We start from the raw sequence: 271542 nt of genomic DNA on the forward strand, positions 1-271542 counted from the left end.
TTAAATACGTTTTAACACTGTGGCACCAGATGGCGCTGTGGGGTCCTATCTTTTGGCAATGTGATTTCCCATTCTGAGGTTTACAACGCGTTTTCCTGAAACGTTTTTCTTTCTTTTTTTCTGTGTCTAGATTGAGCCTTGATCTTTAATGTTGGCGCTATTTTGTAATATTTTTAATGTTCGTACGTTGTTTTGGGTCAAACTTGCATTGGTGGGGAAAGTGACCAATAGATACCGCTGTTCCAATTTTATCTGGATTAATTTTCAGGCCAGCTAGAAATCGCTTTGTGGGCAACATGACTCTGACAGCAAGGGAGAACAAGTTCGTGCTCTTGAAAAGTCCCAACGCCCGTTACTCTGCTGCATCGCGTAGCTCCAATAATAGCAATTAATCATCAGATGACTCCTGCTTTGACATCGTAATCCTGTATTTATGACATCTATATGTTGCCATGGATATTGCTGAGACGAAGCCAAGAGAGTATGTAATGACTTAATTGGAGGATCAAAGAGATGACAAAATATGAGGTTAAATACAATATTTAGCCTAAATATGTTAGGCGCGTGTAAGTGGACACATTATTTCACCTGTCAGTTTAATAGGTTTAAGACTGAGCAGGATCTATGGGTGTCAATAAGCAATTTTTAAAAAGTAATGAAGAAAGGAGATTCACTTATTTATATGTCCGTTTAAGCTTTGCACAACTTTGTTTCTTGCTCATTACCTTTTTATCACAATTATAATTTTAATTGTGCCTTTTGGAACGTCCTTTGCAAGGGACTTTTTAAGGTAGAGCAAGACTATTGCTGCTGCTGTTGTTACTTGCCCCTACCCTAAGGTTCCAGAGCGGGTTACAACACTTAAACACGACATTAAAGGTAAAGGGACCCCTGACCATTAGGTCCAGTCGTGGCCGACTCTGGGGTTGCGGCGCTCATCTCGCTTTATTGACCGTGGGAGCCGGTGTACAGCTTCTGGGTCATGCAGCCAGCATGACTAAGCTGCTTCTGGCGAACCAGAGCAGTGCATGGAAACGCTGTTTACCTTTCCACCAGAGTGGTGCCTATTTATCTACTTGCACTTTGTGCTTTTGAACTGCTAGGTTGGCAGGAGCAAGGATCGAGCAACGGGAGCTTACCCCGTCATGGGGTTTCGAACCGCCAACCTTCTGACTGGCAAGACCTAGGCTCTGTGGTTTAACCCACAACGCCACCCACGTCCCTTTTAAACATGACATTAAAAACTGTTTAAAACAACTTGCAATCACTAAAAGAAGGTGGGTGATAAAAATATACACCTCAGAGGTGTCCTATGCCCAGTCTTTATGGAGTACCGGTATTTGTTCTGATATATTCTGGAGGTGACTGCTATCCTTGCTAGCAAATGTGGGGGAGCTGAGTGAGAATGGTTAAGCAAAGTGGGGGTCAGGTTTAGAGTGCTTTAGCAAGCAATCCTTCTTCCTAGGTAACTCTGGGAATTGTAGTTCTGTGAGGGTGATAGGTTTCTCAACACCCTTAACAAACCACAATTCCCAGCATTCTTTGGGGGGAACCACGATTGTTTACACTGGTGAAAAATGCTTGAAATGAATAATGTGGTTAATCCCATAATGTTTTTGGTAACTGTCCAGAGTTAGCCCTGCTGTGAACTAGAAGCAATGAGTATGTATAAACCCCTGACACAGACATAGCAATTTTGCAGCTTAAGTCCTAAAATAATAAATGCCTTCTGGCAGGGCTGCAATTAGCATTCGTTCCCCAAACATGCAATTTTAAAATGTGATTTACTGTCCTGAGACCATTTCTGAATTCCAACCAGAAATAGTTGATTAACCTGTTCGGCCATAAAATGTCCCAGAGGACGCTCAGTGCAGGTAAGATGAACTTTAAGCCATTTTTGTGGGTGCACAAACAGGGTAAACGCTGTCTCCCCCAACCCCAATATATTTTAATGTATGGTTATGTTGCCACAAGACACAAGTCTTGAAAGACCTACATTGGCTCCCAGTACGTTTTCGTGTTTTTGAACTGCTAGGTTGGCAGGAGCTGGGACCGAGCAACGGGAGCTCACTCCGTCGCGGGGATTTGAACCACCGACCTTCTGATCTGCAAGACCTAGGCTCTGTGGTTTAACCCACAGCACCACCAGCGCCCCTTCTCTTAAGCAATAAAGGTAAAGGGACCGCTGACCGTTAGGTCCAGTCGTGACCGACTCTGGGGTTGCGGCACTCATCTCGCTTTATTGGCCAAGGGAACAAATAGCAATTTGGGGGGAAACTGAATTTCCGTTTGCTCTGGTTAAGTGCTAAAGAGCGGTTTCCCCCAAGAAAAACCAGTGAAAGATTAAGAGGTGTGGATAAGCACTTTGTAACATCAGAAACTGCCTTAGACATTTTAGTCCACCTAGTTCTGCATGGTCTACTGCAGGGGTTAGGAACCTTAGGCCCAGGGCCAAATGCAGCCCATCAGCCCTATTTGGCCCTCAGAACTCTCTCCAGGCCACACCCCTTTCACCCTTCATCATCCAGGCCACACCCCTTTCACATTTCATAATTGGCCCTTGCTTTGCATCCAGTGCGTTTGCCCAAAGTGGGCAGTACTGCCCCCCCCCCACCAGAAGGCAGTAGGATTACCTAGGTGCTAAGAGGCAAGGGGGTGCCAGGGGGGCAATGGAAGTAGATGTGACTATAAGACTTTGAAAAGCTGGCACCTCCTGGATCAAGTTCATCAATTTGGTTGAATCAATTAAAACAAATACAGTGGTACCTCAGGTTATAGACGCTTCAGGTTACACGTTTTCAGGTTACGGACGTGCCAAAACCCGGAAGTACCAGAACGGGTTACTTCTGGGTTTCAGCCCTCGCACATCCGCAAAAGCACTAAATCGCACTTTGCACATGCGCAGGAGTGCCGATTCACGTCACGCACGTGCGCAGAAGTGGCGCTGCGGGTTGCGAACACTGCGGGTTGTGAACGTGCCTCCTGCACGGATCACGTAAACAACCTGAGGTTCCATTGTGGTTTAAATTGGATTTTGAATAAACGTGCAATTAATTGTTACTGTTTTGAATTGTATTGTGTTGCTATTGTCCTTGATGGATCATGCAAACCGCTATTTGGGATTATGCTTTTTTAATGGGGTAATGGGCACACTGGGAGTGGGTGGGTTTATGGAACCAAGCAGACGGTGGCCCAAAAAGGTTTGGAAACAGTTGCACTAGGGTGCTAGATGAACCAGTGATCTGGTTTGGTTGAGGTCCGCTTCCTGTGTTCCTAATGGCAGGCAGCGGCGAATGGGGATGGCTATAGCTGTAAAAGGCTATATCCTTTGCTGCAGGTTGTTTGAGCTCCTACCAGGTGATCTTAATTGGCTCAGACAGAGAGTGGTATCTTCAAGGCGTAGTGATGGGAAATGGGGAGTGCGCTGTGCTTAGCAAGAATCGGTCAGCAGGCTTGCCACTCACTGTGCCTGGGCCCTGAGGCTCTGCCTCAGTCTGATGAAAGCGCAGAAACCAGGACTTTGATGTGCAGGTTTTAAGAACCTAGGAAACTGCCCTTTGTACCTGGAGGAGCGTCTCCACCCCCATTGTCCAGCCTGGGCACTGAGGTCCAGCTCTGAGGGCTTTCTGGCAATTCCCTCACTGAGAGAAGTGAGGTTACAGGGAATCAGGCAGAGGGCCTTCTCAGTAGTCATGTCCTCCCGTCAGATGTCAAGGAAATATACAACTATCTTAGAAGACATCTGAAGGGAAGTTTTTAATGTTTGATGTTTTAGTGTGGTTTTATAATTTGGAAGCCACCCAGAGTGGCTGGGGCAACCCAGTTAGATGGGCAACATTTATTATTAATTAATTATTATTATTATTATTATTATTATTATTATTATGCCAAGTTAGCTCAGTATTGCCTACCTTGACGTGCTCCCAGACAAACCTAGAGACACTGGGGATTCAAAGTGAGACCTTCTGCATTCAAAGCAGATGTTCCATATGTACAGACTACAGTCTCCTTTGTGCCTCGTTTCCAAAAGGAAACACGAACCTGGACTTAGCGCCTGGAACCCATGGAATATATCACCGCTTGGAGACTGGGATTGATTGGCTTGCAACAGTATTCAGCCAAAGTCACCTGCAAATTGAACTGCTGTCCAACATGAAAGAGCAGGCCAGGTTGAGTCACAGGGCTGATCCAGATGTGGCCTGGTTTTCTCATGGTATGCTTGCATCCTTCTGTCTTCTTCTGGGATCAATAGTTTCTATAAATAGCAGCAACAGGAGCAACAGGATCCAGGCTGCCTGTGTCTCCGTGCCTCTTGGCAAAGACGCACTATCATACCATGACTATCAGTGCTCCGATCTCTCTCTTTCTCTCTCTCTTTCTGCTGGATGAAGAAGGTCTGTATTTTTATGCAAAACTGTGCAGGGGAAAGTGCAGGGTGGAAAATGTTTCTATTTCCATTTCTCTCTTTTCTGTGCCTTCAGATGAAATGCACTTTGGAAGCCCAGCCCAGCAATACTGTTCCCTCCTCGCTGCCTTATTATGCAACATTAATCACAGTGAAACCTACATAAACCCTCTCCCACATTATGTAATCTCCTCTACCAGACCTCATCACAGAGCCCGAGCACAGGAATTCCTCCTCTCCACCTCTGCGAGCTTATCAAGGAAACGACTGTGTGTGTGTTATTTCAGCAGATGATTTAATGGGCTTCCTTTCATTTATAAATTATACAAATAAAATGCATTATGTGCATCTGTGCTCCAAGGAAAGAGGAGTGAAGAGAGAGAATGAGAGACGAGACCAATATCTTCTGCAAATAAAAAGAAAATCAGAGCTCTGCACCAGGAGAGCCCAGATTCTGCACTGAGAAAAAATGAAATTGGTTTAAATTGTGCAAAAGGAGCAAAACCACCTGTGTAATATTTTAGGAGCATAGAAAGCTGCCTTAAACTATTTCACACTATCTGTGTCCTGGGCTGTACCACTTCTGATTGGAGATCTCTGAGGCATTAATCACCACGCTCAATTTTGACTAAGTTGAAATCCCAGTGTAGCTTTCCTGTTTTCTTCTTGGTGCTTTTTAAGCAGCTTCAGATACTGTTGCAGAAAGCTGCTTGGAAGGGGAGAGGAAGAAAGGGAAAATAATCACGAATAGTCTAATGCTGGCAAATGCACAGGCACTGGGAAGATGCTTCAGCAGCGAAGGAATTGAGGAGATGCATAGAACTGGAGAAAAGCACCCTTTGGTTTGACCACCAGAGGGCTTCCCTGCACCAACGTCTCCCGTGACTCAGATGCCACAAAAATTGGATAGTCTGATTTTAAGCGCCAAAGGACCTCTCTTTGTAGCGTTTGCTACAACAGACTAAGATGGCTACCCCTGTCTTTGAAACTTGGAAATCTAGAAGAAGATAGGAAGTAAACCTCACAGAGGAGGTGGGTTCTATCAAGACAAGTTGAATTAGCATCCTAGACAGGATGAACATTGCTTTATCAGCCCTGCTTTGTGCAGATCCTGCTGGAGCGTTTGACGTCTCTGTGATCATCATCAGGACTGGCAGATTAGATGTTTGTCTCGCAAATGTCCAGGAAGTCACCTGGCATCCTGTAATTACCGTATTTTTTGCTCTATAACTCACTTTTTCCCTCCTAAAAAGTAAGGGGAAATGTGTGTGCGTCTTATGGAGTGAATGCAGGCTGAGCGGCTATCACAGAAGCCAGAACAGCAAGAGGGATTGCTGCTTTCACTGCACAGCAATCCCTCTTGCTGTTCTGACTTCTGAGATTCAGAATATTTTTTTTCTTGTTTTCCTCCTCCAAAAACTAGGTGCGTCTTGTGGTCTGGTGCGTCTTATAGAGTGAAAAATACGGTAAAAAAAGAAACGAAACAAAATAAAGCTCACAATACAACGGAAACAAAACTCTCAGTAAACGAAGTGTGTTCAAAACAAAATACCAAACCATCAATAAATCATATTTCAACTATCAGCAGATGAAATATATAAGAAAACTATGTTATGTCGTCAACCTCTAAATGGCAGTCATCATGAGTTCCATACAGGTTAAGAGACAGAAGGCAGATTGCGTCGCAAATGGGGTTTGGGTAGGACAGTGGTTCTGCTTCATAAGTTCACTTGCAACAAACATGCATGGCAGGAAGTCAAGAGAGGGGAAAGGGTTAGCGGTCTTTTTTATTTTTCAAGTGTCAGGGAGTTAACACACACTACATACAACATCCAGTTTGCACTTTAGACTGTGACCAATGAAAACTTGTTTTGTACACGATTTGTTTTCGTTTGTTTACAACATGTTGCCATAGTTAGCATTTCACAAATGTGGAAACTGAGGCACACACACAGAGAGAGAGAGATCACCCTATGACACTCGGTGAGTCGGATGTTGAGAGCAGTATCGGGATTGCAGGCCTGTCAGCAGTTTCCTTTCATGTTCCTGTAGAAGTATTTCTATTCCACCCACTCACATGAAGTATACAACCAATGCAGACTGATATGCTGTTTGACATTTTATTGTAGTTTCATATAAGACATTGTAATCAGAAGAAATTGATGAGTTCAACCAAGCGTACGGTAAAGGTAAAGGGACCCCTGGCCATTAGGTCCAGTCGTGGCTGACTCTGGGGTTGTGGGGTTGTGGGGTTGTGGGGTTGTGGCGCTCATCTCGCTTTATTGGCCGAGGGAGCCGGCGTACAGCTTCTGGGTCGTGTGGCCAGCATGACTATGCCGTTTCTGGTGAACCAGAGCAGTGCACGGAAATGCCGTTTACCTTCCCGCCGGAGCGGTACCTATTTATCTACTTGCACTTTGATGTGTTTTCGAACTGCTAGGTTGGCAGGAGCAGAGCAACAGGAGCTCACCCTGTTGCAGGGATTCGAACCACCAACCTTCTGATCGGCAAGTCCTAGGCCCAAGTGTACGGCAGAGTGGCAGCAAAAAGTGGTACAGCCACACTAATTTTATTTTTGCATCCTTGGTGCTTTGCATCAAAGCAACTTGCACTGGTAATAAGACATTTTGAGAATTCTTTGCGGTTGGCCATTATCAAAAAGTTAAGAAGTCATCAGCCAACAATATTTTGGGGCGTGCCAGTGGAAGTGGGCAGTCAGAAAGGCCTGTGCTCAGTACTAGAGCTGCACTCATAGAGGGGGCTCTGCTATGAGGCAGGTCAGACCACTGGGCCATCACATTATTTAGGGTTGCCATATTTCAAACAGTGAAAACCAAGACAGAAAAGTTGTTGCCAACATCAGTGCTGATGACATGGGTTGTCATACATCCGGATTTTCCTGGACATTTGACTGATTTCTGCCCAGACACTGCTGACGAATGCTGTATTCCGGATATGTCTGGCAAATTCTGGATGTAGTGGGCATATTCCACCAGGTAGTTGTCTTGAAAAGTTGAAATGAATAGTTGTTGTGTATGAGTGCGGTAGTGCTCTTGAGCATTGCCCATGCATTCCAAGTAGGCACATGCATAAAACCTGTTGGATGGTGCCCCACTGTGGCATTTCTCTGTGTGCCTGCCTTAGGCACCCCCTGTGACCTCGCAAGTCATCATGGAAAGTCAAGGTGTCTTGGCTGAGGCCAGCCTTCTCTGGATTCCCGGAATCTGCTTTGGAGGTCTGTTGTGAACATGACAAATCCAATTGAGCTTCAGTGTTCAGGGGAACTCTATCTCTGAGTGACATCTGCTGCGGGGGGGGGGGGGAGGTTTGTTTTGAATCAGCCTTACACCTAGACAGACCATTGGTCCACCATGTTCAGTATTATCTACAGCAGGCAGGGACTTACCTAGAAGTTGGAAGCCAAGGGCATAAACCCAAATGGCACAAAAATTGCACCTCTCCACTCTGGCTCAGATTAGCTAGGAGCCTGCCCACTTGTGCATTCCCCCAGCCGCTCTTTGCCAAGGGCGCAAGGAAGTCCTCCGACACCAGGAGTTTCCAGACTGTGGTCCATGACGCGCCAGTGGTCCGTGATCTTCATGCTAGGGGTCCGCAGGATACCGGCATTCAGTATAAGGCCCCCTTGCTTTTGAATGACACCTTCCTGCTTCTTTCGCTTCTCACGTTGTGCTTTCTTGTGCAACATTTGCAATAGACTATATGCTGCAATTCCCAACATGAGGTGCACGTCTCACAGAGGGGCAATTTGATTTTAAGGGGGGGGGCAATTCGAGAATGAGTTATTAACAGTTAATGGCCTTTTAGGCTTCCTCCACATGAATAGGAGACCAGTTTTTAAATAATAAGAATTAAATGGCACAGGCAGAGGAGGAGCTAGCTGCTCCAACACCAGTGGCGCACATGTTGTGCACGCGGGGGTGGGGCGAGCATCCCAGGGGGGTGGGTCTGTGAGCACAGAGGCGCCACCGCCCATGGTGAGCATCCCAGGGGGGCAGGGAGGCGATGTCAACCCCCCTCAGGGATGACACCCAGGGCAGACCGCACCCCCCTTCCTCTTCCTCTGGGCGGGGGGGGGGGGCAGGATTTTAGAGATGCTTAGGTGGTGCATGGACAAAAAAAGATTGGAAACCACTGGACTAGAGCATGGGTAGGCGAACTAAGGCCCAGGGGCCGGATCCGGCCCAATCGCCTTCTAAATCCAGCCTGCGGATGGTCCAGGAATCAGCATGTTTTTACATGAGTTGAATGTGTGCTTTTATTTAAAATGCATCTCTGGGTTATTTGTGGGGCATAGGAATTAGTTCAATTCCCCCCCCCCCAAATAAATATATATATATATATATATATATATATATATATATGGTAAAGGTACCCCTGCCCGTACGGGCCAGTCTTGACAGACTCTGGGGTTGTGCGCCCATCTCACTTAAGAGGCCAGGGGCCAGCGCTGTGCGGAGACACTTCCGGGTCACGTGGCCAGCGTGACATCGCTGCTCTGGCCAGAGCCAGAGCCAGAGCCAGAGCCGCACACGGAAACGCCGTTTACCTTCCCGCTGGTAAGCGGTCCCTATTTATCTACTTGCACCCGGAGGTGCTTTCGAACTGCTAGGTTGGCAGGCGCTGGGACCGAGCAGCGGGAGCGCACCCCGCCGCAGGGATTCGAACCGCCGACCTTTCGATCGGCAAGCCCTAGGCGCTGAGGCTTTAACCCACAGCGCCACCTGCGTCCTACCCCTGGACTAGAGGATGGAATAAAAACACAATGAAGTAGCACACACCATCGGAAGGAAATCATTAAGCGGATGCCAAAACCCTTAGAAATTGGTTTGGGGAGTCTTCCCACGCTGGCAGCGACCCTGCCTGGGATTGAACCCGCGCAAAGCAGACGCTCTCTGCCACTGAGCCACGGCCCCGCCTTGCCCAACTCCCAGCCTCAGCAGCAGTCGAGGCGAGAGCGCGAGGTCCTTTCCGCTGTCCACCTTAGCCGTTCCCACGCCCGGCGGCGCACACATGAAGGCTGAGGGGGGAAGGAAATTCAGCCCCCCAACACCCGCCGCGTCCCCGCGCCTGCCCGCCTGGCTCTCCCGGAGGAAAGAGCCGTTCCCGCTCGCGCGCTCTGCCCGGACGGACTCGGGCACGAGCCCCCCGCCGAAGGGGCTTCCTGGCGCCAATGGCTCCTCCAGCCCTGTCAAGGGAAAAGCGCCTTTCTCCCCGAGGCGCCTCCCGGCCCCCTCAGTTTCTCGCGCGCACCTTTTGGGGCAGGCGCTTCCGAGCGCGCGCGCGCGCGCGGCGGGCCAAAACGGGGCGAGGGGAGCTGTGTGTGTGTGGCGGGGGGAGGCCGCCTGGCGACCCCCGCCGCCCGCGCACCCGTCCCCATTGCACAGAGGCGCACGTCCCCACTCCACCCACCCCTCTCGCCAGCGAATGGTCGCTTCCAACCGGGTGGCCATGTTTGCCGCTTATAATCGCGAGCGCAGGCGAAGCCAGAGGCTGCTTTTCATGCGAGCGGGGAGGGCGCTCGGGAGGAGGGGCAGCGGCAGCAGCAGCAGCAGCAGCAGCCGCGTCAGGCGCCGGGGAAGAAGGCGAGCAGCAGCAGCGGCGGCACCAGCGGCCGGAGCCTCGTCGCCGTCGCCCTCGCCCCCCTCAGCAGCAGCATGGCCGTGGCGGTGGGGAGACCCTCGGTGAGTGAGGAGGGGAGAGGAGCCCTTCCCGCCGGGTGTGTGAAGCTCCCCGGTTGGGCGGGCGTGCAGCCCATGTGCGCAGCGCCCGGGCTCGGATAACGGGGATGGGGAAGAGCGCGCCCAAGCCTCCCTTCCCGGCGGCTGAGGCGGCGGCCGCTTGTTGCTTCCCGGGAACGCGAGCCAGAGAGACCCCGCCTGGGGTCCGCGGCATTCCCCCCGCCTTCCCGCCGCCTTTCTTCCATCTCTCTCCTTCTCCATTCATTGCAAAGGGGATCGCCGGAGGTGGGCGCCTGGGGGGTGAGAGGCTGAGGGTGGGTCGGGTTGGCGAGGGACGGGACGCGTTCAGACGTTACGTGCCAAGAAGAGGGCCCGGACCCCGGTTTCTTTTCCCGTGTACCAAGCTTCTAAAAAAAAAGAGCGGGGGGGGGAGAATGAAAGAAAAGAAAGCTGGGAAAGGGGTGTGTTTGTTTGTGTGTGGTAGCAAAATATGGAGCTGGTTGTCTTATCTAAAAATAGGGCACACCAGAGGAAAATCGGAGGGAGTGGGTAGTGGAGAGGGAAACACGAATAGGCCGCCCTCCCTGGCGATTCTGAAAAGGTGCCCGGGATCAGTGTCAGTCAATGGAAGGAAGGTGTGTGGCTTCAGGCGAAAAAAATAAAGGAAAGAAAACGTGCCTGAGGTTGCGGGTAGGGAAGGCGGCAAAGTTGTCCTCTAGGGTCGAGGGACATGCTTGTGTTGTGGGGAAGGCATGGGGAGCATAACGGGCTGGCCGCCTCCCCAAACCATTGTGAGATTTTGTTAGCTGGCTGAGCATCCAGGTGATGTACAGTTGCAACCCCACAACCTCTCGGAGCACTGCATCTCTCCAGGTCAGCGCATCATTCATCTAGGACATGCAGGCATGCACCAGCCCTCGCCAACGTGGTGCCCGCCCCCAGATGTGCTGGACAACAACTCCCGCCAGCCCAAGTCAGCACATCTAGGCCAAGACTAGCATATGCAAATTTGTAAGATTGCAATTCTATACATGTCTGCTTGGGAGGAAATCATCTTTCAGGGGACTTGCTTTGAGTGGCCGTGTCGGGTTGTAGCTCTGCTGTTGATCTCAGGATCTTGAGTTTCAGCCCCACTTTGGGTAAAATATCCCTTGTGGTCTCTTCCAACTCTACAGTTCTATGATTCTAAGACTCTCTTTGCTTTTCCATGATGCAGAAAGGGGTGGTGTTAGAGCTGTCACTTTGAATCTCTTCATACCATAGACCAGAAAAAAAATATGGGGCATCCTTCCTTCCCCCCAAAGCCTGCCTTTTTCCTTCTCTATCTTTCTGGCTTTTTGTCTTACCTTCTTTTGCATCTTCTCCCCCACCCCCTCTTTCATTGGGGACAACAACAACACCCCAGAACAAGAGAGAGAGAGAGACATGTGATTCTATGAAGTTGCAAGCCCTGAGTTGGAATCTCACCTCTGCCATGGCAAACCTTTTGGTGTGTCGCGTGGGAGAGCATCTGTGGGGCATGCAGAAGGTCACAGGGCCATAGCTCAGTGCATCTGCATCCTGAAGATCCTGGGTTCAACCCCTGGCTGCTCCCAAGTAGGGCTGCTGAACACCCCTGCTGGAAACCCTGCAGACTGCTGCCAACCAGTGTACACAACACTGAGCTAGATGGAACAGTGGTTTGATTCAGTTTAAGGCAGCTTCCTAATGTTTCATCTTCCGCAAGGGGACAGTGGTAGTGATCTACCTTACAGGGTTGTTGTAAGTGTGCAAAACACCTCAAGCACTTTAAAAGTCAAGCCACAAGTGCGTACGTTGCTAGTATTTATATTAGTAGATTGGGGTGTGACTTTCCTTGCAGATCATGACCCAAGAATAGAAAATTAAAGTGCTATAAAGAATGCAGGCTTGCAACACCCGTGTGTGGTTTCCGATTTACTGCTTTTTAGAGAACTTCATCTTTTAGTCGACACTGGAAAGGGAAACAAGCTGTAGGTATATAGGGTTGTATATATTGTATCCTGGTGGCCTGTTAACCGCATTTCAAACAGGGCAAGGCAAACGGGCTGCATATAGTAGGATGTCTGTCTTTCAGGACTGCATTCTTGGGAGGTTTTCAAACATCCTCTGTTCAGGCAGCAGCAATGGTAAAGGGAGTACTGGTTGGAGATGCCTTAACCTAGCCTTCTCCTTCCTTTCCCAACTCCCCCCACCCCCACCCCCCAAAAATCACTTGGGCGAAGAGTTGCAGTATTCTCTGGGATCAGAAGCAGAGCTGTGTGGGAAAGCAATAGAGGCAACTAGTAGTTTGGTATTCGTATAAACTTTAACTCGCTTAACATCCCCTCTGTCTTCTGTCTTCTCTCTGTCTCTCTGGTTCCCCAAAGAATAGACACAGAAATGATGCTGGCTACTCAGTTTATTTGTTTGACTCTTAATGGCTTCTCAAGCAGTTTCCCACACGCTGAAGGATCCAGCTGCTGCCCTTCCACTGTACAATTCTGTTTTTTGTTAAGGTGGGGAGTTGAGAAATGTCAACTCGAGCGGACGCAGTCGTTTGCCACAAGAAACCTCTGCAAGGCCTATAGCACCTTAAGGGTTTCTCATGAATCCTGTGGCAAAAGCCCGAAGCAGATAAGAGAAGGTGTCAGTTTGTATACACCTATAGGTGTGCATTGGGGTTGTGAACGAAACATTTATACAAATGGAGGCTAAAAAAATATTAAGGGACATATCCTTTCAAGGTTGAAGATTCAGGCTTGAGGATCTTCTTAGCCATTAAAAATAGGAAGAATACCCTGGAGATATGTTGGGATGAAATTAGATCTCTGAAGGAGTCTCTCTTCCCTACTTTTTTGGTAGGGCTTCTTTCCTTTTTGATAAACCAGTAACTCTGAGAAAATTGTTTCACAGACTTGCCAGACAGCTTCACATAAAGAGATCCTTACCGAAAGAGAGACACAGAGATCCTTTTTATTATGTCTATAACTTAGAGAGATGTTGGTGAAAGTAAATGCTGGCCATATGAAAGGACTCTTATACATCTTGAGGAGGTGGGGAGGGGAGGGAGGTGGGGGGAGGGAGGGAGAAGGGGACTTGATTGACTTTTTCCTGTTCGTTGTTTTTTTTTTAAGTGCATGCCAGTAAAACAGATGTTGCGAGTGAGCAAATGACTTCAGTGTGGCTACTTTCAGAATGTGAAAAATGGTGTCTGCATTCAAGATGTGACCTGGCTCCCTTGCTTAGTTTCTGTTACCGTTTTATAATGCAATTTGTGGCTCCAGTAGGGTAACGGACTGCATTGTGTTGTTGTTTTTTAAAGCACATTGTTCATGTAAATGGTTTTTTAAAATCATTTTAAATGAACAAAAATTACACTCTTCCCACCATTTCCTCAGTGCAACTGGTAACAATTACGTTTCAGTTTGGATTTGGATTTGTTGCTTTCTGAAAGGGTCCAGGGCAAAATGGGTCCTGCCACACGGGAGCCCAAATAAAAGGTATTGTGGTTGTGGTTGATTCACAGGGCCACAGCATGAGGCAGTGAGATATACGAGCTGAGAGTAGCTTTGTGAAAAAGCCACTCTCCTATGGTGAGTTGAAATAATCTCCAGGCAATTGAGCAGGTAAGCTTCTGTAAGATGGAAAAGAATGATGGTGTTTTCCCTTTCCTTTCAAGGTAACAAGAGTGCCACATATGACTGACATGTATTTGTGGGCAGACACATTAGTAACATTTGTGTACTTGTTTGTGAGGTTGGTGTTGTGGACGGCAATGAGAGTTTTAGCACTAAAATTCCAGCTTCTACATCAAACAGTGGCTTAAAGTATCTCAACTATCTACCCCATAATGGCCCAGTTTGCATGTCATGTCTACTGACTAGGATTATAACAAGACAGGCCATTGGTTCATCTAGTCTAGTATGGTCTACACCAGGGGTAAAAGGTAAAGGTAAAGGTACCCCTGCCCATACGGGCCAGTCTTGACAGACTCTGGGGTTGTGCGCCCATCTCACTTAAGAGGCCAGGGGCCAGCGCTGTCCGGAGACACTTCCGGGTCACGTGGCCAGCGTGACATCGCTGCTCTGGCGAGCCAGAGCCGCACACGGAAACGCCGTTTACCTTCTCGCTGGTAAGCGGTCCCTATTTATCTACTTGCACCCGGAGGTGCTTTCGAACTGCTAGGTTGGCAGGCGCTGGGACCGAGCAGCGGGAGCGCACCCCGCCGCAGGGATTCGAACCGCCGACCTTTCGATCGGCAAGTCCTAGGCGCTGAGGCTTTAACCCACAGCGCCACCTGCGTCCCACACCAGGGGTAGTCAACCTTTTTATACCTACCGCCCACTAATGCATCTTTCTTGATGGTAAAATTTCCTTACCGCCCACCATTGCTCAATGGAAGGAGGATTCAACTTGTGCCGTAGAGCCCCTTACCGCCCACCTAGAATCCTGAAATGCCCACTAGTGGGCAGTAGGGACCAGGTTGACAACCCCTGGTCTACACTGATGGGCAGTGGCTCTCTGCAGGGTTTCAGACAGGGTCCTTTTCCGGCTCCACCTGGAGATGCCAGAGTCTGAAACTTCATTGATGATTACCTTCTCTCTTGAGTTTTTTTCTCCGTGCATGCAGAGCGTGCAGGGGGTGGATATCCCTGAGCATGTACAGAGTATAATGTCATTAACTCATCCCAGCAAACCATCACATCTCTGGAAATGGGGACTATTCAAAAAGCATGTCAGACTTTTAAAACTCCTTTTAGCGGTCACATACACCCAAGTCATACTTTGCCTCCTTGCCAACCTATCCTAAATCCTTTTCTTGCAGCTCCTCTATTCTTCCCATGAAGTGTGACGTATTTAATGGATGGTCTCTAGAGAGCATGGAGTCTTAGGCACAGAGCCTCCCCCCTCATGTTTTAGCATGACAGCAAACGGCATAGCTGTCAACTTTCCCCTTTTCTTGCGAGGAATCCTATTCGGAATAAGGGAATTTCCCTTTTAAAAAGGGAAATGTTGACAGCTATGCAACTGTGGCCTTGCATAGACTCTGGGGGGGGGGGTCCAGTTTCCTATTACCTAACACTTCCTTTCCATATCTTTGCAGGAATCTGCCTATTGTACTACTGCTCTGATGAGCAGGTTAATTGGGTTAATCATTAATAAAACTGTTGGGCATGGAGAGAGAAAGAGGGCACATTTGGCTTGTGTGTAGGATGTGGGGAGAGGAACCGAAAGAAAGATCAGTCTGGCTTGATTTAACAGAACCAAGATAACATTATTGAGTCACGGAATTTGCCCACTAAGATGTACTGGGGAAATGACACTGCGCTGATTATAAAATAATGCACATAAAGTAACAAGGGCAAACGTTATCGTGCAAACCACTCTGTTTGGTGGTTTGCTCTAGCTACTTGTATAAGTAACATTATCTAAAGTATAAAGTATATCCACATTTGTAACAGAACAGCTACTGTCAGACTCCAGCCTGCAGCAGGGATCTATCTATGAAGACAAAAGTTTCACTATTTTTAATTAGAGCTTTAGTCTTCTACCTTTACAGACCCAAGACCCGCCTTTAATCTTAGCCTGCAACAGGGCACCCAGTTAATATTTTTGCCATATTGTCTATCTTTCTCCCTCACACCTGGTATCTGCTTCTTTCATTCCCCTTCTCCTAATTTTATTCCTCCCCTCCTTTCCGCCTCCTAAGCATTCCTTGGCTTCACATTACTGATCTTGAGAGCTTCAACTTCCACCGATGTTATAAACAAGTTTCTAGATCTCATGTCTCTCGGAATTCTTGGGAATGCAAATGCAATAGGTCCGAACGGACTGCTGTCCCCAGAAGGCAAGTGAGGAGCTTTCCATTTTTATTATAGTTCAATTCATCATAATTTGAATAATTTGGAACTGGCAGCAGGACCTTTCTTAGCACTGCTGTTTATTCAGACTCTGGTTGTTAGTACCTGATTTGCCCGTTGCCAATAAAAAGGTAAAGGTACCCCTGCCCGTACGGGCCAGTCTTGACAGACTCTGGGGTTGTGCGCCCATCTCACTTAAGAGGCCAGGGGCCAGCGCTGTCCGGAGACACTTCCGGGTCACGTGGCCAGCGTGACATCGCTGCTCTGGCCAGAGCCAGAGCCAGAGCCAGAGCCGCACATGGAAACGCCGTTTACCTTCCCGCTGGTAAGCGGTCCCTATTTATCTACTTGCACCCGGAGGTGCTTTCGAACTGCTAGGTTGGCAGGCGCTGGGACCGAGCAGCGGGAGCGCACCCCGCCGCAGGGATTCGAACCGCCGACCTTTCGATCGGCAAGCCCTAGGCGCTGAGGCTTTAACCCACAGCGCCACCTGCGTCCCGCCCGTTGCCAATAGTTCCTCCTTTAAAAGTGTGCCAGTTCCATGCAAGCTGCTAATTATGTAAAAATAGGCTATGCAAAGCAGCTGCTTCAGCAGTGAGGTGCTTTGCAGAAGCTGTTAGCATAAGACTAAAAGAAAAGCTCTCGTGCATCAGAGGGGAGGCTTCCACCCAATCCCACATGAAATTTAAACATGAAATTTATTACGGTCAGAGACCAGCTTGAGAAACACAAATGGAACTACAATCCCAATAGCAAAACAAACATTTAAAACAATATACAACAAGTTTGAAAGTGTGATAGGCATATAAACACATAAAAACTTTAAAATAGACTACCTTAGAGAAGGGGACGCAGGTGGCGCTGTGAGTTAAAGCCTCAGCACCTAGGACTTGCCGATCGAAAGGTCGGCGGTTCGAATCCCTGCGGCGGGGTGCGCTCCCGCTGCTCGGTCCCAGCGCCTGCCAACCTAGCAGTTCGAAAGCACCTCCGGGTGCAAGTAGATAAATAGGGACCGCTTACCAGCGGGAGGGTAAACGGCGTTTCCGTGTGCGGCTCTGGCTCGCCAGATGCAGCTTTGTCACGCTGGCCACGTGACCCGGAAGTGTCTCCGGACAGCGCTGGCCCCTGGCCTCTTAAGTGAGATGGGCGCACAACCCCAGAGTCTGTCAAGACTGGCCCGTACGGGCAGGGGTACCTTTACCTTTACCTTTACCTTAGAGAAATGACCCAAAGTTGCCCATGGATCTGGGTTTGGGAATTTTCTTAAGCAAACTAGATTGAATCGGGGGGGGGGGTGGTCTGCGCCTACAGATCTATGCGCAGAATCTGGTGACACTCCGGGTCATCTTGTGGTCTTCGCCTAACAGGAGAAGGTCAGCATGCCTCAACAGCAGGGGCTCAATGGTTAATCTACGTGCCTCATCTAAAAAAATATGTGTTCAGGGCTTCCTATATCCCCCAAAATACAAGTGCAAATTCTCTGGTCATATGGGACTTTTTTAAAGGATCCTCCCAGGACCGGCGAGGGCAGAGCCGAGCTTCTGGCAAGTGTAAAAGCCCTTCTTACATTTTTGGATACAAGCAAAAGGAGATATGCTGCTGGTGCAGCTATATATCTCTCGATTTCTACAATTTTGTAGTCGGGGGAATCCCACATCTTATTGTCACTTGTGGGCACTTAAGTGCCTCTAGGAAACACACAAGCAGGATATGAGGGCCGTGCCTCCCCCCCTCCAATTACTTATGCACACGGGAAGCTGCCTTATACTGAACCAGACCTTTGGCCCATCTGACTTAGTATTGTCTGCACTGACTGGCAGCAGCCCTCCAGGGTTTCAAACAGGGAGCACCTCCCAGCCCTTCAGCATGCAAGGCATGTGCTCTGCTGCTGAGCCATGGCTTCTGAGCTGTATGCATCAGAGTTATACCACCTGTGAACAAAGAACCATAGACTAGGGAGGCACTTCAGATGTCACATAGTCCAGCCCTCTGCTGAGGAGGGAGTCCCTGCTTGCTCTATTTAGATGTCATTGCTAATTTTCTCAGGTGGCTCTTTCCTAAGACCCCTTTAATCCAGTGGCAGAGAGTCCCAACGGTTGTTGAAAATGGCACTTTTGCTCGTTGCGAACCGACAGCCTTTTTCGGATGCAGCTGGTTTCCAGTGTTATGTGAAAGGGAGAACAATGTCTGACCGCTTCTCTCTGTGTGTGCCTTTTGTGGAATTGTTTTGTTGTGTATTTGAGTTACATATTGATTTTGTACTTGTAAGCCGCTTCGGAGCCATTAGTAACTCTATAGGCTTCTGTTGAGTCCCTGCCACTTTAAAAAGAAATCCACTAAAAAAGCCATAAGTGTTTTAGTCTTTCCCTGTAGATGGCACGTGTCCCATGGTGGCGTCATACATGGTCTGATCCTGAGTAGTAATGGGAGGAGTGCTCAACAAGCTGGAGCTGGCGACCCTTGGGAAGGCCCAAGTGAGATGGGGGAAGTTGGTGGGATCCAGGAGGTATCAGAGTCCAGGGAAGGGGCTGAGAGCATGGAGGATGAACCACTGGAGGTCTTTGGTCTGCTTTGGATTTCACCATGCTGAATGTCAATGGGGGTTATGGGAAGAAATAGTTTCTGCCCAAGCATCCCTCTCCCATGGCAGCATCAAAACAACCTCGTGGGGTAGGTGAGGCTGAGACAGAGCCTAAGGTTCTTCAGTGACCACTCTGGCTGAGTAAGGATTTGAACCCGGGTTTCTCTTGGGTAAGAGTCCTCCATTATAATACTCTGCCTTTTTGTAGTTAAAAGGCACAGAAAGAGTCGGCAGCCCTATTCGTGGCAAATTAGCAGTGACAACAGTGTTGGTTGGTTTTAGTACAGTCATACATCAGGTTACAGCTGCATCAGGTTATGTTTTTTCAGGTTACGGACTGCCGAAACCTGGAAGTACAGGAATGGATTACTTCCGGGTTTCAGCGGTCGCGCATGCGCAGAAGAGCTAAATCGCAACCCGTGCATGCGCAGACGTGGGTTGCGAATGCTGCGGGTTGTGAATGTGCATCCTGCACAGATCACATTCGCAACATGAGCGTCCACTGTAGAGTCTCCATTGCCCTTGCTCAGAGCAATTCCACGGGCTGGTTCAGACATGCATTACTTGGTGGCTTAGTGACTGACTTGGAAAGCTTTCGATGTGACCTGAAGTTCTGCCTTTTGAGGGCATGTTCATACATGCTAGCATTGCTGGGTGGACATGCCTGCGTGAACCAGCGATATAGGTGCACCCAGATAACCATATTCCCAAGAGCCTTGAGTTCAGTGCTTGTAAGAGGAAATGTCAATGTAGGAATCCAAACTGCACCACCTTTTTGGGGGTGGTGGTCTTGTGGACTCATTCTGAAACCACTGCTTTGCAGATTTTGCAGTCTGATTTTGCTCCCAGAATAGCTGCTCATGCTGGTCTTAGGTGAAATGGTGCAGGATGAGGGTAAAGGGACTGACAGCCTTCTGTCCCCTCTCCTCCAAAGACTAGGGAGCATTGCCATAAGTAAGGAATGCCCTGTGTCATAATCACAAACAGTGAGTATTGCCTTAAGAAACAAAAGGGGAGGAGTTGAAAACTGTTGAACAGCTGCCCTCATGCCCTCCTCATTTGCTTCCCAAAATCATCTGGATGCTAAGCAAAACTGGGGACTTCTATTCTGACCTTACACAAGTCTTCATTCCTCATAGTGCATCTTCACTAGCACTTTTCAGTAGGGCTGCAAATTGGTGTAATACAGTGGTACCTCGGGTTACAAACGCTTCAGGTTAAAGACGCTTCAGGTTACAGACTCCGCTAACCCAGAAACAGTACCTCAGGTTAAGAACTTTGCTTCAGGATGAGAACTGAAATTGTGCGGCAGCGGCAGTGGGAGGCCCCATTAGCTAAAGTGGTACCTCAGGCTAAGAACAGTTTCAGGTTAAGAACGGACCTCCGGAACGAATGAAGTTCTTAACCCGAGGTACCACTGTATTTCACCAATTTGCAGCCCTACTGAAAATGTTAGTTGATGAAAACTAACTTAAAATTTGATTTTTAAATTCACATAGTGGTGAAAACAATGGTTTTGAAGCAAGAAGTTTACATGTTGTTGTCTTTAGGTGATGCACACTTGTGTTGTAGTGGTCGAAAGTTATTTTCAGTTCTCCATCAAACCTTGCAGCCTGGTTTTTTTAGATGGAGAATTTTAGTTGGTTCCTGAGTACACGAGTTGCTGCTTCTCCTTCTATCAGATGATATCTCTTTGTGTGGCTATTACCAAAGAGCACAGATTGGGAATATGATATGCTTTGTTCTTACTTGCAAAAAAAAAAGAAGGAAAAAAAAAGACTTGTTTTGTAGCAGCTTTCTCCCAATATGCACCGGACTTGCAATGTATGCTGCCCTTTTAGAATAAAATGGCTGGTATCTGGTTTCTAGCAAGCCTGTGGCTTTGCTGATTTCTTTCAGTTGCTAACTTCAGAGAAGCTGTGTGAGTGTCAAGGAGCGTGGGAAGTTCTTGAACATCTTCCTTAGCACAAGCTGGGGGAAATGCCAGAGAGCCTGAATTACTAAGACCCTTTAAATGCTGAGAGTTTCTGAGCTGCTTGGCTTTTTACAAACAAGCATACTTTTAATTTCAACAGCAATTTAGTCTCTTCCCGGGTTTGTAAACCTTTTCTTCTCCAGAGCAAGATTTTCCTGGCTCAGGGCCTGCACCTGAAGGAATGTGGTGGGTTTTGTTTTCCTGTTTTGTTTTTTTTCTTTGCCTCACTCGCTGCAATTTCTTTTCCTTCCCTTTTTAGAAGTTGCAAGTTCAGGAGGGTCTCTTTTGGAAGTGGGTGGGCAAAGAACACACAGTCTGAGGTTTGCAGGGAACCTGGAACCCTACACCGCCTCTTGTGAATCTGCAAATAATTTGGTACTACTAGATTATTATTATTATTATTATTATTATTATTATTAGGAATGCTGCTGTTAGCTTTTACTGTTGGGCCAGGCCCTGGGCTCCAATAATTGAGCTCTCGTGCCTCTGAGCTATGGAGGCCAGTGGTTCTCAAAGGGTGTGGCAGGAGAGGATGACAAATGTGGCAGGAAGATTCAAGGATAACCAAACGTTTAAACATTTCAGTGCAGTATAGTACAGCATAGTATCAAAATATATTTTAATATATACAGCCAGAAAAACAGTATCTTCGCCTCTCTTCAACAACACTGGCTGCAGTTCTGCACCACATATTGTTGTCAACCAGGATTTTCAATTCTGAGAAAGGAGAAAGATCAGAAAAGAGAACGTCTTGTGTTGATGAGGAAATGAGAATTTGTCTCAAATGAGACCTAATATAATTGAGATTACTCAGCAAAAGCAAGCTCACACCTCTCATTGAGTTTGTAGGCATACTTTAGTTACATATGTAAGAGGCTCGCTTATAATTACAGTGGTACCTCGGGTTACATACGCTTCAGGTTACATACGCTTCAGGTTACAGACTCCGCTAACCCAGCAATATTACCTCGGGTTAAAAACTTTGCTTCAGGATGAGAACAGAAATCGTGCTCCAGCGGTGCGGCAGCAGCTGGAGGCCCCATTAGCTAAAGAGGTGCTTCAGGTTAAGAACAGTTTCAGGTTAAGAACGGACCTCCGGAACGAATTAAGTACTTAACCTGAGGTACCACTGTATATTTTGGGAATGAGTCATGTTCTTACGTAGCTGCGTTGTTTTATACTTTCTGGGTGCCCCATGATCATACTATAAAGGAGTTGTGTTCCATGTTATGAACCAGGCACTGCTAAGAGTTATTTCCATTTGTTTGCCAATGTATTTCTTGTCAATAAAAAAATCAGCTCGGTGCAAGCAAATTTTTATTCTGAAACTGGCCCAGAGAAAAAAGTTTGAGGGCCACTGCTTTAGGCTTTCATGTAGAGATTGAGTTGATCCTTATCCTTCGACCACTGAACGCTCTGCCCAACGCATTTTACTAAACTCTTAGAATTTCTCCTAGCTGGTTTCTTTTTCCTCTGCTCTTTCCTAACATGCTTTTATTTAAAAAAACAAAAGCAGACATTTGGGGGACTTCATTTGCTGCTCTGTGATTGTGGCAGGTCCCCTTTCACATCATTCTGGCCATTGTGGCTTGAGCTGCCTAGCGGACTATGGGTTTAAATGATGACAGGGAAGAAGGGAAAATGAATGAAACAGGAGTGCCTGCACATATTGGCTTGGCTGCTAACTAGCCAGTTATTCTTTGTGATTGCTGCAGGTCCACACCTCGCCTCTTGGGCCCTGTGGCATGTGCAGAGAGCTAGGTGGGATGGAGGGACATTTTTTTGTCTGGCCTCGCAGAGTGCTTTTGCAAGCAGCGCAATGGGTGTCTTGGCATCTCTCACCTCCTGCAAACAAGCACCCAAGAGGAAGGGCGAGAAGCCAGGCTACTTCGCTCTCCTGAGTTCTGCAGACTTGGGGTGCTGTGGCTGTGTGGTCTCCTTTGCCTTCTCCTTCCCTTCCCATGAGCCCAGTGCAGGGCATGAATGCTCAGAAGAGAAGGGATCTTCTATTTATTTCCTCATTTATAAACATTCACCTTACAGCCCTCTCCTAAACTTGTCAGTGGAGCGTACACCAATGTGTATTCAATAAAACAAGGCCCCATTAAAAACAACAACACAGTACAAAACCATCATTAAAATGACTGGATAATCAAGAAAGTTTTGAACAGCTGCATTGGCTTGCCAGCACAAAAACGGGTCCTGAAAGTTGGAAGCGAGAAGGATGTCATGCTGAATCTCTGCTGGAAGAGTGTTCTGCAGTTTGGGACCAGCAGCACTAAATGCCTGACATCTAGCTGAGTGTGTAATATGGTGTGCAACTCACAGGGCTTCTCTGGACCAAGACATTTTGCTGCCTGAGGCAATGAACAAGATGCATGCCTACCCCCTATTCCATGCACAAGGCACCTACTAAACTGGCAGCAGACTCTCACTTTGATACTAGCAACAGGATAGCACACATGACAGAGGCAGCAGCCTTGTTTAGGGGGTCCAGGACAACTTATGTGGTATACACAGCAATATCCACCAGCAGAGGGCAAATGGCCTGGGGGTGAGGAGGATTAGTCAGGAGGCTGTTGCCACTGTCTCCCAGCATTCCACCTGAGGCAGTCACCTCACTCTGCCCAATGGTAGGGCCGGCCCCAGTCCTGGGTATGTGACATGAGGCACTCGCCAGTGGTACATGGATATTGGCCAGTGATGAGATTTATAGACTCATGATCAGATTGCTTGGACACTTCCCCCCAACTTCTGGTCTGCACGCCATGGTCGAAATTCAAAGTTCAAAATTCAGCTACTGGAAAAAGTGGGGGGCAGTGATTACTATTGCTGTTCCACTTGGAGCACACAGTTTATTGCCATGGAGTTCCCAGCAGTTGGAGTTATTACAGGGAGACACTATCTGCAAATCCAAATGGATGATGGGATGATTCTCTTTTGGCAACTTGGGAAGCTGCCTCATTCAGAACATTGAGCCATCTAACTCTGTGTTGTCTGCACTGACTAGCAGCTCCTCTCCAGGAATTTAGGCAGGCCTGGAGATACCAGGAGTTGAACCTGGAACTTTATGGATGCAGAGCAGATGCTGAGTATGAGTTTGCTGTGATGGTGCCAGAACACCCAACTGAACTTACCAGTATAATTGTTCTGTATGTGCCAGCCATTAACTCATCCTGCTTTCTGTGCTCATGTCCCTTGCTTGCTTAGGGCTGGTGAGAAGGGAAAAGCACCAGAGAGTTCAGCTGGGAGTGGATCCAAACCATTGACCTTTCACTAAAGCAGTTACTGCAATCTTTCAACTGGGTGGAAGTTGGTTGGTCCTGAGATTTGCTGCATTTGGTGAACTTGTTTTTAAAAATGAAATAAACCCAAGAGATTCAGGCCACAATCCCAGAACTGCTGCTGCACCATCTTAAATTACATTCACTTTAGTGGAATGCATTATTTAGCAGAATATTTAGGCAGGTGTCTTGGTTTCTTTTCTGTAGGTTTTCATATTCTGGGACTAGCCGCATGCAAACTTTTATTAATCAAACTTATGGAACTGTTTGCCACAGGAATTTGTGACAGTCAGCAACTCAGTTGTCTTAAAATGTGGGTTAGAGGGGAATTCTGTTCAGGAGCTGTCAGCTAGGCTGGGTGGGACCTCTGTGTTCAAAGACTGGGTGTAGCAGAGGCTTGGGAGAAAGCCAGAGACTTGTCTGCCTTGCTCATAACCTTCCTAGAGGCCTCTGGCTGGCCACTGTTAAGCCTTGGACTGGAGACAGAAATTTGTTCCCTTCCAATATGGCAATTGCAATGTTTGATTTGATAGAAGAGTTCATTTCAGTTTGCTTTAAGAAAGAAAGCTTTTCTCAAGAGCTGGAGGGTGAAGATTTAAGAGCAGTGTTTCCCCATTTGGTATCATCCATATGTTGTTGTGATACACGTTCCACCGCCTTGGACCATTGGCTGTGCTGCCTGGGACTGATGGGAGCTGGAGTCCAAACAAATCAGGAGGACACCATGTTTGGGAAGAAAGCTTTATTAGGCAGATCACTGACAGAAGGAACGGGGGTTGTTCTGGACTGAAGAACCTGGCTCAGATGCCTCCTGGTTTCAAAGTGTTTAGAAAACTGCTCATGCTCCCAATATTATTATTACTTACTCTAGTGAGAGGAGGCCGTATTTCAAGGATACTTATTGCAGTGCCTTCCAGAGCATGGCCAATGGTCAGGGATGATGAGAGCTGTAGTTCAGCAACATCTGAACCAGTGGAACTGTCTACCTTGGAAGGTGGTGAACTCTCCTTCCTTGGAGGTTTTTAAGCAGAGGTTGGACTCTGTCATGGATGCTTTAGCTGAGATTCCTGCATTGCAGGGGGTTGGACTAGATGACCATTGGGTCCCTTCCAACTCTACACTTCTATGATTCTATGGTTCTAAGATGCCATGTTGCCCTCTCACTGGTCCAGTGGGCTTTGTGGTTGTTATACTGAAGAACTGATGCTTTTGAATTATGGTGCTGGAGGAGACTCTTGAACAACCTTTTTCAGCCATGGGCCAGTCCACCATCCCTCAGACCATGTGGTGGGCCGGACTATATTTTTGGGGGGAAATTGAACGAATTTCTAAGCCCCACAAATAACCCAGAGATGCATTTTAAATGGACACATTCTACTCATGTAAAAACATGCTGATTCCGGACCATCAGCAGGCCGGATTGAGAAGGCCCCTGGGCCTTAGGTTGCCTACCCCTGCTCTTGAGAGTCCCATGGACTGCAAGAAGATCAAACCTATCCATTCTGAAGGAAATCAGCCCTGAGTGCTCACTGGAAGGACAGATCCTGAAGCTGACGCTCCAATACTTTGGCCACCTCATGAGAAGAGAAGACTCCCTGATGTTGGGAAAGATGGAGGGCACAAGGAGAAGGGGATGACAGAGGACGGGATGGTTGGACAGTGTTTTTGAAGCTACCAGCATGAGTTTGACCAAACTGCGGGAGGCAGTGGAAGACAGGAGTGCCTGGCATGCTTTGGTCCATGGGGTCATGAAGAGTTGGACACAACTAAACAACAACAAAATACCTTCTTTGAATCATTGAATCATAGAAGAGTTGGAAGGGACCACGAGGGTCATTTAGTCCCAACCCCCAGGCAATGCTAGAATCTTTCATCCAACCTGGGGCTTGAACCCATGACCACAAGATTAAGAGTCTCATGCTCTGCTGACTGAGCTTCATTGGATGCCTGCAAGTTCTAGTGTTATGAGAGAGGGAGAAGAAGTTTTCTCTGTCCACTTTATCCATGCCTTGCGTAATTCTATAAACTTTTATTAGGTCGCCTTTTCTCTAAACTAAAAAGTCTCAAAATGCTGCAGCCTTTGCTCCATCCCCTTGGTCACTTTGGTTGCCCTTTTCTGAACCTTCTCCAACTCTAGGCAACCAGAACTCTACAAAGTATTCACTTAGAGCAGGCATGGCCAAACTTGGTCATCCAGATGTTTTTGGGACTACAACTCCCATCATCCCTAGCTAACAGGACCAATGGTCAGGGATGATGGGAATTGTAATCCCAAAACTTCTGGATGGCCAAGTTTGGCCATGCCCTGAATTTAGAGCACTGGGTGTCTCTCTACACTGGAGCCCAATGTTCCTCCCAACTTAGGGTTGCCAGTGCATATTTGTCCTGCTTCCCCCAATTGAGAATTGGAGTTTTATTTTCAGAATGTGTTAGAATTACACACCTTCAGAAGAGCTCAGCCCACTGCATTTCTATTGTGAGTCTGTTGTGAGTCACAGGTCCTCCAAGGACTGGGAGTTCTGCCTTGGAAGCCATGGAATCTGTTGAATTTGCAGTGTCCCAAGCACAGTGGAATGATGAGGAGTACGTGCCACATTCTCTATATTACTTTATTTACACTTCAAAGCTGGTAGATTACAGAAAAACATCTTGCCTCTGCCGGAGCAGAGAAAGCATCCTCTCTCCTCTAAAGCACGGAGAGAACACTGTGAGAACAGTGAAAAACAGGAAACCAGTGTACGTCACATCCAGTCTCCCTTTCCCGTGGGAAAACCCAACAGCAACTGACTGTGGAATGTAAACACCTGTCTCGTGACAAGCACTTCGCTGCACAGTGAAGAGAGCAGAAACCAACAGAATCATCCCTTGAATCATTGCTGGGATAGCTCAGTCGGTAGAGCATGAGACTTATCTCAGGGTCATGAGTTTGAGCCCCCCCACGTTGGGGAAAAAGATTCTTGCATTGCAGGGGGTTGGACTAGGAGACCCTGGTGGGCCACTCCAACTCTACGATTCTGTGCGTCTACGGTTTTAAGGCAGAAATGCCTACTTAACCCCAGCAGAGGCCGAATGAAAGACCAGAGCAGGAACTCATGCACAGAGGCTGCAAATAGCTTCCTTTTGCCACGCCCCTCTATATATCCAGCTCTTGGGGACTTTTGAAATACTTCTATTTCTTGTGGCATAGTAACAGTTCTTTCACCCTGGCCTACAATGTGGGCATTGCTGCTGTAGAAGAACTGAACTCCTAGAGGTTCCCAGCATCCTTCCTGCTCTCTCTCTATAAATATGGGCTACTGTGGTCACACCGCATCCCCTCTCTTGCTGCAAAGTGTTGTTATTGCAGCAGAAACAATAGTGTGAGTTTTGAAGCGGGGGGTGGACGGACGTTGTTCATTCTTGAGCAATGAGTAAACCACATCCTGTGCAGATCTGCAGTGGTCAGTTGCTCTAACCTAGAGATTTCCTTGCTTTGCCTCCTTTACACCAAAAAAAAAAAAAAAAAAAAAAGTTGGGGTGTGTCTCCAAGGGCAACTCACTGATAGCAAAAGTAAAGACGAGACTGCTTTAGGCACATAGGAAGCTTCCTCATACTGAGTTAGTCCAATGACACATCGAGCTCAGTATTGTCTACGTCCCATGTCTCAAACTCGGATCCCCAGCTGTTGTTGAACTTCTTCTTTGGCGATCACTCGTAGCCAAGTAAGATTGTCTTCCATAGACACGGTTTTAACAATGAGTCCGTAAGTGACTGTGGAGGCCAATTCTGGATCCACATGTCCTTCCACAGTGGGGACATTGGTTTCCAGGCGGGAGTTGTTCACGGTGTGGATTTGCCAAGCGTGCCTTCCTCTTAGCATGTTTCTCCCTTGCGTCCTGAGTTCGAGTGTCTTCAAAGCTCATGACACCTTTGGTAAAGGCTGTTCTCCAACTGGAGCGCTCACAGGCCAGTGTTTCCCAGTTGTTGGTGTTTATACTACATTTTTTTAGATGTGCCTTGAGACAGTCTTTAAACCTCTTTTGTTGACTACAACGCCCATCGCCCCTGGTCACTGGTCCTTCTAGCTAGGGATGATGGGAGTTGTAGTTCAACAACAGCTGGGGACCCAAGTTTGGGAAATCCTATCTATCTACCTGGAGATTCCAGGGATTGAACCTGTGACCTTCTGAATGCAGATGCTCTACCACTGAGCTACAGCCCGACTCAGAGCAGTGCTGTTATTTGAACTTGACCAATGGAACTTGGCATGAAAGGTCCTCCCTGGCTTAGAACTGATTGGGCAATCTTGAGTCAGCAGTTCAACCAACCCTTTCACAGGATTGCTGTGAGGGCATGATGAATGGAAAACAACTTATGCTCCTTGAGATCCTTTGAGTCTCTCTTTTTGACCAGGATACATGGATCCAATATATATGCAGCAGTTGCTGACCAGTTTGCATAGGAACAGGGAAGAGGAATCGTTGGCTCTTCATGTGTAGCTGAAGTACATCTCCCATCAACCATTGGCTTGGGATGATGGGAGCTGGAGTCGAACAACAAGGTTTCCTATCCCTGGCATACAGGCTGCAGCTTGGCCAACTAGTCAAGAATGCTATATTCATGTATTGAGTGATGCATGTCTTTTAAAAGGGAGCCTCCCACATGATAGTGCTGAATTAGAATTTACCGAGAAGTGTGATAGCTTTCCTTTAGCAATGCAGGTGTAAATTAACTTTAACAGTCTTAAGACCAATTGTGTTATTGGCGATTACTATGGTTTTGATGGCTCGCAGTGCTTCTTTCCCAAGGCCTTTGAATGAGTTGAGTTGTCTTGGTTTTAACCAGCGTCAGGTTTTTAGTCCGGAGGTTCTATCTGCTATTGTTTTCTGTTTGATATTATATTACATCAACTTACTTTAAACTGTTAGTGTTTTGATGTATTGCAGTTCACTTTTGTGACATGTTGGAAGCCACTCTGGAATTACAGTGTAGTGAAAGGTGGTTTATAGAATCGGCAAATAAATAAAACAAATGCATTTAATTGATCTCTTACAGGCTATCCATTTCTCCACCATTTCATTATTCTTTGACCACACTGTCCTCACTCACCCTGCAAACCAGTCTTGCCAACCATCCATGGGTAACATTTAACACATTAGATGAACTGGGCTTTAGCCCATGAAGACTTGTGCTATCATAAAACTTGTTTGTCTGGTGCCACAAAACACTTTAGGCTGGCTAGCCTGTAACATTTAACTATAGTTAAAGAACAACTATGGTTTAATTAAAATGAGCAGCATGCTAGTACATGCAGCAGCTCAAAAGTCCCAATTTCGACTCGTCTCCGACTCCTGGCTTTGCTGCACCAGGGAGGAAAACAAACCAGAGACTGGCTTTGCAAACCAACCCCTTTTGCTTCTCTTCAAATACCATTCATATTTGAAGCAAAGGTTTGTTCTCTGCTTACCACTTGTGGTTTCTTTTGGGGGAAACTAACCGCTTTGCACATAATGCAAAGCCAGACTCTGGCTTGTTCCTTCCCTGGTGCAGCAAAGTCAGAGTGAGGAAAACGGAGCAATGTTGAACAGTGCACATCAGCACTGTTTGCGTTCAGCCATAGTTTAATTTTTAAACTAGGGCTTGGTATTACGTGCCAACGGGGCCTTTGTGTTTCTCATCCTTTGTTTCTTTTTTGAAATAGAGGTTCATCTGTATGTCAGGCAAAATGAATTACAGAATTGTAGAGTTGGAAAAGGACCACAAGGGCCATCTAGTCCAACCCCCTGTAATGCAGGAATTTTCTGCCCAGTGTGGGGCTTGAACCCACGATCCTGAAATTAGTCCTGATCCTGAAGTGGTGGTTGCATGCTCAACCAGTTGACCTATCTCTTTTCTTCCCAGCCCAATGATGAGAAGCTTAAAGGTAAAGGTAAAGGGACCCCTGATCATTAGGTCCAGGCGTGACCGACTCTGGGGTTGTGGTGCTCATCTCGCTTTATTGGCCGAGGGAGCCGGCGTACAGCTTCCGGGTCATGTGGCCAGCATGACTAAGCCGCTTCTGGCAAACCAGAGCAGTGCACGGAAATGCCATTTACCTTCCCGTCGGAGTGGTACCTATTTATCTACTTGCACTTTGACGTGCTTTCGAACTGCTAGGTTGGCAGGAGCAGGGACCGAGCAACGGGAGCTCACCCCATCGCAGGGATTCGAACCGCTGACCTTCTGATCGGCAAGTCCTAGGCTCTGTGGTTTAACCCACAGTGCCACCCGCGTCCCGTTGAGAAGCTTAGTTGTCACTTATTATGGGCTTCCTTACTCAACTTTTTTCTTTAAAACAAACTCAGTGGTGGTATTACTGTTATTACTGTTATTATTATCCTATCCTGAGGTCCCAGGGTGGGTTGCAACAATTAAAACAATATTAAAAACAGTTTAAAACAACTCAGAATCACAGAAATAAGGTGGGTCCTAAAAGTACACATTGCAAATTTTAAAAGCCAAGGCAAAAAAGGGGGAAACCCCTGTAAACAGACCTAGAGCTTTCTTAAGTCTGGATTTGGGCATGCTCATTTGCAAAATCGAAAAATAAGCTATTCAACCACATAATACTGGAAATGGCTCTTAAAGTGCCTTGAGTTAAGAACCATAAATTCCCTACCTACACCCACTCTTTAACAATCCAAAATACCATGGTGTCTTTGAAATTTAGCGTTCTTCACACAGCCTTTCCTCTGCTTACGTTTACTTTCAAGATAATTTCCAAAATATTGTATGCAATGTGAAACCAAGAGAAGGCTGCCAACATGTTGTGCATGTTAAAGGATGCCGTGTTTTTGCCACAGAGTGACTTTCTGTATTTTTCCATGTATAAGACGAGGGTTTTTTAAAAACCAAAAAATTAGGTTTTAAATTGGGGCTCGTCTTATACATGGGTAGTGCTGAGGGGGTGTTTTCTTAATTTGGAGGCCCCCAAAATAGGGGGCATCTTATACGTGGGGGCGTCTTATACACGGAAAAATACGGTATATGATAAGATGCTGGCGAACCCCGCTGTTCTTCTTCAGCCTCATTAATATTGAATACATGTCACTTTCATATGGCAGTTGATGAAAAGCAGGAATTTTCTGCAAATATCTTGACAACTGTGGGTGTAGAATTACCCGTCATTCTGGAGCAAGCAGGCACCATGTATAAAAATAATTGGCATTTTTTCTTGCAAGTGACCTGATTTTCTTTTACCTTTCTTCAGCTGTGTGTGGCTGTTGTTTTAATCGGAGTCTGGGTTATTAGGACAAACAATACATGCAGATTTTATTGTCTGGTTTCTCAAGATATAGAAAACCAACACGATCCTAAATATGTTTTAAGTGTGCATGGAATCACTGCATTGGTTGCCATTGGTTTTTCAAGCAGGTGTTGTGCACAGGTAAACATCTGCATAACTTTAACAAGCGATTGCACATTTAACGCTGATGCCTGCAAAACCCAAAGCACTCCCTCCCTCAACTACCCAGATGTGTGCCCATGGGCCTATAAAGGTTGATGCCCCTTGGCCTGAGCAATTCCTTTGCAGGTTAGTTGCTGCACTTAGCCTTGCCTTTACACTGTGTATACCCTCCCTTGACCTCTGTCTGTGCTTTCTTGCCCATAACAGGACCCCATAGAATGTGGGATACAGGCAGGTCAGAATATGGTCCTCTAGTCTAATCTTAGTCTAGTGCAGGGGTCAGCAACCTAAGGCCCATGGGGGTTGTTTAACCGGCCCACAAGCTGCCCCAAAACCGAGCCATCCGCTCGGCGAGTCCCCCCACGCTGCACTAAACTAGCTTCCGTGGCACCGGAAATTGTGTCTGCGCAGACTCTGAAATCATGTCTGCGCGGATGCTGGAAATTGCGGGCGCGCAATCCAGCCCACAGAGTGATCTCCGCTGGAGTGAACCAGCCCAGGTGAGGTAAACTAGAATCAGCAAGGGATACCCACATGACCTGAAGGTGCTGCTGTGCAATGCCAGGTCAATGATTCATAAGACTACTGCCATCCATGACTTGATCATGGATGGAGGACTTGACCTGGCATGTGTAACAGAGACTTGGTTGGATGAAGCAGATGGGCCTGTCCTTGCCGCTGCTTGTCCACCAGGTTTCTCTTACGCACAGCAACCCAGGTCATGTGGGCGGGGAGGGGGGGTTGCAGTGATTTTTAGGAAGTCATTAGTTTGCACCAGGCGTCCTATTGGGAAGACCCAGTTTTCCGAGTGCATGTTCTGGAAGTTGGGCAATAGGGGCAGTACAGGATTCCTTTTGGTGTACCGACCTCCCCGCTGCACCAAGGATTCCCTGCCCGAGCTGCTTCAGGTCGTGGCGGATGTTCTCCTGGAGACACCTAGCTTGGTCGTCCTAGGGGATTTTAACATCCATGCCGACACGACCTTACAAGGGGCTGCTCGGGACTTCGTGGAAAGCATGGCCTCCATGGGGCTGTCCCTGAATAAGTCTGGCCCAACCCATAGTCGCGGACATGCCTTGGACCTGGTGTTTACCTCTATGGATGTTGGTGATCTGACACTAAGTAAAAGCGAAACGAAAGAAGTGCCATGGTCAGATCACTTCCTGGTGCAACTGGACTTCTCTGCGACCCATCCCCTCTGCAGGGAGGTGGGACCAATTCGGATGGTCCGCCCCCGCCACTTAATGGATCCAAATGGTTTCCAGAGAGTGGTAGGGGATGCTTTATCCCATGTTGATGGCCTTTCAGCCGATTCCCTGGTGGCCCGCTGGAATGTGGAGTTAACCAGGGCTATTGACTGTTTGGCTCCGAAGCGCCCTCTCCGATTGCATGGAGCCCGGAGAGCCCCGTGGTTTTCCACGGATCTGAGGGCAATGAAACAATCGTTGAGACGGCTAGAGCGCCGGTGGCGGATAACTCATTCCGAATCTGACCGGACACAGGTTAGAGCTCAACGTCGAGCCTACCAAGTGGCGATAGCGACGGCGAAGAAGAATTTCTTCACCGCCTCTATTGCATCTGCAGAAAACAGCAGCAGGAGACTTTTTCAGGTGGTTCACAATTTAGTGGAACCACCTGCAGCATCGGGGCCCAGTACGGGCCACATGTTCTCCTGCAATGATTTTGCAAAGTTTTTTGCAGATAAAATCGCTCAGATTCGGGAAGAAGTAGACTCCACCGTGGGAGCAGGGCCGGGGCGGGAGAGTGCTAGAGTTCTGTCTAGTCAAGTTGAGTGGGATCAATTCCAATCTGTTACCTCCGAGGATGTGGACAGGCTGCTTGGACGAGTGAAGCCAACCACCTGTCTCCTGGATCCTTGCCCATCCTGGCTTATAAAAGCTAGCCGGGAAGGACTGGGCGATGGGCTTCGTGGGGTGGTGAATGCTTCCCTCCGTGAGGGAGCCTTCCCAGACCCGCTGAAAGAGGCGGTTATTAAACCGCTTCTTAAAAAACCATCTTTAGATGCGGCCACGATGGCCAACTATCGCCCAGTTTCAAATCTTCCATTCTTGGGCAAGGTGATTGAGCGAGCGGTGGCCGAACAACTCCAGGCACGCCTGGAAGAAGCGGACCATTTGGATCCCTTCCAGTCGGGATTCAGGCCTCATCATGGGACTGAAACTGCCTTGGTCGCACTGGTTGATGATCTTCGGCGAGCTAGGGACAAAGGTGAGAGCTGTTTCCTAGTTCTGCTGGATCTCTCAGCGGCGTTTGATACCATCGACCATAACATCCTTCTGGACCGTCTTGAGGGGCTGGGAGCTAGGGGCACTGTCATACAGTGGTTCCGCTCCTTCCTCCTGGGCCGTGTTCAGAAAGTGGTGGTGGGGGATGAGTGTTCAGACCCCTGGGCTCTCACTTGTGGGGTGCCTCAGGGTTCTGTCCTCTCCCCCATGCTTTTCAACATTTACATGCAGCCGCTGGGAGAGATCATCAGGAGGTTTGGGCTGGGTGTTCATCAGTATGCGGATGATACCCAGCTCTACCTCTCCTTTAAATCAGAACCAGTGAAGGCGGTGGAGGTCCTGTGTGAGTGTCTGGAGGCGGTTGGAGGATGGATGGCGGCTAACAGATTGAGGTTGAATCCTGACAAGACAGAAGTGCTGTTTTTGGGGGACAGGAGGCGGGCAGGTGTGGAGAATTCCCTGGTCCTGAATGGGGTAACTGTACCCCTGAAGGACCAGGTGCGCAGCCTGGGAGTCATTTTGGACTCACAGCTGTCCATGGAGGCACAGATCAAATCTGTGTCCAGGGCAGCTGTTTACCAGCTCCATCTGGTACGTAGGCTGAGACCCTATCTGCCTGCGGACTGTCTCGCCAGAGTGGTGCATGCTCTGGTTATCTCCCGCTTGGACTACTGCAATGCACTCTACGTGGGGCTACCTTTGAAGGTGACTCGGAAACTACAACTAATCCAGAATGCGGCAGCTAGACTGGTGACTGGGAGCGGCCGCCGAGACCATATAACACCGGTCTTGAAAGACCTACATTGGCTCCCAGTACGTTTCCGAGCACAATTCAAAGTGTTGGTGCTGACCTTTAAAGCCCTAAACGGCCTCGGTCCAGTATACCTGAAGGAGCGTCTCCACCCCCATCATTCTGCCCGGACGCTGAGGTCTAGCGCCGAGAGCCTTCTGGCGGTTCCCTCACTGCGAGAAGTAAAGCTACAGGGAACCAGGCAGAGGGCCTTCTCGGTAGTGGCGCCCGCCCTGTGGAACGCCCTTCCAGCAGATGTCAAAGCGATTAACAACTACCTGACATTCAGAAGACATCTTAAGGCAGCCCTGTTCAGGGAAGTTTTTAACGTGTGATATTTTATTGTATTTTTGCTTTCTATGGAAGCCGCCCAGAGTGGCTGGGGAGGCCCAGCCAGATGGGCGGGGTATAAATAATAAATAAATAAATAAATAAAACAATTAACTGGTTTCATTGTATGGTGACTGAGGACTGGCAGGAATGGTTTATTGCAGATACTTTCAGTAACTGTATCCTTGGTAGCTTGGTATTTATGGTAACTGTATATTTATTTATTTAGCATGATTTATATGTACCGCTTAAACCAACAGAAACCTCCAAGCAGGTTACATAAAGCAATATAAAACGGTCGATTTAAAAATAACCGATAAAAATCAAACGTTAAAAACAAAATAGATCAAACAAAAATAAATAAATGCAGCAGTTCTAAAATCAATATACACAATACAATTGCGTGTCTGAATAGGCTTCAAAAAAATGTTTTAGCAGTCTCTGAAAACAGCACAGCTCCTGCTTAATATCAATGGGCAGGGAGTTCCAAAGAGCAGATACAGTGGTAGCTTGGGTTACATACACTTCAGGTTACAGATTCCGCTAACCCAGAAATCGTACCTCGGGTTTAGAACTTTGCTTCAGGATGAGAACAGAAATCGTGCAGCGGCAGCAGGAGGCCCCATTAGCTAAAGTGGTGCTTCAGGTTAAGAACAGACCTCCAGAACGAATTAAATTCTTAACCCAAGGTACCACTGTACTGCCATACTGAAAGATCGACTCCTTGTACGTGCATAACATGGCTCTTGGCTCCGCACTGTCTCATGAGACCAGGGACATGCAGGATCTGATTTCTTTCTGCAGGGCCTGTAAGACAGAGTTGTTACGCCTGGCCTTTGGCTTGGAATCAACTTGATCCCCTCCCCCTCTTTCCTTTTTCCTTTCTCCTTCTGTGATGGAACTCCTATTTGGGGACTTCCCTGGCTTTTTTCTAACCCACGTAGGACCAGTCTGGATAGTTGGCCTTAGTGAAGATTTGATGTTTTCATCCCCAAAATTTTTTTTATTTGAGTTTCTACTGAAATGAGGTTGCATTTTAATGTTGTATTTAAATCTTGTTTTTAAGTTGTATTTTAATCAATTGTTTTTATACCTGGTGTCAGCTGCCCTAAGCCCGGCCTTGGCTGGGGAGAGCAGGGTATAAATAAAAATTATTATTATTATTATTATTATTATTATTATTATTATTATTATTATTGCTTTCAAATGCAGCTTGTATGTTTTCCCAAACTGCTTGCATGGTTCAAGGATTCGGGAGCCATGTTCCTCTCAACTGCTAAGTAACCTTCTATATCCTTTTTAACTGCTGTTTCAAAAGCTACTCTTGATTCCTCCCCAAACCTCTTCCACCGCTTCCCATCTGTTTTCATTGTGGGGAGAAGATGGCAGATCAGATGGTGTGGAGGCAGATCAGAGGTGGCTTTGAAAAACAGAGCTGTTTGTGAGCTGCACCTTCTAAGAGCAACTGCTCTAGAGCAGACCAAACTCCAGTTGCAAACTGAGTCCCAGGTCCCTTGGTTTCTCTCCTACTAGATGTTGGAAATGTTAGCTGCTGGGAAACTTGCTTTTCTCCAGCATCAGCTAATAAAGCCATTTGGGTTGTAGGGAAAATGCAGGTTTCCAGCAGCTGATATGATAAGTAATGACAATTAGCTTTGGAACCCCCACCCCCATTTAGGGAAGATAACATATTCCATGCACATAGACATAGCTGCCCCAGGTTTTTTTGGGTGCATGTGTACACTCTTACCCAAGACTATAAGAAGCAATCCAGTGGATTTATTCCCTGGATGAGAGCTGGGTTTGAAAATTCTGTGCCAAAGCTACCCATATTCTGCATTCTGGCCATCAGTTCAAATGTGTACACATTGCATAATTGGTTTTGGTTCTGCTAGGGAGTGAAAGTCATGCTCAGCCTTCAAAACATTTATACAGTGGTGCCTCGCAAGACGAAATTAATTCATTCCGTGAGGCTCTTCGTATAGCGGTTTTTTCGTCTTGCGAAGCAAGCCCATTGACAGCTTAGCGGATTAGCGCTATTAGCGGTTTAGCGGCTTTTAGCGATCAGCTGTTAAGCGGCTTATCAGCAGATCAGCTGATAAGCGGCTTAGCGGCTTAGAAAAAGGGGGCGGGGAAGGAAAAAAACCTCGCAGGAACTCGCAAGACATTTTCGTCTTGCGAAGCAAGCCCATAGGGAAATTCGTTTTGCGAAGCGCCTCCAAAACGGAAAACCCTTTCGTCTAGCGGGTTTTCCGTCTTGCGAGCCGTTCGTCTTGCGGGGCACCACTGTATTCCTTCTTTCCTCAGAATAGCTGAAAGTGGCTGTCAATAAGGATTGCAACCATGTATCCTACCAAGTATTGTCACATTTTTGTCAACCCAGTCATAAGGTCTAGAAACTTGTTTCTGTTTGCTTTTGAAGAGAAAAAACAATTCAGGCTCTTTGACTGTTTTATTCTGTGCCAATACAAATTTCACAGTTCAGTTGTGATGTGCATACAGCCCTACCTTAGATGGATGCCATGATTAACGGTAACTTTGCAGCCGTATTGGTATCTGGGCGCAATCAGAGATTCCTGTTCTGCAAATGGGCCCTGCATACAGAACACAAATAAACCTTTTTAGTTTGATCCTATCCCAAGGATGAAGACCACTGTGGTTCCTGGGCTTGCTTCCCTGCTGAGTCTTGGGGCTGTTCCAGTAAAGGCTTGAATCTTTGGCTTCAAGTGTGCAGTAGCGATTCAATACCACAGCTGTTCTGAATTCAACAGGAAGCATGGATCGAGGGATGAAATAAAATCATTTCCCCTCAGATAATCAGATGCCTTCCAGGACACATGCTGATGGCACACACAGGCTGGAGATGAGCGAGTGGCGTTTATTGATGCATACCTCAGCCAAAAAAAGGTACTGCCGCCCACCTCCAGGAATCCAGATACTCTGCTGGAAATTGTTTTCCCCTTAGAGCCTCCTGTTCATCTCAGTTGAAGTAACTCTGTGTAAAACTTACTGAGAGAATGCATTATGGGAACATTTCTTTATTTCTCTCTCTCTCTCTCTCTTTGCATACGTGTGTGTGTGTGTGTGTGTATTACTAGACAACATTCTTTATTCTTTTGTTGTATTGTACAAAGAATGACTATTGGCTTAAGAAATAAGCGAACACTAGTTCTATATTGAGCCAATTAGAATTAAACTCTGATTTGCCCTTGATCTTTGACCTGCTGTAAGCAAGTACAGTGGTACCTCGGGTTACATACGCTTCAGGTTACATACGCTTCAGGTTACAGACTCCGCTAACCCAGATATAGTGCTTCAGGTTAAGAACTTTGCTTCAAGATGAGAACAGAAATCGTGCCCCAGCGGCGTGGCGGCAGCAGAAGGCCCCATTAGCTAAAGTGGTGCTTCAGGTTAAGAACAGTTTCAGGTTAAGAACGGACCTCCAGAATGAATTAAGTACTTAACCCGAGGTACCACTGTAGAAACAACAGGTTTCAAAGCACTCAAAGGAAGATTTAGGATAAATATCGGTGGTCTGACATGTGTCATGCTCTACACAGGCTACAGAACATCTGTAGGGGGCACGAGGTTGGGAAAGACTGAACTGGAGGAACAATTCCTAAAAGTCTCGTTTAAATTTACCGCAGGAGTGTTATTTGGAGGAAGTCAAACCTGCCAAACGAATTGTGTGGTTTGCCATTAAATGAATTGTGAGCGTTTTTGGGATGACACGCACATGCCTGCCTATGTTTTGTGTTATGTAACTTTATTCCTAATCTAATTTAAAATAACAATTATTTGAGCACTGGCAAAACCACATGTTTTCTTCTAAACCAAGTCAGCCAGAAACTTGAAGGGCAAATCCAGGAGGACTAAATTTAATTCCCACTTTAAACACTGGCTTGTTCATAGTTCTTTGTTGCAGGAAAAAGGGTCTCTTTCCTTGCACCATAGTAGAACGCTGCATCTAAGTTGCATGATTTTTTTAAAATAGTCTATGGACTGAGAGTGCAGTCCTCAGAAGTAGGTTGAATGGGGTTTACTCCAAGGTAATTGTGTAGGACTGCAGTTGAAACAAGAGAAGGTGTAGCTTTAACAGGTGCAGTGCTGGCTGTCTTGCAGTCTGAGCCCAAACATTCCTACTCAAAAGTAAGCTGGTTAAGTACAGTGGTATTTGCTTCCCAGTAAGTCTGGACTGTGCTCTACTTATTCTTTGTACTAGGCTAGGGCCAATTTAATATGTCGTGTGCATCTGACCTCAACAGAGACGGCTAACAGCATTTCTAATTGAGCAAGAATTACTAATTTACGGGTATTTTCTAGTGAAATGAGAAGGACAGGTTGGTTGTGACTTAAGGCCCATTCCACTGCTTTCAACACAAAGTTGGGACTCCCCCCCCCCCAAAGCCAGATTGCATATTTACTCTCCAGTAGATCCAAGGTGCTTTTCTTGGCATAAATTTTGCTATCAATAATAGTGCAGTATAGTGTGTTTTTGGCATACGTGAGTGTTTAAAAGTTAACTCCTTTAGTGTTACAAACCTGCTTTTGACTCTCCTTTTCAAATACCACATATGCAGACCAAATCAAAGCAGAGAATAGCAGTCACTTGCATGGATGAGGGCTATAATTTAACCTGCGCTTTGTAGCAGCAGGCTGTTGGCAGCTGTCGGTGGAGGCTACAGCAGACTTGGGTGGGTGGGAATGATTTGATTCTGGAAAGTTGCTGTTTGATAATGCCACGAATACCCGCGGTCCGTAAACCCTCAGCAAATGATTTTTTCAATCCAGCAAACTGTTAACTTTGCAAATAAATTAGTAGGACTAGCAAAGCCTTCTGTGAAGTATTCCCCATGGTCCCAAGCAATGAGGTATTCCAGGATGGGTTCCGCTGGGTGGTCCCCGGTGCTTCTCTCATATTTGTGTTATTTCCAAATACACAAGCAGAACACACTGGTGGCAAAAATACACAGCTGCTAACCCAGGCATGTCCAGTGTCTGTTTTGGGGGCCTGTGGCAGTATATGTCCTGGGGTGTAAATCCTAAAAAAGCTCAGCAACTTCAATCCTGAAAAAAGCTCAACAGCTTTGGCGCTGAATCCTTCATCAAATCTGGCCCTCTTTGGAAAAAGTTTGGGCACCCCTGTGCTAACACATCTCATTGAGTTGCCTAAAGCTACCAGCCCTATCAGTAGCCAGAGGGGGGCTGGCAGATCCTGGGTGGAGGGGCAGCACTGGGAATCCTCTGCCCATTCCCCTCTACTGGAGATCAGGGCCATGTGTGACACACATTCTAAACTGGAGTGAGTGGGAGTGGTTGCCGAGATCATATAACACCGGTCCTGAAAGATCTTCATTGGCTCCCAGTACATTTCCGAGCACAATTCAAAGTGTTGGTGCTGACCTTTAAAACCCTAAACGGCCTTGGTCCAGTATACCTGAAGGAGCGTCTCCACCTCCATCATCCAGCCCGGACCCTAAGGTCCAGCTCCGAGGGCCTTCTGGCAGTTCCCTCTCTGCGAGGTTACAGGGAACCAGGCAGAGGGCCTTCTCGGTAATGGCGCTTGCCCTGTGGAATGCCCTGCCATCAGATATCAAGGCAGTAAAAAACTATCTTACTTTTAAAAGACAACTGAAGGTGGCCCTGTTTAGGGAAGTTTTTAATGTCTGACACTGTATTTTTTTTAATATTCGGTTGGAAGCCGCCCAGAGTGGCTGGGGAAGCCCAGCCAGATGGGTGGGGTATAAATAATAAATTATTATTATTATTAGAGTGCAGTGGAGGAGACTATCCCACTGCTGCTGCTGATGGGAGATGCAACTTCCAGTGTGGTCAATTTCTGTAGGTGAATTTGGAGGAGTGCTTATTTGCTTTGGGCAGCAAAAAGTCTTGGGACAGCCCTGCTCATAACTTGTAATTAAAAGTTCTTCCAATTTAAAGCACAAATGGTCATCTTTTTCTGCCCTCCCAGCCCCCCACCCTTTGTATAGCACTGGCTTCAGTCCCTAACCCCCTGCAGGTAGATTGCTCTGTTAAGGGGAGAAACATCCCCTAAAACCATTAACCCCCACTATCAGCTCGGCCTTTCTGTCTATTAGCTAGTTAATCAGCATTACAAAGTCTGGCCTCTCCCCCACCGTGATCAAGGCTGCCAAACTTAACAGCAGTGCTTTCACCAAGGCTTAGAGCTGCTTCTTTGGGGTTGTACAGGGCACAAACTGGGATGTCGACAACAGCAGGCCCCACTTCTCTTTCTCTTTCCCTGCAGCCTGAGGTGCTGGAGGTTCAGTCACAGAATCTTAGAACCTTAGAGTTGGGAATCCATGAGGATCATCTTGCCCCTCCAAGGAACTTAACATGTGGGATGAGAAATCTGCAATTTGAATGCACTTCCTCTTGATCAGTTCGACTGATTGAATGGATCCTGGGATATACCTTCACTAAGATTCCAACCCACCCGCTTGACATCGTTCTCCAGATTACATTTGGATATTCATTCCATGAACTTGTGACATGAGCCCCCCTAACCGTGTGATTTCACATTGATTGAATTTTTGCATACTTTGAGGTTAAGCTATAACCGAGGTATGATTCTGTTTTGCTACATTTCATTGTATGCAGGCTGTGTGCGTGTGTGCATTTTAAAATAAAACCCAATCACGCTGTCTTATCGGGCTCTAATTTGTTAAGTGTGGCTGCAGTCCTGGGATCAACCGTCTGAATGCATGGATAGATTTTTCCAAGCAGGGAAGAAATCCTGCTATCTTGTACATGATGGGGCCCCAATTCTTTGGCCCACTGGGTGATTGCCCAGTGATGCAGATGCCCAGCCCTCACCTTGCCAGATGTGAAAAAACTCTTAGATGTGTCAGGCAGCATCTTCATCTCTGCCTGTTAGCTTTCTCTGCCTTGTTTTCTTTTACTCGCGCCCCCCAATATATCTCAAGCCTGCTATTTTTTGCTGATACTTAGCTACTGGGGCTTTTCACAACACAAGGGTAGTACATTATGTGCAGGATGCAGAATACATAGGACTTGGCTTTCTCTGCAATATATTGAAAAAATAAACATTGCAAACAATAGTAGTTTGGGCTTTTTGTTGCTGCTTGGGCCCTGTACAATGCCACATTAATTGCATAGCTGTCAGGCAAAAGCCTCTGCTAGCTTTCTGACATTTGCAAGGCAGTTCAGTGAGCAGCTGTTTCGAGGCCTCTCGTATTCATGTCACTTGAGGGCATCTGTAAGGTAGCCTCCATCAGTGCTTCTGTGTGTAACAATTTAAAGCATAGTGCTTTGCGTCAACAAACGCCTTTTAGGATAACAGTTCCAGGGTGAGTGGTTGTTTTGGGATTACTGTGTATGTTTTAAAGTCTCAAGCCTACTATCTTTAAAGCCATTCATTCCAGATTGCTCTCGTTAAATTCAGGGTGGCGCTGTGGGTTAAACCACAGAGCCTAGGACTTGCCAATCAGAAGGTAGGCGGTTCATATCCCCACGACGGGGTGAGCTCCCATTGCTCGGTCCCTGCTCCTGCCAACCTAGCAGTTCGAAAGCACGTCAAAGTGCAAGTAGATAAATAGGTACCACTCTGGCGGGAAGGTAAACGGCATTTCCGTGCACTGCTCTGGTTTGCCAGAAGCGGCTTAGTCATGCTGGCCATATAACCCGGAAGCTGTACGCCGGCTCCCTTGGCCAATAAAGTGAGATGAGCGCCGTAACCCCAGAGTCGGTCATGACTGGAACTAATGGTCAGGGGTCCCTTTACCTTTACCTTTACTCCATAGTAATCACAGCTCCATGGATTCAAAACAACTCTCTTGAATTGCAAGAGGGGTGTCATCAAAACAAGAGGCTGCTGTGCAGGTATCAGGGCTGGAATCAGGCACAGCTCAGCAGCAAAAGCAATAAATCACTAGAGGCCAGTGAAGTTAATTTTTTATTCAAAGAAACAAACTTCAGCTCAGGCCTAGTGCTTTCAGTAATGTTTCCAGGAGGAAAGTGAGGACTAAATTGCAATTAGCTGGCCTTGCCTGTCATTGACTCTACAGATCATTGGCTTTGGGGCTTCGCTTGTCATCAACCTCTCTTTTTCCCATCCTGACAGTCCCAAAAGGCACCAGCCCAGGTGGGTCGTGTTCATTGGTTGGCAACGCAAGATAAAAGACCCTTGTCTGTGGTGGCCCCCTTTTGAGGCAGCTCCCAGTGTCTATTACAATGTGTCAGGATTCATCTGTAGTTCAGTTTTGTCATCTACTTAAGACACACCTGTTCACCTGGGTGTTCAGAACCTCCTGTATGAACATTTTGGGTGAGCAGCCCGTGGCGTATACCAAATGTATATCCACTAACTGCTATATTGATCACAGATTGCATTGTTGGGCTTTAATGGATCCGCTTTAAATCGTTTGGTCGTCGTTGTATTTCGCTCATTCGTTGTGTGAACCACTCTTTGATTGTTACTGAAGGACGCAAGACCAAGTAATCACAACTTTGAAATCTGCCAAGCTTGCATTGACATTCGTTCATTGCTCCCAATGATCTGGGTCAAACAACAAATACTGTATATTTTGCTCTATAAGACTCACTTTTTCCCTCCTAAAAAGTAAGGGGAAATGTGTGTGCATCTTATGGAGCGAATGCAGGCTGCACAGCTATCCCAGAAGCCAGAACAGCAAGAGGGGTTGCTACTTTCACTGCGCAGCGATCCCTCTTGCTGTTCTGGCTTCTGAGATTCAGAATATTTTTTTTCTTGTTTTCCTCCTCCAAAAACTAGGTGCGTCTTGTGGTCTGGTGCGTCTTATAGAGCGAAAAATACGGTATTTAGAAACAGGCAATTTTCCATGGAATACACAAAGCGCAGGGATCTTCTCCCCTCCCCAAAGGAAAATGTTCTGCCCCACCTCACTGTTGTAGGTGTGGGGCAGGTGTTCCAAGATCCACGAAGCCTGGATTTCAGAGACAGCTAGTTACCCAGGTTTGAGAGCAGAGTGTATGTTTGTTTATTTGAGGAGCAATGAAAACAAATTCACAGCAAATTGAAGTCTGGGATGAATAGGATTAGAATTAGTAATCCCCATCTAAACCATTCCCACCCAGCTAATCCCCTCCACTCTCTGCTCTCTTCCAACTGCACACAGACCAAATTTCTACCCCACCCCACCAGTGCCATTCCTTCAAACCCCCGCTTTTACTCACCTGTGTTTTCCATACTCCCAACCTCTCTCCTCCCCACATGAGGTCTGCATGATTGAATTCTGGACTTAAACCAGAGTTTAAACTCCACATCAGCCATGAATTTACTACCTCTGTGTGGAAAAGGAGATAGGAATGCTCACATATCCTTATGTTTGGCTTTCATGTGTGTGTGTGTGTTTGTGTGTGTGTGTGAGAGAGAGAGAGAGAGAGAGAGAGAGAGAGAGAGAATTGGGATGCACAAATGTCTGATAATGAAGGGTAGAAATATCTTTGGATCCCTCCTTTTGTCTTTTATAACAACAACAACAACAACAACAACAACAACAACAACAACAACAACAACAACAACAATTTTATTTATACCCCACCCTCTCCAGCCAAGACCGGGGCTCAGGGCGGCTAACACCAAGTATAAAAACAATTTATTAAAATACAACTTAAAAACAAGATTAAATTACAACATTATAATTCAGCCTCGTGTCAGTAGAAACTCAAATCGAAAACATTTTGGGGATGAAAACGTCAAATCTTTACTAGGCAAGAGTTTATTGACTTTGGCATGAAAAGTCCCAGTGCTTTTCAAATGCAGAAATTGTTAATGTAGTTTTGTTTTTTTTTAATACATGTATACGTTTTTAAAAGGCCTAAGTAGCTTAGATGTACAAATTACCTTGTTACTTGGGAGCAGTGAAATTTGAAGCCACTTGTAAGTAGAAATGAGAAGAGGTGGGGGGGGTGAAAACGGTGTTGGGGAGAAGTGGAGGAAGTCTGTAAAACCCAAGGACAAAGATGCTATTTTGGGGGTGCCCACCTATTAAAAGAAAAACTCCATGCAAGAAGAAAACTAGCATGTCAGGGAGTAAGATTCAGGAACAGCCCTTTCCCTGCTGTGCTCATTTTCTCCATCCAGGGTCTCTTACAAAAAAATGTAGAGGAGCATTAAAATGTGGTTTTTCCGCCCTCTCCACCCTGCCTTGCTGTCTGTGCAGCTAATTCTACCACCTTGTTTCTGTGGCATGTGTTGATAAGGCCAAAGGATTCAATATTGCCTCTGCTGTAGATGTTTAATTATCAGGCTCATTATAATTCCTTTATGAGCCTCTTAACACCCTGGGGTGTCTCATGAGCTTCTATACAGCTGATTTTGGAAAGTTGTTTATGACCTAAAATATTGATGTGGTACTTAAGAGTAGAATAATCAGATGCATGCATGCATGTTCTAGTCCCCTGTGGGCACAGAATGCGAAGGAACTGTGAGAACATTCCTTTCTCTGTTCGCCTATGTAAAGAATGTTTGGGTTTTATGTTATTTGGTGTGGGTTTTTTCTACGTAGACTTACATTAATGCAGCAGCAAGAGGGAGAGGGGAGGAGTCGTCCCCTCGCCACCACTGCTTAAGTATTTATTATGACTCTGCATCACACATGAGAGAGATCCACAGCTGGGAGAACTCTCTGAGGCACAGCTAATATATTTTTCTCCCTCTGTCTGCAAAAAAGAAGAAGGAAAAAGCTGAGCGTTTTGGCTTCAAAACCTTAAACACAATTTGGTGCCTAATCAAAGATTTTAGCTAAAGCTGACAGATTGCTCCAGCACATAATAGCATTTTGCATATACATACATACATACATAAGATATCTCTGTGATTATGGCAGGAGTTTTTAAAATAGCCGCTCGCCCAGGATGAATATGAAATGCCTGCAGGCGATCAAGCTTTCTTTGTAAGCTGGAAGACGACTGGAGTTATTTTGTGTGTGTGTGTCTCCCAAGTCACTGAAATAACACAAGAGTCTTATCCGGCAGCCTTTCTCAACCTGTGGGTCCCCAGATATTGTTGAACTACAACTCCCATCACCCCTAGCTAGCAAGGCCAGAGCTCAGGGATGATGGGAGTTGTAGTCCAACAACATCTGGGGAGCCACAGGTTGAGAACCACTGGTTATGGCACCTTAAAAGATGGACAGGTATGCTTTTTTATGTCATCAGTGTAAAATCACTGGCACGGGCATGGTGCCTGCCACACCTGGGCAAAAGAGATTTACCTCCCTCGCACCTGTCCATACACAACCTTGATGTAGTGCAGGCATGCCAAACTCACATTTTTGCACTTCGCAGAGTGGCGTTCTCTCTCTCTCTCTCTCTCTCTCTCTCTTTGCCCTCCTCCTCAGAGGGAAGGAAGCTAGCATGGACTCTGCAGCAGCCTCAAGCTGAAAGCTCTCTTCCTGTCAAAGCACAGGTCATGCAGATCGCCTTGCGCCGTGTGGGTGTCGCATGCATGGCAACTGTGGGAAGGTCCATAGCTCAGTGAGAGAGCATCTGTTCTGCGTGCAGAAGGTCCCAATTTCAGTCCCCAGCATCTCCAGGTAAGGCTGGGAGAGACAGTCCATCAGTGCAGACAATACGGAGCTAGATGGACCAGTGGTCTGTTTCAGTATAAGGCAGACAGTGTTCGAAATTAGCCAGGCGCCAGGCGCATTTTGCACCTGGCCTTTGACCACCTGCAACCAAGTGTGGATGCCAGGACAGTGCCTGACATTTCCACCACCTGGAGGTGGAATTCTTTCTGTTATATTTTATCTGCACAATCAGAACAAATTTCTGGAACCAAAATGCTTTTCCTGTGCAGCCTGAGCAGGAGCAGCCAATTTTAAGAAAAAGAGGTCAGAATAAGCCAATATATATGTGGACTGTGCCTGGATCAAGTGAATTTAATTCTTCTAAGTTCTCAAGGCTCTTATCCCAGCTCAAGGTTGTCATCTGAACCAGCCAGGTGTTTCACTGAGAATCAATCACAGTCAGCCCATCATTTGAAAAATAGGACTTGAGAGACATCTAGCCCCAAAATGGCAACAGGTTTTGACAAGTGTAACCTTGATTTAAGGAGCAATTTGGTGACATATCTGAGTTTCTCACTGCCTTTACCCATTCAGCTACATCTGAACTCAATGGACTGTGGGCATGCTAGCTGTGCTTTGATTTTTAAACCGGCTTCTAACTTGTTCAGCCAGGGCCCTTAACAGGGTTAACTGGAAGCCTGGGGAATATTTAATATTTCCAAGTACCCCCAGCTCTCTTCTTCCGCTTATGCTTTTGAGAGCTTCCAAGAAGGTGGCAAGTGGGACCAAGGGACAGGGACTTCTTGGTGGCTTCTCTCTTGTTACGAGTCTCATTCCCTGGGAAAATCCCCCAAACCCATAGGAGACTGGTTATGGGACCTTGCTTTTAACTGGGCAATTGCTGCTTAGTTGTGCGGCTGAGGAAGCGAAGGAGTGGGTTTCTGCTGCCTTCTTGCTTTGTTTTACTAGGATCGCTGCATGGATGTGATTTCTTTTTTTTTTTAATTGTCTCCTTCAACCTGTAAGCCGCTTTGGAGCCTTCGCATGATATTTATTATTTGTTTGTTGCATTCACGTCCCACCCTTTCCCCGAAGAAGCTCAAGGTACATGGCTCCGCACCCTTTCACATTTAACCCTCACAACAACCCTGTGAAGTAGGTTAGGCTGAGAGGTGGTGAGGGGCCCAAGGTCACCCACTGAACTTTGTGGCCGAGTGAGGATTCAAACCCGGGTCTCCTAGGTCCTAGTCGGACACTCTAACCACTGTGCCACACTGGCTGTCAATGTGATAAAATGGAGTAGGTTTTTAATGTAGGTGCAGTTCTCGAAGGTTTTTGTTTTTGTTTTAAAGGGGAAAGTTGTAACAGTCAAATGACAACACTTTGGAGGTCCCAAGTCACAAGGTGGTTTGATTGGTCTCAACTAGGGCCAGGGCCTTTTCAGTACTGGCCGCGACTTGGTGGAACGCTCTGTCACAAGAGACTAGGGCCCTGCGGGCCTTGATATCCTTCCGCAGGGCCTGCAAGACAGAGCTGTTCCGCCTGGCCTTTGGTTTGGACTCAGTCTGAGCCTTACGTTTCTTTCCACTTATGGTTTTGATCTATGGGCTGCTTTTAAAATGAGGCTGCACTTTAAATTGCATTTTAACCTGTATTTTAAATTGGGGTTTTTTTCTTTTCTTTTTTCCCCTATTATGTTTTTCTGTAATTTTACTGGTGTTAGCCACCCTTAGCCGGGCTCTGGCTGGGGAGGGCGGGGTATAAATAAAATAAAAATATTATTAATAATAATAATAATAATAATAATAAAATGGGCTTCTAAATAGCTTTGCAATTCAAGCCGTCCCAATACACATACAAATCAAGGCATCCTTTGCCCTGGAAAAAAACTTGGCTTTAATTTCCTTATTCCAAAGGGGGTGAAGAAAGCAGGATGTGAGCAGGCCCACAGGCCAAGAGGAACTCATCCAGTTGCGACTCAAGAGATTGTGCTCTGGGCTTCTTCTGGTTTCCTTTGGGAAAGCTACACTGGGTTGTCTCCAGTACCAGCCCTACTCAAGAACAGACCCATTGAAGTTGATGGGCATGCATGTCTGTGGTTCTGCACTGAGCAGAACCTAGTTGCATGCAGCCCATTGCATTTGCCCTCAATCTTGCTCTCCTTTCTTAGCTGTAGTAATGGCAGTACAATGTGGCGTTTCTACCTAAAAGTCTTGGGAAACGACTGATATCGGCTTAAATGCAGCCGTTCAGATTGGCAGTTCAAGACTAGGCATGTGGAGAAGTGGGAGGGAAGAGCATCTGTTTTTGATTGGACTTTGTCGTTGGAAATTCTTTATATTTGTTTGTCACATGGTGCTGTGTGTGTGTGTGTGTGTGTGTGTGTGTGTGTTTCTTCCCCCCTTTCCCTTTCCTCCCCGCTTCACAAGACTTGCAGGAATGTGCACACATGGTTCTTATCTTCCCCCCCCACCCCACCAGGAAAGGGGAAAGAAGGAAGAAAAAAAACACCCTTCAGCTTTTTCTGCTGGTTAGTAATTTGTGACATGAGAACTGGTAGATGCATTAGTCACTTCTACTCCAAATAGAAATCTTAGCGGTTTGGAGGAAAAACCCTAAGGAAGGGAAATGGCCTTTTATGTCGTTTCTTGGCAGAAGTGGTGCTGTTACTGCTTGGAGTTTGAACTGACCTTTCTAGCCAAACAGTTCTGCCTCGGAGATCAGAGTTTGCTCTCCCTGCAGTGAGCGAGGTTGGATTGTCATGTTTGTGTCGGGGCTCTTTTGAAAAAACGAAGATATGGGGGCAGGGGGCGGGGAACACATCCCCAAAGCTCCAGGCACTAAACGCTAAAGTGGAATCTCCTCTGTAGGATCCTTAAGTGGGAGAAGGGAATTTAAACACGTGGCCTTGCCTGTCTTTTCCCTCTGAAGCTCACCAAGGGTGTTCTGGTAGAGTACAAAATAAAATAAAAAGATTCCTTCCAGTAGCACCTTAGAGACCAACTAAGTTTGTTATTGGTATGAGCTTTCGTGTGCATGCACACTTCTTCAGATAGACTGTTGTTGTTTAGTTGTTTAGTCGTGTCCGACTCTTCGTGACCCCCTGGACCAGAGCACACCAGGCACTCCTGTCTTCCACTGCCTCCCGCAGTTTGGTCAAACTCATTTTAGTAGCTTTGAGAACATTGCCCAACCATCTCGTCCTCTGTCGTCCCCTTCTCCTTGTGCCTGCAATCTTTCCCAACATCAGGGTCTTTTCCAGGGAGTCTTCTCTTCTCATGAGGTGGCCAAAGTATTGGAGCCTCAGCTTCACGATCTGTCCTTCCAGTGAGCACTCAGGGCTGATTTCCTTCAGAATGGATACAGACTACATACATAGACTACATACCTCCTTTTCCCTCTGTACTGTATTTGGAAATCAAAATGCTTGCTTATCTGAATGCAATTCCAGCGAGTTAAATAAGCATCTTTTGAACCAGGGGTGTTGATAACACTGGATTGTAGCCAATGTTATCTCTATTCAGAGTAGACCCATCGAAATTTATGGGCATGGCTAACGTAGGTCCATTTGTTTTACATGGGTTTCACGCTGAGCTGGACTTAATTAGGCACAACCCTCTGTTTCCCTTTTGCCGTATTTTCAGGCTCAGTCCTGCCTTCTGTTGCAGTCCTTTCTGCCTCCCCACAAACTGGTGCTATGTGTTCAAGGCACTGATTTGGAGAAAAAAAAGCAGACATATGGTTTCCACACCCCAACAATTTTTCTGCATTGCATGCGACCAGTATGGCACCTCTTGTTTCCCTTTCAAGGTGTGAGTCACTGGGGCACATTTCGTTCAAATAACAAGCTTACCTGTGCATCATGCCCCCCCATATAAAAGCACACTCATCTATACAAACAATTGCATATCTATTCTAAGATGTTCCTCATGAACAGCTTTCACAACGTAAGCCTCCTCTGTTGGGGAAGCAGCGTCGTCTGATGACGATACTCATAAACACTTACAGTGGTACCTCGGGTTAAGTACTTAATTCATTCTGGAGGTCCGTTCTTAACCTGAAACTGTTCTTAACCTGAAGCACCACTTTAGCTAATGGGGCCTCCTGCTGCCACCGCACCGCCAGAGCCTGATTTCTGTTCTTATCTTGAAGCAATGTTTATGGGTTAGCGGTGTATGTAACCTGAAGCGTATGTAACCTGAAGCGTATGTAACCCGAGGTACCACTGTATTCTGAATTTACTAGTCCACAATAGCCTCCCTAGTGAAAGCACAGCCGCTTTGCTGAAATGTTTTTCAAAAGCAAGCACACCTCTCTGAATTCAGATGCAAGAGTGGTTCTATCAGTTACAGATGGGAGGACATCCATACACTGTACAATCCCCACTTCGCTTCCCGCCAACAGCAGTTGGCTCACGACATTTGCCATGAGCGAGTAAATTGTTCTAGCAGGTTTTCTTCAAGCTTTAAGTCTTAAGGAGAAGAATAAGCCTACCACTTTCAAGATCTGTTTGGCAGGGGGGAAAGCTTTGGAGGGAGAGAAAGGGTTCCTTGGAGAGGAGAACTTAAATCAAATCATGAGCTTGCTGTTTTGGTTGTTACTTATTGTGCTCCCTGGCTGGCTTGGTAAACTTTGTCTATGTGGCATCTTTTAAAATTAGTACAAGCCAGAGAGGGATCCAGGAAAAGCAGTGTTGCTTGACAAGCAGACAAACCCAGCGTGGAGGTCTTTTGGGGTGGAAAAAGAGCCTTGAAAACTGACCAGCACATCTGCCATAAGAACGTAAGAGGAGCTTGCAGGATCAGGCCAATGGACCATCTAGTTCAGCATCCTATTCTCGCAGTCGCCAAGCAAAGCTACAGGGAACCAGGCAGAGGGCCTTCTCGGTAGTGGCGCCCACCCTGTGGAACGCCCTTCCAGCAGATGTCAAAGCAATAAACAACTACCTGACATTCAGAAGACATCTTAAGGCAGTCCTGTTCAGGGAAGTTTTTAACGTGTGATTTTACTGTATTTTTGGTTTCTATGGAAGCCGCCCAGAGTGGCTGGGGAGGCCCAGCCAGATGGGCGGGGTATAAATAATAAATTATTATTATTATTATTATTATTATTATTATTATTATTATTATAGTGGGAAGCATGAAAGCATGATTTGAGTGTTGCAGCTGCCCTCTCCCCTGCCTTCAAGGGTCTACTGCCTCCAAAAGATGAAGTAAAACATAACTATTATGGGTAGTAGCCATTAGTAGCCGTATCCTCCATAAAGCAGAGGTTCCATTACAAAGTTGCCTGAGGCAGCTGTCTCGCTGAGCCTCAGTGGAGCAAGGAATTCCTGAAGAAGGTTGTTACTGAGGAGGCAAGTCTTCCCTGTACAGAAGCCATGCTAAGCCTTCCTCAGCAAGGCTTGTTCTTCTGTTAAAGCCTCGAAATGCTTTCCACCTTGAGCAGGAGCAAATTCTCTTACAGTACTGTTTCCTGTTTCATGAAAGCCTGGGACTGGGAAATCCCCTGAGCTTCTTGGCTGTGAACCCAGTATCCTCAAACCCATCCAAGATTGATATATTATTTCATCCTGTTTGAAGTGCTGCCAGTGATATAAAGGTCTCCTGCAATCGTTCGAATAAGAAATAAAATCTCATTTCAATTCTGGAAGATAACGCGGGCCCTGGCTTTGACTAGTCCACAGGAGAACGGTATTTTCCAAGGGAGGGGCAGTTGATACAAACACCCATCTGCAAGCACTTGTACTAATACAGTAAACTTGCTTGTAAATAGCCACTTGCCTAGTCATCTGTGATGAGCTGGAATTTCCTCCAGGGGAGTAGGCAGGGGCTGGTTGTGTAAATTGGAAGGCACATGAGTCTTTGGTTTCAAACTGTTTGGTTACTCCACAAATGACTTACGTGTAAATACTAAAAAAAGAAAGAAAGGGGGGAAACGGTTTCTGGGTTGGTAGCTTGTGTAGACATATTTGGAAGGCAGGCCAATAATGTCCTCCTAAGGCTCTATCGTGACCTTTAAGATTGACTTAAGTGGAGCTGAGGCCAGAATTTTATTTGTCTATTTGATTTGATTTCTGTACAACCCAAGGAGCCCCGGGCAATAAACACATCCATAAAATATTTCATTTCATTTCATTTCATTATTTCTTTCTAAATTCTAAATGTTAGACGTGAAGGACAGCGTTAACATTTATGGCGGTCATTAACAAGACTAGAGTTTGCACCAGTTGCTCCGAATAAATGTATCTCGCCAGAGAGAAAAGTGTGAGTCAAGCTAATGGGTTTTCCCCCTTTACTTTTTCCTGAGATTGGAAATAGACTTCTGTGTTGCTTCCCTGCAATGGTTTGGATCTGAGCCTTGGGGCTGTGTAGGAAGGGGGAGGAGGAAAATCCTCTTTTCTCTCTGAGCCAGAAGAATTCTGCGCTCTCTTCCTCCTCCTCCTCCTCCTCGGCCTGCTGAAGGACAGCGGATGACTTAGGGCACAGTTGCGGCGCTTCAATTTTATTAGCTCTGGTTAGCAGAGCCCCGCTTGGTTTATAAATAGCAGCCCACAGTGGAGATGGCAATTCCAGAAGTGGCTGCTCGTCACATGGCAAACTTTCCTTCTGCGCTTTTTGGGTGGTTGCGAGGGAAATGCTTATTCCCTGGGCCTCTCACTTTTATTCTGCTGCAATGATGTTCTTTCTGTTGTATTTCCACCCCACACCCTGTTCATTCTTCTCTATATTTTGTTCTGTGAATCGCCCTGAGACCTCCGGGTATAGGGTTGTTGTTGTTGTTTAGTCATTTAGTCATGTCCGACTCTTTGTGGCCCCGTGGACCAGAGCACGCCAGGCACTCCTGTCTTCCACTGCCTCCCGCAGTTTGGTCAAACTCATGCTGGTAGCTTCGAGAACACCGTCCAACCATCTCGTCCTCTGTCGTCCCCTTCTCCTTGTGCCCTCCATCTTTCCCAACATCAGGGTCTTTTCCAGGGAGTCTTCTCATGAGGTGGCCAAAGTATTGGAGCCTCAGCTTCTGGATCTGTCCTTCCAGTGAGCACTCAGGGCTGATTTCCTTAAGAATGGAGAGGTTTGATCTTCTTGCAGTCCATGGGACTCTCAAGAGTCTCCTCCAGGACCATAATTCAAAAGCACTGATTCGCTGCTTCTGCGTATGCATGTGATGTCATTTTGCGTGTCTGCATATGCACAAGCGGCGAAACCCGGAAGTAACCCATTCCGTTACTTCCGGGTCGCTGCAGGACGCAACCTGAAAAAACGCAACCTGAAGCAAACGTAACATGAGGTATGACTGTAGATATATGTGTATAATAGATAGGCAGAAAACACAGTGCCAGATTTAGGGTGTCATGGAGGGTTTCCCTGTACAGGACACTTGAGCCAAAGCGTCACAAAATTGAGAAGATCCATGATAGAGAAGATCCATTTGGGGGTACCAGTTTTTCACCTCCCCCAGAGCACCATATTATCAAAGATTACCAAAGTCTGCCCCCGAACAAACATATATAGGCACACACTCTGCGAATGTGAAATGAATCCACGCATTGGACTGTAGTGTGCCCTCAATATCAATGGGGCTGCCCCAAATTTCAAAATGGATAGTACAGACCCCTGATAGTTTAGATCAGCCTTCTTCAACCTGGTGCCCTCCAGATGTTTTTGGATTAAAGCTCCCTTCAGGCTCCAGGGCAGGGCAAAGTCTGGTTTAAACAGTGCGATGCAGCTAATTACAACTAGTTGTGCCCAAATGGCTACTAGCCATCCCTCCCCGCCCCCCAACAGTCTTTTGTCACAAGAAGTTGGTATAACATAACATATTATGTGAAGAGTGCTGGAACTTCAGCTTTTACAAGCCCCATATGTGACATGTTCTGCATAAGTTTTATTGATTTTTTAAATCTGTGTTTGATCGATTTTTAGCTATGCTTTATGTGTATTTGTGTTTTCAATTTTACCTGTATCTTACTGATGATTTCAGAAATGCACACAGCTTGGAGAATTTGGAGATTTACACAGCTTGCACATCTTTCTAAATAAATAAAATTAAACGTGCCAATTTTGGCCAAACCAGTTGTTTGGAGACTCCTCTCTCATTCGCAGTGTTCCAATTCCCAGAGTGGTTTAACAGTCAATCCCTCTTCCCAGGGAACTCTGGGAATTGTAGCTCTGTAAGGGGAATAGGTGTCTCCTAACAAGTCTCAGCACTTTTCACAAACTACACTTCCCAGAATTCACTGGAGTAAGCCATGGCTGTTTAAAGTAGTATGATAGTTATTTAAATGCAAAGAGGAGATGGGGCCCTAGACAGGCCCATGCATCTCTAGTCTGACTCTGTGTAAGGAAACTTTTTCTCTTCCCGTACAGCTTTATCTTTTTATTCCTGAGAAGCAGGGTGCTAATCAGTATTTCTAAAAGGCGATTTTTTAAAAGAGAAGATTTACTTATGTTTGAGAGACTTTTATATTGCCCTCCATGAAACAGAGTATTTCGGAACCTAGAAGCTGCCTGCTCTTGCTGTTTATTGCAGACAAATCTCATCTTTCCTCCAAAGAACTCTAGTTTCTGCATCTAAATGTATGTACAGTGGTACTTAATTCGGTCCGGAGGTCCGTACTTAACCTGAAACTGTTCTTAACCTGAAGTACCACTTTAGCTAATGGGGCCTCCTGCTGCTGCCGCACCACTGGAGCACGATTTCTGTTCTCATCCTGAAGCAAAGTTATTAACCTGAAGCACTATTTCTAGGTTAGCGGAGTGTGTAACCTGAAGCGTATGTAACCTGAAGCGTATGTAACCCGAGGTACCACTGTATTTGAAAGGCAGTGCTAGCTAGATATGTTTATTTCAATGGAGGATACATTTACGTGATGTGACATGATGGTGAGCAGTGGTTCTCACTGATAAGAATGATAAAGCCAACTCTATAAAAACCTTGACATGTTTCTTCTTTGCAATTTCAGAACGATGATCTCCGAAACCTGTCCCTCTCGGGCCATGTCGGTTTTGACAGCCTCCCTGATCAGCTGGTTAACAAGTCAACCTCGCAGGGTTTCTGCTTCAACATCCTTTGTGTTGGTAAGTGATGATAATGGGCTTCTGAACAAAGAGCTTATCTGTGTGTCCTTCCTGGATGCAACATGCCGGGCGAACAATATAAAATCCCTCCTGCCTGGTGGTACCTAGCGTGTAAGACACGAAGCATCACAGGGAATCTTTTAAATGGAAATGCTCAGCTTTTTGTGCATGTTTCTCCCCACCCCCCACCCAAAAAAGTCTGAAAACCAGCAAAGCATTTGGAACCTCGCATGTTTAAAACTGAAACTAAACTGGGAAGTGATGTTGGATGCTTAGCTGGTGTTTCCTGGATTTTTGGAAACCTGGGCAAAAGTTTGTTCTCCCTCAGTTAAAATTGCAAATGTACCAGATGTCAATGGTAAAATTGCATGGATTCATAGACACTGGGGAGCTATAGCCTAGTTGCCACTGAGCATTGCATCCTGTACAGAAGAACATCCAGTACTGGCATTTAGGTGTCTGCTTAAGCACCTGGTGTCAGGACACAAGAAGAACAGCGTCCTGTTCTTAATTGTTGGGCTGCCAGGTTCCTCTGGGAATTCTTCAGGCAGAACCTGAGTACAACAGCTCTCTCCCCACATCTGAATCCAAGTGACTGGTATACAGAGGCATAACACTTGGGACAGTGGTGGCAATTCATAGCCATTGTGGCTTGTAGCTGTTTCTCCATGACAGACCTACACTTTCCCCAGTCATTCAGGGCTAAGGAATGGGGCCATGCCATCCACACGAGGTGTGTAAATGTGGAGCTCCACACTCTGCCCTGTAAAAAGCGAGCGATTGTTGACACGAATGTGAATGCACTTTCTGAAGCATAGAGAATTATGTAGCTAACATTGAGTGGGGGAATACGAGTAGGAAGTACCAAATACTCTGTACAACCGTTTCAAACACCCAGACTTTATAAGGGAACTACAGTGTATCCTTCCGTGTTCTCGCACTAAATTATGCCATTGCCCATATATTGGCAAAGAAAGTGCAGAAGTTTTTTTTAAAAAAAATAAATAGTATTTTCTAGTACCTTAGGTAAATGGCTTAGAGATTTATTTATTTTTTTCATTATTAAGTGGTCTGTAAATTTTGTAAGAAAAATAAATAAGCCAATGCTGCAAGGCAAGTTGATAGAACTGGAAATATACATATGCCAAGTTGTGCCTCTTCCTCACCCCGGTGAATTCCTCACAAACTTTGTTGTTGTTTAGTCGTTTAGTCGTGTCTGACTCTTCGTGACCCCATGGACCAGAGCACGCCAGGCACTCCTGTCTTCCACTGCCTCCCGCAGTTTGGTCAGGCTCACGTTTGTAGCTTCGAGAACACTGTCCAACCATCTCGTCCTCTGTCGTCCCCTTCTCCTTGTGCCCTCCATCTTTCCCAACATCACGGTCTTTTCCAGGGAGTCTTCTCTTCTCATGAGGTGGCCAAAGTATTGGAGCCTCCGCTTCACGATCTGTCCTTCCAGTGAGCACTCAGGGCTGATTTCCTTAAGAATGGATACGTTTGATCTTCTTGCAGTCCATGGGACTCTCAAGAGTCTCCTCCAGCACCATAACTCAGAATCATCAATTCTTCGGCGATCAGTCTTCTTTATGGTCTAGCTCTCACTTCCATACATCACTACTGGGAAAAACTATAACTATAACTTTAACTATACGGACCTTTGTCGGCAAGGTGATGTCTCTGCTTTTTAAGATGCTGTCTAGGTTTGCCATTGCCTTTCTCCCAAGAAGCAGGCGTCTTTTAATTTCGTGACTGCTGTCACCAACTTACAAACTTACGTAGCACCAAATTGCAGCCCTAGAGAAACTCTCAAGCAAATGTCCCCAAAGACTGGAAGCCTCGCTCAGCTGCCCCTCTGGCTCCTGAGATTTCAGCAGGGAATTCACTCCCATCTCTTTGTAATCACAAGGACTAGAAACCTGAGTTACTTTTCCTCTTTTCCTTTTAACAAAAAGGAAGCTCAGCAGGCTGATAGCTGCAGTTTGCATCCTTTCACATCGCATTGCTTTGCTTTCTCCGCGATCTAGTGGGAATTGTGGCATCCACACATAGCCTCTCTTCTGAGGCCGTGTACAGGGTGAACTGTCCTCAAGGTTGCAGCCAAAGTCATCCGGAGTCAAATTTTATCCGTGGAATGCAAAAGGCCGCTGCCTCTTCTTTGCTCTCCCATGAGGATTAGTGTTTTCCTATCCATCAAATTAAAACAACGGCGAAAAGAGATGTCGTCAAAACCGCAGCAAGCTGTTGAACAAAGTGGTTTGAGCTTCTAGAGGCTGGAGCGATGTTGTTTCCCCGAGACCTTTCCTATTTGCATCCCCTGAAAGGCATTTCTGTGCGTCCGCAAAATGAAACCATTGATCTCTGCACTTCGCTTGGCAGGGCTCAGCTATTCCCATTGCTGCCTGTTTATATGAAATCCGGTTTCGTTTTTACAATGAAACTTTAGCCGGCAGCTTCGCTGTTCCTTTTAAAAGAGAAAATATTGACTGGGGTTTTATTGCACCGTTGTTGTTGTTTTTTTTAAAAAAGAAAAGGAATGTGACTTGCAACCACAGCTGGTTTAAGGCCAGCATCCTTCTCTCACAGTGGACAACCAGATGCCTTATGGGAATATCTCAAGCAGCACCTGAATGGAACAGCCCTCCACAAGTGGAATACGTCAGAGAGAAAAATACAAGAGAAGATGAAGAAATTAGAAAAGAATGTACTACGGCACTGACAAAATAGGATTTGTATTTTGTACATACGTACTGGACTTGGTGATCAACTGAAAAGCTACTTTTTAATATATCATGTCATGAAGTTGATTTCGACATTATGAGAAGCTCTCCTCAATCCCAGCAATTGGCAGTCAGAAGCCCTGGAGATAGTATATGCTTGGCCATGGTGGCTGGTAGCCATTGGCAGCCCTCTCCTCCATGAGATGTATGGCCTTACGCAGTTGAGCTTTTTGTGCCCTTGCCAAAACCTCTGTGCTGATGCCTTTTTTGCAGGAAATATGCGCCAGTTTATAATTTAACCAGTGGAAGGTCCCACTTGCCACAAAAAGGAAAGGCCAACCCCAGTGGTGTTGCTTCTCTTTGCTTCCTGTTAGAGTAACATACCCAAACCAAAATGACCTCAAAAAATATATGAGTAAATGTGCCCATAAACTCCCAGCCCCGCTGATTTAAATTTAGCCTTTCTCTATTAAATTCTGGGCCCTCCCACCCATTTACAGCTAAACCAGTTAAGGTTGAAACCCAGTGCTAATTGGCACATGTATATTTTTCCTGCTAAATGAAAATAAGAAATAGCATGCTAATTGATTCCTTTGTCCAACAACGTGTATCTCTTAACGGAAAACAAAATGCAACAGTATGAGCTGCATCAGACTTTTCTGGAGGACTCCTGGGCTGCAGAGTACAGTGGCCTGAAGAGTCGGTGGAAGAAGTTTGGAAGAAATTTAAAGTTTATTTACAGAAACATTGTAAAATTAAGGAATGTTAGAAGGAGGCTGGAATGAAGTTATGTGGCTTTAGCAGAAATATTATAAAGGATTAAGTAAAAATAGATTGTTAATGGATGAAAGAAGGAAAGGTAAAGTTACATTATATTAAGATAAATTATAGGATAAAAATTGGGAAAGATGGAAAGGATTTGCTGAAATAGCTAACCAAACTAGAATACAAAAAAGGGAGGTGCGAGGAGGTCAAGGAAACAAGCAAATGAAAGATAAGTATGGGAAGGTTCGTTGTGTTTTTTAATTGTTTCTATTTTTCTGCTTTTCTGTTTTTTATAAAAAAAAATTTCCTATTCTCTTCTTTCTTTATTGTGATGTGTTATTAAGTTTTTGTTTAACTTGGAATTATCTCATTTTCTTTTTGTAACATTTGAAACTTTAATAAATATTATTTTAAAAAATAATAAACAGAGTACAGTGGCCAGGGATGACTTAGCAGTTCCCTATCAAAGAGCGCTGCAGGGCAGGGCAAGTGAGAGGGACTTGTAGTCCTCCGGATGTTATTGGACTACAGTTCCCATTGCTCCTGCCAATCACCCATGCTGGCTGCAGCTGATGGAGTCCAAAAACATCTGGAGGGCCATAGTTTCTTCTTCCTTGCTTTAGGGCTTGGTGGTGGGACGCCCAGGGTGCGTTGCAGGCTATGTTCTCAATATAATAACAGTTACCGTGACCCGAGCAATGCATCCTACTGGTTTCGTAGTTCTGTTATTAATGGAGATGGTTTGCACCCATGACTGAAAGAAGAAGAAGAGGAGGAGGAGGAGGAGGAGGAGGAGGAGGAGAACAACAACAACAACAACAACAAACTGGGATTTTACACTGCTCTTTCCTTCTTTGCTCTGGCCAAAGGGAGAGTTGTCAGCTAAAAGCAGGCATGGGAGGAAAACATTTGGGAGGAAAGTGAAATCAAGGTAGTAACTAAAGGAATATAGTTGGTAGCTAGCTGCCTCTTTCTGCACCAGCAATGAGGATGGAAAGAAAGAATCTTTGGCAGATGACCACCCAACCTCTGCTTAAAAACCACTAAAGAAGGTGAATCTGCCACCTTCCAAGGGAGTCCATTCCACTGTTGAACAGCTGTTGCGGTCAGAAAGTTCTTCCTAATGTTTAGCCGGAATCACCTTTCTTGTAATTTGAATCTACTGGTTTGGGTCCTAGCCTCTGGAACAGCAGAAAACAAACCTGCTCCATGTGGCAGCACTTCAGGTATTTGAAGATGGCTATCGTATCCCTTCTCAGTCTTCTCTTCTCCAGGCTAAGCATACCTAACTCCTCATATGGCTTGGTTTCCAGACCTTCGTCACTTGGTTCTCTTCCTCTGCACAGGTTCCTGCTTGTCAATAGCTTTCTTAAACTGTGGTGCCCAGAACTGGACACAGGACTCCAGGTTCAGTCTGAGGAAGGCAGAATAGAGCAGTACTATTGCTTCCCTTGATCTGGACACAATACTTTTTTTTGCTGCAGGACGCGGGTGGCGCTGTGGGTTAAACAACAGAGACTAGGACTTGCCAATCAGAAGGTCGGTGGTTCAAATCCCCGCGACGGGGTGAGCTTCTGTTGCTGGGTCCCTGCTCTTGCCAACCTAGCAGTTCGAAAGTACGTCAAAGTGCAAATAGATAAATAGGTACCGCTCCGGCAGGAAGGTAAACGGCGTTTCCGTGCACTGCTCTGGTTCGCCAGAAGCGGCTTAGTCATGCTGGCCACATGACCCAGAAGCTGTACGCCGGCTCCCTCAGCCAATAAGCGAGATGAGCGCCGCAACCCCAGAGTTGGCCACGACTGGACCTAATGGTCAGGGGTCCCTTTACCTTTACCTATAATTGCATTAGCTGTTGGCGGGGGCTGTTGCATCACACTGTTGATTCATGTTAAGAATGTGTTCTACTAAGACCCCTAGATCCATTTTAACGTGCTGAGTTTTGTAAGTGCTGCAAAAACAATGTTGGCATGTTGTTCTTAATAGATTTCCCAAAGTTCTCTCTCTCTCTCTCTCTCTCTCTCTCTCTCTCTCTGTGTGTGTGTGTGTGTGTGTGTCAGTGCTGGTCCAGGACTAGCTTCTAGCAGTTGTAGACTTCTGATCTGATGTAACTTTCGGCTGCAATTTTAATTGAGAACTGATGAAATAGGTCTTGCAGATTTTTGAAGCAATGCAAACCTGTGTATAGCTCACAAATAGCTCAGTCCCAAGGAATTCTGACTCTCACTTGTTTTAACAATAGCAGCAACAAAATGCCAGGTCTAGTATTTTAAACAAGCTTCTGAGCTCAGAATCCTGTAACTGTGAGTGTACATGCTGCCTTCAGTGTTAGCCCTACTCAGAGTAGACCCAGTGAAGTTCAAAAACATGAATAGCTTCATGTCCATTAATTTCACTCGGTCTGCTCCAATTAGGAGTCAAACCTATGACTTTTGCTCTTTACTCCCGTTGGTCAACGTAAGAGTCCTGGTAAAAAAACGAAGTAGCTTCTGCAAGCCTGAAGTTTGCCCAGCTTTGACCTCTTTGCAAAGTTAGGATTTGATCTATAAATTACTTAATCTAGCAGACCATGGAGTCTCATTCCTAAGCAATGCTTGCCTTGCCCCATTCCTGTAACTTTGGAATTCTAATGTCTCATTTAAGCAGAATATCCTTGATTTGGACGCCAGGAAGAAAGTCATTGGTAGGCTAAAGGTAGTGGCTGTGGGCTTCTCAGACTCCTAACCTGAATGTGGTCCTTTTCAGGGGAAACGGGCATTGGCAAATCGACGCTCATGGACACCCTGTTCAACACAAAGTTTGAAAGTGACCCAGCCACTCACAACGAGCCTGGCGTGCGGTTGAAAGCAAGGAGTTACGAACTTCAGGAGAGCAACGTCCGCCTGAAGCTGACGATCGTTGACACGGTGGGATTTGGAGACCAGATCAACAAAGATGACAGGTAGCATCAAGGCTGCTCCAGACTATTCTTTGAAGGGCCAAGCGCTTTGCAGAGTAGAGGGAAATCACACGTGTAAGCTTTCCTCATGCTGGAAGGTTTCGGTGGAAAGTTTACATGTTCAATTTGCCTCTTGATCTGCAGGGTGAAATGTGGTATGCTTTTCAAACATGCGATTTCTCCCCAAGTGCCTTTTGAGGTGGGAAAAGACCTCTGTGAGAAAGATACTATGACACAGACAACTTTTGACTCATCCATTTGGGGCAGCGGCAGACTCAGATTTAAGTGGAACAATGGATGTGATGTGTCTTAAAAAGGTAAAGGTAAAGGTACCCCTGCCCGTACGGGCCAGTCTTGACAGACTCTGGGGTTGTGCGCCCATCTCACTTAAGAGGCCAGGGGCCAGCGCTGTCCGGAGACACTTCCGGGTCACGTGGCCAGCGTGACATCGCTGCTCTGGCGAGCCAGAGCCACACATGGAAACGCCGTTTACCTTCCCGCTGGTAAGCGGTCCCTATTTATCTACTTGCACCCGGAGGTGCTTTCGAACTGCTAGGTTGGCAGGCGCTGGGACCGAGCAGCGGGAGCGCACCCCGCCGCAGGGATTCGAACCGCCGACCTTTCGATCGGCAAGCCCTAGGCGCTGAGGCTTTTACCCACAGCGCCACCTGCGTCCCTCCTGTGATGTGTCTTACCTTTGCACATTAGTCTTTGAAACTCCCTCCATAGAGAAGCTGGACTAGCAGGTGAAGCCTTTGTCATCCAAGCAGGCTTTTGGCCATTGATTGCTTTTTACTTAAAAGGGTTGGTGCTGTATTTTCATTGTAACTGTTGGTATGTTTTAAAACACATCCTATATATGTATATAATTTCGATTGTATCCATTTTGGGTTTTTTGACTATTGGTTTTTCTATGTTTCCAGCTGTTCTTATCTGTAAGCCAAAGAGTCCTGTTAGGGAAAATGGTGTGCTATCAGTAAATATATAGTAATATCAGTGCCCCATTCACACTATACATTTAAAAGACAGGCATGACTTTCCCCAGAGAATTATGGGATGTGTAATTTATTAAGACCACTCCGGCGGGAAGGTAAACAGCGTTTCCGTGCGCTGCTCTGGTTCGCCAGAAGTGACTTAGTCATGCTGGCCACATGACCTGGAAGCTGTACGCCGGCTCCCTCGGCCAATAAAGCGAGATGAGCACCGCAACCCCAAAGTCGGCCACGACTGGACCTAATGGTCAGGTGTCCCTTTACCTTTACTAGTTTATGAAGGGTGCCGAGACTTATTAGCAGACCCCTCTTCGCCCACCACAACTCCCAGAGCAGTTTAACCAGTGCTATTTTTCTAGAAAAAGAGGGGCTGGAACTCACCATGAATTCCTCCCTTGATCTCCTATAACGGCAATGGTGTCTACCTGAGAGGTGCTGGAACTAAGTTCTGGCTTCGGGGGGGGGGGGGGTGGAGCCCTGAGTTTAGAAATGAATCCTCCTTCCCAGGGAACTCTGGGAATTGTAGCTCTCTGAGGGAAAATAAGGGTCCCCTAGCAACTCTCTTGTGTTTTTAGAAAACTACAGTTCCCAGGATTCTTTGGGAGGAAGCCATGTCTGCTTAAAGTGGTATGATACTGCTTTAAATGTGCAGATGGGGCCCTAGGTTTCAAACCTTGCTGGGAATCTCAGCCCTCCTTGCTGAACTCTCCTCTCCCTTCATCAAGCCTGGATGTGTGTAGTGTGTGTGTGTGTGTGTGTGTGTACAGACGCACTGAAACAGCTCTTATTTTTTGAAGTGGCACATATGTGCACAAACCAAGGGGGAAAGGACTTTTAAAATAAAAAGCCCCCCCCCCTCCCAGGAGCAGGTGTTCCATATGGAAATGTGTTGCCACTTTGTCTCCTGAACCGCTTTGCATCTGATTTAATTCAGCAAGAGCCAGAAGCATTGTCTCCCCTCATCTGTCAAGACCTCCTTTGTTCAAGGGTGTACAGCAGGGCTCACGCTATGACCCGCGACGTGAATGGGAGAGCCGTTAACCTCCTCTGCGCCTTGTCACAATCGGGCGCTTGTCCCAAACGATCGCAAGCTAAGCATCGCGGCTGCAATTAGTCTCCTGCCCTGGCCTGGCTCGTTTTAGTGATTTACAAGGGGGTTCGTCTCTCTAAGCCCAGAGCAGGAAGAGCTCTAAGACGTCAACACTGATTGCTTACAATGCGCACTGTTGACGGAGACCACTTGTGGAGCATATGCGTTGCCTCCAGTTTCTGAAGAAGGCAGGTCTGGGAGGAAAAGATCGGGATCACAAGATGCATCTCGTTTCAAGACTTTCCTTTGTCTTTTCCAGTTTTATGCATGCTGGTGGGTCTTCTGTGGCCATGCAGCTTGATTACCCAGGGCTGCGTTCGGTACCCGTGTTTCTCACAAGGTCAGCCATCGATGGGTTCCTCTTTCAGGCAACACAAGACATTCCCATCAGCGTTGTCAGTGCTAGCAGTATTTTAGAGTGGAGCTTTCCAAACTGGTGACATGCTTTTTAGACATGCATCGTTTTGTGACACAATAATTCAGTTTTACTAGCAAATTGGACCTTTAAAGCCCTAAACGGCCTCGGCCCAGTATACTACCCCCCGCCATTGTTCAGCCCGGACACTGAGGTCCATCTCTGAGGGCCTTCTGGCAGTTCCCTCCCTGCGAGAAGTGAGGTTACAGGGAACCAAGCAGAGGGCCCCTCCCTTCAGATGTCAAGGAAATAAACAACTATCTGAGGCTGCATGTTTGGTATGGATCAGCGACTGGCTAAAACTGGAAAAGGAAGAAGCATTGGACTTAGAAGGCCACGATAATAGATTTGAATGGCATGGAAAAGGAAAAGTGTTTGATTTTTTTATCGCTTATTATTATTATTATTATTCTGTTGGGAGCTGCCCAGAGTGCCTGGGGAAACCCAGCCCGATGGGTGAGGTATAAATAAATAAATTATTTATTATTATTTTAAACTAACTCCTTTCCAGCCCCCGGGAGGAACGCGGGAAGCATTTGCTTGACACACCTACACACTGCAGCCAACACGCTTAATGGGTCGTGACACACAGTTTGGAAAGCTCTGTTTTAGAGGATTTAGAGTGCTTGAAATGTAAGCTGCTGAGGGGAACCTATGCATAACAAGCTTTCTTAACTTGCATAGATCATAATGCAGCGCTACTGGCCTCCTCATATGTGACCAATACATGATCAAGTATATGGAACCTGTGAAGAGAGGCAAAATAATCAGACTAAACACTGACTTTTGTTTTGCCTTTTATTCATTTTTACAATTCTGGGGATTTCTCTCCTGGTGTTTGTTATTTATGATGCGTAGCCTTACCTTCTACGAAATCAATATATACATTTTAAAAACATATTCAAGTAAACAAGCAAGGGGATTTTCAGTTGCATAGTAGTCACATGTGAAATAATAATAATAATAATAATAATAATAATAATAATAATAATTTATTATTTTTACCCCGCCCATCTGGCTGAGTTTCCCCAGCCACTCTGGGCGGCTCCCAATCAGTGTTAAAAACAGTACAGCATTACATATTAAAAACTTCCCTGAACAGGGCTGCCTTAAGATGTCTTCTGAATGTCAGGTAATTCTTTATCTCTTTGACATCTGATGGGAAATGGGTGAGCCACTCCCATAGCCTTGCCAAAACATTTCTTGAAACAATTCATTTCAGTGTTTGCATGTTACCTGAAATCCGGAATATGTTGTTTGAATGGCTATCTCTCTTATTATCTCCTTTTAAAAACCAGTTTAGCTGGCAGTTTAGCTATTTCCACACAGGAAACCCAAGAATGCTTAAGTTCGTTTTAAACTAGTTTTGGGAACGCATGTTGTAGCTGAACTTTAAAAGCCTTCAGTTTGCTGACTGCGCTTTATCTGGAGGCAAAGCTATTTTAATGACTTCATCTAAACTTTCCTAAATAGGAAATAAGCTTTAGCGAGGAATTCTTGGAATGTGCGGCTTGTGGGGAAGAATTTCAAGGATGCCTGCTTTTTTAACCCATTCTGAAAGTGAGGCGGGTGAGATACCACAGCTGCCGCAGCACATGGAAGGGGGGAAGGGTGTAGCGCAGTCCCTGGCACCATTGCCATGGTTGCATATTGAGGCCTCTATTCACCCAATAATAATAATAATTTATTATTTATACCCCGCCAATCTGGCTGGGTTTCCCCAGCCACTCTGGGTGGCTTCCAACAAAATATTAAAATACAGTAATGCATCAAACATTAAAAGCTTCCCTAAACAGGGCTTGCCTTCAGATGTCTTCTAAAAGTTTGGTAATTATTTTTCTCTTTGACATCTGGTGGGAGGGCGTTCCACAGGGCGGGTGCCACTACCGAGAAGGCCCTCTGCCTGGTTCCCTGTAACTTGGCTTCTCGCAGTGAGGGAACCGCCAGAAGGCTCTCAGCGCTGGACCTCAGTGTCCAGGCAGAACGATGGAGGTGGAGATACTCCTTCAGGTGTACTGGACCGAGGCCATTTAGGGCTTTAAAGGTCAGCACCAACACTTTGAATTGTGCTTGGAAACATACTGGGAGCCAGTGTAGGTCTTTCAAGACCGGTGTTATATGGTCTCGGCGGCCGCTCCCAGTCACCAGTCTAGCTGCCACATTCTGGATTAGTTGTAGTTTCCAGGTCCCCACGTAGGTAGCCCCACGCAGAGCACATTGCAGTAGTCCAAGCGGGAGGTAACAAGAGCATACATCACTCTGGTGAGACAGTCCACGGGCAGATAGGGTCTCAGCCTGCATACCAGATGGAGCTGATAAACAGCTGCCCTGGACACAGAATTGACCTTATCCTCACAACCGTCCTGTGAGGTTGGTTAGGCTGAAAACACAGCGGCTGGCCCAGAGGTCATGCACCTCACCCCACTCGTAATCTATGAGGAACCTCAGGCCCAAATGTGACCCTCCAGGACTCTGTATCTGGCCTTCAAGACTCGTCTCAGTCCAAAACCCTCCCCAGGCCTGCACTGTACCCTCCCTGGGTTTTTCTGCCTGGTTTAACTGCGTCATTCAACTCCCAAAGATGCTCCTTGCTTCCCGGGATGCAGGACAGAGTGTGTGCACATAAAACAGGGGTCGGCAAAGTTTTTGTGGCTTGGGCCAATTCACGGTCCCGCAGACGCCGTGGTGGGCCAGAACGCACGCACATGCACAAATGCTCCTTCCGGCACGGTGGAGGTATGCGCAGCTTCCCATTGGCTGTAGGAGCTTCCTGCAGCCAATGGGAAGCCGCCAAGCATTGCGGAAGGCAGTCCCCCGCTCCGCTCCATGCCAGTTTAGTGTGATGCACAGGAGCCAACCAAGTGGGCGGCAAGGGTCCATGGGCAAGTTAAACGACCCTTGTGGGATGCTTGTGGCCCATGGGCCTTCGATTGCCGACCCCTGGCATAAAACTAGACAACTGTATAAAGGGGTGTGGGTGGGTGTATGTATGTATATATATATAGATATATAGATACAGTGGTACCTCAGGTTAAGAACTTAATTTGTCCTGCAGGTCTGTTCTTAACCTGAGGTACCACTTTAGCTAATGGGGCCTCCTGCTGCCACCGCAAGATTTCTGTTCACATCCTGAAGCAAAGTTCTTAACCCAAGGTACTATTTCTGGGTTAGCGGAGTCTGTAACTTGAAGCGTCTGTAACCTGAAGTGTCTGTAACCCGAGAGTATAGATGATGATGATGATGATGATGATGATTTATTATTTAATACCCCGCCCATCTGGCCTGGGTTTCCCCAGCCACTCTGGGCAGCTTCCAACAAAGTATTAAAATACAGTGGTCTGTTAAACATTAAAAGCTTCCCTAAACAGGGCTGCCTTCAGATGTCTTCTAAAAGTCTGGTAGTTGTTCTTCTCTTTGACATATTGTGGGAGGGTATTCCACAGGGCAGTCGCCACTACCGAGAAGGCCCTCTGCCTGGTTCCCTGTAACTTGGCTTCTCGCAGCGAGGGAACCGCCAGAAGGCCCTTGATGCTGGACCTCAGTGTCTGGGCAGAATGATGGGCGTGGAGACACTCCTTCAGATAGATAGATATTCATTGCTCCACCCATTTATGCCTCTGGCCCCACCACGGGCAAAGTCACCCAGAAGGGAATGTTCCGAAAAAGCTCCCCCCACCCCTTACTGCAATGACTGCACCATGTTGGCTCCCTCTGGAAAGGATATCTGGTTGCAGAGCTGGGGAAGAAACCCAGGAGTTTTGCAGCAGGCAAACCTAAGCTATGTTCAAGTCTGAGGTGCTGGCGGTAAGAGCACAGACAAGGAGAGCAATTGTGCTCGTGGCTACAGGAACTTTTGAAGCACCTCCTTTATGCCATAGAAACAAAGCAATGCAGTTATCTCTAGAACATGTGGGCAAAGGGAGCGAGGGACAAAGAACTGGAGAGTGGGGAACAAACCACAGAGTTTCTGAGACGTCATGGCTTCAGCATACCAGTTGCTGCGATTCACAGGTGAGCAGAGGGCTGTGGTGCTCATGTTCAGCTTGCAAGCTTCCCACAGGCCGGCAGTGTCAGAAACTGAGATATGCAGGCTAGGAGCCAAAGGGCACCTTAAACCCTGGTTATGGGCGCAGCAACAGAATGTCTAGGCGTGCTTTTTCTGTAACGAAAATGCAAAGCTGAAAACGAATGGACTGCAGCTAAAATATCACGTTCATTTTTCATATGTTCTAGTCCTTCCCCTGCCCACCCCCCTAATATTCTTAAGAGGGTCTCTTCTCCAGTCTTCAGAGAGTAGCTAGAAGTGGGGAGGCAGAAAAAGGTCCTACAGTCGTAGCTCGGGTTACGCTTCAGGTTGCGTTTTTTCGGGTTGCAGACTGCCGAAACCTGGAAGTACCGGAACGGGTTACTTCTGGGTTTCGGCGGTCGCACATGCACAGAAGCACTAAATCGCACTTTGCGCATGCGCAGATGCGCCGAATCAAGCTGCGCATGTGCAGGTGCGCAGGTGCGGGTTACGGATGCTGCGGGTTGCAAACTTGCATCCCGCACAGATCACGTTCGCAACCCGAGCGGCCACTGTACTTTCCTCCCGCTCAGTTTTAATCTGAAATATTAGGCCCAGAGCTCAGAAACTGCTCAGAAATTCCCTGTTGCAAAATGCGCCTTAGAACAATGGGAGTTTTGAACACTGCTGGTCAGCCACTGTGAGATCTAGATGGGATATTGGCCAGATCGAGCAGGCTCACCTTATATTTTTACCTGTTATTTGCAGGCCACCTGTCTTCTGTAAGAGAGTGTCTTCCTTTGGCTGCTGCGATTTTTGCAGCAAGCCTTTGTCCAAAGCAGGAATCCTGATGTTGTGTGTCCTGAACTACAGCTGTCTGTGCCCATGCCTCAGTTCTGTGGGAGTGCAGAAGGGGCACAGAATGTTATATTCAGTGTTAGAAACTCAGGTATATAAGCTAGGCCCCAAATGGCACCTTAAATCTAGGTTGCGATCGCCACATCAGAATGTCTGTTCACCTGGGGGTTGGACTAAATAATCCTCTGGGTCCCTTCTAACGCTACAGTTTTATGATTCTGTCATCTCAGCTACAATGCTTGACTGTAGCTTGCTCTTACAACAGTTCGCTTGTCCCAGTGCAGAAAGGAGAAACACACACAACGGAAGTGGGAATGGTATTAGTGATGGACTAAGGCAGAGGCTTTTAAACTGCAGTCACCAGCCTAGTGCCCAGAAATCTCCATGTAGTCCCAACTGGCCCTATGGCAGTAGCAAAACGCTCCTGGCGCCTGGCTAATTTCAAACACTGGTTATATTGTGCACACAATTCAGTTTTTCTTGAGAATCTATTTTCATGTACTGAATTGAGCGAGTTCCTAGTCCCTAACATCTGTAGATAGAGGCTTGAAAGTGCATGGATTGGCAATGCATGCCTTAGGAGCCAGAAGTGTGGCTGAGGAACATCTCCAGTGATGGTGGTTGGGACCTGAATGCCATACCTCCACGAAGCTCCTTAACCCCTCCGCATGATCAGCAAAACCAGCGTAGATTATATTTAAAAATGCAGGTACATTATGAGTTGGGTTCATTTGCATTATCAGCACTTCTTGATTTAGGATTTGGATTGCCTGGCCGCAGAATCTTTAGTTATTAAAAGTGCAGAGGGCCCTCAACCTTCTCTGCCACATTGTGGGTGTTGCTTTTTCTCTGCCTGCCTCTTTTTATAGCCCTTTTGCTTCGCTCCCCTTTGCTTGCCTCCGGCTTCCCCCAGCCACCAGCTGCTCCTTCGCTCTTCCCCCTTCTTTTCCCAGTTTTCCACTCCCCCTTCCATGCTTCTCCTTAGCTCAGTATTCACATTCCACAGCGATGCAAAAGGCCACAGAGGCGTTGCAGTTCTCTGCACCATGCCCTCGTGCTATGAGGCCCTGTCAGAAATTTGGCTGTGGGTCTTCTGCACAACTGCCCAGCATGAAGTATGGAATCTGGAGCAGAGTTTGGGCTCCTGAGAATCTCCGTTTATGTGGCAGGAAAGGTCAAATTCCTACAACTGCATATCAAAGCCATCTTGGGGCTAACATCTGAAGGGAACCCCATCCATTAACTTCACTTCCCCCTACTTTTTACATGTTCACAGCCCTCTGCCCTGTTAACACATTATGGGCTGTCAGCATACATGAGTGTCTTTGGTGCGGAGGGCCAAATTAGTAAATTACTAAATTAGTGTTCTGCCCTTCAACACGAAGGTTCCCACGGTGTTCCCTAGCAGTATATTAAAAGGCACACCACAAAACCAACAATATAACACACAATACAAGAATTGTCAACCGACAATATGATACACAAATCAAAACGAAACATCAAAATACCAAGAAACCGGGATTCAAACAATCCAGCATCAAAGTTTATCTCCTCAAGCAATTAACAAGCCCAGACCTCTGACCCTGGAGCTGAATAATATCTTGCTTTGGCTTACGTGGGGCCAATGGCTTGAGGTTGGTCATTCATACAGTCTTGAGAGTTGTCAACCACAGTGTTATCATACTTGACCTAAAATGTTTTTTGCACTTAATGCCTTAGGCACAAAACTGCAGCTCAGAGTCATCTCCCCAGAATGCATTTGGTTGTCTTAACTGCCTCTCATTACACTCTAGCAAAAAATAAAAATAAAATTTGGCAATCCCAGCAGCACAAGTTTTCCGTTTTTAATCACTAAATCTCTCTTTTTAAGATTGAGATTTGCTGTAGGCTGTCATTCTCCTTGTATAAAACCTCCTCTCCCCTTTAAAACTGAGGAACAGGACCTTGGGAACAGCTGTGGGGGGAATTAGCAGGTTTTTAATTTAGCTCCTAGCGTACAAACGGGATGTCCTGATAGCTGGACACTCGATCACAGCAGCTCCCAGCTCATTACAAACTGTTTTGACAAAGAAGGTTCATCTTCAGTTGAACAGCCAGCTGTGGGCTGTATCTCTGTAAAAGCACAGAATTCAGGTCCCAGTCAGCACGTAATCAGGTTCCTTTGCCCAGAGTTGATCTGCTATAAAAGGGTATTCAAAGGTCGGGGGGGGTGGTACACAATGTTGCCACATAATTTAGACCCCCCTTGGGTGGATGAATAAGGGTTCATGCAGACTTCTTTTTGTGCCAAATTTCTAGGGACAGATCCATATTTCAAAGCTCTGTGTCTGAACCCTTTCCCCCTGCAAAACACCACAGAATTGTATTTTTAATCGTATTATCTTGTATTTTTATGCTGCGAACCTCCCTGAGATCTTTGGATGAAGGATGGTCGTCTTCTACTACTACTAGATCAATGGAGGACTGCACCTTTGGGGGATGAAGTCAAACTGTCGGCAGGTTGCAGCAGGCTGTAGAGACTGATATGGGAAAATCATGGGGAATGGGACTCTTGGGAACAAGGGACCCTGAGGGTCATTTAGTCCAACCCCTAGCAATGCAGGGAGAGACATGTTTTGTTGCAGCTGGGGCAGGTTAAGGTGTCTGGTTGTGCTGCTGTCGATGCACCATGGCGTTTCTTCCCTTTCTGCTCCTCCCAGCAGTCATTCCTCCTCTGGTCACTGCTATTGGTGCACGACGTGATTGTCTTGTCTCCGGACAGTCAATAAATAATAAAACAAACCAACAAATAAAATAATAATCGGACCCAACGACAGTCTGCAGAAAACCCGAATTGCCATTTGTTCCGATTCAGCCGGGTTTTCCTGGGGAAAGCAGTGGGGCAAAAGGGAAGCCCTTTGAAGCATGGACCTAGAAAGCAAAGGGCAAAAATGGTAAGGCTTGTATTCACAGTGTACCTTTGAAGTACATCATTTCCTTCAAAGAATCCTGGGTGAAGCAGTTTATCCATCAGAGAGTTATGATTCCCAGCAAGCTTTAGCAAACCACAGTGCCCAGAATTCTTTGAAGGGGTAAATGTGCTTCGAATGTGCTTTATAAAGTTATATATAGCTTGAGTGCAGTCCAAGTGCGCAGGCTGGGTTACATTTTTCAAACATGGCAATACCTACCTGCCCTGTGTAGGGTGCCAGCCAGCGGCCTGCTATGTGAAACTTGAGCAAACTCTTGCCAGCCTTCCCACCATCTTGACCTGTAAAGGTAAAGGGACCGCTGACCATTAGGTCCAGTCGTGGCCGACTCTGGGGTTGCGGCGCTCATCTCGCTTTATTGGCCAAGGGAGCCGGCGTACAGCTTCCAGGTCATGTGGCCAGCATGACTAAGCCGCTTCTGTTGAACCAGAGCAGCACACGGAAATGCCGTTTACCTTCCCGCCGGAGCGGTACCTATTTATCTACTTGCACTTTGATGTGCTAGGTTGGCAGGAGCAGGGACCCAACAACAGGAACTCATCCCCTTGCGGGGATTTGAACTGCTGACCTTCTGATCAGCAAGTCCTAGGCTCTGTGGTTTAACCCACAGCGCCACCCTCGTCCCTCATCTTGACCTGTACTTGCCATGATTTACACAAGATGGCGGACAGGGGGTGGTTGAAAAACTTGAAAAGAAACCTAATCCTCTTCCTCTCCTGTTGATACCTTGGCTTTTGGTTTTAGTGTGAGAGGAAGACTGGTCTTATAACTGCACTGGAAGTCACCTTGACGAAAACCCTACAATGGCAGTTGCATCTGGGTTTGAAACGTGATTCTTCTGTTTTCAGCTACAAGCCCATTGTGGAATACATAGATGCCCAGTTTGAAGCCTACCTGCAGGAAGAATTGAAGATCAAGCGTTCCCTCTTTAATTACCACGACACCAGGATTCACGCTTGCTTATACTTCATCGCACCTACCGGCCACTCGCTGAAATCTCTTGATCTGGTCACCATGAAGAAGCTGGACAGTAAGGTACTCCACTTCTCACATTGATGAGACCTTGCCTTGCTAGTCACACAATTATAACAGCGAAGCATATTTCTGTTGCAGAGAATTGTGGAGCGAAATAAAAATGCCATGCTGATTCACTTAATGGTAAGAAGCTTTGAGAGCGAGAGGTGGCGTTTTGATGGAGGGGCAGGATTCTGAAACTGTGGCTGATGCCACTTAATGTGTTGTTTGGCCCCCAATGTGCTTCCTCCCCACGCCCAGAATTGTGCTTATTCAAATTCAGGCAGATTTACTTAAAACCTACAGTTAATCAACTGAAATGCTCCTTTAAAAAGTAATTTCAAAAATGATTCTAGATTCCGCCCCCCGCCAGAACAGACATTTACTGAAAATAAGGCCTTTAATTTTGGCACAAGTTTGTTGGGTTTTGGGTTTTGGGTTTTGTTTTTTGTTTTTTTTTTTTGCTTTTCTTCCAAATAAGGATTAGCGGCACCCACAGGAAGTGAGTTTATATAATATAAGAGGATTGTCAAGCACTGTCTGTAGTTAAAAAGCTCTTGATTTCTGGGTCAATATTAACATCATCTCTACCAGGGTTGTTGTTTTCGTAAAAAAACAAATCCTCTGGTTTTATGGAAGGAAATTGCACCGAAGCAGTCCTTAACCTTGCTGCTTACGTGTGGTTCCTTCTTTTCCCTTACAAATGATCGACCTCATAATGCTAGAGAGAAACCCAGTTTGTGGCCCTGGAAGCGTATTGTGAATCACTTGCATAGCACTAAAGAAAGTCCTCAGGATGCTTTACCTTTTGCACAACCCTGTGTATTTATATAGAAGAAAGTCTCATAGGACCCGGTAGGACTTTCTGCTAAGTAAGTAGGTGTTGCAGCCGCAGCCCTGGTCTGCTCTGTTTCCCAACAACCTTGTGACTATTGTTCCCACTTTATGCATAGGAAACTAATCTGAAAAACAAGTGATATTTCCTAAGACTGTTTAGTGGTCTTGCTTGACTGCCATGGTAAACTGTGGTTTGTTGTGATGCAAACGAGCCAGTGCAAGCCTTGGACTTTCCCCTCCCTTCTTCCAGCACCTTGCTCTTCCATTTTTAGCTGTTCTCATTTTAGCATCATGCCTGAACGCAGAAGAAACTGTGGTTTGCCTTAACTGTGGCTTACGAAAGTGTGCCAACTTCAAACGTTGCTTTACCGAAGTAGAATTGTTTCAACAAACCTTTGTTATGATAATGACAATGGTAATGATCATTACGATGTAATGATAAAGCTAATAAAAAATGAGTGAAATGCAAGCTTCTGATCTCCTTGCAGTTGTGTCTGTGGACGGGGACCGCATGAACTTGAGGTGTGCACGGGTTTCACTTAATTCACTTAAATTCTCTCAGAGCCAGACCACTGAGCCTCTGGCAGATTTCAAACAGGTTTCCATATGCAGCTGAACTTTCTTCTTTCCAGCTCACATTCAGAATATTCATGTGTGTGCACAGATAGCAGCACCCAAGGAGCCCAAAGGCTCTTAGAATTCAAATTCATGGTCGCGCTATCTCCTTTTGTTTGAAATGCGTTACTGCAGTCTGGGTGACACACAGCATTTCCTGTTCACCACCTCTGTAGAAAGCAGAGAGGAAACAGCTACTTGTGTGTGACTTCTATTTATGGCCAACTCCTTTGCTCTGAAATGCAAATTGGTGGATCTTATCTGTTTCACTGCCGGTGTAGCTAATTAAGAAAAGAAAAAGAAGGAAATGAGAAGATAGGCTGCACAAAGGTTTGCAATTCACATTCAAGGGTATTTGATAAGGTCTTCATTCACCACAACTTCATAACCTGAATTCCATCACCTGGAAAGCTTGGCTTGGCTTTGCATTGAACAAAATAGACGGTACACGTGAAATGGAAGAAGCGTAGTTAGATCTGTCAGCCTGGCATTTTTATGGGTGATAGCTGTGTGAAGAGAATAGCTTGGGGCAGGTTTAAATGCTAAAGCCACCATCGAGGGCAGTGGCAATTGGCCTTGTGGGATGATAGTTCCTTTGCAAGTAGGGCTCCCTGATGGTGCCGATCAGCTGATTGGTGCTGACAGCAAGCCCCCTGGAATTGATTGTGTTGTAAATAAAAATCTGCCTTTTTTTCCCCTTATGGGGTATCCAAGAGCCCGTATAGAGTCCTTGCATAGGTTCCCTATTGGTAGGAGAAAATAACAGAGGCCAACCAGAGAATATTGAGAAGCAAAGCAGCTAATAAGCCTGATCTTTATTGATCTGTTGCAACAGGGTCCTCACTCACCACACGCAGGAGGGAGGAGGAACCCAGAACCAAGGTGTGCCTGCCCTTATATAGACATTTTAAATTCCCTGCCCAAGACCACCCCTCCATACATCACAGAAGGGGTGTAACCTAAGACCACCCCCCAGATACATCATACCTACACCACAGAAAAGGCGGTCGACAGCAGAAATCTGAGTGTGTTGTTTATCTCTTCTGACAGGTTACCTGTTTAATGGTCGCTTGATTGGATTGCCTGGGGAGCCTGGACAGTCTTTTGTAATGTTAAATACTTAGTTCCTGGGCCAGGTCACAGGCTCACACCCTATTCATATCTTAAATGTGACAGGATTTGTGAAGGAGAAGACAATGGGGAGGCCTTTCCATTTTCCTTTGACCTTGCAGAGAAAACATTTGGTCAGTTTGGGAATAAAATGGTTTCAGGTCGGTCTTCCTGTGCTGATCTATGTAGGTGCTTGGTTGGTACGCTTATGAACATTACCATATATCTAAGACCTCAAAATTCCTATCACACTTGTACTGAGGAGTTCCCCATATAGGGGACTCCCTTGTGTAGCTGGGGGGGGGCTTGCTATCAGTGAGCCCTGCTCCGCTCATTTCCAGGGATGGAATATAAACAGCCCCTGCAAACAGCCCTTCCAAAGGGCTTGCTGCCTGGCGTCAGGGGACCGACAGGTATCTGCCAAACCTGGTCTGCAGGGTGTGGGGAATTTAGAAATTGGCCTGCCAGTTCCACACCCCTGCCATAATTGGCAGGAAGCAGCTGCAGCTCTTCCTTGTCAAATAATCAGAGCTCAGGGTTCAAGTGCAAGGGGCCTATCTGTCCCAGGAGCTTCTCTGTTCTAACTCAGCGGAGCTGGACTTGCTTTCATATTCAGTCAGTTATAGTGGGAGATATTCCAGCACATGTTGTTGTTGTTTAGTTGTGTCTGACTCTTCGTGACCCCATGGACCAGAGCACGCCAGGCACTCCTGTCTTCCACTGCCTCCTGCAGTTTGGTCAAACTCATGCTGGTAGCTTCGAGAACACTATCCAACCATCTCGTCCTCTGTCGTCCCCTTCTCCTTGTGCCCTCCATCTTTCCCAACATCAGGGTCTTTCCCAGGGAGTCTTCTCTTCTCATGAGGTGGCCAAAGTATTGGAGCCTCAGTTTCAGGATCTGTCCTTCCAGTGAGCACTCAGGGCTGATTTCCTTCAGAATGGAGAGGTCTGATCTTCTTGCAGTCCATGGGATTCTCAAGAGTCTCCTCCAGCACCATAATTCAAAAGCATCAATTCTTCGGCGATCAGCCTTCTTTATGGTCCAGCACATAATAAGGGTTAATATTGTCCAGGCAAAAGGAAAAGGAAAACTGTGTATGAGTTTGGTTTCATACAAAAGGGTTGGGCATCCTTTTGATTTGCTGCCATTCTCCTCCTCCTGCTTTCCATTGGAGAGTCTCTGCATCACCAGCAGTATGACTGATTGCTCTCTGTTTGCATTGCAGGTGAACATCATCCCCATTATCGCCAAAGCTGACACCATTGCGAAAAACGAGCTGCATAAATTCAAGAGCAAAATCATGAGCGAGCTGGTCAGCAACGGAGTCCAGATCTACCAGTTCCCCACGGATGAAGAGACAGTGGCCGAGATTAATGCCACAATGAGTGTAAGCCTTGTTTTCCTTGTGTCCTCCATCCCTGCTCTTGAAAGACATGGGAATATAGGAAGTTGCCTTATACAGAGTCAGGCCACTGGCCCATCTAACTCAGTACACTGACTGGCAACATTTCTCCAGGGTTTCACATCGAGGTCTCTCTCTCAGAACGACCTGGAGATGCTGGGGATTGAACCTAAAACCTTCTGCATTCAAAACAGATCCTCTAACCTCTGGGCTATGTCCAGGCCGTGTTGTGTCACTCTGGCTTTCTAAGCCAACTACACCTTGGATGCAGCCTAGAGCTTATCCACACTTAACCTTTCCTCCGCTCTTTCCAGGAATGGTCCACAATTTAAAACTCTGCGTCCGAGCCCCATCCCACCACCCACCCACCCTTTTTTTTTTGCTCCAGAGCTTTCTCCTCAAAAACTGCTCCTTAAAGCTCAGTAGGTGCAAACATCACCCAGTTGGCATTTGTTCCAATTCAGCTTTAAAGAGTGGTTTCCTCTGCGAAAGCTCAGAGCCAATAAAAACACCCAAAACCGCTTAGGCATGAGGCATTAAAGCGCTGGTCTCTACCTGGAAAGAGCGGAGCAAAAGGATGATAATAATAATAATAATAATAATAATAATAATAATAATAATACAGTTCTCAAATGTAATCCATTCCGGAAGACTGTTCGAGTTCCAAAACGTTCTAAAACTGAGGCACAAAGGGCTGTCTGCAAATTCAACTGAGAAAATTGAACAACACGCAGCGGAAGCTGTTCAGTTTCCAAGGCGTGTTTGAAAATGAAAGCATTTACTTCCGGGTTTTCGGCATTTGTTAGTCAGCGGAGACGTTCAAGAACCGAAGTAGAACAGTAATAATAATAATAATAATAATAATAATAATAATAATAATAATTTATTATTTATACCCCGCCCATCTGGCTGGGTTTCCCCAGCCACTCTGGGCGGCTTCCAACAAAGTGTTAAAATACAGTGGTCTGTTAAACATTAAAAGCTTCCCTAGACAGGGCTGCCTTCAGATGTCTTCTAAAAGTCTGGTAGTTGTTGTTCTCTTTGACATCTGGTGGGAGGGCGTTCCACAGGGCGGGTGCCACCACCGAGAAGGCCCCCTGCCTGGTTCCCTGTAACTTGGCTTCTCTCAGCGAGGGAACCGCCAGAAGGCCCTTGGTGCTGGACCTATCTAGCAAAACAGGAATTGTTGGTTTGACTGCATTTTAAATATCCCACACCAGATGTTTCTGGGATGCCCACAAGCAGGACGTGAGTGTAACATTGGCAGCTCCCGGCAACTGGTACGCAGAGGCACTCTGCCTCTGACAATGGAGGTGGAGTTGTGGCTAGTAGCTACGGAGAGCCTTCTCCTCTATGAGTTAGACTCTTCATTTTGTCACTGCAATGCAAGTAAATGGGGAAGACTTCTTTTCCTGGCTCTCCAGCTCTGCTGATGGTGAGAGAGACAGAAGAGCTCAAATGTGTGAGGAGAAGTAGGTGGGGCTGGAGGCTGCCCCACGGCGGTGCTGCTTGGCCATAGCCACAGTGTGGAGTAGAAGCTGCCCCAGTGTGGGTGCTTGTGACAAGGCGACAGGGAGCAGGGAGGAGAGACAGTTATTCCAGCCACAGAAATGTCCAAGCGGCAGCTGTCCTGCACAGCATGTAAGCGAGAGCCTTTCTCCACCCATTTGCCCAGCTCTTGGCTCTTCTCCCGCCCCAGACTGGGCATGGCCCCTGGCCTTCCCCCAAAATGCAAGCCAGCCCTTCAGAATTGCACACAGCGTAATGAAAACACCACCTGGACGAGTCCCGAGAGACCGAAAACAGACCCAGCTTCCTCTTGGCTTTGGCTCTCGTTTCTAAACACACAATATCCTGGACGGGGAAGAATCCCAAGTGCATCTTTTATGGCTAAGCGGGCTGGGCTAGGCGCGTCTTTTTTCGGCACAAGCTCAGCTGCTGTTTACTGGCAGATTCCAAGAGCTCCAGTGTGGTTTTGAGGTTTTTTGGTTTGGAGCTTAGGAAATGCAGGAGGAAATGAAGTGCGCCGTTCTGGCCAGTCCAGGGGGCCGTGTGTCTTGTCTGTCTCAATGCATTGCATGGTTAGAAGCTCAGTGAAGAGTTGACCATATGCAGAAATGCTCAGTAAGTAGTGGTCCATAGGCCAAATGTATTGCGCTTTCTCTCCTTCTGACTCCAGAGACAGAAGTGGGTAGGGTGGGTGGATGAGCAGTAAAACAGTACGTTTCCGAGCACAATTCAAACGGCCTTGGTCCAGTATATCTGAAGGAGCGTCTCTACCCCCATTGTTCTGCCCGGACACTGAGGTCCAGCGCCGAGGGCCTTCTGGCAGTTTCCTCACTGCGAGAAGCCAAGTTACAGGGAACCAGGCAGAGGGCCTTCTCGGTGGTGGCACCCAACCTTTGAAACACCCTCCCACCAGATGTCAAAGAGAACAACAACTACCAGACTTTTAGAAGACATCTGAAAGCAGCCCTGCTTTTAATGTTTGATATATTACGGTATTTTAATATTTTGTTGGAAGCTGCCCAAAGTGGCTGGGGAAGCCCAGCCTGATGGGCGGGCTATAAATAAATTATTATTATTATTATTATTATTATTATTATTATTATTATTATTATTAGGTGGCTCATTGGAAAGGCTGTGTTCTTCCATCCCACATTCTCTTCTCCAAATGGGGCCTCCAGCATAACAAACTGCTGAGCAAAGGACACGAAAACTTCAGCTTTACGTACCTGACATCACCCCAAGCCATGTTTTCTCCAGCCACAGTTTAGAAGCCAGATGATGGTTGGACCCTTCCAACCACATGAGGGGACACAATCCTGTTTTCTGTGGCCCACCTTCCTCTCAAGGCAGAGATACAATTCAGCTGTGGCTTGCCAGTCAATACATCGATTCATTCATGAAGCACTTCCTGTGAAATATCTCAGAAGAGAGTTAACAATAAAAACATCGGTAAAACAATTTTCGTCTGTACAAAAACCCCCAGTTAAGGCGATGTCACTTATGAACAGTTTGAAAACCAATATGAATGCTTTGGGCCCAACCACACAATGCTATTGCATGGAGGTCTTGTTTATAGGCTTCCCATAGGCATCTGGTTGGCTGCTGCAATAATAATAATTAATTAATTAATAATTTGTACCCCGCCCATCTGGCTGGGTCTCCCCAGCAACTCTGGGCGGCTTCCAACAAAGATTAAAAATACATCAAAATGTCACACATTAAAAACTTCCCTGAACAGGGCTGCCTTCAGATGTCTTCTAAATGTCAGGTAGTTGTTTATTTCCTTGACATCTGGTGGGAGGGCATTCCACAGGGCGGGCGCCACCACCGAGAAGGCCCTCTGCCTGGTTCCCTGTAGCTTTGCTTCTCGCAGTGAGGGAACCGCCAGAAGGCCCTCTGCCACAGGGGCTGGATAAAACTGGCCGTGGGGTCGGATTAGGCCCCCAAAACAGACTTTGGACGTGCCTGCACTGAGTGATCTTGTTGCATCCTGAACCAGGCTTTGAATATTTGTTATAAAACTGTGCCATTAGTGGTGATTGTTAATTCCACGCCAAACTTTTAATGGTACATAGGGAGAAGGTACATTTTCCTGAAATATTCTCCCAGACATCTTTGTATCACAGCATGCTTTTAAAATTCTTTTTATCGTAGGTTCTTCTTCTACTGTAATTATATCTGTCGAGAACCATTCTTTAATCGCTGCTATGTTCGCTGCTTTATAGTATCCTCACTTGCTGCTGCATTGCCTCCAATAACTACTGCTGACCCTTTCGAAACAAGCATCTATGCATCCTCCTTCCACAGGCTGCCTTGGCTAGCTGGCTAGCTTGGACTAGAGCCAGGCTTCCTTTTTAAAGTCCCCTTTTCCTTCCTCCTTTAGTGAAAGCTAATAAAATGGGGTGGGGAGAATCTCGACTTCCTTCCATTCACCCTGCTCCCCACTCCCTAGGAAGTGTCAGTGCCGGTTTGTGCTATGGACCATCAGTATGTAAACTGCACAAGCACATCTAAACAGAACGAGGAGGAAGCAGACAGTGAGTGCCTGAGTCACAATGCTCTCCCCTGAACACTCCTTTCCCAGGTCAATTTACGATTCCGTCATCCCATTTATTGCTGTCATATCTGTTTGTCTTGCAACCCCCCCACCCTCCCCCTAGAAGGAAAGCACATCCAGCTACTGCGTGTTTCGGGAGGTATGTGCATTCTCAGGCCCCATCCATATTTTTTTATAAAAAAAGTAAATACAATTATTTGCAAATACGATGAAAAGAAAGAAAGGGTGGCTAAGTACTGGAAAGGGAATCAGTTACCCACTAGGGGAGAATGGTTATGTAAGCTTTCAGAATGTTTAGAATTAGCCAAATTGGCAGATATAATAAGACAAAAAGTGAAGTGAAGAAGGAATGGGAGTGCCTAAATGAATACCTTAAAAGTCAAGGTTCGAGGACAGAAATCTGGCTGAGTCTGGAATAACCTTGTGAAGTGAAAGGATAAGAAAGAGGGATTTATAGTTGGATGCTAGGATAGAGATGATGAGGGAAACAGGAAGACAGGAACACACAATGAGAGGTAAAGGAGGTGTTGTGGGATTGGTGGAAGTCAATGTTTGATTTTCTTTTTAGTGTTTATATATGGATTTGGGGTTTTTTTGTATGTTGGGTTTTGTGTATTGTTATTTTTTGATATTTTTCGTGTTGTTGTTGTATGGAAAATACTAATAAATTTTTTAAAATTTTAAAAAGAAAAGAAAGAAAGGGGGGAAATAGGGGGGCCGCTAGGGGGGCATTGGAAGATGGCCGACAATACCATCTCCAGCTCACACGAGGTAATTAAGAGGCTGATATGGGAGTATGCAGCCTCCCTTGTTACCCCGAGGGAATGGGGAACACTGCCTTGCCTGCGGTTGCCATAAATCACCCCCGAGTTCGAAATAAGGGGGTGAGGGCACTAGGCACACAGCCCTCGCGTGGGACGGCTCTCCCTGACGCTGTCTCTGATCGCGTGGCCTGGTTGCAGGAGCTCAAAACAAACAATTAGAGAGAAGCTAATGCACATATTTCGAGTGAAGATCGGGAGTTAAGACTGCTAATTAAAGTGACCTCTGTGAAGTGGAGCGACGGGCTGGATTCAACAACATATTAAGAAGAAGATACATCAAAGGGTCGGTATGTCAGAACGGGATTGAAAGGGGGGGAACTTTTCTCTTTTTTTATCTTATGTGAGTACCTAGCAATCCTCCCCCCAAGAAGAATCGTTGCAATTACTGATTACAAGCAGGATGATTAAGAACTGTGTGGAAATAAATTACTACTCAAAGGCATGGCTTGTGAAATATCTGGAAAGGAATGAAAGGCCTTTGTGACGCAGTTATAAAAAGAGACTTGTTAGGGCAGGCCTGGCTACAGGATTTATGATCGAGGGGGAGGAGACCATGGCTTGTTATTATATAGGACTGTGAGTTTGACCTGGCAGTACCGCCTTAGAAGATTGAGGAGAGACTGAGAGACCTGCGAAGATTAATGGGCAGACTTTAAGAATGTTTTGTACGGAAGTGCAGAAATGGGTCTGTCTGTTTGAATATGGCTCTTGGAGGAATGAAAAATCCACACAGGATATAACGTTTGTTTTCAACCCGCTTGTGGAGACTATCAGAGGTCACAAAGAAAGGAATATATGACAACAACAAGAAGATGAGGAAAATAATAAAGAGAAGATTGAACAGAACTGTGAATACTATCTGGACAGAACTGTGAACATTAAAGCAGCAGCAAGAGAGATGTTTGGATCCCTTTCTGAGCTCGAAGCATGGGTACCCCCAACAAAAATTTAAAAATTTGGCTGTGTAATTTGGAACTAATGTGATTTGATTGGTTTGTTAATAAAAATTATATTAAAAGAAAGAAAGAAAGAAAGAAAGAAAATAATGCCAGCTGATATTGACAATAAACACATTCCATCAATGCTAATTTGAAGGTATAAGCATTCAGGCCCCTTTCAGATGTTGTTTCTGCTGCTTTTGGGGGCGGGGGAAGGCAGGTATCAGATATGATTGACCCCTCTGCCTTACTCAGACTGCTTGCATGTGACTCTCATCCAAAGTCAGCCCCACCAACTCTTTGGCAATATTTATCATATGTGCATCGGATTTCAGGGGTGATTTATGGGTCGAACTGCATGTGCTGATGTGAAGTTCAGGCGAGGTTCATAACTCAGTGGTAGGACATCTGCTCTGCATGTAGAAGGTCCAGGTTCAATCCCCTGGCCTCTCCAGGTAGGGCTGGGAAGGACTCTCATTCTGAAACCTTGGAGAGCTGCTGCCAGTCAGTGTGGGCAGCCCCGAGTTTGATGGACCCAAGGGGTGCACTCTTCTTTAGGAAGACTACGTACGTGGCTAGAATTCTGCAGGACCACAGAAAAAAGTGGTCTCAAGATTCAATGTCCTGTGAATCCTTGCTTCCGTTTTTAAAAAGCAAGCTGTGATGTACATGAAAGTGTTGCCCATACAGCCAATTAAACCTCAGAAGCGAGAGGAGAGGCTGAAAAAGGTTCCCAATGATTAGGAACATGCTTTTAGTACTCTGCCTAGTTGCTTACTGCTCCCCATGTCAAGCATGTGGAATACTGATGAGTACTGAATCATACATTTCAGAGCACAATTCAAAGTGTTGGTGCTGTCCTTTAAAGCCCTAAACGGCCTCTGTCCAGTATACCTGAAGGAGCGTCTCCACCCCCATCATTCAGCCTGGACACTGAGGTCCAGCGCCGAGGGTCTTCTGGTGGTTCCCTCACTGTGAGAAGTGAAGTTACAGGGAACCAGGGAGAGGGCCTTCTCGGTAGTGGCTTTCTGTGAAACGCCCTCCCATCAAAATGGCTGTTTAGAATAGATACCAAACCAAGAGAGAAATGTTTGAAGTCAATGACTCAGGAAACCCCGGCAGAGGGCATTATGGCTTCCTCTTTGCTGTCATCCAAAAGCAGAAGAGCATAATCCAAAAGATGTTATAAAATACAGGTGGGGACCCTCAGGACAGGGAGCCATATGTGGCCCCCAGGACCCTCTTATCTGGCCCTTGAAAGTATGCCCAGGCCACAACTCTCACCAACCCATCAGATGTCAAGGAAATAAGCAACTATCTGACTTTTAGAAGACATCTGAAGGAAACCCTATTTAGGGAAGTTTTAAATGTCTGATGTTTATCGTGTTTTTAATATTCTGTTGGGAGCTGCCCAGGGTGGCTGGGGAAACCAGACAGATGGGCAGGATACAAATATTATTGTTGTTGTTGTTGTTGTTGTTGTTGTTGTTGTTATATTTATTGTTGTTATTATTATTATTATTATTATTATTATGAACTGTGCTGCCCAATGAAAATGCTAAGGTTGTGTTTAATTCCTAGGGAAGGAAGCTGTTTCTTTGGGTGTGCATGTGTTAAGACTGTTTATTAAGATCTTCTATATTCAAATGGAAGCCCGCAAAGAAACACCAAAAACTTGGGAGCATATACCCCTATACATTTGGTCTCAACAAACCTAAGCGCAAAACAAGCAGACACCAGAAAATCTCCCGCCAATATGCAATTCTAAACTAAGGTTACCAGATGTTCCTGTTTCCCGGGGACAGTCCCCGGATTTACATCCCCATACAAAATCCATTGAAGTTGAAAAGTGTCCCCAGATTCATTGGAAAAAATCTAGTAACCTTATTCTAAACAAACAAACAAGTAAAAGGGAACCAGAGAATCAGGCCACCAAAGAAGAAGAAACCAGCTCACTCGGCCTATAATACCACTCAGATATTAGGAGACTGTTTTGATCTGCCGCTTGCTGTCCTTGATTCCCACCAAGCCTGTTCTTCGAAAAGTTAGGCTGTGTTCCAGAAACACTTGGACAACTTGTAAATCAGTGAAAGCCAGCACAGTTGTCTGTTGAAGTGTTTTCTTCCCACTGCTTTTACTCCCCCCCTCTTTTTTTCCATTTAAGGAAAATATGTCTGGCAAAGCAACTGAAGGCTCCCATGGTCTTCCTCTGCCTCTTGCCTTGCAGGTCCACCTCCCGTTTGCTGTGGTTGGCAGCACCGAAGAAGTGAAAATTGGCAATAAGATGGCCAAGGCCAGGCAATACCCATGGGGAGTCGTGCAAGGTATGTCGGCTGCAGAGGTGGGGTCGGGTGGCAGATCTGCTTGCTCAGCTTCAGTTTAGTGAAATGCAGGGTGGCACCATAAAACCTAATTTCTTTGAGCAACAGCAAAAGAGAGAGAAAAAATGTGAAGAGGAAAGTAAGATGGTAGCTGGGGACCCCAAAAGCTGTGTCAGATGCAGAAACCTTCTCTTTCCCCAAAAGCATCTTTTACCAGCTGCACCTAATATGTTCCTGGACTGGGAGAGTTTTAACCACAGTATTTTAGACACTGGTAACTTCAGGATTTAGATTACTGCAGTGCACTTTCTGTGGTGCAGTGTACAGTGGTACTTATGGTTGCAAACTTAATTCGTTCCGGAGGTCCGTTCTTAACCTGAAACCGTTCTTAACCTGAGGTACCACTTTAGCTAATGGGGCCTCCTGCTTCCACACAATTTCTGTTCTCATCCTGAAGCAAAGTTCTTAACCCGAGGTACTACTTCCGGGTTAGCGGAGTCTGTAACCCAAAGTGTTTGTAACCCGAGGTACCACTGTACTACACATTATCAGATGCTAAAATGTTTGCAACCTTAACGCAATGAGATAGGAATCCAGAGGGCACCCACTGCTGAAGCATGGAGGCCGAATCTCCTTTCTCTATAAGCTGTAACAGTCAACTGGCAAAAGGGATCATTCACTGGGGGCTCAGCGTGAGACTTTAGAAACTGCCTTCTGGTTGGGACACATGGGAGACTGCAGTACTATAAAAGTGAAGACCAGAAATGACAGCTGGGAACAACTGCTGTTTGGAAAGCTATGGCTTGTTTAATATATACACTCCGTTTCTTGTGTCTCTTGCAAAGAAATATAAGCTGGGGCCTTTCAGAGCAGCTGTAGCATAATGATTTAAGGGCCTGATTCATGGAAACTCAACTCATCCATGAACGGACTGGAGCAAGCCATTAGCTCTCCAACTCAGCTTCCCATCTGTAAAGAATGCTGGCCTACTTTACAAGGTTGTTGTAGCTATTGCTGAAGTATTGCACTTGAAGTGCCTTAAGCTCATAGGAAAATCCTTTGGAGTGATGGAACTGGTCTAATGACTAGTATCTTCCCAGGGGAAATCAGGGCTTTGGTGTGTAGAAAAGGAATTGGGGCGAGGGGAGGGTGAAGATGGGAGAACCTTGATAAGTTTTAGATTGCTAAAGGAGCCCTTTTATTTTGTAGTTGAAAATGAAAACCACTGTGACTTTGTGAAGCTGCGTGAAATGCTCATAAGAGTGAACATGGAGGACTTGAGGGAACAGACTCACAGCCGACATTACGAGCTCTATCGCCGCTGCAAGCTGGAAGAGATGGGGTTCAAAGACACAGACCCTGACAGCAAACCATTCAGGTAAGGCAGCTGCAACACCCAAAGCGGAGTATATTTCTGGAACAGTTGCCCAAGGCATTCTGCTGTAAGAATTTCAGAAGTGATGGGCATAGCGGCACAGCTCGTTTTGAACATTGCCATGTTCCCAAGCTTCCCTTTAGGCAAGCCAGTTAAAAAGGTAAAGGTAAAGGGACCCCTGACCATTAGGTCCAGTCGTGGCCAACTCTGGGGTTGCGGCGCTCATCTCGCTTTATTGGCCGAGGGAGCCGTCATACAGCTTCCGGGTCATGTGGCCAGCATGACTAAGCCGCTTCTGGCGAACCAGAGCAGCGCATGGAAATGCCGTTTACCTTCCCGCCAGAGCGGTACCTATTTATCTACTTGCACTTTGATGTGCTTTCAAACTGCTAGGTTGGCAGGAGCAGGGACCGAACAATGGGAGCTCACCCCGTTGCGGGGATTCGAACCGCTGACCTTCTGATCAGCAAGTCCTAGGCTCTGTGGTTTAACCCACAGCGCCACCCGCGTCCCACCAGCAAGCCAGTTACCATCTGCAATTTTGGGCTTCCAGGGCTGTGGCGAGGATTACAACAAACACACAAAGCACTTTGAATGCTTAAAAGCTCGATGATTATGATGATTAATTCATACCTGCTTTTCAGGCAAGAATGGCTCCCATAGCAGCTCTTAATTTAATCCACATCAAGGTTCAATATAATTTTGGATTTGTAGGTGTGTATTTTGTTCATCTCTCTCTCTCTCTCTCTCTCTCTCTCTCTCTCTCTCTGTGTGTGTGTGTGTGTGTGAGAGAGAGAGAGAGAGAGAGAGAGACAGAGAGAGAGAGAGAGTTGGGAGACTGTCTTTCCCTGGCAGTTAGTCGTAACAGTTCAGGTTCCAGGTTATTCCTTTCATAGGAAAGGGGACAGTGGCTGCTAATGGTCATTGTGGCAGAAGGCAAGGAGACCAGCGTAAATGGCAAGCAATTCTCCCACCCCACCCAAACTGGTCGTAGGTAAGGAGGCTAACTGTGGACAGGCTGAAGTTGGGGAGGTAATGCCCCATTTGCCCCTAATAGAAGGGGCTGGACTCATTGGCTGGTTGAATAGTAACTATGTCGACCGACAGAACCAGCCCTTCCACTGATCTGCTATGCAGACCAAAGACATTATCCTATGGCTGGCTTTATAGCTATTAAATAATGATTATCAACTTCCTGATAACAGTTCCCAGCCTCTTGTCGCTTCTGAGATGAGGCCACACCATAATCCTCCCCATATGCTTTCAAATTTTATCTGCTTGGCCGTAAAGGGGAAGACGGTTGAGATGTGCAAGATGGTGGACTTTGTACCAAAGGTCAAATTCTATGCTAGTTTGGCAATTCCCATAGATGCAAGGAATGCATAAAGCCCTGGATATATTTTATTAGTGATATGTGTGCATGTCAGCATGGCGAAGAAGTCTACAGAACTTACCAGGTGGCTAGTTTGCCTGTAAACACATTCCTTGGTAATCCATCCATGGCCTAAAAGAGATAATTGATAAAAACTTCCCTTTCCTTTCTGGGTAACCCTTACTCTTTGCTGGGCGACAGGATGAGTGCCTATTTGAGCCAGTATCTCTTTTGTCAATGCATAAAATAGTTCAGATTTATAAAGCAGCCCTGGTTTATCTCTGAGCAACAACAAGTGTTCTGTTCAGTTACGCAAGCATAGGAGCAAAGCGTTGGGTCTCATCTACCCACCCAGTTCACTGTTTCCCCCCGAACATGATGGTTTCTTGGTCTAATCTGCCAAAGGCAGGCTTGGCTCCCTCTGCCAGAGTTGTGCGCTAGCGACTGGCAGATGATGTCGGGTTTTCGTTCCCCACCTACCTTCTCCTGTTTTCCTCCCCGTCCATGTGGCTAAGCAGGTTCTCCTCACAGCCTGCCAAGCTTTTGCCTGGTCTGGATCCAGATTCTGCTTCCAGCTTATCTGCTACTGCATCAGTCTGCATCTTAAATCAGTTTCATACAGAAATAGTATATGAACACGGTTATATTATTTAATTGGGGAAACAGGAGCATCCACACTGTTTCCTGGGAATGGATTCATTTGCTGGCACAGAGAGCTAGCGATGGGTGTGTAGCTATAATTGTGTGTACAGTGGTACCTCAGTTTTCAAATGTTTCCGTTGACGAACATTTCGGTTTTCGAATGCCGTAAACCCGGAAGTAAATGCTTCCGTTTCCAAACGCACCTCGGAAGTTGAACGGCTTCTGCTGAGTGTATATGTTATTTTTCTCTATTTTCTCTATTAAATTTGCATACCGCCTTTTGCGCCTCGGTTTTCAAACGTCTCGGAACAGTCTTCTGGAACGGATTACGTTCGGAAACCGAGGTACCACTGTATATGTGTGTGAAAACAGGATGCTGAAGTAGATGAACAACTGATCTGATCTATCAAGCTCTTCGTAGATTCTTATGACTCACTGTCAGCATCACGGCTAAGAAGGGATTTTAATCCAGGTCTTCCTGTTAGAAAATCCAACACTATAGCTCAGCAGTCTCCAACATGGTGCCCGTGGATGTATTGATAACTCCAAAGCCTTAAGTGTGTTTACCTTTGTATCCCTTGAAAATACATAGACATGAAGGAGAAGTTAGTGAAGCTTTTCCTCTCTTCCTTGTTCTGTTCTACAGTGGACGCTTGGGTTGCGAACATGATCCATGCGAGATGCATGTTCGCAACCTGCAACGTTCACAATCCATGTCTGTGCACGTGTGGGTTGCGATTCGGCGCTTCTGTGCATGCGCAAAGTGTGATTTAGTGCTTCTGTGCATGCGCGGCCGGGAAGTACCCGTTCCGATACTTCCAGGTATCGGCGGTCCGTAACCTGAAAAAACGCAACCTGAAGCGGCTGTAACCCGAGGTATGACTGTATTTGCATTTCATGGCTCAGATTAGTTCTGCTGGATCTGACTCTTGCCCAGATCCCTTGGAAAAGTGAAGCACGCTTTATTTCTTTCATTTTTTTATGGGGCAGGGGGATGATCTGGTCTGGGGGGAGGAGGAGAGAGACAAGACCAGAGAAGTTATCACCTACACCACTCTCTCAAAAATCCAAATGTGCCCACAGGCCTAAAAATGTTGGCAAGACCTGTAGAATGCTGTCTTGTTAATGGCAGCAATAGCCAAATGCTGTGGTTTTGTAACCAGAGTGCCATGGCACCCTGGGGTGCCTTGAATAATGATCAGGGTGCTGTGGGCCACACTGGCCTCTGTCTTTCCTTCCTTCCCTCCCTCCCCTGATACCCTCTTGTGTCTCTGCCTCCCGAAGGCTTGCACAGCTGTTTGTAGCAGCAGCCGTGGCTATAAACTCTGCAGGCGAATGATGCCTCTGGGGCTGGCCAGGGGGTGTTGGTTGCCAGGAGCGGAGGTGGCCTCAGAGTGAGCAAGCAAGCAGGCGAGGGAGCCCAGCCAGCCAGTCCTCCAGCCCTTGCTGTTCGGAATGGACAGACAAGTCCCAGGCCCCTGTGGTGCTAGACTTATGTTCATCTTTGGCCAGTTGGGCCACTAAGGCTGGGGGCATCCTCTTTCCAGGTCCCTGTGGGGCAAACATCACTTTGGGGCGGGGGGGGGCAGCTCAGAGACTGGGGTGGCAGCAGCAGCTTCCCAGAAGACTCCCAAAGAGAGGGGAGAAGAGGCTGAGGGAATCCTCCACAAGAGAGGGTGTTTTTTAAAAAAGGGTGAGACATTGCCAGCTTTGCAGGCAAGCAAGTGGTGGCATAACTGTGCTCCTGAGCCCCACAGGGATGCTGCAGAAAGAATGTACAGTGGTGCCTCGCAAGGGTAGAACAGAGCCAAAAGTATCAATTTATTTATTTTCAAGTTCAGATAGCAAAGAGGAAGTGGAGAAAGAGAGGAGATGGAGGACCACAGATAAGGGTACTTTCTTCTTGTCTCATAGCGCAAGCTGGAGAATAGATGTGAAGTGCAGGCACTTTTAATCTTTTCAAACCAGCCTGGACTCTTCAGCAAGCCAGCCTTGCTTCCTGACAGGGAGCAGAAAGCATTCCAGGAACTCTTGAAACCAAGCTGGATAAAGAAGTGGTGACAAACCGTTTACCTCACGAAGGACCCAGCGCATAAGGGGTGAGAGGAACTAGATGCTTCCCCGTTATCAGGCAAACTTCATCAAGCTCCTTGGCAAGTGATGTTTTGGAGTAGTTCTAAGAAAGGGGGAAGCTGAGGCACAGCACAGCGTGAGTGTCGCGTTTTGCTCTGCTGAGGATGAAGCAAAAGAAGTTTTGCACCACACAGAAGAAGCATTGGTGGTGGTGCCTTCTCCAGGCGCTTCATCCAAGGGAGGTGTAGAGAGCGGACTTTTCAGTAGTGGCCCCCACTGTTTGTGGAATGCTTTCCCCAGGGAAACATTCCTGGCACCATCAATGTTGGTTTCTAGGCACTAGGCCAAGATATTTTTTAATTCACTCAGGCTTTTAGGACTGTAGTAGCAGTAGTAGTAATATAGAAGTTACTCAGGCCTTCTTTGCTTTTCATCCAGTTTTGTGCTTCTTTTCAAAAACACTTTTCAACAGAAGAGGACTTAATGTTTCCACGCCAGAAAAATCCTGGTTGAAAGTAAATATTGTTGGGATATTTATTCAGTGTATCCCATTTTTGTCCTGTCCTTCCTTCAAAGAACTCTGAACTATGTATAAGGTGGCAAGGCTTGTTGTTTTGTGGGGGGGGGGTACATTATAATTTTATTATTTATATGCCCCAACCACTCTGGGCAGCTTTTGGCAATATATATAAAAAAAACAATAAAACATTATAAACAATGAAAAACTTCCCTATACAGTGATACCTCGTGCTGCGTAACCTCCAGGTTACGGAATCTTCAGGTTATGGCCGCGGCAAACCTGGAAGTGTATACTTCCGGGTTTCACCGCTCATGTGTGCACAGAAGCACTTTATCATGCCATGCGTGTGTGCAGAAGCGGTGCCTCTAGTTATGGATTTTTTGGGGTGTGCATGGCACCCCAAAAGAAATTAAATCCGTAACTAGAGGTACCACTGTACATTGCTGCCTTCAGATGTCTTCTAAAAACCATATACAGTGGTGCCCCGCAAGACGAATGCCTCGCAAGACGGAAAACTCGCTAGACGAAAGAGTTTTCCATTTTGGAGGTGCTTCGCAAAATGAATTTCCTATGGGCTTGCTTCGCAAGACGAAAATGTCTTGCGAGTTCCTGCGGGTTTTTTCCCCTCCCCCCCCTTTTTCTAAGCCGATAAGCCGCTAAAAGCCGCTAATAGCGCTAATCCGCTAAGCCATCAATGGGCTTGCTTCGCTAGACAAAGAAACTCGCGGAACGGATTCTTTTCGTCTTGCAAGGCACCACTGTAGTTGGTTATATTGGACATCTGATGTGAGTGCGCCACTGCCAAGAAGGCCCTCTGCCTGGTTCTGTGTGTGTTCCAAGTTCGGTCACCAATTGCATCTCCCAGATCTCTGCTAATGGACCTTGGAAGACATAAACACACACTCATTCACACAGCCCTGGGGAGTTGCTTCTTCCAATAATGCATTAGATGGACTCATGGGAGGGTTGCGTGTAAAAGCAACCTCCCATGCTCATACACCTTTAATCCTCTCAATAACCCAGCAAGGTATGTTACAGGCTCATGTGCAACCTTACCTGATTTACCAGGAGCTGCTGATTGACTGATTGATTGATTTTGTTCTTCCTTCGGTGTTACTCATCCTTGATACTAATGAGGTTTGGCTTTCTTTCTGTCTGCCCACGACCACCACGTCCTCTCTCTTTTTTAACGGGGTGCTTCCATAACAAGTCTGCAAGAGACCTATGAAGCCAAGAGGAATGAATTCCTGGGTGAGCTCCAGAAAAAAGAGGAGGAAATGAGGCAAATGTTCGTCATGCGGGTAAAGGAAAAAGAAGCCGAGTTGAAGGAAGCAGAAAAGGATGTAAGTGGACTCCTCCCCTCACTCTTAATACAGGATCCCACCCCTGAATCTCTGAATGATTCAGCTTGGAATCGTCAGGGGGTCCATATAGGAGCACTTGTGCGAAGCAGAAAACACAAACCAGAGTTATTTTGGGCTTGATCATGTATAGGGTCCCTCCAGACTGGTGTTTTTTTTTTTTGTGTATGGGTGCATTCAGCAACAAGTCATTGTTGCAGTAATAGTGCATTTGTGGTGGATTTATGCTGGACATCCTGCCATTATATTAGTTGAATGAATGAATTTTATTATTTCGGTCACAGACCAGTTCCAGCCCACATACAGTATCAAGGAAGTCATAGAACACAATGGGGATACATTTGAATTTGCAATTAGGTATAACACGGACAATACAGATATGGCAACAGTTAAAAAATATATAAATTGAAACTTAGCCTATATTAGTTGTACCACAATGCTTCTCAAGAGTTACAGCATTACTGGATTCTCGTGCTGCGTAGTGCAGCAAAAACAGGACAAAAAAATAAAGCCCCAAATAAAACACAGAACATAAAAAGGAAAACCAGGACATTTGTGGTATTAAAAAATTACAGGACTTCTGTCCTGCATGCCCCATAGTTTCTGAAGGAAGCTATGGGGCATGCGCCGACTGGAAGCAAAGCAGTATGTCAACCCTGAAAGTGTTGCAGGCATGAACCCTATTGAAAGTGGGATCACTTAGAACCCCTCCAGTGTTTTTGTGAATGCAAAATAAATAAAAAGAAAGAAAGAAAGAAAGAAAGAAAGAAAGAAAGAAAGAAAGAGAAAGAAAGAAAGAAAGATTTCTGGAGGGGCCCATAGTCAGTCCTGACCAGAGTCACCTAGGTCACTTGTGGGGCTAGAGAGGGAGATAGAAAAGGTCTGTTCCCAGTCTGGAGTTTAATGTTCATCGGGTAGAAGGCACCACTACTCTTATGTACTGAAGTTCTCACCCTGGGCCAGCAGGGGGATACTGTAGATAGTTTTCACTCAGGTCCACATATGCAAATGGGGGGTTGGAAGTGATGTTCAGTGATTGGATAGTTACAGAAAATGGTTACAGTTGCGTTGTAGTGGAGCTCTATATAAGCAGGCTGGCTGAACCCTTCAGTTCAGTTCTGTGATGCTGTGATCTCTGGCCATAGGCCACGAGTCTGCTTGTTCAAAACCCCTTCCATCCTTTGAGCCTGCGCAGCAGGTTTGGACTATTGCAATATTTCCCTGCAACTTAACGCTTCTTTTCTCTCTCTGCCTCTCTCTGTGTCTATGACCTCCCTCTTTCTTTCCGGTTGGGCAGCTTCACGAGAAGTTTGACCACCTAAAGCGGACTCACCAGGAAGAGAAGAAGAAAGTGGACGACAAGAAGAAGGAGCTCGAGGAGGAGCTGGGCAACTTCCAGAAGAAGAAAGCGGCAGCCCAGCTGCTACAGTCACAAGGGCCGCAGGCTGGCTCTCAACAAACCAAGAAAGACAAGGACAAGAAAAAGTAAGCCATTGTCTCCGGTCGAGCTCTGTGGGCTTCTGTTCCAGTGTGCTGTCTTCCGTTGCATGTCTGTATTCGCTTCTTCCCATTATCAGACTGGAAACTGGGCTTCCCTCCCTCTCCCCCCGCCCCCATTTTAAAACAAAACAAAAAAAACCCAGACTGAATTATTTTTTATATAAAAGAAAATACAGGTTTGTTTGCTTTTTCCTTAAAAGAGGAGCGGGAAGGGAATATGACCGGCTTAACTTTTTTTATACAGAGGGTACCTAAATAATATTTTGTAAAAGCTTGACTAGCTGGTTCAAAGAAGCAAGAGAGCAGTTGGAGAGCAGAGACCGAAAGCCAGCCCACCCAGCGATCGGCTGAACCGACTTTGCAATAAGTCTTGGATTTTCTGTTGTCGAAGCAAAACACATAGCGCTCCGTCTCTCACTGTCTTTCCCAGTGATGCTTCAAAAGGTCTGTGCTTAATTCATTGTGTAAAAGCCTTGCCACAATGGGCCAGTGCAGAGATGACAGTTTTCCTGAGTGTTAGCCACGTGGTTAAGTGATTGTGTTGGGCTGCAGGATCATGCCACCGGATTCCCTCACCTCGCCTCCGGGTTTTGCGGGCAGCAGGGAGGATGTGATCCTGTGGCCCCAACCCCCTTAACTGTACGCAACGACTTGGCTCCTATTGCATTCCTAACCAGCCAGAGGTATATTCAGCTCAGAGTCGCTTAGTGCCAAAAGCGACTGTTTGCAAAAGCGGCTGTTAGAGCGTTCAAGTAACTCTAGTTACAGTATAAACTTATATATCTGGTGCCAGTTCTGCCCCTGTGCTTAGCCAAACAAATTAACAGTGCTGGGTATGCTATGATTGCAGTACAATGCTTCTTATTGTAAAAGTAAAAAATAAAATAAAACCAGCAGTCTGGCATCGTTGGAGCAAGTCAGACCCGCATATTTGCAGTCAGACCTTTAGCCGCTGCTTGGCTGCGGAAGTGAAGAAAAGTTTTGCAGGCGTGTAAGGGTACTTGACTGCACCAGCAATGGGAGTGCCATGCATGGATGGAGCTCTGGAGCTATGCTCATGGGTCTCCCAGGTGCTTCTTGAAGGAGCAGTGGCACATGCAAAGGCAGTATGTTTCCTCTTAATAAATACCTTTCAGGGGGGATTTCGAAGCATTGATGCAGTGTCTCTTGAGAAAGAGAGAAGCATACTAGGCATGAACCTTAACAGGTGTCTGCTCTACAGCAGGACCGTTAAGCTTTCTCTTCCCCTGTCGTTGTTCTCCAGACCTTTCTCTGCTAATCCTGGTGGGTGCCAGGGCTACAGCAGGTTTCCTTTTGATTCTGCACCTGTGCATATGGCTCTGCACGCATGGCACCCATAGGAGATTTGAGTGACGTTTGCCACTTACGTAAGTTCCCTGGTTGCATTTTTGTAACACTGGAGTGCTCCTGCAGGTCACGTACAAGGTCTCAAGGTACTGAAAAGGGCAAAGTGCAAAAGATGGAGCCATCTACTGGCTTTCAGGATTATGCACTTGCAATGTAGGTATACAGATTTGCCTTTTTCGTGTTGACCTTTTTATAAGGCGTTGCGACCACTGGAGAGAGTTACAGGAGCAATCTCGCACCACAAGAATGTAACCAGGGATGTGCAACCCCAAAGGTCTTTCCTGACCTTCTTTGCAAGTTAAGAGCCACCATGGCCAGTTCTGTCTTCCAGGCTGATGCTGCAAGTCCCATCTGGGTGCAGGGCAGTCAGCACAGGGACCTGATCCCTTCCCTGCACACGTCTGTTTGTGAGTGACCAGTGCTCTGCTTCAGAGTGCCGGTCACCCACAAAAACTTTGGTGTGGAAACTCCTTTTGGTTGCACTTCTGCCAGCAGAAGTTGACCCACCAAAGAGCTTCGTATCCATTCCGTCTTTCTCTCTAGTCCTAAATGCTAAGCTTAGTTTCTGGAGTAGCTAAAAGAACAGACACCTTAAAGACATGATCTCTCTTTACAAGCAGGATCCGCAACACACCGTTGCCCTTTGCAGCTCTTCAAAACTTCTAGTTACTCCTTCCTTCCACCCAACATTTTGTGGCCGTTGACCACACTCTGTCCTCACTGAACTGCTTTTAAATTTCCCTCCCTTAGGATCCTTAGGGAAGGTTTATTTTTAACTTGTGCAAAATTTGGGGTCTGTCCCTCAATCTTGCTGATGATCTCCTCCCGCTTCTTTTGTGCGTGGATTGATGCAATTTTGGCTAGACAATCAACAACAGTCACATGACATAAGTATCATGTAACGCAGGGGCCAAAATAATTTCTATACACGGTGTTGCCAAATGACATGGGTTGCAAAGGAGTTCGGTAGGTCCGTTAAAATTTTGTGCGGTATATATCCCTGCCACTTCCTGCATCTGATGAATTGGGCTCATGTTCATGACAGCTCACGCCACAATTTGAGTGCTGGTCTTTAAGGTGCTTCAAGACTCTTAGTTGCTTTTGCTACGGCAGACTAACATGGCTACCTCTCTGCTATAACCGAAGTCCTATTCTGCAATTTGTAAAAATGAGCAGAGCGAGGTCCGTTTTGACTGTTCTAGCTTCTGACTGTGCTTCCCTTGTGGGGGTGGGGAATCAATATGTAGGTTATATTTTTTTAAATGAAGGATTCTTTGAAAGAGTAATTATTTTTGAAGCTGTCTTTACATGGAAGAAACTCTATTTTTTGTATATCTTATAAGCATCTGTAATGGTGATTGCTTGACCTAGTCAAGGAGGTCTGTCTCTGGACTCAGTCGAATTTGCAAATTACAGGAGGGCGTTCCAACTTTGGTAAATTGTACATTTTCAGCATCGGCTGGCTATCTCACCTCACCTTGTGCCCCTTTGGCCTTGTTCACAATGCACCTTTATTATAGAGCAGTTAAGGAGACATTCTGCTGTGCAGAACCCAGATTGGGGAGCTGTGAAGGAGTATTCTCCCATTGATTGCAGACAAACTTCAGGACGGGTTCAGACCAGGACTGGGAAGCTTGTAGACCTCTAGATATGGCTGCCTCACAGCTCCCATTGTCCTGAGCTCTGCCCATGCTGGTCAGGGCTTCAGGTTCCCCATCCATGCCTGGTTCATTTAGTCCCACGATCAGTGTCCCAACCTCAGTTTCTAAAACAGGAGGAGGTGGAAATGAGCTTCACTTGGAGATAATTTTTCTCCACCCTTCTCCAACACCAGATAGGTGGGGCTGGCTGCGGTTCTTCAGTGGTGAAGGAAAAGCACTCTGTGCGAGAGGGATTTCCCTAACATTACTATAATATCACATCTTCCAGGGCTGAGCCTGGCGATAGGAAGTTTCTGGTACTGATCCCTAGCTCAGAGAAAGCTGTAGTTGCTGTCTATATAAGCACAATCTCTTCTATAATAATATTTTATGAGGAAGCACCTTTCTGTGTATCAAAACTAAAGCCATCCACCTTCGACTATAAATTAGGCTGACATTTTTACTTCCTTGTTTGAGCATGCGTCTGAGATGTGACAGTGAATTTAGTAAAAAAGAGAGAGAAATGAAATACACCGTAACATCTGACTTGGGTTTCAAACTTGCAATCCCAAACAGACCCCTTGCCCCTCACTCACTATAAAGAGGGATCAGTTAGGGGAAGTGCAGATGTTACATTAAGGGAAATTTAGGAGGGAGGGGGAGGGGGGCAAGGCCTGGATGTGCCATTTTCTCAGTGGTGTAATGTTTAGAGCTAACGGAAGGGTGAAGCCTGAAAATGGCAACTCTGGCATCCCTGCAGAAACCAACCCTTTTTTGAGAAGCATCCCAAAAAGCTTTCCAGGAGATAAGGCTGAGCCTTCTGAATGGGGGCTACAGGAACTTAATATTTTTTTATCAGGCTCTGTGGACACATTCCAGGTTTTGTTTCGTTTCGCCTTTTTTTGCTGCAACGATAAGAGCCTAAAGTATTAACTTTTGGAGAGAGAGAGAGAGAGAGACAGAGAGAGAGAGAGAGAGGGGGGAGGAAAGATGGAATTCTCAAGGTTATTTTTGTAGAGGATCCATTTGGTTGTTATTTCTTTTTACATGTCTGGAGTTCCCCCACGTGGCGTCAGACTGTCACTGCAGTTGTCAAGCCAGAGGAGCAGTCGCTGGGTTTTCAGATAATACTGTTAAGGGCTGCTGCTGCTGCTGCTTCAAACATGGGGCCAGATTCTGGCTGGCTTAGACTGGCTAGTCACGGTTGTAATGTGTTTCTCTGCATGTATACATGTGCTAGGAAGCTGTGGTTTGGCTCAGCTCTCCTGCGCACGTGCGCTATTCATACATGCAGCAACACACGCATGTAGGACACGCACAGGGCTGCATATCTAAATCATGCCCTGTGATAGGTATTTCCCAACCCCGGTTCTCACTGTTATTTGCCAGAAGTGGAGTTGTGGTGCTGGAGCCTGAAATGCAGTGGGCAGGACACAATCCAGATAGTTAGGATGTACCCGGCCAACCCAGATGCTGCATGCTGTCTGCCATTATAGGGTCGGGTGCCCTTGGTGGTTTGAGAGGCCTCCCAGTTACAGCTGGCACAGTTTCAGCGCAGATATAAACCCCTGACAGAGCGCGGCCACATTGAAACTGAATGCTAAGCCAGGGGCCACACCATGTGAGCACAATGCACACTTGGAAGCCACACACACTCTCATGCGCCGCGACCACACATGGACATGCGCATTAACTCCATGCAGTCGCCAGCAATTGGACGGGTGTGGGGAAGGGGTTTCCACTTTCCCCCCTCAAGGCTGATGGGGTCATATTCTTGGAGGCTGCATCTGGCGAGAGAAGGCTAACTGTAGCTTCTTTCAAGGTGGGGCCCTCTGGCAAACTATGGTTTGTCAAGATGCAAGCATATGTGCTAAGCTACAGAGGGTGGTTTATTAATGCAGCCCAATTGCTCCTACTTTTCTCCTTTCTTCTGCAAGCAGGTAAACAAACGATGAGCTGGTTAGCTTTGCATCCAAACCTTTGTTTTGCCCAAACCACAGTTACCTGTTTTTCACCTAAGCTATTGTGATTTGCCTGGGTGAAACAAACCATGATCTCCAGCATCACTTAGCTTTACTGACATGCTCTGTATAGGGTATATTTGTATTCTGATGTCTTCTTGAATGTTTACTGTAAGGCACACTGGGCAAGCAGCATATAAGTAAACGCAATCAATTAGTCATAAAACTTTCACAGTTTGTGTACCTGCCTGCAGAAGGGAGGCATGTTGCCTAAGGGCTTGAACTGCATGCACTCTATGCTTTAATAAACAATACTTCGTGACTTGGCACTGCATGCAAATGCTGCCTGTGGCTGATGGCCACATTTAACAATTCACAATGGACTGCATGCGTTGCAGAGAGTTGGTCTAGAATTCAGTGTTTCCCAACCTTGTGCCTCCAGCTGTTTTTGGACTACAATTCCCATCATCCCTTGCCACTGGTCTTGCTAGTCAGGGATGATGGGAGTTGTAGTTCAAAAACAGCTGGAGGCACAAGGTTGGGCAACACTGGTCTAGCTGACCCCCTAGATGTCCCTTCCAGCTCTGCAGTTCTAGGATTCTAGGATTCTCTCCTGCAGAGAATCACTTTCTGTGCAGATAGCTCTTTCCACTTTTAGAAACTGTTGTGTGCTCAGATGTGCAGTTTAGTGCTTTCACTTGCTGTTGAATGCTTTAAATGGAAAAGTGAGAGTATGTCATCATTATTGCACATATATTTATCATGCACACCCACAGATGTTGCAACCTAGCCTGGATTTCTGCTTTTAAAAGGTTTTTAAGTTTTCTCTTGCCCTTGAATGCAGTGCTCCACTTTGCCTAGGAAAGGGTTTGGACTTTTCTTGGTAACAGAACCCACAGTGGCATGACCGCAGTGTTGCTGAAGTCCATTGACTGGTGGCAGATCAACCTGCTCACTGCTGCCGGCATGACTTCCCTCTGAAACCCAGCAAATTGGAATGCTCCTTTTTAATTCAGAGTAAGAACTGGGCAGCTGAGGTTTTACACCGTATGTTTGTGGCAAGGCAAAATATATATACTATCGAGCATTTTTATAACGCTACCGGGAGACAATGTGCTGATCTGGAGCAGAACTTCCAGATCAGCTTCTCCAGTTAAATGATTTCAGGAAGCAGTAGTGGTAAAAACCCTTTGTCCTAAGAAAGCCATTGCCAGCCTTCCTCCGCCTGATGCCATAACTCCTATCAGCGTCATTGTGTGCTGACTTAGGCTCTTGTCTTGCATTGTTTTTTTGATGTGGAGAGAATTTGCTAGTGGGAGTCCCTCCATTCCCCCAGCATTCAAACAAGAATGGTGCAGTCCAGGAAATTCTGTACCCCATGACTCCTGCATGTAACATGCACTCTTGCAGCATGCATCCCTTTAGCTACAATTTTCAAACATGCTAGCTTGTTAATTCTGGGAGATGTACAGCTTTGTTTGCTTCACCAAGATTACTAAAGAACTTTTCCAAGGCACTTAGTTTGCCCGGTGTTTTGCGGTGGGAGTCTCTTCCTTTGCTCAATTAAGGGTTGTTGGGGTTGGGGTTTTTTTTAGTGCAAAGTACAATATGCTACTCAAGGATAGTGATTTGCCAATTAACTGGTATACGCTTTCTAAATCTGCAATTAAATTGCTGTGTTCCAATCTGTCCCAAGGCATGCACAGGCTCCCACTGCTTGCAGAAACTTTTGCATTCATTCCAGTGGAGGGAGCCCATCTGCACATGCATTTCTTTGCACATGAGGCACTGAATCAATGGTGCATCCCATGCACATCTAAGGAGGGCATTGGGGGGAATGTGTGTGCTTGCATGAAGAAGGGCCCCAGGTTCAAGTCCTGGCATGCCCAGTTGAAAGGCTCTCCAGTAGCAAAGCTGGGGAAAGGCCTTTGCCTGAGCACTTGGAGGTACATAGAAAGCTGCCTTGTATGGATTATAGGTCCATTTAGCTCAGTCCTGTCTACATCGATTGACAGTAGCTCTCCAGGGTTTCAGGCAGGAGTCTTTCCCCACCCAATCTGGAGACACAGAGTTTTGAGCCTGGGAACCTCTTGCACACATCCTGTGGCTGAGCTATGCCCCTTTCCCAAACTACTCAAAGGATACTAACCTTATCCAAGCTGGAACTGCCCATGTGTTGTTGGGCTCCAAGCTCCCATCAGTCACAGCTGGCATGGCCAGTGCTCAGGAACGGACATCCAAAACATGTGGAAAGTACCAGCTTTGGGAAGGCTGGAACAGACAGGTAGCTGGACCAGTGAAGCCGCCTAGTGGTGCAGCATTAAAACTGCCGGCACACTTGCAAAGATAAGCAGGGTCTGGTATGGTTCCAAGTTGGATGGGAGACCAGGTGTTGAGAATCCTGCTTTGCGGGGGGTTGGAATAGATGTCTCTCAGAGTCCCTTCCAACAATATAACTTTATGAGAGGCAGCTGCTTGGGTCTGTCACTGGAACTGGAGCATTAACTGGGGAAATGGATAAATTAACCGACCAGACCGTCCTGTTTTTGTCACACATGGCCATAAATTTAAAAATGCTGTGTGGCTTTTGGTCTGTGTTTTATGTCTTTGCTACTAGGCTTCCACACAATAAGAACTTAGCATGGATTTTAAAGGTTAAGGGTTGGTTGGTTTTCATTCCTTCCCATTCCATAATAATCCCTTTTGCAAAACCCTCTGCCATGAAGCAAGAAGCTGTCGCCAGCTTCCTTGTCATTTCCCACTGATTTTTTTCCCCAATTTAATTTTCCCCCCTTTTTTGAGTTGCTATTATTTCTAACATTTCTGTTCTCGTGTTTGTTTTTTGATTTGCAGTTCAAGCTTCACATAAAGCCTGCCAAGTCAAAGGATGTTCCTGCATTCACCTGCTTTTGCAGTAATGAGTTTCAGCCATCTTTGGTTTTGTTTTTTTCTCTCTTCCCTTTTAAACACAAATCCTTACTATATTAATAATACTGTGTTGGGTGGGTGTTGGAGCAAAGGCTACCTGGCCTTGGGCTTTATTGGGGATATTCCTTCTTCCTCTGAAGAACAGAAACTGTAAAATTGATTGGAATGGGAGCTGGAACTAGATTGTAACAATTTTAAACTTGGGTCTTGTTCATTGCACTTGGGTCCACCTTTTGACCATGGTCCTCTTGAGATCCTCTTGAGGTGTCTGAAACTTGGGTTGCTTTCGTACAACGGGATTATGCTTCTTTTTTCCCATTTTGAATGGCAAACTCCTACCCTCCCACCTCCTGCACCAATGCACCTCTTAGCAAGAACACCATCCAGCCACCATAAAACCCTTTAAAGTCCATGGGTTTCTTTTATGGAAGGTTTAAGTACATGTTTACATTTTCCTCACATTGAAATCAATGGGGCTCTTGTGGGTCTCAGGGCCGTGCCTTGATTTTCCTTCAGAAGAAGATTTAGTACAAAGGGGATACTATTTAGGGTTTGAAAAGAAGAAAGAATTAAAGTCCCACTACACATGCAAATTGCTGTGTGGTCGTCTGCACCAGGGCCATGATATTTTGAAAAACTTCATTACTTGTCGGAGTGAAGGAGGATTATAGCAATGTTCAGGAATTTTGGCTATGTATAGCACATTCCATTTATACTGAACTGGCTCACTGTGGTTAGCTTTTCACACAAACCCTCCCCAACCCCCCAGATACAACCCATTTCTACAACTAGCAAAGCCAGTCCAGGACTGAACCAGATGATGGGAATCCAAAAACAGCTGAAACACTGTCTTAGAGCAGTAGCCTGAGGAGTCATGTGGGGCTACATCTGAAGCAAACTGCTGATATAGAGTAAGGCCCCGCTTACCCTATGCATTTAAAACCTTCCACTTTGAACAGTCATGGCTTCCTCCCAATGAATCCTGGGACGTGGAGTTTGTTAAAGGTGGCAAGGCTGTTAGGAGAGGCCCCTGTTCCCTTCACTGAACTACAATTCCCAGAGTTCCCTGGGAAGAACAATTGATTATTAAATCACTCTAGGAATTGTAGGTCTGCAAGGGGAATCACGACCTCCTAACAACTCTGAGCAGTTTTAAACTACCATTCCCAGAATTATTTGGGGGAGGGGGCATGGCTGTTTAAAGTGGTATGATACTGCTTTAAATGTTGAGTGCAGATGGGTCCTAAGGCTCTTTCATCCTGACACAAAAGTGTTCTAAACCCACCGGTCCCACTCCGTCTCAGACTTCCTTTGGAAATAGCTTGCAAGTTTGCAGAAGAAGCCCCAGGCTCTGGATTTGTGACATGTCTCTTACTGACATTGCATGACTTCGCACATGCATGATGCCTTTTGTAACGTCTTGGATGCTTTCCACTTTTGGCGTGTCCTTTTTAACAGGCTCCCCCAGTAAGTTTTGATCTTGCTTTTAACCAAACCTCGCTGCAGACATGATATAACTAACAAATGCAGCACGTGTGCAAACCAGAGCTGCACATTATTATTTTTAATTGATGGAGGATAACCTACTACAAATGCCTGGACACAGAGGAGCCACAAGGGCATCAGATAGCACAGGAGAAACATCCCTGGAATGTTAATAATCTTTACAGCATCAAGGATTTACTGAAAGAATTAGTGGTCTGTTTTATCCTGAAATGAAGAAATTAAACCTACCCCCTTAGGGCTCAATCTTATGGGTGATGGGTGTTGTTCTTGTCATCTGATTTTAAATGAATTTGTGTAAGTATATGAGCTCAATGTAAAAGATTCATCTTTCATTTCTCAGTTCTTAGAAGTGAATAGCAGTTCCAAATAGCCTGCGGGTCATACCATCACAGTGCTCCCATGTGATCTCTCCTGTTTCTAACATTGTTGAAGTGTGGTATGGATGCAACCGGTGCTTTTTTTAAAAAAAAAAAAATGTTTAGGGATACTTTCATTTTGACCCAAGAAAATCACCATTTTATAGTTCAAATCGGGGGAAATAAATACAGTAAATGGACAAAAGGTACAAAGATTCACAAAATGTTTAGGGCTATGCGTACCCCCAGGAAAAAAAAGCGCTGGATGCAGCCATAGGAGAGAGGCAACCATGTTTTTCCTGCAACGTAAGAACCATCCCTCAGGCTTCACGCCATTTGTTAAACCATGGTTAGCTGCTGGTTGTTGTCAAAGCTCTGCTTGGGCCAGGACTTCAGAATTGCCCCTGCAAGGACAAGATAGGCTGAGCAAGAAAGGCATTGCCAGAGTACAGTCATAGGCACCTGCTCAAGAGCTTATTCGCACAAGTTTAGATGTGCACCCAAATCCCATTTGCTTCATTTCTGAGCGTGCACCCAAAGTTTTAAGTTGTGGTGTTGAAAAATAGGTGTTTGGGAGCAGAGGCATGCTCATCAGAGTTCCAGAAATGGGTGTTGATTGTGTGCATGACTGTGTTTGTTAATGGTTAGCAGGATTTACACAACAAAAACTGGCAAGTAAGTAGAGAGTAAGAGTATTGTGGGAATGTGAGAGTTTTGGAATGTACAGAGCGTAGAGCAACCTTCAGATGTTTTTGACTACTTCTCCCATAAGAGCCCAGCCAGAACATGATGGGGGCTGATTGGAGTTGTAGCCAGACATTTTGGAGGAGGCAGGAGACATGTTTGTCAAAGACTGGGCCCACAGGAGACAGAAACAGCTACAGTACCCTGACTTTCTGCAGAGCGAATATTCCGCATGTATTTTTAAAATAGGTTTCAGTAACACCTTGCCTGCAACCAATGTACTTGTCCATCCGAAGTTGAGCCAAGCAGGGATAGAAGGAAAGCCTTTGAATCCCACTACTTTCAGATCAATTTCTATCTCATTATCTTTAGGAAGCTGGTCTAACCACCACAACTTCCCAGGGAACTGTGGAAGACGTAGCTTTTGGTTCTCGGCACCCTTGTTTAAAACCAGCATTTGCCAGGTTTCTTGAGCAGAACGTGAAGCCGTGTGGCAACCAAACTAATTTCTAAACTTGCTTGAACTCTCTATGTCAATGTCGAACTGTGAGGGAAGACAAGCCTCTCCTGTCCAGATTACTTTTACGGTTTCCACTTTGAAATTGTATGTGCCAGCCAAGGCAAATATTGGAATGAAATCTCACCCCGTACCCAACCTCCTCTTCCCCCTTTACTTTCCCTCACTCTCACTTTAACTGTTGTGAAGCTGACTCTGAAGTATTTAACTGTTTGTATTTTTCTGTGCTGGACAGAACATTTTCCTTTCTGACACTTTCCAAGAGATGGCAAGTCCTGTTTACCTTCCGCTTCCCTCAACATTTTCTGCTGATGTGCAGCCAATTGTCCCTCTGCTTCCAGCTAGGTAGTCTCCTGTTTCTTACCTTTTTTAAAAAAGCACTCTTTGAAATTACGCTCATCACCAAAGTCACCACCCTCCCTTCGCTTTCCAACTTTGCTTGCTTCTCTGCCAAACCGCCACAGTGTCTTTTTTTTTCTTTTTCCTCTTCCCTTGCTCTTAAGCAGCAAAAAAGGCTAATCTGTTTGCTAAGAACATAGTTCTTAGCAAAAGCCAGAAGGCTGGTTCACACATCACACTAAACACAGGTTCAAGCTGCCTCTGCAGATGAAGAAGTCTTCGTGTGGCGGAGTGTAAACGTGCCGATTTGTGGAGCCCAGAGGTTGTGCAAACGGACTGCACTTGTTGAAACATTACATCAACTGTTCAAGTGTCCATCTTGGCTATCTGCATGCACAGGTTGTACCTTTGTGGAATATGATGTGTGAACACCCTTAGCAGGATGGCTGAAAACCTGCCCAAAGGGAGGCAGATCAGCAAAATATAGGACCAGTTTTGTGCTATACTGTAATGCAGCCTTTGTCAACCTGGTGCCCTCCAAATGCTTCAGAACTTGTAGCCCGAAGCATCTGTAGGGTTCCAGGTTGCCTAAGGCTGCTTCAATGCAAGCGCTGCGGCCAAAAGAAGGACTTGCCAGCTAAGCAAGCTGGATGAAAAGTAGCGAAACAAGCAACTGCTTCTCTCTTGGCCCTGAACAGAAGGAGCCAGTTTCCTAACCATGCAATGCAGCAGCTTCGTTGTGCAACTATATGTTCAAGTTTCCCAAAGCTTGAATGCTTGTGTGCCGTGTTTGCACCAGCCATGTCTGTGTGTGTCCTGATTCCTAATCGGCTTTTGTGCCTGCTCAGTTTGTTTTAAGTATTTTATTTGTTCCGCCTGCTTAGTTTAAGAGAATCCCTCTGAGAAATAAGGTGGTTTCTTCCATCTATAGCAACCTACCAAGCAGTAAAGAGAACTTGACCAGAAGTTTCTTCCCAGAAATCAGAATAGGAGGATAATAAAATTCTCTGCCCAGCTTGGTGAGGAGGTCCTATAGGCACACGACTTACCAGGCTCTTGACAGCCTTGCAGATAAGCCAGCCTGCCTATGCATGTGAGTGCCAGCCCTTGTGGCACCTAGGCCACCTCCTGTTCCCTCCCCCTGCAAACCCCTTTCAGTTTTCAAAAGCCTCCTTATCTGATCACCTGGAAGCAGGACTTAGTCACCACAAGTGAGTAGGCAAGTGGCTAATGTGCCAGGTTAGAAGACAGATAGATGCGTCCTTGCTAAAGCAAGCATTTTGTCTTGTCAATTTCCAGCAGTCAGGGGTCAGCAAACATTTTCAGCAGGGGGCCGGTCCACTGTCCCTCAGACCTTGTGGGGGGCCGGACTATATAAGTGCATGCACCCAGCCCCTGGAGATTCTGCTATTTGCAGCCTAGGTCTAGATGTCTCCACAGATCTCCCATTGCAAACTACTTTGCCAAATGTATTCTGGCTTTTGTCCTCCTTTCTTTTTTAAACTCCGCGGGTTTCTTTCCTTCCTTCCACTAATCCAGAGGATGAAATTCATTCTTGGGAGAGGGGGAATTTAAGAACTATTTTCTTTCCCTTATTTCTCATCTCCCTCCCCTTCAGAAACCCCCATAACGTGAAGTTATTTGTTGATGTATGCTCCAGTCTGACTCTTTAACGCCCTTTTCAAAACCCACCTTTTAAACGTTTCGAAACATGGCATCTTTACGGCACCTTAGAGTGGGCTGCAGTCCACCTCTTGTCAGTTGGTTGCTCACAACTAGGTGCACCAGAATTTTAATGCGTGTGTAGTCAAAAGCACCTCCGGGTATAGGGCAGCATATAAATTCAGTTAATAATATCATAATAATCCGTTCAGTACAGATAAGCAGCAGCCACACTCAGATGCAGATCCCAGCATATATTTGGAGACACACCAGATATGTCTGCTCCTGATCCAACGAGAGATGCATGGAAGCTGGCTTACCTGCATGGGTTGCCTTAGCTCAGAAAGGTGAAGCACCTGTGGCCTTTTGGATATTGCTGGTCTCCCAACAGTCCCAACCATTATGGCCGGTGCTTAAAGAAGATGGCAGTACAATATTTGGAGGGCCACAAGTTCCCTGGGAGCTAATTAACTGCCAGAGAGCCAGGGTCTTGCCCTACCTTAGCCACTCCACGGACCATGTTTAGCTTGCTAAATATTGCACTTGCTTCTCCTTTCTGTATCTGTGCCTTTCTTCACAGCAGTCCTTGGCTCTGCACGGAATAATGTCTCTCCTCAAAAGCTTTTTGGATGTGCTATCTCCTTTGCATGTAAGTATAGCTGCACAAGACCATTCTGCCCACCTTTAGGAACTACCCGAAAGGGCTGGGTTTTTTTTTTTTGCAAACAGGTGTGCTCGTGATCTGCAGGGGTGCAGAGATGTTCCAATATTCCTTTGGCTAAATTGCAACTCGGTAGTACAGAACAGAAGGGGCGAAGCAGCAGGTGGCCAAGCACAGCGACTCCAGTCCAGCAACAGTTGGTAGAACTTGGCTTTCCTTTTGATCAGTGGCGCAGTTTGTTCACAAATAATGTTCAGAGGGCTTTGCTGCTGGAACCTGTGCATGTTGAACCAGAAATTATATTCAGTTCAGTTGAAGTTACTTCCAAATAAGGGTGCTGTGCTGTACATATTGATTGCAGGGCGGTCTTCTAAGTAAAGACGTTTAGGAAAGTTTCATTGAGAGAGCATTGGAACATACTGCCAAGTAAAAATGCTTAATATCCAAGTGGTGAACGTTTAGTTCACTTTCAGCAGTGGTGGTTATCCAGGAAGGAGTTACTCCTCCCCCACGATTTGGAGGTAGGGCTATGCAATTTGTATTTATTTTATTTTTTTGCCTGGCCCTTCACTGACAGGAGCCTCCCGCAATTCCAGCCCTGTTTGCTTCGAGCAACAGCGCTTTCATGGTGCTCCCCTTTTTATTTTTTGTGCTAGGAAAAAAGCCCACTTCACCATTTTGTGTGATCTCCCAGTTTAACCGCCCTAAATACCCAGGTTTTACTGGTAGTCCTAGAAAAAACACAGCTTAGAGACACAAGCTCCATTTTTAATATGCATGCTTACGTGTTTATTTTCTATTTTATATGTGTTTTAATGTATGGGGCAGCTGCCCATTCCTGCATTGCAAGGGGTTGGAATAGATGATCCTTGGGGTCCCATTCAACTCTACAATTCTATGATTCTATGAATACCTGCCATGAGACAGCCGAGTTCCCCCTCCTCCCAATAACTTCCTGGAGCCAGCTTAGTATTCTGTCACTCAAACCAATAAGTAGAGAAATGATGACCGGCCCTTCAGTAAATCCTCACTATTGTATTTGGCCAGCTCTGGTAGTGTTTAGTCAGGAAGGTCAAGTGATCAAGAAGTTTACCATTTGCTTATTTTTATTTTTGAAGAAGTGCTTGCTATAAAAAGGAGCAGGAAAACAAGACCCAAACTTTTATTTAATTTGGTTGTTTTTTTGTTGAACACAAGAAATGTCCACGGTGTCTTATTCCAAGTGCCAAAGGCTATAACAGCTGCAGCTGTATACAGTGGTGCCTCGCAAGACGAAAAGAATCTGTTCCGCGAGTCTCTTCGTCTAGCGGTTTTTTCGTCTTGCGAAGCAAGCCCATTAGCGGCTTAGTGGATTAGCGCTATTAGCGGCTTAGCGGCTTTTAGCGGCTTAGCGGATAAGCGGCTTAGCAGCTTAGAAAAAGGGGGGAAAGGGGGGGAAGTCGGAAAAACTCGCAAGACATTTTCGTCTTGCGAAGCAAGCCCATAGGGAAATTCATCTTGCGAAGCGCCTCCAAAACGGAAAACCCTTTCGTCTAGCGGGTTTTTCGTCTTGTGAGGCATTCGCCTTGCAGGGCACCACTGTATATATTTGCACTTGAATAAAAACCATACCCCTTGCTGTGCCCTGGGAGGGTTGGTGTTGGGGTGGGAGAGGGTTGGTTTTGGTTCTTACAAAAATGTTTGGTGCAATGGCTTCACGTTGCTTCAAAGTAAGACCAGTCTTGGTCTGCATACCTGGAAGGTGTGATGGATATTAATACAGGGTGGTATTTTGGAAATCGCTCAGTGCTGGCCTGCCCACTTCTGTTGCAGCCGGCAGGGAAATCCCAATGGAATCACGAATAGCATAGCAACAATGCGCCCCACCCATTGCAAGTTGAACTTGCTTGCTTCTTTCCCATGTGTAATTTCATATCCTAAGCACCAGGTTTTAACCACCACCACCACCAACACACACACACCTCCCACAGACAGTTGATGGGGGTTAGTTGAGATTCAATAAGGCTAGAGCTTTGCTATTGCCATTCACAACCAGGGCCGTCTTAAGCATTTCCGGTGCAAAGATCCCTCCAGCACCACCTCCCTTTCCCAGAGTTGTCAAGCTTTTTTTAGGGCTGGAGGAGGCGGGCAGTGGCTGGAGGGCAGCTCCTCTGGCAGGGAAGAGGCAGAGGCTGGATGCGGCGCCTCCCGGCTCAGCTAGCCGCTTCGTGCCGCAGTGGCCATGGCAGGCAGCATGCTGAGCGAGCGGCTTTGCACTGAGCGAGTGCACATGCGCCACTCCCACTGAGCATCAGCTCGGTTTTTCCCCTTTTAGTTTGCAGGCACCCTGCAGAATTCGGCACCTGCAGGCTAAAAGAGAAAAAACCAAACCAATGCTTGGTGGGAGTGGCACATGCACCCTTGCTCACTCAGCACGCTCATTCGGTGTTCCCCGGACTCTCTCCTGGCGCCGTCCAGAACTTGGTGCCCTGGCGCCCCGCGCTACTAGCCTCTATGGGTAAGACGGGCCTGGTCACAACAGACAACTGGTTTCCTTTTTGACAGTGAGATTATAGGTGTTTGCCACACATGGTTGATGACTTGCTATCCGAAACTGCCCAGTGATTCCCATATTAAGAATGAGTATAAGCAAGTGATGGCCTTGCTTGCTTGAAGCTCTGTCAACTTGCAGCCTTCCTCCAAAATCCCTGTCTAAAAGGGCATTAAGGTGCCATCTCAGCCCCCCCCCCCCCGTGCTAAAATGTCAAACGCTAATCACCAAACAGGGAGCTATTCTATGAGGGCAATCCCCCAAAATCACATCACCTTTCTGAGTGTGGCAGAAGTGGCTTGCCCACACACCAGCTGCATTCAGAGGCATTCGCTTCTTGGTTAGCGAATATGTGTTCAGGTCACTTCCATTATGCACTCTGTCTCCCGTCTTCCCAATTGGAACTATAGAGGGTCCAATTGAGGGAAAGTAGGGCTCTTAAAAATAATAACAAAAGGGGAAAGGCTAGACTCCAAACATAAGGGAACAAAGAACAAAGTCTTGACAGAGCACCAAAATTCTAAAAAATATATATTGTGCGTTTAGTGTTGACGTTGAATGTGATGTTAGTGGCGACTGGTGAGCCAGTAACAGGAGCTAGGAGCTCCTAGACATTAACATATGAATGGGACCCCATGAAACCCAAGATGGGTGAGATCCAGCCACTTCTGTGATATCAAAACGAGCAAATAAACACTTGGGGCAAGCTATACCAGAAGCCACAGTGTCAAGCAAGAATGCCAGTGTTAATGGTGATAGTGCATTGTTATTTGGGACAGCTGCAACCACACTGATTTACACATTAACCTTAACATAGGCTCTTCACTATCTGCGTACTGCACCGTCAAAACTCCAACACGCTCTTCCTGCTGCCTAGAGTGCTTGCATTGTTACCAGGTAGATGCTTACACGATTTTTGTTTTCAAGCGAGCTCCGTTTAATAGGCATCCAACACTCACAAACACAGCCAGAGTTTGCAGATTGAAGCCATTTAATCCCATTCGCACCAAATCATGGGTTTTCTATGCAGCATGAACATGGGGCTCCCGGCTTCAAGAGCTGCCCTATTTGTTTTACTAGGGATGATGCTTACAAATGTCTTGTTTTGCTATGTGACAAACTGAGACGCGTGTTGTGAACATTTATTATACCTTAAGAGGTTTGTATCTTTCTGACTTGCCATTCATGAACGCCAACCTGTAACCTTGCCATATCTTTGCACCAAAAGGGGGTCAAAAACCACGGTTGCATTTACGGTAAAGTAGTCCTTACATCTGTGTAGCTGGAGCCTGGCAGTGTAGCCTTGAAACATATATGAAGGGTTCTGTTTTATCTCCTCCTTTCCCCCAATTTTATTGATATTGAACTGTGAACAACCGTAGGAATATGTCGTTTGTATACTTCTGTTTTGTGGGATTTTGTGTTGTTGTTTTTTAGGGGGGGGGGAGTTTGCTGACTGCCTTAAAACTTTTTAGGTGTAGTTTCTTCTATTCATTTCCTATTTTGAAAGTATCCTATGTTTTTACCAGAATGACTTTGTAACCGACTTACAGTGTTAATATAGCGCTATATATATATGTTATGTATCCGTCCATTAGACTTTTGTTAACACTTTTCAATGTCAAAAAATGGTTTTTCCAAGCACACCAACAATCGGCATCTTTGTGCATTTGACAGACGCGGGGTTTGGGGTTTTCTTTTGGTTTTGTATATGTTCTTGGATGTTTATTCCTGAAGAGTCCGAACACACAAAAGCGGGAAGGAGAAAATACATTTTAAAAAAGCAAAAGCAAAACATGCATTATTCTTTTTTTTTCTTCTTTTTTTGCGGCCTTCATTTTAAAAACATTTTGGTTTGCCACTTAAAATTTCTGAGAGTCATGGGGAGGGAAGAATTGGGAACGGGAGCCACTGGAGCCCAGCTGGTTTGCAGCCTTTAGGGGTCTCTTCTATCATTTGTACACACATTCCATCCCCTTTTCCTTTTGCTCTCCCCTTTTTGGTCACAGATCATTGGGCACAGTCACTGCCATTTCAAATTGTCCATTCTGTGCTCTCTTGTTCCCCCTCACAGCATCTTGGCAAGGTCCAGACATCTTTGTGCTTCATTCTTGCATGTTCCAGCCTCTTTATACTCGGGTCTGTTTTTGGCATTCTTGCATCCATTGCAAAGGGCAGGAGGACTGCCAGTATCTGGCACGGACTCAACCCTCAGAATCCTTTGCTTCAGTTTAGAAAGGGATACATTGGTGCCTCGCAAGACGAAAAGAATCCGTTCCGCAAGTCTCTTCGTCTAGCGGTTTTTTTCGTCTTGCGAAGCAAGCCCATTGACGGCTTAGCGGATTAGCGCTATTTGCGGTTTAGCGGCTTAGAAAAGGGGGGGAGGGGGAAAAAACTGCAGGAACTCGCAAGACATTTTCGTCTTGCAAAGCAAGCCATAGGAAATTCGTTTTGCGAAGCACCTCCAAAACGGAAAACCCTTTCGTCTAGCGGGTTTTCCGTCTTGCGAGGCATTTGTCTGTAAGTATAGCACCACTGTAAGTATAGCAGCTAAAGGGCATTTGGTGGCACAGGGGAGGGCAGGTGGCTTGCAAAATTTTGGCAGCTGGGGTTTTGACTCTGGCTGGGGTGGGACTGCAGGGCAGCATCCACTGCAGTGTCGTAGATTCCGGCGTATTAGGCGACTGGGCGTATAAGGACCCTGACCATTAGGTCCAGTCGTGGCCGACTCTGGGGTTGCGGCGTTCATCTCGCTTTATTGGCCGAGGGAGCCAGCGTACAGCTTCCGGGTCCTGTGGCCAGCATGACTAAGCCGCTTCTGGCAAACCAGAGCAGCGCAAGGAAACGCCATTTACCTTCCCGCCGGAGCGGTACCTATTTATCTACTTGCACTTTGACGTGCTTTCGAACTGCTAGGTGGGCAGGAGCAGGGACCGAGCAACGGGAGCTCACCCCGTCGCGGAGATTTGAACCGCCACCCTTCAGATCGGCAAGTCCTAGGCTCTGTGGTTTAACCCACGGCGCCAGGAGGAAGCCGTCCAGAGAAGCCGGCGTAGCATCGCTGGGCAGCTTCGCCAGGCGGCTTCCTACCGGCACGGAGCCCACCGCCCACTGCCACTGCCCAACGAACCCATACCCGGCGTATAAGACGACCCCCGACTTTTTAGAGGATTTTCCGGGGTTAAAACATCATCTTATACGCCGGAATCTATGGTATTTTGCAGATTTGCACAGATTTTGACTGTGCAACAGAACAGCTCCTTTCCCTCTCCCCGTGCACCTCTTAAATTTGTTTGGAGTACTTTTTGAACCCTCTGGAACAGATTTGGGGCAGGGGGAGGCAAATAATGTTGGAAACCCCCCTTGAGGGTCGAGTTTTGCCCCCCTCTCCCCACCATGTGGAACAGAACGAAATATTTTCAAAACAGGCAGAATAAGCATCGTTAGATTGATTCAGATTGCCAAATTGTGCTTCTTTTGGGAAGATGCCTGCCAGCCCCGACTATATGAATCCCACCCTAACCTTCCTCCTCACTTTCCCCTCACAGTTTCCTTTTTTAAACAAACAGCTGTTGTTGGGTTTTTTGTTTTTCGCTTTTATTTTTTGCTTCCCCCTTTTTGGATTCTGAACCTTTTCTTTCTCTCTCTCTCTCTCTCTTCTCCGTAGCTTCTTCTTTATGTAGCTGTCAGTCACCTTGCCAAGGTCCACTTCCCTTTCTCCTAATGGACAGTAGCGCATTAGAGGAGCCAGCATGGCGTATTGCCAGACACGCCCATTGGGAGACAAGTTACCTCATTCTTCCACCACCTCTGCCTTTCTGTCTTTTTCGAAAACTGTGACTCACCGCGGTGTGTGTGTGTCTGTGCGTATGTGTGCGTGTCTTTCCCGAGTTGTCAGTCCACTCGCCGCTGGCGACCGATCTTGACTTTTCACACTGCCCTGACTGAGAGACACAAAAGGTGGCAGAGAAAACTTGGGTGGCACCCAAGACATTGCACTGGGAATTTTCTTCTTCCTTTCCTTTTGATACAACGGGCACCTGCCACTCGACATGAGAACAAGGAAATTGTGGACTGCAAAAGAGTGTGTATGTGTGTTTGCGTGAAAGAGGGAAAGGTGTGTGTGTGTGTGTGTGTGTGTGTGTAAAAGCCCGAGATGGTTGCTCAAGCGTTAAAACCCTACGCAGCTCTAGCACTAAATTTAATCCTCTCCAAGAGACACCGCAAAAAATGGTTACTCTGAAAGCCATATGAACTCTCAAGGGTTCTCAGTATTTGTCTTCATAACCCTTGCTAAATTGAGGGTGGGGGAAGTAATGACGACACCGGTTTGGACATATCTGAACTTAAGGAAGGAGCCAAGTTTCACATTGCAACCTGCTTTAAATCAGGTTTCATTTGTGTAGGTCGTCCCACAGAAACTCAGGATTGGCCCTGCAGGTACACTTGGCAGGAAGCAGTCACCAATCCCAACACTTTTTGCATGTGATGCTTATATTTATCTCATTCACGCATTGTATTCTCAGGTGTATGCTTGATTATTATTTCTCAAGAATATACTTAAAATGCGATGGGTGAAAGTGGTCTGAGAAGAAATATTCCCATTCTTTCTTTCCCTCATCTGGGGTGTAAGGGCTGATTTCTTGGATTTTCAAACTGGCCCACATTTAAGAAATGAAGACAATTGTCCCAGTTCAAGAGACCAGCAGCCTAGACACTTGTAGGTCTCAACACATCTGGTTTCGGTTCAGAGGAGCCCTGAACTTCCACTGAGTCTCATGGTCTGCTCTGTGAAGGCTGTTGCTGAACTGGAATGGGATGGGACGAAACTCTGGGCACTGTCCTCAGATCACCACCAAAGCCACATGAGACCAAGGGCATGAGCACACTGGCTTCGGTATTAGGTGCAAAACTCAGCAGCCTGGGGCACTTTGGAAAGAGAAGAAATTAAGAAGATTTATTGTCCTCCTAGCTGTAACTAGGTTAGGGTTGAAAGCATATGTAAAATCTCAAAAGACAGAGGGGTGTTAAGGAGAGTTCCAAGTGACTAGCAAAGAGGGAATAAGGTAACTTGCACCAGTCGCAGGATTTTTGATGTCTGCAGTGCAGCCCATATTGAAGTCCACAGTACACAAAGCTCTGCTTAAGTCACATGTAAATTAGAGCAGGGTTTCCCAGCCTTGGGTCTCCATCTGTTTTGGGACTACAACTCCCATCATCCCTAGCTAGCAGGACCAGTGCTCAGAGGTGATGGGAATTGTAGTCCAAAAACAGATGGAGACCCAAGATTGGGAAACCCTGAATTAGAGCTTCAACGTTCAGTAGATAAATCAATTCCAGCGGGGTGTAGCATTTAAAAACGTGCCCCCTTGTTGATTGGGCACTTTGTCCCTGAGTCATGTTTGAAAACATTCAGTAGCATGCTGCAAAAGTCCCACAAAATCAAAACGTGTAAGGTGATAGCAACATACAGAAACAATATTAGAGACTGTTCTTCTGCTTTGTACAACCGACAGGCGGCACTTCTGGGGTTGTCCCTTCAAGAAGGCTTTATATATCAACACCAAAACCTTAAACCTGACCAGGTAGCATGTCACCCTGAGAAGGCCAGTTAGCAAACTAGCTGCCACATTTTTCACTAGCTTCTACTTCCAGGCCACCATAAGGGCCGCCCCACAAAGAGTGCATTGCAGTAGTCAGATCTCCAGATTTAACAAGGCAGGCGCAACTGTGGTCGGGCTAGCCCTGTCCAGGAAGAGCTGAAGCTGTCTTGCCAGTGGAATCTGGTAAAAGGCAGCCGTAGCCACTAAGGACACCTGGACCTCAGTGGACGGAAGATGGATCCTGGAGCACCCCGAGACTATGTACCTGCACCTTCAGAGGGAGAGCTGCAGTGCCTACAACAGGTAATGGATGGGAACCACTCAAGTATAGCACCTCTGTCTTGCCAGGATTCAGACTCAGTTCTTTGGCCAACATCCAGCCCACCACTGCAAGCCGGGAATTGCACGGCTACTCCCAGTTCAGATGTTACAGAGGAAGCGAGTTGGGTATGATCAGCAACATTTATAATCAACTAAAACTTGCATGGTTACTGAGCTGAGATTATCAGGTGACAGCCCTATAATTAAAAACAACGGGGCAGAAAAAACCATGTCTGAACATTATGCCAAACCATTGTTTAGTGTTACAGATAGGTAGCCGTGTTGGTCTGCCATAGTCAAAACAAAAAAAAATTCCTTAAGAACCACCTTAAGCAAATGCTGATTTCTGGCCACATGCTAAGGAAGAGTTTGGCACTGAAGCCTTTCCTTTAAACTTTGCTTCTTGCACGGGAACCAGTGGCAGTGATTTACATTAACTATGGTTAGTTTAAACCAACCAACTTGATAAACCATGGTTTGAAGTTGGCTTGCTTTGAAACTGAGTTATATGAAACACAACCCTCGGTTGACACAATGGGAAGCTGAGTTCCAGGTCAACTTAAGTAAACACTTCTCCCATGCTCGTGCAGGTAGTGCTAAAACATTGTTTTATATGGTGTATGAGCACAGCCAGAGTCCGTTAAACCTTTTAATCTCATTGATTTCGTAGGGAGTTAAGTCCTTTAATTATAGTGTCCAGTGGAAACATCACGCTGAGAAACTTCCATTTTTCAAGAGGATTTGAACAGTTACCTTACCAAAAACCCAGGACCTACCTTTTAATCCCACCCCCACCGTTAAAATACAGCATTTCAAAGCGTGAGATCAAAGGGGCCGTTCTTGCAACGGAGCAGGTGAGGGTGCTGTTTTGGTGGGTGGGGGAGTTGAAGCCCACTGTGGAACTCGGGAAGGTGCCTTAAACTGATCATGAGTCCATGTAGCTCCATACTGTCTACACTGGCTGGCAGAAGCACTCTAGGGTTTCAAGCAGGGACTCTCCCAGCAAGACAGTCTATCACTGAGCTATCTACCCTTTGCCCCCATAAAGAGTTGCTCATGTGCTTCTCTGGATTATACCCTAGAAGTAGCTTGATAAATGTTTGTGCCGAGGGTATCTCTACATTGGGACTGGCATAAGGAACAGAAACACTGCTTTTTTTACATATAGCCCAGTGTAGTCGACTCTTGACATGCAGTGGTTCTCTGGGATCTGAAGGAACAAAAGTTACATGCCCACCCCCTACACACACCTGATTCCTGGTTATTTTAACTGAAGATTTGAACCTGGGGTGTTCTGAAGGCCCTGCCTTCGCTCTGCTGAGTTCCTCCCCTGACTTTACACTTCCCCAAATCACAGCAGTGATATAATCTGCAAGGAATCCTTACAAACTTGGCAGGGGTTTTTTTCTGGGGTGGGGATTTTGGGCTGTGGTTAATCTTACATTTCTACACAGCTGCCTCACCAAAATAGCACCCAAGACAGTTTATGATGTTCAGATGTCTCTTGAAATCCGGCTCCCTCGGCCTGTAAAATGAGATCATAGAATCATAGAGTTGGAAGAGACCACAAGGGCCATCGAGTCCAACCCCCTGACAAGCAGGATGAGCTTGGCTTGAGATGAGCGCCGCAACCCAAGAGTGGTCTGCAACTGGACTTAACTGCCAGGGGTCCTTTACCTTTAGCAAAATGTTGCATTCGCCGAGATCCCTTGCCAACCTCCCACCGTTCAATACGATCTCATTCTGAGATGGCCCTTTCACACGTCAGGCTGTGGCAAAGGAGTTTGCCACTGTAAATATCCGTAAGGAAGCTGAAAACACAGCCAATCCCGATATCCTAAACAGTTAAGTGTTTGTGATGCACATATCTGTAGACACAAGTTGTTCCTGTTCGTTGTTCGTATTTTACAAACATCTTGGGTAAGGGTCCTTTTTTAAAAAAGAAACCTTTGGTACAAGTCTTTTTTTAAAAAAACACAACCACCACATGTCCACATCTGCCAGTGTTTCCCAAGTAGTCCTGTAGGAAGCCGGGTTTTACTTGCAAACTCTGATATTTTGCATTGCCATTGGAAGACTACTTCCTACCCTCCTTTTACTTTGTTTGTGGGGACAAAGCCTCCTATCCTTTCCATGTCTTTATTTTTTGCTTAATAGCTTACTTATAGCCTCTGTATGGAACATATGCAAAAACAAATTAACTGTAAAAGTGACTGGAATGAAGCCTGGAACGTGCCAAAAATCTTGCTAGCAAGGTAAGCATGGAACGATGATGTATTAGTGTGGTTTTAGTGGGTCTGTTAAGTGTGATCTGCTTCTTATTTGTGTTAGAGGAGTTCCTTCGTCTGGGAAGATGTATACCAACCCCACCCTATAGCGATCAACTTGTCTCAAATCTTTGCCTAACTTAATATATAAAACACACTGCCATGTTCCTGCAACTGCAGTGCCCTCTCCGTGGACCAGTTCACACATTACGTTTTTAGGGGCACACATGCAAATACCAGGGACGCAGGTGGCGCTGTGGTCTAAACCACTGAGCCTAGGGCTTGCTGATCAGAAGGTCGGCGGTTCAAATCCTTGCAACGGGGTGAGCTCCCGTTGCTCGGTTCCAGCTCCTGCCAACCCAGCAGTTCGAAAGCACGCCAAAAAAGTGCAAGTAGATAAATAGGTACCACTCTGGCAGGAAGGTAACCAGCGTTTCCATGCACTGCTCTGGTTTCGCCAGAAGCAGCTGAGTCATGCTGGCCACATGACCCAGAAAAACTGTCTGCAGACAAACATCGGCTCCCTCGGCCAGTAAAGTGAGATGAGCACCGCAACCCCAGTTGTTCGTGACTGGACTTAACTGTCAGGGGTCCTTTACCTTTTATGCAAATACCATTCCATCCTACAGGTGAATTTGTTGGGGAGCTATGACTGACTGCAGCTCCCTGCACAGTGTACACCTATTAAACCCAGAGTCCTCTCTGCAATGTGTGAACCGGCCCCAAACCCCCTTCTCTCTCTCTGGAGCACGAGTTAACGCAGCTACCTTTTGAGCCTACTCTAAAAACAGAATTTAGGGGCTCGGCAGTGCCCACGTCATCGTTCAAGGATTCCTAAACTGATCTATTGAGTCTGTGCAAGTTTTTTGTGTGTGCAAGTCATATGCAAATAAAACACAAACTGGCCTTGCAAACTTGTCTCTGCGTTCAGCCATCCTTTATACAGAAGCACGGACACAACTGCGATGGCACGAAGTCTTGCTGCAACGAACCAAGATCTTGCTGCGAGACAAAACGCCATCCCCTCTTCCAGCCATGGAAAGGCCTTTAGTGTGCTTCCACTGCACTAAAGGAGAGTGCTATTCACAGGGGCATTTTGAATGCCTGACGATGAAAGCCCTGCTTAGCGAAAGGCAGGCTTGCTTATTGAAGGGGAATGCCTGGGTTTGCCCTCCTCACATCCTTTCTTGTGTTCTGACTTCGTAATACTCGACAAGAGGAAGATCTCACACCTACCATGCTCACGGCTTGTCCTACCGAGTCAAGGGGGGGGGCATTGTTCAGACTGGGGGTCATGTTCCCTCCAGTGACCCTGATAGGCAGAGCACAGAGGCAACAGTGGGTGCAACAAGAAATGCAGATTTTAGCTGTATACAGGATAGTTTCTACACAGATCCACACACACCCGGGAAAGCAGGAGCTGTTGTCAGAGTGCAAGGACACTTTCCTGATGGGCATGATGAACCTTTGAGGGTGATGGGAAGCGGGATTGGTGAGAGGGGAGCCTGGGAAGGGGCTCACAGAACAGTGAATACACCAGGCCCCACTAGAGATGAGTTTTCCCATCTCTGCCAAGCGATGACTTGCAGGTGAGACGTCAGCAACCACCACAGACCTTCTTGCACAAACCAAAACTACTTCATGTGGAAGCCGGATGAGGAACTGAGCGTGCAAACAGATGCGGCAAGCAAGCACAAAGCCGACCCGATATCCCCTCTCAAACCCATGGGCTGACAAGGGTTCCCACTCCTGGTTAAAAAATGACTGAAGCCACAGGCAGGCAAACCCCACAACCAACATATCCTCCGGCCACATCTGGCTTCCTCTTGTGCGTGGAGGTAAGACTTGATGCGTGGTTAAGACCTTTTACCTTTTTAAGACTTCCAATGGCAATCCTGGATTTCTAAACACTTGGTCGCTGCTTTGAGACGCAGAGTTCAGTGCATGTTTGATGCTAAGTTAAATGATTGCTTCAAACTTTTGTGAGGTTCCCCTCATCCCCCTCCTTGCCTTTTTCACTGTAAAAAAGCAGCATTTTCTCACACTGGGTAGTTGTTATGCGAGATACTATATACGGCGGGTCTCCTGCAGCCGAGATATTCTATGCATTAGCTTTCTTTAGGCGAATTGGAAGGGAGATGCAGATATCCACACACCACCACCCACAAAAGGGCCCGAGACGATACGGCGAGCTATTTTTTGCATGTGCTAATTTTGCTGACGTGCAAATAGCTTCCCGTGCTCCCGTCCATTAGGCCTAGGATAATTTTTGGGGGAAAAGGCTAGCAATTGCAAGACAGCAAGGCTGCAGTTCTAATTTGAGTTGGTGGTGCTTCAAAAAAAAAAGAGCGAGCGAGAGAGCGCGCCGGGGGGGGGGGGCAGTTGTTCAGGGATAATTTAATACGGTATACAACTGTCACGGATGGGCTAGATGCAGAGGAGCAGTGTGAGGCACCAGCTGGGGAACCCCCAAGGGAAGAAAGCTCAGTGCCAGGGGATTGGGAAAATGAAGAGTGGGCAGACAGAAAACGCGAAGTCAACAGCTTAGTACAGGGGTCAGCAAACTTTTTCTGCAGGGGGGCAGTCCACTGTCCCTCAGACCTTGTGGGGGGGGCCCGGACTATATTTTGGAGGGGAAAAAGAACAAATTCCTATGCCCCACAAATAACCCAGAGATGCATTCTAAATAAAAGGACACATTCTACTCATGTAAAAACATGCTGATTCCCAGACTGTCCATGGGCCAGATTGAGAAGGCGATTGGGCCACATCCAGCCCCCTGGGCCTTAGTTTGCCTACCCATGCACTAAGCCTACCCAATATGGCCTCATATTTGCATGATGCAGTGCATGTCATGGGCTGACAAGGGTTCCCACTCTGTTAAAAAATGAGTGAAGGCACAGGCAGGCAAACCCCACAACCAACAGATCCTCCGGCCACACCTGGCTTCCTCTTGTGCGTGGAGGTAAGACTTGATGTGTGGTTAAGACCTTTTACCTTTTTTAAGCCTTCCAATGGCAATCCTGGATTTCTTAACACTTGGCCGCTGCTTTGAGACACAGAGTTCAGTGCATGTTTAATGCTAGGTTAAATGGGAGGAACCAGCACTTCAACATCTACCAGCATTAAACAAGCCTTCTGGGGAATCGTACGCCAACTATGAAAGCAATTGCTTCTTCCCATCCTTTGGTATCCAGAGGTATACAAACTGATAATCAAAAGTCTTTTCTCAGCTGAAAAACAGCCTAAGGTGGCTTTGAACAAATACATTTCTTCAAAAGATTCTGCGATAGCAGATTTAAAAATATATTACCTGCAACTATGCTGAATCCTAAACTACTGGCCATAACTCCCATCTTCTGATAGTGATGAGGTAGGAGGAGAAGTTTGTAAATGAGACACTCCAAAACTTTAAATAAAGTTGAAATAGCACTGCTGCTTCTCATAGAACTGTAAGGTTGGAAGGGACCTTGAATGTTAACTAGTCCAACTGCCTGCCATGCAGGAATCTTTCCCCCAACATGGGGCTTGAACCCACAACCCTAAGATGAAGGATCGCATGCTCTACCAAATGAGCTAACCCAGCAGAATCGACGTAGTATGGTTTTTACCTTTCTCTCCCCCACCCTCCTTTTTACGAAGCTGAAATAATTAGGACAAGAGTGACTGAGGCCACAGGAGGGAGCTAGAGACTACATTCAAAGCACCAGGGCCTGGGAGTGCATAGTTGGCAGTTGTAAGCTAAGGTTACCAGACATCCCTGTTTCCCGGGGGCAGTCCCCAGATTTGAAATTTGAAATACTTTGTCACTTGTACAACTTGCTTACAGTGAGATTACACGAGCACCCCCCATTCAGCTCTCTTAGTCTTAATTCCTCTCGTTTACAGACGCACACCCACCAAACCCGAAAGTCAGTTGCCCCGTTGTTATCTTTTCATTCAACAGCTTAGCAGCCCAGATAGAAGCTGTTCTTTACACTGTTGGTGCGACTAATCATGCTTCTATATCTTCTGCCTGAGGGCAGGAGATCAAGAAAGTGCCGGCCAGGGTGTGAATCATCCCTGAGAATTTTCCTCGCTCTCCTGATGCAACGTTCTTCCGCTATTTCATCCAGCGGATTCATGGGACAGCCCATAATATCTTGTGCTGTATTCACCACCCTCTGTAGGCACTTCCTATCAGTTGATGTCAAACCAGCGTACCACACCGTGATGCAGTATGAAAGGACACTTTCTGTTGTTGACCGGTAGAAGATCATCAGATGTTGACTGACATCGTTCTTCCGCAATACTCTGAGGAGATGAAGTCTCTGTTGGGCTTTCTTAACCACCTGGGTTGTATTGATTTTCAAGTAAGGTCTTCACTGATATAAACTCCTAGGAATTTAAAGGAAGAGACTCTCTCCACACTGATTTTACCAATCAGTCCTCATACAAAAGCCACTGAAGTTGAAAAGTGTCCCCGGATTCACTGAAAAAAAATTTGGTAACTTTATTTTAAGTGTTACTCACAGAACAATGGGGACTTGCAGAGACAAGAGACGCATACAATCCTGTATGTTTCTATTCGAAAGCCTATCCCACTGAGCTCAAGGGTGCTAGTGCTGAGACAGCCTCTGGTGGCAATCCTCTACTCAAGTTCCTAGGCTGCAATCCTATGCCCACTTACTTGAGAGTAAGCCCCACTTAGATCAAAGACATGCCGTAAAAAAGATTGTATAGAACACGCTGAATTCATCTACATCATGACCCCAAAAAAAAAGATGCAGGATCTGAAAACTTTTGGGTTCATCGCAGGATCACAGAGTTGGAAGGGACACCCCAATGGTCATTCAATCCAACCCCCTTGCAATATAGGAATCTCAGTTAAAGCATCCATAGGAGATGGTCATCAAGGAAGGAGTGTCTAACACCTTCCGAGGGAGACCTTTCCACTGCAACATCTCTGCGAACTTGGAGGTAGCCAGATTCTAAACGGCCTCGGTCCAGTATACCTGAAGGAGCGTCTCCACCCCCATCATTCTGCCCAGACGCTGAGGTCCAGCGCCGAGGGCCTTCTGGCGGTTCCCTCATTGCGAGAAGCAAAGCTACAGGGAACCAGGCAGAGGGCCTTCTCGGTAGTGGCGCCCCCCCTGTGGAATGCCCTTCCAGCAGATGTCAAAGCAATAAGCAACTACCTGACATTCAGAAGACATCTTAAGGCAGCCCTGTTCAGGGAAGTTTTTAACGTGTGATATTTTACTGTATTTTTGGTTTCTATGGAAGCCGCCCAGAGTGGCTGGGGAGGCCCAGCCAGATGGGCGGGGTATAAATAATAAATTTATTAATAATAATATTATTATTATTATTATTCAGCATCTCAATACCAGACTTGGGATTTGACCAGTTCCATTGGGGATGGGCGAGCAGAGACCTCAGCTGGCTCTTTTCACTTTCAGAAAGCACACATAGGTTCAAGAGGGCTAGGCACCTGGCTCTCCCACATGGGCAGGGGGGGAAAGCTTTAAATGAATAAAACTGGAATCCCTCAAGCTTAAGTGCTCCATTGGTAGGGAAGGAAGAGACCGCTCAGGACTTCCGCGTACGTGAAATGGGAGGAAACTGCTTCCATCTATCCAGGTTCACAACTGGGGGAGGAGCACTTTTATTGCAATGCAACGCAGACCCGGGTTCAAATCCCTGGCACCTCTAGGGAAAGTATCTCAGTGCTTCTCATTGTTTTGTGCCATAAACGATGCTGTTGATTAGCAGATCGGTGAATATCTCTACCGGTGATCATCGTGAGCTATGGGATCATCTGGTCCACCAAGCAGCTCCTTCCACTGCTCGTTAAGAGGTAGGAAATTAAAGAACAATAAAGCACAGACGCAGGTGGCACTGTGGGTTAAACCACAGAGCCTAGGGCTTGCCGAACAGAAGGTAGGCGGTTCAAATCCCCATGACGGGGTGAGCTCCCGTTGCTCGGTCCCTGCTCCTGCCAACCTAGCAGTTCAAAAGCACGTCAAAGTGCAAGCAGATAAATAGGTACCGCTCCGGCGGGAAGGTCAACAGCGTTTCCGTGTGCTGCTCTGGTTCGCCAGAAGCGGCTTAGTCCTGCTGGCCACATGACCCGGAAGCTATATGCCGGCTCCCTCGGCCAATAAAGCAAGATGAGCACCGTAACCCCAGAGTCGGCCACGACTGGAATAATGGCCAGGGGTCCCTTTACCTTTTAAAGCACAGAGAAACTTTGCGCTAAGAGGAGGACAAAAGCCCATGTTATGTAGCAGGACCATTTCTTCTCGTCACTGGCCTTGGTAGAGAACGAGGACGGGAGTATGAATTTTGAAAAGCAGACAGGTGCTGCGTTGAGGACTCATTCATTCCGTCCCAACCTGTGTTGAAAACAAACACAAGACTCGCAAACTGAAGGACAACATGTTTTGTTTTTTTATTGCTACCAGAAGACTTTCCCCAGCATGACCGCTGAACGCAATACCTTCCAAGGGGGCTGTAAAGGGAGCTTTAAAATCGAGATCCTTACGAGAAGCTGAAGTAAACTCTTTAGAGGTTTTCTTCGCTCCTCCTTCAAGGCTGAAAGGTTACATTAACATAAAAGTTGGGGAGGTGGGAGAGTGGGGGGAGAGAACTCTGTGCTGATCATTGTACATATTACAAGTGAAAACTCACAATTACTAAACTGCCCCAGCGCAAACATCACCAAAGGTTTTTTTTCCTCCCCATTAAATTACATTTTGCATTTGATGCATATTTCATTCAACTTGTGTATGTATACGTGTGCGCGCTTGTGTAAAAGCCCATTGAAGTGTTTGCTTTGGTCAATCTAATGGCAGCCAGAAAGATTGCTTCCGCTCTTGTGTAAAATTTAAGATGCTCATTCATCTGCCTGCGAATTGAACTATCCAAAGCAAAATACAACTGTCCAAACGAAAATCTCCCATTGCGAAGATCTGGGTTTAAATTTTATTTAACGCAGGACAGTTCACAAGCACCCTTTCCTCCCCCTCCCCCTTTCTCCACCCCCTAATTTTAAATGCAGACCTAATTTTAGATATCACATTTAAAACACCAAAGTGCTAAATGACAAAAAAAACACAAGAGAGACAGATGAGGAGGAGTTTCCTGTCTTGTTTGCGGAGGGGGGATAAAAAGAAAGGCGGCCCGAGTAAAAGTGCAAAAATACAGGAAGTCACACACAAGACATCCAGAAAGCTAAAAAAAAAGAGGATTAGGTGAAGAGGGCGCTCTCAGAATGAAACTAACTCAGAACGAGAGGCTGCAAAGCTAGAACTTTGGAAAGGATTTTTTTGCACACTCCGTGTGAAACCTCCAGCGCAGTGGATGGAATTACAACACACAAAACAGCAGATTTAATCAAACAGTGGAATGGAGGACGCTAGAAAGAAACAATTTTCTGCTACTTTTTTTGTTTGGTTTTTGGGTCATTTTTAAAAGGTTTTTTTATACTTTTTGTGGTTGGTTTTTTTTTTTTTAAGTACTTAAATCATAGTTGAACTATAATTAGCCACACAAGGACAGGAGAGGGAGGGGAGGGTGGAATCTTATTTTAAAGGATAACTTAAGCTCCCTTCTGCTTCGGCCCTGAAAGGTACGGCCTTCGCTCCTGTCAGCGCGGTAGCCGTATTGCGGCCCGTTTTCACGGGCGCAGGAAGGAACCCCTTTCCGCCAGAGGCTGCGCTGTGCAGATGCGCAGCTAGCTACATAACGGAAACAGGCTGCAAGGGAGGGCAGGGCGACACGGACGCCGCTTGCCGCGACGCGTCGGCCCCGCAGGCGGAGGCGGCCTTGCCCTCTAGGGCTGCTACGGCCTCTGGAGCATTCTCCTCGTTGTACAGGCGCTTGATCCCGTCGTAGAAGTCGTCCACCTCCATCTCCTCCACTTTGCGCTTGGCCGTTGCCTGTTTGCACCTGCCGGGGGCCGGCCGCCGCCGCCGAGAGAGCGCAGCGGAGGTCTTGACTGGCACTTCTGGCTTGTCCTTGGAGCCTGGGTGGAATCGGAAGCCCGGTCCGGCGTGGCAGGTCACCAGGTTGTGCTTGAGGGGGCTGTAGACGTAGACAGAGTTGGGTGGCGGAGACGGCTGCAAGCTGGAAAGGTGCTGTGCGACCAGCTCCCGGCAGTGGATGAGCTGGGAGCTGTCCATCTGGATTCAGAGAGGAGAGGAAGAAGCAACGAGAAGAGTCATCCACTCGCCAGCTCGCATCGGGGAATCTAGCCACTGGAGAGCTGGCTTTGCAAGGTCCGCCAGCCAAATAAAGTAGCGTAACAAGAAGGGCTGGAAGTAAAGTCCCTTGGTGGGTGTGCATGTGGGGTAGGTATGTTGATATGTACAGTATAGGTAGGTATTATATAGAGTAATGTAGGTATGTTTTATGTTATGAAAATAAGGTAGTGTGTTACGTACGTGTATTGTGTAATTGTGTAAATGTATATTTCAAATCAATTCAGAGTGTTGGTGCTGACCTTTAAAGCCCTAAACGGCCTCGGTCCAGTATACCTGAAGAAGCGTCTCCACCCCCATCATTCTGCCCGGACGCTGAGGTCCAGCGCCGAGGGCCGTCTGGTGGTTCCCTCATTGCGAGAAGCAAAGCTACAGGGAACCAGGCAGAGGGCCTTCTCGGTAGTGGCGCCCGCCCTGTGGAATGCCCTTCCAGCAGATGTCAAAGCAATAAACAACTACCTGACATTCAGAAGACATCTTAAGGCAGCCCTGTTCAGGGAAGTTTTTAACGTGTGATATTTTACTGTATTTTTGGTTTCTATGGAAGCCGCCCAGAGTGGCTGGGGAGGCCCAGCCAGATGGGCGGGGAATAAATATATTATTATTATTATTATTATTATTATTATTATTATTATTTGTTTTATATGTCAATAAAATTTATTTAATAAAAAAGGAGGGAGGGAGGGAGGGAGGGAGGGAGGGAGGGAGGGAGGGAGGAAGGAAGGAAAGAAAGAAAGAAAGAAAGAAAGAAAGAAAGAAAGAAAGAAAGAAAAGGCAAGGCTTGTCATTCTCAACGAGGCCTCAGGGCTCTTGCTCTCTCATCGCGCCAGGCCTACCTGTACCTTCTGGAGCAGCTCGATGATGAGGGCTAGCCAGTCAGGGATGAGTTTCTCCACTTCCAGGCTGATGATGGCCAAGGCCAGCATGGACCCCTTGAACTGGAGCAGCTGGTAGCAGGCCAGGCAGTGGAGCAGCTGCTTGGTGAGAAGAGCCACATGCTGAGACGGGTTCATCTTGGGCAAGGTGGTCAGCAGTTGAGGCCGGGTGGATAAGGCCACCGCGTGGAACTTGGGAGAGAAAGGGCAGCATAACTAAGACGGCTTAAGGAACGGCTGCCCTGAGGGCACCAATTCAGCTTAAAACCAGGGGGAAGGCAGTGCTAGTTCCCAGCTAGAGATTACTAGTGCTAACACACAAAAGTACCAACATACCTGAAGGAGCGTCTCCACCCCCATCATTCTGCCCGGACACTGAGGTCCAGCACTGAGGGCCTCCTGGCAGTTCCCTCGCTGCGAGAAGCCAAGTTACAGGGAACCAGGCAGAGGGCCTTCTCGGTGGTGGCACCCGTCCTGTGGAATGCCCTCCCACCAGATGTCAAAGAGAAAAACAACTACCAGACATTTAGAAGACATCTGAAGGCAGCCCCGTTTAGGGAAGCTTCTAATGTTTAATAGGTTATTGTATTTTAGTGTTCTGTTGGAATCCGCCCAGAGTGGCTCGGGAAACCCAGCCAGATGGGCAGGGTATAAATAAATCATCATCATCATCATCATCATCATCATCATCATCATCATTATCATTATTAAAGAGCCTAAAAACATCCTGTTCTCACCATGACCAACCAGATGCCCACGGAAAAGGATTTGAGCACAACAGCATAGATAGCCGTCTCCTCCGCCAATTTGTCTAATGCTGTTTTAAAGCCACACACACCGGTAACTCGCATTGCAGTGGCTGGGGTTAAACGGCTTTGAAACCAATTTGAAGGGCATCATTCTGGAAATCCAGAGTCAGAACATCCTCGGTGTTCATCCAGTGACAGAGATCTCACCACCTCTCTAGGCAAAGGACCCCAGATGGTTTAAGTCCAGTCGAAGGCGGCTATGGGGTTGTGGTGCTCATCTCGCTTCAGGCCAAGGGAGCCGGTGTTTGTTCACAGACAGCTTTCCAGGTCATGTGGCCAGCATGACTAAACCGCTTCTGGCACAACAGGACACCGGGACGGAAACCAGAGTGCAAAAAAACGCCATTTACCTTTCCCGCCACAGTGGTACCTATTTATCTACTTGCACTGGTGTGCTTTCAAACTACTAGGTTGGCAGGAGCTGGGGCAGAGCAACGGGTGCTCACCCCATCGCGGGGATTCGAACCGCCGACCTTCTGATCGGCAAGCCCAAGAGGCTCAGTGGTTTAGACCACAGCGCCACCTGCGTCGGATGTCAGCAAATCCTCCCAGGCAAACCTACACGTTTTCTCACCCGGCTTCAAAGCCTTCAGAATTAGAAAGCCTTTAAAAACGACAGCGAATTCTGTGCTGCATTTACATGGTGGTGTTGTGGAAAACACACAGCGATGGCCCCTGACTACTGATGCAATTCAAGTTTTAATTCTGATTCGCTGCATCCTAAAGGCTTTTCTTGGAAACAACAACACTTGAAAGAGTGGCCTGGCATAAAGGAATATACCTCCCCAGTTGCTGCACGCTGGATAGAGTTGTCCCTTTTTCCATCCAACACCACCAAAAGCTTGCCACTCTTTTCTCTCTCCCCGCACCCCAAAAGGCCTTTGATGTGCTTACAATATGAAGGAAGTCCAGGGGTGTGGCTATGTGCAAATCCCAGTTCAACTTGTCCAGAATGATCTTCTCCATCCTGCGAATCTCCGCTGGGGAACAGCCACAAAAGCTGTTCTTGGCCAACACCTTCAGTACCGGAACCCTCTGCAAAAGTCAGAGCAGAAAGAAAACAGTTGCTATGAGGCAGGCTGCAAGCCACAGGTCCAAACCTGTGCTCAGTCAAGAAGCACACTGGGTGATCTGGGAAGAGAAATCATCACCCAATTGTTGCATGGATTGCTGGATGATGACGATTTCGTTTTATGTCCCACCATTTTAAAGATCCCAGGAGGGTGTACAATATTAAGAACACATTTTGCAGAGCGTAAAAACAAAAACGCAGTAAAAAGCATACTAATGGACATGGTGGATTTTTTTGGAGCCTGCCGACCTGGCTGGAAGAATTCGCAACCAGGAAGAAGAGGAGACACAAGAGGATTGGAAGAAATTTAAAGAATATTTAGCTAAATACTGCAATATGAGATAATTAGAAAACTCTTGGAAGTAATAAATAGGCTTAGGGGTAGATTAAGAATATGTGTTAGTAAATATTAAGGATTAGAATATTAATATAGGAGAAGAGCTTCGTAAATGTTAGGAGTCAATACTATTAGAAATATGAATTTGGAGAACTGCCAAACAGGTGTTATAATGAAATTCAGTTAGAGGGGATGTGAGGAAGTCAGTTATTAAGGTTATGAGAATTAGATATCTGAAGAAATAATTCTTTTTTGTGTTTAGTTTACTGTATTGTAAAGTGTTTTTCTTTGTTGTGTGTTTTGTAATGTCTTTTTTTGTCATAAATGTGGAAAACCAATATTTTTTGGGGGGAGGGGGGAGTAATGGACATGATAACAATAATCATAATAACAGCGCCCCCCCCCCCCAGCTTTAACAGGCCATAGATTATTTAATAGCCAAAGGCCTGGGTAAAGAGGAATGTTTTTGCCAAGAGATATGTAATGATGGCTCCAGGTGAGCATCTCTGAGAGAAGCATTCCGCAAGTGGGGAGCAATCGCAGAAAACGCCCGTTTCCCTCAAACCGTTTTGCTGGCAGGCACTCTGTTTTCCTGGTAGTCAGTAAAGCATGAGGCTCTTTAATTTCAAGGTCATGGGTAAAAGTCCCACACTGAGCGAAATACTCCTGCATTTCAGAGGGCTGGATGTTTCCGAGCACAATTCAAAGTGTCGGTGCTGAGCTTTAAAGCCCTAAACCGCCTTGGCCCAGTAGACCAGAAGGAGCATCTCCACCCCCATCGTCCAGCCCGGACACTGAGGTCCGAGGGCCTTCTGGCAGTTCCCTCCCTGCAAGAAGCCACGTTACAGGGAACAAGGCACAGGGCCTTCTCGGTAGTGGCACCCGCCCTGTGAAACGCCCTCCCAGCAGATGTCAAGGCAATAAACAACTATTTTACTTTTAAAAGACATCTGAAGGCAGCCCTGTTTAGGGAAGTTTTTAATGTTTTGAAGTTTTATTGTGCTTTTAATCTTTCTTGGAAGCAGCCCAGAGTGGCTGGGGAGACCCAACCAGATGGGCGGAGTACAAATAATAAATTTTATTTATTATTATTATTATTATTATTATTATTATTATTATTTTCTGTTGGGAGTCAGTGTGTGTGTGTATTATTATTATTATTATTATTATTATTATTACCTCTCATGGTCCCTTCCAACTCTACAATTCTATGATTTTTGCCTTAAGACTATTGTTACTAGGTGTTGGAAGAAACAAAGACGCACTCGTGTGTGTGTGTGTGTGTGTGTGTGTGTGTGTGTCTTTTATCAAATTCAGGGGGAAGGGGAGCACAAGAGATAACGGGTGCTTCAACCTTTATCTGCCAGTTGTCTCAGGGTGCCAACCCCACACAACCCCACGGGGTGCAAGCAGGAGAGGCAGCTGCCACCCCATCCTTATACCCACAGGGTGCCCACAACAATCAAAGTCGCGCCGTTCTCACTACTGCTTTGGCAAGGCAGCCCTGACCGCAAACGTGTCACGAGAAGCTTTCCAAAGTGGGTGGCGCAATGCATACGTGGTGGCTCTGGGCCCCCTGCCCCCCCCGGGGGGGGGGGGAGGGAAGCACTTACCTCATCTTCCTCAATGGTCTTGGCAGCGAGGAAGAAGCAGCTGATTGCAATACAGTTCAAGTACTTTGGACGGGCCTAGGAGAGAGAGAGAGGAAGAGCTAAGGAGCGGCGTCTCCGGAGGGCCAGCTGGCAAGAGCAGCAGGGGGAGAGGCTGTGGTTCAATGGCAGGATGCCTGCCTGGCAAGCTGAAGGCGGCCGGTTCAATCCCCAGCAGCATCCCTGCCTGGAACTGAGGAGCAGGTTGCCACACTGTGCCAAGAATACTGAGCTAATGGCCTGACTCGGTATAAGGGAGCTTGCTGACCAGGAGGCTAGCTATGTTAGAGGAGATTGAGAGGAGATATGTTAGGTAAAGGTAAAGGGACCCCTGACCATTAGGTCCACTCGTGGCCGACTCTGGGGTTGCGGTGCTCATCTCGCTCTATACGCCGAGGGAGCCGGCGTACTGCTTCCAGGTCATGTGGCCAGCATGACTAAGCCGCTTCTGGCGAACCAGAGCAGCACATAGAAACGCCATTTACCTTCCCGCTGGTGTGGTACCTATTTATCTACTTGCACTTTGTCGTGCTTTCAAACTGCTAGGTTGGAAGGAGCAGGGACCGACAACGGGAGCTCACCCCGTCGCGGGGATTCAAACCACCGACCTTCTGATTGGCAAGTCCTAGGCTCTGTGGTTTAGACCACAGCGCCACCTGCGTCCCTCAGAGGAGATATGTTAGCCACCTTCAAATATCTCAAGGGATATGAGATGGAAGACGGAGCAAGCTTGCTTTCTCCTGCTCCGGAGAGCAGGTCCAGTTCTAGGTGCCACAATCTAAGAAGGATACTGACAAGCTAGAACGTGTGCAGAGGAGGCAATCAGTCAGTCAGTTTTACTGCACATAGCCAAAGGCTGCCGCAATGTACACAGAATCATTCAACAAAAGAAAATACACTGGATTAATACAAAAAAACCTAAAACATTTATATTACCAAGACATTACCTACTCTAAACAGAGCTATAAAAGTACCTTAATATACAGGTTAAGACGTTAAACAATAAAATTTATAAGCTAAAATCATCACATGGCCACTAATATATTAAAAAATAATGTTAATACAATGTATATTCGGAGTTTGGTGATAAAGATAGAATATAGATTGATGTAGATAGGGTCAAATAAATTCATCTCCTTTACAGCTGGTGGCTACCTTGGCTATATAATTTGCTCTAATTTTCCTAGTGGCAGTTGCAAAGAGTGCTACACGCCAGGTCACATACTTATCTGTGTCTGCGAGGAGATATAAATTCATGTCAGAGGGGTTCTGGCCAGGGGACCTTGTCATTATAGGTGCTAAAAATCTAAAAAGGATATTGACAAGATAGAAAATGTGCAGAGGAGGGCAACCAAGATGATCAAGGGTCTGGGAACCAAGCCTCATGAGGAATGGTTGAGGGAGCTGAGTATGTTTAGCCTGGAAAAGAGGAGACTAAAAGGAGATGTGATAGCCATCTTCAAATATCTAAAGGGCTGCCACATGGAAGATGGGGTAAGCCTGTTTTCTCCTACTCTGGAGGGTAGGAATCAAACCAATGGCTTCAAGTTACAAGAAAGGAGATTCCGACTAAACACCAGGAAGAACTTTCTGACTGTAAGAGCTGATGGACAGTGGAACGGTCTCCCTTGGGAAACGGTGGACTCTCCTTCCTTGGAGGTTGTGAAGCAGAGGTTGGGCGGCCATCTGTCACGGATGCTTCAGCTGAGATCCCTGCATTACAAGGGGTTGGAGTAGATGACCCTTGGGGTCCCGGCCAACTCTACAATTCTATGTTCCTAGTTAGGACAGATGTTGCCCACCGCAGGTCTAACTCTGTGATAGCTGATAATGTTTACAGTGGTGCCCCGCAAGACGAACGCCTCGCAAGACGGAAAACCCGCTAGACGAAAGGGTTTTCCGTTTTGGAGGTGCTTCGCAAAATGAATTTCCTATGGGCTTGCTTCGCAAGACGAAAATGTCTTGCGAGTTCCTGCAGTTTTTTTCCCCTCCCCCCCCCTTTTTCTAAGCCGCTAAGCCGCTTATGAGCTGATCCGCTAAGCCGCTAAACAGCTGATCCGCTAAGCCGCTTATGAGCTGATCCGCTAAGCCGCTTATGAGCTGATCCGCTAAGCCGCTTATGAGCTGATCCGCTAAGCCGCTTATCAGCTGATCCGCTAAGCCGCTTATCAGCTGATCCGCTAAGCCGCTTATCAGCTGATCCGCTAAGCCGCTTATCAGCTGATCCGCTAAGCCGCTTAACAGCTGATCCGCTAAGCCACTAATAGCGCTAATCCGCTAATGGGCTTGCTTCGCAAGACGAAAAAACCGCAAGACGAAGAGACTCGCGGAACGGATTCTTTTCGTCTTGCGAGGCACCACTGTATTGGTTTTATGTTGCAGATATAAAAAAGGCCTGGTTGATAAATACTTTAAATATATAAAACTGAGGAGTGTTAAAATGCTGAGGGAAAAGAAGACGTAGAATTGCAGCGATAATTGGGTTTAAAATTTAGGGTGGAATAGAGAAAGAGGATAAATTTATATTTAATTGGGCATGATAGGTTGCTGAATAATGGTACTAAATTAAGGATGCAAAAAGGGAAAGGTATGGGGAAGTCCGGGAAAAGAGGGTTATGAAAATAAGGTTATGAAAATATGAGTTTTTTTGTTTGTCTGTTTTTTTGTTGTTTTTTGTTTCTGTTAAAAAACTGGAAATTAATAAAAATCTTTATGAAAAAAAAAAAGATAAATACTTTAAATAAAACCAATAAACTTCTTCCTTTACACACAAACTGGTTGTTTTTGTTTTTATTTTTTGCTTCAGCTTGCCCACATAGGAGACAGGGCTGAGGGCACGGAGATCAAGGATTTGAACTTTGAGCAGAAGGAAAACTGCTGCATGAAAAGATCTCACAGGGGCCAAGTCCGGGAGATGGAAGAAGGAAAAAACAAAATTGCTTTTTTGAACAGATTGTTCCCAAGATCCCGATGGTCCAATATTTACCTTCACGGCAGCTAAAAACCTGTCCAAGAGACTGACAGCCAGGGCCAACGTTTCTGGGTAAAGGTGGAACTGGAACTTGAGTTTGACCATCCACTGAACCACTTCGTCCCGCTGGGTTGGAGTAATGCCCACATCCTGTAGAGAGCAAGGGGAGGGGAAGACAACACAAAACACCAGTGAGAACATCAAATAGCTCCCAGCACACGTACAAAGAAGGTAGAAAAAACCCCATCATATCAGAATATGAAGGCTGCCCAAGAGGCAACTCCAGACATTACAGAACTCCAGCACAGAATGGAAAAAAACAGCAAACAATTAATGTGGAGATTCTCACAAGACTTTCAGATGTTGTTATTATATCTCTGGAAGGTTAAGGGTTCGAAAATGGACAAGGCCTCAAATTGTGGAGGGCGACAGAGCCAAACTCCACTCCACATCACTTGGGTGCTGCTTTTACGAGTCAAAATACTGAGGTCTTTCAAACACCGCTGGGGGAGGGAGCGATACTCCTGCCCAATTCTCCCTCCAAAATCAAGGGACTTAAAATTGCTTTGGAAGGGAGTTCTCAAGGGCGCCAGCTCACCTATGGAAGCTCCCCGCTCCAGCGGAATCTGGTCTTCTCCCCACCACAGCAATGTTTAAGAGGAGGCCCAAGACCTTTTCATTTGCCCAGGCTTTGGGACCATAAGGAAAAATTATTTTCTGGGTGCAGTTTGATTGCTAGTAGGTTCTTATTGCACTTTTTATGACTTTTGTCTTAAATCTTGCATGGCCCTTTTGTTTATTCTTGTCATTAGTCACCCATGTGGTCCAAACTGGAGCAGGGGGGCGGGAGGATGTAAAAGTTTTACAGAAAGAAAGAAAGAAAGAAAGAAAGAAAGGAAGGAAGGAAGGAAGGAAGGAAGGAACTAATAACAATAATAATAATGCACTTTCACGAAGTATTTGGTTGGAGCGTCCCCGAAATCAAAATGCCATTTATTCATTTCATTTCGAAAGATTTACAGCCCACTAAGTCGTGAAACTCTCTAAGCAGTGTGCTTTAATAAAATTATCTATAAGAAACACTTAAAAAGCTTGTTTTAAAGAAACAAGGCTATGTAAGATAATTATCAGTGAAACACGGAAAAAATCAGAAAGCCTTTTGAAACTAAGAAAGATAGCGAAATTATATTATCTGCGTAGGCTTGCTGACACTTGTTTTCATGTTAAGTTCATTAAAGACAAGAGATGGGCAATCTTGAGAAAATGCATTTCAGCTATGATTTACAGGTTATTTGTAAAAAAAGAAACAGTGCTCCCATGATTGAAAACCCAGAGAGGGACAGAGCAGCCAGCCAGCTTTTCCATAAATCTCATATGAAGGCAAGGCCATGACCTCCGGCTTGCATTAATTTCGGTCCAAAAGCTTCCATTATTGCTATTTATCTGGGGTAACCGGAGGAGATTCCCTTCTGAGCCGGGACTGAGAAAAGAACTGGCTGTGTCAGCAGAAGAAAGGAGGGGAAAACGAGAGCATGGATCAGCTTCAGGTCTCCCAAGGAAACTGCAGTTAAGCAGCAGGTAATTTATATAGCTGAGCTTTTCTTTGAAAGAACAACCGCTATTGTTACGAAAGTAATTCCTTGGCACGGCTCTCGAGGACTCCTTGTCCCAGAGTGCGATGCCCTTTGGAGAAATTCCCAATTCCGCAGCCACCTCTGAGACAGCTCAGGTTTCCACCTCCATTACAACGGACCCCGAACCTGAAGCACCAGTTAGCTGGTTTCCAAAACACCTTCCTGAACTGCAAAAGGGGAACCTCTGTAACTGCGCGACTGCTTGGCCCTGAAATAATTATTATGCCTTAACTGTACCACTGTGATAATACCCACAACAGCCACCACTCGTAAACCCTGCTGCGAGTCACTGTGTTATGACTTGCCTTAAACCAGTCACTACCTCAACCGCCCATTTAGGATAAAGGTAAAGGGACCCCTGACCATTAGGTCCAGTCGTGGCCGACTCTGGGGTTGCGGCGCTCGTTTACTGGCCGAGGAAGCCGGCGCTTGTCTGCAGACAGCTTCCGGGTCCTGTGGCCAGCATGACTAAGCCGCTTCTGGCGAACCAGAGCAGCGCACGGTAACGCCATTTACCTTCCCGCCACAGCGGTACCTATTTATCTATTTGTACTTTGACATGCTTTCAAACTGCTAGGTTGGCAGGAGCAGGGACCGAGCAACAGGAGCTCACCCCTTCACGGAGATTCGAACTGCCGACCTTCTGATTGACAAGTCCTAGGCTCTGTGGTTTACCCCACAGCACCACCCGTGTCCCCCATTTAGGATAGGTGGGTATTGATTTGATTGTTTAATTTGTTAAATCTGTATACCCGCCCTTCGTACGAAGATCACAGGGCGGTTCACAATAGAGAAATGCAAAATGAAAACACCTAATGTTGTATGATGAAGGCGCCAGGAGGGCCTCCCTGGGGAGAGCATTCCACAAACGGGGAGCCACCACAGAAAAGGCCCTTTCTCGTGTTGCTGCCCTCTGGACTTCACATGGAAAAAGCACACGAAAAAGGACCTCAGATGACAATTGCATAGTTGGTTCCCACAGGGAGAGGTGGGAAGTATTGTGTTCCTAAACTATTTAAGGCTTTATAGTTCAAAACCAGCACTTTGAACTGGGCCCATGCTTTGCAGTCGGCATGCAAGCCATGACAAGATCAAAGGGGAACAGCCCCCTGCTCTGTGCCTTCCTTCTGCATGGTTGTATAAATTGGGTCCAGAGGGAGAAGGAAAATAATGGGTGGGCATCACCTCCTTGACAAGAAGGAAGGGGGCTAGTACAGTGGTACCTCTGGTTGCGAATGGGATCTGTTCCGGAGCCCCGTTCGCAACCTGAAAGGGAACATATGATACGATATGATACAATACGCTATCTTTATTGTCACTGTCCCATACAGAACAATGAGATTGAAAAACTACATAAAACATTGAAAAACCCCTAAAAACTCTGAAACCCCGTTTTAAAATACAATATACTATAGAGACTCCTTATGCTGCGTTTAGAAACAGAATGGCATTTGCGTAGAAACTGTTTCTCAGACGGCTAGTCCTGGCCTTTATAACCTTATACCTTCTTCCAGAAGGCAGAAGCTGAAAGAGATCATTTCCGGGGTGCGTACTATCCTGCGCTATCTCTGCAGCTTTCTTATGGCACCTGACAGCATAGATTTGATCCAAGGTGGGAATAGTGCACCCAATTATTCTCTCTGCAGTCTTTACAACCCTGGACAGCATTGTTTTTTCCCTGGCCGTGCAGCTCCCAAACCACACACACAGACCATAAGTTAATACACTCTCCACAGCGCAATGGTAAAATATAACCCGTAAAAAACATAACCCGTGTCTGTGCACGCACGGGCCGCGATTCGCCGTCCCTATGCATGCGCGTAACGACATTTCGCGCATCTGCGCATGCACAAGTGGCGAAACCCGGAAGTAACCCTTTCCGGTACTTCCGGGTCGCAGCCTGAAAAAACGTATCATGAAGCAAAAGTAACAAGATGTATGACTGTACAGAGAGACAGGCCCACTGGGCACACCATGCTCAATGCCCCAATAAAGGGGGCAAACCCATGGAGCTGATGGGAGTTGTAGTCCAAACGGGAGTTGCAGTTCTACAGGAACCAGGCTGCAGCGCTTGGGAGGGCGGCTGTCCTGCCTGAACTCTTGACTTGGAAGGAAGGACTAAGTTCTCCTCCAGCTGAAGAACCACCAAAACGTTTCACTGGAAAGTTACGGCCAGGGCGGAGGAGACTCTCAGGGTTTGCGACGATGTGGGGAGTGGAAAATTTGAGTCCTTTACACCGTTTACACCCACACTTCCTGCAATTACACAGTGCTGCGGGAGGAGCGGAGTTTCAAGCCTATGAATGCATGTTGTTCCCACTGTGAACATGGTCCCCTTCTGTTTGTGCCCAAAGACTTGGCCTTCTGGAATATTTGCATTCAGCTGCCTGGCATCTGTGGAAAAGTCCTGCCCCCCTCAGGTGATTTCTAAGGAACCTGCAGAGCCAGAGTGTTAGCTGGAGCAGCCAGATGAGTGTCAAATGTGCTTTACTTAACTGTCTGTGACCAAGAGATCTTGGTAGGGCCGGAGAAGGGAACGTTTGAGAAGGAAGCAGCAGCCACTGTAGGGGCTGCATAGTTTTAGGGAGCAGGATTCGGCACTACAGTGGTACCTCAGGTTACATACGCTTCAGGTTACAGAGTCCGCTAACCCAGAAATAGTGCTTCAGGTTAAGAACTTTGCTTCAGGATGAGAACAGAAATCGTGCTCCAGCAAAGCGGCGGCAGCAGGAGGCCCCATTAGCTAAAGTGGTGCTTCAGGTTAAGAACAGTTTCAGGTTAAGTACGGACTTCTGGAACGAATAAAGTACTTAACCTGAGGTACCACTGTATGTATCTAATGCACTACAATGCTAATTTAAAACACCCCGGGTTTCTCCCCCAAAGAACCCTGGGAGCTGTGGTTTGTTACGGGTACTGAGAGTTGTTAAAAGACCCCCTATTCCCCCTCACAGAACTACAGTTCCCAGGACTGTGGAAGACTACTCCAATATATGATTCACTTCTACATGCACAAAGATTGAAAGACAAGGCATTACCCCTATGGAAGAACGGCTGATAAAATTACAGGTCTTGGCTGAGATGGCTAAGCTGACATGTTCAATTAGACAGAAATCATTTGTTAAGGTTTGGAAATTCCTTACAGACTTTTTGCATGAAAGGGAAAAAAGGACTTGTAATATCTGGATTTGAAGATTGAAAAAAACATTGGTTTATAGAAGACAGAATGGCTGGATCTTAAAGAAGGAGTAGCTTATGTAGCTCCTTATTTTACTGTTTCTTTAGATTTTTCTTTCTTTTCTCTGGCTTTCTCCGCCCTTAGATTTCTCCTTTTTTGTATTTTCTACCTTCCTTTTTTAAGATTAAGTAGCTGTTTTATCTCAGTATGATATAAAAAGGTGCTTTGTAATGGGCATGTATTTCTGTACATCTTTGAATTAAGTATCAATACATAAACATAATAATAAAAACAAAATAAAAAAATTCCTTCCAGTAGCACCTTAAAGACCAACTAAGTTAGTTCTTGGTATGAGCTTTCGTGTGCATGCACACTTCTTCAGATACAGTGTGCATGCACACGAAAGCTCATACCAAGAACTAACTTAGTTGGTCTTTAAGGTGCTACTGGAAGGAATTTTTTAATTTTGTTTTGACTATGGCAGACCAACACGGCTACCTATCTGTAACTGGAATAATAATAAAAAGCACAATTCCCAGGGTGGTTTTAACAACCCAGAGTTGCACAAGTGGAAGTTTTCTGCCGCAGCAGAACAGCGGCGCTGGATACGACACAGAGCTCTGTGGAGTCTGGTATTGACTGCTTTCAGCCAGGGACTGTGACCTAAACAGGGTGTGCTGCGCTGTCCTTAGCTCATGAATGGAGGTGAGGAAATGAATGATTAAAGAACACAGCTTGTCACTCCTGCAAAGCAACCTCCAAGTCAGTTTACAGCCTGGTCCAAACTAAGTGCTTAGGACAGAGTGTAATGTCAACTGAATACCCCCCACAAACCATGAGATAATGTTAAGAGAATCGCATGGTTTGTGCTAGTGAACAATGGTCAGCACACCCTGTCCTTAGAAGTACTGGTTTTTGGACCAGACGCCATCCACATAAACATGTAGGCAGGTTTCACGAAGGTCAACATTTGAGATGCCAATGTTGGTTCGGCCACATGTTTGGGGAGATCTCCTGCCTGGTGAGAGGAAGGGATAAATGAGCTAATATAGCAAGGGGAAATGGTTCCCTTTCAACATGGGAAAGGTTAACTGTAGGTAAAGGTTAGAAAAAAGAATTAAGGTGCTGGAGGAGACTCTTGAGAGTCCCATGGACTGCAAGAAGATCAAACCTCTCCTTTCTGAAGGAAATCAGCCCTGAGTGCTCACTGGAAGGACAGATCCTGAAGCTGAGGCTCCAAGACTTTGGCCACCTCATGAGAAGAGAAGACTCCCTGGAAAAGACCCTGATGCTGGGAAAGATGGAGGGCACAAGGAGAAGGGGGCGACAGAGGACGAGATGGTTAGACAGTGTTCTCGAAGCTACCAGCATGAGTTTGACCAAACTGTGGGAGGCAGTGGAAGACAGGAGTGCCTGGCGTGCTCTGGTCCATGGGCTCATGAAGAGTCGGACACGACTAAACAACTAAACAACAACAATAAAGGTAAAAAGGTAAACGACCCCTGGACATTTAAGTCTAGTCAAAGGTGACTATGGGGTTGCAGCGTTCATCTCACTTTTCAGGCCGAGGGAGCCGGCGTTTGTCCTCAGACAGCTTTCCGGGTCATGGGGCCAGCATGACTAAACCACTTCTGGCGCAATGGGACACCGTGACGGAAACCAGAGTGCCCAGAAACACCGTCTACCTTCCCGCCGGAGCGGTACCTCTTTATCTACTTGCACTAGTATGCTTTCGAACTGCTAAGTTGGCAGGAGCTGGGACAGAGCAACAGGAGCTCACCCCGTTGCGGGGATTTGAACAGCCAACCTTCCGATCGGCAAGCCCAAGAGACTGTGGTTTAGACCACAGCGCCACCCGCTGCACCCAGGCATCAGCTACACCTGAGCAGGTCTAGTGGGGAGGAAGAAGGAACCTCAAGGAAGTTGTGTGGCACGCTTTGTCCTGAAGTCTCTGCTTTCAGCTGTACCATCCACACAGATCCTCGGGGAAATGGCTGTAGTTCAGTGGTAGAGTCTTTGTTTTGCAAGCAAAAGGTTCTAAGTTTGATCCCTGGCACCTCCAGTTGGGACTTGGGGCGATTCCTGCCTGGGACCCAGGAGACCTCAATGCATCCTGTATCTCCTTATCTGAACTTTTCGACATCTCGGCTAAAATAACTGATCCTTTCAAAATGGCAAACACCATAGGAACCTGGTGCCTGGAACATGGCCCCCTAGAATATCATCGCAAACCAAAATGACACGGAGGGTTGTGTCTGACTAAGTCACACTCAAGAGCAAGCCCACTGAAAACAAGTTCGTCAAGTCCATTTATTACAAATGGGTCTACTCGGAGCAGGACTTGCAATGTCAGCAGGGAGGAGGAGGAGCACAGGTTGAAGAAGGCATTGTATGTGGACCGCAGGAGTACTACATGCAACGACTGTGCACCTATTATTAACTGATTAATTGATGTGCTACCTAATGCCCAAGATGGCGTCCATTTACAAGTATAAAACCAATTACGAAAAATGCACATGCAGCCTAACTAAAATGCATGATAAAAAAAACACCATCCAAACATTAAAATAAACCGCCAGAATTAAAATGTGCAATTAAACAAGCCCTATCCTGTCTCTCTCGCTCACACACACCCAAAACAAATGCAGATAATGGGTAAATTTTGTTTTTTGGAGATGGATGCTTTGGGTCCATAGGAGCATTTTTTTAAAAAACGCCTAATCATACATATATACTCTTAGAGAACATCCTACATAATTACAGTAAGGCAAAAGAAGTTTAAGGTTGAATACTGTCCCGAAACCTGTTATTCCAGAACATCACAAACAGAATTTGTTTCTCTGGAAGTTTGTTCGCCTGTTTTTCGTTATATGTTTCTTTAATAGCACCTATTTTTATACCTGTCTTTGTTTTATAGCACATTAATCCGGGCAGTTGTGATATTCCAAATTGTATTAAAGCATTCAGAGACTGTAGGAGGACTGCTACCCCACTGCACCCATTAGCTAGTACCGTACTTTTCCGTCTATAAGACGCCCCCTATTTTGGGGGGCTCAAATTTAAGAAAATGGAGGGAGATGGCACAGAGTTGTTGAGCTTTTTTGGGGGGGGGCTCCCACCGTTGTTAAGAAAATTTGGGCTGTAGGGGTGCCAAACCGAATGTCACTCACCCAACTGGCAAATGCTAACAATCGCAAGCGACGCAAGCCTAATTGCCGAAGCAGCAGCCAATCCAAAGCAGGCCTTGCCACATCCGCTAATAACCCACCCATTTGACGAAGCAGCAGCCAATACAAAGCAGGCCTTGCAGCAGACACCATTCACCCACCCAATCGCTAGATCATGCTCGTGGGTGCAACCAATTGCCCATCCCCCCTCTGCACTACCCATGTATAAGATGACCCCCCCCATTTTTCCCCTTTATTTTGTAGTAAAAAAAACCCTCATACAATGCACGGAAAAGTACGGTATGCAGATCTTGACAGAAAAGCAAGTGAACATCTATAACTGAATTCCATAAATAAAACCCAATGCTGGCTCCCATCATCATGAGCATGTTGGAAAATGCCCTGGGGTGCCCCTGCAGCCCCCGAACTCTGAGCATCCTCCGGTATGCGCAGCTCTGGAAAAGGCATTTCCCTTCTTCTCCAGTGCGCTTCAGCGACAGATATCAAATGATATATGCACACTAATCTTCTAGCATAACACCGCAAGAAGCGTGAAACATCGTAGAGCTAAACTACGTACCGTATTTTTCGCTCTATAAGACGCACCAGACCACAAGACGCACCTAATTTTTGGAGGAGGAAAACAAGAAAAACAATATTCTGAATCTCAGAAGCCAGAACAGCAAGAGGGATCGCTGCGCATTGAAAGCAGCAATCCCTCTTGCTGTTCTGGCTTCTGGGATAGCTGCGCAGCCTGCATTCGCTCCATAAGACGCACACACATTCCCCCTTACTTTTTAGGAGGGGAAAAGTGAGTCTTATAGAGCAAAAAATACAGTATTTATTTACACACTATGTACGGACAAAGGAGTCATGGCGTCTTCTCTCTCCAGCTCCGATAGAACACAGGACAGAGTAAAAGCAAAAGTACAGTCCAAAAGAGATAAGGCTGTCTTCCGTTCCCACGCTCTTCCCAGACGGGCATGTGAATTACACCCATCACATCTGCTGCATCAGAGGCATGAAATACTAACAGAGCATCCAGCCATTTCTCTCATTAGGTTTCTAATTAGGTTTCACTTGGTCAACACAGGAACGTAGGCCAGCTGCCTTAATCCAACCCACACCATTTGGTCCTTTTAGCTTAGCATTTGACACTGTGGCTCTCCAGGGTTTCAGACGCGGGATATTCCCATCCCAACTTGGGAGATGCTGGAGGATGAAGCTGGGACTTCAGGCAGGCCTCTACCACTGATCTATGGCCCAAGCTACAGCCTTCCCTGCTACCGTGAAATCTATTGTATTTCTATTTAAATTATAGCAATTATTTATAAATATGCATGCATGCACGCACACAGGCACACAGGCACACACACACACACACACACACACACACACACACAAAACCCCCCTTTTCTTGGAGGGGGTTATTATGCATTTCCTGTTCTTTGGCAACATGAACGCACCCACCACACCAGCCTGAAGAACAGCAGAATTTCACCCTGCATAAGATTACGTAACTATAACCAGGTTTGTGCAGTCTGGGCTGCGGGGAGGTTAAAAGGCTTTCAAGCTGCTTAAAGGATGAGCTTGAACATATAGCAAAGGTGGCACAGATCCAGAAACGGGACTTTGCAAAACCGTTTTTGCATTTCCAAGTGCCCCCATCTGGCTCTCTGCAAAAGCCGGGTTTGCACTAAACCAGATGGCTCAGCAGCTGCAAAAAAGAAAAAAGAAAAAAGAAAAATGTTTTCAGGATTGCCCCGGGGTGAAAAGCCCCCAATCGTACTCATTGTGCACCCCCTCCACCCAAATCGCCCAGTCAGCTGACACTCTTGCAGCCTGGCTCTGAACCAGCTGCAGATTCTGAAACCTTTTCAAAGGCAGACCCATGTACAGTAATCTAGACAGGAGGCTTCCAGACCATAGGTGCTTCCACACAAGTCCAAAGTAAGCAAACCTAAGACAAAGAGAGGGAGATGTTCTGACCAGCTGCTCCGCAGCCTGGGTACCCCACTTCTTTTTCCTGTACTAACCCCCCTCTGTGTTAATTGCTACGCCATTTTTTTAAAAAAATGAACAGTTGGAACCCGACGCAAGTCCTCCTGCATCTCAGGGATTGTCATTTTAACAGCTGCCTCAGAGACCGTTGGCCCTTCCTGCCACCCAGGCTCCTTAGATCTGCACCAGCGGGGCCCGGAAATCCAGGATAATCCGTGGTATGTCTGTTATGCTGGTGGCAATCCCTGCACGCTGTCCGGATGCCAGCACACAGGAAACCTGCCTGGGCCTTGAGCCAAGGCGAGAGCTTCTTCAAGAACAGCTATGCCAAAGGGGAGAAGGCGGCTGGCTGGTTGGCTAACTAGCTCCCAATCACCCATATTCATTCTCCAGTACAGTCATACCTCGAGTTACAGACGCTTCAGGTTACGTTTTTACAGGTTACAGACCCGCCGAAACCCGGAAGTAGCGGAACAGGTTACTTCCAGGTTTCGGGGGTCGCGCATGCTCAGAAGCACTAAATCACGCTTTGTGCATGTGCAGAAGTGCCGAATCTCAACCCGCGCGTGCACAGATGCGGCGCTGCAGGTTGGAAACGTGCATCGGATCGCGTACACAACTCGAGCGTCCACTGTGTCTAATGCAAGCTTGCAAATAAAAACAATACAGTGGTGCCTCGGGTTAAGTACTTAATTTGTTCTGGAGGTCCGTTCTTAACCTGAAACTGTTCTTAACCTGAAGCACCACTTTAGCTAATGGGGCCTCCTGCTGCCGCCGTGCCACCGGAGCACGATTTCTGTTCTGATCCTGGAGCAAAGTTCTTAACCCGAGGTACTATTTCTGGGTTAGCGGAGTCTGTAACCTGAAGCGTATGTAACCTGAAGCGTATGTAACCCAAGGTACCACTGTACAACACACGCACACCTGGTCACCAATGGCGAGTCAAGATCTCCTCCAGGCAACCAGTTAGAATTCTCTTTCTATCTTTCTATCTTGGGATTTTCCACACATACCGAATACAGTAGTAGCTTCGGTTACGTAACCCTGTGGTTACGTAAACTTCAGGACACGAAAGCGGTAAACCCAGAAGTATTTGACCGGGTTTCACTGCACGCGCACGCACAGAAGCGGTCCTCAGGTTGCGGAAACCCGGGGATCCAACCGGACCTCCAGAACGGATCCTGTCCGCAACCAGAGCTACCACTGTATAAGTATGTTCTGGGGAAGCGATTTGCTTGCACTTGTGGTGAACGAGTTTCATTCAGGTGGTCCTGAATGGTGTGTCTGTGGATTTGTGTTTGAAGATGGGCGGTAGCCCATCCATCGCATTAAATATTTTGTATTGATTTTCACTTGTCTTTTGATCGCTTGCTTTACTTCCTTACACTGCATTTCGTAGTTATTACAAACTGAATTCTGTGGAAATGGAATTCAAACCTGAAGACAACTGTTGCTGGCATCCGTCTGAAGTATTGTGCCCAGTTCTGGACGCCACAATTTCAGAAGCATATTGACAAGCAGGAACGTGTGCAGAGGAAAGCAACCAAGATGATCAAAGGTCTGGGGAACCAAGCTTTATGAGGAATGGTTGAGCCTGGAAAAGAGGAGACTGAGAGGAGATAGGATAACCATCTTCAAATATCTACAGGGCTGTCACATGAAAGATGGAGCAAGCTTGTTTTCTCCTCCTCTAGAGGACAGGTCCAGTTCTAGGCGCCACAATCTAAGAAGGATATTGACAAGCTAGAACATGTGCAGAGCAGGGCGACCATGTTGATCAAGGGTCTGGAAACCAAGCCTTATGAGGAACAGTTGAAGGAGCTAAGTATGTTTAGCCTGGAAAAGAGGAGATATGATAGTCATCTTCAAATATCTCCAGGGCTGTCACATGGAAGATGGAGCAAGCTCGTTTTCTCCTGCTCTGGAGGGTAGGACCAGAGCCTATGGCTTCAAGTCTGCTCTGGTCAGACCTCACCTGGAGTACTGTGTCCAGTTCTGGGCACCAGAGTTCAAGGAGGACACTGACAAACTGGAACGTGTCCAGAGGAGGGCAACCAAAATGGTCAAAGGCCTGGAAACAATGCCTTATGAGGAACGGCTAAGGGAGCTGGGCATCTTTAGCCTGGAGAAGAGGAGGTTAAGGGTGATATGATAGCCATGTTCAAATATATAAAAGGATGTCACATAGAGGAGGGAGAAAGGTTGTTTTCTGCTGCTCCAGAGAAGCGGACACGGAGCAATGGCTCCAAACTACAAGAAAGAAGATTCCACCTAAACATTAGGAAGAACTTCCTGACAGTAAGAGCTGTTTGACAGTGGAATTTGCTGCCAAGGAGTGTGGTGGAGTCTCCTTCTTTGGAGGTCTTTAAGCAGACGCTTGACAACCATATGTCAGGAGTGCTCTGATGGTGTTTCCTGCTTGGCAGGGGGTTGGACTCAATGGCCCTTGTGGTCTCTTCCAACTCTATGATTCTATGATTCTATGTCACAAGAAAGGAGATTCTGACTCAACATCAGGAAGAACTTTTTGACAGTAAGAGCTGATGGACAGTGGAACGGTCTCCCTTGGGAGATGGTGGACTCTCCTTCCTTGGAAGTTTTTAAGCAAGGGTTGGATGGCCATCTGTCAGGGATTCTTTAGCTGAGATTCCTTTCCAGTTCTACAATTCTATGATTCTATGACCAAATGGTCAACTGGCCTGATCCACCGCGCTAATCTTATATTCTTATGTGTATAGGATTGCCACCTGAGACAATTACCTTCAAGCTGGTACCACTGAAAACATGCAAAGGTTTAAGCTATTTGCATGCTACTTTTAAGTGCACAGGCCAGTAGCCAGCTTTTTTATTGCAGAATTTTAAAGTCACCTTGGGCAGAGAATTTTACTTTTACAGCAGGCACAGCCTTGCAAATGCCCTGTCAATGATCGGGACATTTGCAGCAGTAAGCACAGTGTTAACAGGACACAGTTTCCTAGTGCAATGAACTGAGAGAGTATTAATAAATACGGTATCTTCAGATTAGTTAGTTAGGAGACTGTTGACCTTTGACTGAGAAAATAAAAAATCTGTAGCTAGCACTAAGCTGAAGTACCTTGTTTCAACAGAAAAGTCCAGAGTCCCTTGTGATATATTCTTCATGTGTGCCAATTCCAAAACGAATGATTTTATATCACTGCAATAAACCCAGGATTGACAAACACTCAAATATATTTCTCTGTGGTGACATATTTGTTTTTTGTTTTTTTTTTGCCTCAGGCCCCCACTGTTCCCCCCCCAGCCCCCCCTGAAATGAACTCAGGAATCCTAACCACTTTAAAACGTGTCCTTAAAAAAAAACAAAAAAAAACTTACATTACGTATTTGGCTCAAAGCAATTTATCAGAATTTCAGCTTCTAAAAGCCCAGTCTGAATCAATGCCAAACAACTTAATGTTAACGCAGGAAAGAACCTGATAATCCAGTGGAAACACGGTGTTAAAAATAAATGCAAGTTGCTTCCAAGCGCAGATGCTGACCTAGTGAGTAGGAGGAAGCAGACTTACTTAAGTGGAAACTTTCAGGTCCTAAGTTGGTGTCCCGTTAAAATGCTTATATAGAGATTTTTATCTGTCTCTCCCCCCCTCTCTCTTTTAAACGGAGCTACAATCAACAGACACCTATCAGGCACAAAGTTCAAATCCTTGCACCTCCATGTAGTTTGCGCTCTAAGAAAGTCCTCTGCATTAGGTCCTAGAGAGCTATCGCTGGCGGTGTAGACTGAACATTGCCGCTCCCTTAACACGACTCAGCCCCATCTGCTATAAACAGTTAAAGCAATATTAAAGGAAAAGGTAAAGGGACCCCCGACCATTAGGTCCAGGCGTGGCCAACTCTGGGGTTGCGGCGCTCATCTCGCTTTATCTCCCGACGGAGTTAGCTCCCATTGCTCGGTTCCCTGCTCCTGCCAACTTAGCAGTTCGAAAGCACATCAAAGTGCAAGTAGATAAATAGGTATCGCTCCGGTGGGAAGGTAAAAACGGCATTTCCGTGCGCTGCTCTGGTTCGCCAGAAGCGGCTTAGTCATGCTGGCCACATGACCCGGAAGCTGTATGCCGGCTCCCTTGGCCAATAAAGCGAGATGAGCACCACAATCCGAGAGTCGTCCGAGACTAGACCTAATGGTCAGGGTCCCCTTTACCTTTGTCACACCCACATGGGTTTGGGTTTTTTTATGCCTGACAGCTAGCCAACAGCAATCCCAAACTAATTGACCTGAACGCAAATATGAAACCACAAAGGATTCCGTTCTGCAAAAGGTGGGAACGAACAAGCTTGGCTCTGTGGCTTGACAATGACCGGCTCAACATAATTTTTGAAAGGGACAATCTGTCCCCGCAACAATTTAAAGTGCTTGACACGGAACCCATGCCAGCAAAATGCCTATAGCTTGGGATGCAAGACCATAATAATTAAACCTATGTACTGCTGCTGGAACACAGATGAAAGCATCCCTTGGTTGCCATAGATACCATGAGGGCGAATGGAAACACGCTCCTCCCATTGCAAATCTCTGACAGCTTATACAATGCAGTGGTTATGGGACTGAGCTATGCAAGGCCACAGCCACACAACAGATTTAATATAGTGAATAACATATCATGGCATCTTAAAAAGCAGAGACATCACCTTGCCAACAAAGGTACGTATAGTTAAAGCCATGGTTTTCCCAGTAGTGATGTATGGAAGTAAGAGCTGGAACATAAAGAAGGCTGATCGCCGAAGAATTGATGCTTTTGAATTCTGGTGCTGGAAGAGACTCTTGAGAGTCCCATGGACTGCAAGAAGATTAAACCTATCCATTCTGAGTGCTCACTGGAAGGACAGATCCTGAAGCTGAGGCTCCAATACTTTGGCCACCTCATGAGAAGAGAAGACTCCCTGGAAAAGACCCTGATGTTGGGAAAGATGGAGGGCTCAAGGAGAAGGGGATGACAGAGGACGAGATGGTTGGACAGTGTTCTCGAAGCTACCAGCATGAGTTTGACCAAACTGCGGGAGGCAGTGGAAGACAGGAGTGCCTGGCGTGCTCTGGTCCACGGGGTCACGAAGAGTCAGACACGACTAAACGACTAAACAACAATCTATCATGATGCCCTTCTCCACAAGGCCTAAAGCAACGAACAGATCCAGCTGTTGCCAACAACACCTTATTGTGCCTCGTCCTAAGTCTTCCTCCAGATGCTCTCATCAAATTTTGGCCCCTTCTGCACTATGCATTTAAAAATACATTGAACCGTCATGACTTTCCGCAAATATATATATATATATCCTGGGAACTGTAGTTTGCTAGGGGTGCTGAGACCCCAGATCTCCTCACAGAGAACTCTGGGAACTGCAGCTCAGCGAAGGAGAGGGGAGGAACAGAGAACTCCCAAGCAGCCTGAACAAACTACAGTTCCCAGCATGCTTGGGGTGAAACCATGACTGTTTGGAGCTGTAGACGAGTATTTTAAAAGTATGTTGCAGGTGTCTCCTGAGCCTTTGGGCAAATCTTACTAAATCAACGGAGTATCAGGGTAGAAAGTGGATTCATTGCAGTATGGTCACCTTAATCCACTTTAATTGCGCAAATCTAAATTCCTGATGTTCTGCAAAATACCAGGAGCCTTTAGGCAGCCGCAGAAATCGAGCGTAAGGCATTTCCCAAAAGTGTTGCCCAGCAGCGGTCAACTCCTTAAGTGTGAATTTTCGTAATCCAATAAATATGGGAGTCAGCATCAATTAGGCTGTTCCACATGTGTGCTCCTTGCAGAAATGTTTTAACAACTGTAGCCGTATAGCACAGCCTGTTCTTTAAAGCGCTGTGCATCCGCTCCCCAAACAAAGCATTACTCATGCGGAGGAATTAAACGTCACGGTCCCACCTCAATATAAATAAATGGACCTCTTGATTGAATGGGTCGAGCTACTTGAAAGAAAGCAATGTTAAAGGCCATCCCCAGTCTCTTGAAAATGTGGGGTGGCTCCTGAAAATTCCTGATATCAGGGTTTCCCAAAGTAGTAAATATTGACCCTCTCCCCCCTTATATGGGGTGAATAAAGACTTGGATCAAAAAGGGCTTGGGGTCGGGAAAATGCTTCCTATGTATAGTGTGAATAATAATAATAATAACTATTATTATTACTATTATTATTATTATTTATACCCCACCCATCTGGCTGGGTTTCCCCAGCCACTCTGGGTGGCTTCCAACAAAATACAGTCGTACCTTGGTTAACGAAAACCTAAGCAGTCAAACGTTTTGGCTCCCAGACGCCGCAAACCCAGAAGTGAGTGTTCCAGTTTGTGAACGTTCTTTTGGAAGCCGAATATCTGGCGGGACTTCCGATTGGCTGAAGGAAGCTCCTGCAGCCAATCAGAAGACGTGCCTTGGAAGTCAAACATTTTGGAAGTCGAACTGACTTCCAGAACATATTCTGTTTGGCTTCCTAGGCATGACTGTATTAAAAATATAATAAAACATCAAACATTAAAAACTTCCCTAAACAGGGCTGCCTTCTAAAAGTCAGATATTTGTTTATTTCCTTGACATCTGATGGGAGGGCGTTTCACAGGGTGGGTGCCACTACCAAGAAGGCCCTGTGCCTGGTTCCCTGTAACCTCACTTCTCGCAGGGAGGGAACCACCAGAAGGCCCTCGGAGGTGGACTTCAAGTGTCAGGGCTGAGCGATGGGGGTGGAGACACTCCTTCAGGTGTACTGTGAACAAATTAATAAGGAACTATAATAATAATAATAATAATAATAATAATAATAATAATAATTTTTTATTTATACCCCGCCCTTCCCAGCCAAGGCCGGGCTCAGAGCGGCTTACAAGCAATAATAAAAACAAGATGAATGATTACAACTTAAAAACAAAAATAAAATACAACATTAAAATAATGGAACATTAAAATATTAAAATGTAGCCTCATCGCAGGAGGAGAAGGAAAAGAAAAAAGAAAGAGAGGGAGGGAGGGAATCAAATTGGCTCCAAGCCAAAGGCCAGGCGGAACAACTCTGTCTTACAGGCCCTGCGGAAAGAAATCAGATCCTGTAGGGCCCTGGCCTCATGAGGCAGAGCGTTCCACCAGGGCGGAGCCAGAGTTGAAAAGGCCCTGGCTCTGGTTGAAGCCAATCTAACTTCCTTAGGGCCAGAGACCACTAGAGTGTTGTTATTTATGGACCCTGAGGCTCTCCGTGGGGCATACCAGGAGAGGCGGTCCCGTAGGTACGAGGGTCCTAGGCCGTGAAGGGCTTTAAAGGTCAAAAGCAGCACCTTAAATCTGACCCTGTACTCCACCGGGAGCCAGTGCAGCTTGAAAAGCACTGGGTGAATATGCTCCCATGGCAGAGACCCCGTGAGGAGCCTCGCTGCAGCATTCTGTACCCGCTGGAGTTTCTGGGACAGCTTCAAGGGCAGCCCCGCGTAGAGCGAATTACAGTAGTCAAGCCTGGAGATGACCGTCGCATGGATCACTGTGGCCAAGTCGGGGCGGGAAAGGTAAGGGACCAACTGCTTGATGCGGCGAAGGTGGAAAAATGTCGCCTTGGCTGTTGCTGTAACTTGCGCCTCCATGGAAAGGGAGGCGTCAAGGATTACACCCAAACTCTTAACGGAAGGCAATGGCACTAATTGGGCCCCCGCAAGAGAAGGGAGTTGGTCCCTCATCCCCATGCCATCCCAACCTAGCCATAGGACCTCTGTCTTCGAAGGATTTAGTTTCAATTGGCTCCCACGAAACCATCCAGCCACAGCTTCCAAGCATCTGGTCAGTGTGTTCGGGGCAGAGTCGGTGTGGCCATCCATCAGCAGATAGAGCTGAGTGTCATCAGCATATTGGTGACAGCCCAGCCCAAAGCTCCGGATAATCTGGGCAAGGGGGCGCATAAAGATATTAAAAAGCATCGGGGAGAGAATTGCGCCCTGCGGCACTCCACACACCAAGGAGTGGCACGACGACATTTCCCTCCCTAGTGCCACCCTCTGTCCCCGACCAGAGATAAAAGAGCACAACCAGTTACGGGCTATGCCCTGTATCCCCACGTCTGCGAGGCGGTGGTCCAGAAGATCATGATCGACCATGTCAAAGGCTGCTGACAAATCTAAAAGGATCAGCAGTCCTGACCTGCCTCAATCCAGTTGTCTACGGAGATCATCTGTTAGGGCAACCAGAGCCGTCTCCGTCCCAAAACCAGGACGGAAACCGGACTGAAATGGATCTAATGCCAATGTTTCCTCCAGAAACCTACCAAGCTGTTTAGCAACCGCTCTCTCAATTACCTTACCCAGGTACAGTGGTGCCCCGCAAGACAAACGCCTCGCAAGATGGAAAACCCGCTAGACGAAAGGGTTTTCCGTTTTGGAGGCGCTTCGCAAAACAAATTTCCCTATGGGCTTGCTTCACAAGACGAAAATGTCTTGCGAGTTCCTGCGGGGTTTTTTTTCTCCCCCCCCCCTTTTTCTAAGCCGCTAAGCCGCTTATCAGCTGATCCGCTAAACCGCTAATAGCGCTAATCCGCTAAGCCATCAATGGGCTTGCTTCGCAAGACGAAAAAACCGCTAGACGAAGAGAATCGCGGAACGGATTCTTTTCGTCTTGCGAGGCACCACTGTATTGAAGATTTGAAACTGGGCGGTAATTGGATAGGTCTAAGGGATCTGATGAAGTTTTCTTTAAGAGTGGACACACCACTGCTTCCTTCAGTTCCCCTGGGAATGTCCCCGTGTCAAGGGACAAATTGATAATTTCAACCAGGGGGGTCCGCGCAACATCTGGACACTCCCTAATCAGCCAAGACGGGCACGGATCAAGGAGGCAGGTGGTGGGCCTACCAACTTGGAGGAATCTATCCACATCAGTAGGGAGTATCCGATCGAAATGGTCCAACACTGGACCTGAAGTCAGTCGAGGGGCCTCCAGTTCAGTCACTGTATCTAAATTGGCAGGGAGATCACGGCGGAGCAACAGGACTTTCTCCGCAAAAAAGCTCGCGAATGCCTCACAGCTGTGGGTTGAATTTGTGCTTAAATTTGGTTGTCCTCCTAAGGACGTTATTGACCCAATTATTCTAAAAAGTTGTGCCGGGCGAGAGCTAGCAGATGCAATGGAAGCTGCAAAGTAAGATTTCTTAGCAGCTTTCATAGCCATCTCATAGGCTTTCATAAGCGTCCTATAAGATGTTCTTGAGGCTCCGTCACGAGTCCGTCGCCATACTCGCTCTAGCCGTCTGAGATCCCGCTTCAGTAAACCAAGGTGCCCGGTTTCGACAGGGTCGCAGAGGGTGCTTAGGCGCGATCTCATCAATGGCTGCCAAGGCGACAAGGTCATCTAATGAGTCGCCAGGAGGAGCAGGGTTCCGCAAGGCTTGTCGGAATCTATCAGGATCCATCAGTTTTCGTGGACGAGCCCAAATAGGTTCGCCACCCGAGCCAGGGAGGAGCGGGAAGTCAATCTTGGCTTTCAGAGCGTAGTGATCAGGCCATGGCACTTCCACAGCGGGGAGCATGATCACATCTATGCCAGCCCCAAAGATCAGATCCAGCGTGTGGCCTGCTTGATGAGTGGGGCCCCAAACAAACTGGGAGAGCCCTAGTGTTGCCATGGAAGTCACTAGGTCCAGAGCCTGTGAGGAGGGAGCGGCATCGGCATGGACGTTGAAGTCTCCCAAAACCAGTAGGTTTGGGAAGTCCAAGGCCCAGCCCGCCACCACCTCCAGCAGGTCTGACAGGGTGGCTGCAGGTGTGCTGGGTGGTCGGTACACCAGCCAGACAGCCAAGCTCTCCTTGGTGCCCCACACGAGACCAACACATTCAATGCCGGAGATCACCGGTAATGGTAGAGTTCTGAAAGAGCAATCCTCCCGGATTAACAACGCTACTCCTCCCCCGCCCCCCGAACCACAGTCCGCGATTGATGGAGGACAGAGAAACTATGAGCCTCAGAAAAACAGAATGCATCTCCCCTCCCAGCAAGGAACCTCTGCATTTAATAAGATGACTCCACCGCACGATAGTCCGTATTTTTTACATTTTAGGATTTCTAAGTAATGGCGATTGATGATTAAGAAGTGTTGCTTATATATAGGTATTTCTTAACTTTATTTCACTTCCAATGCCTGTGAGTTTGAGGACAACTTTGCAAGCTCATGAAGGGGGTCAGTGAACTCAATCAGTTTGGAAAACCCTGCGCTAAACCGACAAATCAACCCACTCAACTTTACCTGACTGGGCTGAATTCTGCGCAGGTGCACTTTCCATATCTGAGCTTCCCTAGAGATTGCCGTCTCCAGAAGGAGACTCAATCTCTGGCTCTCCAGGGGTCCCGAAAACTTCATGGTACCCCGAGGGACTGCCGGCCACCCAACTGGATACAGCTACCTGCAAAGAAAAAGAACACAGCAGAAAGTTACTGGTGGGCCAAAATCGTTGATCTGGTCCTACTGGTAGATTTCTGGATGACTTGCAGCAAGTCGGCAAAGGTTTCTGACTCCCAACAGTTTTAACAATATTTGAACTATTGAGAGCTGCACCAGAGAATAGTTTACTTGTGTGTTTTATACCTCCTTTTAGTCTACAAAGTGGCATACAGGCAAATACAGTAACAGAAGTCAAGTCAGAATATCAATCAAATCTATCGCAAAATGCCAACAGGTGAGCCAGGCAACGTAAAACCATCGACACAGATTTTTGGAACTAAAAACAGAAGGTCTGGTTGCGTAAGCATGTTGTGAACAGCCAACAAAAGTCATCAAATAGGGAGAAGGCACATCTTTGGGTAAGCTGTCTGCAAAACCTTGAATTCTTTTAAGAGATGCAATGGGCACGTGGTTTGGGCACCCCAATAAGTAGCCAAACTTATTACAAAAGCTCTGGTTTCTGGCTCACATGCAATGCATTGCAGTAACCCAAATTTCTGCATGCAATTCAAGTGTTTTATCACTGAGCTATCTATGGCGCTTCCCAAGGTTTCGGTGGGGTTTGTCTTTTGTTTTGTTAAAAATGTTGTTTTTTAAAAATGCATCATTTTAAAAAATGATGTACCGTTTACATTTCATTCATTGTTAACTGCCTGTCAGTTGAGGTGCTTTTAAGTAGAAACGCACCTAGCAAACACGGTAAAGTGGGGGGAATCAAGAGGATGTGACCATTCAGTAAATGCAAGAGGATACCTGGGCAGTGCTGGATCTTCCATTGAAATGAATGGGGAAGCCCAGGCTGGCAAGACTCTGGGTCTTGCAAGCTCTAAATTGCTGCACACGGGTCCAAAGGAAGGCCAAGCCTTGTTTTCGCCTCTGCTTTTCTGCATTTGTCAGTGGAAAGTCCCGACATCAAATGTGGAAGTCAGTCAACTGAAATTATGACACCTAAGTACACAATCTGCCGTGCCCAGATTTGGATTCTGCCTCGTACCTGCAGACCGGTCAGCAACAAGTGCTACGCTGTACTGGTTTGGCACTGAGACTTTTTCTGTGCATTTAAGAGCCCGGGCACACCTCCCTGAAAATGCCACCCCCCCTTTTCAATCTGAAATTGCTAAGAGCAGCCAGCTGGAACGCAGCCTCGAATGTCAGCATGTGGAATATTCCATGAGATGAGAGAGTTGAGCTTCAGGTCTGGCCAAAAAAGCAGGATTCTAGAAGGGCAGCAAAACTGTTCAAAGGAGGAAGCTTGTTTTTCCAGCGTTTTGAGACCGGCTTGCTCCAGCTGAACGGAGTTTCTGCTCTTAAATCCCTATATGCAAAGAGGGACTTTGCCCCTGACTTAGAAAGAGGCCCAGCTCAGTCCCCGTGCCAAAAAATCAGCGCAACCTTCCAAATCGACAACTGGCAAATCAAGTTTTGAAGGTGTGTGTCTGCTTTCAGGTGTAGTTTCATCGGTAGTTTCTACGTTCTCTCCACACTTTATGCACCTGCTCCTGTCTCCTCCACTGCGTGCCGGCGTCTGGAGAGGAAACAGCGGCCGTGAACTGTGGTTTGCAACAAACCATCTGTAGCGCAAACCATGGTTTGCACATCCACTTCAAGCCACAGTTTCCGATTCCACTTTGCGAGCCCTGGAGTTTCTCAACATTGCACCAGCCTTACTCTACACTTGTTCCATCTGAAATAGGACTTTTACATCCATCACCCCTGGACATTCCTTTATAAGTAACAGAAGGGGGTGGGAAACATTGATACAGGATTCCTGTTTTTCCACATATCACCACCATTCCTCGAACTAAGTGAACTTTGGACAGATAAACTTTCTGGCTTAAAAACACCTTAGCAGTGTGTTTCAACAAGTCTGTGTCCTTAGGTTTTCCAACAGGGCTGGAGAACTTAAATATCACAGAATTGTAGAGTTGGAACGGACACCAAGGGTCATCTAGTCCGACCCCCGGAAGGCAGGAGTCCTGCCCATTGTTATCCCATGGTTGGGTTCGAACCACCGGCCTTCTGGTTAACAGCCAGACGCAGTGACCCATTGTGCCCTGTGGCCCTTTTCCGGGGATGATGGGAACTGCAGTCCAGCCACAACGGAGAGGGCACTGGCTCCCAATGGATAATTTAAGTTGTATAAAACCAACTGTTTGGGTCTGTTCAGCAAGTCAGCTTAAAACTGGCCCCCAGACTCCAGGTGGTGGCGCTCACCTGACCCCCCAGCAGCCAAGTCACTGCTGCTTGCTGGGACACAGAGGGTTGCGGGGAGCTGGGCACAGAGCAAACACGCCGGCAGGAGTGCTGGAATGGCTCTGCTGGTGTGTCTGCACTACACTGACCTCCCCAATGCCTCATCCCTCTCCTTCTCTAAAAGCAACAGCAACTCAGCTGTCATGGAATCATGGAACTGTAGCGTTGGAAGAAGGGTGGATTTGATTTAAATCAAATCAAATCGATTCAAATCATGATTTAAATCACTAGTCAGTAAGACTTGATTTAAATCATTTTATTTTTTTTCACAGAAAAACTCATTCTTGCTGGTTTAATCTTAATATTTGGAACCAGAGGAAGGTTTCATTTTTGGAATAATAAATGTTCACAGTAGTTTTTACAGTTAAATCAAAATTTACTGATTTGGTTACACTATTAGAAATACATAGACAAGATAATTATGAAATTATTGTGAGGTTTAGTAAGTTAACTGTTTATATTTGGACAACTTTTCTGCTGTACTTTATTGGAAGGAGAAAAAGAATCATTTCCTTAATAACAATTTAAACAATTTATTTAACTAAAACAATAATGTTATAGTATAGTATATGTATCCATGTGAGTTTTAGCTCACATGAAAAATAAATCCTTATTTCCTGATGAATAGCCTTTGGACTATAATGTAACTTAAATAGAAAAAGGATCTTCAGAAAGGTTTTTCCTACAAAAGCATTTTATTTTAAAAATCCAATTTGAAATTTAAAAATCTTATTATTTGATTTTTATCCACCCTGCTTGGAAGGGACCCCAGGGGTCATCTAATCCAATGCAGGAATCTCAACTAAAGCATCCATGATAAGAGGGCCATCCAGGTCGGATACTTGCCCCTCACTGTACCCCCATCCATGCCCCCCAGCAGTTGTTCACCACATGCACTGCCTGCCTCCCTCCCCCCACTGCAATAAATATACTCTGGTTAAAAGGAACCCATGGCTGCAGGCCGAGGTCCGTGGGAAAGCACGTTCAGCTTGGAAAAGCTTCTGCCAGGTTGCGAAATCGGACGCCTAGGAAGTTGGCCAACTCTTTGGTCAAGCTGCTGACAAAGCTTGCAATTGTGAGATGCACAAATAGCCTGGGAGCACCTGTAGGATCTAAACAGCGTTCTCTCTGCTTGCTTTCAGGCAAGCACAAAATGATGGAAGTCGGTACTGGAAACAAACTAATAATAATACAGCGGTACCTCGGGTTACAGACGCTTCAGGTTGCAGACTCTGCTAACCCATAAATTGTACCTCAGGTTAAGAACTTTGCTTCAGGATTAGAACAGAAATTGTGCGGTGGCGGCAGTGGGAGGCCCCATTAGCTAAAGTGGTACCTGAGGTTAAGAACAGTTTCAGGTAAGAACGGACCTCCGGAACAAATTAAGTTCTTAACCCGAGGTACCACTGTAATAATAATTTATTATTTCTACTCCGCCAGCCACTCTGGGCGGCTTCCAACCAAAGATTAAAAATATATTAAAACATCGGTCATTAAAAACTTCCCTAAACAGGGCTGCCTTCAGGTGTCTTCTAAATGTCAAATGGTTGTTTATTTCTTTGACATCTGATGGGAGGGCGTTCCATGGGGCGGGAGCCACCACCGAGAAGGCCCTCTGCCTGGTTCCCTGTAACCTCACTTCTTGCATTGCAGGAACTGCCAGAAGGCCCTCGGTGCTGGACCTCAGTGTCAGGGCTGAACGATGGGGGTGGAGACGCTCCTTCAGGTATACTGGACCGCGACTTGAATGGTTAGCATCAACACTTTGAATTGGGCTCGACAATTCTAGAACAACAACAACAACAACACTGCAAGACAAAACTTTCCATCTCCACAAAGTTCGTTGAGAGAAATCTTTATACACCAAATTAATCTTGTAGAGACAAGAGAGTTTTTAAAATGGCCATAGGTCAGGGTGTGGAGGGTGTGGTATTGCAGATGTTGCTGACCACTTGCAAGGGCGGCTGGGGTTGATGAGAGTTCGGTTTTAGCAACATCTGGAGGACAAAAGCTCCCCATCCCTGCCCTAGGCGACTGCAGCAAGGGACTTTTAAGATATGCATCTGCAGGAGATCTTAACAGTCCAGCAACTTCATAAGCCAAAAACCCTGAGAACCAATTTGCACGAAGGCCAACTTGCATATAATTGAACATTTGCCTTAAAGCTCTGAGGACCAATTTCTGGGGATCACAAATAGAAGAGAGTGCTAAATATTGCTTGTGGGCTACCCAGTGTCATCTGGTTGGTCCCCTGAGGAAGAGATGTGGGACTTATTACACTTTTTAAAAACTTCATTTTCTTGATTGCGAGAAAACCTCTAAGCCATGGGTAGGCAAACTAAGGCCCGGGGGCCGGGTGCGGCCCAATTGCCTTCTAAATCCAGCCCGCAGACAGTCTGGGAATCAGCATGTTTTTTACCTGAGTAGAATTGTGTCCTTTTATTTAAAATGCATCTCTGGCTTATTTGTGGGGCCTGCCTGGTATTTTACATGAGCAGAATGTGTGCTTTTATTGAAAATGCATCTCTGGGTTATTTGTGGGCCATAGGAATTCACTCTCCCCCCCCCCAAAAAAAAATATAGTCCGGCCCCCTACAAGGTCTGAGGGACAGTGGACCGGCCCCCTGCTGAAAAAGTTTGCTGATCCCAGCATCTAAGCAGTTTATGCGTGCGCACACGTAAAGCATTTAAACTATTGATTAAAAAAAAAAATGACCGAATGATCCAAGAGATAATACAAATCTACAGTAGCTAAAAAGAAATAAAACAAACTTCTCTCAACATTTTAAGAGGAGGGAAGGAGCCTGCCTGGTGCGGATAACACAGGCAGTCCCAAAATATGGTGCCACCACACTCAAAGAAGGAACAAACTTATTTACTCCTGTTCTGGAGGGTGGGACTTGAATTGAATTGAAAGGAGATTTTGACCAAACAGGAGGAGGAGCTTTCGGACAGTGAGAGCCGTTTGACGGTGGAACGGTCTCCCACTGGAGGTTGTGGACTCCTTCCTTGGAGGTTTTTAAGCAGAAGTTGGAGGGTCATCTGCCCTGGATGCTTTAGCTGAGATTCCTGCATCGCGAGGGGACTGCACTAGGATGACCCATTTTTGCAAGGCAGAATTGCACTGTAGGCTTTTTGGCAAACAAGATCTTGGCCATCTGCAAGCAGGCTGTGGGCCGGCTGGGGCTGCCCTAACCCCACCCCATTCCACATATTCCAAACAGACATATGCGGAGGTGGACTGGTTTCTAAGCAGGGAGTCTACTATCCAGCTGTGTTCAGACTGAAACTTCCTCTTAGCATATTGAGCTTTTTGGGGGAGGGGTGTCAGTTTGCTCCCCCCAAAGCTGCTTTTCTAAGCAGCTGACCCAATACGCTGCAAGTTGGGAGCCCGGTTGCTCAAGAGGATACTTGAGAGTAGCGCTCTCGTTCCGAGCTTGAAGCATAGGAAGTCCTATTAAAAATTTATAATTTGGCAGAATATTTGGATTATTTGATATGTCTATGTATGATTTGGAATACCGTATTTTTCACTCTATAAAGGTAAAGGTAAAGGTACCCCTGCCCGTACGGGCCAGTCTTGACAGACTCTGGGGTTGTGCGCCCATCTCACTTAAGAGGCCAGGGGCCAGCGCTGTCCGGAGACACTTCCGGGTCACGTGGCCAGCGTGACATCGCTGCTCTGGCGAGCCAGAGCCGCACACGGAAACGCCGTTTACCTTCCCGCTGGTAAGCGGTCCCTATTTATCTACTTGCACCCGGAGGTGCTTTCGAACTGCTAGGTTGGCAGGCGCTGGGACCGAGCAGCGGGAGCGCACCCCGCCGCAGGGATTCGAACCGCCGACCTTTCGATCGGCAAGCCCTAGGCGCTGAGGCTTTAACCCACAGTGCCACCTGCGTCCCCTTTTCACTCTATAGGACGCACTTTTTCCCCTCCAAAAATGAAGGGGAAATGTTTGTGCGTCCTATGGAGCGAATGCAGGCTCCTTGGCTTCAGCGAAGGCAACACGAAGCCTTCAAAGCGCAGAGGGAGCTCTCCCTCCGCACTCCAGAGGCTACGCATTGCTTTTGCTGAAGCCTGGAGAGAGGGGTCGGTGCACACCGACCCCTCTTGCTCTCCAGGCTTCAGGGATAGCCACCTGAAGCCTTTGGAGCGCAGTGGGACCTCGCGCTGCGCTCCAAAAGCTTTGGGGTTAGCTGCACAAAGCCTCCGCAGGGCAGTGGGGTGAAGGCACCGCGCTGCCCTGCAGAGGCTACAAAGGCTGTCCCCAAAGCCTCAAGCCTTTGGAGTGCAGCGGGAACTCACAATGCGCTCCAAAGGCTTTGGGTCAGCAAAAGGAACCCAAAGCCTTTGGAGCGCAGCGCGACGTCCCGCTGCACTCCAAAGGCTTCAGGGATCTTTGAGGCTGGCGGTGGGGGAAAGCAGCGCTCCCCCTCCCCACTGCCAGCCCCACAAGCTTGGGGGGCAGCAGCAAAGCTGGGCGCAGCCTTTGCGCTGTTCCCCAACCTGTTCTTGAACGCACCTTGTTTTAGAGGGGGAGAACAAGGAAAAAAATATTTTTTCCTGTTCTCCCCCTCCTATGGTCCGGTGCATCCTATGGTCCGGTGCGTCCTATAGAGCGAAAAATACGGTATTTAATGTGATTGGATTGGATTGTTAAAGTGGAAAATTTAATAAAAATGAATTCTTTTTAAAAGACAGTAGCCCTCTAAAATTGCAAACACAGAAAGTAATGATTAAGCTTCCCTGATGATAAAACAGGGGAGAGGATTCCCTTCGGTTCATTCCATGGCGTGACTTCGGTTGGAAACAAAGGGAACTTCCCACCCTGCTGTGTTTTGTTTCGCAGCATAAAAGGAACCTGGGCTAGTTTTGCTTTTTTTTTTTTGTTAACCAGACTGGTTCTTTTTGGAGTTGACAGAACTCTACAATTGAAACCAGAAAAAAAGCCAAAAGCTCCCTGAGGCCTCCATTGTGGTTTGCAAAGATATCTGTTGAATGATCTAAGGCAGCCTTGCCTTCTCCGCTTCCAGCCAACACAGCGGGAGTCGGGAATTTGTGGGTCACAGAATCTTAGAATTGTAGCGCTGGAAGGGGACCTTTAATTCAGTGTTGTCTACACTGACCGGCAACAGCTCACCAGGAATTATTTGTTTTATTACTGCATTTTATACCCCATTCCTTTCTTGCAAGGAGCTTAAGGTGGTGTGTGCAGTTCCTCTCCTACTCCTCGTTTCATCCTCACGACAACCCTTTGAGGTCCAGTATACCTGAAGGAGCGTCTCCACCTCCATCGTTCTGCCTGGACACTGAGGTCCAGTGCCAAGGGCCTTCTGGCGGTTCCCTCGCTGCGAGAAGCCAAGTTACAGGGAACCAGGCAGAGGGCCTTCTCGGTAGTGGCACCCACCCTGTGGAACGCCCTCCCACCAGATGTCAAAGAGAAAAATAACTACCAAACTTTTAGAAGACATCTGAAGGCAGCCCTGTTTAGGGAAGCTTTTAATGTTTAATAGGTTACTGTATTTTAGTGTTTTGTTGGAAGCCGCCCAGAGTGGCTGGGCGGGGTATAAATAATGAATTATTATTATTATTATTATTTGAAGTAGGACTGGGCCGAGGCTGAACAACTGGCCCAAGGCCACCTAGTGAGCTTCGTGGCTCTGTTAAAGATTTTAACCCAGTCCTTCGCTCTAACTGCTACACCACCCTTAAACCTCGGCCACCGGTGGCCTCACCTGTGCACCTAAGTTCTGCCCCTCACCTCGGCTTCCTGTGAACAGTGGTAGTCCATGCCTTCCTTCCTAGCGACCTTCTTGAGGCTCCTGCGGGAATTCCCATATTTTCAAGGCCTCTGCCGCTCTGCTCTTGCCATTTTTCCAAGTCAGGGGCAATCTGGCGTTTTTGCTTTTATACAGAAGGGCAGAGACAGGAAGTCACTCGCAAGCAGAAGCAAGAGATGAGGTGACTCACTGAGGGAGGGAGGGTAGTTCCCTGTGTCATATCACCACTCCCCACCTTGGGTCAGTTCCTGTGATGATGCAAAACATCTAGCTTCTTGCCCACATGCATCTTGCAAAAGGAGATAGCTGCCGGTCTAATAAATACTCAGGACTGCTTCAGACATTACACTGCAAATGGTATTTTAAGTGCGCACACACGTAATGTGCAAATGCCACAAACAAGCTTTTCTGACTCTTGAGAATCTCTTAAAGATCGTTTTATGCCAACAGGCCTGTGCAGCTGTTTACCTATTGCTTTTTTGAACAGCTAGCCGCTTTTATGACAATCTGCCTTGCTTTTACAGTGATACCTCGGGTTACATACGCTTCTGGTTACATACGCTTCAGGTTACAGACGCTTCAGGTTACAGATTCCATTAACCCAGAAATATTACCTTGGGTTAAGAACTTTGCTTCAGGATCAGAACAGAAATCGTGCGACAGCAGCAGGAGGTCCCATTAGCTAAAGTGGTGCTTCAGATTAAGAACCGTTTCAGGTTAAGAACAGACCTCCGGAACGAATTAGGTTCTTAACCCAAGGTACCTCTGTAATTGGTTTTTTTGCGCTCGAATGCTGTAAAAAGGTAAACGTAAAGGACCCCTGGATGGTGAAGTCCAGTCAAAGGCGACTATGGGGTTGCGGCGTTCATCTCGCTTTCAGGCTGAGGGAGCCGGCGTTTGTCCTCAGAAAGCTTTCCGGGTCATGTGGCCAGCAGGACTAAACCGCTTCTGGTGCAACAGAACACTGTGACGGTTAAGTGGTGCTTCAGGTTCACAACAGTTTCAGGTTAAGAACGGACCTCCAGAATGAATTAAGTACTTAACCTGGGGTACCACTGTATGTGAAAACAGTCAAGATCCAGGGATCCCGAGGCAAGCAGCTCCAGATGGTGGAGACGCCAGGTGCTATCCTGGCACCTGGGCATCTTCGCTTGGTCACAAGCGGCCAATAGCCAGGTGCAAAATACACCTTGCGAATTTCGAATGCTGTCTCCGGTGGTTTTTTCTGAACGACCGACACTCGCATGCAGCCAATCTCTCCTACGCCCTTTTCATGCCTCTCCTGGTTCTGGGAGACCAGGAGGGAGAGGAGTTTATTGCAGCAGGAGGGAGACCCTTCCTGTGCCTCTTTGCCAGACTGACCCATCTCTGCCTCTTGGTGTCCATTCTCTCCTGCTGCAGCTTCTGCCTCAATTCTGGACTTCTCTCTTCTGCAGACTCTCCCAGCTGACCAAGCCCTATTATCTCTTCAGCTTCCAACACCACCTCCTCTCAGTCTTCTCCCTCTGACCACTCATTGTTGTCCCACTCCCAATCCCCAGGCTCACAGCCCCTTCCTGCAGCCGGAGAACCCAGGGAAGGACTTCTAAGAATGATCTCGGAAAGCTCACAGGGGAGAAAGCAGTCCTGAAGGTACCAGGGTGGATCTCAAGCTGTTTAGGACTTTAAAGCTTAAAACCCAGAACTGTGTCCTTGGAAGGGACAAGGCATCAAGGCAGCTGGTGGAATGTGCAGAGTCAAGCTCTTAGGGTCCAGCAGGGATTTCTCCTGTGCAAGCTCCGTTGAAATGAATGGGGTGTCAGAAGCAAGCCACCACTAAACCACCACTTCTTTATTAGAAGAAACAGGATGTGCTCAGGTCTGCCAGGTCTATAGTGCACAGAAACTCCTCTTCAATAGATCTGCCCCTATGAGGCAGATGCAGAGCCTTCCCACAGCTGCCTAAGACAACTCCTCTCCTGGGTTTTACCCAGGCAATCTGAGACTATGCTAGCGTTGCCTGCCTTACCTCCTCCCTCTTCATGCCTCTCCTGGTCCTGGCAGACCAGGCAGGAGGGGAGCTGGTCACAGCAGGAGCGGGAGACCCCTGTGCTTCTTCTCAACCAGAGCCAGGGCCTTTTCAACTCTGGCTCCGGCCTGGTGGAACGCTCTGCCTTATGAGACCAGGGCCCTGAAGGATCTGATTTCTTTCCGCAGGGCCTGTAAGACAGAGATGTTCCACCTGGCCTTTGACTTGGGAGTCAATTTGATTCCCTCCCCCTCTTTCTTGTTTCCTTTCTCCTCCTGTGATGAGGCTGCATTTTAATGTTTCAATGTTTTAACGTTGTATTTTAATCTTGTTTTCCAGTTGTATTCATTCAACTTGTTTTTATTATTGCTTGTTAGCTGCCCTGAGCCTGGCCTTGGCTGGGGAGGGTGGGGTATAAATAAAATTTATTATTATTATTATTATTATTATTATTATTATTATTATTCACCAACCTGACTCATCTCCCTTTCTTCAGCTTCAGCTTCAGTTTCTGGACTGCTCTCTGCCACAGACTCTCCCTGCTCACCAAGCCCTGTTGCCTCTTTAGCTTCTGACACCTCCTCTTCTTCCTCTAACCACTCATGGTCGTCCTACTACCACTGCCCAGATTCTGAGCCTTCCTCTCTTGGGGGTTCCCCAGCTGGTTCCTTCCACCATTCCTCTGCGTCAAACCAGCCCGTGATGTACAACCATCATTGGGGCAACCAGGGATCAGGCTGGAGAAACATAGCAATTTCAGAAATTCCTGCAGCAGATGGAAAGCCACAGAGCGCAAGTTAAATGTTAACGGGGAACCGAGCCAATTTGGTCCTTTACTATTTAAACACGCACGCAACCCAACACATGCTTCATTCATTACACAGGAAGAGAGAGGTCTGTGGGCAAAATCTCTCTTGGGCAGGGAGGACTTCAGGACACACTGGGAGGGGCAGTGGAATTATGCTGACGCAAAAAAAACAACACAAGAAAATGTTGTTGCAAAAAACAGAGTTATTAAATAAACAAGATAAAATTAACTTACTCTGTAATAAAATCAGGGAGAAATAAGGGACAAACAAACACCAGTGCAAAGGACCGTCATCCCAGTAACTTTCCATTCATCTGTGAGAATCCAAGAGGCTGGCAACAAATCTATTCCTGCTGAGCAACTGAGGTCAAAGAGTAGAGATACCTTTTTACTTCCATGGGCAAAAGTAAAATTGCAAGAGAGCAGAACACTTCTTTCCCAAACCACTACAGTGGGAGTCTAAGAACACAGAACACGGCCTTATAACCAGGGAAGGAAATCTCAGGGAAACCGCTGTCTGGATTCAGCCTGTAAGCCATACACCGCCTTGTTATGTTTTAAAATGTAACCCGTGAGATCGCTTTGCTCCATACATGCCCAGTCGACTCCTTAGGCCAGCGGTTCCGCATACTACCTGCACATCTGTAAGAACTTGATTGTTTCATGTGGCAACTTTGGAACTCCCTGCCTATTGATATCAGGCAGGAAAACCTTCACTGCATTCTTTTCAGCCATTGCTGAAGCAGTGTGTATTTAGACATGCCTGTCCAGATGCTTGGAAAGTTTGTACGAGCCTTGATTTTTTGTTCTTGGCATTTAAATTTGTGTACCGCCAGTCTCGGGGTGCCTACAACATAAAATCCCAATATATAAACACAAAATACATAATAAAAATAAAACGAAAACAACCCACTAGTCCTCCCCTCCCCTTTTGATTTGTTTTAGTCTATTATTTTGCAGTTTTAAGCTTCGAATTACAGTGGTACCTTGGTTCTCAAACTTAAGCCGTTCCGGAAGTCCGTTCCAAAACTAAAGCACTCCCAAACCAAGGTGCACTTTCCCATAGAAAGTACAGTGGACCCCCCGGATACGAATTAAATTTGTTCTGGGGGTCCGTCCACAACCCAAAAAGTCTATAGGCAGAGGCGCTGCTTCTGCACACACATGTGCCACGACTGAGCACTTTTGCACATGGGCACAGAGCACTTCTGCACATGCGGCGAAACCCGGAAGTATACACTTCCGGGTTTGCTGCATTCGTAACCCAAAAGTTATGGATCCAGAGCAGTACATAACTGGAGGGTCCATTGTAATACAAAATGGATGAATCCATTCCAGGCTTTTAAAAACAACCCCTAAAACAGCCGTTTAACATAAATTTTACTACCTAACGAGACCACTGATGCATAAAATGAAAGCAATAAACAATGTACTGCAGTCACACAATCTATCAATCAGACTGGGTTCCACACAGTCACAAAAACAAAACAAAAAAAGCCACAGAAACCAAAACGCAAAATAAATAGCAAAAACAGACAGACCACAGCGTTAACACTCAAAACAGAAGCGTGGCATTCAAATCAGAAGCGCAACACTCAAAACAGAGCACGTTTGACTTCCAAAAAAAGTTCGCAAACCAGAACGCCTACTTCTGGGTTTGCAGTGTTTGGGTAAAGTTGTTTTGAGTACCAAGGCGTTTGAGAACCAAGGTACCAATGTATGGTTGTGACTGTTTTAGCAAAAAGTTTATTGTTCCATCTTTTTTGGGGGGGTGTAAATCCGCCCTGAGGTTGTTGTTGTTTTTCTGCAGTCAAGCAGTATATAAAAAACCAATCCCAATCCCACACTCCCAGCTGCCATTCATTCCAAGGAAGCATTTACAAAAGTGCCTAACGTTAAAGAGCAGAGAGAGTGGTCTCCTCCAGCCTTCCTCTCTTGGGATTAGAGGCTGATCCCAGACCCAGCTGCCTGGGGTTGGTTCCCCCCCCCCCCAAGACCTCAGCAGGTGCTCAGAAGGAGCAGATGTGCTCCAGCGATGCCCTGGGGCACCCGAAGGGCATTTTCCCACACCACTCTTCACAGGCAAATCCCAGGCCCCATGGAAGGGAGAGGAAGGCAGAGACCGCCAGCCCCTCCTAAAAAAAAGATAAAATGTTAATCTTGGAGCCCGCTGCCAGTTTTCTAAATTGAACATCTGCCAAATGGAAGACACAGAGAAGGATTCAAGTCTGTATTAGGAAAGTAAATCAGCAAGAAAGTGGGGAGGGAGGGCCCCCCCCATCTATATGCAAGTACTTAAAAAGGGACATTTTCAAGTCAATGCAAAGCACAGGCTCTGTGGAGCCAAGGGTTGCCCTGGTGACATGCCAACCTGCCTGAGGACTGCAACTAATTTCCAGAGATATATAGAATATATATATATAAAGAATATATACACACGCATGGAGACAGTTTTTGATCAGATGCATGCTTAAAAAAGTAAAATTTTAAAAACAAAACAGGAATTATATCTAGCAGTTCAAAAGGCATGCATGCAAAAGGAGGGTTTGTGGCAGAGGGGGAACTTATTTTCATTTGCTTGTGATCCTAAGCGGCTGCAAGGCTCCTGTTCCACATAGCCAGTCAAAAGCGGGCACACAGCCTTCTCTTCGAGAGTGGGCAACCGCAGTCCAGTGACAAAGCATTTGTTCTGCAAGCAAAACGTCCCAGGTTCAATCCCCAACAGCTCTGGGTCGTTGTAAGCCGCTTTGGATATTTTAAAATATAAAGCGGTATAAAAATGCTCATACATAGATGAAGCTAATTGGAATTACGCGACAATGTCTGCTTTGGTACGTGTCTCCATCTTAAAAACGATGATTCAAGATAGAGGAAATTGAGCAGTAAAGTATGAATGCCCCACCCATTAAATCTGTATCTCACCTTTGCTCTCGCCATTCGCTCTGTTGGCTAAAGATGGTTAGGATATAAGCAATGTAAGTTGCAAACTTATGCACGCTTACCAAGGAGTAAGCCCCATTGAGCACAGCAGAGCTTACATCTAAGTAAGCATGCCGAAGTCTGTGCTCTAGCACCGCAAGCCTAGATGGGTCTACTCAGAAGTAAGTCCCGCTGAATTCAGTGGGACTCACTCCCAGGTACACGTGTGTACGACTGCAGCCATTCAGCAATACAATAAATAAGTAATTTTGAAGCCCTGGTTGTGCAGAAGAAAATGATGACCTATAGCAGACATATACATTTCCCCTATTTTTTTATATTATGGAGGATGAGACGCATTATTTGCACTTGGAAGAAAAAAAGAGCTATTTTACCTCTTGCAAGCTGAAAAATTCAGCCAGCGTTCTAATGGCATGCCATCGAGGTTCATGAAATAGGAAGCAATTATTGAGATTGGCACGTAAAACGTAAGCTCTTGCCATTTGTTCACGATGACTCATCCTCTGGCCTGGCTCTCAAGAACACCTCTGAAATGTTCTGGCAATACTTCACAACTCCTGGGCTCATTTGCATCACACCACCAGACCTACCCAACTCTTACCATGCTATTCATTGCAGCTGATATTTGGGTGTCAACTTCCCAGATTTAAAAACCTCCCCAGCCGGGGAGGTGTCATGAAAGGACCACGTTCAGAGCATCTGTGAAAGGACTGGGGACCCATTTGTAGCCCGAGGGCCACATCCCCTTCTAGGCAATCTTTCTGGGGCCACATGCCAGTGGTGGGCGGGGCCAGAAGCAAAACTGGGCGGAGCAAGCGATGCAAATTTTACCTTTGTGCAGTAGGCTGCTTTCTACATGCACTCACACATCACTGTCTAGAAGTTAGAAACTCAGATATAGCTCATCGCCCAATGGCACCTTAAACCTGGGTTATGGTCGCCCCGACAGAATGTCTAGGGGCCTCTTTTTTTGCAGTGAAATGTATTACCGTATTTTTCGCCCTATAGGACGCACCGGCCCATAGGACGCACCTGGATTTGGGGGGGGGGAGGGAAAAAATTATTCCCCCCCCCACAGGCGCCAGCCCCCAGAACGGGACCCAGAGAGGGGTCGGTGCGAAAGCCTGCATTCACCCCATAGGATGCACACACATTTCCCCTTCATTTTTGGAGGGGGAAAAGTGCATCCTATAGGGCGAAAAATACGGTATTTCTACTATTATTCATTTCGTTTCTATGACGCTTTATATTTTAAGGGGGAGGATCCCAAAGAGGTTTACTATGCATTAAAACATCAAATAAAACAATCCAGAATAAAACAAATAGCAGCAGGAAGCCAGTGTGGTGTAGTGGTTGGGGCCTGGACTAAGACCTGGGAGATCAGGGTTCAAATCAGGCACAAAGCACACTGTGACCTTGGAGTCAGTCACAGCCTCTTAGCCTACCTTGCAGGGTCGTTGTCGGGATTAACTGAGGAGGGGTGTGTGAACCATGTCCTCCTCAGAGAAAAACGCAATAAACAAGCTTTTCTGCTTACCTGCTTAAGAAAGCCGGAGAGGCCAGCCAGATGGGAGATGTCAGTCGCCCACCTGGCATCCACTGGTCACAATCGGAACCTGTGCCAATTGCAAAACGCACCTGGCGCCTGGCTAATTTCTAACACTGCTCTCTAGCCTCCAACCAGAGGATTGGGCACCACCAGAGTTCCAAGGGCAACATCTAGCCACACATCTTAGCTCAGTGGTAGATTTTGCTTTTTATGCAGGACGTCCCAGCCAGCACCTCCGGGTAAAATTGGGAGATTCCTATCTGAGAAACTGGAGACCCGCTGCCAATATGTGTAGACAATATTGAGCTAGATGGACCAATGGTATAAAGATCACTTCCTGGTGCAATTGGACTTCTCCGCGACCCTTCCCCTCTGCAGGGAGGTGGGACCGATTCGGATGGTCCGCCCCCGCTACTTAATGAATCCAGTTGGCTTCCAGAGAGTGGTAGGGGATGTTTTATCCCAAGTTGATGGCCTTTCAGCTGATTCCCTGGTGGCCCTCTGGAATGCGGAGTTAACCAGGGCTATTGACTGGCTCCGAAGCGCCCTCTCCGATTGCATGGAGCCCGGACAGCCCCATGGTTTTCCCCAGAGCTGAGGGCAATGAGGGCGGTTCCCTCATTGCGAGAAGTGAGGTTACAGGGAACCGGACAGAGGGCCTTCTCAGTAGTGGCGCCCACCCTGTGGAACGCCCTCCCACCAGATGTGAAGGAAATAAGCAGCTATCCTATCTTTAAAAGACATCTGAAGGCAGCCCTGTTTAGGGAAGTTTTTAGTATTTAACGCCGTACTGTTTTTAACACTTGATTGGGAGCCGCCCAGAGTGGCTGGGGAAACTCAGCCAGATGGGCGGGGTATAAATAATAATAATAATAATAATAATAATAATAATAAAGGCAGTTTCCTATTAGCTCAGTCGTTGGGGCATGAAATTCTTAATCTCAGGTTCATGGGTTCGAACCCCACATTGGACAAAAGGGGTTTAGACAAGATGACACTTGTGGCCCTTTCAACACTGCAGTTCTAGGGTTTTGTAAATGAACTCAGGCTTCCATGCAGAGCAACTAAAGGCTGCTCAGCACTTTGAAAGATGAACTCCGCTCCCCTCACTGGAAACGTTCAGAGTTAATTGCCAAGGAGATTTCTTCCTTCTGTCCAGGGACCCAAGCCAATGAGCTGACGAAGAGCGTCGAACGTCAGCTGGGAAGCCCTTGGTTGAAATCCCACATCAGTCACCAATTCAGTAAGGCAAACTGCTTGCCACCATTGCCTTAGCCTCGCATCTCCAATACGGAGGATAAAGACTGCCGAATTGCCTTATTAGGTTCCTCCAAGGATGGTTAAGAAACTGAAACAGGACAAAAAAAAACCCATTATATAAATGCCAGGTATGAGAGAAGAACGTAAGAAGGATCAAACTAAAGGCCTGTTTAAACCAGCATTCTGTTTGCAAGGGTGCCACCACCAAAAAGCCCATATGTGGCTTCTAGCAATGGTCATTCAAAGGCAAACACAGGGCTTCTTTCAGCCAGAGCTCACCAGAGCTCAGCTCCAGCACCTGTCAAGTGGGTGCCATTGCCGTTCTAAGAGAAGAAGAGATAAATTCATGATGAGCTCCAAACATCTCCTTTTCTAGAAAAAATAGCACTGGGCACACTGTGTACTGAACCTGGAGGTATAACATCATAGCTAGGAGCCATCAATTGTCTCGTCCTCCATGAATTTATTGAGCTTTCTTTTAAAGCTGTCAAAGTTTACGGCCGTCACTATAACTTGTCGTAGCAGTTTTCATGAGCTGTGTGCAAAAGTGTTTGCTTTTGTCTGTCCGGAAAAAATCCAGATTCATTTGATGATCCTAGGTTCCCAGTATTATGAGAGATTGGGAGGTGAACACTTCTCTCAATCTGCTTTCTCCATGCCTAATTTTATATACCTCTATACCCTTGAGCTGAAAAAGTCCTGCTCCTTCCTCGTCTGTGTCAACATTAAGAAAAAGTGGTAGGAATAGGAACAGCAGTATATATGCCAATTGTCCCTAGATCAAGTGACTTTTCATCTCTAAAGTTCTCAACGCTCTTAACCTAGCTCAAGGTTGTCCTCTGAATTTAACTGACAATCAGTCACAGTCAGTCCATCATCTGAAAAATAAGACTTTGGAGCCGTCTTGCCAGAAAACGTCAACTAGACATTCTGCTTCAGTAACTGTAACTTTGGTTCAAGGAGCCATTTGGCACCTAGATTATATGTCTGAGTTTCTAACACTGTACTAGAGTTAGGGGTGAGCAGTGCCAATACCTTGGTTTAAGAACAGCTTAGTTTATGAACAACTTGGCTTAAGAACGCTGCAAGCCCAGAAGAAGTAGGTGTTTTGGTTTGTGAACTTTGCCTTGGAATAAGAACATGTTCCGCTTCCTGTTAAGTGTATTCCATTTGTAAATTGAGTCCTCCGCTGCTATGAGAAAGCACACCTTGGTTTAAGAACGCTTTGGTTTAAGAACAGACTTCCAGAACGGATTAAGTTCATACACCAAGATACCACTGTACTAAACTGATGAGGGTCGTTTAAAACATAAGGAGACTGCCTGCCCTAGCGCTCTAAAGAGGGCCTCTCCAAAACTGAGTACAGTGGTACCTCGGGTTATAGACGCTTCAGGTTATAGATGCTTCAGGTTACAAACTCCGCTAACCCAGAAATAGTGCATCGGGTTAAGAACTTTGCTTCAGGATGAGAACAGAAATCGCACAGTGGCAGCATTAGCTAAAGTGGTGCTTCAGATTAAGAACAGTTTCAGGTTAAGAACAGACCTCCAGAATGAATTAAGTTCTTAACCCGAGGTACCACTGTAAAATGGCAAATGGAATTCAATGTAAAACAAGTGTGATGTGAGGCACGCTCCTGGGGTTTGAAATGGCGGCGACTGACCAGTAAGCAGCCGAGACCTTGGGGTCGTAGTGGACAGCTCAGTGAAGACGCTGGCCCCGTGGGCAGTCTTTGCAAGAGGTCTTCTGAACCAGCCAGGCAACCCCAACGACTAGTACAAGCGCATGTTGGGAAAGAAGGTTGCTGGGGCGGATGACCTGCCTGCCCTGACCACAAGGCAAACGGGTTAATTCTGCACTCTGAACACCACCAGGTAATTCTGTACTCCCACCCATTAGCCACACACACCCCGGAGGCAAAATGGCCCATTCCCAACCCTCCCCTACAATAGACCAGTCCGTCCCGCTTCCAGTCCTGCCTGCTGGGAAAAAGGCAGCGAGGCTGACCTTCTGGTGGTTTTCAGGACGTTTTGTTGCCAGATTTACAGCCGGGACTTGACAAGAAGAGTGCAAGCCCGCACGTCCTGCAGCCAAATGCCCCTGGAGTATTTTGTTATCCTGTTGGTTGGGCTTTATAATACTCCAGATTTATTGCAGGACACATGTGGGGAGGGAAACAAACAAACAGAAGAGTCTCCAGAAAAAAAAAACCCCAACAATTGCAAATGCATGTCAACTGACTCAGATGAAGGGATTCCTTTGCAAGGGAGAATCTGCTGGAGGGAGGGTGCTTAACCCTTTGCCGTCTCAAATTAGAGGCCGGCACAGGTTTGGGAATTTTGTAGAGGTGCTGTCCAACATTGATTTGCTCTCCCTGAGTGAATATTCAGGTTTTTGAGGGTTGGTTTTTGTTTTGTGTTTTGAAAAAAGAAGAAGTGTGCACACACTTTGTATTAACCCTAATATTATTCAATTAAAATCCTCTAGGTTCCATCCCATATTAAGCAATTGACTATAAGCACGCAAGGAACTGGCTGAGACAAGACAGGGCAGGTTAACCATTAAGCGAACAGACTCCTCCACTCCAAAGTTCAAACAAGGAGAAAATAACGTGATTTCAACAGCTTTGGAATTGGAAACAGGAGGCCCGGAGAGAGGCTAAATAAACATCATAAATGTAATCCACATGACTTCCTTGGGAATTGTACCTTCCAGTAGCACCTTAAAGACCAACTAAGTCAGTTCTTGGTATGAGCTTTCGTGTGCATGCACACGAAAGCTCATACCAAGAACTGACTTAGTTGGTCTTTAAGGTGCTACTGGAAGGAATTTTTTTGTTTTGACTATGGCAGACCAACACGGCTACCTATCTGTAATTGGGAATTGTAGTTTGTGAAGGGTGCTGGGAATTGTAGCTCTGTGAGAAGAGTAAACTAAAGTTTCCAGGATTCTTTGGGAGGCTGCGTGGACTTTAAATGTGCAATGTGCATGCAGACTGAGACTCAACTCATGGTAAGATTTCAGCAAAGGAAAGAGATTCTGCACTGCCTAATTTGGGTTACAATCTGCGCAAGGCAAGGAGCTGAAGAGAACTCTTGTGGTGTGGTTCCCCCTCCAAACCATACACACCTTTTTGCAACACAACTTAAGGCCAGACCAATTTGTCTCCCTGGGGGACCAATTGATTATTCCAAGCATTGTTCACATTTATGAGACGCCACAGAACACCTGCAGGCAGGGGAAAACCCTGACACAACAACAAAAATCCACAAGCTAAAAAAAAATTAAAAATCCAAGCAGCACATATGAAGACCCAGTTCACGCGCAACAATACTAAGTAGGCAACAGATGCCCGCAGGGCCAAGTGAATATGCTTTGGTGCTTGAAGCAGACAATTCGAACTGCGTTCCCATCGTTCTCATTAGTGTGGGAATAATCTATCAGGATTATCTATCTATCCACAAAGCCTAAAGAAATGAACAGGCCCAGCTGTTTCCAACATCACCGTATTGTGCCTTGTGGCAAGTCCTCCCCCAAATGCTGCCATCAAACTTGGGCGCCTTCTGCACGACACGTTTACAACATTATTAACTGCCATGAGTTCCCCCAGATTCCTGGGAACTGTAGTTTGCTAAGGGCGCCGAGACTCCTGCCCTCCTCACAGAGCTACAATTCCCAGAGGGTTTAACAATTCTGTTGTTGTTGCTGCTGTTGTTGTTGTTTCTCTGTATATTATATTAAAAGCTGACCATGTGGCTGGGGCAAACCAGTCAGATGGGTGGTGTACAAAAAGCAAATTATTATTATTATTATTATTATTATTATTATTATTATTCCACTTCCCAGGGACCTCTAGGGAAATGCAGCTCAGTAAGGAAGAATACGAGTCTCCCAACAGTTCTTAGCACTCTTAACAAACTACAGTTCCCAGGATTCCTTGGGGGAAGCAATGACTGTTTAAAGTGGTATCATTGGGCGTTAAATTTGTAGTGCGGATGGGGCCTTGCAGAATCACAATTCATACATCCCTATGTAAAAGACAGCAATGAAAGCAGTACATATGGTGGTGGGAGACGAGGAGATATTCCCCCCGCCCCCAGAAAACAAATAATATTTTTCGGTGGGAGTGTTCTGGATCCCTCCTCAGCCACCCAGAACTCCATACTGGCTATACGTTTTGTTTTGTTTTGACATACAAAATGCCATCGTCTGGAAAGGGCCCAAATACAACACACCTTAGGTTTTGGTTTTCCCCCTGAAAGCTCCGGAGGCAAAATACGTTCAGATGCAAACATCAAAGGAGCAATTGCTTTCATCCAACAAAGTGCAGATTATTTTGCTGCTCCTGTTTATATATTGCCAGAGGAGATTTGGGACGTTTCGCTAAAACGCAGGGCCTCAACTGCACCACAACCAGAGGTGATGCGGGGCACACAGCAGCCTGCCTCACTCGAAGCAAGATTTCTCTCCCCAGCAACACTATAATATTTACTTTAAAGTTACACACATCATTTCCCCACCGGTCGATGATGTGGGGCAGAGCAGGGGAGAGATGGGCAGAACTCCAGAACATCACCAGGGGAAACACACCTGAGATAGGTGGACAAAGGCACATAAAACCATAGAGCTGTAGAGTTTGATGGGACCCCAAGAATCATATATTCCAAGCCCCTGCAATGCAGGAATCTCAGCTAAAGCATCCATGACAGATGGAAATCCAACCTCTGCTTAAAAACCTCCAAGGAAGGAGAGCTCCCCTCCGTCAAACAGGTCTTGTTGTCATAAAGTTATTGCCATACTTCCATAAGGCAAGAGGTAAAGGTAAAGGGACCCCTGACCATTAGGTCCAGTCATGACTGACTCTGGGGTTGCAGCGCTCATCTCGCTTTATTTGCCGAAGGAGCCGGCGTACAGCTTCTGGATCATGTGGCCAGCATGACTAAGCCGCTTCTGGCGAACCACAGCAGCGCACGGAAACGCCGTTTACCTTCCCGCTGGAGCGGTACCTATTTATCTACTTACACTTTGACATGCTTCGAACTGCTAGGTTGGCAGGAGCAGGGACCGAGCAACGGGAACTCACCCCGTCGCGGGGATTCGAACTGCCGACCTTCTGATCGGCAAGCCCTAGGCTCTGTGGTACTACAGCGTAAAACCCACCTTAGAAACCGTGACAGTTGTACTACCAATATAACCAGCAAAACTAATGCAATAAACCCCTCATCTGAATGCAACCCTCTGAACCCGGACTCCCAGAAATTTAGCACTAGTGTCTAAGAACATTAGCTATTTTTCTAGACCATGCGTAGGCAAACTAAGGCCCGGGGCTGGATCTGGCCCAAACGCCTTCTCAATCCAGCCCGTGGAGGGTCTGTGAATCAGTGTGTTTTTACATGAGTAGAATGTGTCCTTTTATTTAAAATGTATCTCTGGCTTATTTGTGGGGCCTGCCTGGTGTTTTTACACGAGTAGAATGTGTGCTTTTATTTAAAACGCATCTCTGAGTTATTTGTGGGGCATAGGAATTCATTCTTTTTTTTTCTTCTTCTTCTTCAAAATATAGTCCGGCCCCCCACAAGGTCCAAGGGACAGTGGACCGGCCCCCTGCTGAAAAAGTTTGCTGACTCCTGTTCTAGACCTTCTGGCAAAGAGACAAAAATACAGGTTTTTTTCCAGGACACCTGACTTGGTGGCTCAGAGATTGTGTGGTTGTTCCAAGGTGCACTACTGCATCCCTGCAGACCTTTTTCTCCACAGAAGAAAAAAAATATTGTTACCAAGATCTGAAAGAGAATCCCTCAAGACAGCAATTAATTCTCTGAGTTACGTTTGAGCCAGGCTCACATTGCAAAAATATGCACACACAAAATCCTAGCGCCCGCAGGGAGATTATAGGGGGAGAGGGGGAACTGCTGCAATCAGCTATATCCTAAAAATCCCAAACTCTCAAACAACAAAGGCATCACTACAGAAAGGGATTGGGGGGAGATGAAAGAACTTCAAAGAAAGCCTTCTATTACACCAGTAAGGTTGAATGAGGTTGTTAAAAGAGGTCCCTACTCCACAGATTGCAGGCAGTTGTGACATACCACAGTTCACAGGTTGCACATTCAGAAATCACTGGACGTAGACTTTGCAAACTGCATCTATTTACAATGGTACCTTGGTTTACGTTCCGGAAGTCCATTCTTAAACCGAAACCGTTCTTAAACCGAGGAGTGCTTTCCTTAATGAGGGCTTGCGCCACCGGCGCCCTTCCACCATTCGGATTCCGTTCTTAGAACATGGTAAAAGTCACAAACCGGGGCACTATTTCCGGTTTTGCGGAGTTTGTAAACCAAATCGTTCTTAAACAGGACTGTTCTTAAAGTGAGGTAAAGGTAAAGGGACCCCTGACCATTAGTTCCAGTCATGACAGACTCTGGGGTTGCAGAGCTCATCTCGCTTTATTGGCCGAGGGAGCCGGCATACAGCTTCCGGGTCATGTGGCCAGCATGACTAAGCTGTCCCGCCGGAGCAGTACCTATTTATCTACTTGCACTTTGACATGCTTTCGAACTGCTAGGTTGGCAGGAGCAGGGACCGAGCAACGGGAGCTCACCCCGTCACAGGGATTCGAACCACCGACCTTCTGATCAGCAAGTCCTAGGCTCTGTGGTTTAACCCACAGTGCCACCCGCGTCCCTCTAAACCGAGGTTCCACTGTATTATAAAGAGCTGGAATGCTCTGATATATAATGAAATGGGGTGGGGGGTGGGAATGTTTAAAATAACTTTTGTTAAAAAACTTGTGCATGACAACAGCTGCACAAATGGTTACTAACCCAGAGATGGAAAGAAGAGACAACCCCGACCAGAGAAGAATGGCAAATCAAGTTGATGGACTATGCCGAAATGGCAAAATTATTTGGGAAGCTCAGGAACCAAGAAGACAAGACCTTTAAAAAAAGAATGGGAAAAGTTTATAATGTATATACAGTGGTACCTCGGGTTAAGTACCACTGTACTTAATTCGTTCCGGAGGTCCGTTCTTAACCTGAAACTGTTCCTAACCTGAAGCACCACTTTAGCTAATGGGGCCTCTCGCTGCCGCCATGCCGCCGGAGCACGATTTCTGTTCTCATCCTGAAGCAAAGTTCTTAACCCGAGGTACTATTTCTGGGTTAGCGGAGTCTGTAACCTGAAGCGTATGTAACCTGAAGCGTATGTAACCCGAGGTACCACTGTACAAGATTACTGCAAGCAGATTGAAACTTTAGCGGGATTTTAAACACATTTGTAATGTATGGATAACTTAGAAAGGTTAGAATTTTGGGGGGAGAAGTAGTGATATGCAGTTGAAAATAGGATTAATAGGACCCATGGAAGGGATGGGGGGGCAGTCAGGAGATTCAGAGTAATCTCAGCATTTGGATTCGGAATTGGTTTTGCGGTATGTTTATATTTTTGAAAATCAAATAAAAAATTATTTTAAAAAGAAAGAAAAGGAGCTGGAATGCTAGAGCAGATGACTGCCATCCTGTGCACGTCTACAGGATATGATCCTCTTAATTCATTGGGAGGTAAATTTGGGAATCTGGCCTGAAACATTGGAGAGCTGCTGTTAGTCAGTGTAGACAATACTGAGGCAAATGGACCAACGGTCTGACACGGTATAATGCAGCTTCCTCTGTCCATGTTAAGGAGAAAAGCCAAAATCTGTTTCAGCCCCACGAAATCTGCAGGAGTAGGGCAAAAATACCGATCTATCTTACAGGGATGGAGTATGGATTGCAATATGAGCAGCACAGATCACTTGGGAAGTTTTGCAGTTGGTGTAGGTCGTATTTTAGGATCTCTGGAGTGTTTTTATTGAAATACATGAATCATCAGCAAAGCAGGGTTTTTATTGAAAACATTTCCATTTGTCACTCATGAAAGCTAACCCCAAGCCAGGTTTTTTTTTGCTCCAAGCGAAGGAAAAGGTTTAACATCCTTTGCCAAAGAAAGATGAATGCTTTGAGTCAACGATGCAAGTGGAGCCAACATGCCTGGTTCAAGGAACATAACAAGTTGATTTATACAACGCCAGACCAATGGCCAATCATGTTCAATATGCAGCAAAGCATCCTTTGTAGCCCTACCTAGAGGCAACCGAGACTGAAACAGGGATTTTCTATACACAAAGTGGTACTCAACCTCTGAGAAATACCATTCTTCTTCTTTGGATCTGCACAATATTTTCAGCAATGGTTACCATTATGCCCAATTTATTTTGGCTTTCCTAGTTACAGGGCAAGGACTTCTGCCAGAAACCTAACTTTTTAAAAGTTGGAAACGGATACCCAGAAAGTTTTAAGGAAATGCCCAGAAGCACATTCTGTGCTTCGTTTACACGTGTGGCAGAACTGTTACATAAGCAAAACGAACACCTCGCACTGGCGCAAACTAAGACACATCTATTTAAGACTATATAGTCCTTGGAGCAGGGACCCCTTTTTGCTTTTCGCTCTGCAAAGCTTACAGGCAAGGAAGAATTACACTGTGTAAAAAACCAAAGCAAAACAAAAAAATCATTTGGCACCCGGCAATCTGTTTTGGCTACAGGTCTTGGCACGCTGGGCTTTCTTTTTTTAGTTAATGCTTGCATTTGGGTGGTTGCAACATGACACCAGCGAAAGGGGATCTCTAGTCCCTGTTGGCAAGGATTGAACTCTGCGCTAAGCGTGGCCACTCCCACCTCCAGCCCCTGCCACACACCTCTCCCTCTGCCCACAGCTGGCATGCAAAGTTTTTGTGCAATGGCACTGTCCCAAGGGCAAGATCCTGGGTATTTTACTGCAATGTTGCACTGACTACAGGGGTCAGCAAACTTTTTCAGCAGGGGGCCGGTCCACTGTCCCTCAGACCTTGTGGGGGGCTAGACTATATTTTGGAAAGGAAAAAAAAGAACCAATTCCTATGCCCCACAAATAACCCAGAGATGCATTTTAAATAAAACGACACATTCTACTCATGTAAAAACACCAGGCAGGTCCCACAAATAACCCAGAGGTGCATTTTAAATAAAAGGACACATTCTACTCATGTAAAAACACCCTGATTCCCAGACCGGATTTAGAAGGGGACTAGGCCGGATCCAGCCCCCGGGGTTTGGTTTGCCTACCCATGGACTAGGGCAAGCCCCCCACTCCAATTCCTTGTGCAGACCCAGGAGTTAGGCCTTTAATGATACAACCATTCGCTTGCAAGGATTGGCACCCCCTCCAGACAAGAGGGATGAAACCTAACTCTGCAAAAAAAAAAAAAAAAACAGGATTCAGTCACCCCAGGCATCGCCCGCTGGGCTCCTGGGGCATCTCTGCTGCAGATGAGCTCGACAGGACCCGAACTGCCTTTCAAATGCAGCGGCTCCCAGGCTCTGCAACGCTTCTGGCAGCCACAATGACGTAACCAGCAGACGGAGCTGTGCGGGCCGCTTGGACATAAACAAGCGCTAACCATGGAACAGAAACTACAGGCACGGCCAGGATTAGGAACGGGGGTGGAGAGAGCCACTTTTCCAAAACAGTCACTCGCTGGGGGCAGCCGAGTTTGCACCATTTAGGGTCTTTGCAGCCAAATGCACAAATTCCAGGAAACAATGCAAGGCCTCCCGCTAGGTGTTCTCTGCAGAACTGACTCCCCCCCCTTCTTTCCTTGCCACGGCTGAGTGTTTTCCGTCCCCCCAGTGAACCAAACGGAGTATGGTGCACCACTGAACTTGCTCCAAAGACATTCAAAAGAAGGTCAAAGCGCGCGCAAAGCAGACGCCGGATCCTAACCACGTATAAACTCAGATGCAAACCCCAGCCGAGTACAATGGGTCTGGCTCCCTAGAGAGCTTGCATCCGACCGCAGCCTTGACTGCTCACCGCCCGTATCCTTTACATTGCGCCTTGCACGCAAGCCGCAACCGTCCTGCACCGGGCGCATAAAACGGTCTGCACCCCGTTGCAAACGCGCGCGCGGTTTTCTTGGAGACGCGCTCGGCGTTGCAGCAGCGCGAAAAGAGCGCGCTTGCTACACAGCAAGCCGCCCGCGGAAGGGTCCCCGCATGTATTATGTAAACAACAACACGGGCAATGGCTTAGGCACCACCTCTCTCTTAAAGCGCACACGCGGGGCGAAAAATATGGAAGGGGAGTGCGAAAAAATAATAATAGCGTAATCCGGCAGAATGCAAACAGCAACCGCTTTCAAAACACCAGCGTTGCGTATCTCTGAAGTTGCTCAAGTCTTGCTCTGGCCTACTCCGCACAAATGGTTTGTGCATGGAGGTTTGTGCAGATCAAGGGTGCAAACACAGGTCAATGCAAAGATAGAGAAATGCATACAACAGGCGAACGTGGCCAGGATGCAGCCTTCGATTGCAAAAGGAGTTTTGCTTGGATTTCAGACTCTATCACGGATATCAACAAAGAGGCTTGCATCCTGATCTGCAACGGCCAATTTTTTTATTTTTTTTTATTTATTATTAATTTGGCTCACCTCCCCTGCAAAGCCGTAGAAATCCCCTGTTGCAATTGGCCAGCATCCGGTCCATTAAAACCCCATGGTGGCAGCTCCAGGCGTGAAAGAGAGATGGTTTGCTTAGTTGCTCTTCGTTAGTTTCCTGCTCGGTCCATGGTTGATGGGGAAGAAGAGGCGGCGGCGGGGCTGCAGCTGCCTCCGGCGTTCATGCCTCCATGGTGGCGGGTGCTTCGCTTGGGGCTCTCCGTTGCGCTTTGGAGGGAAAGCAAAAAAAGAAAAAGAGAGAGAAGGGGGAGGTAAGGAAGAGAAAGAGAGGGGGGGGGAAAACTGGCCCTTTTGTTGTGGTTGGTGCAGTTGCTGCCCCCAGGGCAGAGAAAAGCGCCTTGCTTGCTTAGGAAAGGAAAAGGGGAAGAGGGGAGGGAAAGAGGGAAGGGAAAGGGGGGTGGAAAATAATAATTAAAGGGGGGGAGAAAACAAGAAAAAGAGAGAGAGTGAAGCAGAGAGCAAGTCGCTTCCCGGGGGGAGCAGGGGAGGGAAAGAAGAGCCGGCAGCGGGCAGCTGAGGCTCCTCCCCCGTCCTCGCTGCTCCGCCTCCTGCGCGCAAAAGTCGTGCGTAAAGGAGAGGAGGAGGAAGCGGGCGGGCTTTGCGCAGGGATCCTGGGCCGCCGAAGCGCGCGCCGAGACCCGGGAAAGAGGAGGCGGGCCTGCTGCCGCCGCCGCCGACTCAGAAAGCAGAGGAAGCTGCTTTGTGTAGTTCCAGTCTCCAGCAAAGATGTTCTCTCCCAAGCCCACGTTTCCTGCATGTTTGCGTTCCTGGCTCTACGCTGGCTTGGTCATGTCCAAAGAATGGAAAAAGGCAGGGTTCCACCACGGACGTGAAACAGTTCTGTGATTGCAAATGAGTCTTGCTTGGGTTTCAGAGGTGCGCCAACTCCGTGTTGCAAGGTGCAGAGGCGTGCCTAAGCTTCCTGGCGCTCTTGGCAAGGAGATACAGTATCTTTGCGCCACGCCGCAGGGCTCCTGTGATAGTCCACACCAGAGACCGGATTTCTCCACCGAGATGCCTAGAGGAGCCAGCACCTCACCCAGCCGTCCAGGGAGCAGGCAGGCTTCTAGCCACTCCAAGCCAAAGTGGACAGGTGTGATTTTTGCCCCGTACCTGTGTCTGTGCCCTTGGCAGGCCCAACCGGAAGGTACGCCCCATCAGATATGTCTGCAGATATGACATGAAGGCTGGCAGCATTAACCCTACCTGATGGGAATTCCTTGCAGAAGACACAGGCCATGTATCCACAGCAGTGAGCAGAAGAGGAGTGACCGCTAGGAGGAGCACAGAGAGAAGAAATGCCCTGGTGCATCTGCAGCAGCACAACCGGACACCTTCGTCTGCCCCAGCTGCAACAAAATATGTCTCTCCCCTATCAGTCTCTACAGCCACAGCAGGTTCTTCAGCCTTCCAACAATTGGACTTCGCCCCCAAAGGTGTCTCCCGAGACAGATGGATGCCAACTAATCACTGGCTGGCTGGGGGCTCTCCAGGGTTTCAGACAAGCGACATTTCCAGGTCTAGCTTGGAGATGCTCTTGAGGAATGGAGCTGGGACCTTCTGAGCTTTACGGCTCAGCTGCGACTGTCTTTCCCCCTTGCTGCAGCTCCCAGAGTTCCTGATGCAAGATTCTTCCTGTGCCTGCTTGGAGATGTGCTGAAGGCCTGTGCATAGCAAGATGCTCCGCTCCCAAGCTGTTTGTTGCATTTCCAGCTTGCCCATTAGTGAGAGAAAAAGCTCCCAGCTTTTACTGGGGCAACCCTGTCCGATGAGCAACATATAAAAAATAAAATTATTATTACAGTCATACCTCGGGTTACAGGTGCTTCGAGTTGCACGATTTCAGGTTGTGCACCGCGCCGAACCCAGAAGTACTGGAAAGGGTTACTTCCAGGTTTTGGCACTTGCGCATGTGCAGAAACGCTAAATTGCGCTTTGCGCAGAAGCGCCGAATCACAACCCGCTGCAGGTTGCAAACGCTGTGGGTTGCGAACGTGCTTCCCGCACAGATCACGTTCGCAACCCAAGCGTCCACTGTATTATTATTATTATTATTATTATTATTATGAATTAGCAATAAAGCTAAATAATGCAGTCTGATCTGATTTGATTGTGTTTACTTCTACAATGAGCTGTGATCATTATGTCTTTACAGAGCCATCAGAAGCAACTGGGGGTTGCTACTTTATGCATGGCAGAGAGAAGGACATTTCATAATACAGGGGCAACAGCAGAAAATGCTTGGTTTTGGGCCACCACTCTGTGTTATTCTTCAGGATGCAGTGCCAGGAACAGAATTTACCAAGATCTAAGTTATCTTATAAGTATATCTTACAGATTTATACACTAGATGGCTATCAATACCTCTAATGATTTCAAATGACAATAGCAATCATTTGAGATAACAATGTTATATACATTATATATAATGTATTGCTGAATTAATGTCACCTCTAACACAATAGGAAATGCTACACATCATAAAGAGATCATATACATTATAAAAGCAGTAACCAGAAGCGCGTGAATTTTAATCACAGGCTAAACAGGTTAGGATAAATAGGATCATTGCTTCTATGCATTGCTGAATGCCACAGAAATGATAAATAATGGTTATTACATAATAGAGGTTCCAAACTGGGTATGAAAGCAACCATGTGACTTTTGTTCTTATCACCGCATGTTAATTAATCTCAAAAGTTTGCTCGCTATTCTGTGGCACATTGGTTGGTCTTATTTAATAAAGGTTTGGTATATTTATTGAATGAAGGAAGGAAAAGGTTCTTTGGCGAGGTTGAATGGAAAAGCATAATTGTTGTATGTTTCTGTTGGCATGTTACATACCTAACAGATAAACAGGGCCTGATTTGCTGCTTGCATCCACTTGACTGATTAACATGATCTCAAATTATGAGAGTCCTGCTTTTTAATCTGTTCCACTCAAATCCCTTTGTGTGTGCTGTTGAGAAGGGACTTGTTCGCTCATTCAAGCCTGAGCGGAAGGATCAAGTAGGTAGCAGCTGTGTGCTGAGACATGTTCCCTTCCATCCTTCCCCCCCTTCATGCTCCCTGCTCAGGGAGAGCTGAGTGCATGATGCATGCCCAGCAAGGCAGCCGCTGTTGGCAGAGAGGGAGAAAGAAAATGCCAGAGAATCAAAGCTGTGATAAGCTGGTGTTATGTGTGGGGAGCAACCCTGGATGTATTGAATGTGTTCATGATATTTTTTGATGGGCCAATTGAAAGGTTAATTCTGTCCTAGGAATGGGTAAATCTGTCGCTTTTTGCTTCACTCAGGTTTTCTCAGTATTGAAATGAGTTCTCCACATTTCTGTGGGATAACCAGCCTCATACAACCAGCGTGCCAGTGCATGAAGGGGTTAATGCCATAGAGTAAGCTGTCCTGCCATGTTTAGCTAGGTCACTCCCCCTCACCTTGGGAGGAAGGTAATCAAGCCTATTGTTCCCCATCTGTCTACCCGAGAAGCTCAGTGTGTAAAGAGCTCTGAGCCAGTTGTTCCAAGCTCAGGCCACATGGCTCTAACAAGCCTTTCTTGCATTCCTCTACCTATAATTTAGGAGCTTTTGCCACTGTAACTAAGCCAAGTTGAACTGCCTGTGTTTTCTGACTGATACAGGGAAAAGCATATGTACCTGACCTTTGAAGAGTTTGTAAGTAAACTGAAATATACTCAGAGTCGCAAAGTGATTTCATGCTCTTTATTCAGCTCATAGTGGTGAGGAGGAATGAATGAAAGTCCCCTCAAGGTATCTGCTTTATATACATTATTTACACAATGGGCTGCACATGATTGGCTAATTCCGGAATTCTACTGTAAGCCAATCAGGTTGTGGATTCACTTCTATCTGGAGCATGATTGGGTAGTTCCTGCCAACCAATCATACTGCTGCATTGTTCTAGGACCAATCAGACTGCTGCATTCTGAATCCTATTGTTCTAGGACCAATCAGGCTGCTGCCTTTTGGATCCTATTGTTCTAGGGCCAATCAGACTGCTGCAGTTTGGATCCTATTCAACCCAGTACATAACACCCCTCCCCTCTAAGTTCCAGTCCTGCCCGGGAGGTCGCATTCATAGTCCTCGAGGTACGCCGGCGGCCTACGTGTGCGTTGCGGCCTGGGGTGTTCCCTGGTCCGGGGTTCAGGTTCTGGCTCGTGTTCCAAGGATGCTGGCTGTGATGGGGCTGTTTGGTCTGGCGCAACCGGCTCACTCAGTCGTGGTTCTGGTTCCGGTGTCCTTTCGGCCTCGCGGGTCCTCTCTGTATTTACTGATTCTGCCTCTCCTGCTGGCCCCTCGTGCTCTATGGGCCTCACTGCCCCTCTGTTCCCTTGGGACTCCTCTGCCCTTTCCTCCTCCTGGTTTTCTCCTGGGAATCGTCGCCGTATCTGGTCGCAGTGGCGGCGCCAGCATTGCCCCCCATCCGTTAGCACCTCATACGACACGGGGCCAGTGACCCTGGTGACTGTGGCGGGTACCCATGCTGGGCCTGCCCCAAAATTCTTTGCGTACACTGGGTCCTGAGCCTCGAAGGTCCGGGGGTTCTTGCCTTCCCCCACCACTGCCTCATCCTGAGCTCTATCGGGGTGAAGGCGGTCCAATCTGATTGCAAGGCGCCGACCCATTAGTAGTTCAGCGGGGCTCCGGCCAGTCGTTGAGCTGGGGGTGCTGTGCTGTGCTAGAAGGAATGTGGCAAGGCGGTACTCCCAATCCCCTTGTGTCATACGGCGAAGGGTGTCCTTGGTGGTCCGCACCATGCGTTCTGCTTGGCCATTGGTGGCAGGGTGGAATGGCGCCGAACGGATGTGGCGGATGGCGTTCTGCGTTGTGAAGGTTTGGAATTCTCCTGACGTAAATGCAGTCCCGTTGTCTGAGACGAGAGTGTCAGGGAGCCCGTGGGTTGCAAACAGCCTGCGTAGTACCCGGATGGCTGCGGACGTAGAAGTGGACGGTACCAGTGCGACTTCCAGCCATTTGGTGTAGGAGTCCACCACTATGAAGAATGTTTTCCCCTGAAAGGGGCCAGCGAAGTCCACATGCAGGCGTGACCATGGTGCTCGGGCGGACTCCCAGGACTGGACTGGGGCCCTTGGGGGATCTGGGCGGGATTCTTGGCAGGCCTGGCAGTGTTTGACCCAGGCCTCTATCTCTCCGTCGATCCCTGGCCACCACACATAACTCCTGGCAAGGGCCTTCATTCTTACTACCCCTGGGTGTGTCTCGTGTAGGGCTGTGAGGACCCTTTTGCGGAGGGGCTGGGGAACAACGACCCTGCTTCCCCATAACAGGCACCCCTTGTGGGCCGACAGTTCATGTTTGCGGGTTGTGTAGCCGGCGAATTCTGGCCCGGGGCTGCTGCTGGGCCATCCCCTCCACACCCAGTCCAGGACCCGGGAGATGACCCTATCTTTCTTGGAATGGTGTGCAACTTCTTGTGCCTGAATGGGGCGGTCAGGAAGCAGCTCCAGGCTCATAACCTCTTGTGCAGGTGCTGGGTCGGGGCCTGTTTCCGGTAGTGGTAGCCTGCTGAGGGCGTCCGCATGGCCCATCGCCTTCCCTGGACGGTGAATCAGTGCATACTGGTAGCTGGCAAGGAAAATTGACCACCTGAGGACGCGAGGAGACAGCACTTGGGGGGTCTGCTTTTCAGGGGCAAACAAGCCAAGCAACGGCTTGTGGTCAGTCACCACGGTGAAGGGCCGCCCGTACAAGAAATCATGGAATTTTTTTACTCCCTTCACGATTGCCAGACCTTCCTTGTCGATTTGCGAGTAGTTCCGCTCGGTTGCGTTGAGTGTCTGGGAAAAGTATGCCACTGGTACCTCTCTTCCATCCGGGAGTTGGTGTCCCAGGACAGCGCCAATTCCATAGGGCGAGGCGTCGCATGCTAGCACCACCGGCAGCCTCTCGTCGAAGTGTGCCAAGACCGAGTTTGAGACAAGCAAGTCCTTGACTGCCTGGAATGCGGCCTCCTGGCGCTGCCCCCACACCCAAGGGGCCCGCTTGTCCAGGAGTCTGTGTAGGGGCTCCGCTACCGCCGCCTTGTGGGGAAGGAAGGAATGGTAAAAGTTCAATAGTCCCAAGAAGGCCTGAAGTTCAGTCTTGTTCTTGGGCGCTGGGGCATCACAAATGGCCCGTACCTTGTCCCCAGTCGGGTGGACCCCTTCTGCGTCCACCATAAATCCCAGAAAGTCCACCTGAGGCACTCCTAGTAGACATTTTTCCCGCTTCACCTTGAGACCCGCCGTCTGGAAACGGTGCAGAACGGTGCGGAGGCGGTCCTCAAACTCCTCTGGTGTGGGCCCGGCAATCAACACATCATCGAAGAAGGGGGTGACGCCAGGAATCCCTTTAAGTAGAGAGTCCATTAGATTCTGGAATATGCCTGGTGCCACGCTGATACCGAATTGCAGCCGCTTTACCCTGAATGCTCCTCTGTGCGTCACAATCGTCTGTGCCTCTGCTGTGGCCTCATCTACTGGCAGCTGTTGATATGCTTGGGCCAAGTCCAGCTTGCCAAAAATTTTCGACCCAGCCAGGGTGGCAAGAACATGGCTGACCACTGGCACTGGGTATGCATGGGCCGTAAGGGCCTTGTTTATGGTACATTTGTAGTCTGCGCAGATGCGGACCGAACCATTAGGCTTGACGGGTGTGACAATTGGGGTTTCCCAGGGGGCATTAGGCACCGGCTCCAGCACTCCTTGCTCCACAAGCCGGTCCAATTCCTCGTCTATACGGGGTTTCAGGGCGAACGGGACCCGGCGGGCCTTGAGCCTGACCGGTCGTACTGCGGGGTCAAGCTGTAGAGCAATTGGGGGGCCCGTATACTGTCCCAATTTCCCATCAAAAACCCCCGGAAATTCCTTGCATATGGCGTCCACGTCCACTTGTAAGCTAGTGTGGTTCACCCCGGTGACGGCTAGCCCCAGTGGTCCAAACCATGCCAATCCCAGTAAGCTAATGTAGGGGCCCTTGACCACCAGCAATTCCAGTTGCCGCGTCCGCCCTCGGTATTGCACCCTGAAGGTCCCCACCCCCATTGTGGGGACCTTACGTTTCTGGAAGTCCCGGAGGGTGAATGGGGCCGGCCTGAGTTTGGGACCCCCAGTAGGACACAGTTTCCTTAAGGTCCTTGCCGAGATTATGGATAGAGTTGAACCCGTGTCAAGCTCCATGCGGCATGGGGCCCCCTCTATCTGTACGTCAACATAAATTTTCTCTACGTTGGGGTGGGGCAACTGGTATACCTGGAAGTCCGTGAGCTCAGTCGAGTTGCCTTGGTGCGTTGGGCCCCGGGACCTGGGGCTCTTGGATTGGTCATCTGATGCCTGGCGTCGGGTGGGCCGAGCCCGACACACCCGGGCGATGTGTCCCGATTTTCTGCACTGCCTGCACTCTGCGTTGCGGAAACGGCAGGTCCTCCTCTCGTGACTTTCTCCACAGCTTGCGCAGTTCCCTCCTTCTCGTCGAGGCAGCTGTGGTATGTGGGCTGCTTGAGTGCGCTGCTGTACTCGGTGCACCTCCTCCCTGTTGGATCCTGAGTCGTCGGTGAGGTCTTCATGGTGGACCCTCGGTTGGGATGGCTGGCTTGGCCGTGCCTCTTGCGTCGACCTCTCGGCAGCTTCCGTTGCCAGGGCCTCCTCCAGAGCGACCTGGAACGTTAGGTCCTTCTTAGCGTAGAGGCGTCGTTGCAGCTTCTCATCCCTCAGGCCACCGACGAGGCGGTCACGAAGCATGTTCTCCAGCTCTGAGAAGTTGCAGAACCGGGCGGCTTGGCGGAGAGAGGTCACAAACCCAGTTATGGTTTCCCCAGGGGCTTGCCGCTTTGCGTAGAAGGCATTTCGACGAGCCACCACTGAGGGCTGCGGCGAAAAGTGCCCCTTCAGCTGTTCCATTATTGTTTTGTATGGAACAGTAGCGACGTCTTCAGGCGCAAGGAGAGCCCGGGCGATTTCAAACGTCTCCTCTCCGCAGACGCTGAAGAATATTGCCCTCTTCTTGGCGTCTTCTTCATCGGTGACCCCTTTGGCTTCTAGGAGGAAGGTGAAACGGGAGGCGTATGCTTCCCAGTCTCCAGATGCTGGGTTGAACGGCGAAAAGCTGCTGTTGGTTGCCATTCTGAGTTCCTTGTGTCCCGGAGCTGAAGCCTGGATACACGGTGCGAGGCAGCGATGCGGCAGGTGGCGGTGCTGCGGTGCTGTGTGTGGCAGTCAGCTCAGCGGGATCCCACCTTCGTCGCCAGTGAAATATACTCAGAGTCGCAAAGTGATTTCATGCTCTTTATTCAGCTCATAGTGGTGAGGAGGAATGAATGAAAGTCCCCTCAAGGTATCTGCTTTATATACATTATTTACACAATGGCTGCACATGATTGGCTAATTCCGGAATTCTACTGTAAGCCAATCAGGTTGTGGATTCACTTCTATCTGGAGCATGATTGGGTAGTTCCTGCCAACCAATCATACTGCTGCATTGTTCTAGGACCAATCAGACTGCTGCATTCTGAATCCTATTGTTCTAGGACCAATCAGGCTGCTGCCTTTTGGATCCTATTGTTCTAGGGCCAATCAGACTGCTGCAGTTTGGATCCTATTCAACCCAGTACATAACATAAACCATTTTTAACTTACCAAATGTGTGGTCTTTTTGTATGCTCACAGATCCTCCACTGCCGCTTGTGGGCAAGGGCTTTTGACATCACCCAAGCAACACAGGAAGGAGGACTGCACAGTATGAATAAGGTAATGTTGGGAAGGTATGTAGCTGAGAACTAGAGCATCTGCCTTGCATGCAAAAGGCCCTGGGTTCAGTCCCAAGCATCTCTAGTGGAAGGGTCCCACCTGAAATTCTGGGGAGTCAAAACCACTGCTGAGCCAGAAGAGCCAGTGATCTGAATCAATATAAACCAGCTTCATTGAAAATCTAAGCAAATAAACAATGATAAACACACCTGCTTAGGTTGTTTAGATGCTTGTGTTTGCTTCTAGAGCCGTTTCTTCTCAGAGACTCTTCATGTGATATTGGAGGCCTGCCCGCTAATTATACCACTGCTTAATTTCACAAAAGGCTTTGCATAAGGGTCTCCCACGGAATCCGGTGTCTCAGGAACAGTTGCTCAGAACTGCCCAGCATTCTTTGCTTTTAACGCAAGCCAAACAGGCGTGGAAGCGACTTTCTGCACTGAGTTCGTATTTCATCCCATTAGCATTAGGAAACCATTATGGATGAAAACTGAAGCATGACTCACGCTTTCCTGACCAGCCTTGGTAATGGACACAAAGAGGAGCCAGAGGCAACCAAAACACTGCTAGAAGTGCTCACATTTTTCCAAATATAACTAAGACAGGAGAGGTGTGACTGCAGTCAAAGCACATTTCATCTCCAGTGAATACAGAAATCCCAGTTCTGCTTTCGATGGGAAACAAGGAACTTTCCCCCTCACATTTCTGAAGAGTGTACAGCCACCTTGTGAGACAGGTTTGGCTGCAAAAGAGTGGAAGATCTCTTGCCAAGCTGCAAGAATGAAGTGCTGATGGGAACCCGTGTCTCCCTGGCCGAAGGCAGCGTCGTGTTTGCTTCACTCTAAAGGTAAAAGTACCCCTGACCATTACGTCCAGTCGCAGACGACTCTGGGGTTGCAGAGCTCATCTCACTTTACTGGCCGAGGGAGCTGGCGTACAGCTTCTGGGTCATGTGGCCGGCATGACTAAGCCGCTTCTGGCCAACCAGAGCAGCGTACGGAAACACACTTTACCTTCCCGCCGGAGCGGTACCTATTTATCTACTTGCACTTTGACGTGCTTTCGAACTGCTAGGTTGGCAGGAGCTGGGACCGAGCAACGGGAGCTCACCCCGTCGCAGGGATTCGAACCGCCGACCTTCTGATTGGCAAGCCCTAGGCTCTGTGATTTAGACCACAGCACCACCAGCTTCACCATAGTGGCTCACAAATCATTCAGATGGCCAGGTAGTCACAGCTTCTCACACACCAATCTGAGACTTTTAATGTGGCTGCTCTTTTTGTAGACAGGCCCTGAGTAGAGGCCCTTTCGAAGACTTGTTGGTAACAGTCAAGTCCTTGGAAGCATGAGACCCATTGTAAATGAGACAGTGGAGCCAATTTGGTGCATCAAGGTGTAGCCAAAATGGTACCCTACAGATGTTGAACTCCCATCAGTTTAAGTCAGCATTGTTGATGGTCAGTGGTGATGGGAGCCACAGTCTAGCAACTCCCAGAGGGCCAAAGGCTCCAAATCTCTGCTATATTGGCTTGCACAACTTGCGTTCCACCACCAAGCGAAAACAAGTGATCAAACCTCTGGTGACAACCATTCATGGCTGATGAGTTACAATTGGCTTCTTGGGTGTACAAGTGGTACCTTGGTTCTCAAACTTAATCTGTTTCGGAAGTCCATTCCAGAACCAAAGCATTCCAAAACCAAGGCACGCTTTCCCATAGAAAGTAATGCAAAGTGGATTAATCCGTTCCAGGCTTTTAAAAAACAACCCCTAAAACAGCAGTTTAACATGAATTTTCCTATCTAACGAGTTGATCTATAAAATGAAAGCAATAATCAATGTACTGTACTATAAAATAAATAAGACAGTATTGTAGATGATAAAAAATTAAAATTATTTTTTTTCTTACCTGCACTAATGATAGTCATTGTTTGGATGGGGGGCTTTTATCCATTCTGCAGTCACACAATCAATCAATCAATCGGTAGCTGAACTGGGTTCCACACAGTCACAAAAACAGATTAACTGAAAAAAACTCAAAAACAAAAACGCAAATTAAATAGCAAAAACAAAAGCACCAAACTTACCCGTTCCGGAATTCCGTTTGACTTCCAAAATATTCAAAAACCAAGGCGCAGCTTCTGATTGGTGCAGGGGCCCCAGAAACAACAGCCACATCGGATATTTGGCTTCCGAAAAACATTCAAAATCCGGAACATTTTCTTCCGGGTTTGAGAACCAAGGCATTTGAGAACCAAGGTATATTGGCCAAGCCAGACTAGTGACATGTACAAATATCCACTTCTTAAAAGCACAACAGGGTTCCAACCCTCGAGAGATTTGGTCTTAAGGTCAAATATGTATTGTTAGATCTATTTGATTATTACAAAACTTGTTCACCTGTGCAAGCGGATAAACTCGGGACTGGGATAAAACAACACCCAAGGTTAAACTATGCAAGCAAGCAATGAAACTAACAAGGTGCCTGGGAAAGCATGTGTTTAAAGGCTTTTTTTGGTATGTGCATGCGTACACTTCCATAGTTTAGAGCATTTACCAGACTCAGTTTGGTTCTCAGTTTCTGGGCAAATCCTGCAGCTTGGAATGTAACATATTTCTCTTGGGTAGACAAAAGGGAAATTATTTTAACTAAGTCATCAGAATTGGCCAAACCAGCACATTTAATTATTTCTAATCACCCTTTGTCTCCATTTAGTTGCTTGTGCAGCGCTGCAGAGACTGCAAGTAGAAGCCAAGTACTGGGTGCGTCAAAAGCAGTTTAGTCTCAGACAGGCAGATTCATGCCCAGTTTCCCTACAGGCTGTAGTTAAGATTCCTTCAATTACATGCATATTCAGGAACTGTACAATTCATGGCAAAAAGTGCTGCTGATGCACATTGTATATGGACCTCTGAACTTATTTTAATGTGGCAAAAGCACACACTGGTTTTATATACAGTGGTGCCCCGCAAGACGAACCCCTCGCAAGACGGAAAACCCGCTAGACGAAAGGGTTTTCCGTTTTGGAGGCACTTCGCAAAACGAATTTCCCTATGGGCTTGCTTCGCAAGACGAAAATGTCTTGCGAGTTCCTGCGGGTTTTTTCCCCTTTCCCCCCCCTTTTCCTAAGCCGCTAAGCTGCTTATCAGCTGATCCGCTGATAAGCCTCTTAACAGCTGATCGCTAAAAGCCGCTAAACCGCTAATAGCGCTAATCCGCTAAGCTGTCAATGGGCTTGCTTCGCAAGACGAAAAAACCGCTATACGAAGAGCCTCACGGAACGGATTAATTTCGTCTTGCGAGGCACCACTGTACACTGTACACTGGTCAGAACTGCTGCATGGAGATCTCTTTAAAGCACTCCTTGGCGGGGGCCATTACCATGGGATAAGCCTTTCTTGAGCAGCTGATCACCATCATTTGGCTGCTTTGCACCAGGCCACAGAAAAGCTTTCAAGGCCTCTCGATATGTCTTTTTATGGTACATTTCTGATGATTTGTGCCCACGATCTTAGAGGGACACAATCCCATTTTTGATACTAAAAAGAACCAAAGATCACCCGTGTCGAAGCAATGATTCTTCAGCATCAGCTTCGTTGGACTGGTCATGTTGTTCAGATGCCTAATTATCGTTTTCCAAAGCAACTACAGTGGTACCTCTGGTTACGTACTTAATTTGTTCTAGAGGTCTGTTCTTAACCTGAAACTATTCTTAACCTGTTCTTAACACTTTAGCTAATGGGGCCTCCTGCTGCCGCTGCGCTGCCACTGCACAATTTCTGTTCTCATCCTGAAGCAAAGTTCTTAACCTGAGGTAATATTTCTGGGTTAGCAGAGTCTGTAACCTGAAGCGTATGTAACCTGAAGCGTATGTAACCTGAGGTACCACTGTACTCTATTCTGAACTTGAAAATGGAAAGCGTAATGCTGGTAGTCAACAAAAGAGGTTCAAAGACTCTCTCAAGGCAAATCTAAAAAAATGTAGTATAAACACCAACAACTGGGAAACACTGGCCTGTGAGCGCTCCAATTGGAGAACAGCCTTTACCAAAGGTGTCATGGGCTTTGAAGATGCTTGAACTTAGGACGAAAGGGAGAAACTTGCTAAGAGGAAGGCATGTCTGGCAAACCCTCACCGTAATCAACTCCTGCCCAGAAACCTGTGTCCCGACTGTGGAAGGACGTGTAGATCCAGAATTGGCCTCCACAGTCACTTATGGACTCATTATTTTAAAATGTATCTCTGGGTTATTTGTGGGGCCTGCCTGGTGTTCTTACATGAGCAGAATGTTCTTTTATTTAAAATGAATCTCTGGGTTATTCGTGGGGCATAGGAATTCGTTCATCCCCCCCCCAAAAAAAAATATAGGCCGGCCCCCCAGAAGGTCTGAGGGACAGATGACCGGCCCCCTGCTGAAAAAGTTTGCTGACCCCTGCACTACATTACTGAGTCACTGAAGCTAGCTGAGACTGAAGCCACTACGAAACCACGTGTATCTTTATTGGCAAAGGAAAGCAGATAAAACCCGGAGTCACAATGATTCAGTGATTTCCCACTCCTGACCCCTGCACCTTGGAGGATGTTACTGGGTAAGGCTTGTATTTTTCCTTTGTCGTCATATGGTATTTGTTAAACTGTCTGCTCAGCCTGTCATTCTTCCTTCCAGTTTTCTTCTACAGCAGCTTGTTTACGATCATTTCTACATGAGAATAAGAAGGAGAAGTATGTGGCTTGCATTTATTTATTTATTGTAAGTGCCAAAAAAGTACTTGTCACTATATTAAACCCAGAGAGGCCCCCGTCCCCAAAGGAAACCGAGCTGGCTGGATCTAGTCAGGTTGGAGACTTTGGGATGGTTTTGCAGAAAGGCTGGGCGGTGAATTCCTCTCCTACACACATTGGAGTCTGTTGCAAATGATTTATTTACATTGGAGTGAACAAGCCGAGCAGCTTCTTTTCAGGCAGGCAGCAAGGAGGGAGGAAAGGGGGTGACATAGATTAGAGGGGTTCACTACCCACTTTTGACTCTGGTTCCACTCACTGCTATCTTCAGCCCTGTCTACTGCCAGCATTTAAACCCTTCCCCCTGTCTAAACCCCCAGGCAAGAAGTTGACTCACATTGTGATAAGAGATGACGGCTAGGTGTCTGACACATTGTTGGCTGAGAGATACGGTAACCACGCTCTCCAAATATTAATGCAGTCATTTTTGAGGACTGAAATAAATGAAGAAGATGCCTTTGCTGGACTTGATGCGATGAGAATGCACACTTTTATCATCCCATGGGCTCTCTGCAGGTAAATATGGAGAGCTCAGGGTTATATTTTTATTACACACGCAAAACAAGCAAGGTAAATTAATGCTGAAGTGCCTTTTGCCAAATTGTCTTTCTGAATTCTCTCTTGATCTGCTCGGTGGATCAGATCCTTAATGGCTCATTATCTGTCAGGGAGAGAACAGCTAAATGGATGCTCCATATACACACAAAACCAATTTGTCTCTTGGCCAGACTGCGCTTCCAAGGGCCCACCCACACAAGCCAAAGGACAACCTGGAAGGCACTGCCAGCAATCCTTCAAAGAAAGCAGCTGCAACAGCCAGGCATGTGGGCCTTGTTCTTGCATCGTGATGCTAAGGCCTTGCCCTGGTCATCCTTTGTGGCTGATCCCGGAACAAAACTGGACAGAGAAACTCAGAGAGTACCATCAGGGCCCCAGGTCAGGCCATTCACCAGGTGTTAAGATTAGGGAGAAATGAATCTATCCATTGCAGTTTCTCCTAGTTTTTCATTTTCCCATTCTTTATTTCAGTTTTAAACAGCAGCTTGCATTTTTTTAATTAATAGTCATGAAAAATCAGCAAATTTTAGTGCAATACTTTCCTGATATACGTGTTCCTCACAACAATTTTCCAATGATAATAATTTTTTAGATATGCTGTAAGCTGCCTGGAGTGGCTGGGGAAACCCAGCCAGATGGGTGAGTATAAATAATAAAAGTATTACTAATATTAATATCTCATCCTTCCTCTCAAAGGCACCCATGGCATTTTTATTTTTTCCCCCCAAGAAAAAAATACAATTTTATGCATACCTTATGCTAATACAGTGGTACCTCATTTTTTGAATGTCTCCGTTGACGAACATTTTGGTTTTAGAACACCGTAAACCTGGAAGTAAATGCTTCAGTTTTCAAACACACCTTGGAAGTTGCACGTGCCATGCAGCTTCCGTAGTGAGTTTTCCATATTGAGTTTTCCTTATGGAGTTTTCAGTTTTTGAACATTTCAGAACTCAAACAGTCTTCCAGAACGGATTACGTTCGAAAACCAAGGTACTACTGTATATGCATTTTTCTACACATTACTTAGTTTGCAAATTTCACTGCAAATTTTCGAGAAGTGTGAATTTCAAAGAATACATTTCGTCTTGAGAAATGTGTGTGGGTAAGTTTGCATTTAAATGCAAACTGAATCGAATTTATCCCTCATCCCTCTTGATGGTTTTGTCCCTTTTAAAGTATGAGGAATGGCAGCCTGGATGTGTGTTGAATATATGCTATATGGTAATTTATGGACCTAATAGGTATCTAAAGCCATTTGCATGCAACAAAATACGTATTTTATCAAAGTTATTGTTGATCCCTTATTTTGGCTGCTGATCCCTTATTTTCGAGGCTGCCGGTCCCTTATTTTCAAATCTGTAAATAGTGAGGTATGGCTGCCACTCAGGGTAGATAGTGTGTCTGGCTCAGTAAAAGCAGCTTCTTATGTACCTTCGTTGTATAATTTTTACCACATGCTGAAGAAGCACCTCTTTATGCCGGCCTTTAACAGTTAAGATACTTAAGTTTTTATGGGATCCACCTCTTTGGCTGAATTTATATTGTTCTGTTCCATTTGGAATGGTTTTATGCGTCATGGGTTTTTGTTGTTTTCATAATTGCAGATGCTATTGTTGTAACCTGCCCTGGGACCTGACGGCGAAGGGCATGTAAGGAATCCTGCACATATATACACAAAAGAAAGAAATAACACGTGAGCAGGGATTTTTCTTGCATTATGAAATCCAGACCTGGCCCAACATTATTATTATTATTGGCCACAGATGGGCTGGTCTCTGCCTGTTGGTGCAGTGTGTGCAGTGGCTGAAAGCTGGAGACAAAAAAGGAACATGCATTGCTTATTTATTAATTTCACTTATGAATGGCGTTCTTATGAATAACTTCAAAGTGATTTCACAATGAAAGAAAAACATATATAAAACAATTACATATATAAGAACAGTTAAAACACACAATGAGTCATGATTTAGCAGCACTTTTATGAAACAACACCAGATTACAAAAATGTTAACAATTCTATATTGTATTTTTAATTAGTTAATTATCATTGTTAGGATGATTAACTATTATTAAGTATTAAGTATTGTTACTATTATAAAAATGACCCAGGGAAAAAAATTATTCTAGTTGTCTGCAATCCTATGTACTTTGTTTTATTCAATAATTTAAAAAATAAAAAAACTAAAAGCTAAAAAGTTACATATATGAAAACAATTTCAAATCCAATGCAGCTACTGACGGTATTTATTATGACACATATTTTTAAGTTTACTCCCATATTTGTATGTGTTTCTATCTAGAGAAAAATAGGCTAGGTTGTTTTTCCTCTTATTTTAATCTTGTAATTGCTGTAATTTAAATTGCACTGCAGAGATTTCCATTTCTGATCATGGTGTGTTCAGGAGTGTTTTGGGATGTATGGGGTGTTACAGTAGATGGGACATGCAGTGGCGTAGCGTGGGTTGTCAGCACCCCGGGCAAGGCAAGTAATTTGCGCCCCCTAACCCGTGGATTTGCGCCCCCTAACCCTACCCCTAACCCTAACCCCCAGATGTTGCGCCCGGTGCGGCCGGCCCCCCCTGCACCCCCCACGCTACGCCACTGGGGACATGTCATGCTTCTTCTGGGGTAGTTTGTCCACCTTTGGTCCCCACCCTGCACTCAGCTCTCGCCTGTGGCTCCTAGAAGCTGTCAGCATGCAACCGCGTCACACCCCGGGGAATGGCTTTGACTGGTAAGGGTAGCCAATAGATCTCAAACCCTCAGTGAGTTAGGCATTTCCTCTGCATGTGAAGACATCTGCCAGTAGATTGAGCAGACGAGACCAGTCATGGGCCCAATGGCCAAGAAGGTACATGTGAAAAGTACATGTGAAAAGGATCTAGGAGTCTTGGTTGACCACAAACTTGACATGAGCCAACAGTGTGATGCGGCAGCTAAAAAAGCCAATGCAATTCTGGGCTGCATCAATAGGAGTATAGCATCTAGATCAAGGGAAGTAATAGTGCCACTGTATTCTGCTCTGGTCAGACCTCACCTGGAGTACTGTGTCCAGTTCTGGGCACCACAGTTCAAGAAGGACACTGACAAACTGGAACGTGTCCAGAGGAAGGCAAGCAAAATGGTCAAAGGCCTGGAAACGATGCCTTATGAGGAACGGCTAAGGGAGCTGGGCATGTTTAGCCTGGAGAAGAGGAGGTTAAGGGGTGATATGATAGCCATGTTCAAATATATAAAAGGATGTCACATAGAGGAGGGAGAAAGGTTGTTTTCTCCTGCTCCAGAGAAGCGGACACGGAGCAATGGTTCCAAACTACAAGAAAAAAGATTCCACCTAAACATTAGGAAGAACTTCCTGACAGTAAGAGCTGTTCGACAGTGGAATTTGCTGCCAAGGTGTGTGGTGGAGTCTCCTTCTTTGGAGGTCTTTAAGCAGAGGCTTGACAACCATATGTCAGGAGTGCTCTGATGGTGTTTCCTGCTTGGCAGGGGGTTGGACTCGATGGCCCTTGTGGTCTCTTCCAACTCTATGATTCTATAAGGTGTTTTCTGCACGTGCTGTAGAAGGAAGTGGGGTAAACCTGGGAATGTAGCCCATCTAAGAGAAGGAAAACTGACCCTAAAGCTCTGCTGCCTTGCAGGTTGTCTTCAGAAGAAAGGGCTAAGGAGTAAACCCTACACAAATCTGGAGTGGAGTCCCTAAGGTGGTTGGATGGTTGCCTTGTACACCTCCTTTCGGCAACTCCTGCAGCCAAGCTGGAGCCAAAAGCATGGCTCTGCTATCCTTTGGACCAAATCAGCTGAGGACCTCCCTGCCCACTGTCCTGGCTTCTGCAATGGGGAAGTCACTTTGGTGCTGCTAACACAGGGATTTGACTTCACCTCTGAGGGCACACTCCATTGTCTCTCGAGACAGATGGATGCCAACAAAAGGGGGTGTTTTTGGTGGTGGTGGTGGTGAATCACAGCAGGGGAAGAGAGAGCTAACTCTCTTCTCCCCAGTTGTAACCTCTTTACCCAAAATCACCACCCACATTTTGTAGTCAACATAAAAAGCCTATATATATATATATACACACACACACACACACACACACACACACACACACACCGTATTTTTCCTTCTATAACACGCAGATTTTTTTCTCCTAAAAAGGAAGGGGAAATGTCTGTGCGTGTTATTGAACGAATGTGTGGTCCCTGGAGCCAAATGGCGCGAGGGGAGGCAAAAAAAATCAGGCAAAAATCAAATCGCGCGTCTCGGAGAAGGGAAACCTGAAAAGAGGAAGTGGCTGCTTTCCTGCATTCTGCCTCAGGGTCTTACTGCCCACCCACCTCTGTTTCCTTGCTGTGTTTGCTCAAATGAAACAAAGAGCAGGGAAAGCCCCTCCCCTCCAGGCAAGCAGAGGGGAAAGCAGAGTGTCATCTCTGTGCTCCGTGCTGCTGAAAACATGCAGAAGGGAGAGAGAGAGAGAGAGAGCTGGCTGGCTTGGGTGGGTAGGTGAGGGAAAACTTTTGCCTTCCTTTCCTCCCTCCCGTTATACCCCTCTCCTGCATTTTTAGCCAGCTGCTTCTCTGCACACCCCTCTCCTGCTCCTTGTCCCTTCTGTGTTTTTCCTTCCCTCCCCACTTAAAATGTGGTTAAAAAGCATGGATCCACATGGATCCTCAGGATCTTTGCATTGGGTCAGCCCAAATTCACCATCAGATCACATAGCATGTCCATGGCTACAGCCTGCCCCCCAAAAATCACGCACCCACTGTTGCCTGGGGCTGCAATGGTGCAAAAACGTGGTTACAAAACATGGATCCACATGGATCCTCAGGATCTTTACATTGGGTCAGCCCAAATTCACCATCAGAGCACATAGCATGTCCATGGCTACAGCCTGCCCCCCAAAAATCACACACCCACTGTTGCCTGGGGCTGCAATGGTGCAAAAACGTGGTTACAAAGCATGGATCCACAGGGATTCTCAGGATTTTTGCATTGGGTCAGCCCATCAGATCACATGTCTGTGGCCACAGCATGAAGCACAAAAATGATACATCCACTGTTTCATTCAGAATGTTTTTTCCCTTGTTTTCCTCCTCTAAAAACGATGTGCGTGTTATGGTCAGGTGCGTGTTATAGAGCGAAAAATGCGGTATATTATTTCAAGGGGAAGGGGGGATATTCCAGAGGCCTGTATGCAAATTGCTAGTTGCCCTGACTTGCTCAGACACAAGCTAAGGGTTTAGTGAAACATTCAGCTCACTTTCATACAATTTCACTTGCATGGAAGGCAACTCATCACTAGGAAAGTACAAAAAGTGGATTGTTCTGGCATCTGCATTGCTGCAGTTCTGTTGATGTGAACAGAAATGGCGTAAACAATCATTTACGCCTCACCTCAGTCCTGGAGAGCAGAATTTGAGTTTTTGAATTGGTTCTGGTGATACTCAGAAGTAGGGTGGTCAGGTCAGGAGCTCAAAGGAAGAGGATTTGTTCTTACACAAAAACATATTTAACAACTGTGCATATTTTGTTCAATACAACTGTCCCCCTTTAAACTAAGAATCACTTGGGCCTAAGAAGCAAAGTCCCAAACCAGATGTGACAAATGGGAAGTTTTTATTTTGAAGAAAAAACAGCCACAGGGCCCCATTCTGGAATGTGTTTCTGTTCCAGGTTGGTGTCCTGCCAAAAATCACTGAACTAGGTGCTATTTACCCCAGAAAGTCTTGTTTACTCCAAACCGTCCCTTTGAGGGCAAAGTAGCTATAGGAGGAGGTTCAGCAGAAAATTGGCACAGACCCCCAAGTTCATTTCAGATTAGGGTTCTTTCTTCAAAATAAAAGTATCCAGTTTAAGTGCATACTTCTCTTAACATGTAGTTTGGCACTGAAATGTAAAGCCATTGGGATAAAGACGTACAGCTTAGAATAGGCTGAGCAATAGGCTCATGTTTGCAGAAGAAGTCTGAGATATTCATTAGATACACAGTTGAAGGGGAGCTTTTAATCAATTCCTGTGATATTACCCCCATATTTGGGTGGGGGGTGGGGAGAGAAACCAGTACAGGTAGATCTTCAAGTAGATCTTGGAGATGTAATTAAAGAAAGATTGCCTCTCGACATATGGTAATATAAACATTTTCAGAAATATATTAAATAGTATAGAAGTGATCTTTGTGTATGAAATTCTATTAGGGATCATTGCAATCCATGGATAATTATAATTATGTGTTCTTATTATTTTGTTGTACAGTTTAAATAACATCCTTTTTTTAAAAAAATACTCCCTATTTTTGCTTTGAGTTCTACATTAATCTTCCTACTGGAAAAAGTATATACTTGGTCATATATTTAAAAAAAGGCTCAGATTTTTCACCATGTGCACATAAGTCAAGAAACCACCACATGCATTAGATTCTCAAATTCTTCATGTACAGTATTCATAATGATATGGCATTTACATCGTCTTCTGAACATGTACACAGAGAGGTCTCTCAGAGGCAGAGGGACAATGCATAAAGTAGGCCATGTCAGTGTTACATAGAAAATACTTTTATGTAGGAAAAAGCATGTAACCCGTGTAAAAATAATTGTGCATGAGAATTATATGTACACCAAGATGCAACAACACTGTGTGGCCACAGAATACATGTACAACATGGTCACATATGACAATCCGCTGCCTGTTTTTTATTCCACTGCTGTGCCTTCTGCTCAAGAAGAATTAAAGCTATCTTAACTCGGCCAATTATAAGAGTCCTTCACATGGTTTTTAGATCCGTCCTTGTTTTTTAGCAAAATGGTTAATTCCCCAAATGAGTTGTAATTATTCCTTTTGTTTTCAGTTAATGGGTATTTTATCATCTTGAATTATCCCACTCTGAGTCATGCCCCTGGGTAATTTGCCCGCTTGTTAACGCATATTTTGAAACCTGTTCAATCAGAATGACTACTTTGTGATCGTAAGTAACCCTTACCATAATTTATTTTATTTTTCGAATGCTTGGATTATTCAGAAGACAATTGTGGCATAACTAACACTTCTGCCATTTATGGGCATGCCTTTTATGCAGAAAAAAAGGTTTGGCTTCCCATGAAATTTTTGCTAATTTCCTTTTCCTTGGTGGCCTGCGACTCTCTTATTGTACACGGAATCACACTGATGAAACCAAATCCTTTTCCTTGTAAGAACAGGCATGGTTTCCTTCTGAATCATCCCACACTAATTTTAAAAATATGCTGGGAGGGTAAACCCACACAGGTCATATCACAGCTTAAATCTTAAATCTAATTAAATATCATGTGTAGAGCTGGCATTGTTCCAAGTGAGACTAACATTATTTCTGCCACCTCCCTAAACATACCTGTCTTTCCTTACAGCAAGTCTTTGGGATGCTCAGTCAAGTTTCTCTGACTTGAGGGAGAGTTTAATATGAATCCATTTATTTTGCTCACTGGAGGAGTGTCTTCAACTTATGTTATTATCCTCGGTGATATATCAAAGGTGATAATCTTCCTATGTTGTGCTGGGTGAAGTCATAACACAGTTCATTTTGAAGCACAGACATGGCCTGTTAGACTTTACTAGTGTGAAGCATTGTCAATGACCAATGAATCCAGTTTCCATTAATGGGAATTATGTTTTTTTTTTCCAAATACAGCAGTTGCAATGCTGGAGCCATTACCTGAATCATGGAGATAATGTGTGATAGCCAAAGTAAGTCATACTCAGAGTAGACCCACTAGAATGTAAAGTATCTTGCATTTCAGTGAGTCTATTCTGACTTAGTCGGCTCTCTAAGAGAGCCAGTGTGGTGTAGTGGTTAAGAGCAGTAGTCTCGTAATCTGGGGAACCGGGTTCGATTCCCTGCTCCTCCACATGCAGCTGCTGGGTGACCTTGAGCCAGTCACACTTCTTTGAAGTCTTTCAGCCCCACTCACCTCACAGAGTGTTTGTTGTGGGGGAGGAAGGGAAACGAGAATGTTAGCCGCTTTGAGACTCCTTAAAGGGAGTGAAAGGCGGGATATCAAATCCAAACTCTTCTTCTTCTCACCTTACGTGTTCAATAAAATGACTACATATCTGTACAGCTGTCCTAAGCCTACTTACCTGTGAGTAAGACCCATTGAATTAAATGGGACTGACTTCTGAGAAGAAATGGCAAGGACTATGCTGTTAGTGTTGCGCTCATTCTAATCAGTCTATCTTATCTCACTGCAATGAAGGTGAGTTCCCTTGCACACAAAATGGGATGGAGGCTTTGCACTGCAATTGCGATAAGAGTCATAACTAAATGTTCAATACACACCATTAGCTAAAAATGTATATTGACGGATAACACCCAGGGTAGCATTTGCCATTGGTAAGGAAAACACATCACATTTGGTTTCCTTAGTGTTTTGTATTTTAATATTACATTTCAATCTTCTATTTATGCGAATTGCCCACATTTCGTATGCTATTGGATGTCCTACAGGAATATATTAAATAAATAATCAGTGATGCCTGGGTTTTCATTATCCTTGATTAAGCCTCACACAGTAAGTAGCTCCTTTTGGCTCTCACATGTGATAATGAATAGTTTGAAGTTACAGGAGTTTCCACTATAGCCGGTAGTGCTATAACATTAGGCTCTTGATTGGGCAAAGCTGTGATTGATAACTTTGTTTGTTGGACAGCCGCCATCTCGCCAGCCAAGCAGCTTAGGAGTTGCAAGACTCCTCCAGTTATGACATTATCACCTAACTCTGGTAACCTTAAGGTTGGTGCTTGTTTTAAAAAGATGGTTGTTCACTTCAGTGCTGGCTGGTTCCCATTGGGACTAGTAGGGTGGAAGGCAGGAAGCCCAACAGTGTGCAGAGCCAAGCCAATAACAGGCAGAGCCAACTAATTATAGTTTTCTCACCATCCTCCTCTCTGCTGAGTTGCACAAGGGACTAAGGAGGAGGAAGAAGCCAATAGGTAGTAGCACCCTCCAGAATGGGACAGTGCATCTGGCTGTTAACCAGAATGTTAGTGGTTCACGCAAACCCAGGGACGGCTGTGGGAAGGATTGCAGGGGATTGGATTAGTTGACCTTTGGAATCTCTTCCCACTCTATGATTCTAGGACTTGACATTATGTTTGCTGACTGGGAACAGTTATGGACCACCGGTATAAAATTTACGGCATGTAATGCCTTAAGAGAAAATATTATGAAAATGATTTACAGGTGGTACATGACCCCAGTCAAGCTTGCAAAAATTTATCATCTGCCCAATAATAAATGTTGGAAATGTAATGTGACTGAAGGTACCTTCTACCACCTCTCAAGTAGGTGCCATTGCCATTCTAAGGGAACGAGGGAGGTGTTCATGGTGAGTTCCAGCATCTCTTTTTCCAGAAAAACAGCACTGACTAAAAGAAAGAAATGAGAAAAAGTATCATGCGTTTTGGTTGTTAATTACTGTTGGTTGTATTCAGCCGATGAGCCCCTTGCTAGTGGAAACCCACACAATAATTTCTGCTAGAACAGCAGGGCTTTCCTCCTGTGACCCCCACCTATTGGCTAGAGTTTTTTTTTTAAAAAAAAGGTAAAGGACCCTTGGAGGGTTACGTCCAGTCAAAGGCAACTATGGGGTTGCAACATTCATCTCGCTTCAGGCCGAGGGAGCCGGCGTTTGTCCACAGACAGCTTTCCGGGTCATGTGGCCAGCAGGACTAAACCACTTCTGGCACAACGGCACACCGTGACGGAAACCAGAGCGCACGGAAACGCCGTTTACCTCCCTGCCACAACGCTACCTATTTATCTGCTTGCACTGGTGTGCTTTCGAACTGCTAGGTTTGCAGAAGCTGGGAAAGAATGAGAGCTCACCCTGTCGCGCAGATTCGAACCGCCAAGCTTCTGATCGGCATGCCAAAGAGGCACAGCGCCTTGGAGGAAGAGAGGGGACGTTGCCCTCTCAGGTCATGATCTCCGTATCACTTCATCGAACTCCTCCCTTATATGACTGTTTACTCTTCGCAATATCTGTCTAGAAAAAAAGTGGGCTAGAAATTAGTTTACGTACGGTAACTAAATAATTGTCCATTAAAGAATCCCCACCCAGCCCCTAGATTTAAGGGCCTTCAAGGCCATTTCCCAACAGGAGAGGTTTCTGCCCAAAGAGTGAGAAGCAATGCCTCTCAACATCCTGGTTTGTAGCAGCTGTTTCCACTCTTCTTGGCTCAACCCTGCACTTATGAAAAGGACACGTAGCTCCATTGCAAGCTATCCCTCTAAATAAGGTTGCTTGGCCATCCCTGGTACCAATATATTCCTCTGCTCTGTTCCACATTTCCATTGCTGGTACACATCAGCACCTTTGAGCTATTATTTCCATAGCTAAATATGGCTTTGATGTTTCAACTTCCAAATGCCCCCAGCAAAAAAAGGTCTTGCACCCCCAAATTATATTAGGCTGACTTAATTAATTAGCCCAAATTATGTTAGGCTGACTTGATTAAGTGCCCCAACACCCCTGAACTAGGATTGTGTCATTGTAATCATGTTTTACAACTATTGCTGCTTTCGGTATTATGCAAAGAAAACCAGCTTGGTGACCATCGGGAACATTATACTCCTGTGGTTTCTTTTAAAATAATCCATGTAACACCAGCCTGCAATTTAGCAGCTAAACAACAACAGAAGGATTAGAGCCACCCAAAATATTCTATGTAAATACTGCGTTGCTTTGTAAAAATAACATTGTTTATCCCTAAAACACACCATAGCCCTGAAAAACCTGTAGAAGCTCCGATTGCTAAATAGTTTCCATGAATGGTTTCCAAAACCTTTAGAACTAAAAATGTCCAGCCTTGACGGCCTTTGTTTAAAAGCATGAAGTTACACTAGAAAATTGCATCTTGCAACTGTCCTGTGACCAAAACCTATTGCTTGTCCTTATTAAAACTGATGTTCTGTTGTAGTTTTTGACTTTGCGTGTGTTTTAAATTATGGCTGTAAAGGCTGGGCTGGATGAATCCCAAGCCGGAAATATCAACAACCTCTGATATGCAGGTGACACAACCTTGATGGCAGAAAGTGAGGAGGAATTAAAGAACCTTTTAATGAGGGTGAAAGAGGAGAGCGCAAAATATGGTCTGAAGCTCAACATCAAAAAAACGAAGATCATGGCCACTGGTCCCATCACCTCCTGGCAAATAGAAGGGGAAGAAATGGAGGCAGTGAGAGATTTTACTTTCTTGGGCTCCATGATCACTGCAGATGGTGACAGCAGTCACGAAATTAAAAGACGCCTGCTTCTTGGGAGAAAAGCAATGACAAACCAAAAAGCAGAGACATCGCCTTGCCAACAAAGGTCCGCATAGTAAAAGCTATGGTTTTCCCAGTAGTGATGTATGGAAGTGAGAGCTGGACCATAAAGAAGGCTGATCACCGAAAAAATTATGCTTTTGAATTATAATGCTGGAGGAGACTCTTGAGAGTCCCATGGGCCGCAAGATCAGACCTCTCCATTCTGAAGGAAATCAGCCCTGAGTGCTCACTGGAAGGACAGATCCTGAAGCTGAGGCTCCAATACTTTGGCCACCTCATGAGAAGAGAAGACTCCCTGGAAAAGACCCTGATGTTGGGAAAGATGGAGGGCACAAGGAGAAGGGGATGGCAGAGGATGAGATGGTTGGATACTGTTCTTGAAGCTACCAGCATGAGTTTGACCAAGCTGCGGGGGGCAGTGGGAGACAGGAGTGCCTGGCCTGCTCTGTTCCATGGGGTCACGAAGAGTCGGACACGACTAAATCACTAAATAACAAAAAAAATTAGGAATAATTTCATAGTTTTTTCTTTCTTTGTTAAGCACTGAGGTTCTCCCCCCACACACTATTTTTACAAAAACAAATAAATATAAATGGAGTTGGGAGTTCACCTCTGGAGACCTTGGTACAATTTAAACAAACAAAGAAATAAATAAATAATGTTTGGGGTTGAGGAATGCCCTCTGGAGACCTTGACTCTGAAAAGGCTGCAGCTGAGCAAGAGGTGAAGCTGCGCCCCTCCATTTTCTTCGGCCCAGCCCCCACCCCAAGAAAATGACAGTTGGGAAATGGCAGTGGGGCGCTTCTCTCCCCTCCCCCACGTCATCCCCGCCTCGCCGTAGAATCAACTGGAGGAGGAAAACCAAAAAGAGCCCCGAGGGAGGGAGAAGCCAAAGGTCTCTCTCCTCATTGGCTGATCTTGACAGCGAAGTGCCGTCACCTCCCACCAGTCAGCGCCAAACTCCTCTGAACCACAACACATTCGGATGGCCGGCGCAGAAACAACAAAAAAAGAGGCCCGCCCCCGCGTCCAATCACCGCGCTGCAGCCGCCGACCAATCAGCAAGCAGCCTTTTGGGCGGACTTTTCAAAACGAAGGTTTTCCTCCCGCCCCCACCTTTGTCCCTTTAAAAGGAGCGATGCGTCTCAAGGCATGGAGTGTCCTTCCGCCTCTCGGTTAAAAGCAAAGGGCATTCATTTGCGTGGTTGATGGGAGGAAGCATTCCCGCCGTTCCCCAAATCGCTACTGGCGTTCGATGAGGTATATTCCATTCGTGGGGGGGGGGCGGGAAGTGAGAAAACGAGAGGGTTTATTTTTCCCCCTCCCCCTCCTCTTAACAGGACCGCATCGCCGCCGCGGCTGCGAATCCCTCCGCCCAAAGCAACTCGAGGGAAACAAAACAAGGAGGAGAGCGAGGCGGGCGGTCACGTGACGGAAAGAGGGGCGGGGCCCGGGGGCTGCTCGGCTCTCTTCCGAGCGGACTCCATTTTGATGTGGGTCTGAGGCGCCTCCGGCTCGGCTGCCCCGCGGAGGTCTCCGGGGCTTGGGGAGCGGGAGGCGATGGTGCCGCTGCTGCTTTCGCGCTGACGCCGGGCCGGGAAGGACGGGGGAAGGTCGGGGCTTGGAGTGGGCGGAGGACGGGGCGCCTCGGCCGTTCGCTGTTGTCGCCGCCGCCGCCGCCACTGAGGGGACAACCGCCCGCCGCCTCCCATCACTCCAGCCCCCGGCCTCCCTCCTCCGTCCCTTCCGGGGTCCCGAGAAGACGAGAAGCGGCGCCCCTGAGGAGAGGTATGTCCAGCCGAGAGATGGAAAAATGGGGCGGGGGGGGGGTGTTAAGCCTTTTGTAGCGTCGCTTTCTCCCTTTAAAAGCGTCCCCTGCTTCCTATTCCGAAAATCGGCTGAGCAAGGAGTGCTCCCCAAACCCACCAAATATATATCATTAGAACAAATCTGGCATATTTACCAAAATGAACCCCCCCCCAACAAACGTTTAAAAGCTGCTGTGCCCTGCCTATTTTGATAGTACGTTCGGGGTGATTGTTTATTACACCCCCACCCCCGATCTATCGATTGTATTTATTTTTAGGAGTTGTTTTTTTTTTTTTAAGTACATGAAAAAGACTTAACAGGCTATGCATTTATGTGTGGTGATAGTTCCAGATTCCATAGCATGCATATATATATATATATATATATATACACACACACACACACACACACACACACACACACCCCAAAAAGGAAGAAAAAGACAGGGCCATGAAAACAACTGCAAAAGCAGGTACTGGAATAAAATGTCAGAATGCCAGGAAGAGGAAATAATTGGCCGAAGGCCTTTCTGTTTTTGTGGACCCTTGTCCTCCCCAGTTTCTTTAAACAGTACTATTGAGTGGGGTGGCGGACGCAGCTTGTTTGGAGATACATTTTTATTTAATGTTTTCCTGCTGTGTTTGGGGAGGGGTGATTTGTGTGTTTACGGTTTGCTTTCTTTGTTGCGATGTGAACCACTCTCAGATTTACAAAGTTAAATCTCTGCTGGGAGGGGGAAGGGTGAGATTGAAGGAGCCTTGTGGGTGTCCTGCGAAGAACGGATTCTAAGAGAGCTGAACCGATTGTTTATTTACTTATTACAATTATTTGTACCCCTTTCGGATCCAAATCTTTTCAAGGCAGCTTGCAAGTAACATGAAGATAAATGAGTAAATTGCACAGTAACAGTATCAAACGATGACAATCCACCAGTATTAAACTAAAGCAATGTACCAAGGCGATACTGAGGTGATCTCTGCCTGCCTGCTGCTCACCTGCAAGGATATTTTCATTTTCCAAGTGCCTCTCAATCACTCTAGTAAGCCTTGGTGCAAAATAAGGCAAAAGCCAGTAATATCCATATGAAGGGGAGGAGCTGATGGGGAGTGGAGCGCAGTGATTTGGGGGGGGGGGTGAGGAGACAAGGCTCATGAGGGACAAGCCCCATTGAAAGCTTTTGTCTGCCACAGATCCCGGGAGAGCTTTAATGGGAGACAAGTTTTAGAAAGGATTGGGGGAGGCTGACAGGGATGTAGCTTTCCTTAAGAGGGTGAGGTGTCCTGTGGGGTGAAAGGATTTTTTGGTGATGGAAAGCGATCTGTAATTGGGAGGGCAGAGCCCCCCCTGGACCTTAGGTAGGACTGCTGGCTTGGAGAGACTCTTGATGGTATGGGTTGTAAGGGATCAGTGGGAAATGAGCCAAACCCTATTGCTGTGTTAGTTACAGGTAGGTAGTCATGTTGGCCTGCCGTAGTCGAAACAAAATAAAAAAAATCCTTCCAGTAGCACCTTGGAGACCAACTAAGTTTGTTTCTGGTGTGAGCTGTGTGTTTGGGAAGAGTTTGCTTGAACTCTTCACTAGGGCTATGGAGGTGAACAGAGGACACCAGAAAGTATTTTGCAATAACTGTCCAGGCTTTAATAGCTGGGAGGAGGCACGTAGAGCTGGACAAGTGCGTCATGGGTTGGGGGAAGGCCCCATGTAAGTTCCCCAGAAAGGAGGAAATGGTTGCATGTGGGATAAGCAGGAGATGTTGGGATGTGTATTTGAGGGGAATGTCTGTGGCAGTGCTGTAGGTGGGGCTTTCAAGAAAAATATCAGCGGAACAGAAATAGAGAAGTAGGGCAAAAAATGAGAACTGAGGGAGATTTTGGCTGGTTTCACATCCAGCAAAGAGGATTAAAAGGGATCTCTTGTGTTTTGAGGTGCTCTTGTGCTAGATGTAGATTGTGCAGAGCAATCCTTTTCACCTTCTGTCTAAAGGGCATTTTCTTATCCAAACCCCAAGCTGTTGGTTGAGAGTGAAATCCTTTATGTGTTTTACAGGTTTTGTGTGTGAGGGCTTAGCTGAGGATGGCAGCAGATGATCTAGGCCTTGGGACAAATGTTTTGATAGTTCTCCGTCCGTCCCTCCCTGCCACCACCCACCCATCTCTGCTCCCCAGATTTTTGTTGTTGTTTCGAGGTTGAACAAAGATTATCCCTTTGCTTAGGGTGGAATTGAAAACAGGCTGACTCAAAGTGAGTGATTGGGTGTGTGTGTCTGACAGATTACCTATAAGGAATTTAAATTGTTATTTTTTCTTTTGTAACGGTCTAAGGACTAGAAACAAACAAATTAATTTGAAACCTAATAAGGAAAGAGTAGCAAGATACTGCAAAGCTCCCACTGTATTGGGATCACAGGAAAGCCAGATGGGTAAAAGCCAAAATTTAGCAGGTAGAATTGCAGAGTTATATGCTTAAGGGGTCAGGGGAGTTTATTAGAATGCCTTATCATTTGGGCAGCCTGATATCATTATGCCAGGTTACTCAACAGTAAGCTGTCTTTTATTGTGGTGGGTCTGCTTCCCAGGGAAATATTCAGAGTGTTGTAGCCTGATGGTGTTTCTTACTGGTGAGTCTGTATGTCTATTCTGCTGCTGCCCCCTTCAGTCATTTGGAAGCTGCTTCCACTGTGTGTACGTGACAGCATTCAGCTATGCTCCCACCCCCCCACCCCAGTCAAACTCCCTATGCAATGGCTTCTTAGTCAAGCACTGGGTGAAAGGCCCAGGTTTTCAGCTGGAGAGAGAGGAGTGTTTTTCCTCTCCCATTGCATGGTTTTAGTATGATAACACTGTAAACAGTTTAGATAGATGGGCATGTGGGCAGTTCAGAGAAATGTGTCATCTGAAATTGTCAAAGAATACTCTGCTCTTTAATTGTAAGGCTTGTTATCTCCCTGGTCTCAACACACACAAGTTGGGTGAATTGGAAATACAGCATTAATTATTTGCTTCTGAGTGGTGATGATGTCGTTGTTGTAACACACATTTAACCTCTGAAATGGATGTAATTTTTCCCTCCTGAGAATGTTCATATTGTCTTTCCTTCCTCCTCTCCCCTACTTTCTAAGATGAAGGACATTGGAGTTGAAGAACAGATGAGCAGTTGGCTCTTCAGGCAGCTGAAAATCCATTTGGAGCAAGAATGGAAATACCAGCCTCGGGAAAAGGGGCTTAGCTTGATTGAGTGCACTGTTGAGGTGAGGAAAAGCTTTTCTCTGGGTCTGGGAATTAATGATTCACATGATTGAACTTTGGTTGCATGTGAGAGATTTGATAGGGAAATGACCAAAACCATAGATTTCTCTTCATGTAGCTTATTAAATATATATTCAACATTCTCTCAAAGGAACTCAAGGTGGACTATTGATTCTCTTCCTTCCCCTTTTATCCTTACAACAACCCTCTGAAGTAATTAGCTCTAGGTCACCCAGTGAGCTTCATGGCTGAGTGAGGATTTGGAACTTCCAGGTCCTAGTCCAGCATTCTAACCCCACTGGCTAGCTTGTAGGACTGGTATTAAAAGTGCTATAGGGAGTTCAGATCACATCGCATACAGTTGGCTTGATCAGATGTAGCACTCGCAATGTAGAATGATCACTGTGCACTCGTTCCTTTCCTTGCTTTGCTGAATCTATCATGCTTTGTTCCAATGACATTATACCCAAACTGCAAAATAAATATTCATTTTGTGGCTTGTAGTCCAAGATTAAACCAGGACTTCTTCTGAACTGCATTTCATTTCTCCCCAAAGGTTCCTGTTCAAACTTAGGTTCAGAAGAAAAGAAATTGGCACATACTTCATTCTATATATTGTGTTATTTTGAAAAGAGATTTTGGGTTGTATCCAGTTAAGTTGTCCTGCTGGTGCAAAGACTTACAGTGGTGCAACGGAACACCCCACCCACGCAAAAAAAAATCTGTTATTGACAAGCAGTTTAGCGAATCAGTGACATGTTGAGCGGAAAGGCCTTCTGGCTTCTGGACAGCTTAACTATGGAGTATTTGCCTGCACTCTTCATCCCCACTCCAAATCGCCATGAGGTTGGCTGTCACACCACATCAGAATGTATAGATCAGCTTCTAAGACATTTCTGTGCAGGGTTTATACATATAACCCGAAGCTATTTCTCTTGCTACACAGAATGAAAACGCCTTATGTCCAAGACTGAGGAATGCAAAAGTTGAAGATCTCTGGAGTCTTACCAACTTCTTCGGGTTTGCCACAGAAACATTTGTCTTGGCAGTCAACATCCTAGACAGATTTTTGGCACTCATGAAGGTACATCTAGAAGGAGCAGCTGTATGCATTTTTGCACATATTCAGTAACAATATGTTTCTATTGTCTTTGGCATTTGTTTTTGACTTTAAGGCAATACAGTAATCTAAGATAATTGCCTTATTATAGGTGTGTGACCGAAACAGAAAATAGCATTCCCACGTTTTCCTTGTCTTCCTCAGTTCCCTATCTTTGTCTCTGACTTTTTTTGCTCCAAAGCCAAATTGCAATCATATTACACTTCTTAGTGAGGTTATCTGAATCTATGGCACCACTCCAGATGATACCTAGTGAATAATATTGCTGAATTTGTAGTAAATGCCCACTACCAGCAGGAGTACTGTTACAGGCTGAACTTACTAAACCTTGTCTTAGTATTGCATAGTACGAGCCAGCTTTTTACTATAAGGGTCTTATTGTTCTAGGCAATAAGGGCATGCAGCAGAACCCAGATAATTATGAATGGATTTTCCGTACCTTTTTTCATTATTTGCCCATTACACATTGCTGCTAGGTGGCTTGCAATCCATGCTACTAGCTGTTCCCAACGTTCTTTTCCTCCTCCCTAGGTGAAACCTAAGCACTTGTCCTGCATTGGGGTCTGTTGCTTCCAGCTGGCTGCTCGAGTGGTCGAAGAGGAATGCAACATCCCATCCCTCCATGATGTCATCCGGATTAGCCAATGCAAATGCACTGTGTCCGACCTGAAGCGGATGGAGAAAATAATCTCAGAAAAGCTGCACTTTGACTTCAAAGCTACTACTGCCTTAACCTTTTTGCACTTGTACCATACTATTATACTCTGTCATACCTCAGAAAGGTACGTGTGGGATCAGCCTTATTCCCTGTTGTTCAGTGGGTAGTTTGAAGCCCTCATTCTGTCTTTAGCCTTCTGGGTCATCCCTCTCCCATTGCTGCCTGTACTTTCCTGCTTGCTGTGGCTGCAGATGCTCCAGTTATTGTTTCCCAATAATATGTGCTCATGCACAGTGAGATAAGGAAATGCAGCCAAGATTGGAGAGCCTGTAGTCTCTACAAGATGAATGGGAGCGGTCAGGTGCATTGAGGGTTGTAGACTGGGAAATAGGATCAGTGCACCCGCCTTACATTTTGAGTAACGCTGCAGGCATCTTAGCTGAGTTGAACTCTGCCACACTGCTCGATAACCCAGGTTTACATTTTCCCATCTTGTCCCTTGTATAGGAAAGAATTGTTGAATCTTGACAAACTGGAAGCACAACTTAAAGCTTGCAACTGCCGACTAGTCTTTTCAAAAGCAAAAGTAAGTAAATAACAGCAAAGCATAGGAGGAGTATGGGCAATATAATGAATGGCACAATTACTGTATTTTTTGCCCTATAGGACACACTTTTCCCACTCCAAAAATGAAGGTGAAATGTGTGTGCGTCCTATGGGGCGAATGCAGCCTATCACTGAAGCTTATAGAGCGAGAGGGGTCGGTGCGCACCGACCCCTCTCGCTCTCCAGGCTTCAGGAAGCTATCCGCAAGCCTTGGGAGCCTGGCGCGACTTCCCGCTGGGCTCCCAAGACTTGCGGACAGCAGCCTGCAGCCCGAAACCCGGGGAGCGCAGCAGAGCGTGCCCCGGGCTTCAGACAGATATCCACAAGCCTGGGGAGCCCGGCGGGAGTTCCTGCTGGGCTCCCTAAGCTTGCGGATAGCAGCCTGTTCTGGGGTCGGGGGAAGCTCGGGCTTCCCCAACCCTGCGGCTGGGGAGGAAATAAATTTTTTTCTTTATTTCCGCCCCCAAAAAACTAGGTGCGCCCTATGGTGCGCCCTGTATATTTGGCCATTAAATTGGAGATGCTAGCAAACATACAAAAGTGATAACAGCATGAAGACTATTAAGTTGGCTTTATAATCTCAGTAGTTTGTCTTCTTGTAGTGGGTATGAGATCAGTCTTAATTTGCCATTGCCACCTCTTTCTCATGGTACACTCTGGAATGATCCCCGGGGATAAAAAGGAAATATTACTATATCATTAATGTGAAATATAAAACAGTCATTTACTTATCTCTGTATTATGGCTTTTATGTGTTGGTGGTGGTAGGAGTAATTTATTTATAATTTAAAGCAAAAGTAAACCTGAAATGGGTAGTTGACAGGCAAAAGATGGAATCCAGTAATGTGTTACTGAGCTAGATATGTGTATTTTTACTTTCAGCCATCCATCTTGGCCTTGTGCCTTCTGTCCCTGGAAGTGCAGGCTCTGAAATCCATTGAATTGTTCGAGATGGTTCTGTATGTTCAGAAGCACTCAAAGGTAAGAGATTCAACCATTTTTGCTTTATATCACTTGGACTCAGCAATCCTAATACAGTGTGCTCCTCTGAATTTGGGAATTAGTTTCCAAATGCATAATATAGGGAGATTGGGGTGGTCACATGGCTGAAAAGCTTTGAAATAGCTTTGCAGAGGCAAGTATCAGAAGTAAAAGTGTAAAAAGGACTCAAAAATGAAAGACATTCCCATTTTACCCATCTTGCATCATATGATTCTATACAGGAGACATTCATTGCAGTATGAGATTTCACATACTTCATCTGCAACCGCAAGCATTCTGTAAACTGTCATTAACTGCAGTACCTCATCAGCTCACACAGTGCCAGTGCTGGGATTTCAGTTAAATATGTAAAGTCTTTGCAGATGTGGTGTGTGGCTGAATCTGCAATTGAGGCTAAGTGGGGGTCTTTTAAATTACTTTTATTTTGTAGGATCTTAGCACAGTATGTTAGGGGAACTGTATGAGAACTAGGCCAGAAACGAAAGTTGAGCTCAGCTGACACACAGAAAGTGTTTCAGAATGCAAACACTGCAGTGTGTTTAGGCATCCAGCGTTACTGGTGATGAGCTTTTCAGCACATCCTCAGACTACGATTCCAGTTGGTCTTTTTTTGAACACAAGCCCCCCACTTGGGTTATTGTGGATGAGATTACAGGCATAGTGGATTTGTAGTAGAGGTCTCTTGAATGAATACAAATAAATATGAGTGTCTTCTCTTGTTTTTAGATAAGTGACAGCGATTTGCTGTATTGGAGAGAGCTGGTTTCAAAATGCTTAGTAGATTACTCGTCTCCTGCCTGTTGCAAGCCAGACCATAAAAAACTAGTTTGGATTGTTTCAAGGCGTACTGCTCAGAATCTTCAAAACAGCTACTACAGTGTTCCTGAGTTGCCCACAATCCCAGAGGCTGGATGTATTGATGAGAGTGAGAGGTAGGTATATCCCATGGGGCTTTCTCTACTTACGTGCTCATCTTTTAAGTAATGGCATCTCAATAAATCCATTGTGATGGTGTTTACATACATTTGTGGGGAGGAATCATACCTCAGAGCACCCTTCCTTTTACATGTAGAAGGGCTATTGATTCTGTAAGCAAGTGGAAATCATTACTGCAATAGCAGTAGTACAATCTTAATTCTTGAACTTAACAAGTGATGAAAACATAGGTAAATGTTAATAACTTACTGCAGATTCTTTGGAATATATATAATGTGGGTCTCTCTGACAGTAAATATTTTGAGGAGACTACAAGCACTCTGTGCTGTTTAAATTGGTTTAAAGCAATGCTGCATTTTGAATTGGCCAGTTAAGCTTTGAGGCTGCAGGAGTTGGATGCTCAGTAATGAAATACGAGACCAATGTGCAATAAGACAGTTAGCAGCTGTGCAGACCTTGATTGACCTTATCTAAAGTGAAAGAACTTATTTGAATTATAGCAGCTGACACTGCTTAGTTTAAAATTGTAGACAGTGATGAACATTTTAATCACTTGAGAAACTGATAATCAGAGTCAAGTTCTTGTTTTTCGCTGGGAATTCTGTGCATAATGTCATTAACAGAACCCTCACACCATGAAAGCAGAATCTATTCTTAATGCAGTTGGGTTCAGTGCAGACTGTTAGGGAATTAAAAATAAATAAATAAGCACTCATGCTAAGAAATGTGATGCAAATAACGCAACCCAAAAGTAGAAAAAGACCCTCATAAATAGTGTCTATTTGGGGTGGGTTTTTTAAAATACTTTTTTAAAAAAATCATTTTCCACTTATGTGAGCTGTATATAACTCTTCATATTTTACCCCCTAGTGAGGACTCCTGTGAAGATATGAGCTGTGGAGAAGAAAGTCTTAGCAGTTCTCCACCAAGTGACCTGGAAAGCACCTTCTTCTTTGACCTCAAGCCAAAATCAACTCCGTGTGCTAGGCTGAGCTTTTAATGCATTATAGTACTATAGGCAACAAGTATCTAAGCACCCTCTGTACCTTGACGCAAGGTCTCATGCAGTACCCAAAACATACACACCACTTACTGTGGCAAAAGTCAAATGTAGCAGGGTTGATCCAACCAGCCATTTAGGTCTTTATCCAGTGAGGAGCATGAACAAGTGCGCACTGTTTGTTAGTAGGCTATAAGAGAGCTGTAAAGCTTAATATGTGCTTGAACGCCTTGCTGAAATTAGAGGTTGAATATGGGGAACTATTTTTGGGGTAGACTGAGTTGCAAAGAAGTGTATGCTTGTTTCTGTCTGGACTGAAGTACTTTTAACCAAAACTTTAGTTGTGCATTCTTTTTTAAGAAAGGAGTTTCTCTCTCCTTTTTTTAAAGCTTTGTGGAATTTCAGGAAGCGTATTAAATAAGGAATATGCTTGTGTTATTTAGGGATGAATAATGTCCCCTTTTAAAGTGAAAACCAGAGGGTAATCTGGTTCAATGTGCCAGGTATATTTTAGTGTTAAAACTTCTCAAGAGTCGGCTTTCCTATCCATTTTAGGAACTGAAGTGTATTCAGAAAACCTTAGTGTTAATGTGAAAAAGCAAACTATTAAATTAGAAATTTTGACATTCAATGTAAAGTCTACTTTCCCTTTTACTACTACTAACTCCTGTAGCTTTTTTCCAGTATTTTACATTGTCATAAATAATTTCTTAATCATAACATGTTTGCATGCTTAAGTGAAAGCTGTTAGCGGAAAGGCTATTTGATTATGCAGAAGTGTTGGTAAATGTGAAGTTGATGAAAGTGGTTGTAATGACACTTAATTGCTTGCCATTTTTTTTCTCTTAAAGCACAGACTTTTATGGTTGCTTTACTTAATATTTTCAAATATATGCAAAGTGAGCAAAAGAAGAAATTTACTCCGTAGTATAATAATGTAAAAGCAATGTCATGGTAGAAATGAAGGGGCTGCGTAAGTTAGGATTTTGTGGCATTGTGTGGCCAACGTGTCTAGGCTGAAGTGCAGATGTGAATGGTGATGTATGGTGTGCTCTGATTTTTATAAAGGAAAAAAAAAGTTTACAAAAATTGTGTAAAAATGTAAATTAAAATCTGTATAAAAACTTTAAAAAACAAAATAAGCTGAAAAATATTGTATTTTTACAGTGTGTATGTAACTTTCATGTATGTTGCATGTAGATATTAATTTATTGTATTCTGTATATGATATAAATACTGTACATTGAAGATTTGCCTTTTTGGTACTGCAAGCCAGAGTCTCAAAAGATGTTTTCTGAAAGCTATTTTCTCTCAAAGATAACTCAGATCTCTTTGCTTCAGTTCAATAAAACCAAATGCTTTTCCTAACTAAGTCTCAGCTGTGATTTTGGCAATCAGCATGGAAATATGGCTGGGAATAAGTCAGAAATTCCAGGATGTCCTTTTTGGAATATGATAGCTTTTTATCAATTAGAATGTAAGTAATGTACACAAAAACTTTCTTAATGGGGAAATGCGCTTCCCAAAATTTGGAGGCAAACTACTAGACCCATGGAACAGATTGGCTCCCAGGACTTTGCAAAAAAATGTGCAGGAACCGTACTAGGATTTCAGGGTGAGAAAGATTTAACTTCTATATAGACTAAATGGAGGATATTTGCGTCTCCCCATGATCCAAGCCAATTGATCTTATTGATTTCAGATACTTGGGGGGGGGGAATGATTATTTACTTAACACAATGTATTACCCTAACAAATCATGGCATATTATTTTATGTAAAAATGGCTACCTTTATTATAATTATTAAATATATATATACAGTGGTGCCCCACAAGACGAATGCCTCGCAAGATGAAAAACTCGCTAGACGAAAGAGTTTTCCGTTTTTTGAGGTGCTTCGCAAGATGAATGTCCCTATGGGCTTGCTTTGCAAGACGAAACGTCTTGCGAGTTCTTGCGAGTTTGTTTCCTTTTTCTTAAAGCCGCTAATAGCCGTGCTTCACAAGACGAAAAAACCGCAAGACGAGACTCGCGGAACGGATTAATTTCATTTTGCGAGGCACCACTGTATACACACACACACACACACATATATATTACTGGTCATGCTCAATTGTCTCCTATCTTGCTCACATATTAACTACCCCTACAACAGAAGCAACACTTTCAAATTATAAGTTAAGTAACTGGTTAAAATATTTCAGTACAAAGACAGCCCTGTTACCACCCAGACTACCTAATCCTGCATGATTTTTCTGAAATCTTAGGGTGGCCAGGAGAACTCCATTAGGGAAAAATAAGTCTTGGTCAAAAGTGCAGGGCAGATGTTTTCGTTCCCTGAACAGGAGGTAGGAATCTATTCGAAGGCCACAAAGTAAATTCATGTATACTAAAAAGGTTCTGTGGGGTGATGCCTCTCAGATACGCAACTTCCAAATAGCTTGACAAGGAGAGCTGAACTTGAAGAAGGGAAATTTTGGGGCATATATTAAAAGGGCATGTAGGAAATTGGATTACTGTGGAAAGTTGAGAGCATTTACTTACTTGATGTTTATGAATCACAACTTATGAAACAACTGTAACAAGGCTACCTCTGTCCAGAAAGGGCTCTAGTTCCTAAAGCCATAGAGCAAAACACTCCCAAGACAGTGCTGGGTCTAGGAGAAACCCCAGACTAGAATCGTAGAGAAGTACAGTCATACCTCATGTTATGTTTGCTTCAGGTTGCGCGTTTTCAGGTTACGGCAACGCGGAAGTACCTCAAAGGGTTAATTCTGGGTTTTGCTACTCGCGCATGCGGAAACGCAAAATGACATAATGCGCAGAAGCGGCGAATAGCGACCCGCACATGCGCAGACGCGGGTTGCGTTCTTTTGAAGTTGCGATCGGGCCTCCGGAACAGATCCTGTTTGCAATCAAAGGTACCACTGTAGAGTTGGAAAGGATCATTTGGTCCAGCCTTTCTCAACCTGTGGGTCCCCAGATGTTGTTGAACTACAAATCCCATCACCCCTAAGTAGGAAGGCCAGATCTCACGGATGATGGGCGTTGTAGTCCAACAACATCTGGGGACTCACAGGTTGAGAACCGCTGATTTGGTCCAACCCCATGCAGTGCAGGAAACATTTGCCCAACGTGGGGCTCGAACCCACAACCTTGAGATTTAGAGTATCATGCTCTACCAACTGAGCCAGAAGCTGTTCATGTAAAGCTGATTCCTTTAGGATGGGAGGGCAGCCCCACCCAAAGGCGTTGAAACTACCTAACTTGGTAGATGAATCCCACCCCAGCCCACCATTCTCTTGTTAAGAGGGAGCCAGATTCTGCCGGGTTTTCCTTGTCCTTTAAAAAGAGCCAGGGGCTAAATTTGACCCTTTGGCCACCTTCATTTGGCCTTTGAGATTCTCCCAGGCCACGCCCCCTCTCCCTAGGCCACACCCCTCTCTGCCCCCACCAGCCCTGCTTTGCACCTTGCTTGCATGCTTATGCCTCCCAAACAGCATGGGAAACAGCCCTACTAGAAAAATTAACCCATAAACTGAAACTGACATTGGGACAAATAGAAGAAGACACATTCACCCTGGTATGGCTCCCCTTTATCACATACACAGCCAACAAGACAACGACAAAAATCCACCAACAGCATACAAATCAATATGGCTAACCTGATCCAAAGGGACGTAGGTGGCGCTGTGGGTTAAAGCCTCAGCGCCTAGGGCTTGCCGATCGAAAGGTCGGCGGTTCGAATCCCTGCGGCGGGGTGCGCTCCCGCTGCTCGGTCCCAGCGCCTGCCAACCTAGCAGTTCGAAAGCACCTCCGGGTGCAAGTAGATAAATAGGGACCGCTTACCAGCGGGAAGGTAAACGGCGTTTCCGTGTGCGGCTCTGGCTCGCCAGAGCAGCGATGTCACGCTGGCCACGTGACCCGGAAGTGTCTCCGGACAGCGCTGGCCCCTGGCCTCTTAAGTGAGATGGGCGCACAACCCCAGAGTCTGTCAAGACTGGCCCGTACGGGCAGGGGTACCTTTACCTTTACCTTTTAACCTGATCCAACTCCTTCATGGATCAATGCCTTGCCGGGAGCTATGAGCTATGCCATGCAGGGCTCACTGCAGATGGTGACAGCAGTCACGAAATTAAAAGACACCTGCTTCTTGGGAGGAAAGCAATGACAAACCTGGACAGCATCTTAAAAAGCAGAGACATCACCTTGCCAACAAAGGCCCGTATAGTTAAAGCTACTGGTTTTCCCAGTAGTGATGTATGGAAGTGAGAGCTGGACCATAAAGAAGGCTGATCGCCGAAGAATTGATGCTACATAAAGAAGGCTGATTGGCAAGTCCTAGGCTCTGTGGTTTAACCCACAGCGCCACCGCGTCCCAAATTTAAATCCAAAAGTCAAGTTGCATTGGCCGGGAATCGAACCCGGGCCTCCCGCGTGGCAGGCGAGAATTCTACCACTGAACCACCAATGCTATACAAGTGACATGTCAATCACATGTGACGACTTTTACTGTTGTTGTGTTTTGCTGATTTTTTAGGCTGCAACTGTTTTATGGATGATTTGTTGTTTCGTGTGATTTGGGCTGCATTTGCGATGCTCTATTACCGCCTTGCTATTTATTGAGAGTCGTCTGAATGAAAAGCGGCCTAGAAACATGCTCCTTCTACCCAAGAATAAAAAAACCCTACCTTCGCAGCGCTGAGCATGCGCCGTGCGGCAACATGTAGCCCTGATGCTGCCCTCACTCTGCATCTCCTGCCCGCTTCCCATCCGCTCCCGCTCTCCTGGCGAAGCAGGACGAGGAAGGGCAGAGGCTGGGGCTTCAGTTCCGCAAATGCGCATGCGCCTCCCCAAGCAACCTCTGCTTCCTGAAGGCGAGGAGATTTGCTTTCCAAATGCTGCAAAACAGCTTCGCGGACCTTCTTCCACGGCGCGGCGGAGTCACCCTCACAGGTAGCCCTTCCTGCAAAGGTCCTGCTCCTGCCCTGCTCGCTATTCCTCCCCATTATTTACTTCTGCTCCCTCTCCTTCCTTGAAGAAATGGTCATATCCGGGCTAAATGCACATAAAGGTGGGCACGTGGGCACATGAAATGCACGCAGCTCAGTGGTGGTTGTTGTCCTTTAGTCGTGTCCGACTCTTCGTGACCCCCTGGACCAGAGCACACCAGGCACTCCTGTCTTCCACTGCCTCCCCCTGTTTGGTCAGACTCATGTTTGTAGCTTTGAGAACACTGTCCAACCATCTCATCCTCTGTCATCCCCTTCTCCTTGTGCCCTCCATCTTTCCCAACATCAGGGTCTTCTCCAGGGAGTCTTCTCTTCTCATGAGGTGGCCAAAGTACTGGAGCCTCAGCTTCAGCATCTGTCCTTCCAGTGAGCACTCAGGGCTGATTTCCTTCAGAATGGATCGGTTTGATCTTCTTGCAGTCCATGGGACTCTCAAGAGTCTCCTCCAGCACCATAATTCAAAAGCATCAATTCTTCGGTGATCAGCCTTCTTTATGGTCCAGCTCTCACTTCCATACATCACTACTGGGAAAACCATGGCTTTAACTATACAGACCTTTGGTATGATGCCCCTATTTTCATTGGAGAAATGCTGGAGGGTATGGAATAGGGTATGCATAGAGCCATAGAACTGTAGAATTGGAAGGGACCCCAAGAGTCATCTAGACCAGTGTTTCTCAACCTTGTGCCTCCAGCTGTTTTTGAACTACAACTCCCATCATCCCTGACTAGCAAGACCAGTGGCAAGGGATGATGGGAATTGTAGTCCAAAAACAGCTGGAGGCACAAGGTTGGGAAACACTGATCTAGACCAACCCCTTGCAATGCAGGAATCCATGACAGGTGGCCACCCAACCTCTGCTTTAAAAAACCTCTAATGCAGAAGTTTAGTCATAGTTAAGAGTGGATTTCTGTCAGTCCTTGTTTGCACCCGATCTGCTTCTGCACAGTGACAGCCCCAGCTCTTTCCTTCCTTTCCTTGCCATCCGTTTTTTCCAACACTTCCTGATTCTCTGCTCCATGTCCCTGTTGCTGCTGCAACTCTGAGCTCCAAACAGCAGGGACAGCCCTCTAGTAATTCTCAAGCAGATCCTCCGTCTTTCCTGTTCTTTGCTTTGGTCTTATTTTACCATTTATATAATAATAATAATAATAATAATAATAATAATAATAATAATAATATTTATACCCCACCCATCTGGCTGGACTTCCCCATCCACTCTGGGTGGTTTCCAACAAAATATTAAAATACAGTAATGCATCAAACATTAAAAGCTTCCCTAAACAGGGCTGCCTTCAGATGTCTTCTAAAACTCTGGTGGTAGTTGTTTTTCTCTTTGACATCTGGTGGGAGGGCGTTCCACAGGGCAAATGCCACTACCGAGAAGGCCCTCTGCCTGGTTCCCTGGAACTTGGCTTCTCGCAGTAAGGGAACCGCCAGAAGACCCTCGGAGCTGGACCTCAGTGTCTGGGCAGAACGATGGGGGTGGAGACGCTCCTTCAGGTATACAGGACCGAGGCCGTTTAGGGCTTTCCAGGTCAGCACCAACACTTTGAATTGTGCTCGGAAACATATTGGGAGCCAATGTAGTTTTTCAAGACCAGTGTTATGTGGTCTCGGCGGCCGCAGTCACCAGTCTAGCTGTTCTTTCCGTGCAGATTCTTCTCTCTTGGTGTATTGTGTGGCTCTGACTCTTTGTGAGGTGACTTAGGAGTGTGTGTCTCCTCATTTGTTTGTGTGCATGCACGCAGGCTGTGTGTTAGAACGGTGTGTCTGATTTTTTTTTCTATGTGTGGGCACAAAAGGTGTGAGTTTGGAATGCGTATTTCATTCTGTGTGCATGCCCGCATGCCCGAAGGATGTGTGTAGAATTGTGGCTCTCATTCTTTGAGTTAAAAGTGTGAGTTTGGAGTGTGTTTGTGTGTGTTGGGAATGTGCCCTGTTCTGTCTCTCTGTGATCTAAGGTTATGCGTTAGAAATGTGTGTCTGATCGTGTTTATGGTTCTGCATGTCTGGTCCTGGCCGCTGTCGAAATATAGCCTCCGAGAGGTTTCCACTTAAGTAATCTGGCCCTCAGGCCGACAGAGGTTTCCCAACCTGTTCTTGCACGTAACAGAAGGTTGGGGGAAATGGCATCCCTGCCCAGGCAGCTCACAAGATGAGACCCGCTGTCAAATTGCATTATGTACCTTCTACACCGTTCTCTCAGATTCCTAGTTTCCCTGCTTCTGGCCGTGTTTCCCAAGTGGCTTACAAAACAAGACAAGGAAGATCCACTAATCAAAAGCCAGGCTTCTGCTTTAATTGTACAGTCATACCTCAGGTTATGACACAGGTGGCACTGTGGGTTAAACCACCGAGCACAGGACTTGCTGATCAGAAGGTCAGCAGTTCGAATCCCCGCAACAGGGTGAGCTTCCGTTGCTCGGTCCCAGCTCCTGCCAACCTAGCAGTTTGAAAGCACATCAAAGTGCAAGTAGGTAAATAGATACCACTCTGGTGGGAAGGTAAACAGCGTTTCCGTGCGCTGCTCTGGTTCGCCAGAAGCTGCTTACTCTTGCTGGCCACATGACCCGGAAGCTGTACGCTGGCTCCCTTGGCCAGTAAAGTGAGATGAGTGCCGCAACCCCAGAGTCGGTCACAACTGGAACTAATGGTCAGGGGTACCTTTACCTTTACCTCGGGTTACAGACACTTTGGGCTGCAAGTTTTTGGGTTGTTCACTGCGCCGAACCCAGTAGTACCGGAACAGGTTACTTCTGGGTTTTGGCGCTTTGCATATGCACAGAAGTGCTAAATCGCGCTTTGCGCATGCGTAGAAGAGCCGAATCACAACCTGCACATGCGCAGGCACGACGCTGCGGGTTGCGAATGTGTCTCCCGTACGGATCACGTTCACAACCCGAGTGTCCACTGTACAGGCAACTCCCCACTTGCACACGATGTACTTCTGTGCAACTGCGTACACATGTAGCACAGGGAACCCAGAAAGGGAAGTGGACTCTCCGCAGAGCCCAAAGGGCCTCCTTGCGAGGCCTCTCCCAGATGCTCCCCACTTCTAGGTTCCACTTCCGGGTATGCAGCACTTTCCTGTGCTCAGTCACACACAAGCAGATCATGTGCTAGTGGGGAGCTGCTTGTATTATTATTCTTTTAGAATCATAGAATCATAGAGTTGGAAGAGACCACAAGGGCCATCGAGTCCAACCCCCTGCCAAGCAGGAAACACCATCAGAGCACTCCTGACATATGGTTGTCAAGCCTCTGCTTAAAGACCTCCAAAGAAGGAGACTCCACCACACTCCTTGGCAGCAAATTCCACTGTCGAACAGCTCTTACTGTCAGGAAGTTCTTCCTAATGTTTAGGTGGAATCTTCCTTCTTGTAGTTTGGATCCATTGCTCCGTGTCCGCTTCTCTGGAGCAGCAGAAAACAAATTTGCTTTTCACCCTTCCTTAAAAACTGTGATGTTGGTCAGCCTGGAGAAATCTGCTTTGTGGCCCAATTTTGAACCCTTGCCAATGTTTGCAAATATGTTTTGGGTAGTTTTTAATTGCTTTTAATAGGCTTTCCACCTTATTTTAAATTGTATCGTTTTGACATTTTGATGTGTGCCACTCTGGGCTACTTTGTTTTTTTTTAATAATCTTCATTAATTTAAACTACATACATATACAAAGAATTTACAATCTCATACTACAAAAAGAAAATTAAAGAAAAAAGAATTAAGAAAAAAGAAAAGAAGAAAATACAGAAAAAAGAAAGAAGAAAAAGCAGATTTACATGTGTCAGAGCTGCCTCTAGGTCCCAGCTCACAGAGGACCAACGCTAGGCTGTAGTTATGTACAAAAGTCTTTATTGAGGTTCAGTTTCCATTTCAAAGCCGTAGTGCGCAGCTCTACGTCTTAAAGCCTAGACCGGCGAAGTACCGTCTGAGTCTCCTCCCCTATGACACCAGTTTAAGATCCTAGCTCTGCTCCACCTTTTACGCTGCTCTCTCCTCCTCTGGGTCCTCCTGCCCGCTGGGGCATTGCCCTTTCTGGACTCTTCCGACGCTGAGTCGCTTAGCTCCTCCCCCTCCCTCCGGCGGGCTTTAGGACCCGGTTCCCAATCCTCACTCTCTGCTGTCCCGCTCTCCTGTACATTTGAACTTGCCTCTCGCGCCAACCCAGTGACCTTCCTCCTGACCGTTACACTGCTTCTGTCACTGCTTCCCTCTTCCGGGATACTGGCCGGATCTGACCTCTCCTCCGTTGTCTGACTCCCTGATGGAGGTGTGGTCAGCCCTGCTTTATCTTCTCTCCCTGGTGGGGAATGCACTGGCCCCGATCCTTGGGACTCTTCCCCCCCACTCTGCTCTGGTGGGGAAGCTGGTCCTGATTTCCAACTACTGCTCTGGGAGTCTCTGCTCCCCCCTTGCTCCTGGGGCATTCCCCTTGGGAACCCCCTACCCCTGGCCACTGGCGCCCCCTTCTGTGAATCTTCCGATTCGCTGGAGAGGCTCGTGGAATCCCTCGGTCCACTGTCCTCTTCTCCTACGCTCCCCTCGGATTCCTCCCCCTCGCTCTCCATCTCCTCTCCTCCCTGTGCCTCTGCTCCTGAAACCCTGACAACATGCATAAAAATTTAATCTTCCAAATACTTAAATAAACACTTAAATAAAAAAGACTTCTGACAAAACAAGTCTTCCAATCGTTCTCATTGTACTGTTTATACTGTCGCTGTTTTCTTCGCACATTTTTATTTTCTTTAATATTGTTCCCATCTACTCCACAAACCGTATTTGTTGTGTTTACAAGTATCACTCAAGTTTTGCTAATATGGTGCGGTTGGTACAATATGATCATATATAAACTGGACTACTTTGGGTGGGATGCAAATTGAATAAACAAAGAAGCATGGCCGGCAGGCCAAAGGGTTCCCCAAGCACTGGGTAAAATAGCTAGGCCCTTGCAAAATGCTAATACCAACTGACCTTTCTCTGCCTCTTACAGTCTCTTAAACAGGGTTGTTTGCTACTTATGCAGAGCTCTTTTGATTTGATTTGCATCTGAAGAAGTCGACAGCAAGGCAGGAGTGGCCGTGAAGGATGGGATCCGCTTCTTGTTTTAACGCCCCCTCTCAAAGAGACCCAAATATGGCGCCACATCAGACATTCAGGAAACGAATCCTTTCCGGATTCCTCAGGAAAGAACTCCTATTCAGTGCTGCTTTTGCCATCAGGCTCGCTCTTGTTTTCTACGGAGTTTATCAGGACAGGACGATGCTGGTGAAATATACGGACATCGACTATCAGGTCTTCACCGACGGCGCCAAGTACGTCACGGAAGGGAAATCTCCCTACCTGAGAGCCACTTACCGTTACACTCCGCTGCTGGCCTGGATCTTGACGCCAAACATTCATTTGACTGATCTGTACGGAAAGATCCTTTTCGTTGCTGGGGATATGGTTGCTGCTTACCTCATCTACGAGATCCTTTTGCTCAGAGGCCTAGGGGACAGGGAGGCTTGTGGCTGCTGTGCCTTCTGGCTCCTCAATCCCTTGCCGATGACCGTGTCCAGCCGGGGGAATGCCGAATCTCTTATCGCAAGCCTGGTCCTTGGCACCATGTACTACGTGGAGAAGAGGCGCTTGGTGACGGCGGCCGTTCTTTACGGCCTCTCCGTACATATGAAGATTTACCCGGCAACCTATGCGTTGCCGTTAGCCCTCCATCTGCAAAGCTGCGGGAACCCCGAGCGAAGAGAAGCAGACGTTTCGAAGCGGAAGCTCTCGCTCTTAAGGCTGTTGTCCAGCCGTGCTGTCCTGGTTTTCGGGACGGTGGCCGGTTCCACGTTTGCAGCCCTAGGCCTCGCGTTTTACCTCCGTTACGGCTGGGAGTTTCTGGAGCACACCTACCTCTACCACCTGACGCGCAGAGACATCCGCCATAACTTCTCGCCTTACTTTTACATGCTGTACCTGACGGCGGAAAGTGAGTGGAGTTTCCCCCTCGGACTTGCAGCCTTCCTCCCACAGCTCCTCCTCCTGCTGGTCATATCCTTGGCTTATTACCAGGACCTTGTCTTCTGCTGCTTCCTGCACACTGCGGTGTTTGTGAGCTTCAACAAAGTGTGCACATCCCAGTATTTCCTCTGGTACCTTTGCCTCCTTCCACCTGTGCTGCCTCGCCTGAGGATGTCCTGGGTACGATCCGCCATGCTTCTCCTGCTGTGGCTTCTTGGGCAGGGCCTGTGGCTGGCGCCAGCCTATTTTCTAGAGTTCAAAGGGCAAAACACTTTCTTGCTCATCTGGCTAGCAGGCTTGCTCTTCCTCCTTATCAACTGCGCAATCCTCGTTCAGATTATTTCTCACTATTGTACGGCGCAGGTGACTAGGAAAGTGAAGCAGCGGTGACTCCTCACAAAGGAGAGATCCTGCAGGTGTTTCTCTGAGAGGAGTTATTCATTGAGCAAGACTGGGTAACAACAGACTTTAAAAAAAAAGTTTGGGGGATTTCTTTTTCGGTATCGTTTTTGCACCGTTTTGGAAACTCTCGCCCTTCGTTTTGAGAAAGGTGAAGGCTTTTTTTTTGAGGTCTGCTTCTTCTGAAACATGACTACTGATGTGTATTCATTTGTTACGTAACTGGTTCCCATTTCTTTCTTTCTTTCTTTAAATAAATGAATTTTATTAGTATTTTCCACACAACAACAACAACAACAACAACACGAAAGATATCAAAAGATAACAATACACAACACTCAAAAATCAACATTTGAAAACTAAAAAAGACAAAAAACCCCCAAACAAATCCATATCTTACAAGTTAATATTATAAACACTAAAACAACAACAACAAGACATTGACTTCCACCAATCCCACAGCACCTCCTTTATCTCTCATTCTGTCTTCCTGTTTTCCTGTTTTCTTTATCCTCTCTAGCCTAACATCTAGATATAAATCCTTCTTTCATATCCTTTCACTTCACAAGGTTATTCCTGACTCAGCCATATTTCTGCCCTCGAACCTTGGCTTTAGAGGTATTAATTTAGGCAATCCCATTCTTTTTTTACTTCACTTTTTGGTTTTTGTCTTATTATATCTGTCAATTTGGCTAATTCTAAGTATTCTGAGAGCTTACATAGCCACTCTCCCCTACTGGGTAACTGATTCCCTTTCCAGTATTTAGCCACCAGGATTCTTGCTGCAGACATTGCGTATAAGAAAAAAATAGTTTTGTCTTTTGGAATATCGTCATTTAAAATTCCTAAAAGGAATGCCTCTGGCCTTTTACTATATGATATTCTTAATATTTTCTTTATTTCTTCGTGGATCATGCTCCAAAATTTCCCAATTTTGGGGCATGTCCACCACATATGGTAGAAGGTTCCTTTTTGTATCTTGCATCTCCAGCACTTATTATTATATGTTTTATTCATTTTTGAATAAAATGAATAAAACTGGTTCCCATTTCTACTGCATTGCACTGTTCAGATAGTTTAACGGCACTTGATGTCAGGAGCTGGAGTGTGGAGTAGGTCGGCAATAGAAAAACCACAGGTGTCAGGGAAGTTCACTCTTTATTCAAAAAAACCAAAACAGCTCAGGCCTAGTATCACAGCAACTCTTCTCTGTAGGTCTGGCCCCAATGAGGCAGTTGCAAGGACTGGAGGTGCTCGCCTTCCCACCACTCTCTAAGACTCCTCCTCTCCCTGGTTATTCCACAGCAACAGCAAGCTGAGGCTCTGTCTAGTCTCTCTTTGCTCTGCCCTCTTCATTCCTCTATGGGAGACCAGGGAGGAGAGGAGCTGGTTGCAGCAAGAAAGGAAGACTCCCTGGTTTCTTCAGCAGCCTGCCTCATCTCCATCTCCTGGTCCCCCTCCTCTCCAGCCTCTGATTCTGGACTGCTCTCTGCCACAGCCTCTTCCTGCTCACTAAAGCCTGTTGCCTCTCCAGCTTTCAACACCATCTCCTCCCAGTCTGCCCCCTCTTCTCCCTCTGACCACTCATCGCCGTCTCACCACCAGTCCCTTGGCTCAGAGCCTTCTTCCCTAGCTGGTGCCTCCCACCATTCCTCTGTGTCCAGCACAGGTGTAATATGTGCAAGTCCAGGTATAATATTATATTTGCCCCAAAGTGCCAACTGGACTCTTCGCATATGAACCAGCCCTTCTTTGTGTTTCCCACTTGTGGGAAAATGTAGGGGTCTTGGTCAGGCAAGAAGGGTCTTGTCAGTGTTGGCCCCCTTGCCTGTGTTCTTTCTAGGGAGACACCTAGCACCATCTCTGGCAGCTCTTAGGTACCGGGCTAAGCTTTTTCCTGTTTATCCAGGTCTTTTGTTAATTAATAATACTGACTCCTGTGGTGCTACTTATCTTTTAGATGGGTGCTTAGGACTAGATCCTTATTTTACTGTGCATTTGCATATATTGTATTGTTGGCGCTTTAATTTTTCTCTCCTCTTAATTTCCCCCCCATATACTGCGTTTCATTTGTTTGTCAAGTCACTTTGAAACTGTAAAAAGCCACCGATAAATGAGATTAATAATAATAATAATAGATGTTTATTCACATTTCCACCACATTCTTGACCTACTGCTCTGTAAAGTGGCCAGCCATGTAGCTGGCAAGTACAAAGGTTTTGATGTTGCTGTTGCAAGTGTTTAACCTCTGCCTGGTTGCATTGCTAAGCACGCCCGAGAAACCCCTGTAGGTCAAAGAGCCTTCTGGGTCAATGGAGTAAATTCTCTGGAAAATTAAACTAAAGTAATTTCAGGGAGTTTCCAAGCGATTGTTTTAAGTTTCTTCATTCTCTCTCTTCTGTAGAAGTTGCTGAGTTTCCTGCAACCCACAATAGCAGCCGTTGCTGCAATAACATAATTGCTCTGGAAAGCCAATCTATATGAGCTGAAGATATTCTTGTGATGGTTGATTTTGAAATTGATTCATTTTGTTTGTTTGTTTGTTTTGTTTCTTGTAATGTATTCCTTTGTTTCTTTTTTTATAAGCCCCTTTTAGCATTTATTTATTTTTTGCGTGTTGAAAAGCGGCATACCAAGAAAATTATGAATGAACACATATGTATTTAGGACCAATTTTGTTTTTATGATTGTAAATTGCTTTGCATATTTTCTAATATTCTGTTTTAATGCTGTAACCCACCCTGGGACCTCCCCTTTGTGCCAGGTTAAGGAACTGCCCCTCCTGTCCCTCACTGTACAGGAAAACACTGCCGGACATTTTCCATTTGATTTAATTTTGATTTATTGTATTTCTATGCCATTTTTCATCCAAATGAACCCCAAAGTGACTTGCAAACAATAAACAACAGTAACACAGTAGCACATAATGGAAAATCACAAATACAGCCTAAATCATATAGAATGATTAACAAATTGTCGTTGAAACAATTCCAATCTATAAAACACTGTTAACGAAGCAACAAGGAGAAGCTAAAGCAAATGTCACATTATCTGATTAACAATTCGATACAGCATTTTTAATCTATAAAACAACATTAGCAGCATTAAGAAAACAGAAGATAAACTAAGCACTATTAAGCTCATAAACAAACCCTCCACAAGCCATGTACTGTTGCCTGGTTGCATTATTGAAGTTTTCAGTGGATAAATCAATTTATCATTAAGGATGCGGGTGGCACTGTGGGTTAAAGGTCGGCGGCTCGAATCCCCGCGACGGGGTGAGCTCCCGTTGCTCGGTCCCTGCTCCTGCCAACCCAGCAGTTCGAAAGCACGTCGAAGTGCTTTCACTTAGATAAATAAGTACCGCTCCGGCGGGAAGGTAAACGGCATTTCCACTATTCTGGTTCGCCAGAAGCGGCTTAGTCATGCTGGCCACATGACCCAGAAGTTATACGCCGGCTCCCTCGGCCAATAAAGTGAGATGTGCGCCGCAACCCCAGAGTCGGTCACGACTGGACCTAATGGTCAGGGGTCCCTTTTAGTATTGTGTTTAGTTCTAATATCTGGGAATGCTGAACTCCCTGCTCTTACCAATTTTATAAAAAGTGTTTTGGCTGCTCTGCTTAGTCTTCCCCTTGACCAAAACAGAAATCTAACAGAAGTTTCAAGGCACAGTTCCTCTCTTTCACCACTGGGTGTCAGTGTCAGGCTACTGTCTTTGGTTATGAGCTTCCTTGCTTTGTGGGAGAAGCGCTGCCTCTTTTGGCCAAATTTCCCGGGGAAATTCTCCAGGTCTGTTATTGTTGTTTTGTGCGTAAAGGTAAAGGGACCCCTGAACATTAGGTCCAGTCGTGACCGACTCTGGGGTTGCGCGCTCATCTCGCTTTATAGGCCGAGGGAGCCGGCATTTGTCCGCAGACAGCTTCTGGGTCATGTGGCCAGCATGACTAAGCCGCTTTTGGCGAACCAGAGCGGTGCATGGAAACGCCGTTTACCTTCCTGCCAGAGTGGTACCTATTTATCTACTTGCACTTTGATGTGCTTTCAAACTGCTAGGTTGGCAGGAGCAGGGACGGAGCAACGGGAGCTCACCCCGTCACGGGGATTCGAACCGCTGACCTTGGCAAGTCCTAGGCTCTGTGGTTTAACCCACAGCGCCACCCGCGTCCCAAAACACCTGTTTTGTGTGTAGCTGGACATAATTGTGGAGTTGGGGAAAATGCATGCCTTTGGAAAGCTGATGATCTGCAGCTGAAAAAAAGGGCATGTTAAGGCTATCTTGTTTATTAAGCCCTTTAATGTCAAGCAATTTCAGGGACAACATGTGCACCAATTATATAATAATAATAATAATAATAACAATAATAACAATAATAACAATAATAACAACAATAATAATTTTTTATTTATTCCCCGCCCTCCCCAGCCAAGCAATAATAAAAACAAGATGAATGATTACAACTTAAAAACAAAAATAAAATACAACATTAAAATAATGGAACATTAAAATATTAAAATGTAGCCTCATCGCAGGAGGAGAAGGAAAAGAAGAAAAAAAAGAGAGGGAGGGAGGGAATCAAATTGGCTCCAAGCCAAAGGCCAGGCGGAACAACTCTGTCTTACAGGCCCTGCGGAAAGAAATCAGATCCTGCAGGGCCCTGGTCTCATGAGGCAGAGTGTTCCACCAGGCCGGAGCCAGAGTTGAAAAGGCCCTGGCTCTGGCTGTGGTTAATCTGACTTCCTTAGGGCCCGGGACCACTAGGGTGTTGCTATTTATGGACCTTGAGGCTCTCCGTGGGGCATACCGGGAGAGGCGGTCCCGTAGGTACGAGGGTCCTAGGCCGTGAAGGGCTTTAAAGGTCAAAAGCAGCACCTTAAATCTGACCCTGTACTCCACCGGGAGCCAGTGCAGCTTGAAAAGCACTGGGTGAATATGCTCCCATGGCAGAGACCCCGTGAGGAGCCTCACTGCAGCATTCTGCACCTGCTGGAGTTTCTGGGACAGCTTCAAGGGCAGCCCCGCGTAGAGCGAATTACAGTAGTCAAGCCTGGAGATGACCATCGCATGGATCACTGTGGCCAAGTCGAGGCGGGAGGGTAGAATGAACTCAGTTCCATACTTAAAAGACCCAAGCCATATTAAAACACCACCTTCTTTTTGGCCAGTACAGTGGTACCTTGGTTCTCAAACTTAATCCATTCCGAAAGTCCGTTCCAAAACCAAAGCGTTCCAAAACCAAGGTGTGCTTTCCCATAGAAAGTAATGCAAAACAGATTAATCCATTCCTGACTTTTAAAAACAACCCCTAAAACAGCAATTTAACATGGATTTTACCATCTAATGAGACCATTGATTAATAAAATGAAAGCAACAATCAGTGTGCTGTACTATAAAGTAAATAAGACAGTATTGTAGATGATAAAAATAAAAAATTATTTTTTTCCTTATCTGCACTGATGATAGTCATTGTTTGGATGGGGGGCTTTTATCTATTTCCGCAGTCAATCAACCAATCAGTAGCTGAACTGGGTTCCACACAGTCACAAAAACAAATTAACCAAAAAAGCCTCAAAAACAAAAACGCAAAATAAATAGCAAAAACAAAAGCGCCAAACTTAATCTGTTCCAGAAGTACATTTGACTTCCTAAATGTTCAAAAACCAAGGCACAGCTTCTGATTGGTGCAGGCGCCCCGGAAACAATAGCCGGCAGCCACATCAGACGTTCAGCTTCCAAAAAAACATACGAAAACCAGAACACTTACTTCCGGGCTTTTGGTGTTTGGGAACCAAGGTGTTTGAGAATCAAGGTACCACTGTATTACTCTGTGATTTTAACAGCTCAGATTGAGTATCAGGTGGTACATCTTCCACTTTGAAACTGAAAAGCTTCTCAAAGAGGTCTAATTTGCATTCGTAAGGTATTTAAAACAGCCACTAAACATCTCTGGTATGTTTGGACCCTTAATGCATATTGCAGAGGGTTTGCCCCCCCCCCCCCCCCGCTCATCAGGTGTAAGTGTGTCTGGAAAAGCTTTAACCACCCCATAAGAATTCATACAGTATCTATTGTGGTATTGTGGCATTCACAGTGCATGTGATTCCTGCCCCGCTTTGAGGCTTCACATTGAGATCTGAAAAATGACCAGTGGTATCAACAAGGAAAATAAGGTAAAGGTAAAGGGACACTGGTGGCACTGTGGGTTAAACCACAGAGCCTAGGTCAGAAGGTCGGCGGTTCAAATCCCCACAACGGGGTGAGCTCCCATTGCTCGGTCCCTGCTCCTGCCCACTTAGCAGTTCGAAAGCACGTCAAAGTGCAAGTAGATAAATAGGTACCACTCTGTCGGGAAGGTAAATGGCGTTACCATGCGCTGCTCTGGTTCACCAGAAGCGGCTTAATCATGCTGGCCACATGACCCGGAAGCTGTATGCCGGCTCCCTCGGCCAATAAAGCGAGATGAGTGCTGCAACCCCAGAGTCAGTCACAACTGGACCTAATGGTCAGGGGTCCCTTTACCTTTACCTTTAAGGGGCCCCTGGACAGTTAAGTCCAGTCAAAGGTGACTGTGGGGTTGCGGCACTTGTCTCGCTTTCAGGCCAAGGGAGCCGGCGTTTGTCCACAGACAGCTTTCCAAGTCATGTGGCCAGCAGGACTAAACCGCTTCTGGCGCAACGGGACACCGTGATGGAAACCAGAGCACACAGAAACGCCGTTTACCTTCCCACCACAGTGGTACCTATTTATCTACTTGCACTGGCGTGCTTTTGAACTGCTAGGTTGGCAGGAGCTGGGACAGAGCAACAGAAGCTCACTCTGTCATGGGGATTCGAACTGCTGACCTGATCAGCAAGCCCAAGAGGCTCAGTGGTTTAGACCACAGCGCCACCCACGTCCCAACAAGGAAAGTACGGTCATTGAGCCAGTGGGGAACACTTAGATTAGGTAAAGTCTTCCGTTTGGTCTCCAGGAAGTTTAACCTCCTCCCTTCCTGCATAGAAGCACTTCTTCAATGTATCTTCCCTACTTAGTCAGCACACTTCATAGCAGTAAACGAAATCTCCAGATGCTGCTTCAATGTTTTTAATGAAGCTCTTTGAACTGGTGACCGTGCAGAGCTCTGCCATTAATGAAGTACAGTGGTACCTCAGGTTACAGATGCTTCAGGTTACATACGCTTCAGGTTACAGACTCCACTAACCCAGAAATAGTACCTCGGGTTAAGAACTTTGCTTCAGGATGAGAACAGAAATCGGGCTCCGGCGACGCAGCGGCAGCAGGAGGCCCCATTAGCTAAAGTGGTGCTTCAGATTAAGAACAGTTTCAGGTTAAGAATGGACCTCCAGAATGAACTTAGTACTTAACCCGAGGTACCACTGTATATGAATGAAACAAAAGTAGAAACAGTGCTTTTTCAGACCAAGAGAGTATTGCAGATACTGCACAGCTTGAGGCAATTGGATACATAAAAACTAACTCATTTTGTAATGAAACATAGCCCAGGCCCCTCAACAGTGCTTGTAAACAGGCTAGACAACTTCTTGGTAACATCTACAAAGAGTATAAAGCCTCTGGGGCAACGGTCTTGCCAAAAGAATATTTCCAAGCAAAATCGGCCTACAAGCAAATTCAAAAGGGACTGGAATGGCAAGTGAATCAATGGCAAGACTGGAATGGCAAGTGAATCAATGGCGGGCAATTATAGAAGCCTCATCATCACGGAACTCCAGACAATTTTGGCTCCTGGTAAATAAAAGAACTAAAAGATACCCTTTAACTATTATTCCCGCCCCGGTTTGGGAATCTTATTTAAAAAATTACTTTGCCACAACTGACTGTATCGTTAACACAAGAGACGAATTTCAAGATCAGCTTCCCCTCTGGCCCCCCACCGATCCGGAAGACATCCACGACTTGATCGTTAAACTCAAAACAGGGAAAGCGCCTGGGCCAGATCTGATCCCGGCAGAAGCTATAAAATACCACGCGGACTGGTGGGCCAAAGTCCTGGCAACCATCTTCGATGCTGTTAACAACTCTGGAATGATCCCGGAAGTATGGAAGGACGCTGTTATCATTCCAATCCACAAAAAGGGCTCACCAGATGACCCGGGGAATTACAGAAACATCAGTCTGCTCTCAATAGTGGGGAAACTGTATGCCCGCTTCCTGTTGAACAGACTTATCCAATGGGCCGAAGAGAAAAAAATTAATTGGGCCCGAACAAGCTGGATTCCGCCCAAAACAGTCAACAATTAATCATATTCTAATTTTACAGCATCTTGCCTGGAAATATTCCACCCCAAAAGGGTGGCCAACTCTGTGTGGCATTCATTGACCTAAAGGCAGCATTCAATAGTATCCCCAGGAGCATCCTCTGGGAAAAACTCACCCGCTGGGGCATCGACAGAAGGCTTCTCTGGCTAATAATCAAACTCCATGAGAACTCAGCGGCTAGAGTGAGATTCACCCCGGAGGGTGATCTCACCAATTCAATTCCCATTAACAGAGGTGTCCGACAGGGTTGTATATTGGCTCCACTCCTGTTCAATTTGTTCATAAGCGACATGAGGACTCCCCTAATAGAGACCCAAGAAAGGATTCATGCACCCCGCCTAGCACTTTATCGCTGCGGATCTGCGGATGACGCAGTCATTCTTTCTTTTTCTAGAATAGGTCTCAGGAGGGCCTTAAAAATGTTTGGATCATACTGTAACGCAAATTTCCTTACAATTAATTATGGAATATCTAAGATCCTGATTTTCTCAAAGAGCCGGAAACTCCATAATTGGAGAATTGATGGGAGAGTCATCCAACAAGTCTACAGATTCCAATATTTGGGAGTTTGGTTGCAACATAACCTTAGATGGAAGGCCCATGTAGCCTATGTTACAAATAGAGCCAAAGCTATCTTCTTGGCGATCTTGCGTTTCTTCTTCACTGATGGGGCCCTTCATATCCCATCGGCGTTGAAAGTCTTCAAGGCCAAGGTGATCCCGACAATTGCTTATGCCATCTCAATTTGGGGGACTTTTGTCAACCTATCTCACCTGGAGGTCATTCAAAATCAGTTTTTAAGAGGGATATTGAAACTGCCCAACTGTGTAAGTAATACAGCATTACGCATGGAACTTAATACTGTATCCCTGGAAAATGCTCTGTGGAAGCACATACTTTGTCACTGGTTATCTCTATGGCACAATCTCCCAAACTTGTACTTGATACAATGTATGTGGAGAGATGATTTCCAGAGCCCATAGGTAAAAAATTTACAGCTGAAAATTACGGCAATGGGAATCTCCCCATCCAAATTACTAGAGCAGGACATAGTCCTAGCTAAAAGAACAGTAACCTGTAAACTAGAGGAAATGGACTTGCAGCAGAAAATGGTCTTGGGCAATGGTACCTGCTCACCTCTAAATCTTGGTTTATTACCCCTCTTAAGGCTCCCAAACTATTTGAATTCCTTAACTTCCTCAGCCCATAGATATGCCTTTGTCAAGGCAAGATTCAACACCTTCCCATCGAACGTGCTGAGAAATAGATTCTCCAATGGACAGATATCGCTCTTATGTGATTGTAATTGTGGGGTACCGGAATCGTTGCATCACATAATTTTTGACTGTGCTTTTCACTTACCGGCCAGGAGCAAGTTTCTTGCTCAATATCTTAAGGGAATTGCCGATGATACGATTGAAGCCAAACTGAGATATCTACTAATTGATGATGACCCCCTAAGATCACTCATGGTTGCCAGATTCTTGATCAGCGTCCTATCCCTAAAGAAGAGAAACGGACTCCTGTGTGGCTCGGATAATCCCTTTAAACCATGATCTATGTTTTAGGTGCTAGCACCATTGTTTTAAACCATGATCTATGTTTTAGGTGATATCACCATTGATATCCTTGATTAATTTATGAGCAGAGGGCGATGTATAGGTTACAAATTTATTGTAATGTATGATGGTGGTCTTTGTTTTTGTTTTGCTTCGGTTCCTGTTTGTATTTTGTAAGTTTTGGCAATTTTAAATTTGGAGGTTTAAGTATATTATGTTGGTATGGGAAACTGTTGTGTAATGGGCCAATGGCCATAATAAAGATCAATCCAATCCAATCCCCTCAGTTTGATTCAAAGCTTTACTTTCTATTTCAGTGCGAATTAAACAATTATAAAGAGAGATGGATGCGTAGGCGATCTGAAGGTTGGGCAAGGCAGATGAGGCTCTGATTCTGAGTGTTTTCATTTTCACTCCTGGCAAGCTGGGAAATAAAATACAGTGGTGCCTCGCAAGACGAAATTAATCTGTTCTGTAAGGCTCTTCGTATAGCGGTTTTTTCGTCTTGCAAAGCAAGCCCATTGACGGCTTAGCGGATTAGCGCTATTAGCGGCTTAGCGGATAAGCGGATAAGCGGCTTAGCGGCTTAGAAAAAGGGGGGGAGGGAAAAAAAGTCGGAAAAACTCGCAAGACATTTTCGTCTTGTGAAGCAAGCCCATAGGAAATTCGTTTTGCGAAGCACCTCCAAAACGGAAAACCCTTTCGTCTAGCGGGTTTTTCGTCTTGCGAGGCATTCATCTTGCGAGGCATTCGTCTTGCGGGGCACCACTGTATATGGGGGGGAGCCCCCTCCAACACTGTGCAACTAAATAATATCCAATTATAACCACAAAAATGTAAAAACAAATACCTTAAGGCATAAAGAATAGACAGGCAGAACTCTTGCATAGGAGTGGCTGGGGAAACCCAGCTAGATGGGCGGGGTATAAATAATATATTATTATTATTATTATTATTATTATTATTATTATTATTAACCATCAATGGTTGTTATCAGTGGTGTTTCAAAGTCAGTCTCAAGTTCTTACATATACATATGCCAAGGTAAACCATGCCTCTTAGCAAAATATAGAAAAACACATCACCATATAACGGGGAGGTTACTACTTTAAAACAGCTGCTGCAGCCATAAGATGGAAAAGTGCTGAGAATATTTACTGTATTTTTCTGTGTATAAGACTAGGTTTTTTTCCTTTTTAAAAAATGTCAAAAATTAGGGGGAGTCTTATACATGCGGCCATCTCCCCCCATTTTCTTAAATCTGAGTCCCCCAAAATAGGGGGCATCTTATACATGGGGGCGTCTTATAGATGGGAAAATACGGTACATAATTCCAAATCTGAACTGCCCTGTACGCCACCAAAACCTCAAATCCACTAATGCAGGCTTCCTCAAAGTCGGCTCTCCAGATGTTTTTGGCCTACAACTCCCATGATCCCTAGCTAGCAGGACCAGTGGTCAGGGATGATGGGAACTGTAGTCTCAAAACATCTGGAGGGCTGAAATTGAGGAAGCCTGCAGCTGCATGAAAGCTGGCAGAGAGCCTTCAGTACTGAGGAAGCTTCCCCACGCGTTTCAGAAATGTTGCCTAAGCGAATAAAATAAAAATAGAGGAATCACAGGACACCCTAAGAATTCCCAGCAGATGGTTGCAGTTTTTGGAGCTAGCAGACCTGACTGGAAGAATCTGCGATCAGAAGGAAGAGGAATACCAAGAAGACTGGAAGAAATTTAAAGATTATCTAGCTAAATGTAGTAATATAGGATAATTAGAAGATACTTGAAAGTATCTGATAGGCCTAGGAGTGGAATAAGAATGTTGTATAGTAATATGGATTTAAGTCAAAAAAGAAAAGAGATGAAGATAGTTAGTTGAAGGAGTTAATTGTATTAGAAAGAGGATTTTGGAGAACTGCTACAAAGGAGATACAGTGGTACCTCGGGTTAAGTACTTAATTTGTTCCGGAGGTCCATTCTTAACCTGAAACTGTTCTTAACCAGAAGCACCACTTTAGCTAATGGGGCCTCCTGCTGCCGCCGCGTCGCCTGAGCCCGATTTCTGTTCTTATCCTGAAGCAAAGTTCTTAACCTGAAGCACTATTTCTGGGTTAGCGGAGTCTGTAACCCGAAGCGTATGTAACCTGAAGTGTATGTAAGCCGAGATACCACTGTACAATGAAATTCAGTTGAGGGGGAATCGAGGAAGTCAGACTACAATGAAAGTTAACTTGGATTTCGGGAAGTAATGACTGTTTTTACTCTTTTTTCTTTCTTTTAGTATTGTAAGATTTTTTAAATGTTTTTCATATGTTTAATTTGTTATAAATGTGGAAAAGCAATAAAAAAAATTGTTAAAAACAAAAATTCCCAGCAGATGACTGTACTTGGGCAAACCTATAAAAATAAATACTTTGGGTTGTACATATGCAATATTCTCCCTCTGCTGGCACAAGGGCTCTGGCAATAGCAGAGAGCTGCTTCTCAAGGCGGCACAGCAGGGAGATCCTAAACCAAGGTGCTGTAGCGGAAGCTACTTGTGCAACGGGATTGTGCTAGCAGAACTACTATTGCAAAACATCCAATTCAGTGGAACGGTTTTGCTTACATTTATTCAGCATCTTCAAGCAACATTCAGGAAAGTAGAATGTTCATCACATGCTCGTTCGTATTAGGGTTCTTTATTCATAAGCAAAATGGGAAGTAAAAGCAGTTGTGAAAAATTTGGAGTGTGTGCAGAGGAGGGCAACCAAGACGATGATGCCTTTGGCACAGCCAAAATCACCTGTCTCTTTCCTTCCTTTTCCTTCCTCAATGCAAAATCCTTAAGCCCTGAACGGCCTTGGTCCAGTATATCTGAAGGAGCGTCTCCACCCCTATCTTTCTACCCGGAGACTGAGGTCCAGCGCCGAGGGCCTTCTGGCGGTTCCCTCACTGCAAGAAGCCAAGTTACAGGGAACCAGGCAGAGGGTCTTCTCGGTAGTGGCACCCGCCCTGTGGAACGCCCTCCCACCAGATGTCAAAGAGAAGAACAACTACCAGACTTTTAGAAGACATCTGAGGGCAGCCCTGTTTAGGGAAGCTTTTAATGTTTAATAGGTTATTGTATTTTAGTGTTTTGTTGGAAGCCGCCCAGAGTGGCTGGGGGGACCCAGCCAGATGGGTGGGGTATAAATAATAAATTATTATTATTATTATTATTATTATTATTATTATTCATCATCATCATCATCATCATCATCATCATCAATCTTTATTACTGTCCAGAGACCCAACAAATCTTTACAAAGCAATACACAATTCATACAGCCTACCTCCAGGTTAAACAAGCATTTTGTTCAGAATACAGGGATCATTGGTTCTTGCAACCACCGATATAAACTTTGCCACTGCTAATGTTCTAGCATTTGTCCAGTCTTCCAATAGGAACCTGTCATAGTGAGCCTCTGATTTTCCTGGGAAAGGTACCAGCAGGGGTAATATCAGTTCAGCCCTAGCTTGCTCATATTTTGCACAGTGCAGCAAAATATGTTTTATGGAATCGATGTCTTGAGCACACGAGCAAAGTTTGTCCTGGTAGGGAACTCCTCTCAACCTGCCATCCAACACTGCAGAAGGAGTGTTATTATTATTATTATTATCTTCACCTAGGGATGGGTGACTTTGTCAGTCTCAGTTTCTCAGTGTTTCCAAATCTTCTGTTGTTCTCCATATTTCCACATCAGTCTGCAGTTTTTTCTTTAGAAGGCTTCATGAAAGCTCATCAGCATTTCTGGGCACACTTCTCCAAATGCACAAATTCGTGCCTGATATTTTGCCTTAATATACGCATGTTTGCAAAAGAAGCTCCCCCAGTGTAATGCATTTTGCATGTATCGTTATAGGGGTTTTTTTTGGGAGGGGGAGGGCCCTCTAAACCTTAGAAATTAATAAATGGTAGGACTTATTAGTGAAGGGAGAAATACCAGCTGCAGAGGAATTCCTGAGCCAGCCTATGCAAAATGACCTGGCCAAGCTAGGGCCGTTAAGAAAACATTGAGGGCCATTGGCAGTACAAGAGAACTGTCCTCACCCCTTGCCCTGAGGTGTGAAGAGACTGGGGTTTGGAAGGCTGTCACGGTAACTGGGTGTGAGGTGACAGGAAAAGAGAGTTTTTAGCAGGATGTTCTGGGAAGAAGAAAGACTGGGATCCATCTTGGGCAGGCTGGCTGAAGGCTGGCTGGGAGAGAGGCCCTGGACTCAATTGCTGCAGTTTTGTGGAGGACAAGCCCCTCTTGAAATGACCATGCTGTAAGACCTGGACTCATTCCATGCAGACTGAAGGTGTAAATAGTTGAAAAAACCATATTTCTTCAAGCTACGACAGTCTCTGCCACTTTTCAGTTCTCCAAAGGAACACACACCCTGGAACCCTCTATGATCTTGCTGTTGCTCAGAAATGTGTTTCCAAATCTTCTGTTTTCTCCATATTTCCATATCAGTCTGCAACTTTTTTCTTTAGAAGGCTTCACAAAAGTTCATCAGCATTTCTGGGCACCCAACAGCATTTAAAAAACTGATATCTGTGTTAATATGGCACACTGTACACATTGGAGAATTTTGCATTGCAAAAATTCAGAGAAGTGTGGAATTTCAAGGATGTCTGTATCCCAATTTGCACTTTTCCCCCAGAAAGCACAAAATAAGTCTGTGCACCTTTAAATATGAACTGAATCAAGTTTCTCTCCCATCTCCAAGTCTTGATCAGTCCCTTGCTTTTCTTTTATGCATGAATCCCCTTCAGATTCTCAATCTTCTGCAAGACCTTCGTCTTTCCCTCCTTCTTTTCCATTCCCTCCAATGTCAGTGGTTGCTTTGCTTCCCGGCCATTTTCACTTCTCCACCCCCACTTGGCAACTTTCCTTGTTCCTTCTTGCGTTGCAGCCTCCTCCATGCTCCTTCCACACAAGACCTTGCACAATGCGATTAGCCAAGACTTCCAACCTGCGCTCAGTTGCAGCAGGAGGCGTGAAACCCCTCGCTGGTGTCCTCTGCAAACGTGCTGTGCATGTGCTTCTGCAGCTGGGAGCTGGCTTGCACTCTCAGCCAAACATGGACGCAGCAGTGTCCTCACAGGACCCAGATCTGCTTCATGACCTTCTAAAGGAGCTGAAAGCTCAGCAGAACAGCAGTCGAGTGAATCAACAGCACAGTGACCAAGACTGCGAGCCTATTGGCGCTTTTTGGTCAGAGGAACCCTCCACCTCAGCAGCAGGGGAAGATACTTATGGGAGGGAAGAGTATTCTTCCATTGAATCATCACATTGAATCACAAAGACATCTTCAGGACAAAACTGAGGCAGGCAAGCCAGCTGGAATTGGGAGAAAGTGATGTATGGAAGTGAGAGCTGGACCATAAAGAAGGCTGATTGCCGAAGAATTGATGCTTTTGAATTATGGTGCTGGAGGAGACTCTTGAGAGTCTCACGGACTGCAAGAAGATCAAACCTCTCCATTCTGAAGGAAATCAGCCCTGAGTGCTCACTGGAAGGACAGATCGTGAAGCTGAGGCTCCAATACTTTGGCCACCTCATGAGAAGAGAAGACTCCCTGGGAAAGACCCTGATGTTGGGAAAGATGGAGGGCACAAGGAGAAGGGGACGACAGAGGACGAGATGGCTGGACAGTTCTCGAAGCTACCAGCATGAGTTTGACCAAACTGCGGGAGGCAGTGGAAGACAGGAGTGCCTGGCGTGCTCTAGTCCATGGGGTCACGAAGAGTCGGACACGACTAAATGACTAAACAACAACAACAATGAGGGCCTTAATAGACAGGTGTATTGAGTACTCTCATAAGAACATAGAAGCATAGAATTGTAGAGTTGGCCGGGGCAGGATGTCCAACTAGTAGATCATGGTCTACCGGTAGATTCCCAGCTGATCCTGGTAGATCAAGGGATCCTTATTGTGTACAAAACGTTATGGGGGGAAGCCAAAAAACTCTGTGCAATCCTCCCCCAAAAAGCTCAGCAACTCTGGGTACTTCTCCTCCTAAAAGAAGTTCAACAAGAAGTTCTGGGCAATCCACCCACCCCACGCACACTCCTCCCCCCTCCAATGACAATGGGTAGATCACCGCAAGTTTTTTTTATACTGGGAGTAGATCACAGTCTTTTGGAAGTTGGACATGCCTGAATGCAGGAATCTCAGCTGAAGCATCCATGACAGATGGCCACCCAACCTCTGTTTAAAAACCTCCAAGGAAGGAGAGTCCACCGTCTCCCGTGGGAGACCGTTCCACTGTCCATCAGCTCTTACAGTCAGAAAGTTCTTCCTGGTGTTTAGTCGGAATCTCCTTTCTTGTAACTTGAAGCCATTGGTTCAAGCCCTACTGTCCAGAGCAGGAGGAAACAGACTTGTTCCCTCTTCCACATGACAGCCCTGGAAATATTTGAAGATAGCTATCCTATCTCCTCTCAGTCTCTTCTTTCCCTAAGCTATAGCTCGGGGCCCTAAGCTATAGCTTATTTAGCTTATACGTAAATCCAGCAGTGAATTGAACTATAAAGAAGTGTAAACTAATATGGATATATTGACAGTTATTGTATTGTTCGTGTGAGGTGACGCCCCTCACTCTTTCTCCCTGCTTTTAAAAAAAATTTTCAGTTAAAACACTTCTTGTGTTTTTGCATTAAAACAAGAATGAGGAGAAACACATGAAATTGTCAAAAAAGTCAGGATCTGGATAAGAGATAGATGATGCTGTGTGGACAATGTGGAAGAGACACTTGCACTGGGTACACCAAATGAATCTTAATGTGCTCTGTGTATTCAGCCTCTGTAGGAAGGTCATCAAACAGCACTGGGGGCACAGACCTTGCACATTCATCCCCACAGATTTCTTGTCTGTGCTTACCTAACATGTTTTGGAACATCTGCATCACCCTATATACACCCTGTCAAAGCGAAACTCCTTCTTTGACCAAACCATCAACTGAAAAATTCTGATTTACATTACTATTTACGATAACCAGAGAATGTTAAGCTATTACAAGAAGACAGAAGTTTTGTGCATTCACACAAAAATCCACAGCAAAAGCAAATATGCCAACATTTTTTGAAAAAAAACCTTAACCAAGGTCATTGTGCCAGCCTGAAAGAAAGAGGAAATAACGGGATTTGGTTCTAGGGCATGTTAGATACTCAACTTTTGCGCAACTCCTGTACAGAATTTTCAAGTCTTTCCATTATATTGGTAATAGCAGACTGTCTCGAGAGAAGATCCTTGCGCACCTACGTTGGCAAAAATTCATTTACAATTTTTATTTGTTTTGTTTATTTCCGAATATGTAAACTGCTCTGCATTTAAACAGAACAGAATATAGAACACAATACAAACCGTAAGATACTGTAATGTTAACAACATTAAGCCAATAAGGATTTAAAGCTACAGAAACAAAACACACTTAATTTGGGAAGACTTGAGGGGGGAGTAGAAGAACAGTTTTCAATGAATGTCAAAAGCACAAGTATCGGGCTTGCTTCATGTCTAAGGCAAGAAAATCCCAGAGACCTGGTGTCACAATACAAAAAGCTTTGGGTTGCAGCATACTTTACCTAAGAGATATTCAGAGCTCTAAGTGTCTGGGGTGAAATGTTCCTATGTTTTCTCTATGCTCCTATGCTCCTGTTCTCTCTCTCTCTCTCTCTCTCTCTCTCTCTCTCACACACACACACACACACACTACTGTGTTTTGTTTTTTTAAAATCTAATTTACCTTTCAAAATATTCATTTAAACTAAGGTTACCAGATGTCCCCGTTTCCCGGGGACAGTCCCCGAATATACAAATCAGCCCCCATACAAAATCCATTGAAGTTGAAAAGCGTCCCCGATTCACTGAAAAAAATCTGGTAACCTTAATTTAAACAGCCTTAAATCAATGACTTCCGTTCTTCTCTTTCCGCGGTTCGTTTTGCATACCATACATCCCTGCATATTTTACACGAGCTAAACCATTCAGTATTCCACTGTTACATCCATCAAAACTTATTTACACTGTTGAATTTATCTTAACGCTACCAGCGTTTTTAAATGAACACAATTCCCCCACCCCAATATGTTCAGTAAACATTTTCCAGTCTTCTTTAAATGTATGTTCTTCTTGTTCTCTTATTCTGTGTGTTAAATCTGCAAGTGGCACATATTCCATCAGTTTAAATTGCCATTCTTCTTCGGTTGGGACCTCGCTCGTTTTCCATTTTTGGGCTAGCAAAACACGGGCCTGTGTTTTGCTAGCTCCTACGATCCTGTTCAAGGGCGTTTGCAGCTAATGAACATGGCTAATTGCTATAAGGTATTTCACACAACCTAATTGAGAGGGGGGGACGCAGGTGGCGCTGTGGGTTAAAGCCTCAGCGCCTAGGACTTGCCGATCGAAAGGTCGGCGGTTCGAATCCCTGCGGCGGGGTGCGCTCCCGCTGCTCGGTCCCAGCGCCTGCCAACCTAGCAGTTCGAAAGCACCTCCGGGTGCAAGTAGATAAATAGGGACCGCTTACCAGCGGGAAGGTAAACGGCGTTTCCGTGTGTGGCTCTGGCTCGCCAGAGCAGCGATGTCACGCTGGCCACGTGACCCGGAAGTGTCTCCGGACAGCGCTGGCCCCTGGCCTCTTAAGTGAGATGGGCGCACAACCCCAGAGTCTGTCAAGACTGGCCCGTACGGGCAGGGGTACCTTTACCTTTACCTTAATTGAGAGGGGACAGTTGCAGAGCAAACACATATGAGAAAAGTGAGGAGCCCATCTTCTGCTATCGCTGACAGATGACACACCTCCCATGGTGCCATAAAAAATGACAGGCTGTCATGGGTTTTCACAAGCATCCTATAACTTAGGGGAGGGGGCAATGTGGCTGTCCAGGTGTTTCTGTCCAGAAACCAAGCCACATGAAGAACGGTTGAAGGAGCTGGGTATGTTTCGCCTGGAAAAAAGGATGTTGAAAGGAGATATGAGAGCCATCTTCAAATATCTCAAGGGCTGTCACATGAAAGATGTTTTCTCCTGTTCTGGAGGGTAGGACCCGAACCAATGGATTCAAGTTACAAGGAAGGAGATTCGGACTCAGCATCAGGAATTTATGATGGTAAGAGCAGTTTGACAGACTCTGCTTATGAACAGGGCCAGATTTAGCTTTGAATATATGCTATATGGAAATTTATGGACCTAATAGGTATCCAAAGCCATTTGCTCATAACAAAATATGTATTTTATCAAAGTAATTAGTGAACTTATCTTATATTTTGGAAATGTACATTCAGTGTTTTTTTCCCTTTAAATGTTATGGGGGGGCCCAAGAGAGTGGGGCCCTAAACTATAGCTTGTTTAGCTTATATGTAAATCTGTCACTGTTTCTGAAGATGGATGGATGTGACACTCTATATATTTCAAAGCACATTATTTCTCCTGAAGTATCCCAGATCTGGTAGGTTGTTAAGGCTGCTGGGAACTGTAGTTCTGTGAGGGGTGAACTACAGTTCCCAGGATTCTTGGGAGAAAGGTTCTTGAGAGCAGAAGTAGGTCTACAAGACCTACACAATTATTCAAGCCTGCTAACTGCTGTTAACAGCAAACTGCTAAGTCAATGTGACTCGTGACCCATCTTGGGTGATGACGCATTATCCTAATAAAAAGTTGTCAACCAATCTATGGGACTCAGTCAGAGAGCTGTATGGATTGTGTATGGAGTCTTAGTTACTGTGCCTCTGTGATGAGTCAGATAGCTGCTATGAGCACTCTGTGTATGCTCTTTAACTATGCTGTTTCTGAACAACTTTATTTTCTCAAGAAAAAGTTTTCTTCTGTTTGTGAAGAAGACTCTGCCTTGATTAATTTACCGCTGCGCGACAGGGAGGGTGTGTTTTAAAGTTACAGTATGTAAGCAGTCAGTATCACGGTCATTGGTATTTAGGCTGCCATCATCAGGTCTACCCTAAAAAGCTGTTAAGCACAGGATTTTTCTGAATTCATCAGAGACAATATGTCCAGCTTCCAGCGCAGATTCTGACTTTTCTGTACCTTCTGTTCTCCACTTGAACTGTCGATAAGACATTTTTCTGCTGATTTCTTTCGATGGTGGTTGTAAATCCCCTCTCACGAACATTCTTTAGAGGCAGCAAACTTTTGAAGAGAGGGTTATCACGACAAAGAGGAAGGGGACGAGCTCTTTTCTATTGAAGATGCCAAAATGCCCTGTTTGCGAGAATAATTAGGGTAGGAGAAAGGGAAATGGGGAAAAAAGTGCTGGTTCAGTTTACAGATTAGACTCCTAACTCTGCCAATAACCATTTTAGGGGCTTTTTTTTTCCAATTTCAGAATGCATGCATTCAAACCAGACCAGTAAGAAAGCAAGTTCCCCTGTCTGAATGATTGTGGGAGATCAAGAGCATAACTTCCTTTTAAACTATTGTCTTTTGTCTGAAGGTTTGTTCTGCTGTTGCACCCCACTTTTTGGGACCCATTTTTTCTACCGATAGATAGATAGATGATAGATAGATAGATAGATAGATAGATAGATAGACAGATCGATAGATAGAGATAGATAGATAATGTTCCAAACATTTAAAAAACAAAACAAAACACCAGAATGAAAAATGTGAGTAGTAACACTTCCTTCAAATATGCCTGGCTCCTCGTGCCTTTCGTCGTTTGTAGCCACTGAGTCAAGTCAGAGCATTGACTGACAAGTGAGTTGTTTAGTCATCAGACAAGAGGAATCATTGGGGTTCCTAAAGAATGTTGTTTCCCCCTCCCCTTTAGTACACTTCTGTATCATTTCCTAGTCCTTGGGATCACTGCAGTTCACCCTTCATTTTCTTCTAGCAACTGGATATTTCCTGTGGTGGTTTTCTCTGAGATCAGGTACTCTCTAGAAATTAAACAAAAAAACCGCTACACAATGAGCTTTGTGGATGTCAAAGAACCCCACACTCTCTCCAAATGGCGCTGCAAACTGAATTGTTTGCAGAGATCCGAGATCCTTAAATGTCTTCTGCTGCAAAGGTACTCATTAATTAAGACAGGCATGTCCAAAGTCCGTTTCGGAGGAGGCCTAATCCGGGGCCCTGGTATACATGCAACGGTATATGTGTTTACTCGGAAGCAGGGGCGCCGACTTATAAAAAATATTGGGGGGGCCCAAAGACCTCCAAACCGCTGCTGCTGGGGGAACGAAAGGGGCGAGCCCCGGGCTGCCCCGACCTTAAGTGAACCTGTGAGGGCCCGCCCTTTGCGGCAGCCGATTGGCTGCCGCCGTGGGCGGTGAATATTAATGAGCTAGGGGAAATCCCCGCTTCTCGCGGGGCTGACGCCAGCCCCGCGAGATTGTTGATGGGTCGAGAGCCCGCAACCCCACCCCCTCTCTAGATCGGGAGTGGCTTTGTTTTTCTTAAATTATTGGGGGGGGCAGAGCCCCCCCCAAACGAATTTCTGAGGGGGCTCGGGCCCCCTCAGGCCCCATGGAGTCGGCGCCTATGCTCGGAAGTAAGTCCATTGCTTTTAATGGGGCCTACCTCCAGGTAATTGGATGCAGGACAGTAGCCCTTGTGCCTTTAAGAATGGTGTGGTAGATACCTAGCATGTGCTTGGTTGTTGGGGCTGCCACTGTCTCCCCCCCAAAAAAATTTTTTTATTGGTTTTCACAAAATTGCAAACACACAAACAAATAAACAAACAAACATAAACCATAACCTTATTAAAATTAATCTTACTAACATTGTTAAGTGACTTCCTCGCATCCCCCTGGTTGAATTTCAATGCAGATCCTTTTAACTGTTTTCCAAACAAAGTTCTTATAAGCTTAACTTAAACACTTAACATCATTCTATCTTACCAATTCAACATTAAACATATTGATTCATCGCTTAACTTATTTAAATCCTAAGCCTATCTAGTAGGTAAAGGTAAAGGGACCCCTGACCATTAGGTCCAGTCATGGCCGACTCTGAGGTTGCAGCGCTCATCTCGCTTTATTGGCCGAGGGAGCCGGCGTACAGCTTCTGGGTCATGTGACCAGCATGACTGAGCCACTTCTGGCGAACCAGAGCGGCGCACGGAAATGCCATTTACGTTCCCGCTGGAGCGGTATCTATTTATCTACTTGCACTTTGATGTGCTTTCGAACTGCTAGGTGGGCAGGAGCAGGGACCAAGCAACAGGAGCTCACCCCGTTGCGGGGATTCGAACCGCCGACCTTCTGCTCAGCAAGTCCTAGGCTCTGTGGTTTAACCCACAGCGCCACCCGCATCCCAAGCCAATCTAGTACTTGCAAGCGATTTCCAATTAATTTAACTTAATGTATTTAACTAAGGGACTCCCACTGTCTTGCTCTGTGCTGCGATCTGGTGGCTTAAGATGCAACAGCAGCACTTCTGGTCTCCTTTCCTCCTTTCTTGGCAGGATCGGGGTATAATTGTTGCCCTCAGGAAGCCAAACCACATATTTGGGCGAGGTACAGGGCTGTTCCCAGTGCTCCTGAGGATCATGCCAATGGTGGCAGAGAACTGCAACCCTTCAGATGTTTATGGACTGCAACTGCTCATCGCCCCTGACTATTGGCCATGTTTGCTTGGGCTGATGGGTGTTGAAGGACCAAAGGCCAGCCATTCCTGGTCTACAGGCACTTTGATCCCTATTCTTCCTGCACAGCTACAGTTCCCAAAGTAGTTTAACAGGGAACTCTGGGAGTTGTCGCTCTGTGAGGAGCAATGATTCTTCAATATCAACTTCGTTGGACTGGTCATGTTGTGCGGATGCCTGATGATCGTCTTCCAAAGAAACCACTCAATTCCGAACTTGAAAATGGAAAGCGTAATGCTGGTAGTCAACGAAAGAGGTTCAAAGACTCTCTCAAGGCAAATCTTAAAAAATGTAGTATAAACACTGACAACTGGCAAACACTGGCCTGTGAGCGCTCCAATTGGAGAACAGCCTTTACCAAAGGTGTCATGGGCTTTGAAGACGCTCGAACTCAGGACACAAGGAAGAAATGTGCTAAGAGGAAGGCACGCTTGGCAAATCCTCACCAGATCAACTCTTGCCCATAAACCAATGTCCCCACTGTGGAAGGACGTGTGGATCCAGAATTGGCCTCCACAGTCACTTATGGACTCACTGTTAAAACCATGTTTATGAAAGACAATCTTACTCGGCTATGAGTGTTCGCCAAAGAAGACGACGACAATACTAGCAGAAGGGAGGTTTTAGACTGTTTTGCAACCGAGAGAGAGAGAGAGAGAGAGAGAGAGAGATTGAGAGCACACAGAGGGAACTTAGAGGAAGAATCACAAGAGCTGCTTGAATTGGCTGTCATTTCCCCCTTGCTACTTGTTGTTAGAATTCCTGCATACCAGGAGAGGCGGTCCCATAGGTACGTGGTTCCTAGGGGTGTCATCTCTCAGCACCCTGAACAAACTACATTTCCCAGGATTCCTGGCAGGGAAATATGGCTGTTTAAAGGGGCAGAGTAGTGTTTCAAATGTGTAGAGGTTGCCTTCGTACCATGGAGTGCTTAGAAAAAGAGATGACAGAAGAACAGAAGAAGAGAAGAAGAGTTTGGATTTGATATCCCGCCTTTCACTCCCTTTAAGGAGTCTCAAAGCGGCCAACATTCTCCTTTCCCTTCCTCCCCCACAACAAACACTCTGTGAGGTGAGTGGGGCTGAGAGACTTCAGAGAAGTGTGACTGGCCCAAGGTCACCCAGCAGCTGCAGGTGGAGGAGCGGAGACGCGAACCCGGTTCACCAGATTACGAGTCCACCGCTCTTAACCACTACACCACACTGGCTCTCACAGCAGCCGGAAAATAAAGTAAATTGCTGAAGCAGAGAGAAGACAGAAGCGATGGAATCTTGAAGGAGAAGGTGGCAAGACCTGTAATGGAAAGGTAGCTTAGAAAGGAGAAGTGAAAAAGAACATTGGTTTTGTTGGAAGTTTTCTGTGCTTCAAATTGCCAATTCAGCAATGCAAATTCGGAGGCAAAGGATGGGAAGTGGACTATGATGCAACTTCGCGTATATGATTTCTAAAAATAGCCCCTTGGCTGATGATGTAAAGGCCGGCTCTATGGAATAAATAGAGCCCGTCTTGGCCACCAAAACTGCACCCTGGCAAGCGCTGAAAGCTGAGTTCTCCCTTTGCTGAGTGTGCAGCTGACAACCGAATCCAGAATGGGATCTCGCTTCCTGGCTGTGCTGTTTGCCCTGCTTCTTACCTCCCACATCAGCTACGCAGGTAAGTACCATCGTGGGGTTTTCTTCTCCTGCTTTCCCCCTCTGATTGGTCATTCATGATTACAATCTTAAGTTTATCCCTTCGGTTGGTTTAATGTATTTCTATACTGCCCAGTAACCAAGGTCCTCTGGCCAATTTACAGAATGGAGGTTAAAAACCATCAAATTTATAAAGCAAACTGCTTTTGTCTTTTGTTTCCCTGCCACCCTTTTGTCCACGGAGCTCAATTCTTTGCCTCACAACAATCCTGTGAGGGAGGGCTGGGCCTGAGAGACAGTAGCTACCCTTTCTCTTCGAAGTGGGCAGAATTCTGAACCTGTCAGAATTGTTATTTACTTTTACATTTCTATACTGCCTTTGCTCCAGAGAGTTTGAGGTGGGACAGGGCTCCCCCCCCCAACTGCTTGCTCGCTCAGAAACTAAAGACCAGACCTATTGAGTGAGGTGAAAGGAAGCAGCAAACATTGACTGTACTATTGTGCCTCCTCTAGAGCATTTGCCCTTCTCCTGGTTTTCTCCACCCCCATCGTTCTGCCCAGACACTGAGGTCCAGCGCCGAGGGCCTTCTGGCTGTTCCCTCGCTGCGAGAAGCCAAGTTACAGGGAACCAGGCAGAGGGCCTTCTCGGTAGTGGCACCCGCCCTGTGGAACGCCCTCCCACCAGATGTCAAAGAGAAAAACAACTACCAGACTTTTAGAAGACATCTGAAGGCAGCCCTGTATAGGGAAGCTTTTAATGTTTAACAGACTATTGTATTTTAATATTTTGTTGGAAGCTGCCCACATGGGTGGGGTATAAATATATTATTATTATTATTATTATTATATTGGCAGCCTTTGCCTCCCTTCCCAAGAAATCATTGAGAAACTACAGTGGTACCTCGGGTTACATACGCTTCAGGTTACATACGCTTCAGGTGACAGACTCCGCTAACCCAGAAATATTACCTTGCGTTCAAAACTTTGCTTCAGGATGAGAACATAAATCGTGTAGCGGCAGCAGGAGCCCCATTAGCTAAAGTGGTGCTTCAGGTTAAGAACAGTTTCAGGTTAAAGACAGGCCTCCAGAACAAATTAAGTTCTTAACCCGAGGTAACACTGTATAGGATTAGTGCTAAACAATGTAGAGATGCTGTTCTCAGTAGGCAGTTCTGCCAAGTCCCAGGTGTTTTGAAATGCCTTTATGTCTGCTTGGAAATCTTTCAAATTCTCAATCGCTGTATCTTCTGCCTGCAGCTATCTTTGATCCGACAATAGGCTGCAAATGTGCAAAAGTAAGGTCCAGATTCATCCCTCCTTCTCAATACGAAAGTGTCAGTATTTTTCCGCCTGGAAGCGCCTGCAACAAGATGGAAGTAATGTAAGTAACTTAGGGTTGCCATATGTCCGGAATTCCACCCCCGCCAACCTCTCCGAAATGCTGCAGTTGGAAGCAGTGTCCAGGCAGAAATCGCTTAAAAATGTCTGGGGAAATCTGGAGGCATGGCAACCTATGTTTTCTTTAAAAAATACATCAAACAACAAAAAAAAATAGCTCAATGATTTTGGGCAAAACAGTTCAACAACTTTGCCAGAAAAAGTTCAACAACTTGCCCTGATTTTCACTGTTATGGCAATCGTAACATAACTAATTACTCCCCCCCCCCCATCTTTCAACTGATTTCTGTCTTCTGGTGTGGAAACAAGCCCCGTGTAAGTGTTCTGTATATAAAAAGAACATGCTAAAGTTATTTGTGGTTAAGCCCAATGGGTTAAGTTCACTGACACTTAAAAGCGCAATTCTTTGCAGGTTTACCTGGAAGCAAGCCTCACTCTCTTCAGTGGGTCTTATTCCCTCATTAGCAGATTTCCTCTATTTCCTCTTTGCAGACTGGCAATTCCTGTGCTGCGACGGCTCAGTCGATAGAGCATGAGACTCTCAATCTCAAGGCTGTGGGTTTGAGCCCCATGTTGGGCAAAAGATTCCTAAATTGCAGGGGTGGGACTAAACGACCCTTGTGGTCGTTTGAGCTGGCGTACAGCTTCCGGGTCATGTGGCCAGCATGACTAAGCCGCTTCTGGTGAACCAGAGCAGCGTACGGAAACGCCGTTTACCTTCCCGCTGGAGCAGTACCTATTTATCTACTTGCACTTTGACGTGCTTTCGAACTGCTAGGTGGGCAGGAGCAGGGACCGAGCAACAGGAGCTCACCCCGTTGCGGGGATTCGAACCGCCAACCTTCTGATTGGCAAGTCCTAGGCTCTGTGGTTTAACCCACAGCGCCACCCGCGTCCCGCTATCCGCATTACTTGCCATTAAATATCATGCTGGCATGTGCTGTATCATGGCTATGGTGGGAAACCTCTGGCCTATGTGGTCCTAACTGACCTCCCCATTTGGCCCATGAGGTCATTCTGGTTACAAGAGATGTTCACGCATTATGCATCACCAGGGGCGCCGACTTATAAAAAATATTGGGGGGACCCATACCGGGGTCCTGCCCCGGGAAGTTTTCTAAGAGCCGCTCCCGGCCCGTTGCTGCTGCTGCCGCCCGCCTCGTGGCCCCCTCGTCAGCTGAGGGAGGGAGAGAGACCGAGAAGGAGAGAGATGCGTGGTGGGCAAGGCAAGCGCGCACTCGCTCGCTCGCTCGCCCTCCTCACCCCAGCTCTTGGCCGTTCGCCCCAGGAACTTGCCGCTGTTGGGGTTGTAGATGAACCTCCGCCACTCGGCCATAGACTGGCTGAAGGGCTTCTTCTCCTCCTTGGCCATAGCGAGAGAGAGAGAGAGAGAGAGAGAGGCTGGAAAGAGAGAGGGAGCTCGGCGGTTCGCGGGCGGCGGTTTTTCCCCTGCCGAAACAACAGCGGCTCCTCAGAACCGCTAAGTAACTCTCCCTCAGGCGCCCGGCGGGAGAGCAGAAGAGAGGAAAAGGAAAGAGGCGCTGGGCCAGTCGCATGCACCGAGCAAAACTACTCGCGCCGCCTCTTTCACTACCGTAATAATTATTTGTTTTAACTCATTACTGAATGTATTTTAAAAGGTAACTATCGTCAAACAAGGAAAATAAAAAATACCAACATAATTTTGTGATTTTACAAAGCATAATATAACTAATAATTTTCTTAAATTATTGGGGGGCGGAGCCCCCCCAAACAAATTTTTGAGGGGGCTCGGGCCCCCTCAGGCCCCATGGAGTCGGCGCCTATGTGCATCACACATGTAAAGGTGCTTTATGTGAATAACATTCCTGCACCTCAGGGGGTTGGACTGGATGACCCCCGGGGTCTCTTCCAACATTCTATGGTTCTATGACTGCGCAGATGCTGGTTTTCAAAGTCAAAATAGCAACTAGATGCCTGAAAAAATGTAGAGTAGCAATTGCAGGTCTGCTGTACTTGCATAGTTGTTCCTGTGTGCAGGCTGCAAGTTGTCCTTCCTTGTTATCATAGAAGGAAACACAAAACTGATTAGACAAATAGGGGGGTGACTTAGCCAGCGTTCAGCTCATAGCTTAGCAGGGGGCTGGAGATTGGTCTCTGTGGCCATCAAGCAGTCTCCTCTCAAAGGTTTCTTGATGAGGCTTCCAGTTCAGCTTGTCTGCTTTGCACAAAACTGCCCCGCAAGACGAACGCCTCGCAAGACGGAAAACCCGCTAGACGAAAGGGTTTTCCGTTTTGGAGGCGCTTCGCTAAACAAATTTCTCTATGGGGTTGCTTCGCAAGACGAAAAAATCTTGCGAGTTCCCGCGGGTTTTTTTCGCTTTTTTCGCCCTTTTCCTAAGCCGCTAAACCGCTTATCAGCTGTTCCGCTGATAAGCCGCTTCTCAGCTGATCACTAAAAGCCGCTAGACCGCTAATAGCGCTAATCCGCTAAGCTGTCAATGGGCTTGCTTCGCAAGACGAAAAAACCGCTATACGAAGAGAATCGCGGAACGGATTCTTTTCGTCTTGCGAGGCACCACTGTATTCCAAATTCTTTCCACTTTTCTTGTTTTACAGAATCACAATCAGGGCGAAAGGAACCAAAGTATGCGTCAATCCCGAAGTAAAATGGGTGCAGAATTTAGTGAAGATAGTTAAAGGTACGTAAATTCCAAAAGACATTCCCCTCCCTGGCTGCCTTTGAGCCTGCGAACTGGTCTGTCTAGCCGGCCCAGCATTCTCTAACAGCCTGGAAGCAACATTCAATAATAATAATAATAATAATAATAATAATAATAATAATTTATTTATACCCTGCCCATCTGGCTGAGTTTCCCCAGCCACTCTGGGCGGCTTCCAACAGAACACAGAACACTAAAATACAATAACCTATTAAACATTAAAAGCTTCCCTAAACAGGGCTGCCTTCAGATGTCTTCTAAAATTCTGGTAGTTGTTGTTCTCTTTGACATCTAATGGGAGGGTGTTCCACAGGGCGGGCGCCACTACCAAGAAGGCCCTCTGTCTGGTTCCCTGTAACTAGGCTTCTCGCAGCGAGGGAACCACCAGAAGGCCCTCGGCGCTGGACCTCAAGGTCTCCTCTGCTCTCCTACTTGGAGATGCCCCTGCCCCCTTCCAGTGCTGCTAAAGGATGCATTTCAGATAGCATGCACTTTGACCCTAGAATGGAATTTCCCCATCTTTTAAATAAGCAGCCTGCAGAATGTGCAGGCCGCCAAGCTGACCACAGTATTACTGGATTCTTGCCCACAGGCCTGTCGCGAAAAGAAAAGAGGAAGTTTACTGATCCTCAGCCTCTCTGTTCACCTTAGCCGGGGGTCACAATTTCCGCAGGGCTGTGTCAACACAGAAAACGCGCTTTTGTGATTTTAACCATATTCCATTTCTTTTTTTATTTACAATTCAATCGCAGGAACTCAAAAGTCTGCTGCTGCTGCTGCTACTGCTGCTGCTGCTGCGAACTGAGGTCTGTGATGGCCCTGGAAGGCAAAAGGATGGATGATGCCCCAGCCAGTCCCAAATGTGAAGCTTGACACTTTTCCTCTCTGCTTTTCAAATTCTGTCTGCCCAAGGAAATGGTGGGAGGGGGAGACCCAGGGGCGGAGGAAGGGAGGTGCAGTGGGGGTGGGCCACCCCACTGAGGGGCGTGACAAAATGCTGGGCGGCACTCACCTGCAGCAGGCCTGAGCCACACGTCTCTCCTGGGAGCGACACGGTGGCTTGGGCTCCCACAGGTTCCGCGCTGCCCCGTGTGCTGGTCCTGGGGGCTAACCGAGAGGCGAGGTCCAAGTCCAGTCCGAGGTTGAAGGTGTGGTATGGAGGCTGTCCATCAAAGCTGTAGCTGGATCCAAGGTGGGGAGTCGGGTGGGATCAGGAACTCTGGCAGAAGAGCAGGACAGGGTGCAGGCAGGAACAGGCTAGCAACAACGTTGCTCCCGCAACCTGGGACTGGGGCTGGCTGGCTTTTATCAGCCCCGAGACATAGAGCGACCCGGGTCCACAGGTGACTTGCCTCTCCTGGCCTGGAGGCGAGCACTCCTCCTGCGGGAACTCTGCCCTGAGCCTCTGCAGCTCAGGAGAGACTGGAGGGTTACCGGACTCAGAGGCAACCTCATCTTACCCTGACGGGGCTGAGAGTGGGGCACCTGCAGGCAATGGGTCCTCCATCACTTCAGGAGCCAGAGCAGACTCAGCTGGTGCCTGCACCTGAGGATCCAGCACAGGTGAGGACCCTTCAGGGTCAGGCCCCAGCTGGTTCTGGAGGCGGGGACTCCTGTGCAGGCTGGGATTCCTCAGGTTCAGCCTCCGAGTCCGAATCCCAGGCCATCACACCCCAAACGGTCCGCCCACCTCCTCCCCCTCAGCTGTAGGGTGGTTGAGTGGGAGGAGGCAGGCAGACAGACACCTCAGAGCCCCCCGGAGTGTCCTGCCCTGACTGGCCCCACCCCCATGGCAGCTGGCCCCGCCCTTGGACGCATGGCACGTGCACCGCCCAATCGGCTTGCTCCACCGCTGGGGAGACCCCCAATCTTGTCCAAGCTGTAAATTAGACTGGGCTTGCATTTCTGAAAATCTGCCTCTCTCTCTCTCCAGCTCTACAGTTCTGTGATCCTAACTCCACCTCTCCGCAAAATTGTAGCTTTAGGTGAGACTTAGGGAGACTTCTGCAGATCCTCAGGATATCTTAACACGGCATTAGTATGAACTGTGCGAGATTTTCAGAAATGCAAAATTGCGATAAACTGTATGGGTGGTTGTGGGGAGGTTTGCCTGAAATTGAGAAGTGGCAACTGTTGTCCCACTGTAGCACCCTGCTTGTGGTTAACACTTAGCTGGAATGAAATATTCAACGCAGCAATAGAGAAATTAAAATAGTAATTTATTTGTCAGACAAATAAATATGAGGCACAGTGGTATATGGTTACCAAGCTCTGGCCTGGCCTCCTGCCATTCTGGCCAGCACTTATATTTCCTTAATCCAGCCCCCTTGCTCCTCCTGTGGCTGCCTCTGTCCAATCAGCCTGGTTGAAATTCCTATTGGCTGTTTGCTAGAACCAATCACAAAAGATACACCCATTTCCTTCTGCCCTTTTATGGAAATCAAAAAGCTATATATTCTTCTATCTATAAATGACAAATAAGTAGTAATATATCTTACATGTGTCTCAACAAGGAATCTTAATTACCAGCTCACCTCTTGCCCTCCTTGCCCTATTGCCTTCCAAAACAGATGGTTAATCTTGAATTTTTATCTTAAGCATATGTCAAGGATTTTGAGTTCACATCAACATTGAGAGATCTCCTTCATTTGAAGGTTTCTAAACAAAAGGCCTGACAACCATATATCAGGAGTGCTCGATGGCGTCTCCTGTCTGGCAAGGGGGGGGGGGCTGGTGGCTGACTTAATTTCAGGATAGTTACAACTCTTACAACTATATGAAATAAGAATCTAGCATTTCTTAAATCCTTTGCATAATTATATTTAAGCTAATATATTTAATACATAAATAACCTTTTAAAAGGAAAAGAAATCTTAAAAGGATCTTAGTTTAAGAAAGAAACAGCTTTAGAAAAGGCTTCCCAAAAATGCTCCCTTTCTGCCAGCTCTTCTTCTCTTGTTTCTCAGCCTCAAAAATAGAAAGAAAGAAAACCTATTTTCTCCAGCCAAGTCAGTTGTCTTTTTCACTGCTCTTGACCTTCTTAACCTTAGGAAGAAGATATGGCTCATTTTACTATTTATCAACCCTTAATTTGTAGGGTCAGTGTAACCTTGGCTGTCAGCCTGTAATTCCCTTTTTACGACTTTGAGAATTGTTTTCTGCTATAAATCAGGGGGGCCCCTTGTCTAGGAGAAAAACACCGCCAAGGTTCTTAGGCAGCTAGTCTTCTGCCTGGCATAAAATATTTTTCTTTAAGCTTTTTAAAATACAAGCCCTGATTAAACATATAAGCTTTAATAAAAATGCAAGCTTATGATTAGATGCCTCACCACCATGCGGTTGGAAGAAAATCTGATTGGGTTGGGGGTCAAGCAGGAAAGTAGAGATGTTCCAGTTCTGCTTGCCTTTTCCACATGTGCCACTGTAGCCCCATATCTCTCCTCCACACCCTCCATTTTTCTCTGTCATTCTGTGTTTTGAAATGCAGGTCTCTCCCTTCCCATAAATGCAGTTCCCAAAATTCTCAGGTTTGGCCTTTCTTAGTTCAGCCTGTTTTCAGAATCCTGAGCACTTGCCTTCTAGCAGAATAAAAATATATTTAAAATACTGCTGGAGCAGGTATTGCAATATGATTAGAACCACGGAAGAATAATGTGGCAATTCACTTGTTAGCATAATTGAAGGCCATTTTAAAAAACAAAAACGTGCTATTATATCTTCTATCGGACTGTTGCTGTTTCCTGTAATCTGTTGGTTTTTTTTAAATTTACAATCCCGCTAGAATGTGATTATATTTAAAGTGATTGGGTTGGTTTTTTTTTGTTACTGTATGTTTAAGTACATAAAAGTCAAACAATAAAATTTATCTCGCTAAGTGATGTGTCTCCTTTTAATTGGATTTTAGAGAGTACTGGGTTTGGGGCCTTCACACAAAAGCATTTGGTGCAGAAGCACTCAAAAGTGAAAGTCTTATATTTTGCTACCAGGGCAATTCTACGAAAATGTCAACCTACAGACTTTTTTTATTTTCATATATAAGTCTGTATCATTCTAAAGATGATTTTGCATTAAGTTTCATTACCTGGCAATAGTTTTTCAAACAGACATTTTACTTGTGTGTAAAACAACCAAAAACATGGCATGCAATATGACTAAGAATTTATCTGTTCCCCACCCCCTAAAGTTGTGTTAAAGAGCTCTCCAAGAGGTTAATTATCCTTTGTTTTATTGACACATTTGCCTTCTTGTCTGCTGAAATGACAATAAATTTTATGTTAGGAACAAAATCAGATGCACTTAGGGCAATACAATTTGGTTGGTTGAGCCTGTTGCATTAGTCACAAAAACACACATTCCTCCCTCTCTCAGAGAACAAATGAGGATTCTTTGGGGTTGAACTTTAGCAAGGTGTTGAGCAGTGCTATTTCTCTAAAAAAAGAGGTGCTGGAACTCACCATGAACACCTCCCTTGATCTATAATAATAATAATTATAATAATATTTTATTTATATCCCACCCTCCCCAGCTGAAGCCGGGCTCAGAGCGGCTAACAGTAAAATTACACAGCATGCTAAAATCAATTCATTATAAAATCAGTTCAAATCAAATTAATGGCAACCCAATGGTTGGGTTGGCTAGAGTTCTGTGAAGAATTACCAAAGGAGGGGGTCAGGCTGTGCCTTGGCCAAAGGCCTGTTGGAACAGCTCCGTCTTGCAGGCCCTGCGGAAAGATGTCGAGTCCCGCAGGGCCCTAGTCTCTTGTGACAGAGCATTCCACCAGATCGGGGCCACAGCCGAAAAGGCCCTGGCTCTGGTTGAGGCCAGCCTAACCTCTCTGTGGCCCGGGACCTCCAAGGTGTTTTTGTTTGAAGACCGTAAGGTCCTCCGTGGGACATACCAGGACTTTGAATTCTGTGACTCAAGGGCCAGTCCACGCCCAGGGTTTTCTTACAGATTTTGTTTCATTCTGACATGCAATAGTGATGCTTGCAAGCAATACAATAATAATAAATAACAATAAATAAATAAATAAATAAATAAAATAATAATAATAATAATAATAATAATAATAATAATATGGCTGAAATCCAGGACCATGCATGGGGGAAACAGCAATTTCCTAAGCAAAACCCTCTGGGAGCAACGAAACACCTTCTCCAAAGCCTATCAGTTCAGTTTTGTTTGAAAACGTTGTGCTGATATGGACAAACTATTGCAGGGATCATTCCAAACGTACGGGAGCTGTGACGTGTCCCTGGGCATATGCAGAGTGCATGTCCGTCCTCAGGCAGAGATGAGCAACCTGCAGCCTTGCACATCTTATCCAGGTGAGTAGCCTCCAGTCCTCCGTGCTATCTGGGGCTGATAGAAGTTGGAAATCCAATAGCATAGGGAGGTGCTGCATGTCAAGATCCTACATTGGCTCCCAGTACGTTCCCAAGCACAATTCAATGTGTTGGTGCTGACCTTTAAATCCCTAAATGGCCTTGGCCCAGTATACCAGAAGGAGCATCTCCACCTCCATCATTCAGCCCAGACATTGAGGTCCAGCGCCAAGGGTCTTCTGGCTGTTCCCTCCCTGAGAGACGTGAGGTTACAGGGAACCAGGCAGAGGGCCTTCTCGGTGGTGGCACCTGCCCTGTGGAATGACCTCCCATCAGATGTCAAGGAAATAAACAACAATCTGACTTTTAGAAGACATCTGAAGGCAGCCCTGTTTAGTGAATTTTTAAATGTTAGATGTTTTATTTTGTTTTTAATCTGTTGGGAGCCACCCAGAGTGGCTGAGGAAACCCAGCCGGACAGGCAGGGTATAAGTAATAAATTTATTATTATTATTATTATTATTATTATTATTATTATTATCATCATCATCATCATCATCATCATCATCATCATCATCATTATCCCCACTGGTTAGGGGGTCAGGGTCTCTATGGAAGCTTGAGTCCTTTCAAGTTTTAAAGGACTCAACTTCTCGCTGAAAAAACAAACAAACATCTTTATCACGGTACATTTTCAAGAGGAGATGTAGGGAAGCAGGAATGTTCAAGTTGCGCTCCCTGTGTTGCTTTCAACCTCGTTCTCTATTTGTCTCAGGCGTCTGAGAACATGGAACTTTCCTCCATAAACACAAGCCCACACTGTGCTCTGGTGGGCAGAGAGATCTCTGCAAGTCCCATTGCAATGAGTTCTTTTCAGTGACTAGCATTTCATTTGCCAAATGTTGTGCAAATCAGCCTTGCAAGAGGGTTAAGAAAAACAAAACTCCTCTGAACTAACTTGTAGATCTCTTGGTCTATCTGTAGACTTTGAATTCTGTGACTCAAGGGCCAGCCCACGCCCAGGGTTTTCTTGCACATTTTGCTTCATCCTGACATGCAATTGTGATGCTTGGAGGCAATACTATTCCTATTCACAACAGACCCGTCGAAGCTCTTTGTAATGACGAACTTAGATTTATTAATTTTAGTGGTTCTGCTCTGAGTAGGGCTAGCCTTGGCTCCCTTTATATCCCTTCTGAGCCAAAGGGATCTTACTGAAGATAGGCAAGACTGCTTGCTAGTTTCTTTCTTTATATATGCTGTACTTCCACATATAAAGGTAAAGGGACCCCAACCATTAGGTCCAGTCATGGCCGACTCTGGGGTTGCAGCGCTCATCTTGCTTTACTAGCCGAGAGAGCCGGCGTACAGCTTCTGGGTCATGTGGCCAGCATGACTAAGCCACTTCTGGCAAACCAGAGCAGCGCACGGAAACACTGTTTACTTTCCCGCTGGAGTGGTACCTATTTACCTACTTGCACTTTGACATGCTTTTGAACTGCTAGGTTGGCAGTAGCAGGGCCCAAGCAACAGGAGCTCACCCCGTCGTGGGGATTTGAACTGCCGACCTTCTGCTCGGCAAACCCTAGGCTCTGTGGTTTAACCCACAGCGCCACCTGCGTCCCTTCCACATTTACATGCATATAAACTGGCAGGGAACTGGCAGGACACTGAGGAGTGGGCACCGGGAGACGAAGGGTTGTAGATTGGCTTGAAAGAGGGGTTCAGTAAACGGGGAGCTTATAACAGCCAGGAGACGAGAGACAGTTTAATGTTTAATGACTGGCGTATAAATAATAAAATTATTATTATTTGTCAGGGAACTGCCATCGGAGACAGGAGAGGAGGTAAGGCGCATCAGCGATGCAGGAGAAGGACCCAGTAGGGAGAGAGAGCTCACTTCCGCTGGGGAAGGAGATAGGCGTTACGCTAGGAAGAAAGGGGAGGTTGAGGGAGCTTCGGAGGGAAGGCTCCGAGACTGTTCCAGCGAGACCAGCGGGGAGAGCACAGAGCCTCCGCTTGGGATGCCCACTCTGCGCAGAAAGCTTCCGCGCAGGGAGGCAAGGCGTCGACTTGGTGTCAAAGAGCTTTTATGTTGGAAAAAGTTCAGGAAACGCCCACTGACGGATTCTGCCAGTGATTGAGACAGCCACGGAGGAAGGGCTGTCCAGCCGGGGAAAAGTTTGACCAAACTACTCAGCTGGGAGCAGTTTGCGACTTACGCACAAGCAACCCCACATCCCATTACATTATTATTATTGAATAGGATGTCCCTATTTACATTGGAGAAATGTTGGAGGGCATGATTTTTTAGGGGAAGATTAGAAGCAGAGGCACAAGCCATCTTCTTAAAAAAATTAAATCAAGTGTCACGGTCCGGTTCACAGGTGATCGAAGTCCCGGCAGGGGACGTCAGGACCAGGGGCAATATGGCAGGGTGGGAGCAGGAACGGGGGTCCAGGAGTCAGGAGTCAGGAGTCAGGAAGCCAAGAGTCCAAGGGTCAGAGAGCCGGGAGTCACGAAGTCAGTGGTCTGAGGATCAAGAAGCAAGGAGTCACGAGTGTAGAGAAAAAGAAGGCACCTTTTATCATATGTGGTGGACGTGTCCCAAGGTTAAGGACTTCTGGGAAAAGATTTATAATGAATTGAAAAAAATGTTGAAAAACACATTTGTTAAGAAACTAGAAGCCTTTTTACTTGGAATAATAGGATTGGAATTGCCCAAAAAAGATGTTAGATTATTTTTGTATGCTACTACAGTGGCAAGACTGCTATTAGCTAAAAATTGGAAATCTCAAGAAATACCAACTGTAGAAGAATGGCAGATGAAGATGTTGGACCTTTTGGAGCTGGCCGACCTGACTGGAAGAATCTGCAATCAGAAAGAGGAGGAAGAAATTTAAAGATTATCTAAATACTGCAATATAAGATAATTAGAAGTCACTTGAAAGTATCAATTAGGTTTAGGCTTAGAATAAGATTGAGTTGTAAAGTATTATGGATTAAGACTAACGTGATTATCCTCCTAAGGTAAGATGCTAGGTTGGCGATTGGTGATTGGTGGAGAAAGGTGTACCTACAGTATAAGAATGCCTGCTAAATGCCATGTATTTGCGGCCAGTCTTTGAGAAGTGATTCCACTGGCAAGCCTCTGCGCAGATCTCAATAAACTATTTTCTCAGAAGAACTCTGGTCCCTGGTGAGTTTGTCTCCTCTGAGGTCCTGGGGAAGCGGGCAAATGAGCCTTGGCTCAGGGTCCCTATAATATAATAAGGCTTCAAATCTAGTCTCTAGAAACTTGCTACAACATGAAATAATAATAATAGGAAACCAGTGATATTTTAGGGGCAGGCTAGCAGGCTTAATTACTTAACATCAGAGGAGCCTACACAACACAAAACACTGTTGCTGTATGTAGGTTTTATTTTATTTGTTTTTTAACATATATTTTGGAAATGTACATTCAGGTTTTTTTCTTCAATTTTTTTTGGCCCCCCCCCCAAGAGAGTGGGGCCCTAAGCTATAGCTTGTTTCGCTTATATGTAAATCTGGCACTGGTGGGAATAGGGACATTCTGGGAACAATTCAGAAGCTGGGACGGCTTTCGTAATTCCGGGACCGTCCCTGGAAAATTGGGACCTTGGAGGGAATGGCAAAAGGTGTGTGTGTGGGGGGGGGAAGTTCCACAGCACAAATGGAAATCCTTGCCCTGCCAAAACTATGAATATTGACTGTGAAATTTGCTCTGATGTTTATTCAATTTGCACGGGTTTTGCATCATTCACTGTTTGACTTCCACTAGTCACAGGCGAAGGGTTTTCCCACTGCACAGTTTTTCAGGCCCTGAGACCTTGGCTGGCCCTGTTGTACAAGGTGAAGACAGAACAACGACTTCCTTTGTGGCTCTGTTTAGGTCTTGGCAAGAAACCCCCCATTTTTGTCCTTCCCTGTTTCCTTTCTATTGCAGAACTCAAAAGGAAGAAACGTTTTTTGCTAAGAACAAAAATAACCTGAGTTGCGTTTCTTTCTTGTCCTCCTGCGTCTCAGAGAATAGAAAATTAAAAGACATGTTCCGTATCTCTCCCATGCATTTGGCTACTCAGTCCATGGCCACTACTAGTCGTGATTGCTTTATAATTTCCAATATTAAAGACAAGATGCCTCTGAACACCAGTTTTTGGGGATCACAAGTGTGGGAAATGCTGTTGTGCTTGTGCCCATAAGGCACTGTGAATTTTTCAACTTTCAAATTCCAGAAATGAGAGGTGCTAAGAAGTTGTAACCTGACTTGGGAATGCAAAAGATATTTGGGTTCAATTTAAAATGATTGCCAAGTACTTGCAGTTATACAATAGCGTGATGATGATGAAGATTATTATTGTTGTTGTTGTTGTTGTTGTTCAGTTATACCCCACCCATCTGACTGGGTTGCCCCAGTCACTCTGGGTGGCTTCCAACACATAAAAAACCCTCAATAAAATATCAAGCATTAATTGTAACAATCTGATCCAATATAAAAGTCACAATAACTTTAAAATAAACAGCTTATATCAAACAAAGCAATATTCAACAATCCATCAGATTCTAATACTAAGCAGTAAAATGAAACACCAGCAAATAATAATTTAGCAGTTCACACTTATCAACCACAATAATTACCAGTCTATAATCAATAAAAATAGCAGCAAATCACAATTCATAAACAACTACAAAACATACAAAACCTTGTAAAGGGATCAAACTGAGAAACAAAAACACACAACTTATAAAACTTTTTATTTAAAAAAATCCCTGAACGCCTCTCTTCCAGCTGCTGCTGTTCTCAAAGTTGTTTTTGTTTAGCATTACCTGACATTTTCAGAAGGTAAAATTACAATTCTTTGGTTTTCTGAGAACAGTTTGTGCTTTCTAATCAAACGCAACTTTACCAAGCTAAATGTTGTCCCGTCACAAAAATAATCACAGATTTGAATTCCTCACACCCAAAAACATACTTTTAAGATCCCTCGCTGAAGAAGTTTGCAAAAATTAATTTTCACCCCCTAAAATGAAGTTCCCTTTTGCCTCCTGCTTGTGGCACCATATTCATTCCTCTGCAAAAAGGCCTTTGGCTGTTAAGGAATGTTCGCATGTTAAAGTGTGTGTGGGGAGAGTTCTTTAAATGCATTTCTTCCCTTTGGCTTTAATGAATATCCAAGTTTTGTTTTCCTTTTGCAAAGTTTCTTTGAGTTGCTGAGAAAAAGCAGGAATAAATCTAATCATCATCACTAGCCAGTTGAAAAGCATAATAATTAAAGCCATTAAAAAAACAATTAGGGGACGCAGGTGGCGCTGTGGGTTAAAGCCTCAGCGCCTAGGGCTTGCCGATCGAAAGGTCATCGGTTCGAATCCCTGCGGCGGGGTGCGCTCCCGCTGCTCGGTCCCAGCGCCTGCCAACCTAGCAGTTCGAAAGCACCTCCGGGTGCAAGTAGATAAATAGGGACCGCTTACCAGCGGGAAGGTAAACGGCGTTTCCGTGTGCGGCTCTGGCTCGCCAGAGCAGCGATGTCACGCTGGCCACGTGACCCGGAAGTGTCTCCGGACAGCGCTGGCCCCTGGCCTCTTAAGTGAGAAGGGCGCACAACCCCAGAGTCTGTCAAGACTGGCCCGTACGGGCAGGGGTACCTTTACCTTTACCTTAAAAAAACAATTACAGCCATTAGATAGGATGCTTCCGTTCAAGGAGGTAACAAATAAACCAATGAAAGGACTTATGGCAGGGGTCAGCAAAATTTTCTAGCAGGGGGCCGGACCGCTGTCCCTCAGACCTTGTGGGGGGCCAGACTATATTTTGAAAAATAAATAAATGAACGAATTCCTATGCCCCAAAAATAAACCAGAGATGCATTTTAAATAAAAGCACACATTCTACTCATGTAAAAACACAAGGCAGTTAAGTCAAGTTAACCGAAGCAGATATATAAGATTGAATGTTTAATTATTAAGATACAAAATTACAACCTCAATAATAAAGTTACAAAATAATAACAAGGAAGTCACTCACGGGTGGAGGGAAGACATAGGGCAAGAAATAAGAAATGAATAAATGCTGGTACATAATGAAATGTGAAAATGTGAAGAGAAGTTTGCTGGATGTTACCATATGTGACGTGTGAAAAATTTGAATGGCTTTTCAACTGGGGCTCAGAAGCAGAAGTGGCACAGCTATTCCCTTGCTGCATTAACCCCAAGAGCAGGGGGTACCCCCAAGAACCCAAAAAAACTTAAGCGATTGCAGTCACTTCCTGACACAGTTTGTGATTCTGAGCACCGCTGGTGGGCAGTTAGCCTCCTGATTGCAGCTGCATTCAGAGATGCCTGCCATGCATTCTGGGTGATGGCACCCCCCCCCCAACAGGATTTCCCCTCAGGGGAAATCCAGAGCAGGCCCCCTCTTTGTATGCATTCTGGAAACTTCACATATGTGGGTTTTAAAAATCTAGACTTTTGGTGAGCACTTTTACAAAGTTTTTAGCCTGCTGCTGGTATCTGCAATATATTATAGCATGTGTACAATTCTGCACCATTCAACGTCAGGCCTTTAGTGCAGGAGAGGTTAAGGGGGGACACTGGCCCACCAAGCTCCACCTGTCCTTATCTGGTCCCACACCTACCTACCCGCCTCTTGCAACTGCCCAGGGGGTGTGTGGCGGAGCTGCATGTCTGAGATTTATTCTAGCCTAGGTATTTTCATACTTTAATTTCAGCTGAGTAGGGAAGGAGAGTTCTTAATTTTGGAGAAGGCTGACTGCTGGAAAGCATGAAAACTCCTGATGTTTTGCTGGGGTTGTACATGCTTTGCTGGTCACAACGGTTGAAGTGTGGTGGCGTGGCAACAGATAGCAGGCCCATGTTGGACAGGTCGTGGGCCAACTGACATGTCGTGACATGTGTGTGGCTGTGACATGTGTGTGGGTGTGAATCAGGGCCCCAACTCTTTCCACACATCCACACATCCTGATGTAGAAGAAAGAAGACTCATCAGTGGTGGCTGGTGGGGCAGAAGGCAGGGAGGTCAACAGCAGGGGGCGCCCAAGCCAGCAGCTGGCAGAGCTGACTCATCCTCGCTGCTAAGTTCTACAAGGGCAAACCTAAGGAGGAGGGAGCTGGTGGGCAACACCACCCCCAGGAATGGTTGTAAGTAAAAAGGCAGGCAGGTGTGGGCAGGGAAAGTGGCTGCGGATGGGCTGAGATGGATGGGGCACTGAGACATTTAGGTATGACCAAGCAAAACATGTCTCTACCCCCATTGTTCATCCTAGACACTGAGGTCCAGCTCCAAGAGCCCTCTGGTGGTTCCCTCACTGTGAAGAAAAAGAAGAAGAAGAAGTAAAAGAAGAAGAAGAGTTTGGATTTGATATCCTGCTTTATCACTACCCAAAGCAGCTAACATTCTCGTTTCCCTTCCTCCCCCACAACAAACACTCTGTGAGATGAGTGGGGCTGAGAGACTTCAGAGAAGTGTGACTGGCCCAAGGTCACCCAGCAGCTGCATGTGGAGGAGCGGAGATGCAAACCCGGTTCACCAGATTACGAGTCTACCTCTCTTAACCACTATACCACACCGGCGAGAAGTTAGGTTACAGGAACCAGGCAGAGGGCCTTCTCAGTAGGGGCGCCCGCCCTATGGAACTCCCCCATCAGATATCAAGGAAACAAACAACTATCTGACTTTTAGAAGCTATCTGAAGGAAGCCCTGTTTAGGGAAGTTTTTAATGCTTGATGTTTTATCGTGTTTTTAATAATCTGTTTTGAGCAGTCCAGAGTGGCTGGGGAAACCCAGCCAGATGGGCGGGGTATAAACAATAAACAATAAATAATAATAATAATAATAATAATAATAATAATAATAATAATAACTACTACTTATATTCTCAGTAGAGTTGCTGTATTAAACTACAGTGGTGCCTCGGGTTACATACGCTTCAGGTTACAGACTCCGCTAACCCAGAAATAGTACCTCAGGTTAAGAACTTTGCTTCAGGATGAGAACAGAAATCGTGCTCTGACAGCAGGAGACCCCATTAGCTAAAGTGGTACCTCCTGTTAATAATAGTTTCAGGTTAAGAACAGACCTCCAAAACGAATTTAGTTCTTAACCCGAGGTACCACTGTACAAGTTGAAAGCCAGCCTTACCAAAGAGGAAAGATCTTGGATGGTTTATTGTGCCCGATCGTGACCAATTCCCGTAAAACACTAAGCAAATAGTACTGTAGACAAAAGCAGGAATTACCCTACTTGTAAAGAAGTCAGTCCATGCGGGAAGACACTTGTAACCTCAGGAGTTGCTCTTAGGTCAAGGGTCACCAGTCTTTTCAAACCCAAGGCACATTTGAATCATAGCATGGCTGAATTGGAAGGGACCCTGACGGTCATCTATTTCAACCCCCTGCAACGTAGGAATTTGGAAGCCTAACCAGCTGCCGTAGGTACCATGGAATATGAATGCCACAGAGGAGAAACTACACAAAAAAATTGAGATTTTAAGTTTCAAACAGACTCAGAAACAGGACAGACACTCAAAAACAGGGCTGAAGTGCTCCTGACTGCTGATGTTAAATCTCAATTTCTTAATAGGGCTATGTTTAAAACTTTTTTGAGTTTCTGCCCTGTTTTTTGAGTTTGCTTGAAACCTAAAACTTCAATTTCTTATCACTACTGCCTGATTCTCTTAAATAGGGCTACGTTTAAAACTTGTCATTGAGGTTTTCATACCTTTTTTGTAAACTCGAGGAAGCGTTTTCAGCCCTGCTCTTTAGCTTGTTTGATATCACTTAAAATCTTATAATTTCCTTCTGAGGAAACTGATTAGTTCAGTGAAACGAGTTTGTAGCTGGCATCCCGTAAAGTTTATTTTTTGATTTTTGTTATTTAATTCAATTCTATAGTCGATTACTTCTCGTTTCAGGGATTTTTTTTTTCTTTTCAAAAGTTTTTATCGTTAAAATAATTCAGCATTAATACGCACATATTGCGAATATGCAAGCATACAAGCATACATTTCATACAATCCTTAAAAATA

The 271542-nt window shown here is 46.1% G+C and overlaps 5 protein-coding genes and 4 long non-coding RNA genes across 16 annotated transcripts; 5 read left to right on the forward strand and 4 right to left on the reverse strand.

Annotated features, from left to right (window-relative positions):
* The first annotated feature begins 536 nt into the window (after positions 1–536).
* On the forward strand, positions 537–6247 carry LOC307224477. Its single transcript, XR_013842564.1, has 3 exons — positions 537–652; positions 4482–5593; positions 5939–6247. It is a non-coding gene; the product is annotated as an uncharacterized lncRNA (long non-coding RNA).
* Positions 6248–9840: 3593 nt separating this feature from the next.
* On the forward strand, positions 9841–119186 carry SEPTIN11 (septin 11). Of its 5 annotated transcripts, XM_079990980.1 has the most exons (12): positions 9841–10107; positions 55095–55209; positions 61434–61629; positions 72805–72991; positions 76759–76920; positions 84928–85087; positions 86294–86462; positions 92277–92409; positions 93725–93912; positions 107469–107537; positions 113747–116282; positions 116325–119186. In XM_079990980.1, the coding sequence occupies exons 1-10, from the start codon at positions 10081–10083 to the stop codon at positions 107491–107493; spliced, it is 1362 nt and encodes a 453-aa protein (XP_079847106.1). In that variant the 5' UTR covers positions 9841–10080; the 3' UTR covers positions 107494–107537; positions 113747–116282; positions 116325–119186. The 5 variants fall into 5 exon arrangements, with proteins under 5 accessions (XP_079847106.1, XP_079847108.1, XP_079847105.1 ...); XM_079990982.1 differs by lacking the exon at positions 107469–107537; XM_079990979.1 differs by lacking the exons at positions 113747–116282; positions 116325–119186 and having other exon boundaries at positions 107469–108764.
* Positions 103798–112424, reverse strand: LOC307224436. Its single transcript, XR_013842517.1, has 2 exons — positions 109126–112424; positions 103798–108796 (listed from the first exon to the last, which is right to left on the reverse strand). It is a non-coding gene; the product is annotated as an uncharacterized lncRNA (long non-coding RNA).
* Positions 119187–124676: 5490 nt separating the features above from the next.
* On the reverse strand, positions 124677–182250 carry CCNI (cyclin I). Of its 3 annotated transcripts, none has more exons than XM_079991034.1 (7): positions 181755–182250; positions 154452–154608; positions 134239–134373; positions 131217–131291; positions 129089–129229; positions 127347–127577; positions 124677–126432 (listed from the first exon to the last, which is right to left on the reverse strand). In XM_079991034.1, exons 2-7 carry the CDS (start codon positions 154563–154565, stop codon positions 125989–125991), a joined length of 1140 nt encoding a protein of 379 aa, XP_079847160.1. In that variant the 5' UTR covers positions 154566–154608; positions 181755–182250; the 3' UTR covers positions 124677–125988. The 3 variants fall into 3 exon arrangements, with proteins under 3 accessions (XP_079847160.1, XP_079847161.1, XP_079847162.1); XM_079991035.1 differs by lacking the exon at positions 181755–182250 and adding an exon at positions 162662–162684; XM_079991036.1 differs by lacking the exon at positions 154452–154608.
* A 22934-nt stretch (positions 182251–205184) lies between these two features.
* On the reverse strand, positions 205185–208438 carry LOC307224425. Its single transcript, XR_013842502.1, has 3 exons — positions 207793–208438; positions 205740–205899; positions 205185–205279 (listed from the first exon to the last, which is right to left on the reverse strand). It is a non-coding gene; the product is annotated as an uncharacterized lncRNA (long non-coding RNA).
* Positions 208439–208647: 209 nt separating this feature from the next.
* CCNG2 (cyclin G2) lies at positions 208648–218927 on the forward strand. Of its 2 annotated transcripts, none has more exons than XM_079991074.1 (8): positions 208648–208970; positions 212111–212239; positions 213184–213321; positions 213889–214139; positions 214523–214601; positions 215504–215602; positions 216350–216555; positions 217430–218927. In XM_079991074.1, exons 2-8 carry the CDS (start codon positions 212111–212113, stop codon positions 217557–217559), a joined length of 1032 nt encoding a protein of 343 aa, XP_079847200.1. In that variant the 5' UTR covers positions 208648–208970; the 3' UTR covers positions 217560–218927. The 2 variants fall into 2 exon arrangements, with proteins under 2 accessions (XP_079847200.1, XP_079847201.1); XM_079991075.1 differs by lacking the exon at positions 208648–208970 and adding an exon at positions 211078–211233.
* A 3493-nt stretch (positions 218928–222420) lies between these two features.
* On the forward strand, positions 222421–231113 carry PIGM (phosphatidylinositol glycan anchor biosynthesis class M). Its single transcript, XM_079990997.1, has 2 exons — positions 222421–222516; positions 227579–231113. Exon 2 carries the CDS (start codon positions 227662–227664, stop codon positions 228967–228969), a length of 1308 nt encoding a protein of 435 aa, XP_079847123.1. The 5' UTR covers positions 222421–222516; positions 227579–227661; the 3' UTR covers positions 228970–231113.
* Positions 229055–232313, reverse strand: LOC307224464. The gene is made up of 2 exons (XR_013842551.1): positions 230034–232313; positions 229055–229217 (listed from the first exon to the last, which is right to left on the reverse strand). It is a non-coding gene; the product is annotated as an uncharacterized lncRNA (long non-coding RNA).
* Positions 232314–252879: 20566 nt separating this feature from the next.
* LOC307224136 (C-X-C motif chemokine 10-like) lies at positions 252880–258110 on the forward strand. Its single transcript, XM_079990643.1, has 4 exons — positions 252880–253077; positions 254313–254436; positions 257052–257134; positions 257908–258110. The coding sequence occupies exons 1-4, from the start codon at positions 253014–253016 to the stop codon at positions 257958–257960; spliced, it is 324 nt and encodes a 107-aa protein (XP_079846769.1). The 5' UTR covers positions 252880–253013; the 3' UTR covers positions 257961–258110.
* The last annotated feature ends 13432 nt before the right edge of the window (positions 258111–271542 follow it).

This window comes from Podarcis cretensis, assembly GCF_951804945.1.
Source record: "Podarcis cretensis genome assembly, chromosome: 9".
In the NCBI taxonomy this organism is placed as follows: Eukaryota; Metazoa; Chordata; class Lepidosauria; order Squamata; family Lacertidae; genus Podarcis; species Podarcis cretensis.

What these genes read in the sequence shown, in the direction of transcription:
- SEPTIN11 (XM_079990980.1), top strand. Translation starts at nt 10,081, where the DNA reads ATGGCCGTGGCGGTGGGGAGACCCTCG. An exon ending in TGAAGAAGCTGGACAGTAAG is followed by an intron (nt 72,992 to 76,758) that starts GTACTCCACTTC and finishes TTTGCATTGCAG; the next exon opens with GTGAACATCATCCCCATTAT. An exon ending in AGATTAATGCCACAATGAGT is followed by an intron (nt 76,921 to 84,927) that starts GTAAGCCTTGTT and finishes TTTCCATTTAAG; the next exon opens with GAAAATATGTCTGGCAAAGC.
- CCNI (XM_079991034.1), bottom strand. Translation starts at nt 154,565, where the DNA reads ATGAAGTTTTCGGGACCCCTGGAGAGCCAGAGATTGAGTCTCCTTCTG. An exon ending in GGTTTTTAGCTGCCGTGAAG is followed by an intron (nt 131,292 to 134,238) that starts GTAAATATTGGA and finishes TCTCTCTCCTAG; the next exon opens with GCCCGTCCAAAGTACTTGAA. An exon ending in AGACCATTGAGGAAGATGAG is followed by an intron (nt 129,230 to 131,216) that starts GTAAGTGCTTCC and finishes TGACTTTTGCAG; the next exon opens with AGGGTTCCGGTACTGAAGGT.
- CCNG2 (XM_079991074.1), top strand. Translation starts at nt 212,111, where the DNA reads ATGAAGGACATTGGAGTTGAAGAACAGATGAGCAGTTGGCTCTTCAGG. An exon ending in TAGTCTTTTCAAAAGCAAAA is followed by an intron (nt 214,602 to 215,503) that starts GTAAGTAAATAA and finishes TTTTACTTTCAG; the next exon opens with CCATCCATCTTGGCCTTGTG. An exon ending in ATGTTCAGAAGCACTCAAAG is followed by an intron (nt 215,603 to 216,349) that starts GTAAGAGATTCA and finishes TCTTGTTTTTAG; the next exon opens with ATAAGTGACAGCGATTTGCT.
- PIGM (XM_079990997.1), top strand. Translation starts at nt 227,662, where the DNA reads ATGGGATCCGCTTCTTGTTTTAACGCCCCCTCTCAAAGAGACCCAAAT.
- LOC307224136 (XM_079990643.1), top strand. Translation starts at nt 253,014, where the DNA reads ATGGGATCTCGCTTCCTGGCTGTGCTGTTTGCCCTGCTTCTTACCTCC. An exon ending in CTCCCACATCAGCTACGCAG is followed by an intron (nt 253,078 to 254,312) that starts GTAAGTACCATC and finishes TTCTGCCTGCAG; the next exon opens with CTATCTTTGATCCGACAATA. An exon ending in TGCAACAAGATGGAAGTAAT is followed by an intron (nt 254,437 to 257,051) that starts GTAAGTAACTTA and finishes CTTGTTTTACAG; the next exon opens with AATCACAATCAGGGCGAAAG.